Source organism: Lithobates pipiens, unplaced genomic scaffold, assembly GCF_037356315.1.
Source record: "Lithobates pipiens isolate NorthernLeopardFrog02 unplaced genomic scaffold, aLitPip1_a1.2 Scaffold_25, whole genome shotgun sequence".
In the NCBI taxonomy this organism is placed as follows: Eukaryota; Metazoa; Chordata; class Amphibia; order Anura; family Ranidae; genus Lithobates; species Lithobates pipiens.
The window spans coordinates 16,723,740-17,012,097 of NW_027507787.1; the positions used below are offsets into that span (position 1 = coordinate 16,723,740).

At 44.2% G+C, this 288,358-nt stretch overlaps 2 protein-coding genes and 2 long non-coding RNA genes across 7 annotated transcripts; 2 read left to right on the top strand and 2 right to left on the bottom strand.

Moving 5' to 3' along the window:
• Positions 1-1,976: 1,976 nt before the first annotated feature.
• On the top strand, positions 1,977-126,262 carry LOC143930129 (uncharacterized). Its single transcript, XR_013262719.1, has 4 exons — positions 1,977-2,032; positions 8,203-8,345; positions 94,326-94,386; positions 126,091-126,262. It is a non-coding gene; the product is annotated as an uncharacterized LOC143930129 (long non-coding RNA).
• On the bottom strand, positions 84,926-202,327 carry MINPP1 (multiple inositol-polyphosphate phosphatase 1). 2 transcript variants are annotated; one of them, XM_077454142.1, is made up of 6 exons: positions 202,250-202,327; positions 198,939-199,658; positions 193,289-193,486; positions 191,945-192,045; positions 190,082-190,215; positions 84,926-92,557 (listed from the first exon to the last, which is right to left on the bottom strand). In XM_077454142.1, exons 2-6 carry the CDS (start codon positions 199,549-199,551, stop codon positions 92,164-92,166), a joined length of 1,440 nt encoding a protein of 479 aa, XP_077310268.1. In that variant the 5' UTR covers positions 199,552-199,658; positions 202,250-202,327; the 3' UTR covers positions 84,926-92,163. The 2 variants fall into 2 exon arrangements, with proteins under 2 accessions (XP_077310268.1, XP_077310269.1); XM_077454143.1 differs by having other exon boundaries at positions 202,188-202,300.
• A 65-nt stretch (positions 202,328-202,392) lies between these two features.
• CUNH8orf76 (chromosome unknown C8orf76 homolog) lies at positions 202,393-239,410 on the top strand. 3 transcript variants are annotated; one of them, XM_077454144.1, is made up of 7 exons: positions 202,393-202,641; positions 211,807-211,902; positions 218,223-218,366; positions 224,810-224,926; positions 225,970-226,355; positions 234,624-234,756; positions 237,552-239,410. In XM_077454144.1, the coding sequence occupies exons 1-7, from the start codon at positions 202,540-202,542 to the stop codon at positions 237,708-237,710; spliced, it is 1,137 nt and encodes a 378-aa protein (XP_077310270.1). In that variant the 5' UTR covers positions 202,393-202,539; the 3' UTR covers positions 237,711-239,410. The 3 variants fall into 3 exon arrangements, with proteins under 3 accessions (XP_077310270.1, XP_077310271.1, XP_077310272.1); XM_077454146.1 differs by having other exon boundaries at positions 202,397-202,630; XM_077454145.1 differs by lacking the exon at positions 224,810-224,926 and having other exon boundaries at positions 202,395-202,641.
• Positions 203,595-210,488, bottom strand: LOC143930130 (uncharacterized). Its single transcript, XR_013262720.1, has 2 exons — positions 209,953-210,488; positions 203,595-205,247 (listed from the first exon to the last, which is right to left on the bottom strand). It is a non-coding gene; the product is annotated as an uncharacterized LOC143930130 (long non-coding RNA).
• Positions 239,411-288,358: the final 48,948 nt, after the last annotated feature.

The window sequence follows — 288,358 nt, forward strand, 5'->3', positions numbered from 1 at the left end:
ATGAAGTCCAAGGAATTGTCTGTAGACATCCAAGACAGTATTGTATTGAGGCACAGATCTGTGGAAGGGTACGGAAACATTTCTGCAGCATGGAAGATCCCAAATGAGCACAGTGGCCTCCATCATCTGTAAGTGGAAGATGTTTGGAACCACCAGGACTCTTCCTAGAGTGGGCCACCCGGCAAAACTGAGCTATCGGGGGAGAAAGGTCTCAGTCAGGGAGGTGAACCCAATGGTCACTCTGCCAGAGCTCCAGCGATTCTCTGTGGAGAGAGGAGAACTTTCCAGAAGAAAAAAACATCTCTGCATCTATACCAATCAGTCCTGTATGGTAGAGTGACCAGATGGAAACCACTCCTCAGTAAAAGGCACATGACAAGCTGCCTGGAGTTTGCTAAAAGGCACCTGAAGGACTCTCACACCATGAGAAACCAAATTCTCTGGTCTGATGTAAAAAAGATTGAACTCTTTGGCCTGAATGGCAAGCATCTTGTCTGAAGGAAACCAGGCACTGCTCATCACCTGGCCAATACCATCCCTACAGTGAAGCATAATGGTGGCAGCATCATGCTGTGGGGATGTGGCAGGAAATGGGAGACTAGTCAGGATCGAGGGAAAGATGAATCCTGCTCCAGAGTGCTCTGGACCTCAGACTGGGGTGAAGATTTATCTTTCAACAGGACAACTACCCCAAGCACACAGCCAAGATTACATAGGAGTGTCTACGGGACAACTCAGTGAATGTCCTTGAATGGCCCAGCCAGAGCCCAGACCTGACTGAACATCTCTGGAGAGATTTTAAAATGGCTGTGCACCAATGTTCCCCATCCAACCTGATTAAACTTGAGAGGTCCTACTAAGAAGAATGGGAGAAACTGCCAAAAATAGGTGTTCCAAGCTTGTAGCATCATACTCAAAAAGACTTGAGGCTGTAATTGGTTCCAAAGGTGCTTGAACAAAGTATTGAGCAAAGGCTGTGAATACTTATGTACATGTGAATTTTTTATTTTTAACAGATTTGTAAAGATTTCAAACAAACTTTTTTCACGTTGTCATTATGGTGTATTGTTTGTAGAATTTTGAGGAAAATAATGAATTGAATCAATTTTGGAATAAGGTTGTAACATAACAAACTGAGGAAAAAGTGAAGTGCTGTGAATACTTTCCTGGATGCACTTGTACACTATATTACCAAAAGTATTGGGACACCTGCCTTTACACACCCATGAACTTTAACTGCATCCCAGTCTTAGTCCATAGGGTTCAATATTGAGTTGGCTTATGGGAATTGTTGTGGAAAATTTGATTGTATAACATTTTATTCTAGGATGTGTGTTTTATAGATTGTCATCTGTCTCCCTGTGTCCGGTTTGATCGAGGAGCGCTCTAGCAGAGCGTACTTGGGTCAAAATGAGACCAGTGGTAAAAAGTCAGTATGAAAACCTTCTCATCGGATTTGAGACGTGTTCTCTGTGTCTGTGGATGTTTGTTGGTTTGTAGGTACCAAGCGCAATGCGCTGGGCTTCTTTCCTTCAAATGAATATGGGCATTAGAGAAGCGAAGTCTACATAACGAGATAGACATATTATTTTATCTCTGTGTGGCTACGTTATCCTTGTTGGATACATATCTGCTTTAATAAGAGGACACTGGTATCTGCCTTGTTAATATACTAGTACCGTATGTTAACAACACCAGTAGCAATGTCCCCACAGATTGTCTCAAGCTTTTAAGAATCATAATAAGCTCACCCCATACTGTTTACTTTGAAAACACTATGGTCTGTGCTCCATACTGACTAAAAGGGGGCGTGTGCACTTCCTCTTGTGAATGCCCTCCCCTTTAATGTATGTCATTTCCTGTGATGTCATTTTCTGTACTGAGGAAGTGCCTGCCTGTTAGGGGCAGGACTTCCTGTTTGTCATTCTTTGGGAGATAATAAAAGGCGATGTTGGGGGTGGGTGCATAAGGATGGAACTGAGAACATAAGAAGGATGGTTGAGTCTGTTCATTGGGATGAATGTGTTGGAAGGTAAGCCTAAAGCATGATATCATTAAGATGGAAATGGGTGCTTATTGGAAGCACAGCAGAATATGGGGCTGTGTGCATAGCAGCCAAATTTCTACGACAGAATGTATGACCATTCTTCCAGAAGCACATTTGTGAGGTCAGGCACTGATGTGAACAAGAAGGCCTGGGTCACAGTCTCTGCTCTAATTCATTCCAAACATGTTCTATCAGGTTGAGGTCAGGCCTCTGTGCAGGCCAGTCAAGTTCCTCTACCCCAAATTTGCTCATGCATGTCTTTACGGACTTTGCTTTGTGCACTGGTGCAAAGTCATGTTGGAACAGGAAGGGGCCATCCCTAAGCTGTTCATACAATGTTGGGAGCATGAACCGGAACCTCAACCGATTTTCACTTAGTGGGGTACTCACTTTTGTTGCCAGCGGTTTACACATTAATGGCTGTGTGTTGAGTTATATTGAGGGGACAGCAAATTTACACTGTTATACAAGCTGTACACTCACTACTTTACATTGAAGTAAAGTGTAATTTCTTCAGTGTTGTCACATGAAAAGATAGAATAAAATATTTACAAAAATGTGAGGGCTGTACTCACTTTTGTAAGATACTGCATATGTACAGCCAAACTTTTAAATTTTTTTTTAACTTTCTTTTAATTTAGAATTGAGTGTTTAGGGGATAGAACTTAGGTCCCACTGGGGAAATTCACCCTGACTCTTGATTCTAATAACCATTGTCTCTGGTATAGAAAGTGATGGGAAATTCAAAATGTTGAGTTATTACAGAAACAATTTCTTTATTAATATAAATCCATACAGCAGGGATAAAACCACCAACGCATTTCACACCGTCAAGGCAGGTGCTTATTCATAGCTAAATTTTAAGGCACTAACAAAGACACATATATACACACACAGACAGACAAACCTGTAAATTGGCTTGATTGAGTATCGGATACACCCACTACAGGTGATGCAATGTTTTAGATTAATGTTGAGGTGAGTCAGCTGGACTTCTCCTCCATATATATACATCCAATTGACTCCTTAAAGGAAAAGATAGAACAATCGCATAGGAAACCAATCAGAAAGCCTAAAATTTATTGGTAACAAACATATAACATAATGAAAACCTAGGCTAGTGGAAAACATCCCAAATCTTTTTAAAAGCTATCAATAAATATAAACATATATGTGCATATATATTTTCTTTGATCGATTAACCACTTTCAGACCGGACCATTTTGCTGGTAAATGACCAGAGGTCTTTTTACAATTTGGCACTGCGCTGCTTTAACTGGTAATTGCGCGGTCATGCAATGTTGTACCCAAACAAAATTTGCGTCCTTTTCTTCCCACAAATAGAGCTTTCTTTTGATGGTATTTGATTGCCTCTGCGATTTTTATTTTTTGCGATATAAATGTAAAAAGACCGCAAATTTTGAAAAAAAATGATATTTTCTACTTTTTGTTATTAGAAAAATCCAATAAACTCAATGTTAGTCATACATTTAGGCCAAAATGTATTCAGCCACATGTCTTTGGTAAAAAAAAAGTCAATAATTGTATATTTATTGGTTTGCGCAAAAGTTGTCACATCTACAAACTAAGGTACGTTTTCTGGAATTTACGCAGCTTTTAGTTTACGACTGCCTATCTCATTTCTTGAGGTGCTAAAATGGCAGGGCAGTACAAAACCCCCCCAAATGACCCCATTTTGGAAAGTAGACCCCCTAAGGAAATTGATAAGAGGCATGTTGAGCCCATTGAATATTTTATTTTTTTGCCTCAAGCGATTGAATAATGACAAAAAAAAATTTTTTTTTTTTTTTTACACAAAGTTGTCACTTAATGATATATTGCTCACACACGCTATGGGCGTATGTGAAATGACACCCCAAAATAAATTCTGCTGCTTCTCCTGAGTACGGGGATACCACATATGTGGGACTTTTTGGGAGCCTAGCCGCGTACGGGGCCCCGAAAACCAAGCACCGCCTTCAGGCTTTCTAAGGGCGTAAATTTTTGAGTTCACTTCTCACTACCTATTACAGTTTTGAAGGCCATAAAATGCCAAGATGGCACAAAACCCCCACAAATGACCCCATTTTAGAAAGTAGACACCCCAAGCTATTTGCTGAGAGGCATGTTGAGTTCATGGAATATTTTATATTTTGCCACAAGTTGCGGGAAAATTACAAACTTTTTTTTTTTTTTTTTTTTTCACAAAGTTGTCACTAAATGATATATTGCTCATGCATGCCATGGGCATATGTGAAATGACACCCCAAAATAAATTCTGCTGCTTCTCCTGAGTACGGGGATACCACATATGTGGGACTTTTAGGGAGCCTAGCCGCGTACGGGGCCCCGAAAACCAAGCACCGCCTTCAGGCTTTCTAAGGGCGTTACAGTTTTGAAGGCCATAAAATGCCAAGATGGCACAAACCCCCCCCCCAAATGACCCCATTTTGGAAAGTAGACACCCCTAAATTTAGGGGTACACTAGTGAGACTAGGTAATAAATGGCGGGTGCCCTGAAACTATAAAAAAATAACTAACCAACCAGCGTCACCTGTAACAGTTATATGGTGATCACTGGTGAAAGGGTTAACTAGGGGGCAATCAGGGGGCTTTATGCGGTAGTATATGGGGGTCCCTGGCGCTATAAAAAGCTGCAGCGAACCTAAATACCTACCTGCCTAACTAGCGTCACCTGTGACACTAATACAGCGATCAGAAAAACGATCGCTTATTAGGCTGGGTTCACACTGGAGCGATGCGGGAACGCCACAAATGCGCGGCGGGTTCCCGCATCGCATGCCTCCCGGCGGCAGTTCACACTGCCCTAAGCGAACTGCTGGGAGTGTCAGTGAAATGTTACTGACACCCCCAGATCAGTTCGCATATCGCAGTGCGATCTGCAAACTCGGATCGCATGGTGTGAACACCCATGCGATCCGATTCTGCTGCGGGCCAAAAAAAGGGTCCCGTGCGAATTTGCGGCAGGTGCGGCGGGTGCGGCGAATGGCTGAACTCGAATCGCACAGAGATCGGATGTGATTTGCACTGCAGTGCAGTGCGAATCACATCCGTTCTCATAAACCGCTGCAATGTGAACCCAGCCTTAGTGACACTGGCGACGGGGGGTGATCACGGGGTTAAACCTTTATTGGGGGGGTTAGGGGGGTACCTTAGAACTAAAGGGGGCTAACCCTAACTGCCCTAACAGTTATTAGTCACAAATGACACCCGCCGGGTGATCAAGGGGTTAAACCTTTATTAGGTAATAAATGGCGGGTGCCCTGAAACTATAAAAAAATAACTAACCAACCAGCGTCACCTGTAACAGTTATATGGTGATCACTGGTGAAAGGGTTAACTAGGGGGCAATCAGGGGGCTTTATGCGGTAGTATATGGGGGTCCCTGGCGCTATAAAAAGCTGCGGCGAACCTAAATACCTACCTGCCTAACTAGCGTCACCTGTGACACTAATACGGCGATCAGAAAAATGATCGCTTATTAGGCTGGGTTCACACTGGAGCGATGCGGAAACGCCGCGAATCCGCGGCGGGTTCCCGCATCGCATGCCTCCCGGCGGCAGTTCACACTGCCCTATGCGAACTGCTGGGAGTGTCAGTGAAATGTTACTGACACCCCCAGATCAGTTCGCATATCGCAGTGCGATCTGCAAACTCGGATCGCATGGTGTGAACACCCATGCGATCCGATTCTGCTGCGGGCCAAAAAAAGGGTCCCGTGCGAATTTGCGGCGGGTGCGGCGGGTGCGGCGGGTGTGGCGGGTGCGGCGGGTGCGGCGAATGGCTGAACTCGAATCGCACAGAGATCGGATGTGATTTGCACTGCAGTGCGGTGCGAATCACATTCGTTCTCATAAACCGCTGCAATGTGAACCCAGCCTTAGTGACACTGGCGACGGGGGGTGATCACGGGGTTAGACCTTTATTGGGGGGGTTAGGGGGGTACATTAGAACTAAAGGGGGCTAACTCTAACTGCCCTAACAGTTATTACAGTCACAAATGACACCAATGCAAAAAAAAAAAAAAAAAATGACATTGGTGTCACTGTGACTGGGGGGCAGGGGTAATTGGGGGGGTGATCGGGGGGTAAAGGGGGGGTGTGAGTGTGCCTGGCATGTTCTACTGTGTGTAGAGTGTTGGTGCAACTCACCGATCCGCTCTCCTCCGTGTCGGAACGAAAAATACCGACACGGAGGAGAGAATACATCACTTCCTCTCCTGTGTTTACATTACAGGAGAGGAAGTGATGTCACGGGGGATTTCTATTCGTCGGGAGCGATCGCGAGGGGGTGGCCATGAATGAATGGCCGCCCCCTCGTCCCGGATCGCTCCCGGACGAAAACCGACCGCCGCAGGCACCTGGCGGGGGCCCGATCGGGCCCCCGACCCGCGGGAGGCAAGGGACGTACATGTAAGCCCTTATGCCTGCCCGTGCCATTCTGCCGACGTACATCGGCGTGCGGCGGTCGGCAACTGGTTAAGAGCCGATTCACACAGGGGCAGCACGACTTGCAGCGCGACTCACAGAGATGACCTGCACACAACTTCAGCGGCGGCTTGCAAAATGACTTCTGTATAGAAGTCAATGCAAGTCGCCTGAAGTCGCCTCAAAAGTAGTACAGGAACCTTTTTCTAAGTCGGAGCGACTTGAGTCATTCCTATTAGAACAGTTCCATAGTACAGAACGGAACGCGACTTGTCAGGCGGCTATGTTGCCTGACAAGTCTCCCTGTGTGACCCAGGTCTGTGGAGTTTTTGGCAGAGAAACCTGTGTGTATCTCACATGAGAGTTTTCAAACGTATATGCAAGAGAAAAGTTATGAAAATAAATTAATGAATAAACATAAAAATTAAAAATTAAATAAATGTCACTCTCCCATGCACACAAGTGAATGAAAAACTGAAGGTGAGGGGAGACTCCATTTACTTCTTGCTATATCCCTGGGTCAGGAACTTAAGGAAAACCTCCCCAATGCAACCTAAAAAACAAAAACAAAACAAAAAAGAAAGAAGAAAAAAAAAAAAAAGGGTTCTCCGTTTGATACAAAAATCCAAAACTCAAAAAAAAAAATTAGTTTATCTTACACTTTAAAGCAGGGATCCACTGCCTCCGACAATTTTTTTTTTTGGGGACAATTAAAATCTATTTAGAGTTTAAATCTGTTACTCACATGTTCCGTTTTTGGTTCTTTGCCCATTGATTTTTCTCAATAAAAGACAGCTTTATATAAAAGATATAGATTATTTCCATCTTGCCTGTGGGCATGTGAAGCGCACAGGCATTCTCTTCTGGGATTCTGTGATGTCCATCTCCCAGCATGCAACGGCCGTTGTAGCTCAGATCTCGCGCATGCGCAGTAAGGTAAGGGAACAAGCACAAAAGATCCCAGGAGACAGTGCGGAACTAGAGGAAATTATGAAATAGCCGCACCAACTCCACCCATAGCGCAATCCCCAGATCCAGGAAATAGACTAAATGTGAAGAAAAACAAAGGTACAGTGAAAAAATAAAAAAAAGTTCAGTTTCATTATTAGAACAGCTATAGAATCGTCAGGAGCTATTGTCTTTAAATGGGGTGGAGCTCCGCTTTAAATGAAATATATAATACTTGCGTATATATAATTTATTATGTTCCGGACTTTGATTTAAGTTGATTGTGGTCAGCTCAGAGAATTATTACTGTCATTTCTGATTCATCGCTGCCCTTTACCCTTATTGAATAAGCCCTTATATTTTACTGACTGGGCAGGAATAGTTCCATAATGGAATAGGAGGGTATAGTAAGTTGGCATGACTTATAATCAAGCCTTCTATCCGATGACCTGTCACAAGTCTGATCTCTGATTCCTACTACTAACAATTTGTCAACTGAAAAGAGAAAAGGGAATGAATAGGGAAATTCATTTTCTTATAAGCGTTTCTTTCAGAAATAGAAGGGATGAATGTAATGCTTTCTCAGAAAAGTAAGCCATCGCATGGGGTGAGGGAGGAGGATTAGACTTGGGTTGTGTGAATGCGCAGTTTACATGAATTATGCAGTGTACTAGATATACATTCCAGGTGGTTTCCTGGAGATTTCTCTTCCTATAGCATTTTATCCGCCATTGTTTCTTTTAATTATTTATTCAATAGGATCTTAAAATTTGAAATCACAGCAATTTGAATCAGAAACCATAACACCCAAGTTGCAGGTAATCCGTGAAATCCGTGAATACATTTTATCCAAGCTGCAACCCTGTCAAAAATCACACAGTGCACTCAGCTGACCTTCAAATGTAAGTAAATCCAAAACTTTTTTGGAGTTTGGATACAGTGTGGAAGGGTTAGAACTGCTGTCAAGTTTTTTTTTTTTTTTTTTTTTTTTTTTTTTGCAGTGGGTGTCCCTACTAGAGAGATTCCTTCTTTATCTGTCCTACTAATTATTGTTTCCAGCACAGAAAATGATAGGACATCCAATATTTCTAACCTGTTGCAAGAACAGGAAGTGAGGGGAAATTATCAAATGGAGACACCTGCTCTGGTGACAGTCTAATATGGGACATGCATTTAGTGACCTCTTACTTTCTGCTGTGTCTCTGGGATGGGAATTTTAGGGAAATCTCCCACATGGGGCACCGACAAAAATAAATAAAAATCTTGCAGGGGTCTAAAGATTTCCTCCATCTATCCAAAGCTAAAATAAAATTATTAATTTTAATTAATTTTAATTTAATTTTTTCATATACAGTATTTTCATGATTATAAATGATTAAAAAATACAATTCAAAAATGTATATCACATTTTTTAGCAAAATCAAAAATATTCAAATGCCATATTGCATATGTATTTTTACTCCACATCTGGAGGTATTTTCAAGGCCAATCCTAAAGCCTTGAAAACATGATGAGAATATCGGATGAATAATGGTCCATAGTCTCATATCGAAAATGAAGAGGTTACTAAAGTTACAAAAATTCTCATACGGCAGAATACAGCTGCAGAAGTGATGTATTGTATTGTATTATAATGTATTCTTTCGTTTCTGAGCATGCGTGGTCTTGGACTTTCATTTTTTATTTATTTTTTTCATTTGAATACTGTACTGATTAAACAATCATACGTTCTGGTACCATACAAGAACATTTTTTGTGTTTGTCCCATCTGATAATTTCACATGGCATGTCGTGATCAGCTCTCAAAAGCTGCATACTAATAATCAGATTATCATATGATTGGTTCGAAAGGTATTTTTCATCCAATTTTCTGAACGTGTGTCTTTACACAGTTCAATTGTTGAAGCTCAAATTACACACATAGCTGTACACTCATTACAATACTCTCTTAATGCAGACCTTAGGATGGAACACTTACTACACTATTTTCTTACTGGGCATACATGGATCGAAATTCGTCTGGAACTTATCCTGGAGTTTACGATATTGGTTCTCTCCTTCAGGGGTAGGAGGTTACAATGGGATGTAAATTCGTCTATAATTAGCAAAAGAAAATGTGTAAGGATATATATTTATAACAAGAATCAATTTCACAAGAATTTACATTTTATTGTTACACATATATACTAACCATATATATTGCATAAACATTTAAACTATCTTGCATCCAATTAAAAAACGCTAAGAACAGACTATGGCCAGAAAGTCCACCCAGATTCCAGTCCTGAAAGATGCAGCTGCAGCCCAGGGCGCAAACGAGGTCACCCACAAAGGGCGTCCCGAGGGATCCCCTCTAGTTATCTTTAATGTGTGTTGGGCAACAGAAATCGCTAAGGAAAAAGAGGAAAGGTAAAGGCAGCTAGTCCCATACAATAGACCAAATGATTATAAAAAATCCATCTGACCATTGTGTCAGATTTGGATCGTCATATAGGTATGCAAATACATGTGATATAAACATATTATGAGGCATGGAGATTATCTACCCAAGCATGCATATGTATTAGGGAGGAACCCTGGGACTCATTCCAAAGTTAAAAGCCTCAGATGAACAGGATTATTTCTGGATGTACCCGAGAGACAAACAACCTATAGTGAGGTAAGTAAAGAATAAGTAACTCAGAAGAAAAGTGAACCGTCATACCGCCTCATAAACAGACCTTAAAGTAACCTCTACGGGACATAGTATATACACAGGATTAAAGTATTTACCTGAAAATATGGCTAGTATATGGATTGGTCCCAGGTGTTGCACACAAGCTGCATGATAGCGTTTGTGTGTCAGCACCATGCTTTAAGTGTATGAATGAATGAATGAATGAAATACTTATATAGCGCACAATGCGAACTGAATCGCCTCTAGTGTATGGGTAAGGGCTGGAACGGCCAATCTTCATCAGTGGTGTATGGTGAGGAGGGGCTTACGGAATGCCCCCCGGGACAATGGCATGCGAAGGGCACCTCCGCCCTGACCATCTTAGAAAGATGGAGAGGGAGAGAGGTGTCCTGGCATGTAAACACGTTGGAGCATCAGCGCTGGTGGTGACGTGAGGGCAACTTGGTCCTGCGTCATCCTCCCGTGGCGCATGCACATGGTCATGGCAACCGGACGCTGTCCAGCCGCCATACCACAGAGGAGAGAGGCCGGACACGTCACAGGGGCATAAACGGCCTCCGTGCGCCGAGCGAGAGACCAATGGGCATGTGCCCATGCAGCACACAGCAACATCCCATCGAAATCTAGGGGAGATCAGGTTTCAAAAAACGGGAAAGAAGCAGACATTATTTACAAAGTCCCACATACAAAAATAAGGATATCTGTTATGATGATAGACACGCCAAGAAACCTAAGGGGTTGATCGTAAAAATAGTAATAATAATTATGTATTTGTCATTTTGGCAATCATTACAGAACATATACAGGAGAATCTGAATAAATGTTTGTTAAGCAATTCATTATTGTTATACATTAACCCTCAGCAACAGGAAAGGAGTACTTGTCAGAATTAAAAGGTTCCCAATCACAAATAGACAATTCTGAGTAGCAAGAAATAGTGAACACAATTTTGCATTATTAATCATGCTAAGTTGGATTACCCTAAAGGCTCATTGTTGGTTATTGATTGTGTTTATTAGGGGGGGATCACATGGCTCCCATTCAGATATCCCTAAAGTGCATCCCTCCAGGAAAGGCCTGAAGGAGACAGAACCATTGAGTCCAGGAGGTTGGGTGACATTTAGGTGGAAAATCCACCTCTGTTCGTGCTGTAACAGAGTCTCGTTCCAGTCTCCTCCACATATACCTGGGTGTAAACGGTCGAGGATTAGGAAGGAGACTCTGGGACAGATCCCATTGTGTATGTTGGTAACATGTCTACCAAGGGGTAAGCTTGGATTACATGTCTTCATTGAGGCAATATGACGATACGCCTTTCGCCAGAATTCTTGTATCGTCTTACCAACATAAAAGCATGCACATTCACATAGGAGGAGATACACAACCCCTGGAGTTTTGGCAGTTAGCATAATGACAAGGTTTGTACCGTACACCATTTGGAAGTATAATGTTTTTGGATGTATTGAGGAAACGACAATAGTTGCAGGCCCCACATGTGAATGTTCCTGCACTTTTGCAGGGGTCCTTCTGCCTGTCTGCTTTGAATTCACTGGAAGTCAGCTGATCACGCAAGGATCTGGCTCGTCTGAAAGTAAATGAGGGAAGATTAGGCACAAAGGGACTTATTATAGGATCCAAAGTGAGGACATGCCAATACTATTTTACTAAACGTTTGATTTTCTTGTGTTGGTTGGAGAATTTTGTAATAATGGATATTGGAGTCCTGGTGCAGGCTCTCTTAAATGCTTTCTTCAAGCAGTATAGTATTAGAGTAACTGCGTGCTAGGAGCCTGGCTTCCAGTGAGTCAGCTTCCCTCTCAAATACTTCATTATCCGAGCAGTTTCTCCTGATCCTCAGATACTGACTATAAGGTATAGATGAAATTAATGCTTGAGGGTGGAAGCTGTTGCATGTAAAATAATTACCTGCCGTGGGCTTCCTATAAAGGCTACTGCTTAGTAAGCCATTAGGGTCCTTGTGAATAGTTACATTGAGGAAGGTGATAGATGCCTTATCCCGTGTCATGGTAAAACTTAAATCAAAGTAATTTTAATTACTTTTATGCAGGAATGGTTGTAATGAATCAATGGATCCATTCCACACGAGAAAAATATTGTTGATGTAACGATACCATACAACAATGTTGCTCATGAAGGGAATCATATCTTCTGATAGGTTAATCATACGTTCCCACTCTCCCAGGTACAGATTGGCGTACGATGGGGCACAAGAGGTCCGGGGTCACCCATTTACGTCACTGGATGGCCCTGCCCTCAGTTATACAAGATATGTCACAAGCAAAGAAGTGTCACACGGTGGGAACCTCCCATGGAGGCAGGTCGGTTAAGGATTTTTTTTACCTTTTTTCGGTCCATCGCGGCGTGATAGAAGAAGATGAATGGACAGCCTGGGACTTTTTTTCTTTTTTTAAATAAAAGACTTGTCCGCTGTGTCTTGTTGTTTTTAACATTTTGACACTTCTTTTGTGAAATGGTAGGGGTACATTTGTACCCCGTTACCATTTCACACTGGGGGAGGCTGGGATCTAAGGGTCCCCTTGTTAAAGGGGGCATCCAGATTCCTATAAGCCCCCGCCCGCAGACCTCCACAACCACCAGGCAAGGGTTGTGGGGAAGAGGCCCTTGTCCTACCATCTACCCCAAAGCAACTTCCCCATGTTGAGGGCATGTGTCCTAGTATGGTTCAGAAGGGGGCGCTCTCTCGCCCCCCCTCTTTTCCTGCGGCCTGCCAGGTTGTGTGCTTGGATAAGGGTCTGGTATGCATTTTCGGGGGGGACCCCTACACCTACACCATTTTTTAAAATTTTGGCGGGGGGTTCCCCTTAAAATTCATATCAGACCAGAAGGGCCTGGTATGGATTTTAGGGGTACCCCCATGCAATTTTTAAAAAAAATTTGGTTCGGGGGGATTACCTGTTTGCAAAATTTTATAACAAAATATAAAAATGTTTTAAAAATGTGGTCTTTTTAAAAAATTTTAAACAAAAAATAAAAACCACAGAGGTGATCAAATACCACCAAAAGAAAGTTATATTTATGGGGGAAAAAAATCATCATTTGGGTACAGTGTTGTATGACCGCGCAATTGTCATTCATAGTGTGACGGTGCTTAAAGCTGAAAATTGCTCTGGACAGAGGGGGGTTTAAGTGTCCAGTAAGCAAGTGGTTAAAGGAGTATTTAAATTTTATTGTTTCACTTTAAACATTAAACAAATCACTTCTACTGAAAAAACTTCAGTTTTTAAAACTTTTTTTGCATTGATACATGTCCACTGGGGCAGGACCCAGGTCCCCAAACACTTTTTATGACAATAACTTGCATATAAGCCTTTAAATTAGCACTTTTGATTATTCGTGTTTGTGTCCTATAGACTTTAATGGTGTTCGTGTGTTCTGCCAAATTTTTTGACTGGTCGGTGTGTTCTGGTGCGAACCGAACCGGGGGGGGGGAGGGGGGTTGGTGTTCGGCTCATCCCTAGTTGTAACCTCCTACCCCTGAAGCAGAGAACCAATACCATAAACTTGAAACGTGTTGGGTATATCTGTTTATACCATATTCCCAACAGACCAATGGTGGTTGTCAACTGTTTTTACTTTATTGCGTTCATCTGTACAGCATATTTTTAAGTATTGTATCTCATCTTTTTTAACCTTGATCAATTAAAATTTATATTTTTTGCACTTCTTTGTGATCGTATAGTTGTTCACTGCCCCCTAAAAGCCCCACATAGAGGAATTTTTATTTACTTATCCTGGAGTGTACATCTGTGGGGGTCCAATGGCAAGGATCACAACACAGTCTATTGCATCCTGAGCTGATGAAGATGACCCTTTTGCATGCCTGTACAGATCAGTACACCCCTGTGAATAAGGCCACAGTCACATAGGAAAAAGTTATGATAAATTCAAAATGTGATTGCTGAAAATACACTACAATTTCCCTTTAAGCAGACTGTCAGCTAGCGATAGTCAAACTAATAAATAATAAATACTAAATGCATTTAATAAACAATCAATTAAATGTGCTTATATATCAGGAATACAATCCATAACTTCAGGAATTATTGTGGTGACGCACATATTCCTGCACATTACCTGGGTGTAGCGAGCCACCAAGTGAAAATCTGTGGATGTCACAGTGACTCAGCTAGATTGAGCTCTCCGTCCCTTTCTTTTACAGGTTTGACAGTATTACTGAAACATTGTATCACAGCACAAGGAAACAAAGGTATCTGCTCTACTGAAATGTAACCAAAGCGAATCAGTTCTGTAGCTCAGATGACCTGCAGTTCCAGACTATACAGCACACCCCACATCTGTCAAAGAAGTCAAAATGAATTATTGTAAATGACTTGCTAAGCTATTGCTAGACTTTCTAGGCTTCACAAGTTTGTTGCATAATTGCAGCAAGTCTGCATTACGTGACTCCAGATCAACTTTCTTTGCAAACATTCTGCAAGTCTATGCACATTCTGGTTCATTTACGTTGTGCAATAGTCATCCCACCACAGGGGGCACTGTGGCTGAATTTTCATGCTATAGACTTGCAGAGCTCTTGTTGTAGACCCACAACTGCTACTTTGTTCTTGCTAGAGACTTGCCACGCAAATTCGGGACAAATTGGAAAAGTGTCAACTAGAAATTGTGCTTCAAGTGCATTGCAAGTGTACAACTTGCCCTGTGAAAATGTGCAGCAAGTTATCACACTTAAAATTCAACACTGCCACAAATTTGTGGCGAATTATCCTTGCTATCTGGGTATGAATTATTTAGCTATTTTATAATAAACAAACAAAGCAGAAATTGTGTCATTTAAACCTGTATTTTTTATGATAACTTAAATCGTATATATACCATAACAATAGATTTCTCTTATTTGCTCACTTTTGTCTGTTAAAGGATAAGTTCCTCTTTAAATAAATAACATTTTAGAAATTTTTGCAGGAAAAAATATGCATTGATTTTTTTTTTTCAGAGGGATCTGCAGAGCATTGCGCCTGCAGTCGGTAGATCATGAGTGCATTGTCAGGCTCCTGCGGACACATCCTCCAGCTTTGTACCCACACCTCTATATGAGATTTCTGTTACTAAGCTGTAGGAAGTGTGAATAAACTACAAGGGCACTTTATTGAGAATTACAAGTCGTCTGCTGTGGTGAAAGATGGGAGTTGTAGTTGCTTTATTGAAAGATCTCTGTGAATGACAGGGCTGTGTGGGTGGAGCCTGATTTTGAAATGTGACAGCTGCTGTGGGGAGAGGATCCCTTGTCCACAGTTGGGAGGGGCATTTGTGAGCAGTAGCTGGAGCATATTGCATGTTACACCCCAAATATAGGTGTAACATGCTCCAAAAGCTAGACCTGTCCTTTAACTACCCGAGTGAAAGTATTTTATTTTGTATGTTTGACAAGTACAAAAAAAGTAGCTCTTCATCTAGCCAGACAATTTGTGAGCTGAAAAAAAAAAACGAATGCAGCCACTACACCTAAGGACCAGTAAGCTGTAGGTTTTTGTTCTTGGGTTTAGATAAGCTTTAAATCTGAATGTTCAAATTCTTGCATAAGCCAAGAAAGGACCAGTTCTCTTTCAACAATAATTCATTTTGACTTCTTTGACAGATGTTGGGTGTGCTGTATAGTCTGGAACTGCTTTGCTTACATTTCAGTACAGCGGATACCTTTGTTTTCTTGTGCTGTGATACAATGTTTCAGTAATACATGTCAATCCTATGAAATAGGGGTAGGCAACCTCCGGCACGCAAAGCCTATTTTGCTGGCACTCGACTCCATCCCCATCAGCAGAGCAGCACAGGGAAGTGTCAGTGACACACTAATTCATTCCAATTTCAGACTTCCTCATGCCGCACCTGCACTGAGGGGGAGGCACTGTGCCCTCACACATTGTGAAAGATGGGAAACATTGTTTGGTTCTCTAACTTTGCTGTAGCTGCGATCGTCAGCTTTTATGATGGGGAAGAGATTAGGTGCAGTTCTGCTATGGCGGGGGGGGGGGGGGGGAGGCAGTCCCTGTTTCCAGGAGGAAGAGGACTGTCTTGGCCACTGCTACAGCCAATCACAGTCCTGCTAGACCCATCCACCATCTGGAGGAAGATGACTCTCTTGGTTGCCACTACCTATCTCACAAAGAAGGGATTTCACTGTGATTGAGAAACCCACAATCAGGTGACAGTTTGTGGAATTACTGTTGAGCTTCTGGGAACTTTGTTGAAATTATTCCTCATCCTTTGTGTCACTTTTTCTTTTTTTTTAAATATATTTTTATTAAAATTTTGTGTCAACATACACATACAAAAGGTAGAAATCCACAGGTGATTCACAGCATTATAATATTACATATGTACACTAAAGTGCATAATAAACAGTTTTCATTTATAATGTCTCCTGTATTCACTAATATGAATTACCATGAAAGTGCACTATATAATTCTTTGATTGTATGACCATCGGGTGGGTGGGTGTCCCGTTTTTTGAATATTTCCTCTGTTGGGGCCACTACCTATCTGGCTATTTGTCTCATGGAACTAAAGGAGGGATCCCCTGGGGGTGGATTTTAAAGGCACATACAACTTACTTAGAAAACAATACAAAAATATTTTATTTCATAAAACAGATAGAAGAATAGTATACATGCAAAATATATCTCTGGGTACAGTTGTGAAGACAGTGTTGATAACAATATACACCACTTGATTATGCAGTATAGGTCATGTAGGTATAGTCACCCTACGCGTTTTCGGAGCTTAATAAAGCATATCCTTCTTCAGGGGTGTAGATACAACATTTACATGGAATCTAATGAATAACAGGGAACACAATGTTAAAACCAGATCACAACCAAACAGATGTACAGGTATACATAAGGCGGTTGATTACAGAGGAAAAGGGTTTACCAATAATACTTACAATACTCGTGGTGGGGTTAGTAATGTCCCAAAGATATTATTGAATAAAAATAGGAGACTGTAGATGCCCTCATGTGTAGAAATTGCTTTGCCAGTGTTCAAAGCACATCCCAAATGTGTGTGCAGAAGGGCAGGTGGCAGGTATAACAGCGACCTTATACAGGTAGTGCAGACCAAAAAGTAGTCCAGTGAACTTGAACTAAAGAGGCACACCGCCCTGAAATACCCTAGAAAAGGGAAAATGGCAGGGAAACAAAATGTAATAAGGAGGGAGCCAATTAGGCGGGGAAACACTGAGGCTGATGATAAAGTGCTGGATAACAACATAAAATTGTGTAATATAGTGTATTATTATGTATAAAGCTTATAGTATCCAGTGCATATGGTGCAAAGCTATGTTACAGAAAAATAGATGCACCGATGTAAGGTATATATTGTAATAGGGGGATATAGATAAAGAAAATAAATAATACCAATAAAGACAAAAACGTCTCTATATATATGCATCCATCCCTGCATATTAGAGTATGGAATAAATTTGTTTCAAAAGTGGGGTACAATACATAGATCGAAGTGAAATTACCCCTGGTCATTATAGGGGTGATATTGGGGGTATCAGATCCCAGTAGGGGAAAAACCCCAGCTCCACAGTGTGTATATATACTCCAGACCAGACATGTGAGTGGGTAGTAGTGAGAGTAACAGATCCCAGTAAGGAGGAGACCCCAACACTGTGGTACAAAGTGTACATTTAGATCACTACTTTATGATGCAGAGGAGTCAGGGATAAAAGGCAAATCGTCCGACTGGCATTCCGCATGTGGGATCTGTAGGACGCCAGACGGGCAAGTGCCTGTTATAAAGGTAAAACGGAACTCTGATCAACTGGTGCTAAACTGATTGAGAGATGAGTATCCAGCGGGAGTCAGCTCCCTGGGCGGTGTGTGCGCTACCACGCCCCCAAAGCTGCGCCAGCCATAGAACACTGGCGCCGAGGCCGGGGCCACGCCCACCGCACCCAACGCCACCACGTAGCCCACCCGGCGGACAGAGCATGTCTGCCAGAATAGCAAGATGGTGCCAGCGCGCAGCCCACATAGCCATGCCCCCGGCACACGCGTCAGAGGCTAGCGACGCCGGAGCGAGGCCCCGCCCACTCCTCCCACTGACATAGAAGGTCCAGCGGACAGCGCATGTCCGTTGGAGCAGCAAGATGGGGAACAGACGGCATTGAAAGTGCCTGTCAGTGTCCCCATCTCCCAAGCCGCCCACAGAAATCATCTCGGGCTGCTTGGTGTACTTGGCGAACCCCGCCAACAGCATCCCAATGTAGAAAGAATGAAATTTGACAGAAAGACAGGAATTTTAAATTGAAGTACAAAGAATTCAATTAAAGCACAGGAATTTTTTTCTAAGCTAAAGGGTAAAAAAGATAAAAAGGTAGTCAAGTATCCTTAAATTTTAGAGGTCAGTTATATTGGCTGCACGAGGCCACCTTCACTCTTTAAAGGTACAAAAAAAAAACACACAAAGGTGTTTAGAACACTGGCAAAATAGAACAGAAATAAAGTACATCACTGACAGCCAGCTCTATTGTTAAATTAAAACACATGCATAGCCAAAATCTCAAAAAAGAGGATTAGATAGTAGTACATAGTAGATGACTCGTATATATACACAACGTATAGGCAGAGTGGAAAACAAATGACCATACAGATGTGCCAAATGATAATACAGTAGCTATAACTCCAACGTTCTCTACCCCCTGAAACAAACCCTTCCAAAAACGGTTTAAACCAAATGGCCTCATTAAGACCCGGGGCCTGGGTGTTTTTTTAAAGAATGGATCCATCTGGATTCCATCTGCAGGAGAATTTTGTTCCAATCACCCCCCTGGGATTTGGATGGACCCTATCTAGAATGAGGAATTAAATTTTAGGGAATTTCCCCCTATGAACTAGGCTGGTGTGACGGCCTAGGGGAAGATCTGGATCAGAGGTACGCATACTGTTAATGTGCCTCTATGCATGTTTCCAAAATTCCTGTTTGGTTTTGCCAACATAGAAACAACTGCACTCACAAAGGAGCAAATATATTACACCAAATGTGCGGCAGTTGACAAAGTGTTTGAGGTGGAAAAGTGGATTTCTATGTGTCAACATAAATCTACAGTAATGACATTTGGCGCACATGAAGGTACCTTTGTATTTACAATGTGTAGAATTAGTGGTGTCTCGGAATTCACTTTTCACAAGGATATCTCCAATGGATGTAGCTCGTTTAAACGTAAATTAGGGTTTTGGTGTCACAATTTTACCTATAATTGGATCACATGTAAGGAGGTGCCAATATTTAACAATTATTTTCTTAACCTGCTCGTGTTGGTTGCTAAATTTAGTTATGATTCTGATATCCTCAGTTTCCTTTTTTGGTTTATTGCAGTGTATAAGGTCGGTTCTTTTATAAAGATAGGCTCGTTTGAAGGCACGCTTCAGGGAGGTATGGGAATAGCCCCGCAAAAGCAATCTATTGCGGAGCTGATTAGCCTCCTCCCAGAATGCGACCTCGTCTGAGCAATTGCGCTTGACCCAGAGGTACTGGCTGTATGGGATAGAATTAATTAAAGGTTTAGGGTGAAAGCTTGACGCATATAGGATAGAATTGCCTGCAGTTGGCTTCCTAAATAGTTTGCTTGACACGATACCAGATTCACCCCTATAGATCTCCACATCAAGGAAAGTGATCCGATCAGGGTCAGAATTCATAATGAAATGTAAATTGAAATTATTTTTATTAATTCTCAAGAGCCACTGTTCCAGCAAGTCCTGGGGGCCATCCCAGATGATGAAGATTTCGTTGATGTACCGGTACCAGCAAATGATGTGGTCCGAGTACATCGACAGGTCTTCATCATCAAGGACCATTGCCTCCTATTCCCCCAGGTACAGGTTTGCGTAGGGTGGGGCACAACAAGTCCCCATTGCTACCCCCTGTACCTGGAGGAAGTGGGAGCCGTTGAAAGTAAATACATTGTGTTGTAAAATGAAATCTAAAATTGAAACAATAAACTCTCTGTATCTAGGGTCAATCTCAGGGTTCCTGGATAAAAAATGTTGAACGACTGCTATCCCCTTGTCATGAGGGATAGAATTGTAAAGGGATTCTGCATCCACTGTTACAAAGATCGCATGATCTGGAATAGTTAAAGAATCAATAATTTGAAGAAAATGGAGGGTATCCTTGACAAAGGAGGGCATTGAAAAAACGAATGGTTTAAAAAATTCGTCCACTAGTTTGCTAGTGTTGTCACTGAGTGAGCCAACCCCTGAAATGATTGGCCTACCAGGGGGGTTGTTTGCATTTTTGTGAATTTTTGGTAGAGCATAGAAGACAGGGACGCGTGGGAATTTGTTTTTCACAAATTCCCAAGTTTGTTGGGTGATAATTTGGTTCGAAAAGGCCAAGTCAATGATAGCATAAAATTCAAGAGTGTACTTTTTTACAATATCGGCTGGGACCCAACGGTACCAGTCGGTGTTGCCAAGTATTTTGTTGTACATTTCAATGTATGTTGTGTTGTCCAAAAGGACAATATTCCCTTCCTTATCTGATGTTTTAATTGTAATGTTTCTACACCACCTGCCCTTCTGCACACAAATTTGGGAATCTGCTTTGAACACTGACAAAGCTATTTCTACACGTGAGGGCATCTACAGTCTCCTGTTTTTATTCAATAATATCTTTGGGACATTACTAACCCCACCACAAGTATTGTATGTATTATTGGTAAACCCTTTTCCTCTGTAATCAACTGCCTTATGTATACCTGTACATCTGTTTGGTTGTCATCTGGTTTTAACATTGTGTTCCCTGTTATTCATTAGATTCCATGTAAATGTTGTATCTACACCCCTAAAGAAGGATATGCTTTATTAAGCTCCGAAACGCATAGGGTGACTATACCTACATGGACTATACTGCATAATCAAGTGGTGTATATTGTTATCAACCCAGAGATATATTTTACGTGTATACTACTATTCTATCTGTTTTATGAAATAAAATATTTTTGTATTGTTTTCTAAGTAAGTTGTACGTGCCTTTAAAATCCACCCCCAGGGGACCCCTCCTTTAGTAACTATTGTTTTGGATGTGGCACAACTGATTCACGCAGCCCTGCCGTACCATCTGTTTGTCTCATGGAAGGGTTAACGGACTGACCAGATTTTGTAGAAGGTTTTGATGTTTTTCCTAACCTCGAATGTAAGTTTATATATGGGTATTGCATCATTGATCAGTTGTAGCCACAGAGATTTCAGAGATGTCTGTGATCCCTTCCATGACAATAGTATGGTTTTCTTCACATAAAAGTGAAGGATATGAAGGAGCCTTTTGCCATGGGTTGAAATGTGGAGATCCCCAAAAATTCCCAGCAGGCAACTCTTGGGGTGCAGAATGTTTGGGAGGCCTATTGTTGAGATAAAAGTCCCCACTTCTGTCCAAAAGGGCTGGACTATTGAGCAGGTCCAGAAACAATGTAAAAAATCTGCCTCTTGGCCACAGCCCCTAAAGCATTCTGCTGTGATTGTTAGTCCCAGTTTATGTAACCTAGCAGGGGTTCGGTGGGAGAGATGAAGAATTTTAACATTAGGGATGCGGTCCCTAGATGATATCACTGATGTTTTGTATGTTTCGCTAAATTCTGTCCAGTCTCCTTTGTGTCACGTAGACGGCTTTCACACCGAGCCGCTAGGGGCGTAGGCAATAAAACACCGCTATTATTAGTGCCGTTTTACCGTCGGATTTGCGGTGCATTTCGGCCGCTAGCAGAGTGCTTTTAACCCACGCTAGCGGCCGAGAAAGGGTTAAAACTGCCCCCAATGCACCGCAATAGCGGCGTTTTGCCTGCAGTATAGCCACGCTGCCCCATTAATTTCAATGGGCAGGAGCGGGAAACACACCGCTCCTTCACTGCTCCAAAGAACCTGCTGACTTTCCCTGACGTCCTGCCAGCGTACCGCTCTGGTGTGAAAGCCCCAGGGCTTTCACACTGGAGACAATGGAGCAGCAGTTTGAAGGCAGATTGCAGGTGCTATTTTTAATGCTATTGCGCCTGCAATACGCCCTCGGTGTGAAAGGGGTTTTACTACTGAACCCCTGCACTCTGTGTGTCCCTTTAAGCCAGAACCAGTGTTCAGCACAATGAAAAGCACACCCAACGTTTTCTCATCCATGGGGGCCCAACTTATGATCCTGCACACAGGCCCACTGCTTTCAGAAAATGCCCCTGACCTCAGCTAATCATTGCGCATCCATTCCAGATGCTTGTATGTGACATCACATACATCACATACAAGCATGTGGGCTGGATGCGAGAGTTGGATCCGCAGAATGAGTGTGCCAAGATAGGTAGATGTTTCTCATCTCTGCTTCCTTTCACCACTCTGCATATCACGCGTGTCATAGATGAGAAGATCATACAGCGGTGGAGCAGATGAGCAGGAGGGTACAGAGGTGGGGAAAATGAGCAGGAGGGGTTCAGAGATGGAACAGAAGAGCAGGAGGGTACAGAGGGGGGCAGATGTGCAGGGAGGTACAGTGGTGGAAGAGATGAGAAGGGGGTTCAGCAGTGGGACAGAAGAGCAGGGGGGGGGGGGGTTAGTGTAGGGCCAGATGAGCAGGGGGTTCAATGTTGGGGCAGAAAAGCAGGGGAGTAGAACAGTGGAGCAGATGTGGAAGGAGGTGTATTGGTGGGGCAGGGGTGCAGGAGGGTACAGAGGTGAGACAGATGTGCAGATGGGTTCAGTGGACAGATGAGAATGTGATTCAGTAGTGAGACAGAAGAGCATAGGGATATGGCAGTGGAGGTACAGTGGTGGGGCAGATGAGAAAAGGGGTACATTGATGGGGCAGATGAGAGGGGGGGGTTACATTGATGGGGCAGATGAGCAGGGAGGGTTACAGTGGTGGGACAGAAGGGCAAGGGGGTACAGTGGTGGGGCAGATGTGCAGGAAGTACAGTGGTGGGAGGAATGAGAAGGGGGTTCAGCGGTGGGCCAGAAAAGCAGTGGGGTAGAGTGATGGGGCAGATGAGAAAGGGGTTACAGTGGTGGGAGAGATGAGCAGGGGGGTTCAGTGTTGGGCCAGATGAGAAGGAGGTTACAGTGGTGGGAAAGATGAGCAGGGGGGGTTCAGTGTTGGGGCAGAGGAGAAAGGTCATACATTGGTGGAAAAAATGAGCAAGGGGTTACACAGCAGTGTGGCAGAGGAGCAGGGGGTACAAAGGTGAGGCAGAAGAGCAGGGGGAACAGAGGTGGGACAGATGTGTAGAAGCTACAGTCAGGGGGCAGATGAGAAACGGTGTTACAGGGTGGCGCATATGAGAAGTAAAGTTCAGTGTTAGGACAGATGAGATGCAGGGTAGTGCAGGGGTGGGGCAGATGTGCATGGGGTTACAATAGTGGGGCAGATGAGAAAGGGAAACATTGGTGGGGCAGATGAACAGGGTGGTACAGTGGTGGAGCAGATGAGCAGGGGGTTACAGCAGTGGGCAGAGGAGCAGGGGGTACAGAGGTGGGGCAGATGTGCAGAGAAAGGAGGTACATCGGTGGAACACATGAGCAGGGGGTTACAGTGGTGGGGCAGAAGAGCAGAGGGAACAGAGGTTGGACAGATGTACAGGAGGTACAGTCGGCCAGATGAGGGGGATACAGGGATGGGGCAGTTCAGAAGATAAGTTCAGTGTAAGGATAGATGGGAATATGGTTCAGTGGTGGAGCAGATGTGCATGGAGGTACAGTAGTGGGGCAGATGAGAAAGGGGTACATTGGTGGGGCAGATGAGCATGGTGGTACAGTGGTGGGGCAGATATGCAGGTAGTACAGGGGTGGGACAGATGTGCAGGGGGTTACAGTGGTGGGGCAGATGTGCAGGGGGTTACAGTGGTGGGGCAGGTGAGAAAGGGGTACATTGGCGGGCCAGATGAGCAGGGTGGTACAGTGGTGGGGCAGATGAGCAGAGGGTACAGTGGTGGGGCAGATGAGCAGGGGGTACATTGGTGGGCCAGATGAGCAGGGTGGTACAGTGGTGGGACAGATGAACAGAGGGTACGGTGGTGGGGCAGATGAGCAGTGGAGTACAGTGGTGGGGCAGATGAGCAGGGGGTACAGTGGTGGGGCAGATGAGCAGGGGGGTTTACAGTGGTGGGGCAGATGAGCATGGGGTTTACAGTGGTGGGGCAGATGAGCAGGGGGGTACAGTGGTGGGGCAGATGAGCAGGGGGGTACAGTGGTGGGGCAGATGAGCAGGGTGGTACAGTGGTGGGGCAGATGAGCAGGGGGGTACAGTGGTGGGGCAGATGAGCAGGGGGTACTGTTGTGGGGCAGATGAGCAGGGTAGTACAGTGGTGGGGCAGATGAGCAGAGAAATACAGTGGTGGGGCAGATGAGCAGGATAGTACAGTGGTGGGGCAGATGAGCAGTGGAGTATAGTGGTGGGGCAGATGAGCAGGGGGGTACAGTGGTGGGGCAGATGAGCAGGGGGGATACAGTGGTGGGGCAGATGAGCAGGGGGGATACAGTGGTGGGGCAGATGAGCAGGGGGGATACAGTGGTGGGGCAGATGTATAGTGGTGGGGCAGATGAGCAGGGAGTTACAGTGGTGGGGCAGATGAGCAGGGTAGTACAGTGGTGGGGCAGATGAGCAGGGTAGTACAGTAGTGGGGCAGATGAGCAGGGTAGTACAGTGGTGGGGCAGATGAGCAGGGTAGTACAGTGGTGGGGCAGATGAGCAGGGTAGTACAGTGGTGGGGCAGATGAGCAGGGAAATACAGTGGTGGGGCAGATAAGCAGAGTAGTACCGTGGTGGGGCAGATAAGCAGGGAAGTACAGTGGTGGGGCAGATGAGCAGGGTAGTATAGTGGTGGGGCAGATGAGCAGGGAAATACAGTGGTGGGGCAGATAAGCAGAGTAGTACAGTGGTGGGGCAGTGATCTGAGTTGTGGAGTTGCAGGATGTTAAGTAGTTTACAGAATTTACTTTATAAAAATCATTTTCGTGATTGAGAATGTGACGTTGACATTTTTTTGTTATAAAATCGGCACGCTCAATTTATTTGAAAACATTTTTCGGCACACTGTGCTCAAAAGGTTGCCTACCGCTACTATAAAAGAAAAGGCGGAGAGCTCAATCTAGCTGAGTCATTGACATCCAGAGATTTTCACTTGGTGGCTCACTACACCCAGATAATGTGGAGGAATATGTGCGTCACCACAATAATTATGACATTATGGATTGTATTCCTCTTATATAAGCGCATTTAATTGGTTATGTTTCACAGTTAGAAAATCTTATTGTAAGTCCTCCATTTTCAGCAACATACAGTTCAGTTGGTTTCTGCACAGGTAAAATGAGTGTAGCAAAACAAAACCTGGCAAGACTTCTCTAGTGCAAAGGAAGCTTCTTGCTCTGCTCCATTTAGCTGGATACTAAACCGTGGCTTAATCATACCAGAGGAGATGTACAGTAAATAAAACAAGCTTACGTTGAGATGATTGTCCTGATGATCCGGAAAAGGTTACTTATCTCCAGGCAACACAGTAAATTCACTTCCCTATGCCCAAGTATATTTGAACAACATCTGCCTTTTTTTTTTTTTTTTTTTTTAATGGGGGTTAAAGTTAGGAATATACTCCAATGGGAACAAAGGATCCCGAGGCTTTAAAAAATGTAGATTATTGTATTAGTGTAAATGTGATTGGTTCTCTTAAAAAGTCTCATTTGCCTCTGAACAACCGATTGGAGTTGATTTACAAAAGTCAAATAGACAGTTCACATAAGGTTGCAAGGAAATGTGTTGCAGACCCTAGTGAATGAGGTTAAGCTCTATTCTAGTCTGCTTCATCCAACTATGTACAAGCAATAAAGCTGTGTTTTTCTTTTTTATTATTATTAATGCACGCGTTCAGGTGTTCTTTGCAAAGTGAAACTGCACCACATTCATTAAGTTGTGGGGAAACTTTCCTTGCGCAGACCAACTTACCTTGTAAAGCGAACAGCCTGTTTACCTTTAGTAAATCAACCCAATTGTATTGAGCGGACTTACACTGCAGCTGGGTCACACTGACACTGGAGTTTCCATTCATTTGTATACTGGTCTTGTCAATGTGTACTTAGGGTCTGTGAAGTGAGGTGAAGTGCAATAAAAGGAAGTGAACTTGTATTTACTTAAGTCTCCGCCACACGACAGGATGTTGGAAGTAAATACTGGTTCACTTCAGTAACTTCACACTGCTGTAAATGAGGCCCTTTGTGTGCACAAAACAATAATTGGCAGGCCTATTTAGTCATAAATTTGCAGCATTTCTGTAAAGCAATGCTCAAATTAAGCACATTATGAAGAAAGGGTTACAGTGCCTATTGTAGTTAAGGGCAAGAAAGCCAGCTCCAAACCTGGATGCACAAGCTTTGCTGAGCTAAAAACGACTATTGGCAATTATAGCAATGTCACGCTATGCAAAATCTGCCTGGTTTAGCAGCACAGGAGAAGCAGTACTTTCTAGATAAGGGGCCTTATGCCAAGTACACACTATCAGTTTGTTTTTTTCATTCAACTCAGCGGGCTAAACTGAAAAAAAAAAAACTGAAGAGCTCAGGAGGAGCTCGCTGTACTAACTATCCAATGTTAGTTCAGCGATCTGTCGGCTTAGCTATTGTGCCCCCCCCCCCCCCCCGCCAGACTGCACTGGTCAGTGTTGGAAGCCAATGGATGCTGGTTTTCCAGCAAGCCCATTTAACACAAGACAGGCTTTTGGCTAGCTTGTGTCAGACAGGCTGGTGCACACACAGGCCGAATGTCGGCCGGTTTCTATTGAACTGGCCAATACTGGTAGATATTCGGCCCTTGTGTACCAGGCTTTACATTTTATAAGCAAAGTGCCAGTTCTCTGTCCTTTGACCACAGTCTGCCCCCCCCCCCCCCCCCCCCCAAGTTCAGTGGGCTTACAAAAGCCCTGGCATCAGTGGTCAGTAGGAGTAAAAAATTACCTACCACCTGCTGTCATTGGGAGGAGGAATAGTGCCTATCATTGGCATCAGCAAGAGGAATAGTGCTCCATCACTGTTATCAGTGGGAGGAACAGTTCCCCAATAACAGTATCAAAGGAAGAAATTGTGCCCCATCAATGGTGTCAGTGGGGGAAATAGTGCCCCATCAATGGTGTCAATAGGAGGAACAATGCCCCATCAATGGGGTCAGTAGGAGGAATAGTTCCCCATTATTGGTATAAGTGAGAGGAATATTGTCCCATCAATGGTGTGAGAAGGAGGAATTGGGCCCCATCAATGGTATCAGTGGCAGGAATAGTGTCCCAATAACATTGTCAGTGGCAGGGATTGTGCCTCATTCCTGGGGTCAGTGGGAGGAACTGTGCCCCAAGGGGACCAATTAAAGGCAAACAAAGGGCTGCATTCGGCCTGCAGTTTGTGGACCACTGTTCTATTGCTGTATCTTCACTGTGCAACTATTATGGGGCCTAGCAAAGCATGGAAAGTAGTACTTTCTGGTTCCATAACTAACATGATTTCATTCAAACCAGATAACGAACATATACAGCGGATCTAAAAAGTCTACACACCCCAGTTAAAATGTCAGGTTTCTGTGATGTAAAAAAATGAGACAAAGATAAATCATTTCAGAACTTTTTCCAGCTTTAATGTAACCTATAAATTGTACAGCTCAGTTGAACAACAAACAACGAGAGTGAGAAAGAGAGCTGCGCATGATATCAGAAGCCTAGACTTTTTATCAGACAAGAAACAGGAAGTGGGCTATATAAGGTAATTACTGGCAGTAAAAAAAAAAGTTTTACTTTCCAAAGTTAAAACAAGGGCAGAAGATTTAATAGATGGAAAGTTGAAAAATTGACTGAAGGTCTGCTTTAAGCAATCACATGCAAACTCATATTAAATAGGAGTCAGTACACACAAATGTCATATTTGAAGTGCTGCCGATTAACCCCAAGTAAAGTTCAGCTGTTCCAGTAGGTCCTTTCTGCCATTTTCTTAGTTGCATCCTACAGCAAAAGCCATGGTCCACAGAGAGCTTCTAAAGCATCAGAGGGATCTCATTGTTAAAAGGTATTAGTCAGGAGAAGGGTACAAAAGAATTTCCAAGGCATTAGATATACCATGGAACACAGTAAAGACAGTCATCATCAAGTGGAGAAAATATGACACAACAGTGACATTACCAAGAACTGGACATCCTTCCAAAATTGATGAAAAGACGAGAAGAAAACTGATCAGGGAGGCTGCCAAGAGGCCTACAGCAACATTAAGGGAGCTGTAAGAATATCTGGCAAGTACTGGCTGTGTGGTACATGTGACAACAATCTCCTGTATTCTTTATATGTCTGGGCTATTGTCAGAAACCATGAAATCAGGCCGGGACAGATGTACAGTCAGAGCTGGTTCACACTGAGGCAGCATGACTTGCAGCGCGACTGCCTCAGGCGACTTGCATATGACAGCAGCAGTGACTTGCAAAATGACTTCTGTATAGAAGTCAATGCAAGTCGCCCCAAAAGTAGTACAGGAACCTTTTTCTAAGTCACCCCCAAAGTAGTCGCTCCTATTAGAACGGTTCCATTGTACAGAATGAAACATGACTTGTCAGGTGGCTAAGTTGCCTGACAAGTCACCCCAGTGTGAACCGAGTCTTAAATCACACTATTTTAATAATAAAAGTAAAAAGAACAAAAGATAGTCAAAACATAGCCAAAGTTCAGTAACAGGAACGGATAGTCAGCCAAGCCAGAAGTCAGGGATCAATGTAGTGGAACAGCAAACAGGATCTGGAGCCAGAAGGGGTGTCAGCAAAGCAAGTCTTGAACAAGATCGCAGGAGACAGTTTCTGTGATGTTGAACAAGGTGAAGGCAGAGAACCTCTGGACTGGAAAGCTTAAGTAGGCAGTACTGATGAGGAGGATATCATCAACAGCTGAGTAACTGTGGAGAGATAGGAGCTGGCAATTAGTCGACAGCTCAGCGGCCAGCACAGAGAAGGAAGGGCTGAGCCCAGCCCTGACAGCTATGGGGTAGATTGGCAAGACAGAAGCCTTTTTTTTACCAAGAAAAACATCCAAGCCCTAAGGCTAAATTTTGCAAAAACACATCTGAAGTCTACCGAAAGCATGTGGGAAAATGTGTTCTGGTCTGATAAAACCAAGGTTGAACTCTTTGCCCATCACCAAAAGAACACCATACCCACAGTGGAGCATCACAGAGAGCAAGGAATTGTGCTGCAAGTTTGAAAATGACTTGCTAAGCTATTGCTAGACTTTCCAGGCTTCAAAAGTTTGTTGCACAATTGTATCAAGTCCACATTATGTGACTCCAGATCAACTTTCTTTGCAAACATTCTGCAAGTCTGCTGCAAGTTCTGGTTCAGTTATGTTGTGCAATAGTCATCCCACCACAGGGATCACTGTGGCCGAATTTTCATGCTGTTGACTTGCAGAGCTCTTGCTGTAGACTCACCACTGCTACTTTGCTCTTGCTAGAGACTTGCCATGCAAATTTGCTACAAATTGGAAAAGTGTCAACTAGAACTTGTGCTTCAAGTGCTCTGCAAGTGTACAACTTGCCAGTGAAAATGTGTAGCAAGTTATCAGACTTATAATTCAACACTGCTACAAATTTGTGGCACATTATTTTTGCTATCTGGGATGGTGGTGGCAGCATCATGCTTTGGGGCTGTTTTTCTTCAGGGGGCTTAGTCCAGGTAAGAGGGAATTATGAACAGTTCCAAATACCAGTCAATATTGGCACAAAACCCTCAGGCTTCTGCTAGAAACCTGAACATGAAGAGGAACGTCATCTTTCAGCATAACAACAGCCCGGCCAGAATCTAGACCTGAATCAGATTGAAAATCAGTGGGGTGATCCGAAGAGGGCGGTACACAGATGATGCCCTCACAATCTGACAGATTTGGAGTGTTTTAGCAGAGAAGAGTGAACAAATATTGCCAAGTCAAGATGTGCCATGCTGATAGATTCAGCATGGCACAAAAAGACTGAATACTGTAATAAAATCAAAAGGTGCTTCAAAAAAGTATTCGTTTAAGGGTGTCCACACTTATGCAACCATATTTTATTTTTTTTAGTTTTACTTCCCTCCACCTTAAATATTTCAATTTGTTTTTCAATTGAGATGTATACTTTATAGGTCACATTAAAGAGGAAGTAAACCCTGATGAGTTTACTTCCTCTTTCATTCCCTGCAAAGGTAAAGCATAATGGACTACTATGCATCGCATAGTAGTCCATTATGTGTCACTTACCTGACACAGGAGCCAACAAAGTCACCGCTGTCCCCTGTAGTCCGGCGCATCCATCTTCTTGGTGGGTTTCGCTGCTCCGCCGCGGTCATTCGGCGAAGCCGCGATGACGTCACTCCCGTGCATGCGCACGGGAGCCGCCACCCGCGGCATATCGCCGTTGACCACGGCACGCTCAGTGCGCCTGCGTGCTGCTGTCCACGGCACATGCGCCGTAGACAGCGGTGCCTGTCTTTCTGCAAATATCTCCTAAACCGTGTAGGTTTAGGAGATATTTCTTGGACCTACAGGTAAGCCTTAATCTAGGCTTACCTGTAGGTCAAAGTTGGTTGTAAGGGTTTACAACCACTTTAAAGGTGGAAAAAGTTCTTATTATTATTATCTTTGTCTCATTTTTTTTTTTATATCATAGAAACCTGACATTTTAACAGGGGTGTATAGACTTTTTATATCCATTGTAGTTCAGCAGAGAGCAGACTAAACCATCATTGCCTTGCTTTATTCTCATTATATTTTCAAGGACATGTAAAATTCCGTGTTTTTTCCCAGTGTCTTATGTAATCATCAAAGTGTCTGCGAGAAAACGTTTTCGTCATATACTTTTTAAAGAACATTGTACCTGCAGAACAAGAAAATCATTTTTACCTGGTAGTAGATTATAGGAACGCAATTCATAACTAATTTCTCCTTCTGGGTAAACTGCAACAGGCCTTGTCTGAAGGGTTTCTCTATTGTGTGGGAGCTCAGTGGGAAAAGGAAATAAAATGAAAATGATTGGTAAGGATTTCTGCGCTTTGTACATAACCTTTCCTTGCACTGCATTGCTATACAACCATTGAAGTATGAAAAAAAAAATTTAATATTTGGCTATCTTCTGAAGGGTCAATGAACATTTTGCATTTATTTTATTTTTTTGCCTTTCTGATCATTGGGTAACTTTTGGGGCAATTGTTTTTGTGTAAAAGTTAAAAGTATAGTGTTGTAAATATTGATACACAATGATTGTGTGTACAGGCACTATAATGTCAGAGATTTAAAGATATTTGATCCAGACTCTACAAAATTAAATTCCATTTTCAAACATTTAATTCTTCAGTATTACTGAAAATGAACTAACTGGGTGATGTAGGAACTAGATGTTGGCACAATGGAAGCCTTGTGCGTTGATGCCTAGCTTTCTAGTTAATAATAATACCCCTGTTTATTTGGCCAAGAGATTCCGTTTCTGTATAAAATATGTGTCTTTGTTTCTCTCATCAAAAATGCAGACTTATCTATCAGTAGACAGTACTTCTATTCACACATTTTGAGTGGGAAATACATTTTCTACTGCAGTCTAAATACTTTAAAATACTATAACAGAACATAAATTATAAGTGATGAAAATCCTTCCATATGAGGTATATTAGTTTTTTTATTGGTGCAGGATGGAAAATTCTACATTTGACGTTTAAAGTATTGCTTACCTCCACTCTTGCTTATCATAAAGGTTGCTGTGCTATACCATCGCCCATTTTCGTCAACAACGTCTGTTATTGTGTAACTTTGTGCATACATTGTGACATGCATCCACAGTCAAACCCTAATAAAGAAATGTTAGTATATCTGGTAAAAAAAACTATTAGTCATATTGCAAGCCAATAAAAGGATTTAGGGTCCATTCACACTTGTGTTCATTTAAATGGGCTGGCAACTTTCAGAAAAATTACACAGAGCACCACACTGTAGTGTGCTACAACTTGGGTGCGACTGGCTGCCACTAGACATGCATTGCACCACACTGCACCATTGCATAGTATTGTACTCTTTTAGAAACAATGACTAGGAACAAAAAAAGAAAAAAAAGTGAAAAAAGCGAAAAAAGCTAAACGGTAACTAAAACTAAACCAAAAAAAAAAAAAAATTGGTAATAGATACACTTTAAATCACAAATGATTATTTATATTTTGCCTGCAATGCTGATTAGTGTATTCTGGCAGAAATCTCCCTACTGTCAAAATACAATAGCTCTCCCCGCAACCGCTGTCACATTTTTAAAACAACATGGCTGTGCGGAGCTCTGCCAACACAGCTGTCATTCTGTGAATGAGAAAACTACAAGTCCTGTCTCCCACTGCAGCAGACGGCTTGTAGTTCTCAATGAACTGCAAGGACTCTGGTGAGCACTTATAGTTCATGCACAAGCCCGAAGCTTTCAAACTGACAGTGCCTACAGAGGTATGGCTGAAAGCTGTACCCCAGGTAGCAAGCAATTGAGCTGCAAGTTGGAAAATGACTTGCTAAGCTATTACTAGACTTGCCAGGATTCACAAGTTTGTTGCACATGTAGCGGATGACATTTTGGACAAAGTGTCATTCGTGTGTAAATTTAGTTTTTGCCTCAGAACAGTAGTGGGGTTCTGAGGGTTAACTATGTAGGTTAACTTTGACATCAGTTTGGCTGGGCTGTGTTATGCCGCGTACACACGACAGGACTTAAGTCCGGCAGACTTTCGACGGAGTTCTGACGGACTTTCCGAATGAACGGACTTGGCCACACACAATCACACCAAAGTCCGACGGATTCGAACGTGATGACGTATGACTGGACTAGAATAAGGAAGTTCATAGCCAGTAGCCAATAGCTGCCCTAGCGTCGGTTTTAGTCCGTCAGACTAGCACACACACAAGCGGATTTCTGGGTCCGGCAGAGTTCTGTCGGAAAAATTTGAAACATGTTCCATTTCTAAAGTCTGTCAGACTTTTGCAAATCAAAAGTCCGCTGCAGCCCACACACGTTCGAATAGTCTGCCGGAATCATTCCGTCAGACTTTTGATGTTGAAAAGTCTGGTCGTGTGTACGGGGCATTAGAGTTCTGCTTGGTCATGTGTACAGTGAGGTGCACATGACAAGCCAGAACCAGGCCTGGTTGGACGTTTTGGGTATCAGCTTCCTCGGAACCAATCAGTGGGTGTGTCGGGTCCCGCTGAGGAGTCTGGGGAGGGGTACTTAAGATGTTGAAGTCACGTGTTCAGTAGGAGTTCGTGAGGCCCGATCGGTCTGTTCTTGTTTCCTGGACAGGGGTAGCCCCGCGAGGGGTCCTGGTCACGGGGTGTTCGACATCCCGCAACATGCTTCTGTTGGTTACCCTCAATAGACCCACCTGGTCTGGGGTAGGGATCCGTCTGTTCCCGAGTCTCGGAACCGGCTGGTCCGAGGCGCAGTAACTGAGTGAGGATTCAAGGTATCCAGGGTGTGCTCTCGGCTTGGAGGGGCACCACAGCTCGTGAAAGTGACTGGAGGAGGACTCTTCGGAGGAGAGCCAACAAGCTGGCATTCTGAGAAGTGCCTGGTTACTGAGTTGGAAAGGACATTGACGAATCCACGCTTTTTCCAATATTATCAAGGAGACAGAGAACGTTCCAGGTACTGAGGAAAAGGGTTCCTATTCACTTTCAGTTACAACTTGTTCAAGGTCAGAGATTTTACAAGTTCGGAATCAAAGTGCTGACTGCCATAATCTCTGGCTAGAGATTTGCTCAGCCTTGAAGCGCCCAGCTGCGAGTGGCTACTCTCTGGGTTGTACTAGAGACTTTGTTATGTCTGCAGTTCAAGGTGCCTGAGTTCTTCACCCTTGCCCTCTGTTCCTATACAAGATTGTGTTGTTGGATGTTACCCCTGCAAAATAAAACCTTTCAAAAGGACTTTATTGGTGTCAGCGTCCAAGTTGTTGGGTATCAACCCTGGGAACCCCTAGACGTGGAAAAACAAGCCAAGCGGAGGTAAACGGTAAGCCCAATAAGTTAAGGCAGCCCTACAAAGGGTTATGATCGCTACACACAAATCGGGCAAGTCCGCATTGCATGACTCCAGATCAACTTTCTTTGCAAACATTCTGCAAGTCTGCTGCAAGTTCTGGTTCAGTTATGTTGTGCAATGGTCATCCCACCACAGGGGTCACTGTGGTTGAATTTTCATTCTATAAACTCGCAGAGCTCTTGCTGCAGACTCGCAAATTTGCTACAAATTTGAATAGTGACAACTAGAACTTGCTCTTCAAGTGCTCTGCAAGTGTACAACTTGCCACTGAAAATGTGCAGTAAGTTAACAGACTTATAATTTAACACTGCCACAAATTTGCGGCAAGTTATCCTTGCTATCTGTGACGGATTCTCTGTAGGAGCCGTTCCATTGCACCGTTGATCCACTGATCACAGGGTGCAATGCTTTGCGCATTTCTTCCGGGAAAAAATATGTGCATTTATTATTTTTTCCCAAAAGGTGAACTTTAAGCCCCCTTCCTGTTCAGGCCATTTTTCAGTTTTCAGCACTGTGATACTTTGAATAATTACTTGCAACACTGTACCCAAATTAATTTCATATCATTTTCTTTGAGATAGAAATTTTATTTTGGTAGTACTTAATCACCTCTGCATTTTTATTATTTGCTATATAAAAGGAAAAACATTTTTTGCTATAACAAATTGCAAATAATTCACCTTTTTTCATAAATTTAGGCCAAAATGTATTCTGCTATATTTCATATCCGTCGGACCAAATTTTCCAACTTGCCGGAAATATTTTCCGAAAAAAATGCTCCGATCGGTCATACTCCGATCATGTGTAGAGAATTCCGATCGGACAAAGTGCCACGCATGCTCAGATCAAATTACTGCAACAAAGCTATTGGCTACTAGCCTGAACATAGTCCCATCGTAACGAAATAACGTCATCACGTTCTGAACAATCAGATTTTCCGACAACTTCGTCCGACCGTGTGTATGCAACAGTTTCGGACAAAAGATTTGGTTGTCGGAATCTCCAACCGTGTGTACAAGGACTTACAATTACAGCACAAAACACGTTCTTCAACTTCTTTCACACGCGTGAAAATTTTTCTGCGGAGATACATTGAGGGGCCTAAATTCCAAGAAACACCTTCAGAATTTCATGGGGCATGAATTTTGTGTCTGATTTCCTGACTGCCTATGACATTTCTTAAAGCCCTTAAAGTGAATTTATGGCAGTTGAGGCTCTTCCTCATCTGCCTCTCCTTACTGGATATCCCTGGTGTAAGCTACAGCATGCCCCATGGGAACAAGGCCTAAAAAATAAACAAATGATCACAGTCACCAAAGCAGTGCAGTGTCACTATGATGACGTACTGATGTGGCTAGTGATCAGAAATACAGGATGGCTGCATTGGCATACAGTATCAGAGCAGCCAGACAGCAGCAGCTGTGTGATTGCCATTTTTAAGACATTTTAATACGCCCTCTCAAATCCAGTAACCCACTGCCTGGCCATTTTTATAACTAGTTAAACTTCAGATATCTGGGGTCTGGTGTTCTCCTTGCTATGACTAGATTGTGTAAGGATGGTGTGGTGTCAACTAGCCCAGATCAATAGTAAGATCTAAGGCCCTCAGAAAGAAGGTTGTGGATGTCTTCTGTCTGGCAATGGAATTTTAAAAGATTCCCAATATATTTGAAACCGATTAATCCATCTTAAAGGGGTTGTAAAGACAAATTTTTTATTTATTTTTTAAAATAACAAAGATATTATACTTACCGCCACTGCGCAGCTTGTTTTGCACAGAGTGACCCCGAACCTGGTCTTCTGGGGTCCCTCGACGGCTGTCTCAGCTTCTCCCCACAAGAACTAACCACCTTCATGCGAGCTCTCTCGCATGGTGCTTAGATCTTGCGGGTGCGTTTCCGTGATATGGCAGGCAGCTATAGCTGCTCACTGTATCACTCAGCCCCGCCCCCCGATGCACCGCATCATTGGATGTGATTGTCAACAGCGTGAGCCAATGGCTGCGCTGATTTCAATCCATCCACTCTAGCCACTCAATGGCCAGGCTGAGCGGCGAAGAGGACATCGGGGGTGAGCGCAGCAGGTGAGCAGGCTAAGGTAAGTAAAACGGGGGGGCTGGTATTGTCGGATGTTTTTTCAGCTTAATGCATAGGATGCATTAAGGTGAAAATACGCAAACCTTTACAACCCCTTTAAGACCTTGCAGCCTCATGTCTGGTGGCTTCATATGAAAAAAAGACGTTACTGACTATGAAGCTGCCTGCACAACTTGTGCTGCTAATAAAGTATCCCACACATTGCCTACTGGACTGTTACAACCACTTTCCGTACCTCGCCAGCCTTGGACCCATTTGACTATAGACTTCATTACAGACTTACCCAAGTCCGAGGGCATGACTGCTATATGGGTCATAGTGGATCGCTTTTCCAAAATGTCTAATTTTGTACCGCTCTCTGGAATACCTACCTATCCTCTTCCTTTGCCATATCGTGAAACATCATGGCATACCTACCAATGTCATCTCAGACCGTGGATCACAGTTTGTTTCCCGATTCTTGAGTGTGTTCTGCAAGAAACTGGGAGTAACTCTCTCACTCTCTACCTCACATCACCCTCAAACAGATGGTCAAACCGAATGCATGAACCAGACCCTGGAAAGCTATTTTTGACATTATGTCAATGGGTTATACTCCAACTGGTTTGAGTATTTGCCTTTGGCTGAATTCGCCATTAACTGTTGTTGGCACAGTGCTCTTCAAATCATACCATTCTAAGCAGTCCTAGGCTATCACCCTCAGACTATTTCCCTATGTCAGCCTTCTTTTGGTGTACCAGCAGCAGATCAGTGGGTGAAAAATATACTGCTACACTGGAAAAAGATTTGCTTATTACTACGGAAATCAGCAGGTAAGTATGCTCTTTTCTCCAACAAAACGAAGACGCCATATACCTCCATATGTGGTGGGGGACAGTTTGGCTATCGACCAAATATGTGAGACTGAAACCACCATCTACCAAATTGGGCCCTCAGTTCATCGGTCCTTACAGAAATATTACTCGAGTCGGGCCAGTCCCCTATTGATTGTAATTGCCCTCCTCTCTCCGGATACATCCCGTATTCCTCATTTCCCTCCTCTCCTCAAAAAGGCAATTTTCAATTGCTTCTCCAGAACTTCCATGCCTCCTTTCCTGCTAAGCCCCTGGAGGAGTCCACTGGGGAGGGGGCCCCTTCATATACCTGGGTGTCTTCGAACTGGAATGTTCCTGGTCCCAAAGCTGCAGTCTTGCCTGCTCCCCCAACGGAGGAGCTCTGGAGTTTTTGCAATATTCTCCCAACTTGATGCATTGCCTTGGACTCACTAACCTCACCTGCTACCAGCTGCGGACAATGTACAATTAAGCAGTCCATAAAAAGCAGCACTTCCTGTTGCTCAGTGCCCGTTTGTTTGGACTAGTTCCCTGGATGTATTGATAACTCTGTGATTTGGACTACCATGTATGGAACCTCTGCCTGAATTCTTGACCAGTCTCCAGCCTGCTGATTTGGTACTTCACTGTCAGCCCACATGTATGACCTCCGCCTGTCTGACCATTCTTTGCATTTCAATTTTATACCACTTTGCCTGATCTGTTGCTGACTTGACCTGTCTGACTACGTTTTCGTCTGAATCCTCAACATACAAGCTCCACTTTGAGCACTACCTACCACAGGTACTTTACAGATTGCTTATGTATACAGTAACTGTGAAAATTAATTAATTCAAATATATAAAACCTATTCTGTCATGAATAGGACACTAAAAATCAATAAATAATAAAAAAAGTTCAAGTTCATAGTGCAATCATAAGCATGTGCAAGTACATAATGCAAAGTCCATGAGTGTTTCTCTACGTGAATCCTTTACCCTGAATCACTCAGCTTATTACCAAATGGTGTTGATCATCTGCAGCAACAGAGGTCAACATGTGCTTGGTATGAATAAACCCCTGGAGACCATCTACTTCCGCAGGTATAATCCTCCAGAGCTCAGGCCAGCAATCGTCAAAGGGTTAAGAGCAGGCCATAAATAATATCATCCTCCAAAAGATTCAAACAGGAGCCGATATAAAGTATATCGGCACACAAGATCCATTTAGTCCACTAAAAGGCAGGTACTTACACAACCACAACAAATGAACAGAGAACACAAGCAGAGAACACCACACCTCCAGGACTCAGCAGTGTGATGACGTCACAGGCTAAGCTCTGCCCTACATGTTTCATTTATAATGAGTATCATTGGTATGAATAAATAATTGAGTTTTATTCCCGTAGATAAGAATTAATACACCATGTAAATGCCATCTATCTCTAGCCACTATCGGAATGATGATCTAATGTTTGCCTGTGGAAAAAGTCATCCATTTCCATGGGGTGTACCTACTTTTTCACTTGACTCTTTTTTTTAAAACAAAAACACATTGTTAAGATGAAATAAATCAAACTGATATTGTTAACATATATAAAATAAAAAAAATACAGGCAAGAGCGTTTTTATCTTTTTTAATTTTTTTGGGTGTGGCGGGTGGTGTGATTATGATGGATTTACATCGGGGGACACACTTTTATTTTTTAATAAAGGAATTGTCAAAAACTGCATGTGTGTTTTTATTACTTTTTGACACTTTTTTGGTGAATGGGTAGGTGTACCCTTTTACATGTGGGGGGGGGAGCAGGATCTAGCACTGGCCATGGTTGTGGGGATGAGGTCCTTGTCCCCATCAACATGGGCCCAAAGTGCCCCCCCATGTTGAGGGCTAGGGATGAGCTTCGCGTTCGAGTTGAACATACGTTCGACTCGAACATCAGCTGTTCGCCCGTTCGGCGAATTCCGAACGTTATGGGCCGTTTGCGCCAAATTCGTGTGGCGCTCACGGGCCACAATGCACTGCGTCATCGCAGTGCATTGCTGGCTCATGATTGGCCAAGCATGCACTGTGACCCCGCATGCTTGGCCAATCACAGCGCCAGCAGCGAGGAGAGCCATGATTGGCCACAGGCAGGATGCTATACCCACTATATTCACCTCACCTATATAGCTAGTGATCTATCCTTTATAATAGAGCTTGCAGTCAGTAGTGTTAGGAGCTTGTGCGTGCTGTCTGCGTGCTCTGTACCCAGTACACACCGCTATATCCACCTACATAGCTCTTATCTATTTGAGCCCACTTGCCATCTGCAGGAGTTATTGGAAGTTGTGTGTGCCTCCATCACAGCACAGTATACATCTGTATATACCCCTTTATCTCTGGTGTTCTATAAAAAAGGCATCTGCAGGAGTTAGTGGGTTTTTTGTGCCTCCAGCACAATATACACCTGTATCTACCCTTTATTGCTGTTCTCTAATAGAGCCATCTGCAGGGCTTAGTGGGTGTTGTGTGACTCAATTACAGTATACCCCTTTATCTCTGGTGTTCTATAATAAAGGCATCTGCAGGAGTTAGTGGGTGTTGTGTGACTCCAGCACAATATACACCTGTATCTACCGTTTATTGCTGTTCTCTAATAGAGCCATCTGCAGGGCTTAGTGGGTGTTGTGTGACTCCATTACACTGCTGTTTTACCCAACTCCCTTCAGGCCATTACCATGTCTGGAAGGCCAGCAAGGAGAGGCACACAGGCGCAAGCCGATAAAAGAGGGCAAGCAGGCTCTGTGTCTAGAGACAACAGTGCTGGTCGTGGACGCGGTGCATTGTCATCAGCACGTGGCCATGGGTCACGCTTGTCCTTCTTTTCGGCAGCTGGACATGTTGAACCGCAACATGCCAACGACTTGGTAGAGTGGATGACCAAGCCCTCTTCATCCTCCTCATCCTCATCCTCTCTCACCCAGTCTCAGGGTACTAGGAAAGCAGCTGCCAACGCATCGTCTTCCCTCCTCTCAATGTCATCATCAGTGACTCCTTCCCTAGACCCACCACGTCCTCCTGAGGAGTCTCCTGAACTCTTTGAGCACAGTGTTGGGTACATGCTCCAGGAGGATGCCCAGTGTTTGGTGGGCTCTGATGATGACACTCAGCTAGAGGATGGCAGTAGCGTGAGCGCAGAGAGAGGGGATGCTCAAGAAGGACAGCAATCTGGCAGTCATGTTCCACAAGCTGCAGCATACTGCCAGGTTTGCTACAGCGATGAAGAGGGAGGGGATGATGAGGGCACTGACTCCACGTGGGTGCCTGGAAGGAGAGAGGAGGAGGAGGAGGAGGAGGAGGCGGCACATGTCCAACGAGGCAGGATGCCCTCCGGGGGCCAGCTTAGGGGCAGCACACCGACTGAATCACACCGCAGAGCTCCGCCTGTGCAGGGCGCTGCCTCTGTGCGTTATTCTAAAAGTTCTTTGGTGTGGGCCTTTTTTGAGACGAGTGCATCAGATCGCACCGCTGCTATTTGCAACATATGTCTCAAGCGTATCTCGCGTGGCCAAAACATCAGCCGCTTGGGCACCACATGCTTGACCAGACATATGTTGACCTGCCATGCAGCTCGTTGGCAAGCGTACCTCAAAGACCCACACCAAAGAACAAAGCGGACCTCTCCTTGCTCCTCATCAGCTGGCATCTCCAACCCCACTAGACCTTCAGTCCTCTCTGAAACCTGCTCTGAGAGGAATGAAGGTGTAGAATTAGGTGTGTCACAGCCAAGTGCTTCCGGGAACTCTGCTAGCGGTACACCCACGTCCGATTATAGCAGGCAAATGTCCCTGCCCCAGCTGCTGGACCGGCGAAAGGAGTTCACTCCCAGCCATCCACAAGCCCAGCGGTTGAATGCTAGCTTGGCTAAATTGCTAGCACTTCAACTGCTGCCTTTTCAGTTGGTAGACTCGGCCCCCTTCCGTGAGTTTGTACAATGTGCGGTTCCTCAGTGGCAGGTCCCCAAACGCCACTTTTTCTCACGAAAGGCGATTCCGGCTCTCTACCGGCATGTGGAAGGCAATGTCCTTGCCTCGCTGGACAGGGCGGTCAGCGGTAAGGTGCATATTACCGCTGACTCATGGTCCAGCAGGCATGGACAGGGACGTTACCTGTCTTTCACGGCCCATTGGGTCACTCTTCTGGCAGCTGGGAAGGATGCAGGACAAGGTGCAGTAGTATTGGAGGTTGTTCCGCCACCACACCTCCAAAATGCTACTATTGGTTGTGACACACCTCTCTCCTCCACCCCCTCCTCTTCTTCTTCCTCCATGGCCTCTTCCAGTGCTCTGTCCTCAGAACCAGCGGTGCTTCGTAGGCGTTCCAGGGGCTACGCAAGATGTTTTGTCAGCTCTGCAGGGGCAGGCCGAGAGGTGGTTGACGCCACGCCAGCTTAAGCCAGGAATGATGGTTTGTGACAATGGCACCAACCTCCTCTCCGCCCTCCGACAGGGACAACTGACCCATGTGCCCTGTGTAGCTCACGTCCTTAACCTGGTGGTGCAGCGGTTCTTGGGCAGGTACCCCGGCTTACAGGATGTCCTGAAGCAGGCCAGGAAAGTCTGTGTGCATTTCCGCCGATCATTTAATGCCTGTGCTCGGCTGGCTGAGCTACAAAAGGAGTTGAACCTGCCCAAGAACCGCCTTATATGTGACATGCCCACCAGGTGGAACTCAACGTTGGCCATGCTGCAGCGGCTGCACACGCAGCAGAGGGCCATCAATGAGTACCTGTGCAACTACGGCACCAGGACAGGGTCAGGGGAGCTCGGTTTTTTTCTCACCACGCCAGTGGGGCATGATCAGGGATGCATGCACTGTCCTGTCACCGTTTGAGGAGGCCACAGGGATGGTGAGCAGTGACAGTGCATGCATCAGTGACACTGTACCTCTTGTCCACCTCTTGGAGCATACGCTGCGTGGAATAATGGACAGGGCACTTGAGGCAGGAAGAGGAGGACTTCCTTGCCTCTCAAGGACCCCTTTATCCAGACAGTGTTCCTGCTGTGCCACCCATTACACAGGAAGAGGATGAGGAGGAGGAAGAGGAGGAGGAGGATGATTGTGTCAGCATGGAGGTGGAGGCTGGCACTCAGCATTAGCAGCAGCAGCAGTCTTGTAGGGATGATTTACACACCCAAGAAACACGTGGACTTGTACGTGGCTGGGAGGAGGTAGCTGCGGATCATGTTGTCCTTAGTGACCCAGAGGACTCCGAACCGAATGCCTCAGCTAACCTACGCTGCATGGCCTCCCTGATCCTGCAAAGCCTGCGGAAGGATCCTCGTATTCTTCGGATCAAGGTATCAGGGAAGTAATTTGAATCAAACTCACCACCTACCTGCGCATAGACGCACACAAATTTGCCATGGATCGGCGCTCCGGCGCACGCACATTCGCAGCCCTACTGAGAGGCGTGCGCGAGTGCGCTCAAGCACACGCATAACGTGAACTCCCTGACCAGCCTATAAAAGGATCCTTAGCACACAGACAAGTTGCTGGTTTGTCTCAGCTCACCTGTGTTTCCCTGCTTCCTGTTCCTGTTTGCCGCTTCCTGTTCCTGTTTGACACTTCCTGCTTTGACCCGGATTGCCTGAAGACTTTGCTGATTCTCTCCTGACCTGACCCCTGGCTTGTTTAAACGGACTTCCTACTCTTAACCTTGCTGCGCACTGGACGGATACTTGTGTTTGACCCTCGGCCTGCCTCCGGATTATCCTCTGCACTCAGCCTTGCTGGCTCCAGGACTGATTACTGGTGTTTGACCCTCGGCCTGTTTCTGCACTTTCTTTACTTGTTTTACAGACCTACTGGCTGCTTACCTTCTGGTCCGGTCCATCCTGCACAAGCCTTCCTCCAGACCTTCACTCAAGTCAGGTATCCCGCTGGAGGCTTGTGCCTCTTGGTGCAACCCATTCCCTGTATCACCTCCAGGGGTGGTGTGCGCTGAGTCGCAACAGCCACCGCTCTCTGCATCTTGGCCTCGGTGAGTACCTCATTGCTGATAGTACAAACCAGCCATGACAGAGGCCAACAGAGCGGGTTCACCTTTGGAGATGTTGTGCCAGCAAGTTACAGCCCTTGCAGACGCTGTGCAGAAATTGCAAGATGGGTACACCCAAATCGACAGCCGTCTTCAGCAATTAGCAGGAACACCTTCACCAGTTAACGCAGCACCAGCGCCCCCTGGCGGGGCCTCCCTACCACAGGCCCATTCACCGCCTGCCCTGGTGATGGCGACTCCTGAACCAAGGGTACCTATGCCTGAGCGATTTTCGGGCAACCGAAAAAAATTCAGGGCATTTAAAAATGCCTGCTCCTTATATCTGGCCCTGCAACCAAGGACTTTTTCTTCTGAAATAGTGAAAGTTGGATTTATCATCTCCTTACTATCTGACGAACCCCAGGCATGGGCACATAGCCTTATGGAACAAAGAAGTCCTCTCCTGAACTCAGTGGAAACCTTCTTTAACTCTATGGGTCAGTTATATGATGACCCACAACGTACTGCTACAGCTGAAGCCACTCTGCACACCTTAACACAAGGAAAGAGACCAGTGGAGGACTATACCGTCGAGTTCCGTAAGTGGTCAGCTGACACCGGCTGGAATGAGGCCGCCCTCAGGTACCAATACCGACAAGGCCTTTCCGAAACTTTGAAGGACGAATTAGCTAGAGTGGAGACCCCCGCCTCTTTGGAGGACCTGATTCAATTAGCCACCAAGTTGGACAGGCGCATGCGGGAGCGTCGCTCTGAGCGCCTTCAGACCCCTCGGCCCAGCTGGATGCTCCCTAAGTCGACCACTCCTTACCCTCCAATTCCAGTCCCTGCTGGCCCCATGGCCACGGAAGGGGAACCCATGCAGCTAGGACTTGTTCGCCCTCGTCTCACCCCAGATGAAAGGCAACGAAGACGACAGGCCAACCTATGTCTGTACTGCGGAGGGGTTGGCCATTACCTTCGCAACTGCCCAGTGAGACCTTGTAAGCCACCTCCGCAATTTGTTATGAATTATCAAGCCACAAACCTCACCCAGTCTTATGTTACTCTTTCTGTTTCTCTGCAGCTGGCGGAAGAGAGGATTCAACTACCGGCCGTAATTGACTCCGGAGCGTGCAGTTGTTTCCTGGACATCTCTGTGGCTCAAAAACTTCACCTTCCTCTCCAAGACAAAAAACAAAATCTTCTTGTCCACTTGGCTGATGGGTCTTTACCTCGCTCCGGACCAGTTACACAAGAGACCCAGCCGATTCTCACCATCACGGACTCAGGCCACAAGGAGCTCCTACGCTTTGATTTGATTTCTTCTCCCATGTTCCCTATTATTTTAGGACTCCCTTGGTTGCAGGCCCACGACCCCTACGTTAACTGGAGCAAAAAGAAGGTCTCTTTTACATCCTCTTACTGTTCTCAACATTGTTTTCCTCCAGTTCCAGCTACCTGTATGGCAGTCGTTCCTGCATCCGACAGTCTTCAGCATGTCCCTCCAGTATACCTCGAGTTTAAGGATGTTTTTGATAAGAAGAAGGCCGATTGTCTACCACCTCATCGGTCTTATGACTGCCCCATCGAATTGTTACCTGGATCTGAAATTCCGTAGCTCAAAGCCTACATCGATGAGAACTTGGAAAAAGGCTTCATTCGGCCCTCTTCATCTCCAGCCGGGGCGGGTATTTTCTTCGTTGAGAAAAAAGATGGCTCCCTCAGACCCTGTATTGATTATAGGGAACTCAATAAAATAACTGTTAAAAACCGATACCCACTCCCGCTCATCCCAGAACTATTTCAGCGCTTTCGGACTGCCAAGATCTTCTCCAAACTTGACCTACGAGGCGCTTATAACCTTGTTCGGATTCGTACCAATGACGAATGGAAAACAGCCTTCAGGTCCAGGTTTGGGCATTTTGAGTATTTAGTGATGCCCTTCGGCCTGTGCAACGCCCCGGCCACCTTTCAACACCTGGTGAATGACATTTTCAGAGAATACCTTGACGACTTTGTAGTCGTATATTTAGACGACATTCTCATTTTTTCTGCCACCATTGAACTACACCGAGACCATGTAAGAAAGGTCCTTACCATTCTGAGGAAACATAAACTATACCTTAAGGCAGAAAAATGCGAATTCGAGAAGACCGTTGTCCAATTTCTTGGATTCATCATTTCCACTCAGGGGATCGCCATGGACCCCCAAAAGGTCAAGGCGATTCTTGATTGGCCCGCTCCAGGGGACAAAAAAGCTGTGCAAAGATTCATAGGCTTTGCTAACTTCTATCGAAGATTCATTGTCGGCTTCTCATCCATTGTTTCTCCGATTACGCAGCTGACCCGTCAACTTGGTCGCTTCCAGTGGTCCCAGGAAGCTCAGGAAGCCTTCATTAAACTGAAATCTTTGTTCACTTCAGCACCCATTCTACAGCATCCAGACCCACTTTTGCCATTTGTGTTGGAAGTTGACGCTTCTGAAACCGCCACTGGAGCCATTCTTTCACAAAGACGGGGCCTCAAGGCCCTTTTGCATCCAGTAGCTTTTGCCTCCCGAAAGCTAAATCCTCCGGAAAAGAATTATGATGTCGGTGACCGAGAGCTATTGGCCATTAAGTTTGCCTTAGAAGAATGGAGGTATCTCTTAGAGGGTGCAACTCATCCTATTACAATTTTTACGGACCATAAGAACCTGGAATATCTCAGAACAGCCAAGCGCTTAAGACCACGACAAGCCCGTTGGGCACTTTTTTTTTCTAGGTTCAACTTCCACATTTCCTACCGTCCCGGGTCCAAAAATGGCAAAGCGGATGCACTCTCCCGGATGTTCCCTGAATCCCCCCAGTTTACTGAACCCAGCACCATTCTGTCACCGCAAAATTTTCTCCTGCTTACACAATCCGACCTGGTAACCGCTATTAAAACAGCCTCAAGCCACTGTACTGATCCCGTAGTGTCTTCCTTGAAGAAACGCAATGATCTACTTTGGGCACATGATAAGATCTTTGTCCCTCAGGAAGTAAGGCCAGCAATCTTAAAGACTTTTCATGACCACAAGTTGGCCGGCCACTTCGGAATACGGAAGACGTCAGAATTGATTTCCCGTTCCTTTTGGTGGCCTGGTTGGAGGCGGGACTGTCAGAAATTTGTCTCCTCATGCATTCCGTGCCAACGTAACAAAGGATTTAAAGCCAAACCCTGGGGATTACTGAGACCCCTACCTATCCCTGAACGACCATGGGCAGACATTTCTATGGACTTTATTGTGGATCTGCCACCCTCAGAAGGGTTTACCACCATCTTGGTCGTGGTTGACCGTCTTTCAAAAATGGCCCACTTCTTGCCCATGATTGGTACTCCCTCTGCCTTGGACACTGCCAATACTTTTATTAAGGAAATAGTCAGACTCCATGGAGTACCTAACAGCATCGTCTCAGATAGGGGCGCTCAGTTTACTTCTAAATTCTGGAAAGAACTCTGTAAGGCCTTGGAAATCAAGGTCTGTCTCTCGTCCGCTTACCATCCTCAGAGCAACGGTCAGACAGAAAGGACAAACCAATCTCTAGAACAATATCTCCGCTGTTTCTGTTCCGGCTCCCAGGATGACTGGTCTTCCCTTCTGTCTTATGCAGAATTTGCATACAACAATTCTGTACACACGGCTACTAACCAAACACCGTTTTGGTCGAATTTTGGATTCCATCCCTCCTTCCTCCCCAACTCCATCCCTGAAACGTCAGTCCCTGCTGTTCAGGATCGGATAGTCTCTATCCAATCAAATTTTCAAAAGATTCGAGCAACCATGCAAAGAGCTCAAGACGACTACAGGAAGTACTACGACAAAGGGAGAAAGGAGAATCCAGCTTTTGGAATTGGTGAGAAGGTCTGGCTAGCCTCTACTCATCTCAAACTACCCTGCCCTTCACGTAAGTTAGGTCCTAGGTTCATAGGCCCATTCACAATCAAGAGAATGGTGAATCCTGTGGCCTTTGAGTTAGACTTACCCAGATCATACAGAATACATCCAGTTTTTCATGTATCTCTCTTAAAGCCAGTAGTTCCTAGTCCATTTCCCGGAAGAGAGGAGCCTCCCCCGCCTCCAGTTGTAATAGATGGGGAGGACGAATTTGAAGTGGAAGCCATACTTAGCTGCAGAAAGTCGGGCAGACAACTTCAGTACCTAGTAAAATGGAAAGGGTACCCATCAGAAGACAACTCCTGGGAACCTTCTGGTAATCTTCATGCTCCAAGATTGATTAGAGCTTTTCATCAGGAACATCCGGAGTTGATGGCCAGCTTGGGCGTCCGGAGGCCGCCCCTTGGGGGGGGGGCACTATCAGGGAAGTAATTTGAATCAAACTCACCACCTACCTGCGCATAGACGCACACAAATTTGCCATGGATCGGCGCTCCGGCGCACGCACATTCGCAGCCCTACTGAGAGGCGTGCGCGAGTGCGCTCAAGCACACGCATAACGTGAACTCCCTGACCAGCCTATAAAAGGATCCTTAGCACACAGACAAGTTGCTGGTTTGTCTCAGCTCACCTGTGTTTCCCTGCTTCCTGTTTGCCGCTTCCTGTTCCTGTTTGACACTTCCTGCTTTGACCCGGATTGCCTGAAGACTTTGCTGATTCTCTCCTGACCTGACCCCTGGCTTGTTTAAACGGACTTCCTACTCTTAACCTTGCTGCGCACTGGACGGATACTTGTGTTTGACCCTCGGCCTGCCTCCGGATTATCCTCTGCACTCAGCCTTGCTGGCTCCAGGACTGATTACTGGTGTTTGACCCTCGGCCTGTTTCTGCACTTTCTTTACTTGTTTTACAGACCTGCTGGCTGCTTACCTTCTGGTCCGGTCCATCCTGCACAAGCCTTCCTCCAGACCTTCACTCAAGTCAGGTATCCCGCTGGAGGCTTGTGCCTCTTGGTGCAACCCATTCCCTGTATCACCTCCAGGGGTGGTGTGCGCTGAGTCGCAACAGCCACCGCTCTCTGCATCTTGGCCTCGGTGAGTACCTCATTGCTGATACAAGGAGAGGGACCATTACTGGCTGGCCACTCTCCTTGATCCACGGTACAAGGGTAAGGTTGCCGACCTTATCTTGCAATCGCAGAGGGAGCAGAGGATGAGACATCTCCGGGAGGCCTTGCAGAAAGGTCTGTGCAACGCGTTCCCAGAGACTGGGAGGTTACAAACTCCTGGTCCTGGACAACGTGTTGCTGAGGCATCGGTCAGAAGGAGCGGTGGAGAAGGTGGCCGTCTGACTGATGCTTTCAGACAATTTTTTAGTCCGCAGCCCCAAGGTATGATTGATTCCAGCACCCATCGCCAGCGTCTGATTTACATGGTGCAGGAATACCTAGGGGCAAGGTCAGACTTGGACACCTTTCCCACCGAAAATCCTCTGGCTTACTGGGTCTTGAGGATGGATCACTGGCCAGAGCTTGCACAGTATGCAATTGAGCTACTGGCCTGTCCTGCATCCAGCGTTCTTTCGGAACGCACCTTCAGTGCTGCTGGTGGCTTTGTTACCGATCACAGGGTGCGCCTGTCCACTGAATCAGTTGATCGACTGACCTTCATCAAGATGAATCAGTCTTGGATCACCCACAGCTACCAAGCACCTGAAGCTGATGTAACAGAATAATTTTTTTTGAAATATCACATCCCTTCAAGACTGCCTATGCTGATGCTGAGTGACTGTCCTGTTATGTTGATTGTCTATCCTCTTCCTCCTCCGCTGATATGTTGGAAGAACATTTCTGGTTCTGGGTGATGCCTAAGGCCCAATTTTTCTGCCCCTGTTTAACAGGGGCGTTTAATTACAATTTTTGATGCAATTCTTTGCAGCAGGGCTAATTCCTGCAATAAAACAAGAGTATATGGCAGAGGTTGCAGTGTGGTGGCACCAGCACCAGTGCCTAAGGCCCAATTTTTCTGCCCCTGTTTAACAGGGGCGTTTAATTACAATTTTTGATGCAATGCTTTGCAGCAGGGCTAATTCCTGCAATCAAACTAGAGTATATGGAAGAGGTTGCAATGTGGTGGCACCAGCACCAGTGCCTAAGGCCCAATTTTTATGCCCCTGTTTAACAGGGGCGTTTAATTACAATTTTTGATGCAATGCTTTGCAGCAGGGCTAATTCCTGCAATAAAACTAGAGTATATGGGAGAGGTTGCAGTGTGGTGGCACCAGCAGCAGTGCCTAAGGCCAAATTTTTCTGCCCCTGTTTAACAGGGACATGTAATTACAATTCTTGATATAATATTTCCCAGGAGGGCCCCTTCCTGTGCCCACCCAGAGTAACGGTGAGGACTTATAGTGTTGTGGCACCAGCACCACAACCACCAAAGGTCAATTTTTCTACCACTGTTCAACAATGGCATGTAATTACAATTCTTGATATAATCATTCACAGCAGGGCGCTCCAGCGCCCACCAAGAGTCACTTTGAGGGCTTACAATGTTGTGGCAAAACCAACACCTTGTTCCGCCATTTCTGCAGAGCATATAGGGCAGGCCCCTACTTTCAAACATCCAACTTACAAACATCTCCTACTTGCAAACGGAAGGAGACAACAGCAAGTGAGATGAAAAAAGATGGACGACAAAACAAATTATACAGGGGTGATAACCCTTCCCTATGTTTTCCAAAAAGCTTAAAAATAGTTTTTTTGACTGGAGCTACACTTTAAAAATGTACCAGTTGAAAATTACAAACAGATTCAACTTAACACAACAAACCTACACAGTCCCTTTCTTGTTTGCACCGCCTGTATACTGCTGTTCTGAGTATATAGGGCCTGGGGGCCACACACATTTCCTTTTTTTAATATGGGTACCGGGTTCCCCTTAATATGCGTACAAGACCCAAATAGGCTGGTAATGGGCAGGGAGGGCTACCCATGCCATTTTTCTCAATGATTTTTAACCATATTGCAGGAACCAGATATAACATTAAAACCGCAAGCAGTTTTAAATGGTGTTATTTCCGTTTAATGTCATTTTGTGCAGGGACTGTTCTAAACACAGGAAACACGTGGCACTTCACAGGCATACTACAGACACCCCCCCAGGCACCATATTTAAAGGAATATTTCACTTTTTTTTTCACTTTAATCGTCATTAAAATCAGTGCTCCCGCCCAAACGGCCATTTTTAAAAACATTTTATGCATTGACCCATGTCCCCTGGGGCAGGAGCCAGGTCCCCAAACCCTTTTTAGGACAGTATCTTGCATATTAGCCGTTAAAATTAGCACTTTTAATTTCGAACGTTCGAGTCCCATAGACTTCAATGGGGTTCTAAAGTTCGTTCGAATTTGGGGTCCGTTCGAAAGTTCTGGTGCGAACCGAAACGGGGGGTGTTTGGCTCATCCCTATTGAGGGCATGTGGCCTGGTATGGTTCAGGAGAGGGGGGGCTCTTTTGGGATGGGCATGTAGCATAAAAAAGGGGATTAGGCTGCTTTCACAGTGATCTGCAGCACTGAGCCATAATATTATACTATAGACCTTTACTTTCAACAGCTGCAAGCGCCACAACTAGACATAACGTTGTGCGCACATGTGCAGCTGCGTGAACCAAATTTAGGTGCGATATGCACGCCGAGCACCATCTTGGAAGTGATTTACGGGATAAGGAACGTCATTGACTTAGGCAACAGGTTTTAAATGATCTTGTATAGATATCCGTATATAAACGCAGTGTAAGATGGGACATTCAGACCCCCGAAGATGTCTTATCAGACTAAACATGTCAGGTTGATGCTCATCTAGCTCCTGCATTCGATTATTGAGTTTTATTGGATTTCATGATGACCTGCCTGTTTATTTCCTGTTGGATGCAAGTGCAATATTCCTTTTACACTGATCGATGTGGAAACAGATGGTGAATCTGTCACACTGCTTTATGTCTGGGAGAGCTCATTAATTTGACTCAATGTTAATAGCATTTGAGTCCACACAATTTGGTAAGCGCATTTAAACCTTTGTATTGGTGGCGTCTTACACACCAGGGTGACTTTTGGTTGGAGTAATAAGGCTCTTTTCTATCAATACTGACATTTCTACACCCGTGACTCTCATACCTATGAACTTTGTTTGATGTCACATATGGACACATATGAATTCACATACACCGTATAGGTGTGGATGTTTAAATTTGGATACAATTACATGATACACTATTTGATTGGATACACATTTTTTTTTAATTATTGTGGTACAAGTTACTTTATATCACTGCACATGTATAGCGCAGCACTTTTTTAACCATTTTTATTATTGTACTGAGCCATAGACTTCTATTATATCCTGCGGGTTTGGTGCGCTTTCAGAAAGTGCACCACACCCGCAAGATGTAAAATACCACATTTCATTGGGGCCCATGACCGGTTACCAAATCACTTAAATGGCCCTCTCTCTTCAAAAGGTTGAGCATCCTGGGCCTTATGGCTATTGAGCAATTTATTTGACTGAAAGTTTTTAGGTCTGGAGTTCAGCTTCAAAAGTGCAGCACCCTGAAGTTTAGGCAGGGCTACTATAAAATTTAGTTGCTTTGGCCAATTGTTAGGGGATCAATTGATTTCCCCCTAATTCTGGAATTGCTGCACCTCTCTCTTCTGTCACTAGGTGGTCTGGTACACATTGGATAAGACAAGCGCATAGCAAGGACAGATTATGACTGAATGGGGTGTCCCAGCCAATTGCCAGGGGTTTCTTAAAGCCCCTTGGCCTACTGGGAGGGCCTATTTATTTGGGTGGAGTCAGGTGATCAGGGTTCTGTGCCACCTGGGCAGCTGTCTGGGTGGACGTGATTTATGCTGCCCCGGGCTGCTAGGCCGGAAGCTTGAGGCCTATCCCGGGGGAATCTGGCTGCTAGACTGTCTGAGGGCCTATCCAGAAGCAGGAGAGCAGTGTAGAGTTGGGACTGCGGGCTTGTAATCCAACCAGAAGTGGCCGGTAAGCCAGACGGGGAACCAGCTGTGGTCGGAGGTAGAAGGGGAAGCTGTCGCCACTAAGTGACCATTCACCTTGTTCTTGGAGACCACTGTGAGTAAACTGAGAACAGTACCAAAGCAGACTTCTCATCGGCCAGGGACAGTGAAGAAGTGGGAAAACCTTAGCAAGTGCCAAGTCAGGAATTCAGCGTGTCAGCAGAGGTGATGAGTGAAGAGTATCTGTGAGTGCCAAGCCAGGGACCAAGCAGGGAAGTGAGGGGGACGCTTGAAGAAGATACTGAGTGCTAACAGTAAAAGAGTTCAGGGGATCCAGTGGCCATTGGATCCAAAGTCTAGTGAAAGACTGGGAGTTTACTGAGTGAAGACCCACAGTGAGTGATTGTGGAGTAAGCTGAGAACTGTTTGTGTTGCAAGTAGTTGAATACAATTGGCGTTAACAACTACTACCAAGATTGTTGCCATAAGAGACAGCGGTCCTACCTATACAAAAGAGGTGTCTGGCTGGAGGCCTTCACTTGTATAGCTGTTTTTCTATAGAAGTCTCGGAGTCTGCTAATTATCATTGCATCTACTTAAGGGTGTCCTGGCCCTAACCCTCTCTCCTCCAGTTCTGTTTAAGAGATAATAAATCTATTTGCATTCTAAAAGTGTCTGGCGCCCACCATTTCATCTTGCGTTACACCCACCATGCCTTGTAACTCACTCTACATAGAAGTATGTCAGCTGTCCCTAACTCTGGAGGTCACCATTAAGCCTCATGGGCCCCAGGACTTGCTACAAAAGCTCATACAGGTATGACACAGACATTTCACATATAGTTGAAGATTTCACTGCCTCCAAATTTTTCAAAAAATAAACATAATACTTCAATAATACAGCACATTCCCACAATGCAGCAGTGCTTCTTTCCCTTTGTGACCTAACAATTTAAATATTATGCTTGTAATAAAAGCTTACCAAGTAACTGGACTATGTGCGAGAAGTGCAAATTGATCTTCTGTTTATTGTTAATGAAGTCATATTAGACTAATCACATGTGAGAACACATATTGTTTGGAAAGGAGGTGGGTAGGACTGTTTGTTCTAGTTTCTGAATAAATAACTGAATTTTTCAGTAGTGACATCAACGTACAGCTAAGGCAAACATGTAACAATCTATATATTTTTCTTTTAAAATTGCAAGTCAAATGGTTTATAAAACATAATTTCATGCAACCAAGCAAAACAACCTTGGCTGTGCATGTCCTGCACAGGTTCCATGTTCTTTGATATCTGTCAAAAAGAAAAATACAGGATCTGTGTTAAGGCCCGTGCACACACACTTTGATTTTCAGACCTCAATTGTGTTATAATGACCGATCGTCCGCAAATCTTACCGTTAGTACGGTGCTTTAGACAGCCGATTTCACTTTTTCGTCAGACAAAAGCTGGATTTGCAGACTATAAATTTTTTGTTGGATGTGAACTTAACGGCTGATCTTTGTTTCATTACTATGGTTTTCGTACGAAAAAAATTGTAAGAGCAAGACTACGCATGCTCAAAAATGAAAGAATACACACAAAACTATTTAATGTGTTACATCACTTCTGTTGTTGTACTCTGTCAAATCAAAAATATCGTATTGTTAGTAACCTCTTCACTTTCGACTTGAGACTAGCATGCCACAAAACATTCTGTCATCCAAAATCAAAGCGCGTGTTCGAGGCTTTAGAAGCATGGGTGGAAGCCGTCATTCTCTTGGGCTGCATGCCAGTGACATGAATTGCAGTTACTTGGAGCAGCGTTACTGCTACTGAGCTAGGATGTCATGGGGTAATGGCAGATTACCAGCTCCCTTCTGTAAAATATTCCTTTTTAACAAAAGCAAGAGAAATAAGTAGTCAATGAAAGAAGGCAAATAGCAAAGTTTTGAAAGACCAGTCTGCCAAAACATAATTATTTCTGAAGGTAAAGGTAGCACCTGTCCCCTATTATACATGATGGGTGCGAATTGTAAGTTAAAATGCTGGGCCCGGTATTGATTCAATACAGGACAGAGTGGGGCAGAATTACTAAAACTGTAGTTTACAAAATCTGGTGCAGCTCTGCATAGAAACTAATCAGCTTCCAGGTTACTGTCAAATCTTAAAGAATAAGTACAGTCAAAGCTTGTTTGGCTGTACTTCTCCTGTGGATCACAGGAGTGCAGATCGTTCTAAATTCCTGTGACACATTTTCAGCAGACAGTGGGATGATGCCCACTGTTGGCTGACGTCACACAGCTGGTCCAGGCTCAGGAAAGATCACCACCATGTGGTTGGGATCTGCCCTCATGCCTGATTCAAGAACGGGCTCAGGCTCTCAGCAAGTCACTGAGCCTGAGCCAGCTGCTCCTGCCCTCTCCACAGCCCAGCACTTTAGTGAGTGTGGGGAGGCAGAGCAGACTGATAGTCTCCAACTGACAGCGGTGTTTGATTGCTCGGTTCTCAGCCTTACAGCCGGCGGGGGACAGATGTAGCTTTGGACCAATGCTGCATCCACCTAGGGAAGTATGATTCAAAAATAAAAAAAAATTCTCATACTTCTGTTTTAATTAAACAAGCTAACGTTAGACTACTGATTGGCTACCATGCATAGCTGCACCAGTTTTAGTAAATTACCCTGAGTTTGTGCTGTATTTCTCCTGCTTTCCCACCTCCCCAGCCATTGGACCCTGTGACATGCGCTGTCCATCATTGAGATTTTGAGTGAAGTGATTAATAAAACACCATACATGACTTAATTTATCATTGATCTGGTTAGACTATTGAAATGATCCAATTATCAAATGACTGGTAAAAGAGCATAGATTAAAGGAGAAATGTGGAATTTGAAAATAAGCATACATAGTCGCCTCCAAGCTGCAGCTGTTCCTCATCTGCCCTAAAACCAAGAACTAAATGATCACATCACTGCGGATCGCTCAGTTCTCGGTCTGCTGAGAGCAGAGGCTTTCAGAGCATTATAAAAGCTTCAATAACACAGATCAAAACCTGTTTTTTACTTCTGTATGATTGAGGCCTTAGAAATTATTTGATCATATTAGTGCAGTGATCATGAACCCTGTCTTTAGGGCCCACTAAGAGGCCAGGTTTTATGTATTACCTTGGGGAGATGCAGACTAGAATACGGCAATCACTGAGCAGCAAATTATTTCACCTGTGATGTATTTCAGTTATCTTGCAAACCTGGCCTGTTAGTGGGCCCTGAGAACAGGGTTGATGACCACTGTATTAGTGCTTGTGTATTGTGACCTCTGCATGTGCAGAGTTCAGAAATTTCTGCATGCACCAATGCACTAAAGGGACTGAAGAAGTGGGAAAGGCTTAGCATGTGTCAGACGTTCTGGTTTTCAGATTGGGATAAAACAGGGGAAATCAAACCTTATACCTGCTTTGTGTGTTTTTGCACATATGTAACTGTGTGTTATTCATATATTGGTACAGTTATTTCCCATCTCTGTTCTAGACCAAACCCATTTTCAGTGAAAATGGACACATGCATACATTTTTCGTGTATGGAAACAAGATGCAAAGTTGTCTAAGGTCCTGTTTAGGGTTGAAGACTAGTTCCTGGGTCAACTAACTGTTACATCATCTGAATTTGCTTACCATACTGCAAAAACTCAATCAGCATCATCAGAAAGGAATGGCAACAACTTTAATCCTGTTGATTACTTTGCCCGATGCCTTTAGGACAGATGGAGGGAGAACTCCATCTATTTGCTTATCTAACACCGTTTATAAGGGAATAGAAACAATACACCTTTTATTACATGTCCAATTATACCCACACATTTGGTAATTTTTCATTATTTTCCATCACCTTTCAATAAGAGTAATCTGCCACCCAGAATTTAATTATTCACAGATTCATGTAACCCCCATGAACAAAATATGGATGGGAATCGATCAAAATGCCTATTGACTGGTGCTGCGGTGTATGCAATATCCATTTCCACCACAATTTTGATGTTTGGTCACTGATATGACTAGGACGGAGACAATGGCTTTTGATATTGGTAAATACCATTCCTGCTTATGCTGGAGTTGGGAGACCATACGTTATTAGAAGGATGTCAAGTGAAAATCAGAACAGCAGCTCTGACTTAGGGTTCTATCAATTTAAGGCAGTGATGGCGAACCTTGGCACCTTAGATGTTTTTGAACTACATTTCCCATGATGCTCAACTACACTGCGGAGTATATGAGCATCACGGGAAATGTAGTTCCAAAACATCTGGGGTGTCAAGGTTCGCCATCATTAATCTAGGGCATGTTGCGGTAAGGCAGGTGCTGCAATGCCCTTTATTGTGCACTGAGGTATGCTGCTGCAACTTAGTCATTTTGAATGGGAACTAGTGCAAAAGAAATCTCCCCTGCTCTATTTTCTCTGCCGCATACCACCCATCCTTCATCATGATGTGCTGCGTTGTGATGTAATGCGGATGCTCACTGTAGAAACCTTAGGGTATCATGCAAAATTTACGACACCACAAAGATCTTTGTGGATTAGCTTAACAGATGCATGTTACCACATCATAATGGTATCCACACATTTGTGTTTTTGCCTGATGTGTTTTCCATTGAAGTCAATTGAAACGTGTCAATGCATGTCACTATACATTTCAACATGCACAAACATTGACATTCAGTTTCATATGCTTCTATCAACTTTAGAGGAAGATGCATCGTGAAAAAAGGCAAAAGGTGTCAATCCTGCCTGAATAGCTGTCTACTCCTGAGTCACCCTCAAACCAATACAAATAAAATTGAATACAGATGAAAACAATAACCTGTCAAAATGTAGTCGGGTTATACTGTAAAACATGTCTTTTTTTGGGGGTACATTCAAACTTGCAAATTCACCTGCAGTTCGATTACAAGAAAGAACCCCAGTGGGTATTCCCACGATTAGATACAAGAGGCAGTCCTATTGAAAGCAAAGGGGGGGGGGGGGGGTGCCAACTCCTGCAGCTAATCACACCTACTCGCATGTGGTCATATTCTTTCACAAAGATTTTTATTGTGAAGTAACAAGTTTATGAGTCAATACAATAGGCTTACAGTTGGATTTTGGTACAGGTAGTTTCAGTTAAGTATAATTCAAGCAGATTTCATTCTAACCATGTACACATTCCCTGGATCAGGACAGACCCTAGGTTTCACATAGATGTAACACAGACATGGCCTGGAGTATGCCCGGAGCCTATAGTAATCATATCTGATGAAGTGGAAAGAAGAAAAAAAGAGGGAAGGAAAGAGGGGAAGGGTGAAGAGACAAGAGTAGGGGGAATAGAGGGGTCTGGAGAGAAGAGAGGGAGGTCAGAAAGAGGAGGGGTGATTGAAGAGGAGGATGGGCCCACAGGGTGTGCCCCACTGGGCTCCTACAGCGACAGCAAGGTGACATCGAATCTGGGAGAATGGTGGTACTCTATCCAGGGTTGCCAGACTCTAAGGAATTTGGTATAAGTGTCAGAGAGAACAGAAGACAGTTTTTCATTGACCATGACATCGTTCAGACGGTTTTTGACTGCCTCAAAGCTAAGGGCCGGGGTTCTCCATGCTCGTGCTATTGTCAGCTAAGTTGCGGTAAAAAGATGCTGCGCCAACTGTCGTTCTGGGCGTAGTAGTTATGGTATTGCTTTGCTGAGAAGAGCCTCGAATGGATCCTTTTTTATGTTCACCCGGAGTAGACTGCGAAGTAACGCGTAAACCCTGACCCACAGTCTGCACACCTTCGGGCATGTCCACTAAATATGGGCCATTGTGCCCTCCTGGTCGCACCCCCTGAAAAAGAGAGAGGAGCAGGTGGGAACGAAGCGGGCTAAACGTGTCGGGGTGTAATACCACCGGTATAGGACCTTATAGGCGCTCTCTAGGATCGTGACGTTGCATGAGCATTTTGACAGGGTTAGGGTCATTGCCTGCCAATCTTCAGGATCCAGCTTCTTCCCCAGATCCTTCTCCCACTGCAGGTGATAGGATCGCACCGGGGGTTTCTTCTTGGCGATCAAGGCTGAGTATATTAAAGATATCGGACTAGATAGAGTGAGGCCTGGATCTGCAGATGCTTTTGAACGGAGACAACCTGTAAGGGGTGTCCTGGGATTTGGTAAGGCTTTGGAGGAAGTGATGAATCTGAAGATATCTAAAATACTCCCTTAAGGGTATATCGTGAGACGAGCGCAAGGCTGCAAATGGTAGTATTCTAGTAGGAGTAAGTAGTGAATAAACGTCTACGAAGCCATTCCGGGTCCACCAATTGAATTGTGCAGAGTTATCAAGACCCGGGGTGAAAAGAGGGCAACGAAGGAGTCGCAGCAGCGGGAGATGGGGAGAAGCCAACCCTGCAGAATACTTCACTGAGTCCCAAACTCTCAAAGTGTGGAGCATGTAGGGCCCCCTAATCGTGGGGCGGTGTTTTGGCGGGAGCCAGGGTCAGGAGGAAATGGGGATGGGGTCCACTTCGAGTAGGTCGATAGCCGCCCACAATGGGAGCTGATACGTCTCGTGGAGATAAGAGAGGGGTGCTATGGCGGCTGCTATATAGTAGTCTCTTAGATTTGGGACCGCAAGGCCTCCATTCGCTCTTTTAGCAAACATGATTTGTCTGTTGAAACGAGGGCGAGACGACCCCCAGATAAATTGTAGGACCCTACGCTGATGAATATTGAGGATATGCGAAGGAACCGGGATTGGGAGGACCCTAAAGTAATATAGTAGCTTCGGGAGATATGCCATTCTGATGGCTGATATTCTCCCAAACCAAGAGAGGGGTAAAGATGATCACGATGTCAGCATATCTGATAACAGGGGTGTGTAGTTGGCCTGATATAGGGCCTGCTATGTAGAGGTGATGCAAATTCCCAAATAAGGTAGAGAGGAGACCCATTTATAGGGAAAGGCCGATTGCAAGTCCCTCAGTAGTTCCTGGGACAGGTTGGTCGACAATGCCTTCGATTTGGACAGGTTGATCTGAAGCCCTGAGAGTGATGCAAACGTCCGTAGCAGGGCCTGTAAATTGAGCAGGGTGGTTCTAGGGGAAGTGACAGAAAGGAGAATGTTGTCGGCAAACAAGGAGATCTTATGAGGAGAACTGGCTATTTCAATGCCCTTGATATCAGGGTGTGTTCTTATCGCTTCCGCCAGGGGTTCCAGCGCCAGTACAAACAGAAGGGGTGATAACGGGCATCCCTGGCGGGTCACCTTTGGAAAAATGTCATAAATTGGGGGATTTAAACCAATAATATTTTATTTTTGCTCTGGGGGAGTCGTATAGCGCCGACATCCAGGACATAAACGGGGACCCGAAGCCAAAATGCCGCAGAACCGACATAAGATAGGGCCATGACAAGGTATCAAAGGCCTTAGTCATGTTGAGGGAGAGAAGCATAGATTCGAGAGAGCGAGTGTGAGCTAGGTGTTGTAGTTGCACTATACGGTGGATTGCGTCGCCAGCCTGTCTCTGGGGCACAAAACCGACCTGATCTTTTTTTATCAGACGAGGGAGAAGCGAGTTTAGGCGTGTCGCAAAGATTTTTGTCAGGAGCTTCATATCGATATTGATAAGTGAGATAGGCCTGAAATTGGCCCAAGATGAGTGATCACGGTCAGGTTTCGGAATCATTACTACGTTTGCCGTCAGAAGATCCAGGGTAAGAGAACAGCCTTTCTTTACCGAGTTGTACATAGCCACCAGATGGGGCATCACAACTGGTTCCAGTTTCCTGTAATATAGCGCGGTATAGCCGTCAGGCCCGGGTCGCTTGCCCACCCTAAGTTCTTTTATAGCTTGTAGAACTTCTGAGGGTTGAATGTCCCTATCCATAAGGGTGACATGGGCCCCGGTCAAGGATGGGAGCGAAATACCCGCAAGAAAGAAAGTCCAGTTCTTTGAGTGGAAGCCCCCTCTGATGCCGTATACAGCTTCGCTAGGCGAAACCCAAACTATTCTAGAACATGCTTTGGGTTCCTGGATAGGACATTGTTGCGATCTCTCAGCGTAATTGGGGTTATTTTAGGGGCAAATATTCGGAGTCTGTTGGCCATCATGTGAGTCGGTTTATTTGCTCTCTGGTACCATCGCTGACGGGACCAGTGGAGTACCCGCTCAGCCCCCTCAGTTAGGCACAAGTCAAGCTCAGATCTGGTTCGTTCCAGTAGTTTGCGGTTGCCCGGGGTAGGAAACTGTTTAAACCTCTCGGATATCTCTGCCAGTCGGGACTCAAGCTCCTTTTGTTTTCTCTCTCTAGTTTTCTTACGGGCCGAGGCTAGGCCGATTATACGTCCACGCAAAACTGCTTTATAAGCCTCCCAGAGGACCACCGGCGAGGTCACTGAGCCCAGGTTTTCCCGAAAGTAGTCCTCAGGAGGCCTTAATAATTTCCTCTGTCGTTTCTACATGAGTAAGGAGCGAGTCGTTCATGACCCAGGGAGAAAGTCAGGGTCTATCCAGGATAGAATGGCAGACAATCAAGACAGGGTCGTGGTCAGACCACGGTACGGCCAGGACTGAGGCCGCTACCACCAGTGGTAAGTGTCGTCTAAGCATAAACATGTGGTCAATCCGTGAATGAACCTGGTGGGGGTGGGAATAATGGGTATAGTCTCTGCCCTGTGGATGGCATTCCCTCCTTAGGTCAACTAGGTCATGGGATTGTAGGGCTCGGGTGAATAATTTGGCGCTCAATGTCGGGCCGTTTTTCTAATTGGTGGGTGTTTGTCTAATTTAGGGTTAAGAATTAGGTTGGAGTCTCCTGCCAGTAGAAGGGTGCCCTTGCCGTGGGAGGCCAGCAGCGCGCAGACATGGGTCAGAAAGGGTCCTGGGCTCACATTGGGGGCGTAGTATGTCAGTATGGTCACTTCGGTGTCATGGATAGTGCCTTGAAGCAGCAAATATCTGCCGTCAGGATCAGCTATCTGTTTAGCGCATCTAAATGGAGCTGACTTGCGGAACGCCACGAGAACCCCCGCGCTGTTTGGTTGGGGCATTAGCCAGAAAAACGTGAGGAAATTGAGCAACTACTTAGGATGAGAGGTCTCAGAAAAAACGTGTCTCAATATCAATGTGTTGTCTGCGAAGATACTTAAAGACTTTAACTCTCTTGTGGGGGGAATTCATTCCCTGAACATTCAGGGACAACCACTTAATCGTCATTGATAGAGTAGCAGAAAGTCGCTTACCTGGAGCAGAAGTTTACACCCCGTGCGGCCTAAGGAGAGAGGGAAAAAGGAAAGAAGTAAAGAGGGGGGTGGGGAAGGGATAGAGAACATTATTATAGCATGGAAAGTAGAGACATGCAATGCTAGGTACCAATAATTATTACACAGCAAGATTGCTATCGGTCGTGGGACATAAAACCCACTACGCGGTTGGGAGTTGGCTCGAGCAGGAGTCCGAGCCAAGAACCAACACATGGGGGAGCGGTGGTCCGTCGGAAACTACCTGACTTAGCATTAACAATTATTGAAAATGTCAAAGAACATGACAACAGTGGCATATCTGCATAAACAATAATACGAACATCAATAAGAGTAAACAAAAAGAAAAATAATTCTGATATAAGGAACAGAGAACCCATAAGCGAAGGCCTGGAAAATTGCTGTGGTTAGACGGTAAATCCCTTGTTCCAAAGAGGGAAGAAAAAAAAACCCTGAACCCCTGAAACCAAAAAACAAAAACCTTGGGACGGGCCGAGGGCCACATCCTGTCTTGAATGAAACAGTCTACGCATAGGCCCATAGAATAAGAGCGTAAGAGCAGGATAATAGTCCTCAGATGGTCACGGTAATAGACCTCCTGGACTAATAATTCCTGGGTAGCAATGGGGGGCCCTGCTTCATGAGGTCGTGAGTCATGGGTTACAACCGCCCATTTCTTCGAGGGCCAAAAAAAAAAAAAAGGGGGGGGCGATATAACGTAGGGAGCTTACGAGGAACGTACAAATTTATAAAAATACAAATATATACTTCTAGAAGGGTAGTGGATAGACCTGAGACTGTATGTGGAAAGAAAAAAAAAATTAGGGTAAGGCGTTGGACAAAAATCTCAAAAAGAAGAAGAAAAAAATTTGGATTGGGCTGTTGTGGCTGGGGGGGGGGAAGAAGGCAGTCATTCCCTGAGTGAAATCAGTGTTCATGGAAATGATGGGCTATAGTAGACCAAAGTTGTGGGTAGCCCTAGTCCATCCAAGGTGTAAAGGGGGGCTCAGTGTGGCTCCCATTTGAGTCATAAAAAAGGATATATGGATGCCTCCTTCTTTTAGTCTGGGCACCCAAGTTGCGGCAAACTGTCTCGCTACCGGCACGCGGGATGCGTGGCGGCAGCGGTTAGAAAAAAAAAAGGCAGTCAAACAAGTCAAAACAGAAATACGGATTCTTTCTGTCTTCTAGCGATGTCCACCCGAGGAAGCCTCTTGGAATTTCTGAGCCTTGAGAGAACTGAGGGCTTGAGATCCATTCTGAGAGGATTGTGAGGATCGCATTGGGGATCTGGAAGGACCCGGGCGGGCCACAGCAGTCTCAGGTTGAGAGGGAGGAAGGTCAAACTGAAGTTCCTGGAATTGCCGTCGCAGGTCTGGCAAGGAGGAAGCGTGAAACTGACGTCCTATGTGGTAAAAAGAAAGTTTAAAGGGGAATCCCAACCGGTAGCGAATGTTCCTGGTTTGTAAGATTCGCAGATAGGGCTTCATATTCCGCCTCTTAGCGATAGTGACTGGGGAAAGATCCGCAAACAGTTGAAGGGGGTTTCCTTGAAAAGGTATGTCAGGTAATTCCCTGGCGGCTTGAAGGAGTCGCTCTTTGGTTCTGTAGAAATTCAATTTTATTACTACATCTCTGGGCGGACCTTCGGTGGGCTTGGGAGCGAGGGACCTGTGTATTCGATCGAATTCAAGGCGTTCGGTCGGGATATCAGGTGCGGGCTACCGGAAAGAATGCTGTTGCTGTTCCCTGGAGGTCTATTATGGTCTCCGGGAGGCCGCAGATGCGGAGGTTGCCCCTGTGGGCCCTGTTTTCAGAGTCCTCAAGTTTATCCTGTAGAGTAAGGAGTTCCGCGTTCAGCTTTTCTACCTCCTCCTCGTGACCTTCCAGCACCGTGGTCGTCAGGTGCATCCTCTCCTCCAGCTGATTTGTGCGGTGTCCCAGTTCCTTAAGACCTCTCACCAGTTCCGCAGATAGTTTACGGGAAGCTGCATTGATCTCGTCCCTCACTATAGTGCGGAATTTCTGAAGCAGGGCCTCAGAGCCGGTGTCCACCGGGCTTGTTAAATTCAAGGGCAATTGTGACAGGCTATCGTCCGAATGTTGGGTGGTGTCATCAGGTTCTGGGGGTTCGGGCACCATCTTGCCTTTCCCTTTCGTCTTTACACGGACCGGAGATGCTTTCTGTTGTGATCTGTTGCGGGGGCGATTCCGGGGCGTATTATACATACCCGCCGCTTGCTCAGTAGCGCACGGCGGGGGCAGTAGTGGCAGTGAAATATGACTGGGTATGCCTTATATGTCAAGTGGTATTTTCCGATGGCGCGAAACTAAGGGACTACACTGTCATCCTCCTAGCGTCCGCGCATAAATCCCCACACAAGTTTGTCAGTCACTCTCAGGGCCCTCCAGGGCCACTGACATGTATTGGGTGCTGGGGGAGGGCATGTCTCAGCCCAGGGAGCATAGGGTGCCTGCAGTGGTATGGAGGGTGTACCAAGATGGCCGCCTACCTCTGCCTCTGAGTGTACTCCTCCTTGACTTGCTTCCCAGCAGGGTTGGGCTGGCACCTCCATGCTCGGGCCTTAGGCCGAAGGGGTCCTCGTCTGACCGCGGCGAAAAGACCGCCGTATCGTTCTCGCCATCCAGTACTCCAGGGCGGAGGCTCCGGCGCCTCCGCATGCCTCTAGATGGTGGCCGGGACTCGGAGTGCTGAGTAGGCCTGCATGTGGTCATATTCATGCAGCGATCACACACGAGTGATCAGCCCTGGGCGCAGACTGCTTGCATCCAGGGTTGATCACTCACATATGATTGCTGCATTAGAGATTACATGTGAGTGGGCAGGATTAGCTATAGAAGCAGGCATCCTCTTATTCCTTTCCATGAGGCTGCCTCTCGCAGCAAATTGCGGGAACCCCAATTGGGTTTTCGCATGTAATCGGACTTCGGGTGCATTCATATGTTTGAATGCATCCCAGGAGTAATAACAGGTGCAGGCTATTCACACACAATATATAATTTCAAAAGGATATTAATCTGGCCTGTCTTTAATCACAGTGGGAGCGCTAGCTGGACAGGCTGAGCTAATATACAAACTTCAAACAATATAATTACTTTGATTCCCAGACCTCATGCTTTGGTCCACTAGTTTTTTTTTTTTTTTTATTGTTTTGCAAAAGTGACTTCAACCTAGCAAACCAAAGTTATCTGCTGAATCAAAATATAAATTTTAGTACAGACAGCTGTATAAGGTCACTCTGTACTTTGTGGTTACAAGGGTCACTAGTATTCTTCACACCAATGAGTACTTAGGAAATATAATTTCACCAATTTTCAAAAGGTATGAAATGTGGCTTTCTACCTCCTCTGTTTGACCCTTACACTGGAATTTCACTTGTCTGACCTGGTGTGTTAGAGGCTTTATGTTACTTGTTAGTGTGAGTTGCATTAAGCCAGCCTATTTAAATGAGTGGGATGTCAATGCATCGAGACTGGCAACCCCCCCCCCCCCCCCCCCTCCCCCAGACATTACCAATTTCTAGCAAGATAGTGAGTGAGTTACTGTGCTTTGTGGTGCAAAGGAAAGGTCCATTGAGGTGTTATTCCGCATGATTGGAATTGCAGTGCACAAATGTGCATTACCACAACATATAGCTAATAATCCGGCCTTAAAGGACAAGTTTCATTTTAGTAAGCTACTCCTTTAATAATAATCCAATCTTCCAGAGTGTAGCCTGTCCTGTTACAGTGGGGATCGAAAGTTTGGGCACCCCAGGTAAAAATGTGTATTAATGTGCATAAGGAAGCCAAGGAAAGATGGAAAAATCTCCAAATGGCATCAAATTACAGATTAGACATTCTTATAATATGTCAAAAAAAGTTAGATTTTATTTCCATCATTTACACTTTCAAAATTACAGAAAACAAAAAATTGCCATCTGCAAAAGTTTGGGCACCCTGCAGAATTTATAGCATGCACTGCCCCCTTTGCAAAGCTGAGACCTGTCAGTGTCATGGATTGTTCTCAATCATTGTCTGGGAAGACCAGGTGATGTCAATCTCAAAGGTTTTAAATGGCCAGACTCATCTGATCTTGCCCTAACAATCAGCACCATGGGTTCTTCTAAGCAGTTGTCTAGAAAACTGAAACTGAAAATAGTTGATGCTCACAAAGCTAGAGAAGGCTATAAGAAGATAGCAAAGTGTTTTCCGATGTCAATATCCTCTGTTCGGAATGTAATTAAGAAATTGCAGTCATCAGGAACAGTGGAAGTTAAAGCAAGATCTGGAAGACCAGGAAAAAATATCAGACAGAACAGTTCGCAGGATTGTGAGAAAAGCAATTCAAAACCCACGTTTGACTGCACAATCCCTCCTGAAAGATCTGGCAGACACTAGAGTTGTGGTACACTATTCCACTATGAAGAGATACTTTTACAAATATGGTCTTCATGGAAGAGTTATCAGAAGAAAACCTCTTCTACGTCCTCACCACAAAAATCAGCGTTAGAACTTTGCATTTTGTAGCAAAGCAATACATGTGTAACCAGAAAGAGGGGAGGGACCTCTGTGTCCCGTGATGTACTCCAAGAAAAGGATTTCACAGGTAAGCTGTTATAAAAATCCTATTTTCTTTATCGTACATCATGGGACAGAGAGCCACAGTAATAACTGTATGGGATGTCCCAGAGCAATGCCACCTGAGTGGAGGGGACACAGACAAAAGTAGGGTGCAATCAGACCTATACTGCTGCCTGCAGCACACTGCACCCAAAGGAGATATCCTCATGCCTTCTTACATCCACCTGATAGAATCTGGTGAATGTATGGACTGAAGACCAGGTTGTGGCCTTGCAGATTTGAGCCATGGAGGCTTGGTGATGCACTGCCCATGAAGTACTAACAACCCTGGTAGAGTGCACTTTGAAAAAGTGGAATCTTCTTCTTCAAGCCATAAGATTGAATAAGTACCTGCCGAATCCATTTGGCAATAGTGGATTTTGATGCTGCCTGTTCTTTCCTAGGACCTTCAGGCAACACGAACAAAACATCTGTTTTTCAAATCTGAGCACTCGCCATCAAATAGATCTCAACTGCTCTCACTACATCCAAAGAGTGTAGTGACTTTTCTTCCTTAGAACAGGGTTCTGGAAAAAATGAAGGTAAAACAATATCCTGGTTTAAGTGAAAAACGTGAAACCACCTTTGGCAAAAAGTTAGGATGAGGATGTAATACTACTCTATTCTTTTGAATGATTAAATATGGCTCTTTACAAGAATGAGCCGCCAACTCTGATACCCTTTCTGCAGAAGAAATGGCTACCAGAAAAACTAGCTTCCTTATCAAAAGGACCAAAGGAATATGTCATATCGGCTCAAAAGGCTGTTTCTGTAATGCTGACAGAACTAAATTTAGGTCCCAAGGGTTCAGGGGTGCTCTAACCAGTGGATTAAGCAGCCTTACTCCCTGTCTAAAGCTTCAGATAAAAGAATGCGAAGCAAGCGGATGCTGAAACAATACTAATAAGGCCAAGACCTGGCCCTTGATAGTACTCAAGGCCAGTTTCATTTCTAGCCCCATCTGCAGAAAAACAAGAATTCTACCACATGACATACTTCCTAGGATGCCAACCCCTGGATTCACACTAAGAAACATATGCCTTCCAGTCTAGAATAAATTACTCTGGAAGCTGGCTTCCTTGCATTAATCAAGGTAGGTATCACTGAGCCTGAAAGCCCATGATTCCTTAGACTGTGGGTTTCAATAACCAAACCGTTAAATTTAGCTTTTGTAAAGTAGGCTGGAACAGCAGGTCTGGACGTGGTGGTAGGGTCCAGGGGGCTCCTACCGCCATCTTTACTATTTCTGCATACCAAGACATTCTGGGCCATGCTGGGGCCACAAGAACTACCGACTTCCTTTCTCGCTTGATTCTGCGAAGAAGTCGAGGTAACAGCAATATACGAGGGAATGCATAAATTAGAGAGAACTGATCCCACGGGGTCACCAACACATCTGTTCCACATGCAAGTGGATCTCTTGTTCTTGACACAAAGTTGTCAAAATTGTTGTTGAACCTGGACGAAAACAGATCTACATCTGGGATCCCCCATCTTTGGCATATAGCCAGGAAGATGTCGGGGTGAAGGGACCATTCCCTCAGGAACAACTGCTGGTGACCTAAGTAGTCTGCCTGCCAGTTCTCTACCCCTGGAATGAAGATTTCCAAAATGCACGGCACATGTTTTTCTGCCCAGGTTAGGATATGGCTTACCTCTCCCTGGGCTGCCTGACTTCTGGTGCCCCTTGGAGATTAATATAAGCCACTTCTGTGGCATTATCGGATTGAATCCTGACAGGAGAATTCAGCAACCTGAGTGTCCAGGCCCTTAGGGCTAGAATCGCCACCCAAATTTCTAGAATGTTGATGGGCAAGGTCCTTTCATTTCTGGACCATTTCCCTTTGACAGAAGCTTCTTCCAGGACTGCTCCCCAACCTGAAAGACTGGCATTTGTTGTAACCACCTTCCAGGTAACTGGTAAGAAGGATTTCCCCTTCTGAAGATTCTCAGATATTCTCCACCAACTGAGGCTCTGACACACTTTTGGCGACAAACACATTGGAAAATCTAGTGCCTGAATCTTCTTGTTCCAGGACGATAGGATACTGTTTTGCAGCAGTCTCAAATGAAACTGAGCATAGGGAACTGCTTCGAATGAAGCTACCATCTTCCCCAACAACCTCATACAAAGGTAAATGGAAGGACCCTTCTTTGCCCTGACCCTTTGGACCAGCTCCTTTATGGCACTGATCTTTGCTTGGGGTAAACACCTTCTTCTGGGCTGTATCTATGACCAGACCCAAGTACTCTAATCTTCTTACTGACTTTAAAGAAGATTTCTCTAGGTTGATGACCCAACCTAGGTATTGCAGGTAGTTGAATGTGGTGACCACATTTTGGTCCAAGCGGACTACCAACCGGTCTATTAAGAGCAGGTCGTCCAGTTATGCTAGTATTTTTATACCTTCAGTCCTTAACCTGACCAGGGGAAGGGCCAGAAGTTTTATAAACACCCAAGGTGCAGTAGCTAGATTGAAAGGCAAGACTACAAACTGAAAATTAAGTCCTTCTACTTTGAAACGCAGATACTTCTGGTGAGCGGGGAAAAAAGGTACATGCAGGTATGCATCCTTGATGTCGATAGATGCCAGAAACTCTCCCCCTTGTAGGGTGGAGACTACCGATCGGATCGATTCCATGCGAAAAAAACAAATCTTCAGGAATCGATTTAGATCTTTGAGATCTAGAATGGGCCTGACCTCCTCATTTGGTTTTGGTACCGTGAAAAAGTTTGAATAAAACCCTGACTCCTGCTCGTCCACAGGTACCACCATGATGACCTTGTGCGACAAAAGTCAGTCTAACGCTAGAAAGAGAGACTTCTTTTTCTCTGGATCTTTGGGGACATTTGACCTGAGGAAGCGAGGAGACGGGAACTCTTGGAACTATACTTTGTAACCTAGAGCTAATGTGGAGACCAACCATCTGTCCCAAAATTCTTCCTGCCAGACCTTTGAGAACTGCAGAAGTCTTCCCCCCACACGAACGAGTGGGGTCACCCCTTCATAAAAACACTTTAGCATTCTGTTTCGTGGGCTTCCTCCCCCAGGACTTCTTTTGTCCCTGGGGTTCACCCTGAAGTTTACCTCTTGAACCTGACGGTAAAGGACGTCCTGACTGCCCTGAGGCTGATGCCCCTGGCACTGGAGAAAGAGCCTGTTTAAATGAGGGACATTTAATCTTTTTCTTAATTGGCAAAAGGGTACTTTTCCCACTTGACATTTTTTGGATATATTTGTCCAAATCCTCCCCCAACAGCTTTTCACCGCGAAAAGGAAAACCAGCCAGGAGCTTTTTGCGTGGCACTTCGGCTGACCAACCTTTTAACCATAAGATTCTACGCTATGTACCAACCCAAGCGTAAGGTAAGAGGTTTGAAGAATAGAATCTCTGAATGCGTCAATTGCAAAGCAAAAGCTGCTGGCAGCTCAGCTCATTTCTGGGCCTGCTGTTCAGGGAACACCTTGAGCACCTGTTTCAAGTGGTTCCTCAAGGATTGACATACCCCAATTGCCACCACTGCAGGTTGAGCCACTGAACCTGCCAGGAAGAAAATGTTCTTTACAGGAATTCCAATTTTTTATCGGTTAGATCCCTAAGCATTTGCGCATTGTCAAAAGTCAAACTTTTATTCACAGAAGATATAGGAGCGTCAATTGCTGGTATACTTCACATCTTAGTGAATTTTTCCTCCATAGGATAAAGTGTTGAAAACTTCTTAGGAGGAAAAAAAAGTGCTTATCTGGGTGATTCCACTCAGATTACATAAGATTTTCTAGTAATGGACAGGAAAGGCACGCAAGGCTTGCGGCGGTTTTAGTGAACCCAAACAAGAAGTGGGCTCTTCAACTGACTCCGTTAAGGGTAGCCTAAATGTGGCGTGGACCATTTCAGTAAGAGAATGCACCAACAATTTCTCAGCATGTGAAGCTGAAGAAGGTCCTTCCCCACTTGATTCCTTGGAAGAGGAATCATCAGCCTGTTCACGGTCCCCTGAGGGGGATTCATCTTCCCAGTCTCACAGTACCTCCGTTTGGGTATCTTGGGTGGTAGAAGGGGACCTAATGCGTTTTCTTCCACTCTGTGAAGACGTGATTAAAGCCACAAAATTTTCCTCTAAGCTACTGTAATATTTGGGGGTTATTTTAGCTTAAGGGTAGAGCTTACCAGTGAGGTGAGTCCACGCCAGATATGCCGTTTTAAGGGCTTGTAGGCCCACTTTTATTAAAGAAAGAAAAGTCCGATAACAGAAGAGTTGCCCACACAGGGGTTTCAGCTTTCCACAGCAATAATGTAAGTAGAACCAAAAATACCAAGCCACCTGGCTCTCTTTAGCAGCACTGCTGCTCAGACTTATGCTGCAGCCCTCTTGGCTCTGTAACAGAGTTCCTATACACCCAGTACCTCAGCACTCTTTACTAGCTTCTTTTTCAGCCCACAAGCTTCGACCCTCTGTCTGCTCTGACAGACCGACCTGTGCAGACATGCACACTTCTCCCTTACTCGCCTGGACTCCTCGGGAGGGTGGAGCCCAGAATCATGGTCTTGGCTCTGTTATAAGCCCACCTGTGCAATCCAGCCAGACTTCTGGCTGTTCCCAAAACCCAGTCCCAGGATTGGAGATTCCGTCCCACCCATAACACTATGGAATCTCCGGGCTCCAGGTCCCAAACTGGATTCTTGAAAACAATGAGGAAACTGAAAAGCCAGTTACCTCACAAACAAAGAACTTTCCTGGAGCCCCTCAACCTGCCTGGTTGAGAACCCTGCATTCTTCTGCTGGTGGGGTACCATACTACCACACTTCTCATAGCTGAGGAGAAAACCTGCTTGGTTATATAGACAGGGGCTGAAGTGTCATAAGCAATTGCAGCCCCTGATTACTCACTCTGATCAGCCTCCTTAGTATGGGATGATGTTGCAGAGGGAGGGTCCTTAGGACCTGAGGGCGACCTCTTTGCGTCCTTGGTTTTTGCGGAATTTGAACAACCTCCTCTGGTCATAGTGCCGAGCACAAACACAGAGGTACCACCAAAAAAAATGCACCCACTGCTGAGCAATACTCCCGCAACTGCCACTGCTATTCAGCTCAGCCTGATGCTTAAGGTAAATGTGCCCTGGGAATGCCTATGTTACTCTCTCACATGCCACCCGTCTGCTCTGTGTCCATCCTAGCTGTATGCACCTGAAAAAAGAAAAGGTGCATTTTATAGCTATGCAGCCCACGTTGTGGACGCCGATTCGTGCCAATGGCACTAAGCCCCCGTCCCTTCCTCCGACCACCCATCGCGCCCCCCTCCCTTATCTATTTTAAAATAGAGTGTTTTCCGGCGCGAGCAGGCTCCTATCCCGATCACACCGCATGGAGGAGGGCTGGGGGAGGAGAGGAAGAGGAGAGGAGGAGAGCTGCCCATGGGAACCGCTGTAAAGGCGGTGGGATCGGCGCGGCACACCGCCGTCTGATGCCATGCTCCTTCTGCCTGGAGGAAAGCTATCCAGGTGGGGGGACATTCCTAAAAGGAGAAACCCCCCCCTCCCCTTTCTCCACAACTTTACCTGGAGCCTGGGCCAAAGGAAGCGTGCAGCTTGTACACAGACGAGACTGACAAGCATGGAACAGGTACGTGCTCTTGACAGCCCCCGGTTGAGACTATAGGCATAGCAACATTATCCAGCTGCAGGGTTCTGTGGCAACAGACCAAATCTTCACCTCTCACGGTGGGCCCCATTTATAAAACCTTCCGGGACTGGGGCCCCCTTTTTCTATCAGCACCCCGCCAGGAATATGGCTGAAAAAAAACAAATACTGGATCCTGGAATCCAGCTCTCTAAAAAGAGAAGCATTACAGGCAAAACCTTGTTTATTTGGATACGAGGCCCAGGTACCATTCAAATCGGCCTGGAAAAGACACTTTGAATGGATCCGGTTGCATGGCTTTCCCCAGTAAGGCATATACCAGCGGAGCTCAGCACAGAACATCTTACTTGTAACCAACACCTAAGAAACTGGCGAAAAAACTGAGGTACTCCCGGTAAGGGGAGGGGTTATATGGGAAATGTCTTGTCTAGGGTGTGCGAGTGTCCACCACCTGAAGGTGCCATATAACCCACACAGTTATTACTGTGGCTCTGTGTCCTGTGATGTATGATAAAGAAAATTAAAGCTGAACTCTTTGAATTAGAAAAGTCTACCCTTGAAGTGAGCAACCCGCATTGTAAGGGATAAATGTTCATTGAATCTAGGGGTGCAGGGATGACGTGTTTTCCAGCGCTGTCCTCAAGCTCCGTGCGGTTCCTCTGCATCATCAGGAACAGGGCAAGGCTATTAACCCTGCATTATTTGTAAAGAGGCGAGCATGCAACCTTGGCTCGAAGCTTAGATAGTACACTATGGGGGCCGGTCACACCAATTGAGGGAGCCTGCCAGAGCGCGGAAATAGGGAAGTAATACACCTTAGTAGCAAAAAAATGACCACCACCCCCACCTATAACTAGCCTTCACAGCAAGGAGCACATGGAAGGACAACACATGCAAAACAAAACCATAGGAAATTCTCAGCTCAACTCACCAACCAGTCTGCAAGCAACCAAATTAACCTAACAGTATATGTTAAAAACAGGGGTTTAGATAGCACACATTTGCAAACACATGCGTAAGCTGCAGAGCCACTTCACAGCACACCAGTATTATCTGCAGTCCTAACACTTGTAAATTTATGAGTCTCCACAGTGGAAGCACATGCATTCTAATATAAAGACAGAAGGCAGGTGAGCCTGGAGATTACCTGTGATGAGAGGACACACTGGACATCTTTGTTGCCATTGTGCTATGTGCTGGTTGTCTAGTGTGCCCCTTGTGCCTTTAAGGAGGGATGGGCTACCTCTGGTCTCAATTGCCCTCTATCTATTCATTACAATGCATGTGCTTCCACTGTGGAAATTCATAAATTTACAAGGACTGAAGATAATACTAGGGTGCCATGAAGTGGCTCTACAGCTTACGCCAGGGGTCTTCAACCACCAGGCTGTGGTCGCTCTGCAGCCGGGCCGCAGGCGGCATGAGAGAGCTGTGTGGATCAGAGAGGCGGGCGGACGAGAGACGAGGACTGGTGAGCAGAGATTATATCTCTCTTCGCCCGCCCACATCACCGTTCTTCCTCCCTCACAGCTCGGGCCTCTTCAATATCAGAGCTGTGGCAGGGAGCAAAAAGGTGACATCTCTCACTGCCCGCCCCACATCACTGCTCTCCTGCCCTTGCTCAGAAACGACCACTGCACAGAGGCCTGCCTCATCTCATGGCAGGTGACATGGCAGGTAATATTCCTCATCTGGTGGCAGACGACATTCCTCATCCGATGGCAGGTGACAATCCACATATGGTGGCAGGCGACAATACGCACCTGCTGGCAGGCGACAATCTGCATGTGGTGGCAGGAGACATGGCAATCCGCATTTGGTGGTAGCCAATGTGGCAAGTGACAATTCGAATCTGGTGGCAGGTGACATGGCAAGTGACAATCTGCATCTGGTGGCAAGTAACAAGCTGCATCTGAGGCAGGCGACAATCCACATCTGGTGGCAGGCAATGTGGCAATCCGCATCTGGTGGCAGGCATACGTGAGCAAGTGACATTCCTCATCTCGTGGCAGGCAACATGGCAAGCGACACACTCAGGGCTCTGATTCTGCATTATGGCGAGTTGAACTATTTCATTTTATATTACAATATAATAATGCGCTTCAATAATCCTGACACCATTTCAACCATGGTGCAGTGGTGATGATTGAAGAGCCAATACCAGCCATTGCCCCGAAAAATCGCTTACCCCCCATGCACCCACCCCTGGGCCTTGGCATAATTTTCTTACATGCAGCCAGTCCCCGGTGACAAAAAAGTTGGGGATAGATGGCTTACGCATGTGTTTGCAAATGTGTGCCAACTAAACCCCTGTTTTTAACGCATACTGTTAGACAGGTTAATTCAGTTTGTAAGCAGACTGATTGGCGAGTTGAGCTGGGAATTTCCTCTGGTTTTGTTTTGCAAGTTATACAGCTTGTCCTTGCACCCTTAGGCTACACAAGCATTTAACCTTTGCAGTGGGATTTTGTCTCATTCCTGGAGATCGGCTTTAAGCATTTAACATCGTAAACTGCACTCAGGGGGGTTGGGGAATTTAAAAAGATAGGATTTTTTTTTTTGTCATACCTGTAAAATAATTTTCTTTGAGTCAATGGCGGCCCATCCATAGGGGGCGCCTGGACGCGCAACCCCCCCCCCCCCCCCCTCCAGGCAAACAATAAATAAAAAATGCTTTTTATTACTGCCCTTTAAAAAAAAAGAATACAAAAAAAGTTCCTTAAGTGCACTGTGTTCGGACGCCGGACACAGTCCGATGCCGGACACAGTGCCCTTATGGGAGGTGCCACGTCTATGCAATCACGAGATTGCATTTGCAGGCGTTTTGCCCACCTTGTGGAGTTTTCTGAAGCGCCGAGTATCATCCGCCCGGCCATAGTAACATATACTACAGGGGCCGGGCGGAAGCTACTTCGGCGCTTCAGATTTGATTGACATCTGACCTCAGTTAGATGTCACTTTCTGTCTCTCTCTCCCATTACGCCCGGGAGAGGAACCAGGAAGTAGGCCGCTCCATCAGCGCTGCCAGTGGAAGGAGACACCGCTGGAGAGGCAACAGCAAGGTAAGTATTATTATTATTATTATAATTCAGGATTTATATAGCACCAACAGTTTGCGCAGCGCTTTACAATATGAGGGCAGACAGTACACTTACAATACAAATCAATACAGGAGGGATCAGAGGGCCCTGCTCGTTAGAGCTTACAATCTAGAAGGGAGGGTCAAGTTGGAACAAAAGGTATTAACTGTGGGGGGTTGAGCTGATGGAGAAAATGAAAATACAGTTAGGTGTGGGTGGGGTAGGCTTCTCTGAAGAGAAGTGTTTTCAAGGATCGTCTAAAAGCTAATAAAGTAGAAGATAAGCGGACAGATTGGGGTAGGGCATTCCATAGGATTGGGGAGGCTTTGGAAAAGTCCTGGAGGCGAGTATGGGAGGAGGTGATGAGGGAGCTAGAGAGCAGGAGGTCTTGAGAGGAACGAAGAGGACGAGTAGGGTGGTATTTAGAGACTAAGCTAGTGATGTAGCTGGGGGCAGAGTTGTGGATGGCTTTGTATGTAGTTGTTAGTATTTTGAATTTAATTCTTTGGCTGAGTGGAAGCCAGTGGAGGTACACAGGCAGGCTGCATTTGGGGGGGCACAGGCTGCACTGGGGGGGGGCCAGGCTGCAATCTAATGGGACACAAGAAGGCTGCATTTGGGGGGGCACAGGCTGCATTTAATGGGACACAGGCAGGCTGCATTGGGGGGAGCACAGGCTGCATTTGATGGGACACAGGCAGGCTGCATGGGGGGGGGGGGGGGGGACACATGCTGCATTTAATGGGATACAGGCAGGCTACATTGGGGGGGGGCACAGGCTGCATTTGATGGGACACAGGCAGGCTGCATTGGGGGGGGAACACAGGCTGCATTTCTGGGGGGGAAACAGGCTGCATTTAATGGGACACAGGCAGGCTGCATTGTGGGGGACACAAGCCGCATTTAATGGGACATAGGCAGGCTGCATTTGGGGGGGGGGCACAGGCTGCATTTAATGGGACAAAGGCAGGCTGCATTTTGGGGGGAACACAGGCTGCATTTAATGGGACACAGGCAGGCTGCATTTTGGGGGGGGAACACAGGCTGCATTTAATGGGGCACAGGCAGGCTGCATTGGGGGGGCAGAGGCTGCATTTGGAGGGAGGACAGAGGCTGCATGTAAGGAGGGACTCCGCTGGGGGCATCTGTTGTAAGGACGGACTGCTGGGGATGCCTGATGGCATCTGGTTGTAGGCAACGTGGCTAGTGACACGCTCAGGGCTCCCACTGATTCTGCATTATGGTGAGTTGAATGATTTAATTTTATATTACAATGTAATAATAGAAATAATGTGCTTCAATCATCCTGACACCACAACAACCATGATGCCAGGATGATTGAAGTGCTAACACCAAGTGTTTGAAGTATCTTTATCTGCCGATTGTTAAACTTTCTAGAATACACATTTCTATTGTTGTGTAGGATCTGGGCCTGCTGTCCCTTCATTCCTCTCCCTCCATCCCTCGTTCATCTCAGATGCTAACCACACCACCTTAAAGATACGCCCACTATTTCGCTAAAAACCACGTCCATTTTCACCAAGTGGGAGGGGCCAAAAAGGAAGGACAGGGTCTGGCGCCCCCCCATCCTAAAACTTCACCAGCCGCCACTGCTTTGAGTACATCATGGGACACAGAAGTTAGGCTAATGTTCATTATCTACTGGAACGTCCCAGAGCAATAGCCTTGAGGGGAGGTAGACACCCTGACAAACAAACAATAGCCATCAGAATTTATACGGCAGCCCGCAGTACATTGCGGCCGAAAGTTGAATCCTCGGTTGCTCGAACATCCACTTAATAATATTATGTGAACGTATGCACTGAAGACCAGGTAGCAGCCCTACAAATATGAGTCACAGATGCCTGATGACAAAAAGCCCAGGAGGTTCCAACACCCATGGTAGAATGAGCTCTCACCCTAAAGAGAGGAGCTTTACATTTCAGACCATAGGCCTGAATGACCAATTGACAGACCCAATTGGCAATGGAAGCTTTGGAAGCTGCCTGCCCCTTCTTGGGTCATTTTGGTAAAAACAAAAAAGGAGTCCAATCCTCGGATCTCCCCAGATCTAGACAAATGAACCTTGACTGCCCGGACAACGTCCAAGGAATGCGGTCGTCTCTCTTCCGCCAAACGAGGCTTGGAGAAAAAAGGCAAAATAATGTCCTGATTTAAATGAAAGGCCTACACCACTTTTAGCAAAAAGGATGGAACAGGTCATAACACACCCTGTTATGGTGAAGAATCAAGTATGGTTCCCTGCACTAAAGGGCCACCAACTCTGACACCCTTCTAGCCAAGGTGATGGCCATCAGGAAGGTCCTGGTCTGTCCTTGACCATTTCCCTTGAGCTGTGAGCCCCTCTAGGGTCATTCCCCAGCCTGAGATACTGGCATCTGTGGTCAGTACTCTCCAAGTTACCATAAGGAAGGATCTTGCCTTTCACAGGTTCTGATCCTGCAACCACCAGTTTAGGCTTAAGCGTGCCCAAGGAGATAAGAACATTGGATAATCCAAGGCTTGTCCTCTTCTGTTCCAAGCCAACAAGATGTCTTGGTGTATAGGTCTGGAATGGAACTGGGCATATGGCACTGCCAAGGAAGACACCATCCTTCCTAGAAGACTCATACAGAGCCGAATGGAGGGTTGTCTGATGCCCCTTATCTGACGCACCTGATCCTTCAGGGCACAAATCCTTACGGGTGGCAAAAATACCCTTGCTTGAACCGTATCTAGGATCAGACCTAAGTACTTCAGATTTTGAGCCGGTCTCAAGGCTGACTTTTTGGTATTAATGATCCAGCCAAAGCTTTCCAAATACCGCACTGTGCTTGTTATGATCTGTTCCAGAGCTTGTAGTGAGTGATCACCCAGAGGGGGTCACCCAGATAACCGAGCACCAAGATCCCTTGGGCCCTTAAGAGACCCAGTACTGATGCTAGGACCGTTGTGAACAACCGGGGAGCTGTGGCAAGGCCGAAGAGTAGAGCCACAAATTGAAAATGACGTTCCTCTACTACAAATCGCAGGAACCTCTGATGAGGCTGAAAGATAGGTACGTGTAAATACACATCTTTTATATCGATGAAGGCTAGAAAGTCACCCATCTGGAGTGAGGCTACTACAGAACGCACAGGCTCCATCCAAAAGGACTCGATTAGTAGATACTGGTTCAGGGATCTTAGATTCAAAATGGGCCTTGTGTCCCGTTTGGTTTTTGAACCGTAAACAGGTTTGAGTAAAACTCTGCTTCCCTTTCGGATACAGGAACCTGTATAATCACTTATTGATGCACTAAATTATGTAGTGCCTGAAACAATAAGTTTCTTTTTGGAGGATCCAAGGAAACCCTGGATCTTAGAAACCTCTGAGGGGGAACCCCCCACAACTCCAGCTTGTATCCGCGGGATATTAGTTGAGGTGACCAACTCGTCCTGAACCATTGTTCTCCAAATGTCCGCAAACTGCAGCAGCCTTCCGCCCACCCGATAGAGTGGGGGCATCTCCTCAAAAGGAGGGCTTGGTGTTAGGTTTAGAAGAGTTTTGGACCAAGGGCTTTTTATGGCCCTGGCCTTGCCCTTGGCTCTAGCACCCTGTTGGCCATTGAACTGCCTTGGCACTGAGACACCTGAATAAGCAGTCCCTGAGTTTTTAAACAAGGGATGCCTGGCGCTTTTCTTCACAGGAAGTAGAGAACTCTTCCCTCCGGAAATCTTTTGAACATATTTGTCCAAATGATCACCAAATAAATATTCCCCATGAAAGGAAAAACCTGTCAATTTTTTTTACAAGGAAGGTCGGCTAACCAGTTCTTAAGCCACAAAATATGCAAGTAAAGGTGCAGGGAACTAGAGCTAAGCATACTAATCTATGCACAAATAGAACAACAAGAGTCCATAGTCTTGTAATATATTTAGAAATATATATTTAAAAAGTTCAAGGACCATATGGGATGGTGAGAAAGGGTGCAACATTTAGGGCTGCCATTAGGGGGCAGCAGAAACCATGCTCCAATATACTGAAAAGACACAAGAAGAGAGGCACCTCTGGGTACAGATTGATGACAAGTTTAACCACTTAAGGACCGTCGCATGTAAATCTACATCGGCACAATGGCACCGACAGGCACAAGCACGTACCGGTACGTGCTTGCCTTCCAGCGGGTGGGGGGTCCGATCGGACCCCCTCCCGCTGGCTGCGGTGGTCCGTTTCGCTTCAGGATCGATCCGGGATGAGGGTATGGCCGTTGGTTTCTGGCCATCCCCTCTCGATCGCTCCTGCCAAATGAGAAGCTTCCCCTGCCTGTGTAGTGTAAACACAGGCAGGGAGGAAGTGATGTCACTCTCCTCGGGGCGGTCTTTTTGACCGGACTGCGAGGAGAACTCATAGTAAGTGCACCAATCACTACACTGACACGTAGGTACACAAATCACCCCCCGATCCCCCCCCTCCCAGTCACAGTGTCACTGATTGCAGTGATCATTTATTTACTGATCACTGCATTTAGTGTCAGTTGTGACAGTAAAAAGTATCAGGGCAGTTAGTGTTAGGTCCAGGGTAGCCCCCTACCCCCCTAATAAAGGTTTAACCCCTTGATTGCCCCTAGAGTTAACCCTTTCACCCCCCTTTGCCAGTGTCACTAAGCGATCGTTTTTCTGATCGCTGCATTAGTATCACTAGTGCCGCTAGGTAGCTAGTTATTTTTTTAGGTTCACCGCCAGGTTTTTATAGCGTTAGGTACCCCCATATACTACCCAATAAAGGTTTTAACCCCCTGATTGCCCCTAGAGTTAACCCTTTCACCTGCGATCACCGTATAAGTGTCACTGGTGATGCTGGATAGTTAGTTATTTAGGTTCCCCATCAGGTTTTTATATAGCGTCCGTGACGCCCATATACTACCTAATAAAGGTTTTAACCCCCTGATTGCCCCCAGGTAACCCTTTCACCCCCTTTTGCCAGTGTCACTAAGCAATCGTTTTTCTGATCGCTGCATTAGTGTCACTGGTGCCGCTAGGTAGCTAGTTATTTTTTATCTTCACCGCCAGGTTTTTATAGCGTTAGGTACCCCCATATACTACCTAATAAAGATTTAAACCCCCTGCTTGCCCCTAGAGTTAACCCTTTCACCAGCGATCACCGTATAAGTGTCACTGGTGACGCTGGTTAGCCAGTTAGTTATTTAGGTTCCCAGTCAAGTTTTTATATAGCGTCAGGAACCCCCATATACTACCTAATAAAGATTTTAACCCCCTGATTGCCCCTAGTTAACCCTTTCACCAGTGATCACCGTATAAGTGTTACGGGTGACTGGTTAGTTTGCTTTTTATAGCATCAGGGCACCCGCCATTTATTACCCAATAAAGGTTGAACCCCCTGATCACCCGGCGGGTGATATCAATTAGGTTTTAGGGTCAGGGTCTGCGTCGCCCCAGGCAGCGCTAGGTTAGTGCCAGTACCGCCAACACCCTCGCACAAAGCATACACCTCCTGTAGTGGTATAGTATCTGAACAGATCAATATCTGATCTGATCAGATCTATACTAGCGTCCCCAGCAGTTTAGGGTTCCAAAAAAACGCATTGTTAGCGGGATCAGCCCAGATACCTGCTAGCACCTGCGTTTTAACCCTCCACCCAGCCCACCCAAGTGCAGTATCAATAGATCACTGTCACTTGCAAAACACATAACTGCAGCGTTCGCAGAGTCAGGCCTGATCCCTGCGATCGCTAACAGTTTTTTTTGGTAGCGTTTTATATTTAAATCCTGAAGGCGGTGCTTGGTTTTCGGGGTCCCGTACGCGGCTAGGCTCCCAAAAAGTTCCCCACATGTGGTATCCCCGTACTTGGGAGAAGCAGCAGAATTTATTTTGGGGTGTAATTTCACTTATGCCCATAGCATGTGTGAGCAATATATCATTTAGTGACAACTTTGTGCAAAAAAAAAAAAAGTTTGTAATATTCCCGCAACTTGTGGCAAAATATAAAATATTTAATGGACTCAACATGCCTCTCAGTAAATAGCTTGGGGTGTCTACTTTCCAAAATGGGGTCATTTGGGGGGGTTTTGTGCTATTTTGGCATTTTATGGCCTTCGAAACTGATAGGTAGTGAGGAGTGAAATCAAAAATTTGCACCCTTAGAAATCCTGAAGGCAGAGATTGGTTTTCGGGGTCCCGTACGCGGCTAGACTCCCAAAAAGTCCCACATATGTGGTATCCCTGTACTCTGAAGCAGCAAAATATATTTTGGGGTGCAATTCCACATATAACTATGGCATGTGTGAGCAATATATCATTTAGTGACAACTTTTTGTAAACTTTTATTTTTTTGTGCCATTCAATCACTTGGGACAAAAAAAAAAATATTCAATGGGCTCAACATGCCACTCAGCAATTTTCTTGGGGTGTCTACTTTCCAAAATGGGGTCATTTGGGGGGGGGGTTGTACTGCCCTGCCATTTTAGCACCTCAAGAAATGAGATAGGCAGTCATAAATTAAAAGCTGTGTAAATTCCAGAAAATGTACTCTAGTTTGTAGACGCTATAACTTTTGCGCAAACCAATAAATATACGCTTATTGAGATTTTTTTTTACTAAAGACATGGGGCTGAATACATTTTGGCCTAAATGTATGACGAAAATTTAGTTTATTCAATTTTTCTTATAACAAAATTTAGAAAATATCTTTATTTTTTTCAAAATTTTCAGTCTTTTTCCTTTTATATCGTAAAAAAATAAATAAAATTAATCGCAGAAGCAATCAAATACCATCAAAAGAAAGCTCTATTTGTGGGAAGAAAAGGACGCAAATTTTGTTTGGGCACAACATTGCATGACCGCGCAATTACCAATTAAAGCAGTGCAGTGCAAAATTGAAAAAAGACCTCTGGTCCTTAGGCTGACAATTGGTCCGGGGCTTAAGTGGTTAATAACACTTAAAGCGGGAGTCCGCCGGGACTCCACGTTTTGTTTTGTTTTTTTAAAAGTCAGCAGCTACAAATACTGCAGCTGCTGACTTTTAAAATAGTGACACTTACCTGTCCAGCGCGCTTGCGATGTCGGCACCCGAAGCCGATCTCTAGATCGACACTCGAGTGCTGCCGCCGCCATCTTCGGTATGGGAATCAGGAAATGGAGCCTTTCGGCTTCATTTCCCGGTTCCCTACTGCGCATGCGCGAGCCGCGCTGCGCAATGAGGACGGTCCCCGCTGCCTCTGGGATCTGTGTGTTTCCCAGCAGGCAGCGGGGCACTTGCGGAAAGGGGCGTAATGTACGCCCCTTTCCGCAGAGAGCTAGCCCGGAAGTGGGTGCAGTTACCTGGATTATCCAGGTAACTGCACCCCCCCCCCCTGAAAGGTGCCAATTGTGGCGCCGGAGGGGGGGAGGAATCCGATGAGCGGAAGGTCCATTTTAGGGTGGACCTCCGCTTTAATACAGGCAACTCTGCTTGATAAACACTGCTGGATGGTAAACAGCCGGCCGCAGTGGAGAAGAATCAGAGGAATGGTGCGTCCACCTCGCAGGAACGAATTGACGACCTGATGATCACATTGCCCCCCATGTTGGGATTTTCTATGCCAACTCAAATGTGAGTTGCCTGTACTAACTGCACAGTGCTCAAGGAATATCTGTCTTATTTTTAGCCAGATCATCTTCCTGGTTAGGTCTGTCAGGCCGTCTGACCTGATCCTTTACAGATTGGCAGATACCAATTGTTGCAACAGCTGGGTGAATAGCTGAACTGGCCAAATAAAGGGAAGCCTTTAAAAATGACTCCAATTTCTAATCAACAGGGTCTTTCAAGCCCTTTGCGTAATCTACCGGACAAGTTAAGTTCTTGCTTAAGGAAGAGACTGCTGCATCTACAGCCGGCATGCTTCACTTCTTAAACTTTTCATACATGGGATATAAAAGGGAAAACCTCTTAGGGCCGGTTCACACAGCGAGGCGAGGCGAGGCGACACGGCTCGCCTCGCCTCGCTCCCGCAAGTCGCCCCCATTCAGTACTATGGAACCGTTCTGAGAGGAGCGACTCGAGTCGCTCCGACTCAGAAAAAAGGTTCCTGTACTACTTCGGGGCGACTTCGGGGGCGACTTGCATTGACTTCTATACAGAAGTCCTCTGCAAATCGCCGCTGAGCTCCCCGCAGGTCACGGCGAGGTAAGTCGGAGACGCCTCGCCACGCCTCGCTGTGTGAACCGGCCCTTAGGAGAAACAAATATCCTGTCAGGATGTTCCCAATCAGCATACACCGCCTGTTCCAACAGAGGGTGTAAGGGGAAAGTCTGTGCAGCAAGAAGAGGCCTCAGGGACCTCAAAGAGGACCGGGGAGCCTTAGTGACCTCTGCAACAGGCAACTTAAAGGCAGAACGAACCATCTTGGTAAGAGTCCAGATCAAAAGCCTCTGCAACAGAGAGGCAGATATCAACTGGAAATCTTGTCCAGATTGCTCAGAAGCAGAATCATCTGCCAGGCCCTCCACAGAATCCTGAGCTTTTAGCTCTTCTCCATCCTCAACCCATTCCTGCTCCAAACTAGGAGGCTCCAGGGAGGGGGATCTGTAACGCTTATTGCCACCCTGCGGAATTTAGGCAATCATGCCAGAAATTCTGTGCTCTAACCTGACTAGGGCCAAAGACAGTTCATCCTTGGTGAAAAAGGGTGAAGCAGCAGCATTGACTGTAGGCATAATACCAGATAGGCGCAGTGGCTCAGATTGCGCGGAAGCCTCTGGTCTTACAGGGGATACAACACCAGGGGTACCATTAGGTTTATTAGGAACTACTGATGACATAGGAGTGCTCTTCCCTGTTGTGTTAGTTCCACTCCTCTTTTTTGAAGACATTTACAAGCCACAAAAAGAGTACATGGTTGTAGTATTAACTCCTCAGAAGGGAGACCCTTTAATAGGGCTCACCAAGACCCTATGCAACAATCCTGCTAAGCACCTTTAGCCTGCCAAGCAACAACTGGCGACTCACATGACTCAGGTAAGGAGAAATGAACCACTGCAAATGCCTGGTTTAGAGCCTGCTCTGTGTCCCACAGCTGCCTTCTGGAAGCACCGCATGCTTGGCATACACAGCTTAAATAAGCTGGCTGTGCGCCAGAATGTTCTGTGCATTGGTGCGCGCGGTCCTGGCAAACGGGCGTGGCTGTATTCGCATATGACGCACATCTTCGTGTGCCCAGATAAAGGCTATGGCACATGTGTGGCACAAAATGCTGAGCACAGCAACGCTTTTGCAAATGTACGCACGCCATGGTGAACCAAGAGGCGAAATGGCGTACCATTATGCGCCATCATACAGGTAAGAAACAGCCAGACAAGCAAAAAGGTACACCTTGCAAACACCCACAGCTAGCCCAAAAAGTCCCCCATATGATCACCGAACACAGGTGCCCAGCCTCTAGCTAGCTTGACTGATTATTACAATCACTAGGACACCCCACAATAGTAAATAAAGGGGTTTCACTTACCTGTCCAGGCACAGGGCAGCTTAGAAACTAAAAGCCCAATCTTTACTCATCACAACGGGTTCCTGTCACTTGAAGACCTTCAAGGACTGGGTACCCTTTCATGTTTAGGGTCTACTGACTTGGACCTGTACAGCACCCTGCAGGAATGCAGGGTCCAGCGCTCAGAGGTCACATTGCAGGCAAAACCTTGCAGGATCTTGAGTCTTCTTCACAAGGCTCGGGTACTATTTATCTAAGCATATAGAGCCTGTGTCAAATGGATCCAATCAGTCAATCCCTTGATTCATTTAGGAACCATTTGTGGGACTAGAGACCTGGAGCTCAGAGAGCTCAAACAAATGTGCCCACCCACCTTGCAGACACTGGTAAAACACTAAAGTACTTCCTGTATGGGAAGGGTTATATAGGGGATCGCTTCCTGTTAAGACTTTGTCTAGCAGTGTCCATTCACCTAGAGATGGCATATAACCCAGTAGGAAATGAATATTAGCCTAACTCTGTGTCCCATGGTATATGAAAAAGAAAAGGACATGTTTGCTATTAAAGTGAACTTGTCCTTGACCTTTCACAGATCGTTTAACCTTAGTTTGAGGAGTTTGTCCTTCCAGCATCAGTTTTTTTTTTTTTCAAGCATTTGCAAAGACGCTTAACAAGCTTCAACCCACTTTCTTGTAGCCCATCTATTATCCTTCAGCTTCAAGTATGGTAGTGTGGAATACAGATCTGAAAAGCAAACATTTAATAATTGACAGAAAAACAAACAATGCTATAGCCTCCGATATGCTTTTGCATACAATATTATCCACAAAGTTTATTGAAATCAAATAGTACATACTTTTAAAAGGAATAAACCAGCATACGGTGAGGAAAAACATTATTTTCTTTACAGTCCATGAAGCTATTGAGATATGCAACTCAATATACATCCATTTCACCAATTAAATATATGGGACAACATTTCAATTCATCAAGTTACTTCATGAACATTCTCTTGTGTTAAAATATAAAATCAGTACAGGTTGATTTAAAAGTCCTGCAGGCTTAAACTTTTTTTTGCTGGGTGTATACTTATAGTTGCTAAAAAGGTCAAAAATGTTTTGTGCTTGGTCCATTAATGTGAGCAATGGAAACAGTCTTCATATTCCAACCTACATGATTGATTCTGCAGTGGACATACAAGGTCAGATTTAAGCGGCATTAATCCCAAAACCAAAAATGTATTCTGTTGCAGTTTACCAATCATTAGACGTGGTGGCTGTGTCAGTTTTTTTAGTAATGTTAAATTAGCAGATTTAGATAGCAAATTGAAAGCAAACTCCAGCTCACACTTTACAATCAGTTGCAAACTTTTTTTTTCCTGTTGGAATAAAGTTTTTGCATGAATAAAAGCTGGTCATTGTAAGCACCCTTGCCAGCGTTAAGTGGTTTGTCTCAGCCATGTAAACTGATGCATTCTGCTGGAGAGCTTGTGCTGTGAAAAACAACATACTTACTGGCTGGATAACCAGATGGAAATAGAAGGAAAAACAAAACAAAAAAAACTTAAAAAAAAGAAACAAATGCAGCCATCACAACTAAGAATTGGTAAGCTGCAAGATAATAAAATGTTTACTTCTGGGGTTAATACTGCTTTAATCAATATGGAAACCCTCCTGTAATTAAGAACAAAAAAAAACCCCACAAACATGTAGGGAAAAAATTGAGTATACTTTCTTTCTCCAGTCTTGGGACACAGCCCCATAGAAGTCCTTTAGGGCTGTAATGCACAAGAATGATCTGGAGCGTGAGACTTGCAGTGTTGCTTCGGCCATCAGACCGAGATAAGTAGGCATCTGTGTGTTCGTTAAAGTGCACTTATGCTTTAAGTTTAGGTAGTCAGCAATAATTGTAGAACACAGGCTTTTTTCACATACTGTATACGTAACAGAAAACCTGTTATCTAGGGCACACAAATCCTTGTACTTACTGCTCACATTCAAGGCTTTTAATCCACCGCCAAGAAAATTCCTGATGCACGAGTTAATCTCATAATTAAAATTTAATATTGACTATGCAGAGAAAATGCAGTAGCTACAAACAATACAATACTTTTCATCCTAAAGTGAAAGGGCTCCATCATACAGGTCTAAATGTCTTTCAATGTCACCATGAGTCAGTAAAGAATCACTGCTGTCACTAATGCCCTGTACACACGGTCGGACATTCAGACCACAAAATCCATCAGATTTTTTCAGACGGATTTTATCCGAAACTGGTGTTACATACACACGGCCGGTGTTCTGCCTAATAGAGTCCGGCCATCCATATGTGTCCGTTCCGTACTGCGCATGCGCAGTACGGAGCAGACGAAGCTTCGGAAAATCTCCGAAGCTGAACGGCGCCTGCGCCGTGAGTGGAGGAGGTAGCCCCACTATCCAAGCGGACATAGGGTTTAGAATTTTAGAGGGCCCCTCGCGGGCGAGCTTCGCTCGCCACGCTTCGGGCTCGGCCTCGCTGCGCTCGGCTCTTTTTTATTCTAACACTATGTCCACTTGGATAGTGGGGATAGAACCTGGACTCACGGCGCAGGCGCCGTTCGTCCTCGGCAATTTTCGGAATCTGTGCTCCTGTGTACTGCGCATGCGCAGTACGCAGGGGACAGCATCTGATGGAGGACCCTATTTCACAAGACACCGGACAAAAGTTGTCGGAAAATCCGCTCGTTCGGAATGTGGTGATGTTCGTTGCGTATGATGGGACTACGTAGAGGCTAGTAGCCAATAACTTTGGTCTCGTAATTTGATCTGAGCATGTCCGTCTGAATTTTCTACAAACGGTCGGAAAAAGTCAGATTGGATTTTTTTGTTGGAAAATTTTAGATCCTGCTCTCAAATTTTTTTTTCCGCCAGAATTTCCCGACGGAAAAAGTCAGATAGAGCCCATACACGATCGGATTTTCCGACAATATGATCCGATCGTACCTTTTCCGACCGTGTGTACAGGGCATTACATAATGTCAGTTCTGTGTAAACTTTATCAGTAACATAAAAGCCATGTTTAATAGCTTATTGTGACAGAGCCACCACTTCATTACACCACCAAAAGCTGCAACAATTTACCCTCATCTACCAGCTGAACGTTAAAGCTTGATCAAGTATAGAGAACATCACATTGTCAAAGATTACAGAAAAAGGTACTAATAATGTAGTAGGTGAGGTTGAAAAAAAAGACAAACCCATCAAGTCCAACCTATGTGTGTGATTATTTGTCAGTATTACATTGTATATGCCTGTATAAAGCTGGTGACAACTCGAAGGAAACAGGGACTCAACAATACCCCCATCTCTGCTTAGAATTCTACCCAAACTTTACAATTTAGACTGCATGGAAATCAGATCAGCCTACCCAATATTATATTTGAGGTTTTATGTAGTCGATGCATTGTGTGTGAATGGTATAGGGGTAATGATATGGTAATGCCACTCTTTATGTCCCTGCAATGCTATGTAAAAGCCAACTATGAGCACATCAGTCAGCATTTCACTTCTAGCATATACAGATTTCATGGGAAATATCCAACACCCAGACCAGGTGAACTGGAAATGGAAATGCAAATACATTTTTTTGTGATGGATTATGCTTTAGATATCACCCCCTGGAAAGTTACATGTCCATGATGTTTCCATGATGTAACACAATTTAGTGCAAAGCTTGCACACACCGATTCCTGCGGCTCTGTCAGTCACGAGCACAAGGATCTTCTTTTTTACCATGATTTCTGTAATTGAATCTGTTACAGCCCTATAACGTTCACTATTGTGCACTGCTCCGAAAGCTTTCCAAAGTACCCGGGATCAGAGGAGATTCCATGCACAAGCAGACTATTTCTAATTATCACACTGCTCCTAGGTTATAAGGCATACTCGAAAAACATCAGAAATATTAATAGATTTTTTTTTATAACTGAAAAAGCAACACTGACTTGGCTAATGCACTTGCTGAAGAAAGGGCATCCAAAAGACAGAAAACACAGTCTGCTCTTTTGCATTACTTGCATGGGAGGGGGGAAGAGAAATGATTTCTTGACACCCAACTGATCCCTTTATTTCACCTAAATTAATTCTGGGTGTATAAAAACTCTAAGGCCGGTATCCTGTCAAAATAGCCAACCCGTCAGAAACTCCAACTACTTAACTTCTGGTTTCCACCATCACCATCAGTAATTGGTGATTCTGATGAACTGCTGTTTGGGCAAAACACCAGCAACCGAATACACGATATTATGAGCGGTGATTGTTGCTGCGCTCCGATACTAGCCAACAAAATGGCCGCCTCCGAGGCGGCAACAACTTTGTCCTTGTTAGCCACTGTGCTGTCAAAACAGCTAAATCTTCCTGTACCGGACTGCATTTGGTAGCCGGTGTTGTGTCCAGATAGCAATTCAACAAAATCTCCAATTACTGATGGTTTAATCGGTTCTCGACTGGCTCAACATCTTTTTACGGGGCCAGAACAGCACCCCTGCGCGAAAACCTGTATTTATACGGGGTTCCCTTTAAGAGCCGCCAAAGAATGCACGCACGCCCGCTGCGCGGTGGGGGATCAGATGTGCGTGGCTGGCAGTTGCGATCACCGCCGGCTATGTGAGATCGTGTGCCGCAAGCCAGCACGGGGATTTGTGTGTTTAAACACTACTGTATACTAATATACTGTATACTAATACTGTCCTGTCAGGGGAGAGGAGACATATCGTTTGTACCTAGTAAGTAGGAACTTATTGATATTTTTTTTATACCAAAAATATGTAGAAGAATGTATATTGGCCTAAACTGATGAAGAAATGTGTTTTTTTTAAAAACATTTTTGGGGATATTTATTATAGCAAAAAGTAAAAATTATTATTATTTTTAAATTGTCGCAGTTTTTTTTGTTTATAGTGCAAAAAATAAAAACCACAGAGGTGATCAAATAATACCAAAAGAAAGCTCGATTTGTGGAAAAATAGGACGCAAATTTCGCCTATGTACAGCATTGCATGACCGTGCAATTACCAGTTAAAGTGACGCTGTGCCAAATTATAAAAAGTGCTCTGGTCAGAAAGGGGGTAAAACTTTCTGGGGCTGAAGTGGTTAAAGAAACTGGAAGTGACATAGTTTGACGAGTTGGCTAATTTGACAGAACACTGGCCATACACGGTTCGAATGTCAGCCAGTTCAGCAGGAACCAGCCGAGATTCAAACCATTAATGGGCAGGCTGAACGTACCAAGTTGATCAATTAATCAACTTGTGTACAACTAGCTTCCCGTATTTGCTTGCGATTATCGCTAGCAGCAGCTACAGCCACTAGAGATAATCACCGTCTTCTCCCAGCAGGGGCAGCTTCCCCCGCTGGGAGAAGATGATTGCCCATTCCACTGTCAACACTGTCTGTAATTTGCACCATATATGGCCAGCCTAAAGCAGACTAAATAGAAAAAGCCTGTCCCCTGTCTGCAGCTACAGAGTGGAACCCTTGCTCTCTGCGGAGAAATAATATTCTCTTTGCAGAGGTTTGACATGCCCCCGTTGAGTCAGCGCTCTCCAGGGAACTTAAAGTCTAAGTAAACCCCCCTATCGTTTTTAGCCAAGGAATCTGCCATCTTTGCCTCTGGCATGATGCTGCACATGTGATCATTTTAGACACCAGTCATTGGATGGCTTGACAGTTTGGCTGAGAGCACAACCAATGGTAGTGTTACATTTCCGGCATGTGACGGAAATGAAACAGTTTTATGGATGGGTTTACTTCTGCTTAAGCTTTGTCAATTATAGAGCTAAGCTATAAGTGTGACTCAGTAAGGGGACATACTGTAAATGTGGATATTTGTTAATATATCTAGCATAATAACTGAACATTTTTGAGGGCATATGTACTTTAACCACTTCTCCCTTTGGCAATGTCATATGACATTGTAGAATTTGAGTGGTGATATCTGAAAGATACCTGCAGTTACAGGCATTATTCAGATTTTTTTTTTCAGTCAGCGATTCCCTGCACCATACATACCAACAATCTTAGCAGATGTTCAGCCACTTGATTGTTCTTGAAGGCGGCGGGAGGGCCACCACCCCCCCGGGTGGTTCTACTGGCTCACCCGTGTGATTGCTGAGCTGGTGAAGGAATATGCCGTAAGTTTATCATAGATAATCTAGATGGCCCCCGGAAGTCTCTATGACCTTTTGGAGGTCTGTTGCGATGTTATGACATCACGTCTGGCCTCTCTGCATTTGGAAAAAAAATCTTTTTTTTTTTTTTATTCAGGCTCCCCAGCCTAGAGTCGGAGATCTGGGGAACTTTAGACCCCAGATGTCACTGTAAAGAGGACCCCTCATGCTCTATTCCTATAACAAGGGTTGTTTACATTCCTTGTAATAGGAATAACTTTTTTTTTTTTTTTTTTTTAAAGAAAGCGTCAAAATAGAAAAATACAAGTAATAGTAAAATAAACAAGACATTTTTTTTAAACCGCCCCAATCCCTGTGTGTTTGTTTGCAGAAGCGAACGCATACGTAGGTCACGCATGCACATGTAAACGGCATTCAAACCACATATGTGAGGTATTGCCACGAACGTTACAGCGAGAGCAATAATTCTAGTACTAGACCTCCTCTGTAACTCTAAACAGATAACCTTTTAAAAACTTTAAACTGTCGCCTATAGGTATTCCACGAGGGTGTGTAATTTTAAAGCGTGACATGTTAGGTATCTATTTACTTGGCATTTGTTTTTTTCCCCCAAAAAAATTGCTGCGCAAATAATGTGAGAGATGAAAAGTTGCAATGACCACCATTTTATTCCCTAGGATCTCTGCTAAAAAAAAAAACAAAAAAAACATATATAATAATGTTTGGGGGTTCTGAGTAATTTTTTTTTTTTTTTTTACTAGAAAAAAGGATTTTTACATGTAGGAGAGAAGTGTCAGAATTGGCTTGAGAGGTGAGTGGTTAAGAAAGGAATGGGGTGCCTGATGGGGACTGTCACATCAGACTCAAAGCTACCAAGTGAAGGCCTCTTTCAAATGCAGTGGTTAATTGTAGTCAGTTTAATGATCGATAATGTGTCTGGATGCACTAATAGTATAAGAAATTAATTCTCTATAAACCATGATTTTAAATACTTATTTCTGTAATTTGCTTACAGTCACTGTGATCAATGTCAGCACCTTATTTAGAGATAGCCTGTAATTGCGAGTTTATAGTGTGTAAAACCAATGACCACACCAAATAATTGCACCACTCCATACTTTGACTGAATAATTGCAAAAATGTAAACAAAAGGGAAAATAAATCTTCAAAAATTGCCCACCAAAAGTAATTTTAAATGTCAGTTTATGGAGGAATGTGTTAAGTGAATGAACATTTCCCTAAGGGCTCTTTCACATGAACGATCCCTTCAGGTCCGCCTGTCAGTTTTTTAGGATGCTCCATAGAGGTCTATGGAGCATCGGATGTCAGCGGTGACATGTCCGCTGACATCCGACCTGCTCCGATCCGAAAAGTGTGAAGGAGTAAAAACCTACTTTTCCATCTATCATCAGACTGGGCGACGACGGACTATGCGGTCTGTCGTCTTCCAATCTCCCATAGGGGAGAGTGGCGCTCTGACAGGTCCGGCCCTGCACAGTGTGCAGAGACAGACCTGTCATCTTCCTCCTGCTCAGTGGGGATCGACGGAGCGATCCTCGCTGAGCAAGCGGATGTCCGCGGGGTGGATCAGCATGGATCCGCCCCGTGTGAAAGACCCCTAAGAATTCTGCAGAGTAATGCAATTTCAAACAGAATTTTCTTTGAAAGTCTAGTTTTGAGAAAAAAACAAAAACTCCAGTAGGTAGAAATGTGTTATCTGAACAGGATTGTTTTGATTCTGTGATGATTTTGATCTGATGCAATTAATGTACGTTTCTACCTTTATCCTGGATGTGCTGATAGTTTCTAAAAATAAAAAAATAAAAATTCTCTATGTATGGACTAATCTACAACTCAGATAAAGCTAGACTGCCTTATAGTTCATCCTCACGAACAGCCTTCATCAATTCACATTCCTCCCTAACACGGCAGTTGCTGAGTAGGTGACTGTATTGCTTTTTAAGATCATCAAAAACACACACAGACTGGTGTGAGTGCGGGAAAGGAAGGAGGTTTTCATTCAGTAACATCTGTACTTGATACTCTTCCTCCGGGTTCTCTACCAACTCACAGTGATACAGGACAAACACCAGGTTTGAAGCGTAAGGCACAATCCTGCCACTGCGAAACTTCAATTCATTTTGACTAGAGTAACTGTCCGCAGTAAGAGGCTTCTCATCCTTGAACAGCCCCATCAGAGCCAACAGTGGCAAGAGAGTCTCTGCATGTCCAAAGTGCATGACCACCGGATTAGAGATTTGCTGGGACCTAGAAGATAAAAGCATATCACATCATTAAAGTGGAACTTCTATCTCCCAATCAACATTGAATATTTTTAATCTTCATGCTGCTGGCATTAGTAAATAGATATACTTTTTCTACCATTTTTACTTGTGTTAAAAGCAGAGGTCCACACAAAAATGCAACTTCCGCTTTTCGGAACCCCCCCCCCCCCCTCCGTTGTTACATTTGCCACCTTTCAGGGGGGAGGGGGGTGCAGATACCTGTATAATACAGGTATTTGCACCCACTTCTGGGCATAGATAACCGCAGTGATCGTGGTGACCTACGCCACTTGACGCCCCCTCCCCCGCTGTCTGCTGGGAGACACACGGGTCCCAGTGACAGCAGGGACCATTTGGACTGCGCAACGTGACTCACGCATGCACAGTAGTGAACCAGAAAGTGAAGCCGCAAGGCTTCACTTCCTGATTCTCTTACCAAAGATGGTGGCGGTAGCATCCAAGGACCGAGGGACGGCTCAGCCTCGGGTGCCGACATCGCGGGTGCACTGGACAGGAAAGTGTCCTTATTTCAAAAGTCAGCAGCTGCAGCATTTGTAGCTGCTGACTTTAACCACTTGCCATCCACAGGCCGTCATATGACGTCCTCGGCTTTGTGGTGGCATATCTGAATGATGCCTGAGGCTACAGACATCATTCAGATATCTGCATTTTCAGCCAGTGATTCTTTACACCATAAGAATGATCATAGTGGCTGTTCCACCACTTGATCGTTCTTACAGGAGGCAAAAGGGGACGTCCCCCTCCCTCCCGCCACCCTCCAGTGCTTCTACCGACTCACTGCAGCGATCGGTGAGTCGGACAGAGGATCCGCCGGCCCCAGATGTTGATCATAAAGATTTCCGGCGGACCAGATGGTTGCTGGAGTCTCTATGATCGTCGGAGGCCGGTGCGATGTTATGACGTCACGCCCGGCCTCTGCGTTTAAAAAACCGGCCAGGATCGTTTTTTTTTTTTTTTTTTTTATTTCAGGCTTCCCAGCCTAGAGGTGAGATGTGGGGTATTATTGACCCCCAGATCTCAATGTAAAGAGATTCTGTCATGTTATATTCCTATTACAAGGGATGTTTACATTCCTTGTAATAGGAATAAAAATTATAATAATTTATTTTTTTAAAGTGTAAAAATTAAAATTATGTAAAAATTTTTTTTTAAAGAGCCCCGTGTGCTTGTATGCAGAAGTGAATGCATACGCAAGTCCTGCCCACATGTGAAAACGGTGTTCAAAACATGTGAGGTGCCGCCGCGATCGGTAGAGTGAGAGCAATAATTTTAACCCTAGACTTCCTCTGTAACACAAAACACGTAACCAGTAAAAACTTTTAAAGCGTCGCCTATGGGGATTTATAAGTACCGAAGTTTGGCGCCATTCCACGAGCATGTGCAATTTTGAAGCGTGACATGTTGGGTATCTAATTACTTGGCGTAACTTCAGCTTTCACATTATGCAAACAAATTGGGCTAACTTAACCGTTTTTTTTTTTTGTTAAGCATTAAACAGTTTTTAAAATGACTGCGCTAATACCGTGTGAGATAAAAAGTTGCAATGACCGCCATTGAATTCTCGAGGGTGTCTGCTAAAATATATAACGTTTGGGGGTTCTATGTAATTTTAGAGCAAAAAAATTATGATTTTTACATGTAGGAGCGAAGTGTCAGAATTGGCTTGGATGTGAAGTGTTTAAAAAAATAATAATTTGGACCGCTGCTTTCTTCTTTTTACATTTCTACAGGTACTTCCTGGTTTCTTGCCTAGGCAAATATCCCAGGAGTCTTCAGGAGGGGCTTTCTCAGGTAAGCATGCTCTCCTGCATGCGCAGGATGGATTTCACATTCATTATTTACCCTTACTCAAGATGGCCATGGCCAGAAATGCTAGGGGGTTGTTTTTTAAAGTTATTTCTCGTTTGCTTTGAATATTTAAAATGACAAAAAAAAATAAAAAGTTTTGTCTGTTTTAGGTGATACATATATATGTTTTAGGCCACATCCCTTGTAATTTGTGCAAAAAGAAAAGAAACTAACCAGATGGGACCCATCTGGTTAGGTTCTTTTCTTTTTGCACAAAATTTAAAATGAATTGAATAGTGTTTAATGTTTTAATTGATTGAGAGATGATACAAGATATAAAAAAAATATTATATATATGTATATATATGTGTATATATATATATATATATATATATATATATATATATATATATATATATATATATATACACACACACACACACACACACACACACACACACACACACACACACACACACACACACACACACACACACACACACACACACACACACACACACACACAGCAATGTTTATCTCCTGAAGGTAGACAAGAACCTTTCAAAGACCTTTCAGCACTAAGCAAGCTAAACTCAAAATCCGTGATGACATCTTGTCTACACTCCTGACTTTACAGCTCTAAGCTGCTGCTGCACTGTACTTCGGCAGCTCATAGTACTCAAACACTTCAAGCTAGTGTGCAAACATTAGTTTGAATAGTTACTTAGAAATTAGATCTTTGTTGAGTCACTTATAGGAAGTTTGTGTAATCACAGGGCTAAAGGCCCTTTACTGTGATATCGGAAAAGGATGAGGAAGGATTTAATAAGCCAAGCTTATATCCAGCACTAGAAAAAAAAAACAACAATATCCCAACAAAGTAATTTATTGATATTACCATTACTCATTCATGTATAATATTTTGTTGTACCGTCGACAGAACACCAGTAGCCTATAAATCCTAATGAAAAAGAGGTCATTTTGGAGGGACTCTTCAATAAGAATAAAGCACATATGGACTAGGCCTCAACACAATATAATTTACAGTCGTTGAGAATATGATAGCAGCCTCATGTGACTGAAACAATGCTAAAAATGTGTATATTTCTAAAAATAATATCCATTTTTAAAAACTCAGCAGAGCTTCCTAGATATACACTATATTGTGAAAAGTATTAGAATGCCTGCCTTTACACGCACATAAACTTTTAATGGCTTCACAGTCTTAGTCCGTAGGGTTCAATATTGTGTTGGCCCCCCCTTTGCGGCTATAAGAGCTTCCACTCTTCTAGGAAGGCTGCGCACAAGGTATAGGAGTGTGTCTATGGGAATGTTTTATCATTCTTCCAGAAGCACATTTGTGAGGTCAGGCACTGATGTGGACGAGAAGTCCTGGCTTGCAGTCTCTGCACTAAATTCATCATGTGTAAACATCCCTTGTAATAGGAATAGTGCGCGACAGGTCCTCTTTATGGAGAGATTTGGGGTCAACAAGACCCCACATCTCTCCTCCGGGCTGGAAAGGCTGAGATAAAAAAAAAAAAAAAAAAAAACTCTCTCTCGCCCTTTCCAGCCACGTCCTTTTATTTGTTTACTTCCAGCGGCCTGGATGTGACATCATAACATCGCGCCTGGGCCTCCGATGGTCATATAGATGACTGGAGACCATCTGCTCACTAGAAACCTCTATGGTAAACTTCCAGTGGTGACCGATTTGTTCTAAAACTCACCGATCGCACAGGTGAACTGGAAGAAGCACTGGAGGGCGGGATGAGGGACATCCGCTCCCAGCACCTGTAAGAACGATCAAGCGGCTGAACTGACACTATGGTTGTTCTTACAGTACAGGGAATTGCCGGTGGAAAAAAAAAGGATATCTGGATGATGCCTGTAGCTGCAGGCATTATCCAAATATCCCCACTCAAAGACCATGATGTCATATGACGTACCTTGGCCAGGAAGTAGTTAAAGCGCCCTTCAGCTCCAGTTCGTAAATGCTTAACGCAGATCCTATTGGGAGGGACAATTGTTACTTGACACAAGCTGCTAGCAGGCTTCAGGCTTCAGCACTCTAAGCTTGTTTAAAGCCTGCTAAAAACTGTTAGCAGCTTGTTAAAAGCGACAATTAGCACTCCCAATTGAGATCGGTGTATAATATTTCCAAACAGAAGCAGAAGGGTGCTTGAAAGGGTTAGAGCAAACTGCTCTGGAGCTTGCTAAAAGCTTCAGAAAAGCTTGATGTTCACACTACTCTTTTGCCCCATACACACGATCAGAAATTCCATCACAAAAAACTTGGATGGTTTTTCCGACGGAATTCTGCTCAAGCTTGCTTTGCATTCGCACAGTCACACAAAAGTTCTCTGAACTTTCGACTGTCAAGAACGCGGTGACTTGCAACACTACGACGAGCCAAGAAAATTAAGTTCAATGCTTCCGAGCATGCATATGAATTTTGCACGTCGGAATTTGTAGACGATCGAAATTTCCGAAAAATAGAGAACCTGCTCTCAATCTTTTGCTGGCTGGAATTCTGCCAGCAAAAGTCCGATGGAGCATACACACGGTCAGAATTTCTAACCAAAAGCTCTCATCCGACTTCTGCTGGCAGAATTTCTGATAATGTGTATGGGGCTTTATACTGTACAAGCTGAAGCCCGTGTGAAACAAGCCTAAATCATTATGAGGCACACAGACTATTTTAAAAGCCTTTATAGAATCAGCAGGACAAGACTGGTAACACTACTGATATTGTGAATTATCACGTTGCTCTGGTTTAGAATGGCAAATCTACCAGCACAATACATTAATTGCTTCCTACTTAATGACAGCATCGCCTCACTGTTCCCTTCAGGTATTTAGAATTACATTATCTGTATTCAGAAAGATTACGGTGTGTGCTGATTGTCTCTATGTAAACGAAACTTTCACTAATAGTGATCAGAAAAACACATCCCGTTACCTTTGGACATGAATTGCTGATCTAGTTAATGCAAGACCAATGGTGGTATCTTGACTAACGGATATTGATTATTGAATAGATCAAACCTATAATTACATGTAACAAAATCTACTGCCCTAGTTTGCTATCACCCACATGAACTTGCTGACATCTCATTAGTGTTATTTATATAATGATATGTCCATGTACAATGTTAATTCCTAAAAAGTTGGGACGTCTACATAAAAACAGAATATAATGATTCTCATAAACCTATATTTTATTCACAATAGAAAGTAGAACACATATCAAATGTTTAAACTGAGAAAATGTGCAATTTTAGGATAGAATAAAGGTAAGTTTGAAATTGATGGCAGCAACAAGGCTCAAACAAAGGCCTGGGAGAACATTTTGCAACTAATTAGATCATTTGCCAACAGGCCATAAGGTATAAAAAAGGGGGCTTCTTGGAGAGTAAGCATGCCTTATAAGCAAAGAAGGCCAGAGGTTCACCAATCTGTGAAAAGTTACTTCTGAAATTGACAGTTTTTATAGAATAATGTGGCTCAATGAAAAAATTGCAAAGACTTAAAATATAACAAAACTTCAAGAGACAAGGGTGAAATGCAATATTGGATGCTCGTGATCTTTGGGCCCTCAGACAGCACTGCATTAAAAACAGGCAGATCTTGTGATGGACATCACTGCATTGGCTCAGGAATACTTCCACAAATCACTGTCTATGAACACAGTTCACCATGACACCCAAAAATACAAGGTAAAGTTCTGTCACGCAAGAAAGAAGCCATATCTGAACATAATCCAAAAACATCATTGTCTTCTCTGGGCCAAAGCTCATTTAACCACTTTCAGACCGGACCATTTTGCTGGTAAATGACCAGAGGTCTTTTTACACTTTGGCACTGCGCTGCTTTAACTGGTAATTGCGCGGTCATGCAATGTTGTACCCAAACAAAATTTGCGTCCTTTTCTTCCCACAAATAGAGCTTTCTTTTGATGGTATTTGATTGCCTCTGCGATTTTTATTTTTTGCGATATAAACGTAAAAAGACCGCAAATTTTGAAAAAAAATGATATTTTCTACTTTTTGTTATTAGAAAAATCCAATAAACTCAATTTTAGTCATACATTTAGGCCAAAATGTATTCAGCCACATGTCTTTGGTAAAAAAAAAGTCAATAACTGTATATTTATTGGTTTGCGCAAAAGTTGTCACATCTACAAACTAAGGTACATTTTCTGGAATTTACGCAGCTTTTAGTTTATGACTGCCTATCTCATTTCTTGAGGTGCTAAAATGGCAGGGCAGTACAAAACCCCCCCAAATGACCCCATTTTGGAAAGTAGACACCCTAAGGAAATTGATAAGAGGCATGTTGAGCCCATTGAATATTTTATTTTTTTGCCGCAAGCGATTGAATAATGACAAAAAAAAAAAATTTTTTTTTTTTTTTACACAAAGTTGTCACTAAATGATATATTGCTCACACATGCCATGGTTATATGTGGAATTTTACCCCAAAATACATTCTGCTGCTTCTCCTGAGTACGGGGATACCACATGTGGTCGACTTTTTGGAAGCCTAGCCGCGTACGGGGCCCCGAAAGCCAAGCACCGCCTTCAGGATTTCTAAGGGCATACATATGTCATTTTACTCCTCACTACCTATCACAGTTTTGAAGGCCATAAAATGCCAAGATGGCACAAAACCCCCACAAATGACCCCATTTTAGAAAGTAGACACCCCAAGCTATTTGCTGAGAGGCATGTTGAGTCCATGGAATAATTTATATTTTGCCACAAGTTGCGGGAAAATGACAAACTTTATAAATTTTTCACAAAGTTGTCACTAAATGATATATTGCTCACACATGCCATGGGCATATGTGAAATGACACCCCAAAATAAATTCTGCTGCTTCTCCTGAGTACGGGGATACCACATATGTGGGACTTTTTGGGAGCCTAGCCGCGTACGGGGCCCCGAAAACCAAGCACCGCCTTCAGGCTTTCTAAGGGCGTAAATTTTTAATTTCACGCCTCACTACCTATTACAGTTTTGAAGGCCATAAAATGCCAAGATGGCACAAAACCCCCACAAATGACCCCATTTTAGAAAGTAGACACCCCAAGCTATTTGGTGAGAGGCATGTTGAGTCCATGGAATATTTTATATTTTGCCGCAAGTTGCGGGAAAATTACAAACTTTTTTTATTTTATTTTTTTTTTCACAAAGTTGTCACTAAATGATATATTGCTCACGCATGCCATGGGCATATGTGAAATGACACCCCAAAATAAATTCTGCTGCTTCTCCTGAGTACGGGGATACCACATATGTGGGACTTTTTGGGAGCCTAGCTGCGTACGGGGCCCCAAAAGCCAAGAACCGCCTTCAGGCTTTCTAAGGGCGTAAATCTTTGATTTCACGCCTCACTACCTATTACAGTTTTGAAGGCCATAAAATGCCAAGATGGCACAAAACCCCCACAAATGACCCCATTTTAGAAAGTAGACACCCCAAGCTATTTGCTGAGAGGCATGTTGAGTCCATGGAATATTTTATATTTTGCCGCAAGTTGCGGGAAAATTACAAACTTTTTTTTTTTTTTTTTTTTTTTTCACAAAGTTGTCACTAAATGATATATTGCTCACGCATGCCATGGGCATATGTAAAATGACACCCCAAAATAAATTCTGCTGCTTCTCCTGAGTACGGGGATACCACATGTGTGGGATTTTTGGGGAGCCTAGCTGCGTACGGGGCCCCGAAAGCCAAGAACCGCCTTCAGGCTTTCTAAGGGCGTACATTTTTGATTTCACGCCTCACTACCTATTACAGTTTTGAAGGCCATAAAATGCCAAGATGGCACAAAACCCCCACAAATGACCCCATTTTAGAAAGTAGACACCCCAAGCTATTTGCTGAGAGGCATGTTGAGTCCATGGAATATTTTATATTTTGCCACAAGTTGCGGGAAAATTACAAACTTTTATTTTTTTTTATTTTTTTTTCACAAAGTTGTCACTAAATGATATATTGCTCACACATGCCAGGGACATATGTGAAATGATACCCCAAAATAAATTCTGCTGCTTCTCCTGAGTACGGGGATACCACATGTGTGGGACTTTTTGGGAGCCTAGTCGCGTACGGGGCCCCGAAAACCAAGAACCGCCTTCAGGATTTCTAAGGGTGTAAATTTTTGATTTTACACCTCACTACCTATCACAGTTTTGAAGGCCATAAAATGCCAAAATAGCACAAAACCCCCCAAAATGACCCCATTTTGGAAAGTAGACACCCCAAGCTATTTGCCGAGAGGCATGGTGAGTATTTTGCAGCTCTCATTTGTTTTTGAAAATGAAGAAAAAAAAAAATAATGTATATTTTTTTTCTTTTTTTCAATTTTCAAAACTTTGTGACAAAAATGAAGGTCTGCAAAATACTAACCATACCTCTCGGCAAATAGCTTGGGGTGTCTCCTTTCCAAAATGGGGTAACTTGGGGGGATTTTGTGCTATCTGGGCATTCCATGGCCTCCGAAACTGTGATAGGCAGTGAGGAATGAAATCTAAAATTTACACCCTTAGAAATCCTGAAGGTGGTGCTTGGATTTTGGGGTACCGTACGCGGCTAGGCTCCCAAAAGGTCTCACACTTGTGGTATCCCCGTACTCAGGAGAAGCAACAGAATGTATTTTGGGGTGTAATTTTACATATAACCATGGCATGTTTGAGCAATATATCATTTACTGACAACTTTGTGCAAAAAAAAAAAAAAAAAAAATAATAATGTATTTTTTCCACAACTTTTGTCAAAATATAAAATATTCCATGGACTCGACCTGCCTCTCAGCAAATAGCTTGGGGTGTCTACTTTCTAAAATGGGGTCATTTGGGGAGGTTTTGAACTGTCCTGGCATTTTATGCACAACACTTAGAAGCTTATGTCACACATCACCCACTCTTCTAACCACTTGAAGAAAAAGCCCTTTCTGACACTTTTTGTTTACATGAAAAAATATTTTTTTTTGCAAGAAAATTACTTTGAACCCCCAAACATGAAGTGTTTTTTTAAAGCAAAAGCCCTACCGATTAAAATGGTGGGTGTTTCATTTTTTTTTTTCACACGGTATTTGCGCAGCGATTTTTCAAACGCATTTTTTGGGGAAAAAACACACTTTTTTTTATTTTAATGCACTAAAAATCACTATATTGCCCAAATGTTTGATGAAATAAAAAATATGATCTTAGGCCGAGTACATGGATACCAAACATGACATGCTTTAAAATTGCGCAGAATTGTGCAGCAGCGACAAACTACGTACATTTTTAAAAGCCTTTAAATGCCTTTACAGGTGACCACTTTATATTTACGGAGGAGGTCTACTGCTAAAATTAGTACCCTCGATCTGACCTTCGTGGTGATACCTCACATGCATGGTGCAATTGCTGTTTACATATGCCACCAGACCAACGCTTGCGTTCCGCGTTGCGCCTTAGCAGGGGGGGACAGGGGTGTTTTTTTTTATTTTATTTTTTTTATTATTTATTTTGCTTTTTTTATTTTTTTTTAAACTGTTCCTTTCATTTATATATATTTTTTTATGATTTTTATTGTTATCTCAGGGAATGTAAATATCCCCTATGATTGCAATAGGTAGTGACAGGTACTCTTTTTAAAAAAAATTAGGGTCTATCAGACCCTAGATCTCTCCTCTGTCCTCAAAGCATCTGACCACACCAAGATCGGTGTGATAAAATGCTTTCCCAATTTCCCAATGGCGCTGTTTACATCCCGCAAAATCTAAGTCATGAAATGTTCGTAGCTTCCGGTGTCTTAGGCCATAGAGATGATTGGAGCCATTCTGATCTCTGATCAGCTCTATGGTCAGCTGGCGGAACCACCGGCTGCATTCTCAGGTTTCCTGTTGGGACAGGAGAGCCTGAGAAAACCATGGAAGATGGTGCGGGGGGGGGGGGGACATTCCCTCCCACTGCTTGTAAAAGTAGTCTAGAGGCTAATTAGCCGCTAGGATTGCTTTTACATAAAAGCCGACCGCTGGCTGAAAAGAATGATACCAAGATGATACCTAAACCTGCAGGCATCATTCTGGTATAAGCACTCAAAGTCCCGCAACATACCAGTATGTTGCTGGAACTGGTTGGGCATATATTGTAATTTTTTTTTCATGCAGCCTGTGGGCTGAACGAAAAAAAAATATTGATCGGTGGGTATGCCCACCATTAGATACCACCCTTCATCCACCCACTTTCTAATGGTGGGCATACATGCACCATTTATATATGCCGAAGCATGGGGGCATCCTCCCGCAAAAGGTAGGAGCAGATCGCTCCTCCACCCCTTATGCCCCCATGCTTCGGCATATATGCTCTTTTTTAACTGTGGTGGTGAAATCACCCCCGACAGTGCTGGAATCGCGGCTTTATGTATCATGGGAGCAAACGCTGTTGCTGTCAAGATAAATAAATCCGCTCTGCAGCAGAATGGCGTACCTGCTAAGCAAATGATGGTTAACAATAAAACAAAGTAACATTACAGTATAACAGTAGGACTTACCATACCTGCAAAGCAAATACAAAAAAAAAATCGCAAAAAATAACACATTTAACACAATCTGTGCCTAAAATATATATATGCCGAAGCATGGGGGCATCCTCCCGCAAAAAAGTTATGCCGCGTACATACATTCAAACTTTTCCACGGGCAAGCCCTCCGTCGGAATTTTGACTGTATGTACGCGGCATTAGGAGCAAAATCGCTCCTCCACCCCTTATGCCCCCATGCTTCGGCATATATGCTCTTTTTTAACTGTGGTGGTGAAATCACCTCCGACAGCGCTGGAGTCGTGGCTTTACATATCGTGGGAGCAAACGCTGTTGCTGTCAAGATAAATAAATCCACGCTACAGCTGAATGGCGTACCTGAAAACAAAAAATGGTTAACAATAAAACATTGCAGAATAGAATACAGTACAAAGGAGCAGAACAATAGAGAGAGAATAGAGAGAGAGAGAACAATAAAACGACAACTATTTTTGGTTTTTTTATTTTATATTTTTTTTGTTTTTGGTTTTTTTATTTTATATTTTTTTTGTTTTTTGTTTTTTTACTTTTTTTTTTTTTTAACACTTTTTTTTTTTTTTTTTAACACTTTTTCTGTTGTAACGGTTCCAGCGGTTTGGGTCTCTCAAAATGCAATGGCATCTTGGGAGACCCTGTGAACGTGTGCCTAGCCTGTGCAATGCTGTACCCTACGCTAATACTCAACTAGTGAATGGTAGCGTTCAAAACACTCACCCTGACAAAGACCAGGCTGGTCAGGACAGCGGGGACAATAAGAACGGGTGTCACGCCTAAATCCGCGCTTTCTGCAGACACGACATTTTCTTTGGGGGGCTCGTTGGGTAGGGGTACTCGGGATGACATAAGAATAATGCCTCTCATGCAGCCGGCTTACTGCATCTGGTAGGGGAAGGTGAGGTGGAGCACCGCCTGGATACAGAAGGGCTCTGACGATATCCTCCTGGAATTTGAGGAAGGATCCAGTCCGTCCTGAAGCTTTGTGTAGTACATAAGCATTCAGTATAGCCAATTGGAATAAATAAACAGACACTTTTTTGTACCAGCGTCTGGACTTACGGGCAACTAGATACGGCGCCAACAACTGGTCATTGAGGTCCACCCCTCCCATGTTAAGGTTATATTTGTGGACACAGAGGGGTTTCTCCACAATACCAGTCGCCGTAGGAATTTGGACCGTCGTGTCTGCATGAAGGGAGGTAAGAACGAAAACATTCTTATTATCCCTCCACTTCATAGCGAGCAAATTATTACTGCGCAAGCAGGCTCTCTCCCTCAGCCTAAGACGGGACTCTACAAGCCGCTGGGGAAAGCCCCGGCGATTAGGTCGCACGGTGCCACATGCTCCAATCTGCTGATCAAACAAGTGACTAAACAGTGGCACGCTTGTGTAATAATTGTCCACGTACAAGTGGTACCCCTTTCCGAATAAGGGTGACACCATGTCCCACACTATCTTGCCAGCGCTTCCTATGTAGTCAGGGCAGTTCTCCGGCTCTACGTGACTATCTCTTCCCTCATAAACCATGAAACTACGTGTATAGCCTGTGGCCCTGTCACAGAGCTTATACATCTTGACCCCGTATCTGGAACGCTTGTTGGGGACGTATTGTTTGAATGACAAGCGACCAGAAAACTTAATCAGGGACTCATCAACGCAGACAACTTGATCGGGAGTAAACAAGTCTGCAAAACGTTGGTTGAAGTGGTTTATGAGGGGCCGAATTTTGTAGAGCCGATCGTACTCAGGGTCTCCACGAGGACGACAGAGTTCATTGTCGCTGAAGTGCATGAACCGCAAAATCATCTCGTATCGTGCCCTGGACATGGAAGCAGAGAACACGCGCATATGGTGAATTGGGTCAGTGGACCAATATGACCGCAACTCACTCTTTTTGGTTATGCCCATGTTGAGGGAGAGGCCCAGAAAGATTTTAAATTCGGAAACCGTAACTGGTTTCCATTGTTTGGCAAGGGCGGACTGGGGAATAGTGGCGATGTGTTGAGCAGCGTACAAATTGGTTTGGTCCACAATAGATCTAAAGAGATCTTCGGTGAAAAACAGTGAGTAAAAGTCAAGTGTCGTAAAATCAACTGTTTCCACCTTAATGCCAGGTTGGCCAGTGAATGGGGGAAGTACGGGTTCTGCAGAAGTGGTGGGCACCCAAATAGGATTGGCGAATTCTGCAGGAAGGGCACTATGGGTACGACGGGCCTGTCTTTGTCTTCTTGGTGGCAGCGGGACACTACTTGTGCTTGCCACCTCGCCAGCTTGAACTGCACTTATGGGACTCGCCACGTCACCACGTGTTACTGCAGTGCTGGATGTAGGTCCAGGGTGTACTAGGCTGCTGGTGCTTGCCAGTTCACCAAAAGGATGAGCGGCTCTAGTACGTCTCTGCTCCATACGAGTGGCCTGCGGTTTATGCACCTCAACAACAGAATACATTCGGGATCGGGCACACCTGTCCCTAACAGAGGCCTCATCTCCGTCGTCAGAGCTATCTGTCATGGAGCCGCTGTCCTCTACAGGATCGTATTCTGAGCCTGAATCTGACAGATGAGTGACGTCCTCTTCACTATCTGTCATGCTCAGAAACGTGTAGGCCTCTTCACTAGTGTACCTTCGCTTTGCCATTTTGGGCTCTAAATTTAGGGGTACACTAGTGAGACTCACAGGTAAAAAAGCACCTAGCCTGTCAGCGACTGTTTCAAAACGCTACAAAAAAAACTGTTAGCGATCGCAGGGATCAAGCCTGACTCTGCGAACGCTGCAGTTATGTGTGTTGTGTTTTGTAAGTGACAGTGATCGATCGATACTGCACTTGGGTGGGCTGGGCTGGGCTTGGCGGAGGGGCTAAACGCAGGTGCTAGCGGGTATCTGGGCTGATCCCGCTAACAATGCGTTTTGGGAAACCTAAAATGCAGGCAATGCTAATATAGATCTGATCAGATACTATATTACTAAGGGAGGTGTATGCTTTGCGCGTGGGTGTTAGCGGTACTGGCACTAACCTGACGCTGGGGCGACGCAGGCCTTATCTGACCCTCAAACTTATATCACCCGCCGGGTGATCAGGGGGTTAAACCTTTATTAGGTAATAAATGGCGGGTGCCCTGAAACAAAAAAAAAATAACTAACCAACCAGCGTCACCTGTAACAGTTATATGGTGATCACTGGTGAAAGGGTTAACTGGGGGGCAATCAGGGGGCTATGCGGTAGTATATGGGGGTCCCTGACGCTATAAAAAGCTGCGGCGAACCCAAATACTTACCTGCCTAACTAGCGTCACCTGTGACACTAATACAGCGATCAGAAAAAAATCGCTTATTAGTGACACTGGCGACGGGGGGTGATCACGGGGTTAAACCTTTATTGGGGGGGTTAGGGGGGCACCCTAGAGCTAAAGGGGGCTAACCCTAACTGCCCTAACAGTTATTACAGTCACAAATGACACCAATGCAAAAAAAAAAAAATAATAAAAAAAAAAAAAAAATGCACTTGGTGTCACTGTGACTGGGGGGGGCAGGGGTGATTGGGGGGTGATTGGGGGGTGATCAGGGGGGTGAAAAGTGTGCCTGGCGTGTTCTACTGTTAGTGTAGTGTGTTGGTGCAACTCACCGATCCTCTCTCCTCCGTGCCGGAACGAAAAAGACCGACACGAGGAGAGATTACATCATTTCCTCTCCTGTGTTTACATTACAGGAGAGGAAGTGATGTCACGAAGACTTTCTATTCGTCGGGAGCGATGGCGAGGGGGTGGCCATGAATGAATGGCCGCCCCCTCATCCCGGATCGGTCCCGAACGAATACCGACCGCCGCAGGCACCGGGCGGGGGCCCGATCGGGCCCCCGACCCGGGGCAAGGCAGGGACGTACATGTACGCCAATATGCCTGCCCGTGCCATGCTGTCGACGTACATCGTCGTGCGGCGGTCGGCAACTGGTTAAAATGGTCTGCTGCAAAGTGGAAAACTGTTTTGTGGTCAGACTAGAATTGAAATTTGACGTTCTTTTTGGCAACCATGGGTGACTCATCCTCCAGACTAAAGAAGAGGGACCTTCCAGCTTGTTATCAGAGCTCAGTTCAAAAGCCTGCATCTCTGATGGTATGGGGGCATGGTGCATAACGAATGGGCAGGTTGCACATTTGGAAAGGCACTGGCAATGCTGAAAGGTGCCTTTATCCAGGTTTTAGAGCAGCATATGCTGAGGCAAGAAAGAGATAACAGACCTCTTTCTGAAACTCCAGCAACTGGTCTCCTCAGTTCCCAGACATTTACAGAGCGTTGTTAAAAAGAAACACGATTAATATGGCATTGTCAGAACTTTTTTGGGTATTGGGGTTGTATTTTGCCAGCTTTTTGTTGCCCTGTCCCAACTCATTTAAAATGCTTTGCAGCCATCAATTTCAAATTTCCATTTTTATTTCTTAAAATGGTAGATTTTGTCAGATTAAACATTTGATATGTTTTCTATTTTCTGTTGTGAATAAAACATGGGTTTATGAGATTTGCAAATCATTCCATTCTGCTTTTATATAGAGACACAGGGGGTGATTTACTAAAGGCAAATCCACTGTGCACTACAGATGCACTGCAATGAATTTCATTTTACAGCTCCAATTCCAGAAAAGATTGGGACACGGGGGGGGGGGGGGGTATTTACTCAAACCAAATCCACTGTGCACTGCAAGTTCATTTGGAAGTGCAGTTGCTGTAGATCTGAGGGCAAGACCTGAAATGAGAGGAAGATCTGCTGATTTCTATCATATAATCGCGTACAAGCAAAAATGCTGTTTTTTATTTTCCTTGCATGCCCCCCTCAGATCTACAGAGACTGCACTTCCAAGTGCAATTGCAGTGCAAAGTGGATTTGCCTTTAGTAAATAACCCCCCCCCCCCCCCCATGTCCCAACATTTTCTGGAATTGGAGTTTACAGTCAAGAATTTTAATGCTGATGAGGCATGCTTAGTCTTTTTTGCATTAAAGTCGACCCCTGTACAGTGAGCTATGCAAGTGCAGCTCATTGTACAAATTTGGCAATGCATGGGCGGGAGTGACATCACCCCCACCTGGCTATTGAAAGCAGCCAGCAATTGAGACCCGCTCGAAGATGTCAGCACGCGGCGGGGAGCTCTAGGACGACGCACCCCAGGAGCCAAGTTCCACTTTAAACCCAAAACCTTGCAAAAGAGGTATATTGCGAAGCGTTGCATCACATTCAATTAAACCAAAAACCTACAATGTATATATATATTGCAGCTTAACGATCATTCGATGTGGCTGCATTCGGTTTTTTTTTTTTAGGCTTTTTTCCCCCTTCGATGATCTTACCAGTAACACACCTCCTGTATTAGAGTGTCCCCTCTCTGGATAAAAAATCACAGGCGGGCACTTTTAGACCACAGCATGGTCAGTCTGGAGGAAGGGTAGTGTTAGCATATTTAAATCTGCTAGTACATCTAACAAACTGAAGCCAAACTCCAGCTCACACTTTATAAGCAGTTACAGCAGTTTCTTCTTTTTGGTATAAGGTTTTATATGAATAACAGCTGATCATTGTAAGCACCCCTGCCAGTGGTAAATGGTTTGTCTCCACAACCTAACTGCTACACATGCAGGAGAGCTGTTTCTACTGAAAAATAACAGACTTACTGGCTGAATCACCAGATTTAAATAAGGGGAAAAAAAGCTTAAAAAAGGAAACGAATGCAGCCATCACATCTAAGAATTGGTAAACTGCAATATAATAAATATTTGCTCTTGGGTTAAATAAAGCTTTATTCTTTTTAAAAATGCTAGCTACATGCGGCTTACTGCGTTGTAAACCAAACATTCTGTTTTGTGGGAACAACGTAAACAAGTCTGCCAACGCAACTCAAACCCAAACCATTTTTTCCTGAAAGCACTTGTACACAATCTTTTGTACTTCTTTCTGTGCCTGATGCCCATATACCACTAACCCTAAGGTAAACATTACATTGATACACCAAAAAACTTGCACTGCTGTTAGTCTTTAAAGTATATCAGCATCTAGTACAGAATAAGAGCTGGCACCACAGTAAATGATAGCATTTCTTGAAGTTTTATTGTAAAACGGTTTAAAACGTCACAAACAGTCAACACGTTTCAGCTTAAAAACAGCCTTAATCATGACATCATTTGGGCAGTTTTAAGCTGAACACATGTTGACTCTGTGCTGTTTACACCACTTTACAATAAAATGTCAAACAATACTGTGATTTACTGTGGTGCCGGTGTTCTGCTGTATAATGTCCGGCCATCAAATAGTGTCCGAGCAGACGAAGCTTCGGAAAATCTCCAAAGCTTCATGGCGCCTGCGCCGTGAGTGGAGGTGGTAGCCCCACCATCCAAGCGGACATAAGGTTGTGAATATTAGAGGGCCCCTCGCGGGCGAGCTTCACTCGCCACGCTTCGGGCTCGGCCTCGCTGTGCTCGGCTCTTTTTTATTCCTACTCTATGTCCACTTGGATAGTGGGGATAGAACCTGAACTCATGGCGCAGGCGCCGTTCATCCTCGGCAATTTTCGGAATCTGTGTTGCCGTGTACTGCGCATGCGCAGTACGCAGCGGACACTATCGGATGGAGGATGTTATTTGACAAGACACCGGCTCTTCTTCTGTACTAAATGTGTTGGTGGCTCTCAGCACTCCACACCTGAGCACCGGTAATTTCAGCCATGGAGGATAAAAGGGGAGGTAGTAGTGCTGCACCTTTGCTGTTTGATATCAGCATCACAGACTTTACAGGAAAAACATTTGCTTATAAATCACCCTTTGTCTACGATTGCTCCTGTACTTCAATACCCTGATATTCATTATAACCCAGTTGTTGAACCGCTGCCTCTCTTCACTGTTGATTTGTTGCTTCCGTTAGCCTTTTCAGCTGAAACTTTTTCCTCTGAACTCCTCTCACCTGTCTCGACTGAGACGGATACCTTGCTTACAATTCTAGTTACCCGTGTAAAGACCTACTTAAATGGTCATCCACCAGTTTAAATGCTCACCAGCAGGAAGAACCTAAGATTTGCAAACTTGGAGTTTTTCACAACATTCCATCTCCACCTTCAGGAAAAAGGGGTCTAAAGGACATCTCCATACAAAATCAGGGGTTTAAGAACTGGACACAGAAATGCTCAATAAGGGAATTTTGAAATGGGGAGATGCAGGGCAGCTGGTCTTATCATCCCATCAACTTCATTAAAATGGTCAAGGCGCAGTGGCGTAACTAGAACCTTCAGGGCCCCAATGCAAGAAACCATGAAGGGCCCCCCTGAACCCCAGCCAGGGCCCTTCCCTCCGAGTCCGGCGGTGGAACTCCAGGGCGTGGTCACAGGTATGACCTTTGTGAGCCCTGTAGTTCCACCACTGGTATCAGTAGTTTTTATTTATTAATTTTTTTACATTTTTAGGTGCCCCATTGGGGGACTGTCCTTAGGCAGGATTGGGTCCACGTCCCCAGAAAAGATTAGGTCCTTTCTCCAGGGCAGGTGAAGTTACTGCCCCTAGGTGAGAAGGGGTCCCTGTCCCCAGGGGAGGTGGGGGTCCCTGTCCCCACGTGAGAAGGGGTCCCTGTCCCCAGGGGGATATGGAGGGTATGTAATAGTGTGTGCTAGCTGCCTATGCTGCTGCCGGCCATATGTAGAGGGGGCTGCATGGGCCCCCTGCATCACAGGGCCCAGTTGCGGTCGCGACTGCTGCACCCCCTATAGTTACGCCTCTGTCAAGGCGCACGAGTGATGTGATATCCTTTTACAAGTTCCAATGAAATCTGAAATATTTGAAACTGCGTGGCTCACTGCCTGTCCAGGCATCTGTGTGGATTCCAACCATACGGTCAGGATCTTTTCAGAGCTTGGACCGGTTCTGTGACATCAGAGGGTACCTAGTTTTGACAGGTACTCTCTCCCACTTCCTGTTCCCCCTCAGTCTTCTGCGACAAGTCACAGGTCCCAGAAGACTGTTGGACCATTCACAACGCGCAGCATGGCTCGTGCATGCGCAGTTGCTAGCCTACTGTGAATCTGAAAGCAGCACAGCCAGCTGCCCATAATTAGGATGCTGTCGCTGGGATCCCGAAGGCTAGTGAAGAACTAGCCTGGGTGAGGACAGTGCTGGAACCCTGAACAGGTAAGTATCCTTTTATTAAAAGTCAGCAGCTACAGGATTTATAGTTGCTGCCTTTTTTTTTTTTAAACCCAGAGTGAACAACCACTTTACTTGTAATTCTGCTCATAAATTTACATTGCACCAACCACACAACAGCCCACTTTCAATTTACTATACAGCACCTAGAAAAGCCTCAAAACACCAAGATCAAAATCATTTGGAGTGGCGAGACCAAAATGTAACTTTAGCTAGTCTTAACACAATCATGTCATTACAAACGTAAGGCATAATTCAGAAAAAAATGTATTTAGAGTAATAGAAAATCATAAAAAAAAAAAAAAAAAAAAAAAAAAAGCTTCCTGCAAGTCCATTAAAAGGTGCTGTAACACGTGAAAGAAAACACACTAAATTGATTTTTTTTGTGGAAATCAGCATGTGTACACAAATCGACCTATAACCCATAACTGGGAAAAAGCCTATTAGTATGATTAGATAAAGCTTGTGCTGGAACATACAGCATGCAGTTCTTAGAATGTATACCTTCTGTGCATATCAAGTTCCTTCACAAAATTTTCCATCAAGTTTGTACTACATTACACAGCCTTTTGTTAATAAACTCTTTGCTGTCACTTATCAGTATGGACACAGTCTTGATTAGCCATGTATAAATTATGAAAACAAACCAGTTATCCGTGTCTTTTAAAGAAATCCCAGTAGAGGCTGTAAATGCCCTTACTCAAATGTAAATCTAACCTCAAGTTGGTGGATGTTGGAGATCTTGCGCTCCTCCACCTTCCCTTTGAGGATGCCCCACAGATGCTTAATAGGGTTTAGATCTGGAGACATGCTTGGCCAATCCATCATCTTTACCCTCAGCTTCTTTAGCAAGGTAGTGGTCATTTGGATGTGTGTTTGGGGTCGTTATGTTGGAATACTGCCCTGCGGCCCAGTCTTTGAAGGGAAGGGATCATGCTCTGCTTCAGTATGTCACAGTACATGTTGGCATTCATGGTTCCCTCAGTGAACTGTAGCTCTCCAGTGGCGGCAACACTCATGCAGCCCCAGACCATGAAACTCCCACCACCATGCTTGACTGTAGGCAAGACACATTTGTCTTTGTACTCCTCACCTGGTTGCCGCCCCACATGCTTGACATCATCTGAATCAAATAAGGTCATGGTTCCAGTAATCCATGTCCTTAGTCTGCTTGTCTTCAGCAAACTGTTTGCGGGCTTTCCTGTGAATCATAATTAGAAGAGGCTCCCTTCTGGGACGAAAGCCATGCAGACCAGTTTGATGCAGTGTGCAGCGTATGGTCTGAGCACTGACAGGCTGACCCCCACCCCTTCAACCTCTGCAGCAAAGCTGGCAGCACTAATACATCTATTTTCCAAAGACAACCTCTGGATATGACGCTGAGCACGTGCAAGCAACTTCTTTGGTCGACCATTGCGAGGCCTGTTCTAAATGGAACATGTCAGCTCAAGATTTTACCAGTCACGGCACAACGTATTGCCTCTTCACTGCCCCTCAAATGCCTCTGAAACGCAATCTGAGCCTGCATCGTTTTTCGGAGGAATAGTATTTTCTTGTTTCTTGTTGTATTAAGAACCCACCCCTCCCCCCAAAAAATAAATATATATATATATAAAAAATCATGAAACAGAAAAGGGCGTGTCTGGTATGTCCTTAACCGCTTAAGGACCGCCTCCTGCACATATACGTCGGCAGAATGGCACAGCTGGGCACAAGCACGTACCTGTACATTGCTCTTTAAGTGCCCAGCCATGGGTCCGTGACCATGAAGAGCTTAAGAACGAGAAGTGGTCTGTGTAAACAAACCTCTCCCCGTGCTTCCTACTGAGCCTGTGACTGATCGTCTGTTCCAGTTATAGGGAAAGACGATCAGTGACGTCAGGAGCCAAGCCACGCCCCCCATAGGTTAAAAAAAGAAAAGAAAAAAAAAAAAAAAACAAACACACACACACACACACACGCGCACACGCGCACACGCGCACACACACACACACACACACACACACACACACACACACACACTCTTAACCCCTCCCCGCCCCCTAGTGGTTAACTCCTAGTGGTAACTGGCAGTGTCATTTACACAGGAATCAGTGCATTTAAATAGCACTGATTGCTGTATAAATGACAATGGTCCCAAAAATGTCCGATGTGTCCGCCATAATGTCGCAGTCACAATAAAAATCGCTGATCGCCGCCATTACTGGTAAAAAAAAATAAAAATTAATAAAAATGCTATAAAACTATCCCCTATTTTGTAAGCGCTATAACTTTTGAGCAAACCAATCAATAATCGCTAACTGCGATTTTTTTTTTACCAAAAATATGTAGAAGAATACGTATTGGCCTGAACTGAGGAAAAAAATGTTTTTTTATATATTTTTGGGGGATATTTATTATAGCAAAAAGGTAAAAAATATTTTTTTTTTCAAAATTGTCGCTCTATTTTTGTTTATAGCGCAAAAAATAAAAAACACAGAAGTGATCAAATACCACCAAAAGAAAGCTCTATTTGTGCTGAAAAAAGGACGCCAATTCTATTTTGGAGCCATGTCGCACGGCCACGCAATTGTCAGTTAAAGCGACGCAGTGCCGAATTGCAAAAAGGGGCCTGGTCCTTTGGCTGCAAACTGGTCCGGGGCTTAAGTGGTTAATAGATAAGGCACCTCATCCCGGTAATTAACCACTTGCCGACTGCCGCACGCCGATGTACGTCCTATTTTTGAAGAGGGATATCTCGGTAATGGCAGCAGCTGCTGCCACAACCGAGATATCCATCTCTTCAGGCGGCGGCCGGCTGTACGATAACGGTGGTCTCCGCGGCGGATTCACCGTGAGATCACCGCTATCGGTGGCGGGAGAGGTGCCACCCCCTCCCGCCGTCCTCCCGCACCTTCTGCTGCTTACCGGAGGCATCGGTAGCGGCGGAGGCGATCGGGTCCTCTTCCTAGCTGGGTATAGAGACAAGTGAGGCTAAGATGGCCCCCACTTGTCTCTATACCATAGGAGGGCTGAAGCGACGTCAAAACGTCACTTCCGCCCATACCTCTTAAAGGTATATTTTTTTTTAAATGTCATATTCTCTTTTTTGCATTTTAGCCCAAATATGAGATCTGAGGACTTTTTGACCCCAGATCTCATATTTAAGAGGACCTGTCATGCTTTTTTCTATTACAAGGGATGTTTACATTCCTTGTAATAGGAATAAAAGTGATCAATTTTTTTTTAAAAACAGTGTAAAAATAAATAAAATCAATTAAAATAAATAAGAAAAAAAAAAGTTATTTAAAAACAACCCGTCACGACGAGCTTGCGCACAGAAGCAAGCGCATACGTGAGTAGCGCCCGCATATGAAAACGGTGGTCAAACCACACATGTGATGTATCGCCACGATCGGTAGAGCGAGAGCAATAATTCTAGCCCTAGACCTCCTCTGTAACACAAAAAATGCAACCTGTAGAATTTTTTAAATGTCGCTTATGGAGATTTTTGAGGCTAAAAGTTTGACGCCATTCCACGAGCGGGTGCAATTTTGAAGCATGACATGTTGGGTATCAATTTACTTGGCGTACCATTATCTTTCACAATATAAAAAAAAATTGGGCTAAATTTACTGTTGTCTTATTTTTTTATTCAAAAAAGTGAATTTTTTCCAAAAAAAGTGCGCTTGTAAGACCGCTGTGCAAATACGGTGTGAAAAAAAAGTATTTCAATGACCGCCATTTTATTCTCTAGGGTGTTAGAAAAAAAAACAATATAAAATGTTTGGGGGTTCTAAGTAATTTTCTAGCAAAAAAAAACTGTTTTAAACATGTAAACACCAAGTCTGAAAAAGAGGCCTGGTCCTTAAGTGGTTAAATACAATTTGGAGCAAACAGGGAAGGGATTATCACGGTGCCACAAATAAACCGACAAGTACTTTTATAAAGAAAACTTTTATTCATACAAAATTATACAAAATGTGATTTAAAAAGGGGACTACTTTGTACTGAAGGCTCCCCTTTTTAAATCACATTTTGTATAATTTTGTATGAATAAAAGTTTTCTTTATAAAAGTACTTGTCGATTTATTTGTGGCACCGTGATAATCCCTTCCCTGTTTTCTCCAAATTGTATAAAAAAATATCAGTTCAGATAGCCTTTTTTAAAAATCGGCAGCAGCAGCACTGTACCTTCACTCTCCATGTCGGGTATTGCGCTGTAGGGGGTGGCAGAGAGCACACACTGTGCAAGACACCTCTCCTCTCCAGTGGGATCGTGCTCCTGTACTGCCATTTTAACCATCGGCTGGGGATCGGGGAGCTCGGTCCCATATGCAGCCACCGCTCTAACTATTCAGGCATGAGGCCCAGCCGCAATTGCGACTTCTGCGACACCTATACGTCCGCCCCACACCCTCTTAAAAGCAAATCTTTTACTGGTGCATAAATAATATGAATGGCTCAGGTTGTAGAAATATTGTCGAGTTGTCAGGATTTCACAGGTGTTGTACTGGTATTGCAGCATCCAGTTCTTTGTTTCAGTGAGATATTTATCAGCTGTATAGGAAGATCCTGCAAGCAAATATAACTCACATGCCTGGACTGACGTTCCACAGGCAGTAAACCATACAGTCAATAAACATTTTGTGATTAAACTGAAGGATTATGCTCTTTAAAAAAGTTTTTATTTGCCAACCTTTCAACATTTTTGTTCGTTTTGTTCAAAGGTCACCAGTTGTAGACAAATACAATGACACCATGACTTGGCTTTATTGAAGATTTCTAGAAACTAAGAAATGGAAATTCTGCACATGATTTTGCAAAATACAGAATCTGAAAAGTCTAATGCCCCATACACACGGTCGAATTTTCCAACAGAAAACGTGCGATTGGATCATGTTGTCGGAAAATCCGACCTTGTGTGGGCTCCATCGGACTTTTTCCATTGGATTTTCCGATGCACAAAGTTTAAGAGCAGGATCTAAAATTTTCCAAAAACAAAATCCGATCGCATAAATTCTGATCGTGTGCAGACAATTCAGACGGCAAAGTGCCACGCTTGCTCAGAATAAACTAAGAAGAAAGCCATTGGCCACTGGCCTGTTTATAGTCCTGATGTATATGTGTTTAACGTCACCTTGTTTAGAACGATCGGAAATTCCGACGACTTTGTGCGACCGTGTGTATGCAAGACAAGTTTGTGCCAAAATCTGTTTTTGTTGTCGGAATGTCCGATTGTGTGTATGGGGCATTAGTTCTGTTGCATTTTTTTTAGGCGTTCGTTAGGAATTCATGAGTTTTAATGTCTAGGAGATAGGACCACATTTCACTGGGAGTATTTAATGTCTAATTCTAGACCCTAGACAAAAATGAAGCTGCTGACTTAATAGGAGGACACTTACCTGTGCAGGGTTCCCGCAACATCCTCTCCTGAGCCATATTCTTTAATTGGATTCGGGTGCAGGTGTCTGCATCTCCAGTAAATGAAATAGGAAGTGAAGCCTTGCAGCTTCACAGCCTGGTTTCCTACAGCGCATTCGCAAGTCACGTTGCGTTTAGTGAATGGTCCCATAGTCTTCTGGGACATGGGATGGGCTGAACTTTCGGCCATGTTTGCCGTGGCGATCTGACGCGGAAATGGGATTGAGTGCCTGTCAAAACCGGGTACCCCCCCCTCAAAAGTGCTAAAAGTTTTTGGGCTTGCTCTCTTCACAGAATTCCACTGCCACTCTGATTTCTTTCTCATCAATGAAAAGCTCACCAGCATTCTCCTAGACACATAAGACATTTCTAAAAATGTAGACCCCATGGATTCAATATGTCCATCACTCTATGCCTACTGCCAGTTATGTACTGGTACAGGCACCAAGGTCCTAAGATCCTGGCTCAGTCGTTCCTGAGCTTCTTCCCCTTTCTTTCTACTTTTTCCTTTCCTACTAGCCTTGGCACTCTCGCTGTGGAGGTCCTTGTTTACATAATTCTTCACTCTCTGCATGGAGGACCCAAACTTTCGCACTAAACTTCTGAGCGTCTTCTTAACGTGCAATTGGCGCTCAGCTCACACTTTGTATACTTTGCTACAATGTTACTGCAATATTTTACATGTTATCTGTTATACTTATTCTTCTATATCTCAATTACTCATTCATGTTTGACAGATATGGTTTTGGAATTTGCTGATATTCCCGTCTCGTTTATGTATCTGTATGAGATTACGCTCCGTATCATTTACAAAAGAAAAAAAAAACTAAAAAAATAAGTCAAAAAATAAAAAAAGTGCTTTTATTTAATTTTACATTTGGAGCCTGCAATGCATTTAAGTAGTGATCAGTTAATCATGGGTGAAATGCTCCGGATACTGCAGACTACTAGCTGCAGGTCTGTATTAGAGCTGCACGATTCTGCCTAAAATGAAAATCACAATTTTGCTTAGAATAAAATTTGCAATTCTCTTACGATTCTCGTGACGTAACATCCTTTACATAATACAAAAAAATTGGGCTAACGTTACCGTTTCGTCTTTTTTTTTTTAAATTCATTGAAGTGTATTGTTTCCCAAAAAAATAGCGTTTGAAATACGGCTGCACAAATACAGTGTGATATAAAATATTGCAACAATCGCCATTTTCCAGGATCTATGCTAAAAAAATATATATAATGTTTGAGGGTTTCAAGTAGTTTTCTAGCAAAAAATACTGATTTTAACTTTGTAAGAAACAAGTGTCAGAAAAAAGTTTAGTCTTTAAAGCGGAACTTCAGTAAATTTTCTCATCTTTCCATCTATTGAATCCGCTGCCCTTGTTGTTTTAACTTTGGATAGTGAAACATTTTTTTTTTGTCTGCTAGTAAATACCTTATACAGCCCACTTCCTGTTTCTTGTCTAGTAAAAAAAAAGCCTAGGCTTAGGACATCATGCACAGCTCTCTCACTCACTCTTGTGAGACTTGGCCAGGAAGGGAGGGGGGATGAATCATAAGAGGGCCAATGAGAGCTGCAGAGCTGGAGGTGTGTGTCTGTGTAAATCCAAGTGAACAGGCAGCAGCTGCCCACAGTTAAATTGAATGCAGCCAGCCTTTATGCAGCATATTTTCTGCAGCAAAGATGTTTAAACCCCAAAAATGGATCTTCCGCTTTAAGTGCTGGTGACCCCCTGAAATGCCACATTTGGAATGTTATTTTTTTGGAAGGGGAACGAGTACCCTGTTTTTACACCCAGCTCCCACTTTCTCCCCTGGCATCAGAAGGAGGATCACCTCTCCCCCCTCCCTTCCTGAAATCATCACAGGTTCCAGAAGATTGTCCAGCCATTTACAGAGCACAGAGCAGCACGCACATTCACAGCCGGGTGCCCACAGTTAGAATGCCGCGGAGAGGAGCGTGGCTTTGTGCGTCCGTGGGACAGGTGAGGGTCTGATTATTAAAAGTCAGCAGCTCCACTTTTTGTAGCTGCTGACTTTTAAATGGGTGGTACTCGGCTTTAAAATTCCCCAATTTATATCAAAGTTCATTCCTTTGCTCTAAGAACTAAAGTTACAATGTTTATAGTCATCTACCAGTGCAGAAAATGTTGTGAAAAACAAGTTTTTTTCTTTTAACAGCTGAGTGAGCAGAGAACTCTTTACACTTGTTACATGAATGAATCGTGAGGGGGGGTTGAATCAAAATCACAATTGTTTAACGATTAAATCGTACAGCTCTAGTCTGTATTGAGGTACGGACCTTAATTTATGGGCCTGGAGAAAGGATCAATGGACTCCATTGAGAACTATGAGCCCCTCTGCTACATTGGCAAATGGTTGCCAATATCCTTGAGTTGAGCTTTAAAGGGTTTGTTAACCATTTTCTATAAGACTATGCCATACTCAGACCAAACCGCTAGAGTCAGAGCGAATGGTGTGATCTCGGACTCATTCCTGATCATCAACTGGATCAGACAGGGATGCCCTCTATCGCCCTTACTTTTTGCGATGTCCTTAGACCCCTTCCTGTGTCATGCAAGATTAAACCCAGATATCTCCGGAATAGAAGAAGTTGACAAAACACAACATAAAGTATTTGAATATGCAGATGACTTGATGTATCTTCCCTTCCCAACCTAATGCGCAAATTTGATACTTATGGTAAACTTTCAAATTTAAAAATACATTTTAACAAATCAGAGGTGATGGAATAGGAATACCACAACCCCAACTTACACATCTTCAATCCAGCTGCCACTTAAAATGGACAGACACGGCCCTGAAATACTTAGGTACACACATCCCTTCCAAATTCTCCCAGCTATTCAAACTCAATTTCCCACCCCTTCTAAAAAACATCCAAAAATTACTCAACCAATGGAACAGCGGCCTACTCTTAACCGCTTGGTTTGGCCGCTGGAACATTCTTAAAAATGACAATCTTACACAAATTTCTCTACCTTCTACAAGCTCTTCCTATAAATATACTCGTGGAATACTTCAAACAAGTACAATCAGCATTCATAACATTTCTATGGGCAGGGAAAAACCCAGATTACACAAGAAGATACTCTCCCTCCCAAAACATCATAGGGGGCCTAGCAATGCCAGAAAACCGCACCTACTACCACGCGGTACACTTAAGTAGACTTATTGATTGGTGCCAACATAGAGAAACCAAACTTTGGCTATGGATAGAAAAAGTGAAACTCCTTTACATAGAGCGCCACACAGCCCTACCTTTAGGGGTTAAACACCAACCGCTGATAAGCAACACCACCAAAATATGTGCACAGCTGATATCTCAGACCTCCTTATCCTCCTGCAATTCACTACTGCGTCCCATATTAGGTAACCCCCAATTCAAATCAGGTATGCAAGACATGAAATTCCAAATCCTGAAGGAGTCAGGAATATTCCAAGCCTTCCATTTCAGATCCACGGGACGATGGAAAACAATTGCAGAACTTTCCGACCCCATAGGCCAATACCGACTGGACTTGACTGGACTTCCTAGGAGCTCTCCAGCTCTGCCATTTTCTCAGCACCATACCACCTCCTAATGCTACAAATCAACCCCTCACGACTTTTTAAAAGCTTTGTACAGAAACGGGTAGTATATTGCATACTCTATCCTTACATACAACATGCAAATCACATCAGGATTATAAGCCTCCAAGACTCAACAAATGGAAACGAGACCTAAATTGCCATTTTACCACCAAGAAAAAAACATATCCTCACATTCACACACAAATCATCCATTTGCACCAAAATCCAAGAGACCAAACTATAAAATCCTTACATATTGGTACAGAACCTCAGCTTTACTGAACAAACTCTTTCCGACAACATCATACCTATGCTGAAGCTGTCAAAGGGAAAGAGGAACCCCGATGCATATTTTCTGGTTCTGCCTTCAGATCCGGGACTTCTGGGGAGAGGTCTGCTGGATAGTACAAAAACTAAGACTGTACCGTCCCAGATGACCCCTCCTACATGCAAATGACACCCCCACACTAGTCTACAAAAAGTCAGTAATATGCCATGTACTAGACGCAGCCAAACCCTGTATTCCACTTACATGGAAATCACCACACCTGCCAACCATTGACTTATAGCTCCAAAAAAATAGATGACATTAACAAAATGGAAGAACTCATCCTTACAAGCCAAGACAGACAAGAGGCATACTCCAAGACATGGCAACTATGGAATATTTTCAAGTATTCAGAGATCCATTCACTTAAAAATTCAGAATTCAACTACACAGATCCCCAACATCAGGCAAATAATATAACATACCTTAGAGTCACTGCACTCACTGAGTGGAGGCATGGGTCCATTTTTTTTTACAGTTTAGAGGGGGGCAGCACTGTGCTGTGTAATCTGCTTTAAGGGACCGGGATCTGTAATTTTTTTTTGGGGGGGTTAACAAACACTTAAAGGGCTTTTAGGGGTAAAGTGTTTCAGAGAGTTAAAGTGAAAGAAAAGCCTAAGTACGTCTATTCTTAAAAAGTCCCCCTCCCCCCCCTTCACCTACCTATTCTACATAAAAAAGATCTGTGTACTTATATTTAATCTACTCTGGTCATATGATCCAGTTGTTCCGACTGCCTTCCGTCATGAGCAGCTGTTGCAGGGGACAGGAGAGAGCACTGACAACAACTGGGCCATGGGAGCCTATGGATGATATCACGGCTCCCAGAATTCCAAGCCATTATCAGGGACTCCCCAGAGTTGCACGATAACGTGATCAGCCCAACTCAGTTTACAAAATAGCCAAGTATACCAATCTTTTTAAAACGGGTTAAGCAGAATAAGTAGGAAGGGGGGAGGGAACGTCTAAGGATGACTAGAGTAGGCTTTTCTTCCACTTGAAGTAATGGTTCAGGTAGGTAAGGAAGAGTTCAAGGATATGAAAATGCTAACAAAGAACATTTCTGGTTTGTTTCCATTTTCTTTGGTAAATATACCATTAAACATGTTTTGTTAAATCTTTCTGGTTCTCTGCCTGTTCTGCACTCTTATCAATTACATTGTTCCCAGCCATCTCTGAGGACTATAGAACCCTCCCCTTTAACCACTTCCCGCCCGGCCTATAGCAGATTGATGGCCAGGAAGTGGTTCTGTTATCCTGACTGGGCGCCTCTAGGACTAAATGAGTCTATCTCGTTTGCGCCTTTTTTAAGGGGCTTTGTCTATGGGAAAACACAATAATATAACTTTTCCGGACAATACTAGTAGATGTGTCTGGATATCCTATCCCCCCTTTTTTGGTCTTGAGAATGTTATTAGGCAGATTTGTCAATGTATGCGATTGATGGTTTTGCATTTCTTCTGAGGTCTCATGCAGTGGCGGAATTATAGGGGTCGCTGAGATCACCAAGGCGACCGGGCCCCATGCTGCAGGGGGGCCTTGAGGGCCCCCCTGTATATCTGACGGAGCGGGCGGCTGAGACCGAGCGCCTCGATCTTCAGCCGAAGTGTAATCGGCACTGTGCGGGGAGCTCGGAGTCATCACACTGCTTATAACTAAAGTGAATGCAGTGTGTGCTCTTTGTCTCCCCCTACAGTACAGTACCCGGCAGGAAGAGGTAAGATAAAGCACTGCCGTTTTTTAAAAGACTTTGTGTGTGTGTGTGTGTGTGTGTGTGTGTGCGCGTGTGTGTGCGTGTGTGTGCATGTGTATGTGCATGTGTGTAGATGGCGAGCGGGTGGGGGGGCACACTGGGGGCATTCAAGGGCACACTAGCAGCATTTGATGGCACACTGGCAGCGTTTAATGGCACAGTGGCTGCAATTGATGGCACAGTTGTAGCATTTGAGAGCACAGTGGCAGCGTTAAATGGGCACAGTGGCAGCATTTGGCACAGTGGCTGCAATTGATGGCACAGTGGCAGCGTTTGATGGCACAGTGGCAGTATTTGAGGGCACAGTGGCAGCGTTAAATGGGCACAATGGCAGCATTAAATGGGCACAGTGGCAGCGTTTGATGGCACACTGGCAGCGTTTAATGGCACAGTGGCTGCAATTGATGGCACAGTTGTAGCATTTGAGAGCACAGTGGCAGCGTTAAATGGGCACAGTGGCAGCATTTGGGACAGTGGCTGCAATTGATGGCACAGTGGCAGCGTTTGATGGCACAGTGGCAGTATTTGAGAGCACAGTGGCAGCGTTAAATGGGCACAATGGCAGCATTAAATGGGCACAGTGGCAGTGTTTGATGGCACAGTGGCAGCGTTTGATGGCACAGTGGCAGCGTTAAATGGGCACAATGGCAGCGTTAAATGGGCACAGTGGCTGCAATTGATGGCACAGTGGCAGTGTTTGATGGCACAGTGACAGCTTTTGATGGCACAGTGGCTGCAATTGATGGCACAGTTGTAGCATTTGAGGGCACAGGGGCAGCGTTAAATGGGCACAGTGGCTGCAATTGATGGCACGGTGGCAGTGTTTGATGGCACAGTGACAAAATTTGAGGGCACAGTGGCAGCGTTAAATGGGCACAGTGGCAGTGTTAAATTGGTACGATGGCAGCGTTGGATGGCACGGTGGCAGCGTTTGATGGCACAGTGGCTGCAATTGATGGCACAATGACAGCGTTTGTTGGGCACAGTAGCAGCGTTTGGGCACAGTGGCTGCGATCGATGGCACAGTGGCTGCATTTGAGGGTACAGTGGCAGCGTTTGACGGCACAGTGGCTGCATTTGATGATTTGGTTTATAAAAAATGTTGTGCCCCCCAAAAAATGTTGAGCACCAGCCGCCGCTGTTTAGATGTATGTATGCACATTTTACGTATCTGCGTTTAATCCTGCCCCCCCCCCCCCCCTCCCATATTAGAGCTGGGCGATTTTCTAAAAAAAAAAAAAAAAATTGTCATTTAAAAAAAAAAAAAAAAAAAAACTCGATTCACAATTAACAAGTTTTTAGGTGAGGCCGTGGCTTCATCCTAGTCCGCAGGTCCGGCCTCGTGGACTAGGCCGAAGCCGCGGCCTCACCTAAAAACTCCTGCCCGCATCTCCTCATGACCGGTGCGGTGTCAGCACCGACCCTGGTGAAAAAAGAAATATCTAAAAAAAACTATTTGCTGAAAATTTGAATCAATTTGACCTCTCAACTCGATTCAAATCGATTTTTTTCCCCAGCCCTACCCCATATGTGTACAATCAGAACTGTTTTTTTTTTTCTTGCTTGTTCAAAGTACCAGCAAAAAAAAACGCTATTCCTCTGAAAAGCGATCTGTGCTCAGATCGCTTTTCAGAGGCATTTGACAGCTAGTAAAGGGGCAATATGTTGCCTCCTGACCACATTTTTTTTTTTTTTTTTTTTTTTTTTAATAACAAACATGTTATACTTACCTTCACTGTGCAGCTAGTTTTGCACAGAGTGGCCCCGAACCTTGTATTCTGGGGTTCCCTCGGTGGCTCTTGTGGCTCCTCCTCTTATCAGACAACCCCCTAGGAGAAGCGCTCTCCCGGGGGGGTTACCTTGCAGGCGCCCCCGATGCCCACGTCATTGGATTTTATTAACAGCAGTGGGAGCCAATGGCTGAGCTGCTATCAATCTATCCAATCAGGAGCCGAGAACCCTGGGCAAAGGAAGAGCGTATCTCCACCTGGTGAAGTTCCAGGGCTCAGGTAAGTAAACCGGGTGGGGGGGGCTGGGGTTCCAGTGACTGCCAGGTGTTTTTTCACCTTAATGCATAGGATGGATTAAGGTGAAAAAACACGAGGGTTTACAACCCCTTAAATGCATCATCACTATGCTGCAACTGCATGCAATGCACACAGTTGCAGGGGGGTTGTAGTGCAGCCCCATTCACATAGGGATGTACTTAAAGGGTGCCCTGACTGGAAAAAGATTGAGAAACACCGACATAGAGGAACCCATCTCTCCATTTTCCTCCTGCAGCCGCTGAATGCCTGTGGGAGGGAGAGGTGGAGAAACGGCGGCAAATGGAGAAATTGGTTCCTTTACATGCAGCCACCCAATTGCAACCGGGCCCTGTTGTTGCGCCACCAAACTCGGAGTAAAGATCCCTGTCAGGGGGGCCCTTCATGGTTTCTTGCATCGGGGCCCTGAAGGTTCTAGTTACGCCACTGGTCTCATGTATATATGTAAACAAAATTGGAGTATCCCCGCGCTATCATATGAAACCTAAATTAATACTAGGGGCGGGTTGCAGCAGAACACCGACAGAGGTATAGACCCTACCACCGAGAAATGTGTATCAAAATCAAATAGATGGTGCTGTGCTACCTTAAAAATAGTAAGTTAATCTAAAGTGCCTAGTGCTTACTAATAATTAAATACCAAATTACATATAAATAGACAATAGTGTAAACCAGCTATTGTAACCATAAATAAAGCAATAAGTGAATAAAGTGTCAAGTGCTGAAATAAAACATACAATATATAATTTACATATCACAGCACAGCCACAAGGCACGCCGTTTAGTGGCCATGCCCACCACGGTGGATAGGCTGGGTGGCAGAGTCTACACACCTTTGGCTAATTTTCAGTGATTACCACACACCCCTAACTTTTTGATAAAAATTATAGTGACAATGGATTGTGAGTTTATCTCCATTGGGCAGGTCAGAGGTACATGCAGCTCTTGCACAGTAAGTATGCACCCCAGGACTTTGGCTCTGCACCATTTCTATAATATTAAGAATATATTCAATATGCTGTTTGGTTTTATTAAACCAACCATACATTTTTGCTTAAATCCGATTCATTATTTTTATATTTATTCATTCTAGAATGGTCGACTCTTGTTGGATTTATTATCCACAGAGCTTGTCAATGTTTGCAGCCAATTTCCGGGTTAGGTCACAAACCGTAGTCTTTTTATACTGAATGATATGGTGCAGTCACATATGTCCTGCAATATGTTTTAAGGTAATTTATGCTATTCCTTTCTTTATTGTGCAGAATATACATCTCCATGAGATATGACTCTCACCAATGGAGCTGATAGTTTGTGTTACTCTGACCCCCCGTGTATCCATTGCATCTGTATTTTACATTTATGCATATATATTTTTTGCATTAATTGAAGGGGTCCATATATGTAGATATGCGCTTATTTTTTTAAACAAATTCTCTACTCTAATTGATCGGGTATTGTTACCATACGAATTTTTGTTTGACTGTTCACATATATTGTGGGCATGTCATCTCACTTATCATGAATTTCTGCCATAGGTGAGACCCACTGCCCTTTGCCTGATTACCGTCAATTGGGGGATCATTCTAGTGTGACTTCCCGTAAGCCATATCGTTGGATTACTACCCCGGTTTCATTGATTTGGCTGTGGAGCACTTCGGGACCACTTGGGGAGAAAAAAAGTTTTTTTTTTTAAAAGGATCTCCGTGTAGGAAGCCTCTTCTTTGTTGGATATACACTATTGCGTAACTATATCACATGTCTGCACTGTATGGCATCTATTTTCTTTTTCACTGTGCGTAAATAATTTTGACATGTGTACCTATAATATATATTTTTCTTAGCAGACTGATCCTCTGAAGAAGACCCTTGGTATATGGGTTGAAACGCGCCAGTCTCATTTTTCATATTGTCGACATTTTACCATTAATGTTGTCATTAAATTTTTGTCTGCAAGTGTATATTTGGTCTATTGGTATATTTTAATCTCCTACTGGAGCTCATTTTTTAATTTTCATGTCATGCTTTTTGTTACTACTAATAAATAACCCTTTTTCTATATAATATTGACTTAATTGTTTAATTTGGCTGCCTAAAAACCCCAATTTGGGGGAATCACTCTTCCTTTTTTGTACCTTTGGGGTAAGCAGCACTTTTTCATCTCCCATTGTGTCCTTTCTTTGTTCTAGAAGCCTCTGACAGAGGCTTCTTACCACGCGATCAGCTGTGACCAATCACAGCCGATCATCGTGTGATCCAGCAAGTGCCGGTAAACGGCATTCCTCGGTTCGCGCTGACAGGGAGACCCGATCGGAGGCTCTCCCTGTCAGAGAGGGGGGGGGGGTCTGTGCTCATAATCAGCACATTGATTATCAGCACAGCCCCATCAGATGTGCTACCACAGCTGCCAAAAAGGTGCCCATCAGCTGCCAGTCAACGTCCCATCAGAAACCGCTGTAGGTGCCCACAGTGCCAGTCTCCATATTAGTGCCAATTAGTGCCCTACAGTAACACCTTTGAGAACCTCATCAGTGCTGCCCATCAGTGCCACCCGTCAGTGACAATCAGTAACGCCCATCAGTGCCACCTGTCATTACCGCCAGTCAGTGCCACCTATTGGTGCCCATCAGTGCCCATCGATTCTACATATCAGTGCCAACTCATCAGTGCCTGTCAGTGAAGGAGAAAACAAAATTTTATAATACATTTTTGTTTTTTTTCGTTTGTTTAGCAAAAAATAAAAACCCCAGTGGTGATTAAATATAAAGAAAGACCAAAATAAAGCTCTATTTGTGGGAAGAAAATTATAAAAATTTATTTTGGGTACAGTGCTGCATGACCGCACAACTGACTGTCATTCAAAGTGCGACAGCACTGAAAGCTGAAAATTGTCCTGGGCAGGAAGGAACAAAAGTGACTGGTATTGAAGTGGTTAAGCGGTGATTAGAGGAGTAGGGAAGGTTTTATGTAGTCCTAACACACTTCCTGCCCTAGGGTGTCAAACCTGCTCCTCCATAGCTAAAATAGGGATTAATGAGTCTTGTCATCCTAGGACAAGAGGTGTGCTGCAAAATGTTAATGCACGGTCTATTTAAAGACAACAATTTTATGAACATGGGTAAAAACCTGCCCGTTTTTATTCCTATAGTGACTCCCGCTCCCTCCTCCTTTTATATACAGTAACTTCAATATAAAAATAGCAAAACACCCCCTAACATACACAGGGCTTCAGATGTCCAAAAAAGCCACATAACTTCACTCTTATCTTGCATCTGCTCATTGCCAAAGTAATTCAAGAGTTTAAAAGCAGCGCTCCATGCAAAGGGGAAAGCTTGGCTTATCTGCTGCCCCCCCCTTCGCTGTCACATTTGCCTCCTTTTGGGGGATGAGGCGGGGAGTGAGTACCTGGTTTTGACAGGTACCTGCTCCCACCTCTGGATGAGTTCACCGTGGCAAACTCAGCCGGAGGTTTGCCCCGCCTCTTTCCCCTGCAGCCACACAGCTTCATTGCTGGTTTCCCTTCCCTTAGTGGAGATGGTGGTGGGGGCAGCACCCGATAGCCAATTGAAAAAAATCAACTAGAGTCAGGACACCGCTGGATTCCTGGACAGGTAAGAGTCCTAATATTAAAAGTCAGCAGCTACAATATTTGAAGCTGCTCACTTTTATTTTTTTCCGCAGGACCCTAGAGCTCCTCTAACACATGGCAGACAATATCAATATCCTTTCCTGGCTAATGCCATCTTATTAAAAATATACATTTTTTCACTTCTTTATTACCTACAAACACTAACTTCTCCTCAATGTGATGCAAACCTAATCTCTCCTTTACAGCATTCATTTATAAAAGACGAAAAACATGCTTAGCACATACCAAACTAAAGCTGACCAGGCAGGGATCGAAAATTCTAAATTCAAATTCAGCAGAGTGTGCGCAACCTGGTTGTACAGAAGTCACTCTATCGCCTTCTGTATAACCAGCCTGATGCGTTTTTCTGGATCGATCAGTGCCGCCAGCTAAAGCAGTCAGCCATCAGTGGTAGTGGTTGCCCTATCCACCTTAAATGCATGGATGGGGGAATTGGATAATTTTTCCACTTAAAGATAACCTAAGAAAGCATTCCGATTTTTAGCAAAGTTGGCATGTGTTTTGCGGGCAGAATTGCCGTGATTCTGCCTGTGATTCAGAAACGGCACAAATTATGGGATGCCCTTGTGATCCCTGTTACTTTGAGGCTTTGTTCACATCTAAATTGCAGGTGTAATTTGCTGCGATTCCCCAAATAGCAAAAATAAAAAACAAACAAAAATATCTCGCTTGGGGCAAAACCTAAGAGCTGCAACTAAAAACCATCAAATATCAAATTATGGATCAGATCAAAAAAGTTATACATAAAGTTGCGCTAAATATGCGGGAAATCTATAGTGAAAAAAGTAATAGAACCCAGTATAGATTATATGGAAAAAGCGAATAAATCAAAAGAAACACCATATAAGAAATTCAATCAAAAAAAAAAAAAAAAGTCCTTATAACCAAGAAATCCTGGTTCTAACTAAAGAATAATCAACAGGGAAATCAGTCCTTTTCAAAAGTTTGATGAGACCTTCCTGGTTTTGCCAATATCACTTCCAGACCGGAAAAAAGTTTGACTCTTACCGCAATGGGTGGACTCCCAATCAACTGAGTCATTAGCGCTGGCAGACAGCCCTCTGCAGGGTTCGCTTATGCATGTTCCGTTCACACACGCTGCTGGGGCGCGAGTACGTGTAGGTCATCCGAAGGCTACTGACCCGGGCCGAAGAATTCCGGAACCAGCCGATCATCCTGCTTTTCCTCTTGGTCACCACGAAGAAAAGGCAAGGTGGCCGTCCGATCACTATAAGTTCCTGGAGTTGTCTAAAGCTCTCCAATGAGTTGTCAAATACGAAGGTTTTTCAGTGAGCAAACCTGTAGTGAAACATAAAACGCTCGGGCCACCCGGCCACGAGCGAGGGGAAGGGGAAAACAAAAGTGGACTCCGATCGTGAACGTACCGTTAAACAATCGACACATTTATTAAATAGAAAAATATAGATACACAGCAGACCAAAGGTATGACCCAAAAATGCCCGATTATAACAAATAAAAAATGCAAAAAAAACACGGTTAAATTAAGAGCAAATATACACCCGTGCTGGGGAATACTCTAAGCGTGGTGGTATCAGCACAAACAGCCCGACATGTTTCGTAAAAACTTACATCCTCTTGGGGCACAGGTGATATGCTGATCCATCACAATAAATAGTATCACGCCCTAACCAAGCCTCAGTTCCGTTAGGGAAAGGTCAAGGTCATTTTGGCCGAACCAAGCCTCACTTCCGTTCGGCTACCATTTTCCCAGAGACCATGGAGCTGAATCAAATCTCCAATGGGCTAGGCCAGACCCTGGCCACGTCCTGCCGCCACTTTCATGGGGACTGAACGTGATCCGGGTCCAAAGCCCAGTCCCAGCTCAACTCAAACGCCATTTTTTTGTAGACTGAACCTACATCGGGGACTGTGCGGCTACACACGTTCAAATGTCACACAGTACCAGATCCCAGCCTGAAAACCAACCCCCTTAAAAGCTAAATTTGAATGGAGGGAAATAGTCCCTCATCTGATTAATTAAGAGGAAAAAAAACCTATCAACCCCCTAAAGAAAAAAAATGCGTATTTGTGCTAATATCACAAGTATAAATTAAATCTACATATCGGGGGGGGGGGGGGGGGACTCCTAAACAGTTATGTTACAGGAATACAACATTAAATCCAATTATAAAAACAAAACAAAAAAAAGATAATAATTAAAAAACAACATTATGCTTACAGATTCTTCAAAGCTATAGTTGAGCCAATTTATGCTTGTCTCTACGCCCACACCCCTGCGTTGGCTAAATTTTTTTAACTCAAACATTAAGATTCAACCAATTTCAAAAAAGGGGTTATGCGACCAAAATTCACTAGGCAGTGCATTCAGAGCGTTTTATACACCTCTCATGCATTATCTATAAAAAGCATTAATCTCTATGTCTACGTTAAGTCCAAAGGGTTTAAGGCTTTTAATCTTATATATCCAACTCATTTCGAGTTTCGAAATCGCCCTCTTTTTAGGGCCTCCTCTCCAGGGCAACTGTAATTTATCAATTCCTAAAAGGGAAGTTCCACGCGGGTTGCGATCACGTACCTCCAAATAGTGTTTTGAGACTGGATGTCCTTTAAAACCCCTTCTGATATTTCCCAGATGCTTCCCTAATCTCACTTGAAGAGGGCGCAGAGTGCGGCCCACATAGTGGAGCCCACAGGGACAGGTTAGGAGGTACACCACCCCCTCTGTGGAACAAGTTATAAAGGATTTAACGGGGAAAATTTGTTTAGTATTTCCTGAACAAAATTCTGTTGTTTTCTTTTTCTTTATATTATTGATGGAGCATACACTACATTTATTACACTTGAAAAAACCTATTAAGTTCTGAAAGAACATGGGTTTAATTGTCGGAGGGTCGCACACATTGGGTGCGATTTTATGTCTAATTGATGGTACTCCCCTGAATACCACTTGTGGTTTCTCGGGAAGGAATGAGCCCAAAACCTGGTCATTTTTGATTATGTGCCAATGTTTTTGTATAATCTTTTTAACTGAAAAATGTTGAGAAAATCTGGTGATAAATGGACATTTCTTTAAGTAAAAGGCTACGATCAATCTCACGTACTTCCCTAAGTTTTTCCTTCAGATTTTGTTCATCGTAGCCCCTTGCTAGCAATCTCTCCACAATTACACCAGCCTGCACATCAAAATCCCCTTCACGGGAACAGTTGCGCCTCATTCTGATAAACTGGCTCTTCGCAACCGATTGCAACCACGCCTTATGGTGGCAACTGTCCCGTGGGATAAATGCATTACGGTCAGTGTCCTTAAAGTAAGTGGTTGTCAATAGGGTATCACCCTCACTCCAGATCTTAAGGTCTAAGAAATTAATGGTGTGTTGACTCGCCTCGTATTTAAATTCAATTCCTCTATCGTTCTTATTGAGCTCCATCATAAATCCCTTCAGGGACTCGAAGGAACCATTCCACAGGAGGAGGACGTCATCTATGTACCTGGCCCAAAGGACCAGTTCTGGTCTCTTATCCAAATAGATGACGTCCTCCTCCCATTTCCCCATAAAGAGGTTCGCCAAACTGGGGGCAAATTTAGCCCCCATGGCTACTCCTCTCTTCTGGAGAAAGAAGCCACCCGCATGCCAGACAAAATTATGCGTAGTGGCATATTCTAGGAGTTCCATAATAAAACCCTTCTGTCTGCCAAGCCTGAATTCTTATCCAAAAAATATTTTACTGACAAAAGACCCCAATGATGTGGAATCACCACATATAGGGATGTGACATCAGCTGTGACCATCCAACAACCTTCCTGGTATTGACAATCCTTACGAATATTAATAGTATGGTGGGTATCTTTAATGTAGGCCGCAGATAAAGGGGGGGGCATAGTAATTTTGGATAAACCTAGCTGAACTCAACAAAATAGTTGGAGATAGTGATACATACACACCACTATCTGGGGATCCAAGATTTAAATTCAAAAAGGAATTGGAAGATATTGTTAAACATGGTTTTGAGACAGGTATTTTGAATAAGAAGAAGGAGAAGTCCTTCTTAGTCCCTGTCTCTTCTAGGATACCCGTCATGTACTACCTGCCCAAGATACACAAAGACCCGGTTCATCCGCCAGGTAGACCTATTATTAGCGGGATCGATTCGCTAACATCAAGAGCAGGGAAATACATTGACGGGTACCTACAACCACTAGTTAAACTTTTACCGGCCTACATTAAAGATACGCCGCCATACTATTAATATTCTTAAGGATTGTCAATACCAGGAAGGTTGTTGGATGGTCACAGCTGATGTCACATCCCTATATACGGTGATTCCACATCATTGTGGTCTTTTGTCAGTAAAATATTTTTTGGATAAGAATTCAGGCTTGGCAGACAGACAGAAGGGTTTTATTATGGAACTCCTAGAATATGCCACTACGCATAATTTTTTCTGGCATGCGGGTGGCTTCTTTCTCCAGAAGAGAGGAGTAGACATGGGGGCTAAATTTGCCCCCAGTTTGGCGAACCTCTTTATGGGGAAATGGGAGGAGGACGTCATCTATTTGGATAAGAGACCAGAACTGGTCCTTTGGGCCAGGTACATAGATGACGTCCTCCTCCTGTGGAATGGTTCCTTCGAGTCCCTGAAGGGATTTATGACGGAGCTCAATAAGAACGATAGAGGAATTTAATTTAAATACGAGGCGAGTCAACACACCATTAATTTCTTAGACCTTAAGATCTGGAGTGAGGGCAATACCCTATTGACAACCACTTTCTTTAAGGACACTGACCGTAATGCATTTATCCCACGGGACAGTTGCCACCATAAGGCGTGGTTGCAATCGGTTGCAAAGAGCCAGTTTATCAGAATGAGGCGCAACTGTTCCCGTGAAAGGGATTTTGATGTGCAGGCTGGTGTTCTTGTGGAGAGATTGCTAGCAAGGGGCTACGATGAACAAAATCTGAAGGAAAAACTTAGGGAAGTACGTGAGATTGATCGTAGCCTTTTACTTAAAGAAAAAACGGAGGTTGAGAGGAATAATAATATGAACAACAATTTTCAATGTCCATTTATCACCAGATTTTCTCAACATTTTTCAGTTAAAAAGATTATACAAAAACATTGGCACATAATCAAAAATGACCAGGTTTTGGGCTCATTCCTTCCCGAGAAACCACAAGTGGTATTCAGGGGAGTACCATCAATTAGACATAAAATCGCACCCAATGTGTGCGACCCTCCGACAATTAAAACCATGTTCTTTCAGAACTTAATAGGTTTTTTCAAGTGTAATAAATGTAGTGTATGCTCCATCAATAATATAAAGAAAAAGAAAACAACAGAATTTTGTTCAGGAAATACTAAACAAATTTTCCCCGTTAAATCCTTTATAACTTGTTCCACAGAGGGGGTGGTGTACCTCCTAACCTGTCCCTGTGGGCTCCACTATGTGGGCCGCACTCTGCGCCATCTTCAAGTGAGATTAGGGAAGCATCTGGGAAATATCAGAAGGGGTTTTAAAGGACATCCAGTCTCAAAACACTATTTGGAGGTACATGATCGCAACCCGCGGGGAACTTCCCTTTGAGGAATTGATAAATTACAGTTGCCCTGGAGAGGAGGCCCTAAAAAGAGGGCGATTTCGAAACTCGAAATGAGTTGGATATATAAAAGATTAAAAGCCTTAAACCCTTCGGACTTAACGTAGACAGAGATTAATGCTTTTATAGATAATGCATGAGAGGTGTATAAAACGGTCTGAATGCACTGCCTAGTGAATTTTGGTCGCATAACCCCTTTTTTGAAATTGGTTGAATCTTAATGTTTGAGTTAAAAAAATTTAGCCAACACAGGGGTGTGGGCGTAGAGACGAGCATAAATTGGCTCAACTATAGCTTTGAAGAATCTGTAAGCATAATGTTATTTTTTAATTATTATTATTTTTTTGTTTTTATAATTGCATTTAATGTTGTATTCCTGTAACATAACTGTTTAGGAGTCCCCCCCCCCTCCCCCCGATATGTAGATTTTTATACTTGTGATATTAGCACAAATACGCATTTTTTTCTTTAGGGGGTTGATAGGTTTTTCCTCTTAATTAATCAGATGAGGATGGACTATTTCCCTCCATTCAAATTTAGCTTTTAAGGGGGTTGGTTTTCGAGCTGGGATCTAGTACTGTGTGACATTTGAACGTGTGTAGCCGCACAGTCCCCGATGTAGGTTCAGTCTACAAAAAAATGGAGTTTGAGTTGAGCTGGGACTGGGCTTTGGACCCGGATCACGTTCGGTCCCCATGAAAGTGGCGGTGGGACATGGCCAGGGTCTGGCCTAGCCCATTGGAGATTTGATTCAGCTCCATGGTCTCCGGGAAAATGATAGCCGAACGGAAGTGAGGCTTGGTTCGGCCGTAATGTCGACCTTGACCTTTCCCGAACGGAACTGAGGCTTGGTTAGGGCGTGATACTATTTAATGGATGGATCAGCATATCACCTGTGCCCCAAGAGGATGTAAGTTTTTATGAAACATGTCGGGCTGTTTGTTCTGATACCACCACGCTTAGAATATTCCTCAGCACGGGTGTATATTTGCTCTTAATTTAACAGTTTTTTATGCATTTTTTTATTTGTTATAATCGTGCCATTTTTGGGTCATACCATTGGTCTGCTGTGTATCTATATTTTTTTATTTAATAAAATTTGTCGATTGTTTAACGGTACGTTCACGATCGGAGTTCACTCTTGTTTTCCCCTTCCCCCTCGCTCGTGGCCGGGTGGCCCGAGCGTTTTATGTTTCACTACAGGTTTGCTCACTGAAAAACCTTCGTATTTGACAACTCATTGGAGAGCTTTAGACAACTCCAGGAACTTATAGTGATCGGACGGCCACCTTGCCTTTTCTTCGTGGTGACCAAGAGGAAAAGCAGGACAATCGGCTGGTTCCGGAATTCTTTGGCCCGGGTCAGTAGCCTTCGGATGACCTACACGTACTCACGCCCCCAGCAGCGTGTGGGAAGGGAACACGCATAAGCGAACCCTGCAAAGGGCTGTCTGCCAGCGCTAACAGCTCAGTTGATTGGGAGTCCACTCATTGCGGTAAGAGTCAAATTTTTTTCCGGTCTGGAAGCGATATTGGCAAAACCAGGAAGGTCTCATCAAACTTTTGAAAAGAACTGATTTCCCTGTTCATTAATCTTTAGTTAGAACCAGGATTTCTTGGTTATAAGGACTTCTTTTTTTTTGATTGAATTTCTTATATGGTGTTTCTTTTGATTTATTCGCTTTTTCCATATAATCTATACTGGGTTCTATTACTTTTTTCACTATAGATTTCACGCATATTTAGCGCAACTTTATGTATTACTTTATTGCTGCAATTCCGCCCACGATTTAAAATAGCGGTAAATCGTGGGATGCCTGTTTGTTCCCTGTGACTTGGAATGGCACCCCACTTGTAGCGTGATTTTACAGCGATTTGGCAGGGGACAGAATCACAGGATGCCTGTCACCCAAAAGAAGCTCTTGTATTTCTTTTGGGCGAAAGGCATCCTTTGATTCTGTTTGCGTGATTTTACCCCAATTGTTGCCCACCGAATTGCACTAAAATCGCGGCGATATTGGGGTGCCATTGGAAGTCACGGGGAACACACGGCACCCCACAATTTGCCACTATTTATATATAAAAAAGAGTGCAGCGTTAGAAGATATCAAATGCAAATATACAAACTAGAAAAGGTGCAAATGTGCACATGTGTACCGTAATACTTTGGTGATAAAAGTTCATGAGATCCTGATGAAGCATGGATCCAATAGGTGAAAACATATGAAGAATTATAAACTTGACCACGTGAAACCCGTCACCACAGAGATAAGAGGCTTACCAGAGAGCCAGCGACCACCCTTGTTCAGGGGGGTCATAAGGTGCTTGTTAGATCTGAGATCCTGTGAAACGATGACCCGATATCCTGGTGCGTCCGTCTGCAATCTGGGACCTTATAGAGGGATAACAATATCCTGTCTCCGTTATCCTGACTGGGCGCCATATGACATCCAGCAGGATAACATGCCGGCGTGCGGCGATCGTGGCAAAAAGGTAAAACCTCCAATAGTGCAATAATGTCTTGTGAGGTTACTTTAATAAAGAGAAATGCAATGCTACATGTAAAACGGAAAGACCCACATACGAGTCGGGCAATAAAAAAGTAAAATGGAATTCCAAAACAGAAGTACATCAACATGTGAAAGCGATCGCGCATGCACAGAGCATGTGTGTAGCGTCCCGGTGATCGTTTTGTCGTTATGACGTCATCAGGAGTATGCCCACATGCCTGTGCCAACGCCCTAAGTAGTCACCTAGAAAGACAGAGGAGCACTGCCATTGGTTGAAATAAATGATCCAAAAGGTGCTCATTTGATGGATGTAAAAGGAAAAAAAGAAAAAATAGGAGAGCATGTCTTGTATATGTTGGTCAGACCATCTCAGAAGGGAGTCCCGTAAGCCAATAGAAACACAGGACAGCAAAAAACATGCCAGCCCTCTATAAACCACATGTACCACCATTATGTGGCCATAAGGTAAAATAGCAACATATGAAATAGCAGCACATGTAGTACAAATATAAAAAGGTCTGCTAACAAACCGAGCCACATATGTCGCTATCATGTGGCCAAAAAATTAAAGAGCAAACCATACAATATCATAAAATTAGAAGTCGCAGGGAGCACACTGGCGTCCCGCAATTTGCCGCTATTTCCAATTGTGGGCGTAATCGCAGCAATTCTGCCCACTATTCAGAATGCGGAGATGTCAATGGAGCCTGAATGGCACCAAATCGTGGCGCAATTTTGCCACGATTGTCGCTCGATGAATCGTGGTAAAATAGCGCAAACAAAATTGCGGGACGCCTCATGCCCAAAATAAGTTCTTGTACTTCTTTTAGGCATCAGGTGTCCCACATCCTAAAGTCACATTACAAGTTATACCCCATGATTTCCAAAGAGTACCGTTCATATCTGTACGACTTCAAGTCGCAGTGACTTCAAAAGTAGTCCCTGCACTACTTTGGATCCCTAGACCTCAAGAATACACCGGCATTGCTTCAAGTCGCATCAAAACTGCGGCAAAATCACAGCAAATAATGGCGGCAAAATAGTTTCAGGTCGCAATAGTGGAAACATGGGCTTAGGCTCCATCCACACTTGCACAACTCCAAGATCGCACCAACTTTGGAGTGCAACTTTGGATGGGTGCAACTTGGATACGACTTTGACCAGTGATAAAGAACAACTGTTGCACACAATTTGCATTGTATAACATTCAGGTACAACTTTCATGCAACTTCTAAAGGGTTACCATTGAAGTCGATGGCCCTCAAGTTGCATTTAAGTCAGACCAAAGTAGTGCATGAAGTCATTCATATATGAATGGGTATCATTGGAAAACATGGGGAACGACTTGTCATGCAACTTTGATGTCCAAAATGATAAGACATGTCGAACAAGGGTGAATGGAGCTTTAACTGCAGATTAAAAACGTTGTCTAGCATAATGTTACATTCCCTACTGGCATTGTTCCCCCATGCTCTGTGATCCAGTGCAGGTCCTCTTCTGGGCTGAATGACACCCAGTGTTATTCAATCTACTTCCTGTAAGTACAGGGCCTCAAAAAGTTGCTCTTTGGGGCCATTACGCCTCTCTGAACTCACACTGGGGAATTTACTAAAATTGGAGTAGAAAGAATCTGGAGCAGCTGAATCCACTTCCAGCTTTAGCTTGTTGAGTTAGGCCCCTTTCACACCGATACGTTTTTCCTGCGTTTTTACTCTGCAAGAAAAATGGTTCCCTTTAAGGCTCCATGCACACTGGACTTAAAAAAAAAACATTGATTCTACTGGCGTTTGAAGTTTTTTCTCTTGTTTCCCAGAAGCACTTCTATTGTGTTCTATGTGTCTTTGCACATTAGGACTACTGCAGGCGTTTTCTGTGAGGGACATTCAGAGGCAGGAAAAAACCCTTCTCTATCGCGTTTTCTGGAGAAGTTTAGGAGCTCCAAAAAACGTCAGTCTCTCCTAAACTCCTTTTGTAAAAAAAAGGTGTGTTGTCACTGTACATAATTTCCTTGCTTTTGCAGAGGGGTGTGTAGTGCAAAAATGCCTATAAATGAAATGCTCTTAAACTCTCACAGACTCGCCTAAACTTTGTACAATATGCTTTCAATTTGCGTCTTTTATGCCACATTTTTAAGCTAAAAACGTTGACGTTTTTTGTGTTCCCAGTGTGCATGGAGCCTGAATCTTATGGGATGTTTCACAACACTGCGCTGTGAGTGCGGTGCGTTTTGAAAAGTCCTGCAGGCTGCATCTTTGGTGCAGTGTTGAAAACTGCACGAAATATGCAGCTTCCAATTGAAATTAATGGAAAAAACAGCAAAATCGTGGTAAAAATCACATTAAAAATGCACTGCGATTTGCGTTTTTAAGTCACATGTCCATTTTTCACAGGTACAGGCAACCCAAAAATGCACATAACACAGGGAGGTCGATTTTGCTACAGAACAGTGTGAAAGGGCCCTTAAGCTTTGAAAATGAAAGCTAAATTAGTAGCCCTGCACCGTTGCTCCAGTCTTCGTAAATTCCCCTTACAGTAGAATGTTGCAGGGAATGGTGGACTATTATGAGGCAGTATTCTGGACCCGTCCACGGTTGAGGACAGCCATGCCTTTCAGCTTCTGCGGGGAGTACCACAGTTAATATTGCAGGGCTCAGTACTGAGTTTAATAATCACATGATTAGTAGTTGTACCTCAAGATTTACATTAGTACACTTTCAGGCAGCACACACATCCAGCCTGCTTAGCCCTCTGATCTTAGAGCTGGTTCACAGTACAATTTCAATGTTCTGGATGTGTTTTTGCATGCATGTTTAGATGAGCTTTTAAAAAAATTTTGACACTATCTCAGTGCTTCCCCCCCCCCCCCCCCCCTTTTTGACACTTGAAAAAGTGGACGGTGTCGAAGTTGCTTTTATTTTTTATTATTTTTACAAGCTTACTTTTAACCACTTGCCGACCGCCGCACGCCGATGTACGTCGGCAGAATGGCACGGGCAGGCATAAGGGCTTACATGTACGTCCTTGCCTGCCCGCCGGTCGGGGGCCCGATCGGGCCCCCGCCCGGTGCCTGCGGCGGTCGGTATTCGTTCGGGAGCGATCCCGGACGAGGGGACGGCCATTCATTCATGGCCACCCCCTCGCGATCGCTCCCGGCGAATGAAAATGTCCGGTGACATCACTTCCTCTCCTGTAATGTAAACACAGGAGAGGAAGTGATGTATTCTCTCCTCCGTGTCGGTAGTTTTCGTTCCGGCACCGAGGAGAGAGGTTCGGTGAGTTGCACCAACACACCCCACATACAGTAGAACATGCCAGGCACACTCACACCCCCCCTTTACCCCCCGATCATCCCCCAATTACCCCTGCCCCCCCAGTCACAGTGACACCAATTGCTTTTTTTTTTTTTTTTGCTTTTTTTTTTGCATTGGTGTCATTTGTGACTGTAGTAACTGTTAGGGCAGTTAGGGTTAGCCCCCTTTAGTTCTAATGTGCCCCCCTAACCCCCCCAATAAAGGTTTAACCCCGTGATCACCCCCCGTCGCCAGTGTCACTAAGGCTGGGTTCACATTGCAGCGGTTTATGAGAACGAATGTGATTCGCACCGCACTGCAGTGCAAATCACATCCGATCTCTGTGCGATTCGAGTTCAGCCATACAGATAGTATGGCTGAATTCGTGTCGCACCCGCCGCAAATTCGCAGGGACCCTTTTTTTGGCCCGCAGCAGAATCGGATCGCATGGGTGTTCACACCATGCGATCCGAGTTTGCAGATCGCACTGCGATATGCGAACTGATCTGGGGGTGTCATTAACATTTCACTGACACTCCCAGCAGTTCGCATAGGGCAGTGTGAACTGCCGCCGGGAGGCATGCGATGCGGGAACCCGCCGCGGATTCATGGCGTTCCCGCATCGCTCCAGTGTGAACCCAGCCTAATAAGCGATAGTTTTTCTGATCACTGTATTAGTGTCACAGGTGACGCTAGTTAGGCAGGTAGGTATTTAGGTTCGCCGCAGCTTTTTATAGCGCCAGGGACCCCCATATACTACCGCATAAAGCCCCGATTGCCCCCTAGTTAACCCTTTCACCAGTGATCACCATATAACTGTTACAGGTGACGCTGGTTGGTTAGTTATTTTTTTATAGTTTCAGGGCACCCGCCATTTATTACCTAATAAAGGTTTAACCCCCTGATCACCCGGCGGGTGTCATTTGTGACTGTAATAACTGTTAGGGCAGTTAGGGTTAGCCCCCTTTAGTTCTAAGGTACCCCCCTAACCCCCCCAATAAAGGTTTAACCCCGTGATCACCCCCCGTCGCCAGTGTCACTAAGGCTGGGTTCACATTGCAGCGGTTTATGAGAACGGATGTGATTCGCACCGCACTGCAGTGCAAATCACATCCGATCTCTGTGCGATTCGAGTTCAGCCATACAGATAGTATGGCTGAATTCGTGTCGCACCCGCCGCAAACTCGCACGGGACCCTTTTTTGGTCCGCAGCAGAATCGGATCGCATGGGTGTTCACACCATGCGATCCGAGTTTGCAGATCGCACTGCAATATGCGAACTGATCTGGGGGTGTCATTAACATTTCACTGACACTCCCAGCAGTTCGCATAGGGCAGTGTGAACTGCCGCCGGGAGGCATGTGATGCGGGAACCCGCCGCGGATTCGTGGCGTTCCCGCATCGCTCCAGTGTGAACCCAGCCTAATAAGCGATCGTTTTTCTGATCACTGTATTAGTGTCACAGGTGACGCTAGTTAGGCAGGTAGGTATTTAGGTTCGCCGCAGCTTTTTATAGCGCCAGGGACCCCCATATACTACCGCATAAAGCCCCCTGATTGCCCCCTAGTTAACCCTTTCACCAGTGATCACCATATAACTGTTACAGGTGACGCTGGTTGGTTAGTTATTTTTTTTATAGTTTCAGGGCACCCGCCATTTATTACCTAGTCTCACTAGTGTACCCCTAAATTTAGGGGTGTCTACTTTCCAAAATGGGGTCATTTGGGGGGGGGGTTTGTGCCATCTTGGCATTTTATGGCCTTCAAAACTGTAACGCCCTTAGAAAGCCTGAAGGCGGTGCTTGGTTTTCGGGGCCCCGTACGCGGCTAGGCTGCCAAAAAGTCCCACATATGTGGTATCCCCGTACTCAGGAGAAGCAGCAGAATTTATTTTGGGGTGTCATTTCACATATGCCCATGGCATGCGTGAGCAATATATCATTTAGTGACAACTTTGTGAAAAAAAAAAAAAAAGTTTGTAATTTTCCCGCAACTTGTGGCAAAATATAAAATATTCCATGGACTCAACATGCCTCTCAGCAAATAGCTTGGGGTGTCTACTTTCTAAAATGGGGTCATTTGTGGGGGTTTTGTGCCATCTTGGCATTTTATGGCCTTCAAAACTGTAATAGGTAGTGAGGAGTGAAGTCAAATATTTACGCCCTTAGAAAACCTGAAGGCGGTTCTTGGCTTTCGGGGCCCCGTACGCGGCTAGGCTCCCAAAAAGTCCCACATATGTGGTATCCCCGTACTCAGGAGAAGCAGCAGAATTTATTTTGGGGTGTCATTTCACATATGCCCATAGCATGTGTGAGCAATATATCATTTAGTGACAACTTTGTGTAAAAAAAAAAAAAAAAAAAAAAATTTTTTTGTCATTATTCAATCGCTTGAGGCAAAAAAATAAAATATTCAATGGGCTCAACATGCCACTTATCAATTTCCTTAGGGTGTCTACTTTCCAAAATGGGGTCATTTGGGGGGGGTTTTGTACTGCCCTGCCATTTTAGCACCTCAAGAAATGAGATAGGCAGTCGTAAACTAAAAGCTGCGTAAATTCCAGAAAACGTACCTTAGTTTGTAGATGTGACAACTTTTGCGCAAACCAATAAATATACAATTATTGACTTTTTTTTCACCAAAGACATGTGGCTGAATACATTTTGGCCTAAATGTATGACTAAAATTGAGTTTATTGGATTTTTCTAATAACAAAAAGTAGAAAATATCATTTTTTTTCAAAATTTGCGGTCTTTTTACGTTTATATCGCAAAAAATAAAAATCGCAGAGGCAATCAAATACCATCAAAAGAAAGCTCTATTTGTGGGAAGAAAAGGACGCAAATTTTGTTTGGGTACAACATTGCATGACCGCGCAATTACCAGTTAAAGCAGCGCAGTGCCAAATTGTAAAAAGACCTCTGGTCATTTACCAGCAAAATGGTCCGGTCTGAAGGTGGTTAAATATTACAATTTTTCCTTTTTTTTTTATCAACCCTGTTGGGGGGGTGGGTGTGGTGAGACATTTACCCTTGGAGACAGGGAAAGGGAAAGGGGCTGGAGATAGAGATTCCCCAGTCCTTTTCTCTGTACTCTTAGCTGCACTGAAGATGAATGGACAGGAGACAGTGGCTCCTCTCCATTCATAAACTGAAGCATTGTTTACGATGCTCGGTTATGAATGCAGAGTCAGCAAACATGGACTCTGTCCATTCAGAAAAAGAAGGACCTTCCTCTGCTCTCCATCCTGACAGATCTGGGACGGGGGGGGGGGGACCGGAAAAGGAGAGCAGTGGCGGAGGAGCACGGAGAGAGACCGGAGAAGCACGGAGGGGGACTGGAGGAGCACAGAGGGGGACCGGAGTAGCACAGAGGACACTGAGGGGGACTGGAGGAGAGGCACAGAGGGGGACCGGAGGAACACGGAGGAGGACACAGAAGGGGACCGGAAGGGATACAAAGCGGGGCACTGGATCAGCGGCTGTCAGCTGCTTTATTGAATTCTATACAGGGGGATTGGTGCTCGTAACTCCCTCCACCGCCGCACCGATTGTGCCTGACTGTCCAGGTATTGCAGTGTTTCTCAAATAGTGGGGCGGGGGCTCCGTAAAGGGGGGCTCGTTTGACCTCGGCAAATACTGTCATATTGGATGTCTAGATCGGATCATCTGACTCACTCGCAAGCGGCGTCCCACACGGCGTTGGTTGCCTAGCAACTCTACGGCTGGAGAGAGGGGCCAGCGCGGCGCGAACACAGCCCGACGTGGAGGACCACGTGACCGCCAACGCACGTGACACATGCAGAGGACCCGATTGGATAGACATGATGCTCTATCCTGATTGGCCAAACCCACCCGTGTGACTTTTAGACCCGGAAATCGGTCCTCTGTACAGAAAAACGCCTAAAAGAAAGGAGTTGAACACACATAAAAGGGGACACCGCCGATTCAGCCAAAAAAGGTCAGTGTTCTGATGAAAAGGCTTTTATTGTGCTCCGTTAAATCCTGTGCTCCTTTAAATCTTTTCTGCTACAGTTAATAAAGCTATTTTTTCTTGTAAATTGATCCACATTTCTTTCTTTTTTTATTCTCATATACGTTAATAAGGATACAGAGGTGCACTTATAACAATTTTATAGACAAATGATACTATTTACAGTCCCGCGGGGGGCACGAAATGTTTTCTTCTTCCTAGGGGGGGCATGACAGAAAATAATTGAGAAGCACTGAGGTATTGGATCAAGCAGAGCATTTGCATGAGTACAATTACTTGTGCAATTCGTTTCGTAACGAATCGAAGTTCGGCCGAATTTTGCATCTTTCGGACATTCGGATGCATCCGAATAAAAAACGAATACAACGAATACGAAAGAAATATAACGAATGAATTTGAATGAATTTGGCAATTCTTTAAAGATCTAATGAAACAAAAGGTCAGCTCAAAGTAAATCTTATAGTCCAATCAGCTAATTAATTTTGTGCCGGAGGATGGATTACTGGCAAAGTGCATTCCTGACAACTGAGTGAGAAGGGTGTTGTATTGTATTTGAGCCGAGGAGAAGAGACGTTGTCATTGTGTGTGTTAAAAGATTCAATAAACAAACGACTTTCCAAACTACGAATCATTATCAGGAATGAAAATAAGGAAGTAGTTACGGCACTCTCCTATGCTAGTGGAATAAATCGCTTGCTGCTCATAGATGAAAATCGCATGACATAAAAATCGCATGTGGACTGAATTACCACTATTCAACTTTCTCAAGTGTTAGTGTTGCTGAATCGCAGTGAAAATAGCATATATTGATGCAAATTCTTTCAAACTCAAATGAAAAACTCATATGACAGTAGAATAAACATAATAGAAAAAAAACAAACAGCTGCTGTGCAAAAAGTGCTAAGGTGCTACAGTGTGAATTGATGCATCTAGTGCCTGACTAGTTCACGTTTTCTTTGCATAAACAAGACTCTTTCATGAAGTGCATCAAAAACCTTTTCAAATTTTCTAAAAAACCAAAACAATTGAAAAATGATTACAATTGCAAAAATATATTAATTAAAAAAATTAAAAAATTTTAAAAAAATGTTTTTGTTTGGAAAAACAATCCTCAAGGAGAGTACAGTCCCTCTGAAAAAGTTTTATTCTTCCAAGAATTTTTCATACACCATCAATCAAAGTGCCTCGTGCTAAGTGCCTTGGTGTATACTGGAAAACAACCGGTGCGCTATACATGCATGAAGCAAATTGCCGCACTCACCAGCTCCCCTGCCCCTGCAGGGGTTGACTTGCCTCCACAGTGTGAGCCCCTGTGTCGCTATGTAAAGCTGATCCGGTGTGCTGTTCAATTGTTCCTCATTTTCTCCTATGAAAAGAGATACAGAAACTTCCATAGTGCAAAACTGTATTACAAATCAGTGCCTTTATTGTAAAAAACAAGTGGCTACTCACATATATGTTGATTAAAACGTTCGTATTATACGAAAGATAATACGTACTAGGCACTAGATGCATCAATTCACACTGTAGCACCTTAGCACTTTTTGCACAGCAGCTGTTTATGTTTTTTTCTATTATGTTTATTCTACTGTCATATACGTTTTTCATTTGAGTTTGAAAGAATTTGCATTAATATATGCTATTTTCACTGCGATTCAGCAACACTAACACTTGAGAAAGTTGAATAGTGGTAATTCAGTCCACATGCGATTTTTATGTCATGCGATTTTCATCTATGAGCAGCAAGCGATTTATTCCACTAGCATAGGAGAGCGCTGTAACTACTTACTTATTTTCATACAGCTTTTCCCTACTCATTTAGTTGGGAGTTTTTTTGGTAGTGGCAGCCTCCCTTCCAAGCGGTTTTAGTTTGGGTTTTTCTTATTTCCAACCACTGTCTTCATAGCGCAAACCCTACCCTTCCTTTTTTTCACATTATCACGAATGTCTATACATACATAAATAGCGAATTTTAATGAATACGAACAAATGAATTCGACACTCTACGAATAATAACGAATTATCCGAAAACGTATTAACGTAACATAACGAATATAACAGAATGAAATTATGTATTTTACGAATGACAACGAACCGAAACTAAATAAAATTTTCAGTTGTGCACAAGTCTAGTGCAAATGCTCGGTATCGGCATCGGTGCAACCCTACTTTAAGTGTAAGAAGAAAAAAGATCTTCTATGATCTTCTCCCCAGTCAGCCTTCCAGTGGCCACTGCAGGTATGGAGCTGAATGTAAAAACACCAAAAGAAAGTGGCAGGCAGTGTACCTGAACATTTTGGTTGTCAAAACAGGTGGCTCTCACATTGATTCTTTGGGCTGGCTGCAAGGTCAAGTAAATACACAGGCTGTGTCAATCATATATTCATCTTATGGGGCTCAAAAACGCACCGCATTGCACAAAACATGCACAGGACCCGTTTGGAGTGCACGCGTGAACTACCTCCATAGAAAGCCATGTCATCTCCCTTGACGTGATTCAGTGTAAAGGTATATATACAACCAAAGATTGGGCAGTGCAAGTTTGAGATACATTTCTATGCAATAGTCCTTTGATAGGAGTAAGAACAGCATAAAGATCTGTTCTAAAATGGCACACACCTTGCTTTATGGTCTTCTAAAGTTATGATAAGAGTTGAGTTCAATGGAAATAAAACTTGAATTATTTAACGGTATTGATTTTCTTTCCTTAAGGACTTAGTGACCCTTGCCCACTATACTATACAAGTCATCATTTAACACCAACTATACATAAACAATTGCCAATCTTTTACCCAATGATGCTCTTGACATCATGTGATATACCATCTGTATGATAGTACAGGTTAGCACTAAACTTTACATTTTCCAGCCTGTCCAATGATGCTGCTATAATACTGATTACACATAGATGCATCTCAGATCTGATAAAATGTGGAATGGATACTGAAGAAAATGTAAGGGGCAGTTCACACCACAGGTAGTCCACTGCGGGTCTTTTCTGCATCAGAAACGCATGGAAAGAAGGTTATATGGTTCCCAATAGCATATTTCAACAGAACAACAGTACAGTCAGTTCAAGGGCTTTCCAGTTCCAGAAAAAAAAAAAAAAAAAAATTAAAAGTAGAACAGGTCCCATTTTTCCTGCACTGGACTCTATGGGAATGCAGTAAAATGCATCACAAATTCACTGTAATGCAGCAAAAACACACCAGACCCCAGAACAGTGAAAAAAACAAAAAAAGCACATGCAAAAACGGATATGGAGTACATTTTTGAAGTGTGAATCAGCCCTCAGGGCAAAATGAAAAACGTATACAGTAAATATCTGCTACACATGCATATTGTATAGTGTGCACCTTTAAAAACAGGACAAGAACAAACAAGTACAGTGTTCACCTAACTTCCTGTTTGAGGTGACAGCAGTGCTTAGTATTTAAGTTTAGCAAATGCAAGTGTTGTAAATCCCAACATGAAGCAAGGAGAACACTGGATTTATGGTAGATCATCAGGTACTCCACACCAAATCCTACAGGACTTGGGAAATCCACCCTACCCCTCTTTGTCCCTCTCCGCATGAATACATTAAAGCTGAACTTCAGGTGTAAACCTTGATTCAGAGGGATTGTAAAGTCAGGTTTTTCATCTTAATGCCTTGTGTGTGCAGCAGCCCCTCTCAGCCTCCCTAATACTTACCTGAGCCCCATCTCTGTCCAGCGATGTCCACGAGTGTCTCAGCTGTCAGAGACTCTCCCTCCCGATTGGCTGAGATACAGCAGTGGTGCTGCCACTGCTGTCAAAGTTAGCCAGCCAATCAGGAGAGAGAGGGGTGGGTCGGGGCGGCCCGCGGCTCAGTGTCCGAATAGACCCAGGGAGCGGTGACTCGGCTCAGGTGCCCCCACAGTAAGCTGCTTGCTGTGGGAGCACTCAACAGGAGGGAGGGACCAGGAGCAGCGAAGAGGGACCCGGAAAGTAAGGATGAGTTCAGGCATGTTTACAGCTCCACATGCCCGTGCTCACCAGGAAGCAGACACTCCGCAGCGATAATCACAAGCAAGGAGACATTTCCTGATACGCAGCTGCACAGATCGGGAAATGTCTTACTGCCTCTGATTAGCGATGCGGAGTGTCAGCTTCCTGGCGAACACGGGCACGTAGAGCTTTGAACAAGCTTAAGCTCATCCTTATCGAGAAGAGGAGGAACTGGGCTGCTCTGTGCAAATCCACTGCACAGGACAGGCAAGTATAACATTTTTTTTAATAAAAATAACAAACGACTTTACAACCACTATATTAAATATATTTCGCAATAGCCACAGATAATATAAATCCACTTTGTATGCACCATATGTCTTTACAAACCCAGTTATTACCTTCTAAACTAGAATCACTGTGCTGTACATAGCCCGTGCAGAAATAAGAGCTGTGGGAGAGATCCAGCGGGCTCCACCCACACCAGGCGGCCTGCAGAAAAATTACAAGAAGGGGGAGGAGACAAGACCAGTCACCCTTCACAAGGAGAGAGAACAGAAGTGACCGGTCTTTATTACAGGAAGTTCCTGCACAGAGGCAAAGTTTCATACTCGATTACTGCACAGATTTAAAAAAAATAAAAATAACACACAAAAGTATACCAAGATAAGAAGTAAGAACATAAATGCCTTTTTTAATTAGACATTTGTTTATCCCTGACCTCAGCCCTAAAAGAGGAGGTCTGCCCACTCCTGCAAAAATGAAAAGCCAGCAGCTACACATACTGCAGCTGCTGACTTTTAATAACAGGACACTTACCTGTCCTGGAATTCAGCAATGTCGGCACCACAGCTGAGGTTTCCATCAGCTGTCGGGTGCTGCTGCCGTCTTTGCAGGTAGGCCCCTACTGCATGTGTGCGAGGCACCGCTGCGCTCTCCCACTGGCCCAGTGGCATGGGAAGGAGGAGGGAGCCGAGCTGTTGACATAATGTGCCGCGGCCCGGACTCCCGGAAGTGGGGACAGGCATCCGCCTCCCCCCGGTGCCACGGACAAATGAGTGGAAGTTCCACTTTTGACTGGAACTCTGCTGGGGGTTTGCCTGCTTCAGCTGGTACTGAACCCTCAGTAGCTGCTCCATTTAGTTTTTAGAAGCCTGGTGAGGACATCACAAGCAGAATTAAAAACAAATGCTGGAAAATGCTCTAGAGGGGGGAAAGAGGGCCATGGAAAAATATGGATAAATGTATTGGCAAACATTTAACAGAAGTCTGTGCATTAATGAATCTGCAGCAAAGAGGGCATTTTGAAATAATGGTTTGCAGAAGGCTTGTGAACAAAAAAGGAAAAAAAAAAAAAAATGACCAGGTTATACAGATTTACCTATCTTGCCAACTCATATGTAGAATAGGTTGACATTTTGGCTAAAGCAGCAATTATAACAGCGATCAGATCAATACTCTGACATAGGAAATGCACTGAAAATCTGAATATAATTCAATTCACAGTGGAAAAAAAACTCTCCAATTATTTCCAGCCAAGGAAGCTGCCATCTTAGCCTCTGATCTACAGTTGCCATGATGCTGCACATGTGATCAGTAATGACACCAGCCATTTGATAATTTGACAGTTTGGTAGGGAGCATAAGCAAATGTGACAGCATTTTGAATCTAACAGTTTATTTTACTTAAACTGTTAAATAGATGGGTTTATTTCCACTTTAAAAGAACTCCTATTTTCACTGGTCTATGCTAAGAACTAGAATTGGGTAAGTGTACATGGGAATTTATGTCTTGCGTCTGACAGTCCATTCATTTTTTTTGCTCTCATTTTTTACACAGGTGTGGAGGGCAGCGATTGGCTTTTTAAATAGATTGTGAAATAGAAGTCAAAGCAACAGGTCCACTTTAATGCAGATCTTCACAGATGTATATATGCACTTTTGCTTCCCTATAGCCAACAGTAAAACGCCCTATATGTAAGCTTTGTGTTGCAGGAGTTGTAGCTTACACACAGCACTAGCATTCTGTCCCTTAAATGGAATCCTCCATAGCTAAAAGTACCAGTATTTAATTTGGCTCATGCTGCTGGGGGAAATAAAGGAAAGAGAAGATATGCTGCTAGGGATAGATGGGATAAAGCAAACCCGATTGAGTACATTGCCGGTTGGCTTTAAAGAACATTGTATAAACTATCCTCAAAACTAAGCATAGGTGCCTTCAAAAACTGGCCCTTAGGCTTCTATGCACATAATAATGCAAGCCACTGTTGATTCATTCTTCTACTCGGCCGGTCATGACAGGGGAGAAATCTGAATCTCTTACACATACATACTAGTTGTGAAAAACACTCTCTCTCTCAGAAATTACAGCGATCGGCTTTTATGTACATAAAAACTCCAAAATAAAAAAAACTGTTTGTTGATTATAAAAGTGTAAGCTAGAATTTTGGAATTAGTGTAGTTAAATCGGCTAGTCTATTTAACACTACCCTCCCCCTAGTCTGACAACACTGCTGTCTCCCCTATGCTCCTTCGTCCAGAGTGGAGGCACTAGGTTAGATGCAACAGATTATATTTTGGGTTTTCAAACCGTTTTTAGCACAGAAACTTCTCCATACGGAAGAAGTGGTCCATCACTTACAAGACAATAGCAAAAAACTGAGGTTTCATGGAGTAGAGTATGGTTAAAAGGGTACTGCGGAGGAGGATGTGTCCAAAGGCTATATCAGTGTCCAATATAACGTATAACCTGGAGTCTATGAATACCCAGTCTGTGCCCAGAGCTGCACTATTAAGATTTAACAATTACCAACCTATCAGTGCAAAAATCAAGAACGCTTTACAACTGATATGTCACATAGCGGAAGCCTATCTTAATATGTGAATTTCTGCTGAAAAAAAAAAAATATCACACAAACAAGAGAGTAAGAACAGCCAAAAAAAGCACATTTACTGTTCATACATGTGTCTGCATATTCATATCAAGGTTTGTAAATGTAGCCTGTTTTTTTTTCTTTGTTTTCTGTCAAATACCTGGTGCCCCTGCCAGTTCCTATTCTACCCTTTCGCAATATTACCACATCATGTGCAAAAGCAGATTTGTACTGGCATGGTACCCAAGGTTGCCGCTCAGAGGTAAATGAAAACAAAAAAAAAAAGTTATTTGCATTATTCTATTATAAGTGTCTTCACAAATACTTAACTGCACTTCCTGAAATTCAGCTTTAAAGTACAAGGATGTGCATGACATCGCATGAACTTATCTCTGTTATTTCTATCTGACAGTTTTATGGCTCTGCTGCAGCATACACTGACACAGGGCTGTGAGAGAGGAGAGAGAGGCACACAGAGCAGCTATGGCAGCTGCTCCCCTCTGCTGCCCATTCAGAGAAGCCTTTGTACTTTGCAAATGAGTTCACATACATGAGTTCACATAATACAAAGGCTTCTGTGATTGGGCAGGAGGATGCGTTGACTCCTGGAAATACAGTGATAGCCGTCTTCTGGGAGTGCAATAAAAAGAAAAAAAAATATGTCAGATGTAAATAATAGAGATAAGCCTAGGAGATGTCACACACCTCCTCGGGCTTAACTCAGTGTACCCTTTTTTTTTTTTTTCTAACAAAGGGTTCTTGGAATTCAGCTGATATAGCTGAAGGAGGGATATCTGGCAAGCATTCATTGCATTATACACAGTTTACTCATATGAGAGCTTTTCATACTCATTCCATGCTTGAGAACCTAAAAAGTCAAAAGCTCTAAGTGTTTTAAATTAGCTATTTTATTTTTTCAGAGGCATTTTAGCTCGGGGTGATCCAAGAGCTTTTTCTTCCTAAGATTTTAGATCTGCAAACATTTCATGTGACAGGGTCTTTTAAAGAGAAAAAAAAAAATGATGAATGTGTGGGAGGCACAGAACATTTGCCAAATATGTAGTCTTTTCAAAGTTTTTTTTCTTTAATAAAAGTTTTAATCTTTCCTATATGTGTTCAAATATAACTAAAGGCAGTGGCGAGATATTAAAACATTTGTCAGATTTTCATTGCGGTCTCTGCTCCCATTAGGGAGATTCACCTTCTCCATTTCTAATGTTTACCATTATCATCAAATGTGAAACTTAGAAAATGCTAAAGTTTTGTGTTGTCCCCACAACAGGAATAGATGTTGAACCCGGTAAGAATCAGGGATTTCCTCTTGCTTTGGTTATAGATAGGAAGTGAAGGGAAATTCCCCAATGGGACACAGATGTAAAAAAAAAAAAACTGATAGGGGTTAATAACCCTTCTTAACCCAAAATTAAATAAGGCCCGTTCACATATATGCAAATTGGATGCGTTTTGAACTGCATCCAATTCACATGTGCCAGTTTACATATATGCGGTGCAGCAGTGCAACGAATGCTGGTAACTCCATACCAGGCCCTAACCTGAGCATGCAGCCCAAGAAGAGGGAGGGGAGGGTGTGGGACGTTGCTGTGTGGCCCTGCTGCTTAACCACATAAGAATTATCAGATGGCAACCGGTTTCAAACTTTTTTCCCCTCGGGTCGGTGGCGGTCTTCGTCATTGCCGCTGGATCTACACAGGGGACATTGATAAGAAAAACCGTCTGATTGTATTTATTTTTGATGAATGAGTAGGGGGTACAATGTACCCCCTATCATTCACATTGGGGGCAATGTGCTTTGGGGTGGGGGCGCAAAGCATCCCCCCAATGTTGAGGGTACGTGGCCTGATATGGTTCAGGAGGGGGGGGCGTGCTTGTTCGCCCCGCCCCCCCCTTCTCTGGCCTGCCAGGCTGCATGCTCGGATAAAGGTCTGGAATGGATTGGGGAGGGGCGACACAATTAAATAATTTTAAAAAGTTTTGGAGTGATTCACCTTAAAATCTGTATCAGACCCTAAAGGGCCTGGTAAGGATTGGGGGGCACACTTTTTTTGTTTATCACATTTTTTGTTCCCCAGCAATGTTTTATTTATACATTCAGCTGTCAGCGGGGAACGAAAGAAAAGCATACACCGCTCCAGGCAAATCTTCAGGTGCAGACCCTGACCCACCTGCATCCACTGCAAATAAAATAAAGAAATGGTCGCACTCTGAATATCCAAAAAAAACTTGCTTGATGTACCTTTATTGTCACAAGTGTATCAGACACAGGACAAGCAGTTGACATGTTTCGCAAGCAATAGCTTGCTTGTTCGCTATTGCTTGCGAAACATGTCAACTGCTTGTCCTGTATCTGTCTGATACACTTGTGACAAAGGTACATCAAGCAAGTTTTTTGGATATTCGGAGTGCGACCATATCTTTATTTTATTGTCAGTGGGGAACCTCGCTGACAGCTGATGATTCATCCATTGTTAAGGACGTGGTGGCCCACTCATTAATAACCAGCTAATGTTAAAGACGCTCCAAACAATTTGCATCTGAACCACATCTAAAATCACAGCTGAACTGCTGAACAGCTGCTTTGGAAATACACAGAGAAAACATAGGGGAAATTCGCACCAGACATTTGTGAATGTAGCCTTATAGGTCCGATGGAATCAGTCCGGAAAATCCGATCGTGTGTGGGCTAATCCAATCGTTTTTCATAAAAACAATAAAAAAAACATCAGACGGACCTAGAAATGGAACATGTTTCAAATCTGTCCAACGGACTCAATTCCTATCGGGAAAACCGTATGTTTCTATGCTGGTCCGACAGACCAAATACGATGCAAGGGAAGCTATTGGCTACTGAACGTCCTTTTTTTAGTCCCGTCTTAAGTCATCACGTTCAAAATGAACAGACTTAGTCCGTTCGTGTGTGGCCAAGTCCGTTTGTTCGGAAAGTCAGTCGGAACTCCACCGAAAGTCTGTTGGGAAGACCATCGGATCTAGTCTGCTGGAAAGTCCTGTCGTGGGTACGCAGCATTAGTTATACTTTAAAGGGTCAGGCACTTACAGTGCCTGGAAAAAAAGTATTCATACCCCTTGAAATTTTGCATATTTTGTCATGTTACAACCAAAAATTTCAATTTTTAAAAAATATATATATTTTATGTGATAGACTAACACAAAGCGATGCATAATCACGAAGTGGAGGGAAAATTATAATTTTTTTCAATTTTTTTTACAAATAAATATGTGAAACGTGTGATGTGCATTTGTATTTAGCCCCCCTGAGTCAATAATTTAGAACTGCCTTTTGCTGCAATTACAGCTGCAAGTCTTTTTGGGGATGTCTCTACCAGCACATCTAAAGAGTGAATTTTTTGCCCATTCTTTGCAAAATAGTTTAGGTTCTGTCAGATTGGAGGGAGAGAGTCTGAACAGCAATGTTCAATTCTTACCACAGATTCTCAAATGGATTTAGGTCTGGACTTTGACTGGGCCTTCTAACACATGAATATGCTTTGATCAAAACCATTCCATTGTGGCATGTATGTTTGGGCCCCTTTCACACGGGCGACTGTTATGCCGCTGTTAAAAGCATGTTTTGTTATTTTGAAATTCAGAGAATCCTGGCACAGCGTTCACTTGCAGTTGTACATTGCGATTAGCTGTGTTTACATGCAGCTGCGTTTAGCTGCGTTTGGAAAATTCTTGCCATATCTGACATGCTTCCTATTGTTTCTCTTTCCTTGTTGCCGCTGCTATCTGCAGGAGAAATCGTACACTGCGATTACCTGCAATTATGTGCAGATAGCTGCAGTAAATCGTTGCTGGACGTAGTCAACTTTTTTTTTTTCCTATCTGCACAAAACCGCATGCAACAAAACCGTCACTATACGCAGTGTGTGAATGGGGCCATAGGAAAGCATTGTGTGCATTTAGCTGCAGTAGATAACGTCATCTGTCCGCAGCTAAAAGCACAATTCTATCCGCCCGTGTGAAAGGGGCCTAAGCCTGTCCTGCCTCTGCCCCAGTCTCAAGTCTTTTGCAGACTCTAACAGGTTTTCTTCTAAGATTGTCCTGTATTTGACTCCATCTTCCCATCAACTGTGACCAGCTTCCCTTTCCCTACTGAAGAAAAGCATCCCCACAACATGATGCTGCCACAACGTTTCACAGAGGGGATGGTGTGTTCAGGGTGACGTGCAGTGTTAGATCTCTGCCACATAAAGAGTTTTGCTTTTTGGCCAAAAAGTAAAATTTTGGTCTCTTCTGACCAGAGCACCTTCTTCCACATGCTTGCTGTGTCCCCCACATGGCTTTTTGCAAACTGCAAACGGGACTTGTTATGACTTTCTTCTTGCCACATTTCAATAAAGGCCAGATTTGTGGAGTGCATGACTAATAGTTGTCCTGTGGACTGATTCTCCCATCTGTGCCGTGGATCTCGGCAGCTCCTCCAGAGTTACGATGGGCCTCTTGGCTGCTTCTCTGATTAATGCTCTCCTTGCCCGGACTGTCAGTTTAGGTGGACGGCCATGTCTTGGTAGGTTTGCAGTTGTGCCATATTCGTTGCATTTTCAGATGATGGATTGAACAGTACTCCGTGAGATGTTCAAAGCATGGGATAATCTTTTATAAGCCAACCCTGCTATAAACTTCTCCACAACTTTATCCCTGACCTGTCTGGTGTGTTCCTTGGCCTTCATGATGCTGCTTGTTCACTATGGTTCTCTAACAAACCTCAAGAGCTTCACAGAACAGCTGTATTTATACTGAGATTGAATTACACACAGATGGGCTCTATTTACTAATTAGGTGACTTTGGAAGGCAATTGATTCCACTAGATCAGTGATGGCGAACCTTGGCACCCCAGATGTTTTGGAACTACATTTCCCATGATGCTCATGCCCTTTGCAGTGTAGTTGAGCATCATGGGAAATGTAGTTCCAAAACATCTGGGGTGCCAAGGTTCGCCATCACTGCACTAGATTATAGTTAGGGGTATCAGCATAAAGGGGCCTGAATACAAATGCACTCCACACTTTTTACATATTTGTAAATAAATTTGAAAACTGTTATTTTCCTTCCACTTCACAATTCTGTGCCACTTAGTGTTGGTCTATCACATAAAATACATTTACGTTTTTGCTTGTAACATTACAAAATGTTGAAAATTTCAAGGGGTGTGAATACTTTTCCATCTGAGAGCGTCTTATATTTCGTCTTAAGATTTCTGCAAAGTCCCTGTGTTCACATTTGCTGTGGTCCCTTTGAGGGAGTTTTCTACTTTGCACGCCTACACTATGAAAGAGCTTTATTGCACCTTTTCGCTATGCAATCTATGAATAGACTGCCCATCTAAAACTATTTATTTCACAAGCTACAGATTTCTTATTTCAGTAGCTGTATATAGAAACTGCATTGAGTCGGCAAGATGCTCCTCCAAATTGTAATCTACAACTCTTTATATGTAATACAACAATATGGAGGGGTAAGCTTGTAAACATAAGATAACCACATCAAAAGTTACAATGGCTGTTTTATTGATTTTCAAAGCCTTTAAAACCAGGATACTCATGTGAAGGGTGGTCATTTTTTTTTCAGAGCAATGGGTCTTACACTTTTGTTTTATGATTATAGATCCACAATGGATTGCCCAACATGTTAAAATCATTACCATCGCCAGTTCTGTTGGGTAGGTCTCCAAGAGATGTTAATGTGTTTTTTTAATAACAAATATTTACAAACAAAAAAAAAAACAAACAAACAAATAAATAAATAAAAATCAAACACGTCATACTTACCTGCTCTGTGCAATGGTTTTGCACAGAGCAGTCTTGATCCTATTCTTCTCGGGTTCCCCACTGGCAACCCCTGGCCCTCCCCGCCGGATTCCCCCATAGCAAGCTGCTTTAAAAATCACTAAGACACATTGATTCCAAACATACTAAAAAAGTTAGCTAGCCATACATTATACAACTTTCTTTCACAATTAAATTTTAGCTTTAGAAAAACCATAATATGAGGTCAAACCTAAACACTTTCAATTTATATGCAATCAGGCAGGCCCTTTGCACTATGCCGAAGCTAAGTATAAATGACATTTAATAAGAAAATTATATAAAATGTATGGCCATTCATTAAATACACTTTAAAAACCCTACTTTAGATGTGCAATTTTTTTTTTTTTTTTTTTTTACCTGAAAAACTATAGTGTATATTTTCTATGAGAAGCAGATGAGGTCTCTATATTATTAACCTTGTCCAACCCATAATTGTAGAACAGAGTGGTCCACTTCAAAGAACTCTACATGCAATTAATAATAATAATGCTTACAGTGTACTTATGTTTAGCTTGTGCTCTATTTTAAAAATAGTACATACCGTAAATTAGCTTCTATTCAGTTTTTTTGAATTTTATCCTGTCTTATCTCCTCTTGCTAGGCCATTTGTTATCAGCACCCTAGAAACTGTCCTAACATAATTTCTGTTACAGATAAAGCAAGAAGAAGATTAACCTTTTCACTGCCCGGCCCTGCGTTCCACTTTTAAACTCAGCTGACCAGACCATTTTTGTCATTTTTCCATTGCTTTTTTATTTTTCCTTACAGCTTTCAAAGTTTGTAAAAGACCTCCCAAACCATACCATATATTTCCTGAAAGCACATGATCAGGAGAATAAAAATAAGGTGCTACTGATTTTTAGGGCCCAATGATATTTGCGCAAATGTTTATCAAAACAATATTTTTGCTAAAAATACACTAAAATCCTTATTAGCAGATTAAAAAAACATTACAAAAATCCTACTAAATATAAAAGCTAACCTGTATTTAATTAATAAATAACAAAAATATTTGTAAAACATTTGTATTATTTGTAAATTTTAAATTGCGCCTATTTGCTGGGTGGTTACCATTTTTAATTTGCAGCTTTCAGAATTTGAAAAGACCCCCCCCCGCCTCCCCAACCATATATTTTCTGAAAGCACATGACCTGTAGAATAAAATAAAAAAAAAAAACAAAGAAAAAAACTCTACTGATTTTTTTTTTTTTTTCTAGGCCCCACAATAGTTGCGCATTAGTCATTAAAAATACACCAAAACCATCATTAGTGGATACATACATGTCAAAATTCACAAAATTCCTCCTAAATTAAATAGCTAAAACTGTAGAGTTAATAAATATTTGTAAACTTTAAATTAAGTTTTTTGTAAAATGGTAATAATTCTGAAAAAAAAAAAAAAAGAAGAATTTGAAAACACCCCCTTACTAATACATCTTCTGAAAGCACATGACCTGTAGTAGAATAAATAAAAAAATTGCTACAGATTTTTTTTGGCCCTGCAATAATTGCACACATGTTCATCAAATCGCTATTTAAAAAGCTTACCGACGAGTCGCCATCATTTTACTGCGGCAGGTCGGCACGATTCCACTAACCATTGTAGCTACACGTTGGCTCGCAGGATTGGGATAGCAGGCGTTGCGCTGCATGCCCGCTGCACAGTGGGGGTGCCAATACTCGTGGCCAACAGTCCTGATGACCGCCGACCATGAGCGATTGTAAGCAGGAGAGACAGAACAGGGATAGTGTGTGTAAACACATACTTCCCTGTTCTTTTCTGACAGGAGTGACAGATCGTGTGCCAGGAGCCAGGAACCACGATCCGTCACTTCCTCTAGTCTGTCCCCTCCCACTTCAGTTAGAAACACAAACTAGGAAACACTGTTAATCCCTTGATCGTCCCCTAGTGTTAACCCCTTCCCTGCCAGTGACATTTATACAGTAAATCAGTGCATTTTTATAGCACTGTACGCTGTAAAATTGCCAATGGTCCCAAAAATGTGTCAAAAATTTCCCATGTGTCCGCCATAATGTTGCCGTCTGAGATAAAAATTGCAGATTGCTGCCATTACTAGTAGAAAAAAAAAATGCTATAAATCCCCTATTTTGTAGACGCTATAACTTTTACACAAACCAATCAATATACGCTTATTGCAATTTTTTTTACCAAAAATATGCACAAGAATACATAATCGGCCTAAATTGGGAAAAAATTTGCTTTAAAAAAAAAAAAAAATATGGGGATAATTATAGCAAAAAGTACAAAATAGAGTTTTTTTTCAAAATTGCCAATTTTTTTTGTTGATAGCACAAAAAATAAAATACCACCAAAAGAAAGCTCTATTTGTGAGAAAATAAGGACGTAAATTTTGTTTGGGTGCAGTGTGCAATTGTCAGTTAAAATGAGGCAGTGCCGAATCGCATTCAGCGGCTGAAGTGGTTAAAAGAATTTAAAAATACACTAAAATCATTATTAGTGCACACAAACACAAAATAACTTACAAACTTCCTGCTAAATTGCTACTGAAGCATGGTTCACATGTGGCATACTAAAGTGTATGCCCTTGGGGGGCCAGGACAACCTGCACAGGGATGCACAGGTTTTCGGTGCAACCCCGTGCAGACAGTCCCATTTATGTCAATTGGGATGGAAAGGCTGCACAGGCATAGCCGCTACTCCCAATCGGACAATGGTGTGGGTGTGGGTGCATGACCCTGAACGCAGACAGTGTGGGCTCAGGGACATGAACCAGGACCTACATGGATGTCAAATTGGGAGCAACGGCTCCATTCCTGCATTTGCTACATCCCAAATGACATCAATGGGACTGTCTGAACAGGAATGCACGGAACACCTGTATTTCGAGATTTCATAATTTGCCGCATGTTAATTCTCCATTATGAACGCTAGTTTACAAGACCGATCGCTTCTGCCTCGTCCTTGCTTCTGAGCATGCGTGTTTGTACGTTGGACTTTTGTATGACGTACACACGATAGGAAAATCCGAAACAGACTATTGTCCATAGAAAATTTATAATCCTGCCATCCAACATTTGTCCGCGGCAACAATCCGACAACAATTGTCCGATGGAGCGCACAAACGGTCGGATTTTAGGCCAACAGTCTGTCAACACACAATTCCCGTCTGAAAATCTGATCGTGTGTATGAGGCCTTAGGCTTCAGGCTTCATGTACACTGCTGCTGGCAAACAGATGTTTAGGAGCAGTTGGGCATTTTTTTAAGCTGCCCCTGAACTCTCCTCTATTATATCTTATCCGTAAATGTACACAGGGCCGTTTCTAGGCAGTTATTTTTTGGAAAGCAAAAAATTGTGTTCAGAACAGATATTCAGAGGCATTTGAAACAACAAATGCCTGCATCCGCTTGTAAACATGTTAACTCATGTCTAGCCATGTTGCGTTTACAGGCGTTTTTTTTTTCAAATAGTCAAAAATTAAAAGAACAAAAAACGTTCTAAACGCAGAAAAAAACGACATTTTTAAACGTCAGTTACTATCTGTCAAGGTCTATATTCCGGGAGAGGTTGCAAAACGTTCCGTATACATTAAGCCTTAGACCCCTTTCACACTGAGAAAGTTTTCAAGCATTTTAGTGCTAGAAATAGCGCCTGTAAAGCACCTGAAAACCTCCAATGCCACCCGAGTGTGAAAGCCCGAGTGCCTTCACATTGGGGAGGTGCGCTTGCGGGCTGTTAGAAAAAGTCCTGCAAGCAGCATCTTTGGGATGGTTTGGGAGCGCTATATACAGGGCTCCCAAAACGCCCCTACCCATTGCAATAAATGGGCAGCCACAACACAGGCGTTTTTAACCCCTTCTTTGGAGTTGAAAGCTCCCCGCTAGCGGGTGAAAAAGGTTGCTAAAACAAGCGGCACTTTACCGCTAACGCACGGGCCACCCAGTGTTAAAGGGGGCTTAGAGATAAGTAACCGATTCATTATAGAGTTGATTTCAAAGCTATTTTTTGTCTTGAAAACAATTATACACAGGCAGGAAAAGATGAACTTAGTCAAATTCAGTTGTATTTTTACGCAGAACAGATGCTCTATTTTTAAAGGAAACAATCCAGAAGATTGTTGTATCCATTATTGCCAACCACTGTATTTACACTTGTATGGCCATCAAGAACTCTGGCTACATTCACACCTTTCATATGTAAAAACAGAGCCCTGGTCACAATCTGCACAGCTGTCCTCTGGCCATTGTAAGGCAACCACGGGGACTTTAGACATGTTCCAATAAAAATCAGAGCTACCAATGCTGGATTTTGGTTTTAATAAAACGTTTCCAATAAACCTCTGGCTTCTGAATAAATTAAGCAAAGGTAAACTAAGGCTAAAAATTTAAGGAAAAGAACATGTGTGCTCCTCACACCAAATCTTATGGATTTTAACAAACTTCACCTGAATGAATAAACATTGGAATTCAACTGATTGCCAAATACTGTGCAAATCTAAATCTGGGGTTTGTGTTCAGCAACTGAAGGCAATGTGGCAGACAAAGTGCTTGCAGTGACTGCCCTCTTGTGGTGACTACTACATATTACAGCTTTGCAGTGGCAATTCAACTTAAATCTTTGCGCTCATATGTTACGTTGCAAGGCATTGTAGTAATAAACTTTCTGAAATGTATTTACAGTATTCTGTACAGTGTCCCAGTATGCCTATACAGGTTTCTAAAGTGTTAAATATGCTTAGTGGAAAACGCTTAAATGTTATTGGTGGCTAGAATGGAAAACATGGTGTGCCATGTCCATGTAAAAATTCCATAAGCATCTACACCTGAGGTCCTATTACTAGGGCTTCTTACATTTAAAAAAGCAGGACTCCTGGGGTGTGGCCACAGCATGAGCGTGTGAGGACGCTTGAAAGAGGAGCTCCCACCACACATATCACACCCACAGCAGCTTTCCTGGGGAGATTTTGGAACAGAATCATGCCATCCAAACAGGCGACATCTCCGCAGCCTCAACGGACCTCCCGGAAACCAATCTGGATCCCTGGATCAGTACTTTTCGGAGCCTCGCCGCTCTGCAGCAGGGACTTCAAAGATGGCACGACCTAGTAAATACCAAGCCACATGTGCAGCCTCTCCTATCCCCTCTCCACGGCTCCCATTTCCCTCGCTACCTCCCCCCGCCTCACCCTCCAGCACAGCCAGCCCAGTGCCTCTCTCAGCTTCGGGAGATGACATGGGGGACAAATATCTGCAGGCTCTTATGCTCTCACTCCCCACTAATGCTGATCTGGAGTTATTTGCCCACAAGTTTGAGAAGGCCTTCAGGCCAGACATTCCTTCCTTGCGAGGTCTTTTCAAACTGATTCTCGGCCATGAAGCACCTAATCACATTGAAATAGACCGCGCTCATAGAGCCCTCTGCCAATGTTCAGATGACCCAGACAAGCCAAGGGACAGATTTGAGCGAGTTATTCCAAAGAATTATGGGCGTACAATATAAAATTGCCAAATTTCCATGCAAAATAAATTGTACCGCTTTCAGCATCAGAAATTTGACATAATCATACCGCCAGGGAGGTGAAAGTACAACTAATAGCAAAACATTGTTTTTTTTTTTTTTAATAAAACCCCGCCAGTTTTTTTGCAATCTGAGTCCCATTGGGGAGATTTTTTTTCACTTTCTGTCCTATAGCCAAAAGAGGAGGCGAGAGGAAATCCCTCAAAAGTAAGGAGAATTCCCGTTTGTCATTGGGGTCACAAGAACTAGTGTCCCCGTTGGAAATTTCTCTTCTCTTACTGTTCTGGGGATAGCCCAAAATTGGGGATTTTCATTTACTTTCAATAAACTTAGAACAAATAGTGAGGGTGAATCTCCCTAACAAGGGCACAGACTGCAATAAAAATAACAGGTATTCGAATCCCTTTCCAATGTAACCAAAACTAAAAAATTTTTAAAAAGTTTTGCCTTTAGTTATACTATACATATGACAATTTTTACTAAGGTAAGGCTGGCAATAGATGATAGAATTTTCAGCATGGGTGGAAGGAAATAAAAAATTGCTTAAAAAAAGGATAAGTTTACGTTTGCGAACATGTTACCAGTGCTGCAGCTGCTGCCAGATCCCCGCACTCTCTGTCACAGCAGTACTGGAAGAAGTTCCCTCTACTAGCTGTCACTTTTTCATTCTAGGCATTAGAATAAAAAACCTTCATTGTGCAGCAGCTTCCCCTCGATCCAGTGATGTTGTATGAGAGTCTCGGCTGTCTGGGATGCTATTGGCTCCCGCTGCTGTCAAAGTCAGTAAGCCAATGAGGAGAGGGGGGGGGGGGAACTGAGCCGCGGCTCAGTGTCTGAATGGACACACAGAGTAGCGGCTCAGCTGCCCCCATAGCAAGCTGCTTGCTGTGGGGGCACTCGGCAGGAGGGAGGGGCCAGGAGCGCCAGCAAGGGATCCGAGAAGAGGAGGATCTGGGCTGCTCTGTGCAAAACCACTGCACAGAGCAGATAAGTATAGACGTGTTTGTAGAGCTGCACAGTTCTGGAAAAAATTTGAATCATGATATTTTCACTTAGAATAAAGATCACTATTCTCTCACGATTCTCAGTGTAACATCCTCTTTCACATTATAAAAAACAATTGGGCTAACTTTACTGTTTTATTTTTTTTAATTCATTGAAGTGTATTTTTCCCAAAAAATTGAGTTTAAAAGACTGCTGCGCAAATACAGTGTGACATAAAATATTGCAATGACTGCCATTTTATTCTTAGGGTCTCTGATGCATTTTTATTTCATGATCCCCATATTCTCATCGGATGAGGTTGCCCTATACATACTGCCTGGATGTTTTTTTTAGCCTATCCTGGAGTTCCAGTTCCTGTTTGGATCCATGCAACCAACTCACTGCTGCTGACCGTTCCTGGATTTCCAGTGTTCAACATCAGAGTTCCAATTTCAGTTCTTTCCAGCTTGATTGACTCACTGGCAGGTGAGACCACTACTTCCAGTAAGAGCGTTTACCCTTAGCCTCAGGTGGAGGACACACTATCCCTGGTGATTTCATTACAGTTGTGGTCTTTCCACCCGCCATCTATTTCTGAATTGGATTTCACCGCCGAGTTAATTTCCTAGCGTGGACCATTCACCATATTCCAGGCACCAATTCGTTCTTCATTGAACTTATTTTGTTTCATGACTTAGTGACTTTTGTATTATTTGCACTTCAATATTTGCTTCGCTGTTTTATGACGAATATGCACTTTATTGATACTTTGCACATGGTAATCATTGTACTGTTATTTACATTCTAGTGCTACAATTTTTTCCATATGCATTTACAATGATTAGCTTTTAGTTGTTTGTGTAAAACCTTTATCCCAAAAAGGAAAAATAAATAAATAAAAAATTGCTGTAACTGTTTATAAAGTGTTCACTGTAGTTCAGCTTCAAATGTTAGTCAAGTCCATCTAACACTACCTTTCCACTAGATTGACAATGCTGCTGTCCAAAAAGTGTCTCCATTGTTCCTCCATCCAGAGGGAATACACCCCATAACTGGATTGTGGTACTGGCTGAATCACCAAAAAAAAAAAACATAAAAAGAAAGTTAAAGCGGGAGTCCACCGGGACTCCGCGTTTTTTTATTTTTTTTTTAAAAGCCAGCAGCTACAAATACTGCAGCTGCTGACTTTTAAAATAGTGACACTTACCTGTCCAGCGCGCCCGCGATGTCGCCACCCGAAGCCGATCTGTAGATCGTATCTCGGGTGCTGCCGCCGCCATCTTGGGTATGGGAATCAGGAAATGGAGCCTTTCGGCTTCATTTCCCGGTTCCCTACTGCGCATGCGCGAGCCGCGCTGCGCAATAAGGACGGTCCCCGCTGCCTCTGGGATCTGTGTGTTTTCCCAGCAGGCAGCGGAGCACTTGCGGGAAGGGGTGGGCACTTGCGGAAAGGGGCGTAATCTACGCCCCTTTCCGCAGAGAGCTATCCCGGAAGTGGGTACAGATACCTGTACTGTACAGGTATCTGCACCCCCCTCCCCCCTGAAAGGTGCCAATTGTGGCGCCGGAGGGGGGGAGGGTTCCAATGAGCGGAGGTCTACTTTAGGGTGGACCTCCGCTTTAATGCAGTCACCACATTTAAGGCTTGCTAAACTGCATTAAATTTTTGTTTTAGGGTTTAATACCACTTTAATTCTTCAGCATCTACCAAAACTTGAAATATACATTTAGTCCACTTATAAAAATCCTATTTTTTTTTTTTTTAACAGCTTACCTGTAAAATCTTTTCTTTCTCGTACATCACGGGACACAGAGACTCAGTAATTACTGATGGGTTATAGGGTATCACTAGGTGATTGGACACTGGCACACCCTAGACAGGAGTTCAATCCCCCATATAACTCCTCCCCCTACTGGAGGTACCTCAGTTTTGTAGCAAAGCAATATAAGTGTATTACAAGAGGGGAGGGACCACTGTGTCCCGTGATGTACATCAAAAGAAAATGATTTTACAGGTAATCCTATTTTCTCTTTCTCTTACATCATGGGACACAGAGACTCAGTAGTTACTGATGGGATGTCCCAGAGCAATGCTATCTGAGGGCAGGGGAACCACACAACATAGGGTGTAATCAGACCCAAAGACCCTGTACCGCTGCCTGCAGCACACTATGCCCAAGGGCGATATCCTCATGCCTTCTCACATCCACCTGATAAAATCTGGTGAATGTATGAACTGATGACCAGGTTGCGGCCTTGCAGATTTGAGCCATGGAGGCCTGGTGATGCACTGCCCATGAAGCACTAATAGCCCTAGTGGAGTGCGCCTTGATTTGAAAAGGCGGAATCTTTTGCTTCAAACCATAAGCTTGAACAAGTACTCGTCGATTCCATTTAGCAATGGTATTTCGACGCTGCCTGTCCTCTCTTAGGACCCTCTGGCAATATGAGCAAAACATCAGTTTTGTGAACCTGAGCAGACGCTACCGGGTAGGCTTTGACTGCTTTCACTACATTCAGAGAATGTAGCGACTTCTCTTCCATAGAGCAGGGATTTGGAAAAAAGGAAGGCAGAACAATATCTTGTTTTAGATGAAAACCTGAGACCACCTTCGGTAGAAAACTAGGATGAGGGCATAACACTACTCTATCCTTGTGCATTATCAGATACGGCTCTTTACAAGAAAGGGCCGCTAATTCTGATACTCTTCTGGCAGAAGAAATGGCCACCAGAAAAATGTATTTCCTTGTCAACAGAACTAAGGGAATTTGATGTATTGGTTCAAAAGGCTGCTTCTGTAAAGCTGACAGAACCAAATCAGATCCTAGGGGTTCAGAGGCACCCTAACTGGAGGATTAAGGCATGTTACCCCTTGTATAAAGCGTCGGACCAAAGAATGCGAAGCAAGTGGACATTTAAACAGAATCGATAAGGCCGAGACTTGGCCCTTGATGGTACTCAAGGCCAGTTTCATCTCCAACCCATTTTGCAGAAATTTGAGGATTCTGCTTATGACATATTTTCTGTTGTGCCATCTCCTGGATTCACACCAGGAGACATATGCTTTCCAGACTCTGATATATCATTCTGGAAGCTGGCTTTCTTGCATTAATCAAGGTAGATATCACAGGGCCGAAAGCCCACGATTCTTCAGAATGTGGGTTTCAATAGCCAAACCGTTAAATTTAGCGTTTGTAAGGTAGGATGGAATACTGGTTCCCTGGGATAGTAGGTCTGGATGGGACGGTAGGGTCCAAGGAGAGCCTACCGCCATCTTCACTATTTCTGCATACCAAGCTCTTCTGGGCCATGCTTTGGATACCAGAAGCACCGACTTCTTTTCCTGTAAGATCCTGCAAAGAAGTCGTGGCAGTAGCAGAATAGGAGGGAATGCATAAATCAGAGAGAACTGATGCCACGGAGTTACCAACGCATCTGTCCCACGTGCAAGAGGATCCCTCGCTCTTGACACAAAGTTGTTGATCTTGTTGTTGAACCTGGACGCAAAGAGATCTACATCCAGAACCAACCCATCTCTGGCATATGGCCAAGACGACATCGGGGTGAAGAGACCATTCCCCTGGGACTAACTGCTGGCGGCTCAAGTAGTCCACCTGCCACTTCTCTACCCCCGGAATGAAGACTGCCGATATGCATGGCACGTCCTTCTGCCCAGATTAAGATCTGGTTTGAGTCTCCCTGAGCTTCCCGATTCTTGGTGCCCCCTTGGTGATTGATATAAGCCACTGCTGTGGCATTGTCGGACTGGATTCTGACAGGGCAACCCTGCAGCCTGAGTGTCCAGGCTTTTAGAGCTAGATATGCCGCACGGATCTCTAGAATGTTGATGGGTAAGGTCCTCTCGGTCTTGAACCATCTCCCTTGGACATTCGACTGTTCCAGGACTGCCCCCCAACCCGAAAGACTAGCATCTGTTGTTACCACTGTCCAGTTAACTGGTAAAAAGAAATTTTCCTTTCTGCAGATTTTCATGTATCAACCACCAGGTGAGGCTCCGATGCGTTGTAGGAGACAGATGCATCGGAAAATCTAACACCTGAACCTTCTTGTTCCAGGCCGATAGGATACTGCTTCGATTCCATGCGAAAGGACCATATCTTTAGAAATCGGTTTAGATCTTTGAGATCTAGAATGGGTCTGACATCTCCGTTTAGCTTTGGTACCATGAAAAGATTTGAATAAAACCCCATTCCCTGCTCTTGCATGGGAACTACCATGATAACTTTTTGTGACAATAGTCGCTCCAAAGCTAGAAGGAGAGACTTCTTTTTCTCTGGGTCTCTGGATACATTTGATCTGAGGAAACGAGAAGAGAACTTTCGGAATTCTAGTTTGTAACCTAGAGTTATTGTGGAGACCACCCATTTGTCCCAAAATTCCTCCTGCCAGAGCCCTGAGAACTTTAGTAGTCTTCCCCCCACTCAAATAAGCGAGGGCACCCCTTCATAAGGAGGTCTTAGCATTTTGTCTTGAAGACCTTCTCCCCCAGGACTTCTTTTGTCCTTGGGTTTGACTCTGAGTTTTAACCTTTGAGCCTGATGGAGGAGGCCATCGTGACTGCCTGGAGGCGGATGACCTTGGCACTGGAGAAAGCGCCCGTTTAAAGGAGGGACATTTACTCCTTTTCTTGACTGGTAAAAGGGTGCTTTTCCCACTAGAGATCCTTTGGACATAATTGTCCAAATCCTCTCCAAACAGTTTTGCACCATGAAAGGGAAAACGCACCAGGAGTTTCTTACATGGCGATTCGGCTGACCAATTTTTCAGCCATAAGATTCTACGCATGTGTACCAACCCAAGCGTAAGGCGAGAGGTCTGAAGGATAGAATCTCTGATAGCATCAACAGCAAAACACAAAGCCGTTGGTAGGTTGGCTAACCCCCGGGCTTGCTGTTCAGATAAAGCTTTAAGCACCTGTTTAACATGATCTCTCAAATATTGACAGACTCCAATTGCTACCACTGCAGGTTGAGCTACTGAACCTGCCAAGGAGAAGACGTTTTTTTAATAGGAATTCCAATTTTTTATCAGTTGGATCCAAGCATCTGAGCGTTGTCAACAGGAAAAGTCAGGCTTTTGTTTATGGAGGAAATGATGGCGTCAACTGCCGGTATACCCCACATCTTAGTAAATTTCTCCCCCGTAGGATAAAGTGTAGAAAACTTTTTAGGAGGAAAAAAAAAATATGTTTATCTGGGTGATCCCACTCAGAATAGATAAGCTTTTCCAGTAAACCATGAACAGGAAAGGCATGCAGAGTTTGAGGAAGTTTCAGTGAGCCCAGAGAAGAAGTGGGTCCTTTAACTGACTCAGGTACGGGTAACTTAAATGTGGAGCGGACCAATCCAGCAAGAATTTGCACCAACATCTTCTCATCCTGAGAAGCTGAAGAGGGTCCTTTTCCACTAGATTCCTCAGAAGTGGAATCAACAGTCTCCTCCCGATCCTCTGTCCCAGAGTACCTCACTCTGAGGGTCCTAGGTGATAGAGAGGTGCCTAGTGCGTTTTTTTCCACCGAGTGAAGACGCGATTAAGGCCACTAATCTTTCCTCTAAACCATTTATGGTTGAGGAAAAAACCTCCTGTGTAACTTATACAGGGTTGAAGTGCCACTGGCGAAAAAACTGAGGTACCTCCAGTAGGGGGAAGGGTTATATGGGGGATTGAACTTCCTGTCTAGGGTGTGCCAGTGTCCAATCACCTAGTGATACCCTATAAACCATCAGTAATTACTGAGTCTCTGTGTCCCATGATGTACGAGAAAGAAAGTTTTTCACCCTAAAGAGCCATTGCTGAATTTACTATAAGCTGGCCATATGCAAATCAAAATTCAGTCGGTTCAGCAGAAACTGAACAAATTTCAATCCATCTATGGGCAGCCTGGTTGTACTGAAGTCTATTACATTCAGTACAACCAGCAGGTCTTTTTTTTTGGACGATCACTGCTGGCGGCTATAGATACCAGTAGTGATGATTGTGTTCCGACAGTGGAGAAACCTTTGTTTGTTGATGGGGGAAATCAAGCAATTTTCTTTCCTTCAACCACAGGCCAGATTTAGAGAAAAATGTAAAAGTAAATCATAGAATTCTCAATCGGCAGCAGACTAGGGTAATTGTTACATGCTTTGGCCTATTAAAATCATTTGGGACTATGCAACTCAGCAGGGAGCAGAATGCAAAGAACAGTCAGAGACGTGACATTTCACTAATTTAATCAGTAGTTGCCAATTACTTGACTTTACTGGTAAGGCCCTGTATTACAACTATAAAAGCCAATGTACAAACTGGCTCCAACTAGCTAATCAAGCTGTTCTAAGTAGGGAAAGTCAACATGCAAATAATACTTAGATTTTCTCATAGTCACACTTTACAAAAAATATGCAAGGACAGGATTAGAAAGAGCATCGTTTAACAGCAGGATTAATTGATGGTCATAGTTACTGGAGTACTGGTGTTCTCACATGTGACAAAACAAAAAGGCTCAGGGCTGGTCCTCACCAAAAAATGCACTCCAGATCCTTTCCGGATGCATTTCTGCATGCTTGTTTTTGTTGTGTTCTGGTTCGCTTTTTTTTTTTTATGCGTTTCCGGCTGCATTCCATATGTTTTTTCCTGGGTTTTTTTTTGCACTGTACTGGGGTCCGGTGCGTTTCTTTTTAAATCTGTACCCTGTCCCCACTTCTGGGAGACCGTACTGCAGGGAATTACATCAGCAGCTCAGTCCCCATCCTCCCTACACTTCTGCTGGGCCAGTGAGAGATCGCAGTGCGCTTCACACATGCACAGTAGGGACCTGGCCCTGAAGCCAAAAGGCTACACTGCCGGGTTCCCTTTACCCGCAATGGTGGTGGAAGCACCTAACCAGCCAATGTAAAGATTGGTTGCAATGCCGACATTGCTGTACTCCAGGACTGGTAATCGTCCTAATGGTAAAAGTCAGCAGCTACAGTATGTGTAGCTTTGGACTTTTAATTTTTAAAGGGGCGGGCGGAACTCCACTTTAATGTTAACAGATGAAACCCACCTACCCATTGTGGCTGTATCTTTTGGCTTTCAAGAGCAGGCTTGCATATATTTTACCAATGTAGTTCTAAGTACTCGTTGATACTTTAGTAGTTGCTGGATACAGCTGCTGCTCTTTTTGTACAAAATCCCTGGAGTACAACATGCACATTTCATGTTCAGAAGACAGTAAAAGCAACCACACATCGGGGAAAACTGCAAGTATTAAAACTGTAGATTTCGGTAGACAGCAACAGCCAAGAGGCAGTATAGATGTAACAGCAGTGCAAGTCCTTGGACAGATGGCCAAAGTAAATGAGTAACAGTCACCAGGCTGATAGGCAGGTCATGGAGTATTTTCCATTCACACACCATATTATAATCAACCATATAGTTGGGAGTCATTGCAGCATCCTCCTAACTGGTCACTGTGTAGAACATGAATAAGATATGTTGTTAGCACATCAGGAGGCTTGTTTCAAAATCAAAGCTTTTGTTTACTGAATGAAGAGCATGGCCCCAAATGACCACATTTTGAGGCTGTGCTGGGTCCTTGCATCGGGAATGTGATAAACACACGGCAGACAGTGCAAACATAGAAGATGGGAGGGCATCGAGTGGTGAAAGGTTATTAGTGCTGGGAACAGTGCTGAAGAGGAGGGGTGAACATTGCAGACAGAATTGTGTTATTTTAAAAACCTCTTAGAGAACATTAAAAAAAAAAAAAAAAATCATATAGTTTACGCTTAACACCTGGCAAACAACTAAATACACAAATACAATACATTTATGGGAACGGTTTTGCATATGAAAAGGATTTAGATTTCACAAAAGTACTGCAGCACACCACAGCCCAGCATAATAGATTACATCTCTGCTGCAGATAAGATACACTTAGAGACTTCTCCCCAGCCTGTAACTGGACAACAAAAGGAGAAGCAGTGAGACTTTCCTGCATAGTATGCCCACTGCTGCGGCTATGTCTGGTCTGGTCACTGTGGTAACATAGTAGCTTACCAATTGCTCTGCGATACATGTCATTGTTGGGTAGCAAGTTTTCTGCTTCATTGCTCTTTAGATAGCCTGGTTCCATAGGGGTTTTCACTTCCTTTGGATCTTGCATAAGGAATTGTTCCAAGATTTCAGAGATTTGCTGAGATTGGTTGAGAAGAGGCCTTCCATCTTCTTCTCTCCCTATTTGGATTCCCAGATAGTAGCTAATGTTCCCTAGCTCTTTGATTTAAACATTTTCTTTCAGCTTGTAAACTGATTATAATCCCCTTCTTGTTCAAAACAAGTTATGTCATCAACATAAATAAGGATGTATATCCATCTGTCTTCTTGATTTCTGGAGTAGAGACAGGGGTCTGCTTTACGTCTTGAGAATCCCTCTCTAGTAAGTACTTTGTTCACTTTCTCATTCCACATCCCTGCAGACTGCTTAAGACTGTAAATGCTCTTCTGAGGTTTACACACAAGGTTGTCTCCTTCTCAAACCATAGTGGTTGCTCCATGTAGAGGTCTTCCTTAAATGTCACCATATAGGAAAGCAGTTTTAACATCTAGGTGTTTCACTTGCCAGCCATTCCTGGCTGCAACGCTAAGAAGTACTCTGATGGTGGAGGGTTTTATGATGGGAACAAATGTTTCATCGTAATCTTCAATGAATATCCAGGAGTAATCCCTGGCAACAAGTCTGGCTTTGTATTTGTGGATATTCCCCTCTGCGTCTGACTATTTTGAAAGTCCACCTACTTTCTATTGTTTTGCAATTAGTAGGGAGCTCTGTGAGAGTGTCCAGGTTTTCTTTTCTTGAAGTGACTTTAATTCTTCTTCTGCTGCCTTTCTCTATTTGTTGGCTTCATGTTTTGTCAGTTTGTCTATAGCCGCGTACACACGGGCGGACTGTATGGCCTACTTAGTCCGTCATACAATCCGACGGACAGTCCGTCCGACTTTCGAATGAACGGACTTGACCACACACGGATAGCCAAACAGTCCGTCGAAAGCTTGCGCGATGACGTGTACAGCGTGTACGACGGGACTAGAAATAGGAAGTCCAATACACAGCAATGCAATCTTCTGCCGTGTAAATCCTTTCTGAGCATGCGCCATTCTTAGTCCGTCGAACTAGCCTACTGACGAGTGGATTGTCCGCTGAAACCAAAGTATGACGGACAGAATTTCGAAAAATCCGAAATACTTAGTACGCCAGACTGCACGCTGAAAAAGTCCGCTGAAGCCCACACACGAGCGGACTGTCCGCTGAAATGTGTTTCGAGGGACTAAGTAGGCCATACAGTCCGCCCGTGTGTACGCGGCTTAAGTCTTCCTAGGATGATGGTTCAAGTATGTTGTGTGGTTTGACAGTGTGTGACAGCTTGTGGGGGTGGTATCCCCTTTGTAGTCCAAGTAGATCTTCTGACTTCAGGCAGTTCAGCAAAATCTGATGGGGAACTTGATTTAGGCATTGCGAGTTCTACCTCTTGTTCTGACTCCTGCACAGGTTCACTTTGATAAACCATTTCTTCTAGATTACTGGGCATATGTCAGGCAGGGCTGGTGCAAGGAATTTTGACACCCTAGGCGAAACCTCATTTTGGCGCCCCCTGGCTCGACCTCCAACCCCACCCCTTTGCCCTACAGTGGCTATGGCTGGCGGCTGCAGATGGTTGTTCTGTGGGTAGGTACGACTGGTGGGTATCCCTGGTGGTTGCTCTCTCAGGAGAGGGAGGAGGAGGAGGAGGAGGAGGAGAGGGGCAGGGTGGACAGGGGGAGGAGGAGAAGGGGAGGAGGAGAGGGAGGAAGGAGTGTAAGGCCGCGTACACACGCGCGGACTGTTTGCCCAACCTTGTTCGTCAAACAGTTTCGGCAAACAGTCCGCTCAAAATTTGCATGAGCGGACTTGCCCACACACGAGCGGACTGTTTGACGAACAAGGTTGGGCAAACAGTTCGCTCAACTTTTGAAATGAACGGACTCGCCCACGTAAGGAGGAGGCAAATCCGCCCATTTCGAGCGCGTGTACAGGTAGGCGGGGCCCGCGAAGGAGACGTCGCGGGCTCCGCCGCCTGGAATGGGCTTAAAGGGGAACCCCAACGCCGAAAAAAATCGGCGTGGGGGTTCCCCCAAAGTCCACACCAGACCCTTGCCCGAGCACGCTACCCGGCCGGCCAGGAAAGGGGGGCGAGCGAGCGCGCCCCCCCTCCTGAGCCGTACCAGGCCGCGTGCCCTCAACATGGGGGGTGCCTTGGGGAAGGGGGGGCCGCGCGGCCCCCCCACCCCAAAGCACCTTGTCCCCATGTTGATGAGGACAAGGGCCTCTTCCCGACAACCCTGGCCGTTGGTTGTCGGGGTCTGCGGGCGGGGGGCTTATCGGAATCCGGGAGCCCCCTTTAAGAAGGGGGCCCCCGGATACCGGCCCCCCACCCTATGTGAATGAGTATGGGGTACAATGTACCCCTACCCATTCACCTGTGAAATAAAGTACAAAAAAAAACACAACACAGGGAAAAAATATTTTATTGCACAGCTCCGGGGGTCTTCCGTCTTCGGGGGTCTTCTCGCCGGACTCCTCCGCTATCTGTGTGTAGCTCTTTTACTAGCGGAGGAGTCCGGCTTTCTTCCTCCCCGCCGCCGGCCTCTTCTCCCGACTTCGGGGGTCTTGTCCCCCTCTTCGGTTCTTCTGCCGGGCCACCGCGCCTTCTTGTAGCTCTTTTACAGGCGGTGGCCCGGTCTTCTGTCGCCGCTGTCGTCGCCGCCGCCGCCGCCGCCGCCTTCCGTTCTTGTTCTTGTTCTTCTTGTTCTTCTTCTTCTTCTCCTGGAGATGTTGACTCGACGAGCTCTCCGGCCGGAATGCCAGGGACACGCTCCGCTGCCACTTATATAGTGACAATGGGGCGGTGTCACATGGTATATGTCACATGGGTTGGTCACATGGTGACCCCGCCCCCTTACGATGTCATAGTCCCCATGTGACATCAACCCATGTGACCAACCCATGTGACATATACCATGTGACACCGCCCCATTGTCACTATATAAGTGACCGCACAGCGCGGCTCTGGCATTCCGGCCGGAGAGAGCGACGTGTCAACATCTCCTGGGGAAGAAGAAGAACAAGAAGAAGAACAAGAACGGAAGGCGGCGGCGACGACAGCGGCGACAGAAGACCGGGCCACCGCCTGTAAAAGAGCTACAAGAAGGCGCGGTGGCCCGGCAGAAGAACCGAAGGCGGCGACAGAAGAACGGAAGGCAGCGGCGACAGAAGACCGGGCCACCGCCTGTAAAAGAGCTACAAGAAGGCGCGGTGGCCCGGCAGAAGAACCGAAGAGGGGGACAAGACCCCCGAAGTCGGGAGAAGAGGCCGGCGGCGGGGAGGAAGAAAGCCGGACTCCTCCGCTAGTAAAAGAGCTACACACAGATAGCGGAGGAGTCCGGCGAGAAGACCCCCGAAGACGGAAGACCCCCGGAGCTGTGCAATAAAATATTTTTTCCCTGTGTTGTGTTTTTTTTTGTACTTTATTTCACAGGTGAATGGGTAGGGGTACATTGTACCCCATACTCATTCACATAGGGTGGGGGGCCGGTATCCGGGGGCCCCCTTCTTAAAGGGGGCTCCCGGATTCCGATAAGCCCCCCGCCCGCAGACCCCGACAACCAACGGCCAGGGTTGTCGGGAAGAGGCCCTTGTCCTCATCAACATGGGGACAAGGTGCTTTGGGGTGGGGGGGCCGCGCGGCCCCCCCTTCCCCAAGGCACCCCCCATGTTGAGGGCACGCGGCCTGGTACGGCTCAGGAGGGGGGGCGCGCTCGCTCGCCCCCCTTTCCTGGCCGGCCGGGTAGCGTGCTCGGGCAAGGGTCTGGTGTGGACTTTGGGGGAACCCCCACGCCGATTTTTTTCGGCGTTGGGGTTCCCCTTTAAGCCCATTCCAGGCGGCGGAGCCCGCGACGTCTCCTTCGCGGGCCCCGCCTACCTGTACACGCGCTCGAAATGGGCGGACTTTCCGAGCGGGAACAGTCCGCTCATTTCGAAAGTACAGCGGACAGGCCCACACACGGGCGGACTGTTCGCTCAAACACAGTTTCAGCGGACAGTTTTTCGGAATTTCCGAAAGACTTTGTCCGTCCAACTGTCCGCTGAAACTGTCCGCTGAAAGCCCACACACGAGCGGACTGTCCGCCCAAACACTGTTCAGCGGACAAGGTTGGGCGAACAGTCCGCCCGTGTGTACGCGGCCTAAGAGGAGGGGAGGAAGAGGAGGAAACGGGAGAGGGGGGAGGAGGATGAAGAGAGGGGGGGAGGAGAAGATGGAGGAGGAGTGGGGAGAGGAGGAGAGGGATGAGGAGTGTGGGGGAGGAGGAGGGAAGAGGAGGAGAGGGAGGAGGAGAGGGAGGAGGAGTGAGGGGTTTTAGGAGGGGAGAGAAGAGGAGGAGGAGGAAGAGAGGGGGCAGAGGGGAGGAGAAGTGGGGGAAGACAGGAGGAGAGGGGGGAGGAGGTAGGAAGGGGAAGAGAGGGGGAAGGGGAGAAGGAGGAGAGGGGGAGGATTGGGAGGGAGGAGGAGAGGGATGAGGAGTGTGGGGGAGGAGAGGTGCTAGGAGAGGAAGGGGAGAGGGGGAGGAGGAGGAGGAGGAGAGGGGGGGATTGGGAGGGAGGAGAAGAGGGATGAGAAGTGTGGGGGAGGAGAGGTGTTATAAGAGGGAGGAGGAGTGAGGGGGGAGGGGTATTAGGAGAGGAGGAGGGGAGAGAAGAGAAGGAGGAGGAAGAGAGGGGGCAGAGGGGAGGAGAGGAGAGGGGGTGAGAGTGGAAGGGGAGGAGGAGGAGGAGAGGGATGAGGAGTGAGGGGGAGGAGAGGTACTATGAGAGGAAGGGGAGAGGATTGGGAGGGAGAAGGAGAGGGGTGAGGAGTGTGGGGGAGGAGAGGTGTTAGGAGAAGGAGGAGGAGTGTGGGGGAGGAGGGGAGGGGTGTTAGGAGAGGAGGAGGGGTAGGAGGAGAGGATGGGGGGAGGAGCAGGAGAAGGAAGAGGAGTGTGGGGGAGAGGTGAGGTGAGGGAGGAGAGGAAGGAGGAGTGTGGGGGAGAAGGAGAGGAGGAGTGTGGGGGAGGAGGAGAGGAGGAGTGTGGGGGAGGAGGAGAGGAGGAGTGTGGGGGAGGAGGAGAGGAGGAGTGTGGGGGAGGAGGAGAGGAGGAGGAGGCAGGAGAGGTGTTATGAGAGGATGAGGGGTGTTATGAGAGGATGAGGGGTGTTAGGAGAGGATGAGGGGTGTTAGGAGAGGATGAGGGGTGTTAGGGATTGGGAGGATGAGGGGTGTTAGGAGAGGATGAGGGGTGTTAGGAGAGGATGAGGGGTGTTAGAGAGATGAGGGGGGAAGGAGAGGATGAGGGGGAAGGAGAGGATGAGGGGGGAGGAGGAGGAGAGGGATGAGGAGTGTGGGGGAGGAGGAGTGAGAGGGAGGAGGAGGGAGGAATGAGAAGTGTGGGGGAGGAGGAGAGGGATGAGAAGTGTGGGGGAGGAGGAGAGGGATGAGGAATGGGAGGGGAGGGGAGGAGGAAGAGATGGATGAGGAGAGCGGGGTGGGGTGAGAGGAAGAAGGGTTGGTGGTGGAGGAGGAGAGGGCTGAGGAGTGTGGGTGAGGAGGAGAGGGGGCAGGAGAGGTGTTAGGAGGAGGGGGAGGAGGAGGAGTGTGGGGGAGGAGGGGTGTTAGGAGAAGAAGAAGAGGGAGAGAGGATGAGAAAGAGAGGGATGAGGAGTGTGGGGGAGGAGAAGAGGGATGAGGAGTGTGGGAGAGGGAGAGAGGGGGGGAGGAGGAGGAGGGTGAGGGGTGTGGGGGAGGAGGAGGGGGGGGAGAGGTGTAAGGAGAGGAGGAGAGGGATGAGGAGTGTGAGGGAGGAGGAGAGGGGGGAGGTGTGTGGAGAGGGGGGAAAGGATGAGGAGAGGAAGGGGAGAAGAGGTGTTAGGGGAGCAGGAGGAGGAGAGGGATGAGGAGTGTGAGGGAGGGAGGAGAGGGGGGAGGTGTGTGGGGGGGGGAAAAGGATGAGGAGAGAGGGGGAGAAGGTGTTAGGAGAGGAGGAGGAGGAGGAGAGGGATGAGGAGTGTGAGGGGGGAGGTGTGTGGAGAGGGGGGAAAGGATGAGGAGAGGAAGGGGAGAAGAGGTGTTAGGAGAGAGGAGGAGGAGAGGGAATGAGGAGTGTGAGGGAGGAGGAGAGGGGGGAGGTGTGTGGAGAGGGGGGAAAGGATGAGGAGAGGGAGGGGGGGAAGAGGTGTTAGGAGAGGAGGAGGAGGAGAGGGATGAGGAGAGTGAGGGAGGAGGAGATGGGGAGGTGTGTGGAGAGGGGAGGAACGGATGAGGAGAGGAGGGGGAGAAAAGGTGTTAGGAGAGGAGGAGGAGGAGAGGGATAGGAGTGTGAGGGGAGAGAGAGGAGGGGGAGAAGAGGTGTTAGGAGAGGAGGAGGAGGAGGAGGAGAGGGATGAGGAGTGTGAGGGGAGGAGGAGAGGGGGGAGGTGTGTGGAGAGGGGGAAAGGATGAGGAGAGGAAGGGGAGAAGAGGAGGAGGAGGAGGAGGAGGAGGAGGAGGAGGAGGAGGAGGAGGAGAAGAATGAGGAGTGTGAGGGAGGAGGAGATAGGGGAGGTGTGTGGAGAGGGGGAAAGGATGAGGAGAGGAAGGGGAGAAGAGGTGTTAGGAGAGCAGGAGGGAGAGGGATGAGGAGTGTGAGGGAGGAGGAGAGGGGGGGAGGTGCGTGGAGAGGGGGGAAAGGATGAGGAGAAGAGGAGGAGGAGAGGGATGAGGAGTGTGAGGGAGGAGGAGAGGGATGAGGTGTGTGAGAGGTGGGGAGGTGATGTGGAGAGGGGGGAAAGGATGAGGAGAGGAGGGGGAGAAGAGGTGTTAGGAAAGGAGGAGGAGGAGGGATGAGGAGTGTGGGGGAGAGGAGAGGGACTCTTACATTCAGGCCATGTGCTGGGACAATCATGACATCACACATGTGAGGAGTCTGAGGACAGATGCATACATACACACTATACAGTAATACAGTGTAGTTGAAGTTCACTCACTGGGGTTCTGCTCTGCAGATGGCATCCGATGAATCTGTCCAGAACAACCCCGCCTCCAAGCCTCCAGATATCACCACTGACCAGGCACTGACTACTCCGATCGGCTGTAGTATGTCTGCATGTGAGTGACACCTTCCGCTGTACAGGAGAGGTGATAGAACACCGGGAGGGAGAGCTGGCCTCTGCAAGTGACACAGGAGTCACATGATTAGACTCGGATACAAATCTCAGTCACTGAAATTCAGTGACTGAATCATGTATGGGCAGAGCTGGCAGGACTGAAAGAGACCAGAGACACAGGCCACTGGTGTAATCATAGTGGCGCGCAGCAGCAGGGGAAGTGTTTGTTTCTGTTCTGTCGGCAGACTCAGGACATGTCCCCCAGTGCTGCGCTGCGCCTCTAATGATACTACAGGTGGACGGAGCGCCTGCCTGAGTACATGTGACATTCTGCAGGGGCGCCGGGCGGCATCCCCTGCATTATACAGCACCGCACCTCCACCGAATACCTACATAATACGGAGACTGGTGGGGGACAGGGATTAGAGAAACCAGCAACCAGGCGCCCTAGGCAGCAGTGCGCCCTAGGCGATTGCCTAATTCGCCTAGTGGTAGCACCGGCCCTGATGTCAGGGCTGGCTTAGCCCTTCCTCCTCTGGGCTGGCCGCTCAGCTGTCGGCTATTTGCCAGCTCTCTTCTCTTTCCACAGTTAACAGCTGTTCCCAAATGATGCTCGTCTGACCTGCCTATTTAAAGCCTTCCAGCTCACTTCTCCTTTGCGTTGGTCACATCACATGGAACCATCTCCTGCTGTTTGTTTCAAAGACTGGCTTGCTGACATCCCTCCTGGCTTCTTATCCTGCTTGCGGTTGCTCTCCTTGGATCCCTGACTTCTGGCCTGGCTGTTTACCCGATCTGGTTAAAGCGGAGGTTCACCCTAAAGTGGACCTTCCGCTCATTGGATTCCTTCCCCCCTCCGGCACCACAATTGGCACCTTTCAGGGGGGAGGGGGGTGCAGGTACCTGTACAGTACAGGTATCTGCACCCACTTCCGGGATAGCTCTCTGCGGAAAGGGGCGTAGATTACGCCCCTTTCCGAAATTCCCCCGCTACCTGCTGGGAAACACACAGATCCCAGAGGCAGCGGGTCCATCCTTATTGCGCAGCGCGACTCGCGCATGCGCAGTAGGGAACCGGGAAATGAAGCTGAAAGGCTCCACTTCCTGATTCCCATACCCAAGATGGCGGCGGCAGCACCCGAGAGACGATCGAGAGATCGGCTTCGGGTGCCGACATCGCGGGCCCGCTGGACAGGTAATTGTCACTATTTTAAAAGTCAGCAGCTGCAGTATTTGTAGCTGCTGGCTTTAAAAAAAAAACAAAAAACAAAAATAAATAAATAAAAAACGCGGACTCCCGCTTTAATGAACTTTGGACTGGCTGACTACCCGATCTGGCTACTGGACTCTGGCTATGCTTGCTTTTATTAATAAACAAGTGTGATTTGATTGTACTTCTGTCTCAGTCTGTTTCATGGTTTCTGACAGCATATTCACTTTTTTCAGGGATTGGCGTTTCTGGTGATGGGCTCTCATCAAAATAAACAATATGGCTTATTGTCACTTTGTCAGTCTTTGGGTGTAAGATTCTGTAAACCCTTTGTTTGCTCGCTGTAGGCTACTAGAATTCCCTCTATGGCTCTGTTCTCCAGCTTGGATTGCTTTTCACTTGGAATATTGGCATATGCTTTACATCCAAACACTCTGATGTGCCCTATGCTAGGCTTTTATCCATGTCACATTTTGAATGGAGTACTTTTAATGGCTCAAGGGTAGTCTGTCCTGTAGGTAGATTGCAGTCATGACTGCTTCCCAGTACTTGCGAGGTAGGTTGGCATCTGACAACATGGCAATTTCTATAAGAGTGCAATTTTTCCTTTCTGCTACACTTGTTTGTGTTCAGTTCTTGTTCCCGTCTCCATGCTGTAAGAAATAATCTAATATCCTCCATGAAAGTATTCTCTGCACCCAAGAAGCTTCCAGCGCATTATATCAAGACGAAGAAGAAGAAGAAGAAGAAGAAGAAGAAGAAGAAGAAGAAGAAGAAGAAGAAGAAGAAGAAGAAGAAGACGAAGACGAAGACGAAGAAGAAGAAGAAGAAGACGAAGAAGAAGAAGAAGACGACGACGAAGAAGACGAAGAAGACGAAGAAGAAGAAGACGAAGAAGAAGACGAAGAAGAAGAAGAAGAAGAAGACCAGCAAATGTGTAACCACTTGAAAGCTATACTAAAAATCATATAGCAGCTGCGTGCCATTGGAGATGAGATCAAAGATAACCATATTGTTGCCCTGCTCCTCTGCAGCCTTCCAGAGACATATACTGCTCTTATTAACTTTAGAAACCAGACCTAGGCAGAAGCTGACACTGGAATATGTCAAAGGCAAATGAATCGATGAATATGACATAAGGAAAGACAATGCACACCACAATTACAAAGATCTTAAGATGTACAAAGACACAAAGCACAACAAAGTAAAGCTAATTGCTGAAACAAGAAGCTTCCAGCGCATACATTGAAATACTGCATAGGGAGTGCAAGACACAGATATTAAGTGAAATTAAGGCCCTTCAACTGCTGACATTTAAAAAAACAAAATCAAACAGTTAATGCATTTATGAATTCAGAGCTACACAACCAAGGCGCTTCAGGGATGTCCTATGAAAACAGTCTGTGGAATGGAATGTGTGGGGTAAATACCATAACCAGAGCCCAAGATCCACATGAGACAAGGAAATTCAGTTAAAATCATGCTTAAATGAAAAAGGCAATTACAAAGTCTTGCTTGGTGCTGTACACACAGCTGCTAGTTGAAAGACCCAAACCAGTGATGTAGGGGGATGTCCTAGAGGGGCTGTAGCAGAAGGCTGCGTCGAAACTGCAGGTCCCCTACAGGAGATCACTGGCCACAGCACAGGGATCGGAGGATCTCGTGTCCCTGGGAGTAATGTCACCATACTTCTGGTATGCTCTCACATGCCCTGCTAGCCTATGATGTGCAGCTTTCTCCCAAGTACTGGAGACTCCTGGGGACACAAGATCCTCTGATCCCTGTTCTGCGGCCAGCGGTCTCCTTTAAGGATGAGCTCACGCGTGTTCACACAGCCCACGTGCAGAGCCCGTCAGAAAGTTGGCACTGCTCTGCGCTAATCACAGGCAGTGAGACATTTCCCGTTCTTTGCAGCCGCGCATTGGGACAAATGTCTCACTGCCTGTGATTAGCACAGCGCAGTGCTGACTTCCTTGTGGCCTCTGCATGTGGGCTGTACAAACACGCCAGAGCTCATCCTTAGTCTCCCGTCACGGACCTGCAGCTCTATCGCTGCCTTCTGCCACGGACTCCTACAGTCCTCACAGCCCCTTGAGCTAGGGTGACCACATGTCACAGGTTACCAGGGACAGTCCTGCATTAGGTAGGTCTGTCCTGGGTCCCTGGCACAATTATTCCTGGACAATACAGTGTACCAGAATTGCCCCCTGGGGCGATCTGATGCCCCTTGAAAATGTGCTCACTGTCAGTCTGTGTCCAGGTGGACTCCTGGCCGGCCGAGACCTGTTTTAAATGATTTCATCACAGCCGCTGGCTTACTGCTCAAACTGTTTGCCAGCTGTGGCCCATCTGGCATCTAGCAACCAGTGATGTCACCAGAAAAAGTGAGGCTGAAGCCCCAGCATTCAGAGCTGAGGAGGACTTAATGTCCTTCTTTACCACACCTAGTGCTTAGCTCCACCCATCTCCTCCTCAATCTTCTTAGGCGGCATGGATGCAGATGAATGGAACATCATGAGGCAGACTGCAGAGGACGATCAGCAGATAAGTAAGCTGGCAGCAGAGGGGAGGACAGATGACATGACACCCTCGGAGGGATGAGATAGGGGACACATCCTTAGATATCAGGGCAGGGTTCATGCTGGGACTTGTAGTCCTTCACTTTTGGGGACAAGTGACAAGCTGTATCTGGTGGCAGGCAACAATGGCAAGTAACCAGCTACATCTGTTGGCAGGTGACAGTGGCACGCTGCATCTGGTGGCAAATGACAAGCTCAGGGTTCCCAATGATTCTACATTATGGGAAGTTTAACTATTATATATTACAATGTAGTAATTGAAATAATGTAATGTGATCATCCTGACACCATATCAAGCATGGTGTCGGGGTGACTTAAGTGCCAAAACCAGCCATTCCCCATGATAAATCACCCACCGCCGAATTTCCCATCAACCCAGAGACTACATTACCCATCCCTTATGGTAATTTGTAAATGTGGTCACCCTACCCCAAATATTCCTTCCATCACTGGTTTGGGTCTTTCAACTAGCAGCTGCATACACAGCACCATTTTCATTAACCACTTCCCGACCGCCGCACGACGATGTACGTCGACAGAATGGCACAGGCAGGCATAAGGGCTTACATGTACGTCCTTGCCTGCCCGCCGGTCGGGGGCCCGATCGGGCCCCCGCCCGGTGCCTGCGGCAGTCGGTATTCGTTCGGGAGCGATCCCGGACGAGGGGACGGCCATTCATTCATGGCCACCCCCTCGCGATCGCTCCCGACGAATGAAAATGTCCCGTGACATCATTTCCTCTCCTGTAATGTAAACACAGGAGAGGAAGTGATGTATTCTCTCCTCCGTGTCGGTATTTTTCGTTCCGGCACCGAGGAGAGAGGTTCGGTGAGTTGCACCAACACACCACACATACAGTAGAACATGCCAGGCACACTCACACCCCCCTTTTACCCCCCCGATCACCCCCCCAATTACCCCTGCCCCCCCCAGTCACAGTGACACCAATTGCTTTTTTTTTTTTTTTTTGCATTGGTGTCATTTGTGACTGTAATAACTGTTAGGGCAGTTAGGGTTAGCCCCCTTTAATTCTAATGTGCCCCCCTAACCCCCCCCAATAAAGGTTTAACCCCGTGATCACCCCCCGTCGCCAGTGTCACTAAGGCTGGGTTCACATTGCAGCGGTTTATGAGAACGAATGTGATTCGCACCGCACTGCAAATCACATCCGATCTCTGTGCGATTCGAGTTCAGCCATACAGATAGTATGGCTGAATTCGTGTCGCACCCGCCGCACCCGCCGCAAATTCGCACGGGACCCTATTTTTGGCCCGCAGCAGAATCGGATCGCATGGGTGTTCACACCATGCGATCCGAGTTTGCAGATCGCACTGCGATATGCAAACTGATCTGGGGGTGTCATTAACATTTCACTGACACTCCCAGCAGTTCGCATAGGGCAGTGTGAACTGCCGCCGGGAGGCACGCGATGCGGGAACCCGCCGCGGATTCGTGGCGTTCCCGCATCGCTCCAGTGTGAACCCAGCCTAATAAGCGATAGTTTTTCTGATCGCTGTATTAGTGTCACAGGTGACGCTAGTTAGGCAGGTAGGTATTTAGGTTCGCCGCAGCTTTTTATAGCGCCAGGGACCCCCATATACTACCGCATAAAGCCCCCTGATTGCCCCCTAGTTAACCCTTTCACCAGTGATCACCATATAACTGTTACAGGTGACGCTGGTTGGTTAGTTATTTTTTTTATAGTTTCAGGGCACCCGCCATTTATTACCTAGTCTCACTAGTGTACCCCTAAATTTAGGGGTGTCTACTTTCCAAAATGGGGTCATTTGGGGGGGGTTTGTGCCATCTTGGCATTTTATGGCCTTCAAAACTGTAACGCCCTTAGAAAGCCTGAAGGCGGTGCTTGGTTTTCGGGGCCCCGTACGCGGCTAGGCTCCCAAAAAGTCCCACATATGTGGTATCCCCGTACTCAGGAGAAGCAGCAGAATTTATTTTGGGGTGTCATTTCACATATGCCCATGGCATGCGTGAGCAATATATCATTTAGTGACAACTTTGTGAAAAAAAAAAAAAAAAAGTTTGTAATTTTCCCGCAACTTGTGGCAAAATATAAAATATTCCATGGACTCAACATGCCTCTCAGCAAATAGCTTGGGGTGTCTACTTTCTAAAATTGGGTCATTTGTGGGGGTTTTGTGCCATCTTGGCATTTTATGGCCTTCAAAACTGTAATAGGTAGTGAGGAGTGAAGTCAAATATTTACGCCCTTAGAAAACCTGAAGGCGGTTCTTGGTTTTCGGGGCCCCGTACGCGGCTAGGCTCCCAAAAAGTCCCACATATGTGGTATCCCCGTACTCAGGAGAAGCAGCAGAATTTATTTTGGGGTGTCATTTCACATATGCCCATAGCATGTGTGAGCAATATATCATTTAGTGACAACTTTGTGTAAAAAAAAAAAAAAATTTTTTTTTGTCATTATTCAATCGCTTGAGGCAAAAAAATAAAATATTCAATGGGCTCAACATGCCACTTATCAATTTCCTTAGGGTGTCTACTTTCTAAAATGGGGTCATTTGGGAGGGTTTTGTACTGCCCTGCCATTTTAGCACCTCAAGAAATGAGATAGGCAGTCGTAAACTAAAAGCTGCGTAAATTCCAGAAAACGTACCTTAGTTTGTAGATGTGACAACTTTTGCGCAAACCAATAAATATACAATTATTGACTTTTTTTTTACCAAAGACATGTGGCTGAATACATTTTGGCCTAAATGTATGACTAAAATTGAGTTTATTGGATTTTTCTAATAACAAAAAGTAGAAAATATCATTTTTTTTCAAAATTTGCGGTCTTTTTACGTTTAGATCGCAAAAAATAAAAATCGCAGAGGCAATCAAATACCATCAAAAGAAAGCTCTATTTGTGGGAAGAAAAGGACGCAAATTTTGTTTGGGTACAACATTGCATGACCGCGCAATTACCAGTTAAAGCAGCGCAGTGCCAAATTGTAAAAAGACCTCTGGTCATTTACCAGCAAAATGGTCCGGTCTGAAGGTGGTTAAAGCATGATTTTAACCAAATTTCTTTGTCTCTTGTGGATCTTGGGCTCTGGTTAGTGCATCTACCCCACACAGTCCATTTATAGGACCTCCGTGTAGCGTCTTGACTATGTGACTTTGTATATTGTCTTTACAACTATTCCGGTGGTCACGCTGAGGCCACCCAGACAAGTCCACATACCAGGCTCTGCATCTTTCTCTGGCTGCTGATATGGATGCACATTGCAATATTGCAGTACTTTCATTCTTTTATATTATGAAGTCAGAGCTGCACTAGCTTGCCTCTTTTATATCAGCTTGAAGTTTAGCATCAACCTTGGTAAAAAAAAACTTTACAACAATCAAACCCTGACTGCATACACTGTACTAGAATTTCACAAATATACAGTGTGCTTAATTTAGCTGCCAGAGCCCTAGACAAGTCTTAATATTTCTTCATTCTGTGAGATGGTCTATGGAAGAAATACATGACATAGTAAAAAGGAATGGGGGAAGGGGGGCATTAATGTAGCATAAACATACTCGGCTTTCACATAGGGAACCTTTAATCAATTAGGATTAAAATTGGCATAAAAATCTATTATGGGGAAATATGTTCTCTTACCAGATGAAGAATGTGTTCATTTTAATGTTCATTTTAATAATAAGAAGTAAGCTGTGACTCAGTTCAAACAACAAAAGATCCCTTACCCAGAACTATATTTAACGTCGTAATTGGACATTTCAGCATTAAATGAAATAGCTTTATATGTTGACTGTCCTCATTTTGGTTGTTTTAGTGAGATCATTACACCAAATGTAGACTTTACCCTTCACAAATGCTCTTGAACACAATGGGAAGCATTAAAGTGGAACATCAGTAATTTTTTCAGCTTTCCTTCTTGTAAATCCTCTGCCCTTGTTGTTTTAACTTTGGATAGTAAAACAATTTAAACATTTTCCAATTTAATCTGAACTCTTTCTAAATCTGCATGTTTGTTCCAGAGCAGTGAATCAGAGTATTGTAGCCAGAGACAGCCAGGCAACTAGCACTTTCAGAAGTTGGGCAGTAATGGCCGACTCTATATTTCTCACAGTATGAATTTCACTTAACCCTTTTGCTGTTACCATCATAAGGGATAAGGCCTCATTCACATGGGGCATTTTAATCTGTGCCCTGTGCAAAGCCGTGTTTACTGGCATGGAGATGCCCAAACCACACACATTGCAGTAATGTATGTTATGTGCGTTGGTACACTGTGGTGTCCCAACATAATATACTAACTGAAATTCAGCAGGTTCAGCGGGAACTAGACATATTTCAATCAGCACATGGCCATCCTTGCTTGACAAAAGTCGACTGTTTGAGCGACTTTTTATAATATGAACATTTTTCCTATTACGGTTTAAGGTCCAGAGTTTGTCCTCTGCTGTCAAAATGCATTATAAAAACTGGTCAAACACATTACACTCCAATTAGACCATCTCAGTAAGTATCTATACCCACACACAACATGTAAAAAAGAAATAAATTAATATATATATATATATATATATATATATATATATATATATATATACACATATACATATACATACACACACACACACACACACACACACACATACTTTCCAGTCATTTAGATCTGGTGGGTGCATTAGCTTTATTTTTCTGTGTTTTTTTTTTCCCCCTCCACCTGGTGACGCTGCCAGTAATACAATGCACAATGTACTGTACATTGGAGCAGCCATGACAAACTAGGACAGAAAGTGCGTTAAGGAAATAGAACATCGCCCCTATTCCTCATAACTAAAACATATGGGGAGGCGTCCTTCAGTTCACAGAGAGCTGGGAATAATAACAGATAATTGTGCAGCAGCCAGAGTGCAAAAAGAGTTAGGCCGCGTACACACGCGGGGACTGTTCGCTCAACTTTGTCCGCTGAACAGTGTTTCGGCGGACAGTCCGCTCGTGTGTGGGCTTTCAGCGGACAGTTTCAGCGGACAGTCTGACGAACAAAGTTTTTCGGAAATTCCGAAAAACTGTCCGCTGAAACTTGGTTTGAGCGGACAGTCCGCCCGTGTGTAGGCTTGTTCGTCAAACTAAGTCTCGCGCATGCTCAGAAAGAATTTACACGCCGAAGGTTGCATTGCAGTGTATAGGATGTCGTTTTCTAGTCCCGTCGTACGTGCCGTTCACGTCATCGCGCACGGTTTCAGCGGACTGTTCGTTCGTCGTGTGTGGGCAAGTCCGTCCATGCTAATTTTGAGCGGACTGTCCGCTGAAACTGTTTGACGGACAAAGTTGAGCGAACAGTCCCCGCGTGTGTACGCGGCCTTACTGGGCCAAAAGAGTAGTTTTTTTTTACCACCTTTCGTACAGATAAAGACTTTCAATGGTATATTTATTAGATCACAAATAAGCAAACTAGATATGTTCGTTCCTAGAGTTTCATTTAGAGCTTTTAATAAGAAGTGTGGGGGTCTACCTAAACAATATTATATATACATATACACACACACACACACACACACACACACACACACACACACTCCAGTCTATCAAGCTGTATAGTCATTATAAATCTAAAAAGGAGGAGACTATAAAATCAGATTGAAACACGTTCGTCCAACCTAAAAACAGAACTCCGGGCAGAAAATTTATTAGCTGGCAGTAAATGATGCTTTCATACTTTAATAGAATATGCTGCTGTTTTCTTTCCCCGCTATGTCATCTTGAAGAAATGCAATGTGCACGTTGTAAGCTATGCTGTGTATGCCCTGCAGCCACCGGTCTCTGCCCCACTGTAGTTCTGTACAGCAAGCAGGGACGCAACTATGTACCTGCTCGCTGTAGTGGGTGGATTTGGCGGTCTTAGACTCCCGGTCTGAGCTGCCCACAATGTGTATATTGCTGCAGCTGGCCAGGTTGCTGTGCCCAAGGTACAGCCCTCTGCATCAACCCCACCCTCCACTCTGCCTCAGTTTCAGTGCACACGCTGGCTGTGACTTCCTCCATTTCCCTTTGCATAAAGGGAAATTTAGTTCTTTCCCCAAATAGATATAATGTGCAGCAAATCAGAAAGTCCTCCTCCCAACGTGAGGAAGGAGTACTCTTTTCCAAAGATTTTGTGACATCACTGGGGCAGAAAATTTCAAATTGCAAGAAAAGTAAGGCTATCATGTAAACATTGTCACTGGTTTAAAGTGGTTCTAAAGGCAGACTTTTTTTTTGTATCTTAATGCATCAAGATCAAAAACCTTCAGTGTGCAGAAGCCCCCTCAGCCCCCCCCCCCCCAATACTTACCTGAGCCCCATCTTGAGCCATCAATGTTTCACAAGAGCCTCAGCTGTCCTGGACTCTCCCCCTTAATTGGCTGAGACACAGCAGTGGGTGCCATTGGTTCCCGCTGCTTTCAATCAAAATCACTGAGCCAATGACAGCCGTGGTGCTTTGAATGGACACACAAGCAGACATCTTGTTACACCCAGGGGAGTTTTGCATTTCACACTTATTTTTAACAGTAAACTGAGCTTATAAAAGGTCAAATACAGTATTTAGAAATCCGGCGGACTGTTTAGATGTTCAATTTTAAAAGCAGCGGCAAACCTGCTGATGTCACAGGTTTGCTAATCTGACAGAACACTTCTGATTTTATAATTCAACATGTAAAACAGATGGTAACAAACAATGTAGCGCTGTGATGTCAAAAAATTCAACCAAAACCTAAATAAAAATCACCAAATGATCTGGTAGTGAAAGATTTGAAGAGACGGCACACATATCACATGTTGTGCAATCCCATGAAGAATACGAAAAAAATTTGTGCTAAAATACCAGTATAAAACATAGAAAAGTCCAACTATGACAGAATAATGTGAAACGTGAGTCCAGATATTCCGTTGGTATAAACTATGTATAGCCTTCCGTTCACAGCCAGAAATTATTATAGAAAACGGTGGATACCCTTACAGATGCCCCAGTAGAAGGTTTATTAGTCGAAACGCGTCGGACTAGCGTTTCCTGCTCCCCATATTGCTTTTTTTATCGATGACCCCCCGGCTGTGATCTGTGAGCCATCCTCCACTCAATCTGTCACAGTGCCGAGCTCTGTTCCCTGCGAGCGTTGCGACGCACAGGGACGGAGTTCGGCGCCAAATTGAAAAAGTAAAATACACAGTATAGATACAGTATACTGTAATCTTACAGATTACAGTACTGTATCAAATAAATTACACATCCCCTTTGTCCCTAGTGGTTTGTCCCGTGTCCTGCATGCAGTTTTTATATTATAAATACTATTCTTTATGCCAGGAAACTGGAGATTGTCCATAGCAACCAAAAAATGTCAGTTTTACATCAAAAGTGGTTATAGACCAGCTAGAAAACAGCGATAATAAAATTAGAATCACTCGCAGAATTGAGCGATAGTAATTTGTGGGGAAATTCGTCATCAAACACTAAAAGTAATGACAGCGACAATTCTGCAACTCAGCATATTTCAGTGTTTTTGATTTGATTACATTATTGAATAATTTTTATCATTATATTATTAGTAATAATTATTTATAGTTATTTATTTTAATCTCTCTCTCATAATTTGATATTTCAAATTTTATCATACCCAGGATGTCTATTATACTCTTGTTTGGACAGATTTAAGTGAATTATTTCTAAGAATTACAGGCCTACAATATAAAAACGCCAAATTTCCATGCAAAATAATGGTACCGCTTTCAGCACCTAAAATCTGAAATAATCGTACCGCCAGGGAGGTTAAAGTCAGCAGCTACAAAATACTGCAGCTGCTGACTTTCAATAATCAGACACTTACCTTTCCCAGGGCCCAGCGATGTTGGGGATTGAAGCTCTTTTCCCCCTCCACCGGCATGGTAACTGTTGGCGCCCGGGTGTGGCTTCACAGCCGGGCACCCACTGTGCATGTGCAAGCTGCGCACCGTGACTGGCCAAGCAATCATCTGGGACCAGTGACGTGTCCCAGATGATTGCCTAGAGGGAGGGGGGAGAGGTGATCTTCCTTCCGGCGTGAAGGGTGAGCCAGAAGGAAGTGGGAACTAGAACCCTCTCAAAAGAGGGTATATGCTCCCGCCCAGAAAAATTACATGCCAAATGTGGCATGTCAGGGGATCACCTTCTCTTAAATCAGAAGGTTCAATTTTTGGGTGGAACTCCGCTTTAAGTACTTCTTAAAATGTTCTACATTTAAGACCAAAAAAAAATAAAATAAAAAAAAAACCCTCTCCCACAGACCCTATTTAAGGTAAGTCACTTAACTTACAATGCATACTATAACTCGTGCTCATGCTCATTACCCATCATATGCCTTGAGGACTGTGCAGACTCTTTAAATGTTCACGTTTTTCCACAGACAAATGTTCATAATTTGCTTGTAGTTCAGTGGGGCCTTTGGCTCAAACCGGGCCAACAGATCAGAAGTTCTACAGTTTAGGAACAGTATTAAGTCCCACTTGGAACAACATGCATTTTTGTTATGCATGAAAAAGTGTACAAGGTGTGAAAATCTATTTTGGGACAGTTTCCCTTTTGATAATAAAACAAAATAATATCTATTAAGATTTAAGATTTCTTTTGACCTTGATCATGAATGGGTTAAACAGAGTTGACAGAACCATAAAAAGTACCTTTTGCTTTCAGAGACTGCAGTTTCCAGATGTTGAAAGATATGCTGGAACAGGTTACAGCTGGACCGACTGTTAATATCAAACCCGTAGCCACGTTTCCAGTACTGTTTCAAGTCATTTAGGTATTCTAGGACCTATGCAGACAGACACATAAGATTCATTTAGACACTGGTGTGGTCTTTTAGTTGATATAACTACAGACTACACCATTCTTAAGCAGGGTTTCTCATATCTCTGCAGGTCAGATCTTCTTAATTTCTGAAGAAAAGCTATTTGTTGATTCAGACTAATTCACGTGTACACAAGCTAGAAAATCATGAAGACATGACCTTTTAAAAAATTGAAAAATAGGAACAGAGCTTAAAAAAAAAAAAAAAAAAAAGGGGGGGGGGGGGGACACAAAACCCTTATTGACCTCTGTAGCTACATGCACTTTGTGGCCATTCATCCTCAAAATTCAGTAATACACTAAAGTTGTTCCAATGAGCTCCCTTAACAGCAAAGCTCCCCCAGCTCCTCTCTCCCAGACCACCTTAATATTTTAATAGCCTGCCAATGTATTACAACACAGCAAAAATCGGGACATGCATTCTTTTTTCCTCTGATGCAATGCACCACAACACGCTGCATTGTAAGTGTTTTGGATTAGTGTGTTGGGGCATCCTTTATAATAAATGGCACTGCAATCCACAAGACATTGCCACCAATGTCTAAAGTAATTTTTTTTTACTTTACTGCTTCAAGTCGCATCCTAGTTGTGGGTGGCAAAAATTGCACAACTTTCAGGTCACACAAGTGTGAAAGAGGCCTAAACCCAAAACCAAAAAGTAATGTATTGCATTTTTACCAATCATTAGATGTGGTGACTGAATTCATATTTTTTTCCCCTCTGGATGAATGAGCACAGGGGGCACCTTTGGACAGCAGCATTGTAAGTATGGGGGGGAGGGGAGTATTAGTTGTACTAACAGGTTTAAATACAGTAACAAATTGAAGCTAAACTCCAGCTAATACTTTATAATGAGTTACAGCAGTTTTGTTTTTTTCCCCATTTGGGGTAAAGGGTTTTATATAAAATTAATAAAATGTGATAATTTTAAGCACTCCTGCCACTATTAGGCCTTATTCAGACTGGTTTAAAATACTGAAGCCGAACAAACGCACCTGTAGCATTTTTTTAGCCCATTTGACCCACATTAAAAACACTACCCAAAAAGCTTTATGTGCATCGACATATGCTAAAGGCCTAATCAGCCACAAACACATGCCAGCATGCTTATGGCGCGTTACCACGGATTTGAATGGAAGGGGCTGAGATGCTTCAACTCCTTCCAAACTCCACATGTAGCTTAATTTTGTTTTAAGCACAGCGGTGCGATGCAAGCACTTCCTGTGTTGATAATGTGAACAGCTCTGTGCGTTGCCCATGTTATCAATTGCAAACTGCTTTACTAGGCATGCGAGGAGCATTAAAAACACGCCACAATCGCCTACTTTTACTGCCAGTGTGAAATGGTCTGTCACATCCCTGTAACTGCAACAGAGCTTCGGCTTTTGAAAAACAACATACTTCCTTTCTGGATCACCAGATGAAAATAGAAGAAGACGACATCACATATAAGAATAGGTAAGCTGCAATATAATAAATATTTGTTTTTGGGTTAATACTACTTTAATGCTAGTAACAGACTGAATCATGTCAGTTTTGATTTTGCCTTTAGTACCACTTTAAAGTAAATTTACGGTTTGTTCAGAAAATTTAAATATCTGTTTATCCATACAAACAAAAAATTATGTAAAAAAAACAAAAAAAACAACCCATAATCAGCAACCTTGGAGTCACTTCTCTGCGCCGAAACACACCTTTGCATCTTCTTCATCAAACAGGCGGCACCACGGAGAATTCACAGTGTTGTTAATGGCCAATTCAAATGAGCAGGTAAAAAAGGCTACTTGGATTAAATCTACAGCAAAGACATGGACAGATTAGTCAGTGTGTATGGTTAATAGAAAGCTGAAATGAAAATGTAGGATAAAATGTAACGTGGTCTGATACTAATTAGATCTTTCACCAGATTCTTACTGACGTCGGTGCCCCCTTGCAACAGCCTCTCTCAACTATTTTAGACCAGAGGAATAATTTTCAGGTCTCCCCTGCTAAAATTAGTAATCAGTTGAATGAATGAAATTGAAGAGCCATAGTCAGTTGGAAGAATGTCCCCGGTTACCCCGGTGGTCAGAATGGTGCCCTTACAGACAGTTAAATAAATCTGCAATGTGGAGTTGGGCCTAGAATTATGCAGGCACCATCAGATAGGGGGATCAATCAGCCATAACTCAAGGGACCCCTAGCAAATTGTGGAGAAACCTTTGGTTCTACAAAACCATGGTTGAGAATAGCTGCATTGCAGTAATTTCCTTCCTGGGAGGTGACAAAAAGTCTCCCAACCAAGAAGATAGAGGTTCTAGCTTTCCCTGAACCCAATTAAAAAAAGTTTTTTGTATTGTTGCCCCCCCATCAAGACCCCCTAGGACAGTGATGGCGAACCTTGGCACCCCAGATGTTTTGGAACTACATTTCCCATGATGCTCAGCTACACTGCAGAGTGCATGAGCATCATGGGAAATGTAGTTCCAAAACATCTGGGGTGCCAAGGTTCGCCATCACTGCCCTAGGATATTTTGAAGCCAAAGTATCAGAAGACCGCTAGATAATTAGGATTTTCGGAAGGACCTTACTGTGAATAATCAGATCTTTATAGCAGAAAACGAATTTAACTGACCATGCCATGTAGCTTCAGTGATCTTTAATGGAAAGTATACTTTATAGCGTGAGCATTACCTTATTGTACTACTTGCTGGTCTTTTGGTCCACATTTTTATTACAAATGGCCCATTCCATTACAGAGGCATGACTGACACGTATAACACTGCCTTCAGTACCACGGTACAGCTTTTTTTTTTTTTTTTGCAACTCTTAGTTTCAATTAAAAAAAAAAATTTAAAAAGAAAATGATAAAAGCAATAAGAACACATGAATCATGAAGCAATATTTCACCTGTGTGTCAGACTTGCTGTGCTACTAAGCCACACCCTCTCATCATCAAGAAATTCCAGGTGGTGTAAACAAAAAGGTACAAATGACAGTTCACAATTGTCCTATATACATCTTAATTGAGTACTTTAGCAATATAAATATCTGCTTACCAGCGTTTAGTTGATCCTTAGGAACACTTAACAGAGTAGCAACTTTATTTATTACTTTCTGCATTTCTGGTCCTATTTTAAACTTGTCCACTTCACGCAAAGCTGTGTCATTGTCTTCCACCTGGACCACAAACTTCTCACAATGGTCAAAGAAACGCATGAGAGTGTCATTCACCACAGGCTCTCTACATGTTATATCTGATAAAAACAAAAGGAGGTGTTATTGTTTGAGGTCAGTATTCTTTCAATCATAACTTATGCTTTCTTTGAAAGGAAACTTTAGCAAAATGGCACAGACTTCAAGTGAAAGCTGCAGAATCACATACATATAAAAACGCAAGCAGTTAAATCTATATCCACAAAAATACAGATATTATATTTTAACATGACTTCACAAAACACACAGCACTAGAAACTACAGAGGGATATGTGAATTGCTAGCTTGATAAATAATTATAATGATCAGCCTTGAGCATATGCCAACTGCTGACCATTATACTGCAGGTTAGGACGTGGGACAGTGCACTCTTGCCTTTATCAGGAATTCTTAAAAGAACTATAATACATCAAAAGGTTCTATCTAGCTTATAACCCTATGGCAGTGATGGTGAACCTTGGCACCCCAGATGTTTTGGAACTACATTTCCCATGATGCTGAACTACACTGCAGAGTGCATGAGCATCATGGGAAATGTAGTTCCAAAACATCTGGGCTGCCAAGGCTCGCCATCACTGCCCTATGGCTACTTCACTACTTGGATTGTCTTGGTGAACTTGAATTGTATTCAAACTCTGCTTCAAACTTTGGCATATCTTCTGAACTTTGTTTGCCTTTTGCTTCCCCTATCTGTTCATTTGACTCTGATTTTGCCTCACATTTGAATACTACATCAGATTCCACCTGAAATCCTGCGCCTCCATGGTCATACAGTGGGTGCACCCAACCATGTGATATTCATCATCATTGCTAGCATTAACAGTAACAGGTATAGGTAAATCCTAGGCTCTGAGGAAGAAGGTATCCCTTCGAAACACATCAACCGGCAGTGGCCCTTGACATCTCCTGCTTTACCATCTGGAGTCTGTTTGTCAGTCAACTTACTGCAGTCCTTTGGAGATCATTTGTACTTCAAACTATCTCATGTTTGTGATTCGTTTTTTATCCTATTGTTAATAAAAAGATGTTTAAAGATAATGCACAAGGCTGGTGCGCCCTTTTTCTTCTTTCCCTTTTGACTACTATCATATCCTTGAGGGCAGCAAGGCCCGAGGCACCTTCCACCACAAACTTTAGTCCACCTGGTACTCAATTGTGCGCAGGAGTATTTGTTTTTCTGCTATAGGTAAATCCTTTACACAAGAAAATCAACACTGACACTGTAGCGCTCAGGGATACTCGTGAAGCTGGACAGATACTGTAAGATGATAGCTATCAGATCTCAGACCAAAAAACGTAAATGTTCTGCCAACGTGCCCTCTCAAGATCAGGGAATCTTGAAAAATTATAAACAAGCAAAACGGTACAAAAGCCTAGTGCATTACTTTCATCATTTTATTGAAATTAATAGCAAGTGAGTGCAAGCTTACAAAAGCGAAGGTATAAAAACGTTGAAGAACCGAAGAGGACATGTCCCTTACAAAAGCGAAGGTATAAAAATGTTGAAGAACCGAAGAGGACATGTCTAAAACGCGTCAGCGGTAGTTTGATTCATGTGAGGACCCCGAGTGTTCTGGATCACTGATCTGTATCCTGGGTTTTGTACGTTTTTATACCTTGGCTTTCTTTATTGAGTATGCACTCAGTTGGTTTTACATTCAATAAAATGATGATGGTAATTCACTAGGCCTTTGCGCCCTTTTGTTTTGTATGTTTATAGGTACATCCTTCAAAAATGCACCTATTCAGAAAGAAAAGAAAAAAACGGGGAATTTTGGCTTTCTTGTAAATTCAATATCTTGGAGTACAGTACAGGACAGGACAAAGGCAACATATTCATGCACCATGGATTACAGGCAAGTATCTTCAGGTGATTGGACACCAATAAGCTTTAGAGAAAGGGCCGTCGAATGGACGGCTTTCCTATAACCCTACCTCACTTTAGGAGTCCTCCTGGCAGTTTTGTAGCATGCAAAGCCGTGTTACCAAGGAAAAGAAGGGAGGTTGGCCTGTGTCCTGTACTCCAAGATCTGGAACTCTTAGCCTTTGTACACACAGTCGGACATTCCGATGGAAAATTTCCGGTCGGAACCATGTTGTCGGATAATCCGACCGTGTGTGGGCTTCATCTGACTTTTTCCGTCGGAATGTCCGACCAACAAAGTTTAAGAGCTGGATATAAATTTTTCCGACAACATGATCCGATCAGAGAATTCCGATCGGACAAAGTGCCACGCATGCTCAGATCAAATTCCTAGACCCGGGGTCTCAAACTTGCGGCCCTCCAGCTGTTGCGAAACTACAAGTCCCATGGGGCATTGCAAGGCTGACAGTTACAAGCATTGCTTCCACAGGCAGAGGCATGATGGGACTTGTAGTTTCACAACAGCTGGAGGGCCACCAGTTTGAGACCCCTGTCCTAGACCAAAGCTATTGGCTACTAGCCTGAACGTAGCCTCATCGTAACTAAAAAACGTCATCACGTTACGAACGATCAGATTTTCCAACAACTTTGTCCAACCGTGTGTATGCAACACCAGTTTCGGACAAAATCCGCCGGAAAAAAAATCAGATGGATTTTGTGGTAGGAATGTCCGACCGTGTGTACAAGGGCTTAGGCAAGTCATAATGCTTCTTAACCTAATGGCACAGTACAGGTCACAGGCAACACATTCATACACCATGGGGTGTTCCCATGTTATGTAAACGATGGGTAGGCAACTAAGCAAACAGAACTTTGCCTCCAGGCCCAGCACAGCAGAGGTTAAAAAAAAAAAAAAAAAAAAACAGTTCATAGCACTGCTGCAAGAACCTTGCGGCCAAAAGCTCCACAGGAGATCAGACATCCATCTGGTAAAACTTTGAGGAGGTATGAGCAGAAGACCAGGTGTTGGCCATGCATTGTTGAGCTACAGAGACTTGGTGCTAAAAAGCCCTGGTAGCCATACATAGTTGAGCTACAGAGGCTTGGTGTCAAAAAGCCCAGGAAACCACTACAGATCTGGTGGAGTGAGCACAGAGGGGCACAGTAAGATGCTTTTTATTGAGCGTAAGCTCTTGCAATCAAAGTTCCTTATCCACAGTGCAATGGTAGATTTTGTAGTAGGGTGCCTCTCACGAGATCCCAAGGAGGGAACAAACAGGGAATCTGTTTTTCTGATGGCTGTAATCTGTCCAAAGAAATGTGACATATATGCAAAAATTCCGCTTTAGTCAAATAGGCTGCTTGTTGCATACCTGAAATAGAGCTAGAATCAGATGCAGAGACTGGTGTTAAACCGGTTCCTGCTCTGCTGCAAGGGGCACATCGTCACTCTGAGTGTTGTGTGGACCTTTGGCAGAGCAAAAATCCACATGCGGTTTTAAATTGGCTCCTTTTCACCTAAACTCTAGCATAGCTAAAAATGGGGATATTCCCCTGTTGGGTACTCATAGAGTAGAGAGCAGGAGATAGTGTAAGCATGTCCAGTAGGAGTACACAGAAACCCAGGTGTAGGCTGTTCTGCAACAAATCCTCAAGACAAAAGGGCAGGATGAAGAACCTGCATACCTTCACCCCTTTGTGCAAGTGCCTCCTGGCCCATTAAGGGGTTTTAGATGCCAGCAGGCCGGGGTGGGGGTTTATGATCATGTGACCGCTATGATTGGTTGTCACATGATCGGAAAGCTCCTGATCACAAGAAGTTATCGGGGGTTGCCATTAGCCGCCAGTAACTCTGTCGGGAGTGTGCAATGGTGTCTGCAAATTGGGACGCAAATATGCGGCCTCTCAGTGCCTAGGAGTAGCTGCCGAGAGGCCCCATATTTGCATACTGTCCGTGCATAACGGTTAAAAGGGCTCTAGGCCGAAGACGTGGTAAGTCAGTGGTGTGATGTTACACCTGGTTGTCCACCTGAGACCGAGCTCTAAGTGGTTTAATTTGATCACCAAATTTGAAATGTTTACACTGAAGTAAATACATTCCAAACATAGCCAGGTTTATACAGTAACGGTCAAAGATACAGGGTATCTTGCTTATCCATGAATGACATTGGACTGTTTATAAAGTCCAGGCTTTGATTATTGATTATTGATAGTGGTGGGCATACCCTTAAAGGGGTCTTTAGGGACTGAGTTCCATAGCGATGGACTACGCTCCTGGACCTGTATGGCACCCTGCAGCAGACTCAACGTGTTGCACCAGTGCCAAGCTGTGTGTCAGTGCAGGATCAATTGTCCAAAGCAACATTATAGGTCATCCCTACTGTCATGGTCATACAATAGAGTTTGTCTGCTTACCTGTCTCCATGTGTTCGTCTCTAGAGACCAGCAGACCCTCACCTGACTGCTTTTGTAATCCATCCTCTGGCATGGCTCCACCCTAGCTCCTATCAGAAAACTCTATATTAACCTGTGCACTGCAGGCCAACCCTGCTGATCAACCTTTGTGTGTTTGGCTTCCTGTTACCTGCCATGTGCTCTTCTGTTGTTCTGTTACCGACTTTGGCGTGTCTCTGACTATCCCGGTTTGCCTGTGATCCTGACTATCCCTGTCTGCTTGTGGCCCCGACCTTGGCTTTATCCCTCACTATCCCTATCCACCTGTTGCCTACTGTGGGTGCGAGCTGGGGGACGCGACCTGGAGCCAGTTGCAGCCCAGTCTATCCTCACCACTAGAGGCTCTGGTGAACACCTGCTGGCTCTTAGACTCCGCGCCCCAGGGAATCTTACGCTCTAACCCCCATGGGATCCGTCTTGGCATTTCAGCGGCCCTACCTTCCTTATCACCTTGACTCCCGTCCGCATCAGTGAGCCGTAGGGTCCACAACCTTGCGGTGCACTCCTGATCCCTTCAGTGTGCATCTGTCACCTGGTCTCAAGGTGACCTGACACCTACATTATGGGGTCCGGTTATGGCTCCCAAGGTTTTACAGTGGTTGAACCCATTTGTATACACAGCTTTTATATAGGCATTAGAAAACAGTGAGGTGTTCACTGAAGAATTTAGGAAGAGATGAATAAAGAAATATAAGGAACAAATTAAGCCGATTTCTAGGGTGTAACATGTTCAGCATCTACCTCCTCTATCCCCCTTCCTTGTGACAGTGGGCAGGGGATCTTCTCCCCTGTCACTGCACCCACACGACCCGCCTCATATTCACAGATCTCTGTGAATCAATGAACTATGAGTACTGACAGCCTTTGTGGTTGACGGCTTGTAGTTCTCAATGAACTACCAGGGCACTGTTTAGCTCTCTAGGTAGTTCATTGAGCTTTCTGCCATTCAGCAACTGCCTGCCTGTATCAGGAGGTACAGCCAGACAGCTACACTGACAGTCTGCAAGACTGTGGCATTACACCTGTGATCTGCCGATTGTGGGTGCAATGCTTTACAGCCCCCCCCCCCCCCCCCAAAAAAAAAAAAAATCACAGGCTTTCACAGACCAACAGCACTTGTAGATAATTTTGGTGGCAGTGAAGACAGATTCAAAAGAACAACATCTTTAGCTTACCTTTCTGCTCAGTATCTGGCAGTTCTGGGAGTTGGAGGTAGTTGTGGGTCACACCTTTGATAAAAGACTTTGTGCTGTCTACACATCGATGCTTAGAGCTGGTGGTGAAGGACATCTTACATTTCTCGAGTTTGTCTGCGGTAAAGAGAGATGGGAGGAGAGAAGCCAATCTATAAGCCAAATTCTTCATGTCTTCCTCTCCATTCTTTACCAGCTGACCATCCATCCAGTCATCATACCACATATTCCAGCTCTGTAGCTCCTTCACCAGCTCTGAATTGCTTTCACTTTGTTGAATTAGGTTATATATTTTCTTCATCTTCTTTATTTGTTTTTGAGTTGGATATCTCCTACCATGTCTGATCACTGACACAACCTGAAGAGGTGTGCAAGTATTGGGCAGTAGATCATACTTTCTGGAAACCAATAATGGATTCACCAGAAGAAAGGGATTCACTTCTTCATATCGGGTTTTTGTTCCAAAATAAGAAGCTAGTCTGGAAGACTCGCTGGTAGAGAGCCCACCAACGCTGCAGAACCATGTGACAGAGATGAGAAGAATCTGGGCAGCTTTGGGGGCATATCTTCTGTATTCACAGAGCATTAAACTCATGGTTACAGGAAGCAGTTAGCGTTGCAGGTCTACAGGCAGTATAGAAAGGAGTCTGCAGCATGTATATAGTAAATAAGCTGTTAGCCTTCCTTCATTTATGGTAAGTCCTACAAATAAGAACAAGTAAAATAAACACATGTAAGAAGACTTCCATTCAAATACACATTCTAAAAAGAAATGGATGAGAAACTAATGTAAACTGATCCGTTTTTTCTTTGAAAAAACGTGACTGAACTGATGAAACAGGAGTTGATTACCATATTTAATAACAAAATTAAATCAGCTTCCAGTTTTTTTGTCAAAGCTTAATGGAACAATTAAAAGCTGACTGGCTACCATGCAGAACTGCACCAGATTTTGCACTCTACAGTTTTAGTGAATCAACCCCTTATGCCGCATACACGCGATCGGAATTTTGGTCGGAAAAAGCTTGGATGGTTTTCTAGATGGAATTCCGATGGGATTTTGCTCAAGCTGTCTTGCATACACATGGTCACACCAAATTCCAACCATCAAGAATGCGGTGAAGTACAACGGAACTAGAAAAAGGAAGTTCAATAGCCAGTAACCAATAGCTTCTGTCTCGTAGTTGAATCTGAGCATGCGTAAGTTTTTGCATACACACAAACGCATTTTCGGATAGGAACTTTTTCTGACAGAAAAACTGAGAACATGCTCTCAATCTTTTGCTGAACCCAGCCTAAAAGAAAAAAAAAAGTGCACTTTTGTTTCTGGGCCCTACTACGGGTACAAACAACATATAACATATGGGTGGTATCCTCATGCACATCAAGAGTAGAAACATTGTATGGGGATGTTTTTAGTGGCGGGTCATGCTAAAGGGATAAAAACATAACTTAATCAATATTTTCTTTTGATAATTAAAAACAAAAATCAGGAAGAGATATATTAAAGCGTTTTTTAACTAAAAAAAATAAAGATCCTGTTCCTTTAATGCATGTTATACAGCACAGTACTTGTGCTGTGTATTTTGGCCCCCTCTATCACCTAAAATACCTGGCTGATCCTGCCAGTTTCTACTCTTCCCTCTACACTGACCACGATATATCAGGGCTGCTGAGCCCTGACACTGGTCAGTGTACGTGCCTCAGTCATCCACTGCTATCTGAAGCTCTCCTCTGTCCTCCTCCTCCTCCTCCTCCTCCTCCCCCTCCTCCTCCTCCCCCTCCCCCTCAAGGAAATCGGACAACAAAAGTTGTATAGTGTGTATAGGGTCTTAGAGAGGAAATCCCTACAAAGCGAATTGTCCCCATTAGAAGATTTCCCCTCTATTCCTGTTCTGGGGACAACCAAAAACATGTTATTTTCTTTTTCCTTCAATGATAATGGTAAACGACAAATAGGGGGAATCTCCCGATCGGGGACACAGACAGCAATACAAACCAAATCTAGGACCCTGCACTCACTATATCTGGTCTCACACAGTACACAGAAATACAATTCTTTTTGTAAATATATACATGCTTAAAGCAGACTTCCACACAAAAATGTTACTTCCGCTTTAAGGGCCCCTGACATGCCACATTTGGCATGTCATTTTTTGGGGGGGGGGGGGAGAAGAGGGGGAGCCGGTACCGTCTTTTCAGAGGGTTCCAGCTCCCACTTCCTCCCGGCACAGGAAGGGAGATCACATCTCCACCGTCCCTCTCAGCAATCATCTGGGACACGTCACAGGTGCCAGATGATTGCCCGGCCAGTTATGGCGCGGCTCGCACATGCGCAGTGGGTGCCCGGCTGTGAAGCCACAGGCGGGTGCCCACAGTTACAATGCCAGCGCCGCAGAGAGGAGGGGAGACAAGGCGGGGCTTTATTCCCCGCATCGCTGGACCCTGTGACAGGTAAGTGTCCGATTATTAAAAGTCAGCAGCTGAAGTATTTGTAGCTTCTGACTTTTAATTAATATTATTTTTTTTAAGCAGAACTCTGCTTTAATACCTTTATTCATTAGCAGTATTGTGACTTCTATCAGTGTCTGGTTAAAGCTTGTAAGAGGAGTTTTCATTCTCCCTTGCTTGTCCTGATAGGCAGCATGACCCCTGGCCCTCTGTCTGGATTTTGTTGATTGGCCCTGTGCACCCTACCAAGAAAAAAAAAAAAAAAAAACTCTAGCATTACACAGCCAACTGAACATGTGCAGAGTGACTCCAAGGTTCTGTACTATCATGAGATGGATAGAGGACTGTGGTAGAACCATGGATCAGAGTGGACAGGATCAAACAGCCATTTTACACAATGCAGAGGATTAACCCCTTAGGTTCCTCAGTGAGTATAACAAGCGTGCTTTACTGCATATACACACTGATTTTACTGTTGTGGGTTTAGTAACATTTTAGTAGTAACACTTTAAATGAAACAATAAAAGTTTTGCAATTACATCTACTTTGTTACTTTGTTTCCCCCTCATATTGAAGGAGTTATATATTGATAAGTGCAGGGAATGGTTTTTAACCAGTCTGTAAATATTTCAATACTGCTGACAAAGCCTGACCCTGTGCACAGACAGGGAGGGGGGTCTGTCAGGGTAATCTGCCTCCAGCTACAATGGGGTTGTCAGAGGCAGATCCAGTCCTCCATGAAAATACAAGGCTAACACACAAGCTGAGCCCCCTACTCACCATTCACCCCATATACATTCAGTGACATACCAGGCACCGGCTTCCTATGAGACGTGAATTACCTGAATCAGCTCCACAACTTTCCACATATGACCATCAGCTAAGCACAGACACTGCAGCAGCGCATGCGTTCCGCTGAGCGGTATATTACATAACAGCGCATGCGCTACCAGAACTCAGCACAGACCTGTCAACAGCGCCCCAGCACTGACGCATGCGCAGGATGAGCTCGTAAACGAAAGCGCGTGTACTTTTGCGTGTGTAGGAACTGCTGTGCGTGGATTGGTTTCCGGGCGGAATTTGTGGAATGTTGGACAATGCGGTGCTCATTGTATTGTAGTTCGTAGGGAACATGGAGTTTGCCTTCTGCTTTGAGGACTCGGTGTTCTCAGAGAGCAGGGACCGGAGTGCGGGGAGAGAGGTGTCCTATACAGCCAAGCAATGTGAGCCTCAGGTCAGACATCACACTTCTCACTCCACCTCCTCGTCCTACTTCCCATTCTTCTACACCTCACCATGAGCAATGTGTGATATGAGGAGCTCACTGATCATCTTCCTGCAGAAACACCATCTACAGTATACACTCATCACCCCTCTCCTCCACATATCACCTCAAATTATATTTATCTATTAGAATTAACATGCATTATATAATGTTTACGTTTGATTGCTGACTCTACATGCAAGGAAAATGACAAATCGCAAATATGTCCCTGCTGAATTGGCCAAACGTTGATCCGTCTATGGCCAGTTTTTTTGTTCCGTCATTCTCTATGGGCGTTCCATTCTGTTCCGTCATTCTCTATGGGCGTTCCATTCTGTCCCGTCATTCTCTATGGGCGTTCCATTCTGTCCCGTCATTCTCTATGGGCGTTCCATTCTGTCCCGTCATTCTCTATGGGCGTTCCATTCTGTCCCGTCATTCTCTATGGGCGTTCCATTCTGTCCCGTCATTCTCTATGGGCGTTCCATTCTGTCCCGTCATTCTCTATGGGCGTTCCATTCTGTCCCGTCATTCTCTATGGGCGTTCCATTCTGTCCCGTCATTCTCTATGGGCGTTCCATTCTGTCCCGTCATTCTCTATGGGCGTTCCATTCTGTCCCGTCATTCTCTATGGGCGTTCCATTCTGTCCCGTCATTCTCTATGGGCGTTCCATTCTGTCATTCCTTTTAGTATGCCCCTCCTTTTTGCTATCGGTCCCCTCTTAATGTTTTGTTGCAGGCTGATGTTCGCATTAAGTACATGCCCAGTGTTAGGTGTGACCTCAACAAGTCACCTATTTGTCAGGTTATGTTACCGTTTCCCAATTGTTAGTTAGAGTTCTTATCTGAGCAAAGAGACACAGAAGTATTCAGTATTTCTGCTCAGAAGTCCGTCGTTAACTCTAACTGTCTCTGACTGACTGTGTCTCTGAGGCTTGTTTATTACATCTTTTATAGACAGAAAAGGGCAAACATCAGCAAATGTAAAAAAAACAACATTTTCAAAGTAAAGACAATTCTCCGGGTGTTATCAGCTGATAAGACAATCTTCTGGGCGTAGACTGCTTTTTAGGGCTGATGCGGCCTCTTCTTGATGAGTACGTGACAATAGATGACGAGTGTGGATTTTACAGAGAAGGATAGAAAAATATAAGACATAAGGTCAACCATTTTGTTTCAACATACCTCAATCCTTACATTTCCCCCTTTGACATCACCCCTCCCTCTTGCCCTGGGTCCACCTGAACAAGTTCTAGTCAGCCTATATCCAGAGTACTCTCCCTGACCGCGAGTTGTCAGAGGGGTATACACCCATCCCCCTGGACAGTACCAACATCTAAAATTCAGGAAGAGTGGCTTTTCTGACAGATGGGTGATGTCAAGAAACTAAATCTACCTATCTTCACAAAAGTTCCATCTTTTCCGCATCATTTACCTTGGCTTTCTTGCAAAAGCATATGAGCAGTTTAAAGCATGCATAAAAGAAAAATACGAATAAGAGCACCACTATAATCGTCATTGCTGCCTTCTTAACCCAAGAGAATAACCCTGAGAAACTAAAAGTTCCACCAAACGGATCCCAGTCGCGACCAATATTTCGGGCCTTCTCTTGTAAATTCTTTACTTCCGTACGGTGTTGTGCAATGATGTCATAATAATCAGGTACCTCAATGCTGGTGTTATGTATCCAAGTACAGCACTCATAGTCCTCAGTAGTTTCACAGAGTCCTGTCAGTGCTGCACTCATACTTTCAATTGCTAATTCATGTAATTCTAATTGTTGTCTGATGGCTCTGGTCTCCAGATTTAACTTAGTAATGTCATCAGAGTTTTTCTCCAAAACATCATTAATAATTCCTGTATAATTATTTAGTCGTTTCATTAAGTCTATACCCCATCCTGTCCAGGACGGGAACCAAACCCATGCCATGTCCTTCTTCAGGAATATTTCTCTTTTACTACGATACCTGAGGGGATATCTAGGGTGCATGCTAGCTTCTAATAGGTGATCACCTCGTTCATCACCTACTACTCCCATTACTGGTACTAAACTTGCGAGGTAGCACCATCCCTGAGCCCTTCTAGGTATCCAAGTATAACATTTATCCTCACAACAGATATATATATTATTTCCCAGTGCTACTGTTAGCAAGGTCAGTATAGTTTATAGGAACTGCCATCAGTGGTATACTTGCTGTGCTGGGGTGTAATTTGCTACAAATCCAACATTTCTCATATCCTGACTTCTGGGCATAAGCATATTTAAACTTCAGTAATAACATTTTTTTAGAAAATCCTTCATCCTTGTGTATTTTATTCTGTGAGGTAACCAAACTATTAGCCAGAATTACTGAAACAATAAAAAGATACATGTTGTCATTTGCCAACTGGCTCCTTTTTACAATGAGAAGCGTGGATCCAGGTAGGTTTCCCTTCCAATTTCACTGAGGTTGCTGTAATCAATAGCACCTGGAAAGGACCTTCAAACCTTGGTTCCAGTGTCTTTCTGGTATGTTTCTTTACATACACATAGTCTCCTGGTTGTAGATCGTGAGTACCTGTGACAGAATTAGGGTCTGGAAGAGAAGAATACACACTCTTGTGGATTTTAGTCAGACGCTGTTGCAACTGTATTACATACGTAGTTAAACTATCACATTGTAATTGCATACTTTGAGGAAAATATAAACCTAATCTAGGTGCACTTCCAAACAGTATTTCATATGGGGATAACCCTGTTTTTCCTGTTGGGGTGTACCTAATAGAGAACAAAGCTAAAGCTAGGCACTCAGGCCATGGTTTGTTCAACTCCTGCATAGCTTTTTGTATTTTCAGCTTGATTGTACCATTTACTCTTTCTACTGATCCTGAACTCTGTGAGTGGTAAGGAGTATGAAAACTTTGTTGAACCCCTAACATTGCCATCACATTTTGCATTATTTCTCCCGTGAAATGTGTCCCCCTATCTGATTCTATTGTTTCTGGGAGACCAAACCTAGGTATCAGCTCAGTAATCAGTTTCTTGGCGGTGGCTTTTGCCGTAGCTGATTTCACAGGATAACTTTCGGGCCAGCCTGAAAATAGGCAGATGCACACGAGAACAAATTCAAAGGGGCCGCTCTTAGGCATTTGTATGTAGTCAATCTGCAGTCTCTGAAAGGGATATTGGGCCCGGACCTGATGTTTACGTGGGGTTTTCACTCTCTGTCCTGGGTTATTAATCAGACAGATTTGGCATGCAGCACAGTAGTTCCTTGCAGTACTACTGAATCCAGGGGCTAGCCATCCTTGGCTTACAATCCTATACATAGAATTGGAGCTGACATGAGTGGGTAAGTGAACAGCCGCTGCCATTGCTGGGTATAGAGAACCGGGTAGACATATTTTGTCTCCTTCTCTCCATACATTGTCAAGGCCTGGTGCAGCTCCCTCCTTAACCCAACGGTCCTTCTCAATAGCCCCTGCCTGTTCCTGTAGTTCGATTAGCTGCTGCCATGTGGTTTCGGGCATACTCACCTGTACCGTGGCTAAGGTCTCAGGGCTTACTTCCCCTAGAGCTGCCTTCTTTGCAGTTAAATCTGCAAATGCGTTTCCTTTTGCCTCAGTTGTTTTTGCGCTCGTGTGTGCCGCTATCTTCATGATGGCTACTCTTATAACCTTTTGAAGATTGTTCAGGACTCTTTTGATTCCTTCACCATGTTTAACAGGTGTGCCTGCTGCTGTAAGGTAACCTCTAGCTTTCCATATGTGGCCATAATCATGTGCCACACCGTAGGCGTATGCGGAATCAGTGTAAATGTTCCCTTCTTGTCCCTCCAAGTGTTCTAGGGCTTTCTCTAGAGCGGTTAGTTCCGCTTCTTGTGCCGACATGTGTGCTGGTAGTGACTTTGCCTCAATTACCTGTGTGTCCGTTACCACAGCATAACCTGTGTGATATTTACCTTTGTCATCGGCAAATCTACTACCATCTATGTACAGTGTGTGTTCTGCATTTGCAATGGGTATGTCTGTGACATGTGGGAACCCCGTGATCTCTTGTTCCATAAGTTGGAAACAATCGTGTTCATCAGATGTTATGTCCTGAAATGAAAGTGTGTCAGAATCCTGAGTATCTTGTGCTGTATCTACACCATTATCATCATTACTCCCCCCTGTCAAATCTGTCTGTAATGGTAAAAGCTGTGCTAAGTTAAAAGAAGTGCATCGCTGAAAGGTAACATTGGGGGGTAGGAGCAAAGTGCATTGTAGACGCAGCTGCCTTGCCATTGATATGTGTTTTGGTTGGACCTGTGATAAGATGGCGTGTATGTCATGTGTGATATGTACCACTACAGGATTGTCTAAGACAATTTCTGAGGATTTGTCAATGATAATTGACACTGCTGCAACTGCTCGTACACAGGACGGTGATCCTCTAGAGACAGGATCGAGAGCCGCCGAGAAGTATGCTACCGGCCTTTGTTTGATGTGTTGTTGTGTCAACACCCCTGTTGCGTGTCCCGTGATTTCAGCAATGTACAAATGAAATGTTTTGGTATAATCAGGGATCCCGATCGCAGGTGCCGAAATCAGTAACCTTTTTAAGGTGCTAAAAGATTCATGACCTGCTTCTGTGAGTACATAGGGTACTATTTTCAAGCAATCATATAATGGCTGCATCAGAGAACTGGCATGTGGTATCCATTGTCTACAATATGATACCATTCCCAGAAACATACGAAGTTGCTTAAAATTGCGTGGGATATTCATTTGTCTTATGGCCTGGACTCGGTCTTCAGTGAGATGTCGAGTACCCTGGGATATACAGTGGCCCAAAGAGACAACCTTTTTCTGGCATACCTGTAACTTAGTTCTATTCACCTTGCACCCTTTTTCAGCCAGGAATTGTAACAATGATAGGGTGGCTTTTAAACAAGTATCGTTATCTGGACAACATAACAATAGGTTATCTACATATTGCAACAATACACAAGTGTCAGGCGGTTGCCATTCCCCCTATTTTTACCTTTTTAAGGTTTAGTCAGCGGGGCATCGGACAAAAGACCGTCATAACCACTTATGGGTATGGTGTCACGGGACGTCATGTGTGGAGGGACTACTGAATCAGACAACAGACTGCGTGACGCTCCTGTGTCAACCAAACAAGGAATATGTTTACCTTCCACCTTCATCAACATGTGGAGCATTTTGTTCTCTGATTCAGCTAGGACTGGGGCAAGTCATGCGGTCGGATCGTCCCTATCATTGGTACGCCTCTGTCTGTAGTCCCTCGTGTCTCTGTCCGTGTTTCCTTCCTGTTCGTCTTTTATCCTTTTCCTACAGTCTCTTTTTATATGTCCCACCTTGTTGCAGTAATAACAGGTAAGAGGTTTACGGGAGGAATTCCCTCCTTCATTGACCCGGGCAACAGTGTTAACTCCCGGTGTCCTTCTGGGTTTAGTTTCTGCTAAATCAGCCTCTATGCCTTGTGCTTTCTGCAACAATGTTCCTCTGTCCCGTATGGCTCTCCATTCGGGAGTACATGCCTTCAGTTTGTCACCTATTTGGGGTACTAGTCCTTCCATAAACTGTCGATTGAAAGCCCTAATGGTGACGGGTAAGGCTAAATCTAGACCTTCGTCAGCCATCATGCTTTCCATGTTGAGGTAAAATTCTGTAACAGTCTGACCTGGGGCCTGTTTTATGGGCGCTGTCGAACCCCTTTCCTGCTGTTTCCCTTGGCAAAATTCTCGTAACTGAGCTATAAACAGGGGTCTAGAGTCTATATGACGGGGATGTACTCCTGGCGGATCTGCCGCTGGATCCCCTTGTGGTCTATGTGGAGCAATTTCATTCATAAATTGATTAAACATCGTTAGTGTCATTTTATGTCTACACAAATCTTCCCCATCTTGCCAAGTTGCTTCATGTGTGTCTAGTAATTGTGTCACGAATCTACAGAATGCGGCAGGTTTTGCTACGGGATCAGGAGCATTCTGTATTAATGCCATAAGAGTGTCAGCCGACCAAGGTGTCCATGTCCTCAGAACGACTTGTCGGGTCACTGTAGGTGGCTGTCCTGCTTGACCCGCATTTGGATTATTTACTTGTATTACCCTAGTCCGACTATGGACTGGAGCTACGGGCTCTGGTCTTTGAGCGCCGCAATGCACACATTCCTGTGCCCAGTCTGTGTTCTGGGTACCGCATACTCGGCATACCCATCCTCTTCCTCTTAAGGAAGGATAAAGTTTTGGTCTTTCGCTACCTGGTGTGGTAGGGTTATAAGGAGGTGGAGTATCTCCCGTATTAACCCTATCGCCGGGAGCAGAAGGAAGACTTTTGTGTCGGACCTTCATATCCCATCCACCCTTTTCCTGACAATACTCCCATCCCTCCTCTTCAGCCCTGTTGGAAACCTTAATTAAACATTGTATTTGTGATACCCATCTGTTCTGCAATATCTCTCCCTGTCTGTCTTTCTTTATTTCTTCCCAACCTTCTACACTTAGCCCATTTTCTCCATCCATCCCCAATTTCTTGAGAATCCTATTTGTGCCCTGTGCCTTATCCTTCCCATACAACATTGTAATTATGTCTTTAACAGCATAACATTTCTGAGATTCCTCCTGGGGTTTACCATGTGTCTGGCCCATTTTGACAGTCCTGCCTAGGTGGCGTTTGGATCACTTACTAAGTGTCTCGTTGCCTTCTCCTCCTAGGGTGCCAAAATATTAAAAACCTCTCCTGGATGAGATTTCTGAAATCGAATTACCTTATATGCTAGCCAACTGACAAATATTATGACCAGACTGACAGCTACAACATATACAAGCATTCCCTTTTGGTGGCCAAACACATATGACTAGATCTCCGGGACTTTGTGGAGACCTTATCCCTTCCCATTACCATGGAATCTCTCAGCATTCGTTTCTTATTCCTGCTTTATTGAGGCAGTCAGGACTTATACTTTCAACCCGTTTTTAGGCTCATGAATCAAAAAGCGTATATCAAACTTAAGTGTCGGACCCCCAAAGTACTCTTACGAGTTAAGGGCGCATTCCGTTACCCATTGGGATGATATATGTTTCAATTCACACCATACAAACAGAGCTTATCTCATTCACAACAGACAGATGACAAGTAGACAGACAAGAAACAACGGTAACATAAGCCAAAATATTAAGTTCAAGACCCGCATACTACAGAGGTTGGTGTTTTACCTGAAGAACAATTCAGACAGATCAGGTGGGCACAAATCTAAGAAGCACAGAGTTTATAAGAAAATAAAGCTTTTCTTACCTGCGCAGGATTTGTCTGTGGTTCTTTGATGTGCCCAGCCTCTTTGTTCCGTCCTTATGTTCGTTCGCCTCTTGTAGTTTCTTCAGCGAGTCCGTGTTCGCGGCGCCAGAAATGTTAGGTGTGACCTCAACAAGTCACCTATTTGTCAGGTTATGTTACCGTTTCCCAATTGTTAGTTAGAGTTCTTATCTGAGCAAAGAGACACAGAAGTATTCAGTATTTCTGCTCAGAAGTCCGTCGTTAACTCTAACTGTCTCTGACTGACTGTGTCTCTGAGGCTTGTTTATTACATCTTTTATAGACAGAAAAGGGCAAACATCAGCAAATGTAAAAAAAACAACATTTTCAAAGTAAAGACAATTCTCCGGGTGTTATCAGCTGATAAGACAATCTTCTGGGCGTAGACTGCTTTTTAGGGCTGATGCGGCCTCTTCTTGATGAGTACGTGACAATAGATGACGAGTGTGGATTTTACAGAGAAGGATAGAAAAATATAAGACATAAGGTCAACCATTTTGTTTCAACATACCTCAATCCTTACACCAGTGTGTTCAGCATTGTCCAGCTCTGATCTGCTGCCACACGCTGGGTTCCATGCTGCCATCTTTTTTCTTGTTGTCATTGGGATCTGGCCCCAATGACATGCCACCAGTTGTGCCCTCCTCCTGCCTGTAAGCTGATGCCTCGGGATATCTAACATAGGATGGTGCTGGAATGGGGTACACAAAGTTCTAGCCTAGATGAGAATGGCGGCAGGATAAAAAAAAATTAAGTCTTTTAAGATTTTGGGGATGGAGGTTGAAAAGATGTAAAGTCCTCCCTTTATACTGGGGCTGTGCCCACTCTGCAAGAGATTTCAAGTGACTGTAATGGCTCTTCTTCCCCTTTTAAGTAAATAATAAACATGTCATACTTACCTCCACTGTGCAGCTCGTTTTGCACAGAGTGGCCCGATCCTTGACTTCTGGGGTCCCCTGTCAGCTCCTCCTCACTTCAGTTAACCCCCTAGGACAGGGGTGTCCAAACTACGGCCCTCCAGTTGTTCAGGAACTACAATTCCCATCATGCCTAGTCATGTCTTTGAATGTCAGAGTTTTACAATGCCTCATGGGATGTGTAGTTCTGCAGCAGCTGGAGGGCCGTAGTTTGGACACCCCTGCCCTAGGAGAAGCATTCTCCCAAATTACCTTGCGGACGCGCTCCCGAGTCCAGCATTTGTGTCCGTAGACACAAATGCCGGACTTGTCCTCAGCTCCCGCATCATTGGATTTGATTGGGAGCAGCAGGAGCCAATGGCTCAAGAGCTGGGACCCCGTGCACAGAGGGACAGCATGGGAATTACAGGGCTCAGGTAAGTTAAACGGGGGGGCTGGGGGGCCAGTGACTGCCATTCGTTTTTTCACTTTAATGAATAATAGGATGCATTAACCACTTGCTTACTGGGCACCTAAAGTGCTTTGGATTACAAGCATGTTTCTGGAACTAATTATGCTCGCAGTCCAAGGTTTTTCTGTATAAGCTTAGAGTTTCTGGAGTTGGGCTAAGGCCTTCCTGTGTGATAGTGCTGATTGGTGCAGCACTGTCTGATGAAGTAAGTTGTATACTCAGAGTAGCTCCTTCAGCTCCTGACACTGAACAGAGGGGCACTAGAGGAAATAAAAGGTAAGTATATGCTGCTGGGTATTAGGGGGAAAGAGAGTACTAAACGCAAATCTGTTGATTTTTCCCAGAATGGTTTGCTTTTAAGTGTGCATGTCTGCAATCCTAGACAGTTGGGTGCTACGAGTGCTTGTATGTGGTGACACTGCAGCAAGGTGGGTAGAAATAACAACATGGTTTATTTCATTTTTACAGTGGTTCAGTGGAGACGTGAAAGGTGATGACCCCACCGATGAGCATACAGTGCTGAAATTTCGGGCAGACTGGTCATACAGACAGAAAAACTTTCTGGTTGGTTTGCAAAACTCAATCAAAATGAATTTTTGAAATAAATGTTTATTTATTAAAGGGACATGTCAGTTCTGTAATCATGTATTACCTTTACAGCAGCTACTTTTAAATTTCTTACATATTAATTTTGACTTAATATGGCAAACTGCTTAAAGCGGAGCTATAGGCAAAATAAAAATGAGGCATTTGATGCTGTCTGTCAGTAGTGTTAACATATCCGTTTTTGATTTTCTGAGTCCCCTCTAGATTTTCTAATGTGTCACTGCAGTTGTAAATCCCAACCATTATGAAGTCTGTAAAAATAATATAATTGACAGAGAAGGCATTGCCAAGTAAAGAGGGCATTTATGTATGGTGCAGAGAATGTGGTGTTTGTGTTTTTTTTTTTTTTTATTTTTTTTTTTTTTTATTAATAAAGGAACACACACAATCACAAAAAAAAATATGATGATGATGAAAAAAAAAAAATAGTCCCCAATATTTTGTTTTTATTTGCTTATATAGAAGATGTATAAAGATTGGTAAGTACAAGAGGATATATATTTTTTTGTTTACAGTGAGTATACTTCGTTTTTCTCCTATCACCTTCCAGGACGGCACACCTGAGAGATGAGGGCTTCTCCCTACAGGAAACAGAATCACTTGACAGCTTTGTTATAAGTCCCCACCCTTCCCCTTGATCCTCAGTATTGATTGTGTTTCTCCCAAACACAGCAGCATGTTTTTTTTTTTTTTTTTTGCAAGACCGAATGATCGTAGAGGGTCTGATGGTCCCCTGTTGAGACAGGTTTTAGGGAAACCAGGGAGGGAAGACCTAACCTGCAGGCTTGTCCTCTCTCGCAGGACGCCCCCAAGTTAGCACCAGCGCTCTGGCCACAGGGAGTGCGCGCCTTTGCTGAGACTGTTTGAATCTCCACTGCCAGCCGCTCTCCTCGTTGCCGAAGTTTCAGAAAGTCCTGTCTTCCAAGCCTCTCTCTGAGGCACGGCCGCATCATCCTGAGTCACAGCGCAACCCGGAGAAGTGTGGAGAGCAGAGAAAGGTTAGAAGCAGTCGGCCGGCTGTACCTGCCCCACCAGTGGTACCAGCAGCCCAGGACCCTGCTAACCTCCTCTTGGAACAAGAGGAAGGGAAAGCAACTACTGCGGGCAGATCCAGGTTGGGGCCCGGTGAGTACAACCCCCTTGGAAAGGTAGGTGGGGAAGGGGGTAAGAAAGTCCAGATTCTTGGTGTCAAGAATCCTGGAAGAGTCAGGACAGACTGAACTTTAACTTACCCTTCCTCCCTCCCCAGTACAAGCCCACAGTCTGGGGGAAGACATATAATGTTATACATATATTATGTCTCTTATCTTGGAGTCCCAGGCGGAGCCCAGTAGGCCCCAGATAAACACCCTCCTGCCGCTACAGGGCATAGCTCCTCCAAAAAAGTGTGGGTATTGTAAGGACAAACTCCCCAAGTCTCACTCAAAGCCCTTCTGCTATAAATGCATAAATAAATCGGCAGGATAAGAAGCTTTGGCATTGAAATAAAAAAAAAAAATTACTGTGATGCTGCTGGGCAGTCAATGGCCCAGGGCCCTGAGACAGAGGAGCTCACCCAGGAAAGCCTCTCTGATGGGGGACCTAGTGCCCTTATCCTACCTCCGCAGTCACTCCCTCTTGCCCAGATGAGGAAGGGGGGGGGATATGGATAGCCAGGCTAGATCTGAACACGGCTAAAAAAGGTTTGGCCCTGGCTTTTCCCTCTTGGGTCCCAGGAGAGGTGTGTGTATACTGGTGCAGTGTGAGACACACAGCCTATCTTTGCAGCTCTCCAGATGGGACAACTTGGAAGGTGGTGATATTGGCCCCTATTCTCCTCCTTCAGTGTCTCCTGAGGTTGGAAAAGCGTGCCCTGTGGCTGTGGCAAAAAAGGGGAAAGACAACAAAGCAATAAGTACTTTCCTTTGCCTTGGGTGCTTAGCAGCAGAATCCCAAATAAAAGCCAGGTGGTTTTAGGGTGTTGAGATAGGACTCCCTCCCTCAATCCAGGGTGCTACTATCTTTTCCCTTGTGTCTGGGAACAAAAAGCCCAGACGCTTCAGCTAGACCAGTGTACACAGCTTCCTTGTAAATCGGATGCTGTGGTTATTGCAAAACTAGCTTACCAGCCTACCACTATAAACCCTAATAAAATACATATGGGTGAATCTAGTGAAGAGGTGCGATCTGTTAGGCACAGTCTCTTACAAGCCGTTCCTGCCACTAAACATTCCTAAACAGTTAATGGGAAGATTACCAGGTGGTTTACAGGAACCTGGAAATTCCAGGAATAATAACAGGTTTCCCCTGGTCAGCAAATGCACACCAGGTAATCTAAATCTAGGCCAGCTGTGGTGGCTCCACGATGGTGCATTTAGAGTTTTTTTGGCTCTTAAAAGCCTGCCCCTAATTTGTACCCATAAGGTAGGGGGGACCCCCTTGTGAACATCTCAAGTTCCAACTTATTATTTCCTCTTTACACTGCTGTATCCATCAGTGTGCAAGAGTTAATCAAGCCCTCTTGTGGTTTGGGCTACAGCTTACCTGTGAGCTGTACGAGAAGCATAAAATGCTATTCTGCAACCCTTAATTGATGGTTTCCTGGTGCAAACCTCTGTGCTAAAGCTACATAAACTAGCCTGTATCTAGTGTGAAATCCTACAGGTGTCTGATTACCTCCAGGCTAAGATGATGATCATCTCTTCCTGAGAATGACTAAGCCCCTGTACACACGGTGTTAGATTTCGCCAACCAAATCCATGGGATTTTGTCCGTCGTATCTTGTCCGAAACTGTTGCATACACACGGTCGGACTAAGTTGTCGAAAAATCCGATCATTCAGAACGTGATGACGTAATTTCGTTACGATGGGACTACATTCAGGCTAGTAGCCAATAGCTTTGATGTAGGAATTTGATCTGAGGATGCGTGGCACTTGGTCCGATCAAAATTCTCTACACATGATCGGAGTATGTCCGATCGAACCAGTTGGTCGGAAAATATTTCCAACAAGTTGGAAAATTGGGTCCGACGGATGTTCGGCCGGAATCAGTCCGATGCATACCACACACAGTCGGATTATTCCGACGGATTCTCCGACCGTGTGTACAAGGGCTAAGACTGGCCATACACCTATAGATTATCCGCAGATTTTCTATGGTCAGATGGAAAAAGTGTAACAGATTCCTCCATCTACGCTGAACTGTGTAGATGGCAGAATCTCCCACTGGTCCAAGCTTCCATATCTTGCTAGTCGGCCCCACTGGCTCTCGCAATACTGGAACATTCTGATTGTGTGCAGGCATTGTTTAGGTTGAGAGCCAGTGGGGCCGACTAGCAAGATACTGAAGCTTGGCCCAGTGGGAGATTCCTCCATCCACACAGTTTAGCATACATGGAGAAGTCTGTTGCACTTTTTCCATCTAACCATAGAAAATCTGCAGATAAACTATAGGGGTATGACCAGCTTTAATTGATCTCTGGGTCTGTGCTCAGTAAGACCTTAGATGCTAGGGAGGCTTGGACTCACTCCCACCTGTGGGTGGGTTAGCTACACTTACTCAGACTTTTGCAGTAGTAGGGTAACAACTACCACTACTGTGGTATAGTCTCACACCTCAGACCTCCATTATTTGGAACTACCACTGGTGAAGGATTAGTATCGGAAGTTCAGGCTATGCCTAGGGTAAATTGTTGGTCTGACTACACATCAGAAATGCACACCATGGGAAGTTGTTTTGTGTCTTTTCTGTTATGTAACTACCTTTATGGCTCAACAGAAATGCATAGTATTCTGTGACTGTACACTGTTGGTTATCAGAAACGCATAACATTGAATTGTTGGTTGCACTTCTGTATATAACCGTACCTTGTTTCCAATCAGAAAGGTACAACATAGAATTGTCAGCGACATTTCTGTTGGTTATACAACTGTACAAGTTGCTATTCAGAAACGCACAGCACTGAGTTTTTGCTAGTGATATTTCTGCTGGTTATACGACTGTACAAGTTGCTATTCAGAAATGCACAGCGTTGTGTTTGTTGCTAGTGACATTTCTGTTATAGGTCTGTGTAGTGTTGCTAATCAGAAGTGCACAACATTGAATTGTTGGTGACATTTCTGTTGGTTCTTTGACTATACCCTGTTGTTAATCAGAAATGTGTTAGTGTCACTCTGGTTATGACTGCACATGGTCCAGCACCAGCAATACACAACTATAGGTCGCAGGTGTCTTGTCTGTTATCATACTGGGCTGGTTATGCAACTGCATTTTCTTGATCATCAGAAATGCACTCCAGGTGTTAGTAGAATTTCTGTTGGTTATATGGCCATACGGAGTTCAGTATCAGGAATACACAACACCGTACTGGTTCTTGGCCTTCTGTCTGGCATCTATTACCTCTTAGTTTGCGGTACATCAGAAAAACACAACAGTGAAAGGTGTCTGTGTCTTCTGTTTTTCATATTGGTTGCTCAGGAAAACACCACATTTGCATTTGTTGGTGTCCTTTCTGTTTAGATATATGACCTTACCTTGTTGAGCATCAGAGGCACACATTTGAAGTTTGTGATTTTTTTTTTTTTTTTCTCTGTGTTTAATTAAGATACCATCTTATAACTTAGTACTCCAACATTTTATGTTTGTGTCTTCTCTGTTCTACAGGTGACTGTGCATCAGAAAATGCAACAGTGAAGGCTGGCTGTGTCTTCCTGTTTTTGTATTCCATATAAAAATGTTTGAGCTGGCTACCCTTCAGAAACACAAGGTTTATGGTCTATATATCTGTGATATTATATAATTTTTTATTCCAGACCTTATTTTCCATGCACATGGAAGGAACAGTTGTTCTGACTGCCTAGTTAGTGAGCGCCAGATCCTAAAGAGCACGGACTGCTCAGAGAGAGTAATAAATACCCTCTTTCTGTGTAGAAAACCAGTGACTGAAAATATTTATTCTAAAGTGTGGAAGACCTTCTGTTCCTTGGGTAAACAAAGGCAGATAACCTCCACCACTGTTCCAGTTATCCTGGAGTTTCTCCAGGATGGAGTAGACTTAGGCCTAGTGGTCAGTACCCTTCAGGTTCAGATAGCGGCCCTCTCGGTCTTCCTCGATGTAAGGTTGGCAAAAGAAAACCTCATCAAACGTTTTCTGTTGGCCAGGGAAAGGATTTCTCCTGTCACCAAAAGTAGTTTCCCTCCATGGGACCTAATGAGGGTATTAGAGGCGTTGTCTAAACACCCTTTTGAACCTATAGAAGATGTTCCTTTTAAGTTTCTAACCTTAAAATTATAATTTTTGTTAGCAGTTGCTATGGCCAGGAGGGTCGGGGACCTGCAAGGTCTGTCCATGAAGGAACCCTTCCTATTGGTACAGCCAGATCGGTTCACCCTTAGGGCAGATCCCTTATATCTACCAAAGGTAGCATCTTTATTTCATAGGACGCAAGACATAATATTGCCATCCTTCTGTGATAAACCAAAAAATGAGAAGATGTAAGAAGATGTCTCCTTGCCTACCTAGAAAGAACAAAGAGTTTTAGGAGGTCCAGTCACCTACTAGTTCTAGGAAGAGGCTTCAGGCTTCTAAAGCCTCAGTTTCTAGATGGGTCAGAGAAGCTATCTCTGTAGCGTATGAGTTCTGGAGTTCCAGCACCAGCAAAAGTTGAAGCTCATTCAACCAGGTCACTAGCAATGTCCTGTGCTGAGAAAGCAGGGGCCTCCTGGGAACAAATCCGCAGTGTGGCCACCTGGTCCAGTCAGGATACGTTCCTAAAGCACTACCGTGTGGAAGCCTTGTCACAGCAAGACTTGGCTTTCGGTCGGAAGGTCCTACAAGCTGTGGTCCCACCCTGAAGGTAGGCCTGGGGTTACTTGATTATCCTCTGAGGTGTGCCGCCCTGGAAGGTGACCTTCCAGGATGTCAGGCCTACTTCCCGCCCTATGTGGAGGGAAAGATAAGCTATATGCTAGGTGGTAAGTACCTATGTAGAGCAATGCTCCTTGTGAATCAGTTCAGGATTACTTTATTACATACTGAGGATCAAAGGGAAGGGTGGGGACTTATAACAAAGCTGTCAAGTGATTGTGTTTCCTGTAGGGAGGAGCTCTCAGGTGTGCCGTCCTGGAAGGTTTGTAGAAATACCGTTACCGGTAAGTCTAACGTATGGGGTTTTTTTTGGGGGTGTTTTTTTTGCTGTAAATTTACAATTTTGTAAGCATAGGGGATATCCAGTTGTTTACATTTTTTATACCATCTCATTTGCTTGTATTGTTATGTAATATAAACTTCTGTTTCAGGAAGCATTTGATGAGTACAGCAGCTGCTATGAGCTTCTACCAGCTGCCAATAATGGAATGAGAAGAGATGTGCGGGAAAGCCAGGCACGCTGCTTAATCCACCTGGAGAGATTTCCAGAAGCCCTAGAGATTGCACAAGCCCTGGTAAAATATCTACCAATACATTTATTAACTAAATCTATGTGTTTAAATAATTCATTTATTTTTTATTTAAATGCTAAGTAGTGGAGCTGCACAATTAATCGTTAACAAATCGTGATCTCGATTCAACCCCCGGACAATTTCTATTGCAGAGTTTGATTCTTTCATATAACAAGTGGAGAGACTTATCTGCTCACTGTCAAAAGAAAACATCTGGGCAGTCTGCCGAGTTTTCAACATGAAACATTGTAACTCTTCCTCCTTAGATCAAAGGGATAAACTTCCGCAAAAAAGTCCAGGCAGACTGCCAAGTTTTTAAACATGTAAATAAATGCAGGAAGTTTATCCACTTAAAGTCAAAAAAAAATTCTGACACTTGTTTAAGTTAAAATTAATATTTTTTGCTAGAAAATTACTTGGAACCTCCAAACATTATATATATTTTAAAAGAGATCCTAGGGAATAAAATGTCAATTGCTGCAAAATTTTATGTCACGCTGTATTTGCCCAACGGTCTTTCAAACGCAATTTTTTTGTGGAAAAAATACACTTCAATGAATTTAAAAAAAAAAAACAGTAACGTTAGCCCAATTTTTTTTGTTTTTTTTTTGTTGTTTTAACGTGAAAGATGATGTTACGCCACAAGAATCGTGATCTATCTTCTAAGCAAAAAAAGTGATTCTCATTTTAGCTAGAATCATGCAGCTCTACTAAGTAGGCATTCTTTAGTATGAAATCCTTATAGATCATGCAGATCTTTTAATCTTTTCTGTATGTAAAATTGTTAAACTTAAAGCGGTGTTCCGCCAAAAAAAATAAAATAAAAGCCAGCAGGTATACATACTGCAGCTGGTAGCTTTTAACCACTTGCCGCCCGCCATATAGCAGAATGACGGTGGCAAAGTGGTTTCAATATCCTGACTGGACGTCATATGACGTGATGAGGATATTAAGCAGCTGTGCACCCCCGGGTCTCGGTAAAGAGTCTCTGACGGAGACTCTTTACCACATGATCATCCGTGTCCAATCACGGCTGATCAGTGTAAATAGGAAGAGCCATTGATTGGCTTTTCCTCACTCGCGTCTGTCAGACGTGAGTAGAGGAGAGACGATCGGCTACTCCTCTGACAAGGGGGGGGGTCTATGCTGATTATCAGTGCAGCCCCCCCCCCCCAAGGCTGCCCACACTGGACCACCAGGGACGCCACCAGACCACCAGGGATGCCCAGCACCAGGTATGCCACCCTAGACCACCAGGGATGCCAATCAGTGCCCATCTGTGCCATCTATCCATGCTGCCTATCAGTGCCACTTCATCGGTGCCCGTCACTGCAGCCCTGTCAGTGCCCATCAGTGAACGAGAAAACGTACTTATTTACAAAGTTTTGTAACTGAAACAAAAAAAAATTTATTTTTATTTTTATTTTTTTCAAAATTTTTGGTATTCTTTTATTTGTTTAGCAGAAAAAATCCCAGAGGCGATCAAATGCCACCAAAAGAAAGCTCTATTTGTGGGAACAAAATGATAAAAATTTCGTTTGGGTACAGTGTAGCATGACCGTGCAATTGTCATTCAAAATGCGACAGTGCTGAAAGCTCAAAATTCGTCTGGGCAGGAAGGTGTATAAGTGCCCTGTATTGAAGTGCTTAACAATAGGACACAGTCCAGCGATGTCATTACCGCAGTTGATGTTTCCATTAGCTGTCGGGTGCTGCCGTCGCCATTGTGGGTAAGGGTACCCGGCAGTATAGCCTTACAGCTTCACGCCGGAAACCCTACTGTGCATGCATGAGGCCCCCGCTCCTCTTTCCTACTAGCCTGGCGACAGGTAGAGGAGGATGAGGGAGCCCTGTGGTGATGTTGCAGGCCGCAGCCCAGACTCACGGAAGTGGGAACTGGATACCTGTCAAAAATCAACTTTTGTTGACTGAATTTCTGAGAGACTCTAATGTATTCCAATTTCAGAATTCCCTACGCCTCACCTGCACTGAAGGGGAGGCACTCTGCCCTCGCACATTGTAAAAGATGGGAAACATTGGTTCTCTAACTTTGCTGTAGCTGCTAGCCCCATCCACCATATGGAGGAAGGTGACTCGCTTGGTTGCCACTACCAATCTCAGAAAGAAAGGATTTCACTGTGTTTGAGAAAAACCACAATCGGGTTAAAGTTTGTGGAATGACTGTTGAACTTTCCGAGAAATTTGTTGAATTTGTTCCTGAACTTTTTGCGTCACTTACTACTGAACCCCTACAATCTGTGTCCCTTTAAGCCAGATTCCGTATTCAGCGCAATGAAAATCGAACCCAACTTTTCATGTGGCGCAGAGCGCCGCACTTTTTCTCATCTGCGGGGCCCAACTTATGATACTGCACCCAGGCCCATTGCTTTCAGAAAATGCCCCTGACCTGAGCTCATCATTGCGCATCCATTCCAGATGCTTGTATGTGACACTGCATACATCACATACAAGCACGTGGGCTGGATGCAAGAGGTGGATTAGCGGGGGATGAGTGTTCCAGGACAGGTAGATCTCATCTCTGCTTCCTTTCACCACTCTGCATATCATAGATGAGCAGGAGGGTACAGTGTTGGAGCAGATGAGCAGGGGGGTTTAGTGTTGGGGCAGAGGAGAAAGGGGTTCAGTGGTTGGACAGAAAAACGGGGGTGGGGCAGATGTGAAAGGAGGTGTATTGGTGGGACAGATGAGCCTGGGGTTACAATGGTGGGGTAGATTTGCAGGGTGGACAGTGATCTGAGGTGTGTCAAGGTGCATGAATTGGGGCTGACCCGAGGCGAGAATGCATGATGTTAATTTCTCCCTACTAAATTAGTTTACAGAATTTACTTTATAAAAAATTCTTTTTTGTGATTTGAGAGTGTTATAAAATCGGCACGCTCAATCTCTTTGAAAAAAATTTTTTGCCACACTGTGCTCAAGATTGCCTACTATACATACTACCCTAAACATCAAAGAGGATAAGACCCAATTGTCCTGGTACGGATGAGGTCAAGCATCGGGTGTTGACAGAGGCTATTAAAAGGGAGTGGAAGGACCCAGAGAGGGGCTCCCCCCCCCCCCCCCTTTTTTATTTTTTTTCCTTTTTCCCCAGGTCGCTTAAAAAGAGATTCCCTTTTGACGAGGAAAGCACGCAAGTTTGGAATAAGAGGCCTAAACTTGACGCATCTTTCTCTTCGCAAGTATAATACCGATTTTTTTTTTTTATTTTTTTTATTTTTTTTATTTTTTTTTCTCAGAGCTGATTCCTTGTTAAAAAAGGCCTGGGATTGTTCACTAGCCAATCTCAAACCTGCGATGGCATCAACCATGGTATCCAGAAATTTAGAGCACTGGTTAGAACAGTTAAAGGGCCATATTGAGGCAGGGACCTCTCCCAAAGATTTGCTAGAGACTCTGCCAGTCCTACAGAAAGCTGTAGGGAACATGGCAGATGTCTCGGCAGAATCGGCAAGGATGACTGCAAGATCCTTGGCATTAGTGAATTCTGCAGGAAAAACGAAGCTGTGTGGTTTACCATTTTGAGGGCATCTGGTGTTTGGCCCCGATCTTGATGCTGTTTTGGACAGAATAGCAGATTATAAAAAAAAAAAAAAAAAAAAAAAAAAAAAAAAAAAGCCTTTCCAGTCAAAAAGAAGGTTGCAACACAAGCGACGAAAATTTTTCGTTCTTTTCAACAGACCCAGGACTCAAAACAAACAGGACAGTAGAGACCTTGGCGGTCCCCGAGGGGTCGATGAAGGACTGGAGTGTTTTATCCCCTCAGCCAACCCACTAAGACCCAGTGATGGTCTCGAACTGTGGGAGGAAGGCTGCAGTGCTTTTTCCCACACTGGGAGGGGGCGACATCTAGTGCTTTCGTCCCCAAAGTGATCTCGGAGGGCTACGTATTGGAGTTCTCGGATAACCCACCATCTCAATTTTATGTGATGCAGATGAGGATCAAGAAAAATATTTGGCGACATCACATTTTGCAGGAATTCTTTCAACAGAATGTAATCATCCCAGTGCCCCGGGAAGAGGAAGGGTGAATGTTATTCACGTATTCCTAGTAAAAAAAGCCATCTGGAAAGTTCCAATTAATACTGACTTTCAAGATCTTGAACAGGTGGACACACTATATTCAGTGAGGAAACTTCTTCCCACAGGGTGTTTTTCTAGCCTCAATAGATCTCAGAAATGCATACTTAAATGTGCCCATAGCTCCAACGACTCAGAGGTATCTGCGTTTGGCGATCAGAGCAGGGGGGTTAGTATCGCACTTTCAGTTCAGGGCTCTGCTGTTCGGTCTCTCCTCTTCCCCAAGGATCTTCACAAAGATTATGGCAGAACTGTTGGCACCACTCAGACAGGAGGGGGTCTTAGTAGTACCTTATCTGGATGACCTCCTGTTATTTGCCAGATCAAAACATCTGTTGTGCAGGGATTCAAGAAAGGCCATTTAGAAAATTTTGGGCTGGCTTCTGATCAAGGAAAAATCAAATCTAATTCCTTCTCAGATGATATTTTTTTTCCTGGGGTATGCCATAGACTCGGTACAGAAAAAGATTTTCCTCCCAAAGGAAAAAATGATAAAGTTACAGGCCGCAGTGAAGAAAGTACAGACAAATGTATCTATCACAGCGTCTATCACAGCTGTTCAGTGGGCCTGCCTCCATTTGCGAGACCAGCAGGCGATTCTGCAGAATTGGACCTACGGAGAGTCTTTGGAGTAACTGATCAGGATCCCCTTTCCAGTCAAAATGAAGTTGTGGTGGAGAAGGCAAACCAATTGCCTTGCCTTGAGCAAGGGTCTGTTCTGGACTTTCTGCAGCGAAAACTTTAACAGATGCAAGCTCCTGGGGGTGGGGTGCACATCTGGAAAGCAGGATGGCCCAGGGGTCCTGGACAGTAGAGGAATCCAGAAGGTCCTCCAACTGGAGGGAACTATGGGCCATTTTCTTGGGGCTGCGGGCCTTCAAAGAATTAATCAGGGGCCAACACATCTAGGTGTTATCAGACAACACGACTGCGTTGCCCTACATCTTGAGTCGAGGGGGCACAAGAAGCAGGTGTTTTCTAACCTTGGCTTTTCCAGGATCTGACTTGGGCAGAAAACCACTTGGCATCAGTACATTTGAAGGGCAGCCTAAACCAGATAGCGGACATCTTAGGCAGAAGAAGGGTGCTAGTGGAATGGAGATTTTTCAGAGGTTAGGTTCAGATGGGGGGGGGGGGGGTCCCCAGGTGGACCTTTTTGCATCACAAGCAAATGCAAAAGCACCAGTCTACAGCGAACAGGTAGGACCAAGCGGCTGGCCTGGATGCACTGGCCCGACGCTGGACCTTCCGCTTGTGTTGCGCTCCCCCCCCCCCCCCCCCCGTGCAAATGATACCTTTATAGTAATCAAACTACAGGGAGCGAATACGACCTTAATTTTATTAGCCCCATATTGCCCCAAGATAGCTTGGTTTTCAATACTACTAAAGTTAGTGGTAGAGCCCCATTGGTTGGTTGCTTCCTGTTCAGAGGTCTGTTGACTCGGGTCCCCTTCCACATCCAGATGTAGGTCATTTCAGGCTGGCAGCCTGGATACTGAAGAGCGAATCCTGAGGAGAAAGGGTTTGTCCAAAAGTTACGTTTGTGCCCTGCTAAATAGCAGGAAGAAGTTCATAAGGGCCATTTATTTTAAAACAAGGAAATGCTTCAACTCCTGGTGTGTTTCAAAAAGTTGCTCTCCAAAGAGGACGTTTCCGTTCTTGAATTTCTTCATGGCGGAATGGAGAAGGGTTAGGCAGCTAGTACCTTTTTTAAAAGTTCAGGTAGCTGCAATGTGAATTAGGGCTAGGCCGGTTCCATTAAATTTTTTCCCCAAATGGGCTTTGTCAGTGGTTTTGCAAGTTTTGACTAGAAGACCTTTCGAACCATCAGAAGAAGCCACAATTTAATATTGGTTATTAAAACTAACACTGCTAGTAGAAGTTGCCTCAGCTAGAAGAGTTGGTGAACTACAGGCATTATTTATCATTGAGCCTTTTTTGACCGTTTTCCAAGACCGGGTAGTGCTGAGGACAGACCCGGAGTTTTTGCCGAAGGTCTTGTCAGTTTTTCACAGCTCTCAAGAGATGCTTCTACCAACGTTCTGTCCATTTCCAACCCGCCCTAAGGATAGGGAATTTCAAAGTCCAATTCTCTGTTTTTTTTTTTCTTTCGGGATCTAGTAAAGGTTACAGAACTTCAAAAAGCATGATTGTAAGGTGGCTTCGGATCGCTATCCACAAAGCTTATAGGGCCGTGGAAGTAAAACCCCAACCCTCCCCACAGGGGTAGTGGCCCATTCAACTCGGGCTGTAGCAATGACCTGGGCAGAACCAGCTGGGCTTCACCAGGGCGCATCTGCAAGGTGGACACATGGACTAGTTTATCCACCTTTACTCATCATTTATAGGATGGACCTACTCTTGGCAGTGGAGAAATCGTTTTTGCAGGAAGGTCCTGCAGGTGGTGGTCCCGCCCTAGAGAAAGTACTCGCTCATCAACTCCAGATGCTTTCCTGAAAGACGAGGTGAGAAACTTTAGTTAGATTTACCGGTAACGGTATTTCTATGAGTCTTTCAGGACCGTGCCAATGATTCTCCCTTGTTTATAAATGTTAATATGGTGTTATTGCTATGTTTTGCTTTTATAAGCAAGTTTGTGGTAGATGGGCAGCAGTAAACTAGTTGAAACTTTAGCCTGAGAGTACCTCTGAGTAAAACATTCAATGCCAATGGTTTTGGCGTTTAATGTGGATGATGCTATGGAGAAGGACTGTCAGGAACCATGAATTGGACTGAGACAGAAATGCAGTAAAAATCACACCTTTTTAATATAATGGTAAAAATGGTACAGAGAAACGTGGTCAAAACATAAGCCAGGGATAGATAACCAAAGCTGGTAGTCAGACAGGCCAGTAATCGGAAAACCAGAGATCAGCATAGTCTGAGGCAGAACAGGATCAGGAACCAGAAGGGATGTCAGCCGGGCAAAGTCTATCACAGGAACACAGCAGAGGCACTCCAGATGTGTTGACTAAGGCGTAGGCAGGAAAGGAATGAACAAGGCAGTTTAAATATCCAGAAGGGGCTGGCTGTAGGCAGGACTGACGAGCAGATAATGGTAACCAGATGAGTCTCTGAGGAATCGGTGATTGCTGACAATTATTCAGCAGCTGAGCAGCCTCAGCACAGAGAAGGGTGCTGCTAAGAGCCCAGCTCTGACAAGGACCAAAGTTAGATACAGCACATACTTTCAGAATTGTATAGAAGGCATGTGAATACTTCTGGAACATCCCAGGAAGAACTGTAGTCTGTGATTAGACAGCTTGTTTCCCCTGTAATTCTAATAGGGTTATGCTGTATGAAAAGTATTATTAAATAAAGGCTATATATAGCACCAGCAGTTTGCACAGCACTTTATAAAATAAAGGGAGACAGCACAGTTGCAATACAATTCGATAAAAAAAATCAGAGGGCCCTACTTGTTAGGGCATACAATCTAAAAAAAATAAAAAAATAAGCAAATGTATTTTATTTCTAAATACTCTGTTTTTTTTTAAATTTTTTTTAGATGAAAGTTGTCAACAACACGGATCACTTGACAGTTGCATTGAATCTCCAGGTCACCATTCACAACCATCTGGGGAACTTGAAGGAAGTGGTTTCTTGTTTGCAACAGTTGGTCACCTTGCACTCATTCAATCCACATTTCTGGATATCGCTGGCTGAATCATACAGAAGTCTGTCATTTGCTTCTTCCCATTGCAGAAATGGATCGGTTAATTTCAGCGAGCCTTCAGTGAGAGAACATTGGTGTGTTGAGAATTCCAATAAAAGTGTGGACACTGCTAACATGATACAGAGACATTGTAGTAACACAAGTCCTTCAGTATTAGAATGCTGCAGGAATAGCACACAGCTGTGGATCTGGTCATGTGCATCCTTCATCAGAGCAAGGTATGTAGAAAATATTGATGTTGCAGTTTGAGGCTCTGTTCACACCTGAGCATATTCGAATTGTGGGCAGAATTGCGAGATTTTGCCTGTGATTCCAAAATCGCAACAAAACTTGTGATGGACTTGCAGAGTGTCATTGTTTCTTAATGGCACCCTAAACGTGGTGCGATTCTGCCAAGATTGTTGTGCAACAACCGCATAAAAATCCCAGCTACACGCCTGGTTTAGCGCCAAAAATTGGTACATGAGCTTCTTTAACGCCTCAAAATGATTGGTGCTGCTCTAAAAACGCTGTTGGATGTTTATACTGAAATATTAACTGGTTCCCAACTGGCTCACGCGTATTTACTGCAGCAGAATGGCTCTTCTGGGAGAGCCACCAGAGGGCACGTGAGCACCCGATACGCGTGGCTGGTGGGCGCGATCGCATGCATGAGAGCCAGCACGGGGATTTGTGTGTAAACTCAAGAGGAGAGGAGACAGATTGTGTGTTCCTACAAAGTAGTAACAGCGATCTGTCATCTCTCCTAGTTAGTCCCATCCCCACACAGAACACACTGAAGGAACACACACTTAACCCCTTGATCACCCTTAGTTTTAACCCCTTCCCTGCCAGTGACCTTTACACATAAATCTGTGTGTATTTATAGCGCTGATCGCTCGATAAATGTCGGTGGTCCCAAAATGTGTGTCAAGTGTCTGATCTGTCCTCCACAATGTCGCAATACTGCTAAAAATTGCAGATCACCACCGTTACTAATAAAAATAACGCCATAAACCTATCCCCTATTTTGTAGGCGCTATAACTTTTGTGCAAACCAGTCAATATATGCTTATTGGAATTTTTCCCAAAAAATATGTAGAATATATATTGGCCTAAACTGGTGAAGACATTGTGTTTAAAAAAAAATAAAAAAATATGGATATTTAGTAATTTCGTCATACGATGTCTTCACGTTTACTGGTTTAATACCATTAATTGGCGTGGCAGTGGTCAACACACACATACGTGCACACACACACTTTTTTTTTCCCCATTTATATTCACAGGTGCTGTATTAAATCACCCCCCCCCCCCCCAATACTTGAGCTCCCTCTCAATCCAGCGTTGTGCATGAGAGAATCAGCTCGTGAGGGAGGCCCATTCAGGCCCATCTGTACCAATCGCTCGCTGTGTTCATTCATTGCTTAAGCATCACTATTCATCTGTTTGTGAATGAACAGGAAGCCTCTGAGTGCTTATTCACATTTGTACAACTGAGGCTGCAGAGAAAGGAACTGAATCCTCCCTATAATTTCTCTGACTCAGAATTAAGATATCAGGGGTCTGTTTAGACCCTTGATATTTCACCAAAGCCCCCCAAAAAGGGAAGTTTAACCACTTGCCACCCGCCCTATAACAAAAGCACGGCGGCAAAGTGGTTTCAAAATCCTGACCGGACATCATATGACGTGATCAGGATTTTGAGCCGCTGCGCGCCCCGCAACTACGATCTCGGTAAAGAGTCTCCGAAGGAGACTCTTTACCACGTGATCAGCTGTGTCCAATCACGGCTGATCACAGTGTAAATAGGAAGGGCTGGTGATCGGCTTTTCCTCACTCGCGTCTATCAGACGCGAGTAGAGGAGAGCCGATCGGCTGCTCCTCTGACGGGGGGGGGGGGTCTGTGCTGATCGATTATCAGCGCAGCCCCCCTGAGGATGCCCACACTGGACCACCAGGGACGCCACCAGACCACCAGGGATACCCAGCACAAGGTATGCCACCCTAGACCACCAGGTATGCCAGTCAGTGCCCACAATGGATGCCAATCAGTGCCCACAATGGGCATCACTGATTGGCATGCATTATTGTTTGGCACTGATTGGCATCCATTAGTACAGTATAAAACAATACAATGCCGCCTATCAATGCCACCTCATCAGTGCCACTTCATTGGTGCCAATCAGTGCCGCCTTATCAGTGCCCATCAGTGTAGCCCCATTGGTGCCCATCAGTGAAGGAGAAAACTTATTTACAAAGTTTTGAAACTGAAACAAAAAAAAACATATTTTTTTTTCAAAATTTTCGGTATTTTTTTATTTGTTTAGCAAAAAATAAAAACCGTAGAGGTGATCAAATGCCACCAAAAGAAAGCTCTATTTGTGGGAAAAAAATGATAAAAATTTCATTTGGGTATAGTGTAGCATGACCGCGCAATTGTCATTCAAAGTGCGACAGCGCTGAAAGCTGAAAATTGGTCTGGGCAGGAAGGAGTTTAAGTGCCCGGTATTGAAGTGGTTAAATGTGTATAAAAAAAAAAAAAAAAAAAAATTTATTTTAAAAATGAAGGGCTCGGTCACATGTGCTTTGCAGCCTGAAAAGCAGTCAGCATATAGATTGCTCTTCAAAGATCATTTTAGCAACTGCATTCTAAAAAATGATTATAGTGTATATTTATATATGCCAGGCTATATGGGGCCCCCCGTAATTTCTACTCCTGGCCATAGAAGTTCTGTAAATAACCCCGTACAGTACAGGTATCTGCATCCACTTCCTGCGTAGATTCTGCAGAATCTACGCCCCTTTCCGCAGAATCTATGCCCCTTTCCGAAGGTCCCCCGCTGCCTGCTGGGAAACGCACGGATCCCAGAGACAGCGGGGACCATCCTTATTGCGCAGTAGGGAACCGGGAAATGAAGCCGAAAGGCTCCGCTTCCTGATTCCCATACCCAAGATGGCGGCGGCAGCACCCGAGAGACGATCGAGAGATCGGCCTTCAGGTGCCGACATCGCGGGCGCGCTGGGCAGTTAAGTGTCATTATTTTAAAAGTCAGCAGCTGCAGTATTTGTAGCTGCTGACTTTAAAAAAAAAAAAAACGGCGGACTCCCGCTTTAAAACAATGTTGCAAAGCAGGAAAAGCAAATATACTCACTGCTCTGACATCTGACCATGCAGAGTCAGGAGTTTACACAAATTGCCTAAGCACTGAGTATTGTACCCTTTGATCCAGAGCAGTTTTTTTCATTTTGTTCTTTGGGCTATCTGAAGCAGCTATAGCTTTGTCATTAACCACTTCAGCCCCAGCCCATTTGGCTGCCCAAAAACCAGAGCGCTTTTTGCGATTCGGCACTGATGCGCTTTAACTGACAATTGGGTGGTCGTTTGAAGTGGTTCCCAAACGAAATTGGCATCCCCCCCCCCCCCCCCCCTCACAAATTTCTTTTGGTGGTATTTGATCACCTCTGTGGCTTTTTTATTTTTTGCGCTATAAACAAAAAAAAAGAGACAATTTTGTGAAAAAAAGCAATGTTTGCTATAATAAATATCCCCCAAAAATATATAAAAAAACTGTTTCCTCAGTTTAGGCCGATTATGTATTCTTCTACATATTTTTGGTAAAAAAAAAATCTCAATAAGTGTGTGCTGATTTGGTTCGCGCAAAAGTTATAGCATCTACAAAATAGGGTATCGTTTTATGGCATTTTTGTTATTAATTTATATTTATTTTTTTATCGGGATGCGACATTATGACGAACACAGCGGACAATTTTGACACATTTTTGGGACCATTGTCATTTTTACAGCAATCAGTGCTATAAAATTGGTTGATTGCTGTAAAAATGTCACTGGCAGTGAAGGGGTTAACCACTAGGGGGCAGTGAAGGAGTTAAGTGTGTCCTATTGTGTGTTCTAACTGAAGGGGGGTGGGACTGTGCAGGGGAGATGACAGATCGCTGTTCATACTCCTGTATGAACAGACGAGATCTGTCTGTTCTCCCCTCGGATAACCGGAAACTGTGTGTTTACATACACACAACCTGGTTCTCTGTGTGCCCCGAGTGATCGCAGGAGCCCGGCGGTGATTGTGACCACTGAGCACTCGCATCGGCTCTGTGGGCAAGCAGGGGTAGCACAAGCGCCCCCTAGTGGGCGTCTCTCTGGTACCATGACGGCGATTCGCGCAGCCGAGCCATGTTGCCACCCCTAAATTCCAGCTTCTCTATGCACCAATATAGCATTCATGTACTGTTTTTTTGAAAAAATATATGAACGCTTCCCATTAAATCTATAGACACTTGTGTTTTTTTTTTTGTGCTCATCTATGAATCCAGACATTTCCATTAGTAATGTCTGTCTTCCTCCAGGCCCCATTCACATCTAGTATAGTGGGAGTGCATGTTTTGTGGCTCGTTTTTTCCTATGACACGCTTAGGGAAGCCTGTTGGTTATATGTGGCTTATTGGACATTTTGGCGTTTTGTGGGTTTTTTTTTTTGTTTGTGTGTTTTGCAGCATTTGCGCCTCGTTTTTTTTCACATGGCAAAATGTGTGTTTGCTTCTGTGTTTGGTGTGCTGTTAACAATTAATGGCACTGAAAGCGCAACTAGTAATTTTAGGTGTATATAAACATTTCCTTATTTAAGGCTAAGAAAAAAGAGGGGGGGGGCTAAAGCGCCTGAAAAACGCCCAAAAAACGCTCCAGTGTGAAAGGGGTCTAAAATCTGTTCAAACCAGAGTCTAGCAGACATCCCGGGTATGATAACATTTATAATAAATAATAAAAATGATTCAATAATGTAATCAAATCCAAAAACACTGAAATTTGCCCATTTGCAGAATTGTCGCTGTCATTACTTTTCAGTGTTTTGATGACGGATCTCCCCACAAATCGCTATCGCTCAATTCTGCAAGTGATTATAATTTATTATCGCTGTTTTCTAGTTGGTCTAAAATCACTTTGTCCATAGCAACCAAAAAGTGTCCCTTTATGTCAAATCTCCAAATTCCAGGCAGAAAAAACAGTATTTATAATATAAAAGTGCATGCAGGGCACTGGACAGACCACTAGGGACAAAGGGGGTGTGTAATGTTTTTTTACAGTACTGTCATCTGTAAGATAACAGTACTGTGTGTGTGTGTTTTGTGTGTGTTTACTTTTTTGATTTTGGCGCCGATCTCTGTTCCCATGCACCGTAACATCGCAGGGAACGGAGCTCGGCGGCATTCGGGCACTGTGTGAATTGAGCGGAGGACAGCTCGATCACACAGCGTGGAGGACATCGCTGGATCCAGGGGACAAGGTAAGTAACTCTCCCTGTGTCCTCCCTGCATCCAGCGATGCGATCCCGAGTCTGGCTCTGGGTTACTGCTTATGGTACTAAAATCCCAACCCGAGCCAGACTCGGGATTACCGCTAGGGAGGTTAAGGGCCCATTTGGCCTTTTCTGGACAGTAAACTGGAGCAGTGTCCTGTACGGGCAGCTGTCTGTTTTGTGCTGCAGTGACGTGTCAGGGGGCAGTGCAATGTGCATTTCACTGCATCTCCAGCTCCCTTTTTTCCCAGGAAATTTGATGTGTACAAAGTGACACTTCATGTCTCCACACAGTAGTACAAATGCATTGCACTTGCTGTGTAAAAATGCCAGTCACTGCTCTAATGTGAACAGGCCCTAAAGTTCACCCCTTTTTAATGTGGTTCTAATGGCAGATTTTATACCTTTGTGCATAGGTGAAAAACCTTCTGGAAGCAGCTCCTCAGCCCCCTCCTTTCTAATACTTACCTGGGCCCAATCTCCATCCAGCGATGTGCTTGAGAGCAAAGGCTTTCTCTCCTCATTGGCTCAGGCACAGCAGTAGGAGGGAGCAGGGGAGTGGGCTGTGTCACGTGTGTGTGTTTTGTGTGTGTCTAGGGTTGTGTTTCTCAACCTTTTTTTCAGTCAAGGCACCATGTGCAGCATTGTAAAATCTTGAGGCACCCCATTCTAAAATGTAAAAAACTAAATTAATAGTTTAACATAATGCAGCAACACACTTATATGCATAGGACACCCAACATTAGTGGTGATTCATTCTTCCAAAGCGTACACCCTTTGCACACACACACACACACACACACACACACACACACACACACACACACACACACACACACCCATGTAAACATACATTTACACACATACAAACGCATGCGCGTACACACACATGTACACACAAAGACAGATGTATACAGCCCTTTAAAAAGTTCTAGTACAGTACCTTTCTTTACACATCTGGGTACTGCAATGTAGGGGGAAGCAGAGAGCACAGCACGCTTCCCCCCTACATTTTACTTTCACTTTTCTAAGGCTGACGGAGCTCCCTCACAGTGCAGATGTACAGTCTGGCAGGCAATCAGGCTCAACTGGCAACCCTTAGACCCCTTTCACACCACACCGCCCATTGTGTCGGCGGTAAAACGCCGCTTTTTTTAGGCGCATTTCGGCCACTAGCGGGACGCTTTTACCCCCCGCTAGCGGCTGCGAAAGGGTTAAAACCGCCGCAATAGCGGCGTTTTGCCGGCGGTATTACATCGCTGCCCCATTGATTTTCAATGGGGAGCAGCGGTGGAAGGAGCGGTAAGCACACCGCTCCTTCACCGCTCCAAAGAAGCTGCTGGCAGGACTTTTTTCTGACGTCCTAACAGTGCACCGCTGTAGTGTGAAAGCCCTCGGGGCTTTCACACTACACACAATGGTGCAGGTTCTTTAGGGCGGATTTCAGGCGCTATTTCTAACACTATAGCACCTGCAAAACGCCCTGGTGTGAAAGGGGTGTTATATACTATGATCCCTCGGCACACCAGTTGAGAGAGGCTGGTCTAGGGCTCCATTTACACCAATGCGTTTTTTCATGTTTTTTGCAGAAATGCAGGACATTTTTATAACGTTCACTTCAATGCATTTTTGTGCCTCGGAAAGGGTCAGGGGCTTTTTTAAATGCAAAACTTTGGCAATAAAGCCTGGAATCTGATTGGTTTCTATGCGTAAGTGAGCCTGAGTTTTAAATAAACCCCACTGAGTCAGCTCGAGAGTGAGCATGCACAAGTGCCCCATCGCACGTTGCTTTTGGGGGGCTTGGTGGGGGGAGGCAGGCGCACTGGCAGAGGACCCCAGAAAAAGAGGATTGGAGGTGCTCGGTGCAAAATCATTGCACAGATCAAGTATGACATGTTTGTTATTTTAAAAATAAAAACTGAGCCTTTAGATTTGCCTTAATCTGCACATGAATGGAATAAAAAAGCAATGCAACAATTATGTTACAATGTATTAGTGAAGCTTTTGAACACTGTTTAAATGTCGTCTTCTTATCGAATTATTATCTTTTGAAACTCTTTTACATTAAAGCAGAGCTCCACCCAAAAGGGGGAGTTCCACTTTAAGTACTCCTGCCCTGCCACATTTGGCATGCAATTTTTTTGAAGGGGGGAGGGGAGGGAAAGCAGCAGGTACCAGCTCCTACTTCTGCTCAGATCGCCTAGGTGCTCTGAACGGAAGTTCTCATCCCCTTCCTTCTGGGACACGTCACATGTCCCAGAAGTCTGCCCGACCATTCAGGAAGCGCAATGCAACTCTGTTATGAGCAGTGGGCACCCAGCTTTTAAGCCGCAACCTGTCACAGCCGGGTGCCCACAGTTAAGCACATCACTGGATCGTGGGACAGGCGAGTGTGTATTTATTAAAAGTCAGGAGCTACAGGTTTATGTAGCTGCTGCCTTTTAATAAACACAAAAATGACTGGAGCTCTTCTTTTACATAAATCCAGTTTTATTTTGGATACCACGATCCTTTCATTTGTTAGTCAATATTGAAGACCGAGGCCATTATAAATGCTACAGTTTATTAGTTCTGAAAGCTTGTATTTATAAGATAACATGGCATATCTGTGGCCCAAATGTAAAATCAGAATTTCTATGCCGTACTTGAGTTATTTCTAGCCTGAATCTATCACGCTGAATAATCTTGAGATTTGTAAATGTACTTTGCGAAGATCCACACATACTTCCTTCCTTGAATTCTGTGACATGTATTCACTATGCACTAAGTCACTGCTGGGTCACAGACCTCACAGAGCCTGCCCCCTGAGGTGCTGAAAGGGGGAGTTTCAGGAGGTGGAGTCAGTTCAGGAATCGCAGCCTGCAGGCAGCAATATACCATTGGATATGTAGTCCATAGAAACTGAAAGTAAACCGCAGAGAAGATGCTGCAAAATATGTAGGAAATCCAGGAAGTTGTGGAAAGTGATGCTCAGCAGACAGGCAGAAGTCACAACATGAAGGGAAGTTTTATACAGGAATGTCAACAATAACTATTGTTTGTATTGTTGTTACAAGTCTGATGTTATAAAGTGAAAGTGTATGCTGTTGCCATACATATTTCCTTTTAAGGTTACAGCTGCATTGACACTATAATTCACTCACAGTTCTGACTTTTTCTTTCTTTTATTTTTTTTTTCTTTGTTTCTTTCAGAATTCTCCTGCATTTTATTCAACCCCAGCATGCTTCCTTTACGTTGGACCATAATCTAAAGACTCAAGATTATATAGAGGAGCAGTTAAATCAGATGGGTTTAGCAGAAGAGTCTCAAAGTTTAATAACAAATGTGAGTGAATTTGTACTGTTTTACCTACCCCCTCTTAGATGGCCTGGTTAGGTGATTACACAATACTGTAACATTTTTCCTAAGGGGCTGTTCACACCTCATGGCACTGTACCACAATTTACACATTTTAGTGTGTTGGGGTGCACAAGTGTAAGCTACTTTTTTTTCTTTTTTTTTTTTCTCCATCCTGTGTTATGGTACCATTCAAAAGAAATGCAGTTACCACAAAGGGCTACTTTGAACAGGCCCCAACATCCAGCTTCAACAGCCAGCAGAAAAGCAGGTCTGCACAGTCTCCAGACTAATCAAAAAAAAATATACAAATGTGTTGTGTGGCACAGCAATTGCGACATATTATATAGAAAAGCAAAAAGGAAAAAAAAAAACAGCAATAGATTCTGCAACAGACACTGGATTGTAGGAAAAAAAATCTAAACCTTTATTACAGCATACTTTATAATAAATTGATCACAAAAAAAAAAATATTAAAACCTTTTTAAAAGACCTTTTTAGTTTTCTATTGCAAATGGATAGCCGCCTCCACTATTTGTGAAAATGTACTTCCCTCCCAAAGTATCAACTGGGTGCAAACATTACCTAAAGTAGGTTATATAAACCATAACTGCACTGTAATATGAATGTCAAAAACCCCTCCCAGTGTACACTGTGCTAGCTGTGTAATGATTTAAAAGGTTGCAATATAATTTATATTTTTGACAAGTGTTGTTTTTTTTTTTTTTTTTTTTTTTTATCAATTTTTTTAAAGTAGAAACAATGAGATTAACAGTAATTGGCAAAAATAAAAGCCAAATATCCTACAATGCATCTGGGTGGGGGTGGTGGTGAAGGCAATTCAAGCTATCTGACATACACAGATAACAATCTAAATGAAATATGCAGTTGGTAAAGCAGACCAATAAAGTGCATCACGGTGAAAATTTAAAAAAAAAAGATATATCAGTACAGTAAAGCGGTCTGTAGTAGTAATCATAATAGAGGATATGCATATAGATTATATAGGCGGTTGACATAAGGAGTAAAACATCAAATATAGGAGGGAGAGGGGGAAGAGTAAAGTTTGGGTAGAAAAATAAAGGGATGGGATGCGATTAACCAGGTTCCCTAACTGCTATCTCAGACCTTCCCTCGTCCACCATCCACACATAAAAATAGGCCGATGATGAATGCTAAAGCCGGCCATACGTTTCAATCCATCAATTGGAAGGGTGATTGTACCCAAGTTGATGAACTTGGCTACAACCAGCCAGTCCGGTTTTTCTACATGCAGTTTTTGCTAGCCATAATCATTGTACTCTGCCGCCTGGCCGAGTACAATGACGGCTAGAAGCTGGCAATAATCGCATGTAGAAAAATCTGGCAGGCTGGTTGTACCCAGGTCACTACCGCCCCCGCCCTAAGTTGGCAGAATACAATAGTGCTGTGGGAGATTCCCCCATGAACTCTGTTGATGGGGGAATGATGTGATTTTTCTTTCCTTTCAACTGTGGTGGAAGCAAAGAAAATTGATTCATCTATGGCTTGCCTAAAGGCTACTTCACACAGACGTGTCCATAGACGGAGCCCGCTCCGTCGATCCCCGCTGAGCAGGAAGATGACAGGTCTATCTCTACACACTGTGCAGGGATGGACCTGTCAGAGCGCCACTCTCCCCTATGGGGGATTGGATGAGGACGGACCGTAGAGTCCCGGTTTTTCCTCCGCCACACTTTTTCGGAGCAGGTTGGATGTCAACGGACATGTCACCACTGACATCTGACGCTCCATAGAGGTCTATAGAGTGCCCGTTCAGGTCTGCCTAAAAAAACTGACAGGTGGACCTGAATGGACAGTCCATGTGAAAGAGGCCTTAGAGTGTTTTTCATAGTATGCCACAGATTGCAAACCTTTGTCAACAGATTTGCTGGTTGCTTTAAGGTATTCTATACTTTAGACATCCTGAAAACCTAGTATGAAGCTCCGTCAGAGAGGGAAAGGTTCAACTTGCTTCCATTTGAGGGTCTCAATAAGGCTATACATCAGCAGTTGTTTAGATGTTTTAGAAAGATCAGGAGGAGATAAACCTAATGGGTATGTATGGGATACAGCAGTCAAAAAGCTGGTGGATAAGCATATGGACAGCTACCAGTAAAGCCTCATACACACTATCAGATTGTCTGCTGATTTTTTTTTCCTTCAGATTTACAAAAACCATGTAGTAGAAAGGCCTGCCTGATTACATAGAAAATGAAACTCCCTAAGATTTTAACTCATATTACATGGTTTTTGTAAATCTGAAGGAGAAAATCTGCAGAAAATCTGATAGTGTGTATGGGGCTTTAGGTTCATAAGGGGGCAATACGAATAGACCAGTTGAGTTGTTCCAAGGTTTTCCTTGGAACTCCAGAACCTCTAGTCAGCAGAGGGATATATGGTGCATTACCTATCCAGAGTGTTATACCAGTGGAAAAGTATTTTGTATTGATTCTCTTTGTACAGTATCTCACAAAAGTGAGTACACCCCTCAATTTCTGTAAATTTTTTATTATCTTTTTTCATGTGACAATGCTGAAGAAATTATACTTTGCTCAAGTGTACAGCTTGTATAACAGTGTAAATTTGCTGTCCCCTCAAAATAACTTAACACACAGTCATTAATGTCTAAACCGCTGGCAACAAAAGTGAATACACACCTAAATGTCTTTAGCATGTTGATGGGGAGCAGGGAAAGCAAAATAAAAGCTGGGCGAATTTCAACTTTTGTTCCGTTCTGATATGTACTGTGTTATTATTTTTAGGTTATGAGTGAAGATCTTTTAGCAGAAAGAATACAAGAAGAGGGACAGATTGATACAAAAAGTACTCTGGCACTGAACACTTTCACAATGCCAACTGATACAGAGTTCAAAGAGAAGTGGTTTAAAAAAATTCAGACACTGCTTTTGGGTCATGGTTAAAAATGGTTGTATTTGTTCTCCTCATATTACATGTACTCATATAAACAGGACTCGTAGCTGTAACTAGCACTGGGAATCAGCTCTCTGAGATCCGCTTTAGTACACAGCTCTTGTCAGTCCTGCGTCCAGCATTTTTGCTTGCATGTAGCGAACTGTGTGGTCCATGCTGCTGAGTTTTTTTTTTTTTTGTTTTTTTTCTGTGAGGCTCTCTAACGTGAACGTTACAAGATTTGCCTAGTTATATTTAAGGCTGGGTTCACACTGCTGCGGGGGGAGATCCGGATGTGATTCGCACCGCAAATCACATCCGATCTCCGTAGCGATGCGAGTTCAGCCATACAGATAGTATGGCTGAATTCGCATCGCTCCCACAGCAAACTCGCACGGGACCCTTTTTTTTGGTCCGCAACAGAATCGGATCGCATGGGTGTTCACACCATGCGATCCGATTCCTGTGCGAGTCGGCAGATCGCACTGCGATATGCGGACGGATCTGGGGGTGTCATTAACATATCATTGACACTCCCAGCCGTCCGCATAGGGCAGTGTGAACTGCCGGCGGGAGTAATGCGATGCGGGAAAACGCCGCGGATTCGCGGCGTTCCCGCATCGCAGCGGTGTGAACCCGGCCTCAAGCAAACAAAAATAAATGAAAAATTCCAATACATAGTGCTATACTTTTTGGGGAGATCTGGAGCTAGGATTTGTTAACTTTTTCTATTTTAATATATGAAATTGACACTTTAGTGATTAATGACATTGGGGTTGATTTACTAAAGCTGAAGAGTGCGAAATCTGGTGCAGCTGTGCATAGGAATCAGCTTTCAGAATTATTTTGTCAAACCTTAATTGAACAAGCTAAAGTTAGAAGCTGATTGGCTACCATGTACAGCTGCACCAGATTTTGCGCTCTCCAGTTTTAGTAAATCGACCCTATTTGTCTTGAGGACATTAATAAAAAAAAAAAAAAGAAAGCAACAGCTAGTTTATGGACAGTGTAATTTTAGTCAACCTATGGACATTAAATCAAGTTGTCTCTGTAGCTGCAGAAACTTTAGCTAATTAATTCTCAGTTAACAGCAGAAGTCCTTATTAAAGCCAACTAAAATCATCATGAGCTCATGTACAGCAGTTGTGTGAGGAGAGAGCATGGTGAGCTGAGCTGCCAACTTGGATAACTTCACTACTTCCCTGTAAACTTTGAAGATGAATAGTCCCACAGTGCTTGCAGCTACAGAGGTCAGTAAGGCCTCACTTACCCCTGTAAGATTAAGTGGTAGTAAACCACAAAAAAAAGTGGGCCCTGCAGAAAAATGTCATTATGACAGACGTACCTTTTAAAACGTAAATATCTGCTAAATAGTTCATGTTTGGGAGATTTTTACTGTACTTACAAGTAAGCCTCGCTCTAGGCTTACCTGTAGGTATAACTCAAAAAACGGACTCTACTACCCATTTAATTTGCTACTTGTTAAAAATCTGCAAATACTTAAATGTCCGTAGCCAACCTATAGATACATTTTTAAGCCCAGCTCCACACAAAACATTTTATTTAGTTTTAGCATGCAAAACACCTAGAAAGTGTGTCATGTTTTTTTGCTGTCTGTGCCTGTATGTAGCAGAAGACATTATAATTTTCTAAAAAAAAAAAATTGTATAGTTTATAGCAGAAAGTAAAAAATATTGTTTATTTTTCAAAATGATTGGTCTTTTTTTTTTTTTCCCCATTTTTATAGCACGAAAAATAAAAACCTAGTGGTGATCAAATACCACCAAAAGAAAGCGCTATTTGTGTGGAAAATTTTTTATATAAATGTAATTTGGGTACAGCGTTGCACGGCTGCACAATTGTCAGTTAAAGTAACACAATGGCAAAAAGTGGCTTGGTCATGGTGGGGGGGGGGGGGGGGGGTTATATCTTCTGTAACTAAAGTGATTAATGTATTCTGATTTTAGAACCATTTAAATAATGTTCCCTCCTTAACCTGTATAAATGCACTTACCTCTTCTTAATCTGCCCTGGTCATGTACTTCTGCAGCTTTGTATCATGGAGAGGGGATGATGGTAGTTAGTATGTTCATGAGAGGAGTATGGAGTGTATTATTACAAATATGTTTAGGAGAGGCATGCAGAGTAAATTATGACAGGTGATATGTTCAGGGGGCAGTGTAGAGTGTTTCCTGTGTACAAGGAGGAGAGTGCAGAGTGTATGATGACTGGAAGCATGTTGAGGAGAGGTGTGTGGAATGTATGAAGGCACATGGTCTGAATGGGCCCCATTTCTGTGCTCTCTCACTGCAGTGAGATGTATAGTGACAATAACCAATGTTAGCTGCAGACACACAGCACCACCCTCCTACACACTCTCCCCTCTTCTGAACTTACCTGACACCCGAACATCTCTCTGCCCTCCTGACATCTCACACCATCCCTCTGGCTTACCTCTCTATTCACATCCCGGAGTGAACTTCTGGCACTTCCATCTTTCCCGGGGATAACTCTGAGGCCAGCAGCCGGAAGTAGAGATGCTCTGCCCCTTCCTTCAGCTCCTACAGCCAGCACTAGATGGAAACGATAGAGGGGAAGGGAAGGCAGTGGTTCCTCTATGGAACCACCAGGAGCCGAGCACCGTGACTTGTAAATACAATAGCCGGCCTTCTGTGTTTCTACATTTTATTAAGCCGCAAACACAAGGCCAGCACTACTGCTAAAGAAAAAAAAAACGCGAGCACAGAAGTACACATGTATGACCAGTCAGGAATCCTATATCTGACTGAACATCCTGAATGGATTCAAGGAAGACTGAAAAAAAATTAAATACTTCTGTGTCCAGCATCGGATCTAACTAACCAGCAATTGTCAAGCATTTCCAAGGACCACTCCTGTGTATAGAAGAGAAGGAGCACTGGGTCACCAATCAGGATTGACTGGAGGTGTATAGATACCTGGTCATACAAACAGAAAGTGATGGAATCCTATGCTCTGGTTAAACAGGAAAAGGAAAGTGAGTTGGCCAGCCCTAGTGGGCAGCACCTATTTCAAAAACAAAGGCAGACATACTTGGTCTTGATAATAGGATATGCTTTATGCATTAATATGACTGCAATCGGCACATTTCTGGGATCTGCATTTATTTCCATTTGTGTGATGAGACTAGCCAGCTGGAAGGTAATGTATTACCTGTAGTTGCTTGTTCAAAAGCGACGTGAAAATGTTGTTACGTTCTATGGCAACTGCTCCTGATCATTGCACTTTGCATGCTGGAAGTGTGGCATCAAGGAGTGTGCAACATACAAAACAGTATACAGTGTTCATCAGTTATGTATGTATTGTAAGACTCTGCATACAGAATGCAGTGGTCAGGAATATGCAACTTGCAGCACAACATGCAGGGTGCAGCGGTAAGAAATATGTAACCTACGTTACACACTACTGACCCCCATAATCTTTATGCAGTACTGCATATGACATACACTCTACTGTTGTATCTTACACACGTAGTCCCCTTTCAGATTACATAATCCTGAACACTGCATTCTGTACACTGAGCTTTAAGTTAAATTCTCTTGAGCACCAAACAATATACCCTGGTCTGTATGTTACATTGCACATTGCTGGATTACTGTACTTTTTCCCTATTTCTGCCCACTGCACTCGGTATTTTGGGTTCTACATTACATATTCTTGACCCTCCAAACTCTGTATTCTGCACTGTATGTTACATAATCCTGATCGTTCCACTCCTAACACTGGACTATAAATTACACAAAAAGGCACAAGAGGGTGCACCAGCCTTGCGCATTCTCTTGGGACTGGTGGGGGCAATAGCCTCTTAGGATTAGGGGGGTACCAATATAAATGACATGATCTTGACCTCTGCATTCTGTACCCTGGGTTGTACATTACCTCTTAACTCTGCACACTGGACTATATAATATAGATTCCTGCCCACTGAACTCTGTAAACATGGCTGTACGTTACATAGTCCTGACTTCTACACTATGTGTTCAGGGCTATATGTTACCCCTAAGCACTGTATGCTGTGTACTGAGCTATACATTACATACTCCTGACCCCTGCACTCTAATATGCTATACTATAATTGAATGCTGCTAGCCAAAGTGTTCATTGTTTCAAAGTTTCTGGTCAGTGAGTAGTCCCTGACTACTTTAAGTTTTTCTTTCAAGTTGGTTTCACTAGTTTCCCATAAAGGCCTTGTTTTTTTTCTGCCATCTCTAACCCCAGTTGCTGCATGCAGGCAGCCGGTTGAAGTTGGTTAGGATGCAGCAGTTTCAAGGACACAGGTGCATGGGTGGGGGGAGAGTGACTCCTAATGCAGACAGTGGGGGTCATTTACAAAAGCTGCGCTCCATTTCCATATGTACAAAATGGTGTGCTGGTAACAGCTCGAATCCCCCATTTACTATAGCGTTCTCGGCGCACGGGAGAATGCAATCTGTACGCCACTATGGACATGGTGCACGGCATCTCCAATTCAATATTGTGAGAAGATGGAAGTGCCAATATTATGGGGGGGATGTGAGGAAGTTCAGTAACCACTGCCCAAATATGCCCAAAATAGAATGAGAAAGTAACTTTTTCAGAGAAAGCCTGCTGTGCCTGTAAGTATGTTTAAAACTGTGTGAGATCAATGTAAGCCGTGCGCATGCGGCTCTTGCGCTCGTTCACATGAGTTTGTTCACTGTGCGGCCAAAATCTTAGTAATGTTAAGCAACGTACATGCAATTGCATGGAAGTCACAAGGTGTGACGAAACCAGTAGGAAGAGCTTGACTGGCTGACACAGAAGGTAAGTCGGAAGTGCTGTGGAGATGCAGGATGGGAAACGCCGTACATTGGGGGCTGCAGATCTGGAATACAGGTAATGCCACCCCAACATATCGGCACACTTTTAATGCGTTTTTTTTAATTATATTAAATTAAAGTGTAAATATGAGATTAAATTGTTAATAAATTCTTTTTAAAACGGAATTACATTATTGCACGCCTCTGTTTATTCCTTGTATGCATATGAGGTTACTGAAAGACCAGGAGGAAGTTGTGGTTTTGTTGATCAGCGTTTTTACTAGGAGGTGGAAGAAACATGGGATATATGTTTAAAGTTAACCAGCCACTGTATGGATGAGGAAAACACAGGATGATTATCTAAACTGTTGCCACTAAATATAGGCTTCATTTTAAAGCCCTTAAGGTGAGGGTACACCTGGTGGGGGAGAGTGCACACTGCATGAAGTCACCACTTTTTCACCTATTTCTTTGCTGCTATTATGGATTACCATTACTGATTGTTTCAAAACACCATTGAGGATTGTGTACAAATACACTGAGTACTTGCACTTTCTTGGACTAAAAAAAAATTCTCTATATATATATATATATATATATATATATATATATATATATATATAAAATTTACAATTGAGCACTTGCACTGTGTTTGGGATACGTTAATTTTATTTCATAGGTTATATATTATTTGTTGTATATTTTAGCCATATTTGTGTCACCCTGCATATGATTAATCAAATTTCTTTTAGAGCCGCACATTGGGAGATATATATGGTGACTTATTTTATGCTAGTCTGGACATGCCCACAGACTTTTTTTTTTTTTTTCCGTGGCTTTTGGTGTGTGAAATGCATTTGGGTTGGTCTGGGCATGCTCAGGGACTGTTTTTTGAGATTGTAGGCCACACCCACCCACAACAACTTTCCCCAGATACAATTTTAAATAATAACACAAACATCCTTTTCTTGGAAAAAAAAATTGGCCACAACACCTTTATTGGTTTTAAACATTGTAATATTTCATATTTCATAAATCCACCAAACAGATTTCGATCTGTTCTGTTATTAGAACTCAAGCAGTAGCAGAATTTAAATATAAACAACAGTCCCCCCCCCCCAGAATCCAGGGTAACCCTACCACATAACAGGTGTTTGAGACTGGAGCGGGAGGGAGCTTTAATCTTCTTGCTTAGTCCCATGGAAAAGCCTCTCTTCTGCTAACCTTTCATAGCCTATCCCCACATTCCAGCATTTCCCCTGTGCTCTGATTGGTTCCTCCTAGATACCTCAGCTCAACTTCCTTAAAGGGGCAGTCGCCCTAACCTACCTATAACTTTAATGCTGCTAACTTAAAATACCTAACTGTAGTGGGGAGGCCACAACCTCAAGAAAGTGGACCCATATCGTGCTGCCATTTTCATGAGATTGTAGGCCACATCCACCCACAACAACTTTCCCCAGATACAATTTAACGAAATAATAACACAAACATAACATCCTTTTCTTGGGAAATAATATCACAAACATCCTTTTCTTTTTCACGACACCTTTTATTGGTTTTAAACAATGTAATATTTCATAACACTGATTATATAATAACTTCATAAATCCACCAAACAGATTTCTATCTACTTAGTTATTAGAACTCGAGCAGTAGCAGAATTTAAATATAAATGGACCTCTCCCACCGCCACAGCTGCGGCTCTCTCTATACTGTACTGCAGACCCAGATTGAATATGTCCAGACCCACGTCTGATAAATGGACTCCATCAGGCCTGTACAACCCCGGATAACCACCTTCGAGGTCCACATGCTGATAAGACAATCCATTAATCAGGGGTGTACATTTTTCAAGAGCCCTATTGACTCTTTTCCTAATTTTTTTCCATAACCCTCCTCTGGACTCAGGAGAGCCACAAAAGCCAAGGGACCATCTCCGAAAAGTTGTACCTGGGGAAGTAATACAAAAGTGATGGCTATCCCGTTTGATCATGAACAGCAAATCTAACGTCCTATGGTTCCCTAAATATTTTCCCCCTAAGTGAATAACCAAAATGGATGGCATGGGCCATATTTGACACAACCTCGAAAATAAAGTTGATACCATTGAAAGCCTCTTATGCCCTTTCAATGCAACTTAAAAAAGTCAGGCTGCAGGGACAAATCCGATGAGTAACTGCGTTGAGCCGCTCTTTTGCACCCAGCATATAAAGGAATGTACCAGAATCCAAACTGTGTGCTGAATACCTGAAATTCAAACAAAGAAATTAGGTCTAACATATAAATAAAAACAATGTGACTTCCACCTCCCCATTTCCTTAATGTCAAATTCCGGTAACCCTAACCATGCCGCCTCAGAAGCTGCGCCTATCCTAAATGACTGGGAGGAAAATTTGAGGTTGGTTAAACCCATCTGTATCAAGCATTTCTTAAAAACTGCTTCAAACTGGAATTTCATAAGCGGCATTGAATTAGCATGAATAAGAAACACCCTCCCCCCCCCCCTCTGGAAGGCCTAATCTCAATGAATTGACAAACTGCCACTACCAGGCACATGAATACGTCATCATGCTCGCACAGGTTGACCCACCTGCCCTTGCCGAATTGATCAGTTTTGGAATGCTGAAGCCAAATATGCACTCCCGCGTGGTCAACCACCACTTGTTCAAATCGAATTCCCAAAGTCCCTTGCTTATTAGCTGGTACTAATTCCAAGATACGGAAAGCGCCAAAAAAGCTAACACAAAAGCTGTCTTGAAAAGTAACACTTCATAAGTAGAGAAGCAAACTATTTCAGTATCCCTTCAAAGAACACAAGGATGTCCAAGGAGATAGTTTGTCGACTATCTGAGACAAAAGTCAACCTCCTGTATACCTTCAGTGCCTCTTTAACGGAAAAATAATATGTACAAGGTTGCAATCCCAATAGCACAAAGGAAAAATGAAATGCCAGCCAGCGTTTTTTGTCACATGACTGCATGAAAAGTGCTGCTGCATTAACCGGGATAGGAAGGCCAAAACAGTTTCTTCAGATGGTTCTCTGAAACTAAAACCTTCAGCACTGGCAAAGGACAACCAGCTTCTCCAAGTCTTGGACCAAGTCTCGGGAGCCAAGGAACCCTGAGTAGCTTCTGCTACTACAATCAAATCTCGTCCCACAGGTGGTCTGGGCACGGGATGCATGTCACATCTGCCTCTGGAAGCAAACTCCAGAAACGGTCCATCTGCAGCCGAGACAGAGAATCGGCAACATTATTCAGGATCCCGGGAGTATACTTAGCTTTCAGCCAAACATTAAATTTGAGGCATCTAAAAACAACCAATTTGATCACTAACCAGGAACTGGTCGAAAGACAATTAAACGCATAGAGCACGCCTTTGTTGTCAGTCTCCACCAGAACATGCCTATTTGCAAAATCCGGGCCCCACAGTTCTAAAGTCACCAAAATCGGGAATAACTCAAGAAAACCACATTCCATGTGACACCCATCGGAACCAATGACTCACAGCACCAATGCGTTCTTCAGAGAACGCCAAAGCCTTTAGATCCTGCAGCATTCGTAAACAATTGGAAATCTGAGGCCATCACAAATTCAGACTGGAAAAAACACCACCCATTAAAACAGTCCAGGAAACTAGCTCAAACCATCAAATCCTCCTTTTTAGGAGGGCTAGTCAATCTAATGTGATCCAGCGGGGATTTCATACCAGAGACACAGAGAAAGAATCCTGCCAACCGGCATAATTCTACAGTCAAAGGCCAAGATCCCTAACAGCAATTGCATCCTTCAACCATATTTTCATTCTTCATCCTTCAACTGTATTTTAAATGCTCCAGGGCCAAACAACCTAATTTTCTTGACTGCATCCTCAAGTCACATACAAAACCGAACATAAACTCCCATCAATATCATCATTCAGCGACTCCCCTTTTGGGAAGAACAAATGGTGAATGATGCGGAATGCATTAGGAGTGGTTCCTAAGTGGGAACCTAACGGGGAAATACGAAAATTGCTGAAAGGCAGATTCTCAAAAGGCCCCTCGATTCGCCCTTCCGCAAGTTCCTTGACCAACTTATCCTTCCTCCCCACATGTGGAACAGTTGTAAAGATTTTCAAATTTTTATCAATTTTTCACCCAGTCCCCAAAAACTAAGGTAAAGGAGTACCGTTGGAAAATCCCTCAATAAGCAAACATGCTGGGTAGCTGTCCAGCCACGGGCACATTTTTTCCAGCCTCACAGGTGTGCAGACTTTTGGGAAAAATATCCCTCTGTGCCAGACCAGAACCCACAGCAGCTTTCCGCTTAAAACACTTTGCTGCTGGATGTGCTCCAGCACAAAATGAACATTCGTGCTCGTGCCTGCACGATGCATTCCAGTGGCATTGACCGTCATTGAATGCAAAACAGCCTTTCCTAAAGGCTGTAATGGAAGGGTTAACCATGACCTGTTTAGGAGCCACCGGCTTCTGGGGCAGTATCAAATTGAGCCAGAGCCCTTCATTCTCCACCTAAGTGACAGTATGGACAATTTTTGACGGAATTACTCGTCATCATAAAACCAGCCCAGGCCACCAAAATTCTTGTAAGCCTCCAAAATATGGTCTAGATCTTGGGTCTTCAAACTATGGCCCTCCAGTTGTTCAGGAACTACAATTCCCATCATGCCTAGTCGTGTCTGTGAATGTCAGAGTTTTACAATGCCTCATGGGATGTGTAGTTTCGCAACAGCTGGAGGGCCGTAGTTTGAGGATCCCTGGTCTAGATGCTGAAAAAGGCCCCCCCTGCACAATTCTGGGTGCGTTTCTGCCATTATGCCCGAAGAGATGCAGTAAGCTTGCAACCAGTTATTGAAAGACCGGGGGACTGGCCTGCGCCTGTCATCCTCGCTCCTCTCTTCTCCCCTCTTTTCTGATCTAACCGTAAACTCTTTATGAGCCAGCGGGAAAGAATATCTATGTACTTCCAAATTTTCTCCTTTAACTCTCAAATGATACCCCAGGGGAGGCATCTCGCAGGGCATAGCGTTTTTTATACAAGACTCAGGGACATTAATCCTGACAGGCGCAGCTGTGTGCTTTAATCGCCTCACTCCCGCCCGCCGTCATATGACCTGACAGATTTTGAGTGGGTATATCTCAATGATTCCTGTAGCTACAGACATCATTCAGATATTGTCGTTTTCAGCTGGCGATTCCCTACACCATAAGAACGATCATAGTGGCTGTTCCACCATTTGAACGTTCTTGCGGGAGGCGAGAGGGGATGTCCCACCGCCCTCCAGTGCTTCTACCGACTCACAGCTATGAGTCGGACAGAGGATCCGCCGGCCCCGGATGTTGATCATAGAGATTTCTGGCGGACCAGATGGTCATCGGAGGCCCCATGCGATGTTATGACGTCACACCCGGCCTCTGCATTCAAAAAAATGGTGCCACTACAGCTGGGAAGCGGTGATCTGTTTGTTTATTTTTTTCGATTTCAGGCTTCCCAGCCTAGTGGTGAGATGTGGGGTCTTATTGACCCCATATCTCACTATAAAGAGGACCTGTCCTGTCATATTCCTATTACAAGGGATGTTTACATTCCTTGTAATAGGAATAAAAGTGATTTTTTATTTTTTTCCAAAAAAGTGTCAAAATAAAAAAAGAAAGTATAAGTAACAAGAAAAAAAAAAGTTTTAAAGCGCACCTGTCCCCGTGTGCTCACACACAGAAGCGAATGCATACGCAAGTCCCGCCCAGATATGAAAACATTGTTCACACCATACGTGTGAGGAATCTACGCGAACGTTGGAGCAAGAGCAATAATTTTGTCCCTAGACCTCCTCTGTAATTTAAAACATGTAACCAGTAAAAAATTTTCAAACGTCGCCTATGGGGATTTTTAAGTACCGAACTTTGGCGCCATTCCACGAGCATGTGCAATTTTGAAGTGTGACGTGTTGGGTATCTATTTACTCGGCATGTATTTACTGTTTCTTTCCCCAAAAAAACGCGTTCGAAAAATTGCTGCACAAATAACATATATAATGTTTGGGGGTTCTATGTAATTTTCTAGCAAAAAAAATATGATTTTTACATGTAGGAGAGAAATGTCAGAATTGGCCTTCATCGCAAGTGGTTAATGGCCAAGGTACTACATTTGCATTCTGCATACCAATATTAAATTGGACATAGAACTGTGCTGAGCTGTTAAACCGACAGGAGCATTAGAAAGTACAGCAGTGTGAGGGTTAAGGGGCATAGAAGTCAGAATAGGAGAAACAGCAGGAACTGAGACATGAAACAGGGATTTAACATGGGAGGACAGAGATCCCACTAACCTTGATAAAACATTTAATTGCTGTAACTCACCAGCTGCTGGAGGTTGCACCACATTTTGCTGTACTTCAACCTCCAGCGGCATTCCAGGGTCTGGGACTTGTGCAGCCTGCCCAACCTGTAGCTGCCCAGGAACTTTTACACATCCAGTGCCTTGCTGCACGGCTTCAGTTATTTGCTAACAGGGAGACTGCATAGCGTCCCTCCTCCCCCTTGTGTCACTTGCGGGCTGTTGAGACTGGCCCCGCCATCCTTCTCTGCCTGCTGGTGACTGCGAGCAAGTCTGCCTCTTCTTTGTGTGCCATCCGTCCCTCTCGGCTGCTCCAGAGCCTCTTCTGTAACCTCCAGAGCCTGTCTGCTCTGCTCCGGAGGCGTGCTCCTCCTCGCTCTCTTCCTCAGTGATGGCTCCTGCTCTCCCCGCCCCTCACCTTGTGGATACGCCTGCTCACTGCCCACCGCCGTGCTATCTCCTCCTCCCTCTTCAGGCTGTAAGCTCTCCTCCTGTGAAGCCAGCACCAGACAACACCGCAGCCACGTCTCCCCTTCTGCACTGCCAGCCTTCTCAAGGAGCTGCATCACCAGGGACTCCATTAAAAGGGGTATGCGAGCCTTACTTGTGAGCTTCAATCTTCTTACTTGGTTCAGTAGGAAAAAGGAAAAGCCTCTCTCCTGCTAACCTTTTATAGCTTATTAATTGGTTCATCCCGGATACCTCAGCTCAACTTCCTTAAAGGGGCAGGCACCCTAAACTACCTATAACTTTAATGCTGCTAACTTAAATAACCTAACTGTGGTGGGGAGGCCACAACCTCAAGAAAGTGGACCCATATTGTGCCCTCTTTATCATTTTGTGTGTGAACAGCACTTGGATTTTGGGCATGCTCAGAGAGTGTGTTTTTTGGGTTAGTAATTTAAGGACATCCTTAACAGGTGTACCCCCTTTGAAGTTCTCTCTACACTGGGTGAACTTGCATTTTGTGTGTTTCATGGACTTTGCATGTGTTTACAATTGCCTCATTAGCACGCAAGCCTATATTATATAAAACTTGCAGATAGCATTCTTTACCTTGCCCTGAAGAGGCCAGATTGTGTGTGTATGTATACATGTACATTTAGGTGTCATTATAGAGTTCTTAACACATGTATTTTCTGTTTGTATTTTGTGTTTGAGAACAAGAATTTTACATTTTTGTTTTTCTTTTTTTTTGGGTGGGGGGGGATATTTTTTCCCTGAAATATTTTTGATGTTCTCAATGTGTGTCGTTTTGTAGGTTGTTAGTTTCACTTTGATTTAATTGTCTGTGCTGCATTATTTTTCAAAATCTTCCTCAAAATGTTGTGACTAATAAATGCTTAAATCCTCAAGAAGACTGTCCGTTTGTGGGCACAATCCTTTTAACTCCTGTTAATTTCCTCTGCAAAATGGTCAGACCTCAAAACAATATATGTTAGTGTCTCAAATTATCATACATGTGGTTTTTGCTTTCTTTGCTCTTTTCTAAGTCCTGTTTTTTGTTGACCAATAAAATTTGTAGCAATTTTTATGCGCCTTGTTAATAATTTGTTTTGCAGATGCATGTTCAATCCAAGTAATGTATTTTACATTCTCTCCCTCTACACCCCTTGTGTGGAGGGAGAGAGTGTTTTGTACTATTGTCACAAATAAATAATGTTTACTAACCACTCTACCTCCACAAGTCAATTGCTTCATTCAAAGTCCCACATTGCTTTCTTATTTATGTGTTTGTGAGATGCACAACTGCTGTGTGCGCGGAGCTATGTACCCATGGAGCATATCTGGTTCCCGGAAGCGGTGGACAGCACACGTGAATGACATCACACCCCCCCAGGAAGTTGCCTGTCCTGCTGCTAATTTCTTTCCACTGCCATGCCCCGCTCACTGTTTTCTGAGGAAGAGGCAATCCTTATTTGCAAGTTAAGATCATTTTTACATGGGGTGGTGTTTGTGTGGGTCATGGGTGTATGTCTAAATGATTTGGCCTCAAAACACACACCTACTTCCTGTGTACAGATTCACTTCCGGGCCAATGTATATTGCTTCCTGCTTTAGTGTGTGTGTGTATGTATATATAGATATGTCTATAGATGTAGGTTCTTGTGTCCACCAGCAGAGAGAAGTTGGGTAGATGCCACACTCCCAATTCTGGAGGCATAATAATGGTCTAGCACAGGGGTCTTCAAACTACGGCCCTCCAGTTGTTCAGGAACTACAATTTCCATCATGCCTAGTCATGTGAATGTCAGAGTTTTGCAAAGCCTCATGGGATGTGTTTTTCTGCAACAGGTGGACAACTGTAGTTTGAGGATTCCTGATCACTCTAGCATGTCTTGACAAAAGGTGTTTTTACATATGCCTTGTATAATGTTCAAGAAATATTGTTTGGAAAATACAAGTGGGTCATGGCACATCTACATTCCAAATTTGGCACTTAAGATGGTCATGCACTATGCAATGTGACTGGCCATTCTCTGTACAACTCAATATTTAGGCAAAATAGGTAACCGGAAGACACACTTGAACAATTAATTCAAATGCTAGGAAATCAAACAGGCTCTTGCACTAAATCTAATTTATTTAAGATCTAACTGATTGCAGTGTATGGTCACCTTTTAAGGATCAAGATCTGAAAATATTAATTTATTGGGTTTAGAAACACTTCTCTGTTCTTTGTAATGTATTGAAAGATTTGAGTGGGGAAAAAAAAACACATTTCAAAGATATATTAGAAGTGATAGGAATGAGATTAGCATCAAAAGGGTTAATTAACTGAGAACACCTACTAATTGCCTAACAAGACGCATCTAATGAGATGAAATGAACCAATTGTATTGTACATGTGCTATTATCAATGAGAAAACCGCAGTTACCCTAGCGCCAGTTGCAGTTTGTATGCGGGTATTTATTATCGTCATTTGCGCTTCAATGTGTACCAGTTAGCATGTTTGATTAATGACTTTTCCGGCACACCAATTAATGTATGAACTGGTGCACTGCCTTCTTCTTAGTAAATCACCCCCAGTGTGTTGTGCAGTCTCTGCATTCTAACAGACACCAACAAGCTGCCTGCACGTAGCACCTGGGGGTTGGAGACGCTGGGGATAAATCGGCCTGTTCATGCTATGCTGGACTCGTTGCCCATGTGCACGAGCCCTAAGAACTGTGCTTGCAGTCTTTAACCCTTTGATGCCCAGCCCTGGCTTCCATTTAACTGGGCTTTAACACCTGGTGGATGGCAAGGTCTGCCCAATCACATGAACACTGTAATTGGCTGTCAGAGTAGTCACATGATTGGGAGCTGACGGAATCATTCCCAAAGACTGGTGGCTGTCTTTAATGGCTCAGTCATTGTACTGGGAGCTCGCAACGAGTGCACACTCAGCACAGAAACCTCTGCCGCCCTTGAAAGCATATGTGCAGTGTATGGCCGTTAAAGCCCACCTTTTTTGCTGTCGAATGTATGCGTTACGTAGGCCACAACAGGTTAAAAGGGTAAAACGTGGGGAAAGGTTCATGTATTGCAGAGATGAATTGTAAATTTATTTATTTTATTTTGTTTGCATACACTTCAATACAAGACTGATGTACTGGGGGGCGAAAGTGTAAATAATAATAATAAAAAATAAAATTAAAATAGAAGCTCATTTGTCATTTAAAATGCTAATTTCAATTGCGTTTCAGCAAACATGAGGTCATAGTTTAGTCACCCACATACGCAAAAGAAAACACAGAACACATAGGGGGTCATTTATATAGCGCCGCGGTGCTAATTCGCACTAATTGCCGCAAATTATTGCTAAAACGGTATTCACTAAAGCGCTGGTGTGAAAATACTCCCAAAATCGAATTTACTATGGTTCCCTGAAACGAAATAGTGCCCAAATCCTTACTCTGCTAAAAACTGGAGAATTGCACATGGAAATAATATTTAGAGCATGATATAATTGCCTAAGGCCCCTTTCACACTGGGGCGTTGCGGGCGTCTGCGGTAAAGCGCCGCTATTTTTAGCGGCGCTTTACCGTCGTCTTAGCGGCGGTCTGCGGCTGCTAGCAGAGCGGTTTTAACCCCCACTAGTGGCCGAAAAAGGGTTAAAATCTCCGCAAACTGCGCTGCCCCATTGATTTCAATGGGTAGGAGCGGTGAATACACCGCTCCAAAGATGCGGCTAGCAGGACTTTTTTCACCATCCTGCTAGCGCACCGCTCCAGTGTGAAAGCCGCCCCAGTGTGAAAGGGGCCTTAATGGTACCGAAATATGCAGTATATTATAAATACTTTTAATAAAATGTATCTTTCTCTGAAATAAATGTTCCTTGCAACAATGTTGCTGCTTCTATTGTTTTTTTTTTTTTTTTTGGCCCCTTTCACACATGCGGATGATATGTCTGTATTTCATCCATCCGTTTGCGGATGAAATACGGGCATACATTCATCCCTATGGGATAGCGGGTGTCTGCGGATGAACATCCGCAGACACCCGATTTCCTCCGCCTCCGCAACAGTCCGATTCTGCAGACGGAGGAAAATCCTATTTTTCTATCCGTCTGCAGAGCGGATCGGATGAACACAGACAGACGGTCCGTGCTCATCCGATCCCCATAGAGGAGAGCGGAGAGCTGACAGGGCGGTCCCCGCACAGTGTGCGGAGACCGCCCTGTCCGCAGCCGGCTCAGCGGGGACAACGGAGCGATCCCCGCTGAGCGAGCGGATCATCACGGGGCGGATCATTACTGATCCGCCCGTGTGAAAGAGGCCTTACTCATCTAGTTTGTTTTAGAGAATACTAGAATGTGGAATGTTTTGATAAAATATATTTTGCTCTGTCACTTTCACTTGTTACTCTCCATCTCACAACAATCTTTACCGAAACTCACACAGGTGTCTTTACAAAGAACAAACAATACCATTGCTGATGCAAATTTAAAAATGAGTCACACATTTTTGTGCTTTTTATTATTTACAAAAAAATCATAATTTGAGCCCAAAAAATTTGATATGTGTACCAAAATCAAAATGTAATTCCCAAAAATTTGAGGATAATATCACTATTTACTACTAATATCACTATACACTCACCCACAAAGAACCACCAAATATCACAGAATAACTCTTCAGTAATGTAATTCCATCACCTGTATGTCCAAAGAAATGCAGTATTTACGTGGAGGGGGTTTTCACATGTGACAGCTCCGTGGCTTAGAGGTGTGCACTGCAATTGCAATGTGCACTTGGAAGTGCAGTCACTGTAGATCGGAGGGAAAGCTCTGCTGATTGTATCATCCAATCATGTGGCAGCTAAAATGCTGGTTTTTATTTTCCTTGTATGTCCCCCTCGGATCTACAGTGACTGGACTTGCAAGTGCACTTTGCACTTGTAGTGCAAAGAGGATTTGCCTTTCGTAAATGACTCCCAATGTTTATTAGCACTAATCATGCCCAGGGACATTTAAAATTGTAGGGTTTACACTGCACAGGTACATATGCTTAGAAAACTGTTGCTTTGTTTATGTGGATGAAAATAGACTTCGATCTTTGGCCTGTAGTTGGAGATTTGATGCACATAGCCAAGGGCTAACACAGTTGCAAATAGTATCTGTTCCTGCCTATCAGGTGCAATCACTTTAGACACAGTAAGTGATAAAGGTGGAATCCTTATATAGAACAGCTGTGGGGAATTGCAGGTAATGAATTCAGCTGGTGGATAGGCAGTGTTGTATGTGTCAGCTCTGGTTCACATTGGTGCGATTTGACATGTCAAATCAGTGGCAATTGAACCGTTCTAATTGGTGCGATTTTGAGGTGTGATTTGTATTGATATCGGTGCAGAAACCTGCACAGATGTCTCTGATATTGCCCCTGCAGTCGGGACTGAAATTGTGAGTTCAGCTGAACGATTTCCTCCCGCTGTCAGTGTGAACCAGGGCTCAAACTGGGTCTTTTATCTTTGTAATTCACCTTAAGTTTACCTTCAAATATCATATCTAGAAATACAAATTTGCTTATCTGCAATAGGGCTGCAACTAACGATTATTATCATAATCGATTAATCGGCCGATTTATTTTTTCGATTAATCGGATAAAATCACAAAAAAAAACTTAAAATTTTTTAGTTTGTTTAAAAGTAATAATGAAAAAACTGGGACACCAATGATGGGGCGCTATTCCCCCCCAAGGACACCAATGACGGGGCACTATTCCTCCCAGGGACACCAATGACGGGGCACTATTCCTCCCACTGACACCAATGACGGGGCACTATTCCTCCCACTGACACCAATGACGGGGCGCTATTCCTACCATGGACACCAATGACGGGGCGCTATTCCTACCATGGACACCATGGATGGGGTGCTATATTCCTACCACGAACACCAATGACAGGGCGCTATTCCTCCCACTGACACCAATGACGGGGCGCTATTCCTACCATGGACACCAATGACGGGGCGCTATTCCTACCATGGACACCATGGATGGGGCGCTATATTCCTACCACGGACACCAATGACAGGGCGCTATTCCTCCCACTGACACCAATGACTGGGCGCTATTCCTACCATGGACACCAATGACGGGGCGCTATTCCTACCATGGACACCATGGATGGGGCGCTATATTCCTACCACGGACACCAATGACAGGGCGCTATTCCTCCCACTGACACCAATGACGGGGCGCTATTCCTCCCACTGACACCAATGACGGGGCGCTATTCCTACCATGGACACCATGGATGGGGTGCTATATTCCTACCACGAACACCAATGACAGGGCGCTATTCCTCCCACTGACACCAATGACGGGGCGCTATTCCTACCATGGACACCAATGACGGGGCGCTATTCCTACCATGGACACCATGGATGGGGCGCTATATTCCTACCACGGACACCAATGACAGGGCGCTATTCCTCCCACTGACACCAATGATGGGGCGCTATTCCTCCCACTGACACCAATGACGGGGCGCGATTCCTCCCACTGACACCAATGATGGGGCGCTATTCCCCCCCACTGACACCAATGACGGGGTGCTATTCCCCCCCACTGACACCAATGACGGGGCACTAGTCCCCCCCCACTGACACCAATGACGGGGCGCTATTCCCCCCCCCCCACTGACACCAATGATGTGGCACTATTTCCCCCCCCCCCACTGACACCAATGACGGGGCACTATCCCCCCCCACTGACACCAATGATGGGGCACTATTCCCCCCCACTGACACCAATGACAGCCCTATTCCCCCCCCCCCACTGACACCAATGACGGGGCACTATTCCCCCCCCACTGACACCAATGACGGGGCACTATTCCCCCCCCCCCACTGACACCAATGACGGGGCACTATTCCCCCCCCCCCCCCACTGACACCAATGATGGGGCACTATTCCCCCCCCACTGACACCAATGATGGGGCACTATTCCCCCCCACTGACACCAATGATGGGGCACTATTCCACCCCACTGACACCAATGATGGGGCACTATTCCCCCCCCCTGACACCAATGATGGTGCACTATTCCCCCCCACTGACACCAATGATGGGGCACTATTCCCCCCCACTGACACCAATGATGGGGCACTATTCCCCCCACTGACACCAATGATGGGGCACTATTCCCCCCCACTGACACCAATGATGGGGCACTATTCCCCCCCCACTGACACCAATGATGGGGCGTTATTCCTCCCACATTGGTGTTTCTGGGGGGGGGGGAATAATAGAGCCACATTGGTGTTTCATGGTGTTTCAGCCTGGGGGGGAGGAAATAGTGCCATATTGGTGTTTCAGCCGGGGGGGGATAGTGCCCCATCATTGGTGTCCCCGGGAGGCGCTACTCCTCCCAGGGACACCAATGATGGAGCACCATCCCCCCCCCCAGAAACACCAATGGGGCACTATTATTCCCCCCCCCCTGCAGAAGCACCAATGTGGCTCTATTTCTATTATGGGCACTATTATGGTACACTATTTATTTATTATTATCATGCGTTGCTGTATGTATATACTATATATCATGCCTCTACTATATTGATGCCTTTACATATAATGAAATTGATGCTTTTTACTGTCTTTTTACTTAATAATCAATAAATCAATAAATATTTAAACATGGTTAAAATTTACCTCCACTATCCAAGTGCTTCATTTAAAGTCCCAACTCCCTTTTATATGTACCTACTACCCTATAAGACACTACTCCCATAAATCTTTGCACCCTGCTAGCGGCCATGTTCTGTAACTATCCTTCTCCAGCCATTTGGGAGGGAACTCCTGCTGCCATGGAGTTGATCAGGAAAGGAAAATTACGGTAAGTATTTTGATAAGAATTTTCCATTTTCCTGACAGACTCCATGGCAGCCAACGTGTGGGAAATAACTCGCCGTACACACCCAGGTGGGCAAAAAGCTGAACAAAGATTTATTTAACACCATCAACCAACAGTACTTTAACACCAAAATCAACTGAAGATAGAGCAGCTGGCTCAATACAATAATGAGACATAAAGGTATGGATTGATGACCAGGAAGCCACCCTGCAGATCACTTCAGGCACAACATGACGTGAGGCTGCCCACGAGGTTGAAAGTCTTCTAGTTGAGTGCGCTGTTACCGTCTCAGGAGGAGCCAAGCCCTTCTCTCTATATGCCCATTGAATTGCTTGTACAACCCATGAAGCAATGTATCTGACTGAGGCCCGGAGCCCCTTGTTCTTCCCATAGAATAAAACAAAAAGATAATCCGACTGATGGAAGGGAGCCGTTACTTCCAGATATTGCTTTAAGGAGACACCAACATCGAAGGGATGTATTTCCAGATTTCCGGTTGATCTCAAGGTGGGAAGTGAAATCTCTTGGTTCTCATGAAAGATTGAGGTGACCTTAGGGTTTGTCCCTCGCATCGGAATTAGAACCACTCTGGAAAAAAAGTTAGGAAAGGTTTTGATCCTAAAGCCTGGATTTCAGATAACCTCTTTGCCGAGGTGATGGCAATCAAAAATGCAGTTTTGATAGTAAGCTCTCTGATAGACAGTGGTTTATCGCATTTGGGGAACCTGGGTTTCCTTTGAGGCCTCAGTCTAACTGCTCCTTTGAAAAATTGCTGAATAAGGGCATGTCTGGCCCACTACAACCCAGTGAAAGCTGAGATTGCTGAAACCTGTACACGAAGAGAGCTGACAGATAAGGGCAAATCCAGGCCTGATTGCAGGAAGCTCAAGATGTCTTGAATTGCAGGTGTGCCACATGAATTAGCTCTAGAAGACATATGGGTCGAGAATTTAGCCCAAATTCATTCATACACTCTGTTAGTGCTTAGTCTCCTCGCATTCAGTGTGGAATAGCTTCTTTGGGGCATCCTAGTGCTTCCAACCTCCCCCTCTCAAAAACCAAACCCTCAACTGTAGGTGAGCTGGGCACGGGTGGAGAATCGTGCCTTGGGATAGCAGATCCAATCTGATCCGGAGAGGAACTGGTTTTTGGAAGCTGAGAAGTGTTAGGAGAAGAAACCGAGGCCTGTTGGGCCAGTAAAGAATTATGGCTATTATCTCCACCTTTTCCCATCTGAGTCTCTGCAGGAACTGAAAGACAATGGGTGTCGGAGGGAAGGTATATGCTCTGTGAAACCAACGCTTTGTCCATGCGTCTATCCCGTAGGCCTGTGGGTCCCGGAACCTTGAGTCGTATCTTGTTAGCTTCCTGTTGCATGGGGAGGCGAAGAGATCGACTTCTGGAGAGATCCCCAAAGTTAAGATCCATTTGAACACATCCATTTGAACACTCCTTGTGGAGAGACCACTCGTTGTCCAAGTGGACTCGCAAGAGGAAGTCTGCTTGGACATTGACAATCCCTGGAACATATGTTGCCGTTAAGTTGACCAGATTCTTCTGTGCCCAGATCATTATTGGTTCCACCTCTTGTAGCAGAGATAGGCTTCTGGTACCCCCTTGTTTCCTTACATAGGCTACTGCCGTCATGTCCAATCTGAGTAATACAGATGCCCCTGCTATCAGATGGCGAAACGCCAACAGTGCTTGGAATGCTGCCTGTAACTCTAGGATGTTCAACACTATTCTCCGAGAGGGAAAATCCCAGAAGCCTTGAGCTGCTTCTGTTGCTGGCATCTGACGTCACTGTGATCCAAGTGATGGGAAGGATGGAGTAACATTTGTGCAGATTTTCCCTTTGAAGCCACCATAGGAGGGAACCCCTCATGGCCTGAGTGATGTGAATACACTGAGCTTTGTCACCCGACCATTGCTGAAGAAATCTCTTCTGGAAAAGTTGCATCCTCCACTGTGCCCACTTCACCATTGGTATTGTGGACACCATGGTACTTATGATCCTCAGACACTGGAAGGCATGGAGATGAGAAGAGGAGAGAGCCTGTCTCGAACATTGTAACCTTCTCCTCGGGTATGGAAATGGTGCCTCTCACTGCGTGTATACCACCTGACCCCTTGAAGCCCCTTACCTTTTGTAAATAATGAGGAGCCAGGAGAAGTCAGTACCATAAGCTTACAAGCATTCCCAAGCTTGTAAACCAATTTCCCTGTTTAAAAAGGGAGGCCCTGTGATGTCACCACCACACCGGACACGGCACTAGTGAGCATGCGCGATCGCCAGCATTTTGACGGCAATGCGCATGGGCAAATCAAGCCTCAATTTTGCTCCGAACTTGCGCATGCGCAGAACGGCTGCGAAACGAGCCAGGAAGTGAAGGGTGGCTGGAATGCAGAAGAAACCAGCTGCCATGCTTGCCAGTCCCACTGCACCCGGCAAGCCTGAGGGGAACACAGGAAAATAAAGGCATATACAAAGGGGACAATGCAAACAGAAAAACTGCTGCCATAGAGAAACTAGAATGAACTCAACGCTCCTGTCAGGATCATCACCAGACCGAGATATGGTAAATAAGCCGGACTTATTATGGCAATAGGGCCACCCGCTAGTAGCTAGGCTGAACGGCCAATGCGCTGCTTTTCCTGTCAGTGACTAGGACTATAGCCTCCTCCATACCCTGCTAGTAGCTAGGACTTATTGGGATAATGCGACTCCTCATCTCCAGAGTCGTTATGTCGGTTCTAATCGTAGGAGAAAAAATCTTCGGGTAGGGAGACCATCAACTAGGTCCTTCGGAGGAGTACAAAAAAAGAACACGGCCACTGGCAGGGAGCAAAGATTTATGGGAGTAGTGTCCTATAGGGTAGTAGAGACGGGACTAAACCCACACGTTGGCTGCCATGGAGTCTGTCAGGAAAGGAGAATTATTCCAAATTTTTTTTTTAAAATATTAGTTAAACTTTTTTTTTTTTTTTAATCAAAAATATTCCTTTAGATTGGCTTTGGAAATTGACAAAAAAGCAATTTAGAAATTCGATGGAAGGTTTAGCGCTGGGGAAAGGCTTGTTGATAAAAAGTCAATTTTATATACAACTATTCAGATCAGAACAAAATGAGGGACAAATGAGGAGGACAGAGGGACTTTGTTCCAAATCAAGGACAGTTGGGACCTATGTGATTTCACTGGACATCTGTGCAGGAAAGTGCACTGATGTCTCTGAAATTGATAACAAAGTTGGGCTGAGGCCCCTTTCACACTTGTGCGACTTTGGACATCAGAGTCGCATGACAAGTCATACCCCATGATTTTCCATTTTACCATTCATATCTGTGCGACTTCAAGTCACACGACTTCAAAGTAGTCCCTCTACTACTTTGGTACGACTTTGATGCCAGTTGAGGTCCATAGAACTCAAGTTTACACAGACATTCCCTGGAATCGTGGCAAAATTGCCAACGTAAAATCGTGGGAAAATTGCACGCCTTTCCCTGCGACTCATGCGTCCATAGACCCCAAGCATGGGGTCAATGCACAGGCATTGCTTAAAGTCGCACCAAAATTGCACAACTTTCAGGTCGCACGAGTGTGAAAGGGGCCTATGTCACTGTGCTGAGTACTATTATACCTAGAATATAAAGTAGTCCCACCATCAAACACTAGTAAACGTATGTTCTCAATATAATTGTGCTCAAATGGCTGAAAATCACACAGATGTTATCACCTACTGCAAGCTTGCATTAGACTCAGCAGCATATGCTGAAAAGAAGCAAACGCCTATTAGCCAATGCCACATCAGCATGAGCATGGTTGTTACTATAATACTAATTCATGAAATGTAAAAAATTATTGTATAAAATCAAACATTAGTAAATGTATTTTCTCTGTAGGTATGTGCTTGGGTCTGTAGCATAGCAGTATTCCCTGCTGCCTTCAAAGGTTCAAGCCATAAGTTCAAAACCCACTGACAGTATCACCTCCTGAAAGCATGCATTGTACTTAGGAGCATAATTAACCAATGCACATCAGTTTGTTTTATTACATATTTTAACTCTTCAAATGCATGCAATGGTATGTACTTATTCAATAATATTATGGTGTGGAATTTCAAAACTCAAGGAAAAAAACGTTGTAGGGTCCCCCCAGTACATACCAGGCCTTTCTGGTATGGACTTTAAGGGGAACCCCACACCAAAATGTAAAATAAAATTAACGTGGAGCCTACAAGACCCTTATTCGAGCATGCAGCCCGGAGGTCAGAATGGGGGGGGGGGACGAGCGAGCACCCTCCCCTTCTGAACTGTACCAGGCCATATGCCCCAAAGCACCTTGTCCCCATGTTGATGGAGACAAGGGCCTTTTCCCGACAACACTGGTCGGTGGTTGTTGGTCTGCGGGCAGGGGGTTTATCATAATCTGTAAGCCCCCAGATCCTGCCCCCCACCATGTGAAAGGTATGGGGAACATTGTGCCCCTATCCGTTCAACAAAAAAAAGCATTGAAATGTAAAAAAAATCAATAGCCGGTTTTTGACAAGTCTTTTATTGTAAAATAGCTCTGAGCTTGTCAGGTCACCTAGAGCCCAGGTGACAGATGCACACCGTAGGGTTTAGGGGTGCACCGCAAGGTTGTGGACCCTACGGCTGACTGCTGCAGACGGGGGACAGATCCCACTGGAGATTAGAGCGTAAGATTCCCTGGGGCGCGGAGTCTAAGAGCCAGCAGGTGTTCACCAGCGCCTCTGGTGGTGAGGATGGACTTCGCTGCAACTGGCTCCAGGTTGCGACCCCCAGGGTCCCCCAGCTCACACCCACAGTAGGCAACAGGAGGATAGGGATGGTGAGGGACAAAGCCAAGGTCAGGGCCACAAGCAGACAAGAATAGTCGGGTACACGCCAAAAGGTCAGGATCACAGGCAAACAGGGATAGTCAAGACACGCCAAAGTCGGTAACGGAAAACAGTAGCAGAGCACACGGCAGGAAACCGGAAGCTAACACACAAAGACAGCCAAGAAAGTGCTTTGTGGCCTTAAGGCTAGTGGGAAGGGGCCAGTTGGTAATGGCTGAGACCTTTCCGGGATCCATGCGAAAACCCGCACTAGAAACAAAACATCCCAGAAACAGGACCTCGGAACATTCAAAGGAACATTTCTCCATCTTGGCATAGAGATTGTTCTCTCTAAGGCGCTGAAGTACGGTGCGTACATGGTTTCTGTGAGCAGGCAGATTTTCGGAAAATATGAGAATATCATCCAGATAAATGACAACAAACTGGTAAAGTAGATCCCTGACAAAGTTCTGGAACACAGCTGGAGCATTACACAAACCAAAAGGCATAACCAAGTATTCGTAATGCCCGTCCCTAGTGTTAAACGCGGTCTTTCATTCGTCACCTTTCCGTATTCGAATGAGATTGTATGCACCTCTGAGATCCAACTTAGTGAAAATGGAAGCCCCCTTCAACCTGTCAAATAGTTCAGATATTAGAGGTAAGGGGTAGCGGTTTTTAATGGTCACAGCGTTTAAACCTCTATAGTCGATGCAGGGTCTGAGGGTACCATCATTTTTGGCAACGAAAAAGAACCCTGCTCCTGCAAGCGATGAGGATTTCTCTCCAGATTCTCGGCGACATACTCAGACATGGCCTGGGTCTCTGGAATGGACAAAGGGTAGGTACGACCCCTGGGCAGGGTTGCTCCAGGGACAAGGTCAATAGCACAGTCAAAAGATCTGTGAGGAGGAAGCACCTCAGCAGACTTCTTGCAGAACACATCCCGGAAATCGATGTATGCCGCGGGAAGATCGGACGATACAGATGTGGTAGCAATGGGAAGTTTCCTCTTGGGGGTCACCTTGGGAAGACAAGACGAGAAACACAAAGGACCCCAGGCCAGGATCTGCCCAGAGACCCAGTCCACATGTGGCGAGTGGAGCTGTAGCCAAGGAAGGCCCAATACAATGGGGGTAGAGGCCTTGGGTAGGATGAGGAAGGAGATCCACTCCTGGTGGAGTATCCCTACCGACATCCTAATAGGTAGCGTCTGGAAATGGATAGGGCCCCCTGGGAGCACAGTGCCATCAATTGTCGAGACTACTAGTGGAGTAACGAGGGGAGAAAGGGTAAGCTTCATAGAAGAAGCAGTTCTCCAGTCCATAAAATTGCCGGCAGCCCCGGAGTCCAGATATGCTAGGACCGATTGGGAAGAAGTGCCTACATGGAGGAACACCGGAAGAAGGAGACGAGAAGGTGATGTTTCTGGGTCCAATACTCCACCTTCCAAATGTATTAGACCCGAGCGTTTCCCGGACGGAGCAAGCAGGAGTCACGAAAATTACCCTTGCCCCCACAATAAAGACACAAGCCCAGAGTTCTGCGTCTAGCACGTTCTTCGGGGGTTAGTCTGGTCTGGCCCAGCTGCATGGGTTCCTCAGCAGACAGAGGATGCTTCACAGGGCGACGGGGAAAAAGCTTAGGCTGACTAGAATCTAGGGGGTGCTGGCGTCTTTTTTCTAAGGACCTCTCCTGGAAACGAATGTCAATCTGATTACATAAGGAAATTACATCATCCAGACCGGCGGGGATAGCTCTTCCTGCTAATTCGTCCTTCACTCGGTCAGAGAGGCCATGTAAAAAGGTTGCGACCAGGGCCTCATTGTTCCAGCTCAATTCCGCCGTAAGGATACGGAACTGAAGTGCATATTGGCCCACTGAACAAGATTTTTGGCGAAGGCGTAAAAGGGCACTAGCCGCAGAAGATACCCGAGCTGGCTCCTCGAAGATGTTACGAAAGAGCTTCAAGAAGTTGGACAGGCTGGAAACCACTGGATCATTTTTCTCCCACAGGGGAGCAGCCCAGGCTAAAGCTTCACCTAAGAGGAAGGAAATTATATAGGCTACCTTTGCCCGATCAGACAGAAAGTTTTGAGGCTGGAGCTCAAAATGAATGGTGCCTCCAGGCCTTGGAGTCCCCAGAGAAACGGGACGGAGCTGGCAGTAATAATGAATGCGTGGATGCGACTGGTGCGATAGGTGCAGTCGCAGACTGTACTTGAGGCTGCAGGTTCGGGGTTCCCAAGGAAGCCTATAGCTGCTCAAAGCGGGAAGCCAGATCCTGAAGGAATCACATCACCTGAGTTCCTGGGTCTCGAGTCTCTGCACTATGCCCTGCAATGGATCGACTGCAGGGAGCGGCACGTCAGCCGGGTCCATGGCTGATCAAACTGTCAGGTCACCTAGAGCCCAGGTGACAGATGTACACCGTAGGGTTTAGGGGTGCACCACAAGGTTGTGGACCCTACGGCTGACTGCTGCAGACGGGGGACAGATCCCACTGGGGTTAGAGTGTAAGATTCCCTGGGGCACGGGGCCTAAGAGCCAGCAGGTGTTCACCAGCGCCTCTGGTGGTGAGGATGGACTTCGCTGCAACTGGCTCCAGGTCGCGACCCCCAGGGTCCCCCAGCTCACACCCACAGTAGGCAACAGGAGGATAGGGATGGTGAGGGACAAAGCCAAGGTCGGGGCCACAAGCAGACAAGAATAGTCAGGTACACGCCAAAAGGTCAGGATCACAGGCAAACAGGGATAGTCAAGACACTCCAAAGTCGGTAACGGAAAACAGTAGCAGAGCACACGGCAGGAAACAGGAAGCTAACACACAAAGGTTGATCAGCAGGATAGGCTAGCAGTGCACAGGTTAATATAGAGTTGTCTGATAGGAGCTAGGGTGGAGCCATGCCAGAGGATGGATTATAAAAGCAGTCAGGTGAGGCTCGGCTGGTCTCTAGAAATGAACACATGCAGACAGGTAAGCAGACGAACTCTATTGCATAACCATGACAGAGCTGCCTTCTTCCCTGGGCCTTTTTCTTCAGATGCTGTCTCTCCCTCCTCCATCTTCTTCTTGAGCTGTACTCTCCCAGAGCCATCTCTCGTGCGGCCGCTGTCTTCTCCATCTGCTGTGTTCTCCCGCACTGCCAGTTACCTGCTAATTAAAAAAAAGCCACTCTTATTCTGTGGCGGTCTTCCTCTGCTGTGTTGTCACCCTCTGTGTGGCGTCTCTTACATAGCCATGGAGCAGAATCTCCAGGTGACAGTATCGGATGGCCACAGAAGACCGCCATAGAAGAAGAGTGGCTTTTCTTTTTATTTGCAGGTAACCAGCTGGGCGAAAGAACACAGCAGCGGGAGAAGATGGCAGCTGCAGGAGAGACAGCTCGGGGGAGAAGAAACATCAAATACTAGTAAATGTATTTTCTATGTATGATTGTGCTATGCCCAATAGGCTAGTGGCCATCACTTCAACCTTGAAAAACTCAGGCTTTGAAGGACTCATGGGTTTAAATCCCACAGAGAGATGCTAAAAGATTGAATTGGTGAAAAAAAAGGCAAATGACTATTAGCCAATTAGCCAAGGTGTCATATGCTGAAAATAGGTGAATGCCAATACACTTTAATTTGGCTGATTCTATTGTATTAACTCTTCAAATGCTTGCAATAAGTATTCAATAATATTATGGTGTGAAATTCCAAACACCACACACTAGCTGACGGGCAGTTTACATTTCTTAGTTTGTTTAATTTAATTCGCTTGTGCACTGAAAAAATAAACACAGCTGGTGGATGGTAGGTTGGCTGGTATTTGAACTCGCACCATGAGTGCTGTGGAGACATCTGAGCAGACCACTAAGCCATTGTGCTAAGTACAAGACCTGCATAATAGTGTAGTATGATTAAACAATGAACATGAATAATTACCGCTTTATAGTCACCTAAATTAAAAAATTAAAAATAAAAAGCATGAAATATAACTTACAAATACAAAATAACTTTACAGAATAGCATACATTACTATGTAATAATCATTCATACCTGCATTTGTTAGCAAAAGAAGGAAAAAATTAGGAATATTAATTGCAATATACATCAATAGATGCACACGAGGTAGAGCACATCTCGCATAAAAATGTTTCTTTCACATACATGGATCATGGTTACAGTGCAGTGCTATATAATAAGTTAGTAGGAATTGGCATTTGCATATACATGGAATCGCTAATTAGCAAAAAAGAGGATATCATCACTCCAGGAAAAACAAACAGATAATAAATTCTTCTCTCGGTTCGGAAGTCATAGGTGCTGGCAATTGCTATTAGCAATAAACAGGAACAGATTCTGGACAGCTGCACTCTTAAAAAGTAGCCTTCTTTTATTTAGAAAATTCACATAAAAAAAATCAAAGATGGAAAACAGCAGGCGAAAATAACGGACGTTTCGCACTAACAGCAGTGCTGTTAGTGCGAAACGTCTACTGTTTTTGTCTGCTGTGATTTCCGTCTTTGATTTTTTTATGTGAATTTTCTAAATAAAAGAAGGCTACTTTTTAAGAGTGCGGCTGTCCAGAATCTGAAACGCTAATTAGCGCTGATTTCAAATTTACTAATGTTTGATCGCCGCTAATACCTCTATTTTTCATGCGCACATTCGCCTGTTGAACTTTTAATTAGCTAAAATGGGCGCTATTATTACATTGGACCTCTTTGGTATCTGTTATCTGGCCCGTTGGATTTCCCAGATGATATACGTCGATCAATGTGGACGGAGGATCCCATATGATCTGCTCTCCAAGTGGTTTTCGTTCCATGCTTGTTAGATCTGGTGTTGCTGACATACAGGTCCACCAACTCTGGTAAGAGTGTTTAAGCATATTTACCTGTCTGGATGTTACTATCCTTTGAAGTACAGTTGGCTGTTGGCTTCCCCTGCTTGCGATTGATCTCGGATTGATGGTGGCCTTATTATCCTTCTAGATGGACTTCTAGTGAACGAATTTTTGAACATATCACTGATTTATTTCATATTTTTTAGCGCTACATTTTTTATTTTCTTTGTCATATGATTTTTTGTCACATTCGTATGTAGCTGCTTTATGTATTTTTTTCTTTTTCACTTTGATATAGCACAGTAATTTTCCCTTTTCCTTTATATATATTGTGTTGCGCTACTCTGTGATAATATTAAAAAAGCAATATATATCAAACAAATATCATAATAACAAAAACCCATAAGGTGTATAAATTATTAGAATAATAAACTGATAACAGTCTCAGTGATCCACATAATAAGTCCCATAAGGTGTATAGGTTAATAAAATAATAATTATAAATTATTAGAATAATCATAACAATAATGTCTCAGTGATCCACATTACCATCCTTTCTGTGAGAAACGTATTAATAATTCCGTGCTCCACCACTGCAAGAAATAGCCGCTCATCTGAAATATTGGACCTATATACACACATATACTATACAGGTCTCAAATCACTCCAAACTATCAGCAAGTTTCTCCCAAAATGACCTCCAGGTGGCAGCAGGTTACCTTTAAAACCTTCTAAATAGTGGCAACAGGTTGCCTTTAAATCCGCGGCACCAACCACGCCATCACAATATTAAGAAAACTCAACAAAAGGAGAAGAAGAAGCCTCCGATCTTGTAATACATTTTTTTTAATAAAAACATGTGTTCAAAATACAATCGAATTGCTGCGACTTCCAGTTTTTGACTCCGGACCGGAAGTGACATAACCATCTACTCGGATACAAACAATTAAAAAAAAAAAGCATATTTTATTACTAATAATTAAAATTCCACTACATCAATAATATATAACAATAACTAAAAAAAAAATGCTAAAAATCACATTTAAAGCCAAAAAAAGTTCCAATATTGTGGTCTGAAGGGAAGAGGGTCTGTAAATCATAAATCCAATAAGACTCACTGACTTAAAATAATTTTATTACCCCCCCCCCCCCCATCCAGTGGGGGCAATACTTCTCTCTTCCCCAAAACTGTAGTGAAGATGGATCCTTATTATGACAAATAGCAAAATGCTTTAAAATGCTATGATTTTTATATCCCTTGGATATATTTTGCATGTGTTGCTTGATTGTTTTCCACAGAGGCCTTTTGGTTCTTCCAATATATTGAATGCCATAGGCACATTGTAATGTATAAACTACCCCTTCTGTCTTACATGTTTCTACAGTCCCTAATCTGATACTGTTTCCCACCAGCACTTGCCACACAGCTATTTCTTTTCTGAGTAACCCCGTTCGTCCTCACACAAGCAGAATAATGCTTGTAGGTAAAAAAAACTTTTTCCACTAAAGAAAGATAAGATTTGGGAAGATCCACTACATTTTTTGCAATTTGATCATGTAATCTGGGAGCTCTGTGGTACGTAAATCTTGGATATTTAGGTAAAACTTCTTTAACCGCTTCAGCCGAGAAAGATTTTACCCCCTTCCTGACCAGAGCACTTTTTGCGATTCGGCACTGCATCACTTTAACTGACAATTGTGTGGTCATGCGATGTTGCACCCAAACAAAATTGACATCCTTTTTGTTCCCACAAATAGAGCTTTCTTTTGGTGGTTCCTCTGCGGTTTTTATTTGTTGCACTATAAACAAAAAAAGAGCGACAATTTTGAAAAAAAAAAACGCAATATTTTTTACTTTTTGCTATAATAAATATCCCCCAAAAATATATTAAATTTTTTTTCCCTCAATTTAGGCCAATATGTATTCTTCTACATACTTTTTGTTAAAAAAATCACAATAAGCGTATATTGATTGGTTTGCGCAAAAGTTATAGCATCTACAAAATAGGGGATAGTTTTATGGCGTTTTTATTATAAATTTTTGTTTTTACTAGTAATGGTGGCAATCTGCAATTTTTTCGGGACTGCAACATTATGGTGGACACGACAGACAATTTTGACACATTTTTGGGACCATTGCCATTTTTACAGCGATCAGTAGATCGTCACTGGCAGTGAAGGGGTTAACCACTAGGGGGCGATCAAGGGGTTATTGTGTTCTCTATTGTGTGTTCTAACTGAAGGGGGGGAGGGGACTGTGTAGGGGAGATGACAGAGCACTGTTCATACTCTGTTTGAACAGACAATCTATCTGTTCTCCCCTCAGAGAATCGGGATCTATGTGTTTCGTGGGAGCGATCGTAGGAGCCCGGCGGCGATCGCGACTGCCGGGCACTCGCATCAGCTCTGTGGGCAAGCGGGGGGGGGGCACGCGACGATAAAAGCGATGTAACATGATGGCGATTCGCACATCTGGGCCATGTTGCCACAGTACAACTGCGGCAGCTGGTCAGCAAGCGGTTAAGACGTTTGGCAGCTCTAAGAATGGGCCAATATTTTTTTTAAATCCTCCTTTTTTTATGCTAACAGGAAAATGTTTCCATTGACTCCTCTCTTAATGGTTTAATGTGACGGACTGGGGTTTATATGGTCACAAAACAGACACCCCAAAGCAAAGTACATACTCATTTTTTTTTATATTTCTAAACATCTCCCTTCTATTCTATTAATAACCAGTAGATGGCAGAGAAGGTACACAAACAGAGTCTATATAAGGCCACACACCATGTGACTGGAAATTAAACTACTTCCAGCCATAAAGTCAGTGGTCATATCTCATTCTGTTTGTGTGATTCTTTGCAGGTATGTACTCTAAATCGTTCCTAATCTGTATTAACCTGTGATAGAAAGATTCCTAAACATCTTGAGCAGATGCAGAAAAAGTCTCAGCAGATTTTATGCTATAGTTTTGCTGTAATTAGAAGTTTAGAACAGCATGTGTCAGAAACAAGTGAAAAGTGCATAAGAACATGAAAATACTGCATTAGTCAGAACAAATGACTATGACAAACACTAAACCTTTCTAAATAGGTATATTTAAACCTGATTTATTGGAAAATTGCATAGATTTATAGAAGCACATGTTTTCTGTTATTTAATATAGAAAAAACCTATTGTATGTAAAGCTTATGTATTGCATCATACAGACATGCAATGTGCACCATCTAGTGGTTAAAAAAGAGTACTACCATGAAAATATTTGTATTAAAGCAATGCATTGCTAGTATGATTATTGCACACTTAAAGTGTACCAGAGAGATAAAGATAATTATCTATAACACTGAATAACAGGGATATATATGTTATTAAATATAGTAATGTTCATTGTTATAACTACGTTTTAAAATACTTTAGTTAAAATCTGTATTATATATATTGTTAATGGTTATAAACATATGACTATAAAAATGTAAAAGATGTATTGTTATGTAAAAATTAAACTACTTCCAGCCATAAAGTCAGTGGTCATATCTCATGCTGTTTGTGTGATTCTTTGCAGTCCACGCCAAGCTGATCACCTTATCTCATCGCGTCTACAATCATCGGCTCTCTTAATTCACATTTTGAGGCCGGTAACATTTTGGGGGCTCGTGTGCCGGGATTCGTTGTGTTACCAGTGAGAGGGAAGCGCGAGACAAGCGTGAGCCTGCTACAGAGCTACAAGGAGAGTCGTGAATGTCATCTGCCTCGTGAGTGCAAGTCTTCAGATTGCAACAGAGATGGCGTCTCCTCGTCGTGCGCTGATGTGGGATATCCGGAAACAAATTCATCTGCTTAATGAAGAACAGCTGCATAGCCTCGCTATTACGCTGGAAGATGAAAGAGACGTGGACGTTCCATCAGTGACTGGTACCAACGAAATGGAACTTGTTGAATTTATTAAAGGCTAGTTGAGAAGTGATCAGCTGGAAAAGTTGGAAGATCAAGGTATGTCTTACCTACTCATCATCCAAGACAAGATCAATGAACTAAAACTTAACAAGGAAAGTACACCAACTGTGGACATTGCAACCGCTGCAAAAAAAATAAGTAGTGGGATTGCAAAGACTGAACAGGTATCGGAGGTGGTGAGATTAACTGATGTTGTTGCTTTATTGCCACGTAGAGAATTTAAAATGCATGGTGGTGTAATTTCAGATCATGGTTCGGACATGAGTTACAGTAGCGTGTGCAGACAAATTGACGAGGGTCTAACAGAAAAATTCCCTGAATCTGAAATTATACGCACAGTGTTGAGAATAATCAAACCTGGTAATTTTAAAGATATGTTGACTGACAAAGATGATCTTACTGTTGCTGAATTGAAAAGGTTTTTGAAGTCACATATGAGAGAACGAAGTGGTAATGAGTTATTTAAGGACCTTAGCAATGCTACCCAGCAAGAAAGAGAAACAGCACAACAATTTGTTTACAGGCTAGTGGGGTTAAAACAAAAAGTTCTGTCTACATCACAACATGATAGGCAAGAGTTTAACTATGACAAAAAACTGGTGCAAGGCATATTCCTTCATACACTCTATCAGGGACTAAATGAGAAAAATTCTAATGTTAGACGAGATATCAAGCCTTATGTGTCTGATTTGACAGTAACGGATGACTTTATCATAGAGCAAGTCACCAGATCAGTTGATGAGGAAACAGAAAGGCAGAGACGCTTAAACAGTGCACCTAAACATAAACCTCTTACTGTTCATTCATCACAGACACCAGGTAATAGTGAAAAAGACACCTTGCAAAAGAGAGTTGAGGGAGATGTTAGAGTAAATCACACTGCATTAATGGAACTAACAACACAGGTCTCTGCTCTCACAAAGAACCTGGAAAAGATGATGAAGCTAACTCCTATTGTTGGAAACCAAATGACTAAGCCACTAACCAATGTTCAAGTTCCAGATACAACTCACTGCAAGCCCAGGTGTGATGATTGCATTAAACGAGAGAGTCAGAACTGCTACCATTGTTTCTACTGTGGCTGGACAGGACACAGAGCGGTTGATTGCTTGAAGAAAAGAAGGCAGTCGGGAAACGACAGACGGTCACTGGGAAAGGGACAACCAGTGACCACCTCAAATGATCTGTCCCATGCTAAGGTAAACAGGGTATTCACCCAACGGTCAACTAGAACACTCCCAAAAGAGAATGGATTCTCCAAACAACACGTAGCACAATTAATTGGAGGAAAATGCCTACTGTCATGTCGGATGAATGGTGTTCCGGTTGACATGTTGATGGATACAGGAGCTCAGGTCAGCATTGTCGGGAAGGCATGGTTAGAAAAGTTTCTACCCAGTGTCTCCATTAGGCACATACAAGATTTACTTTGTGATGACAACTTATCCATTACAGCTGCAAATGGTTCTATCATTCCATTCATCGGGTGGATTGAAGTCTGCCTGGAATTCGAAAGTAGTGGACATGGAAACTCAGCCATTTATGTGCCAATGCTGGTGAGTGACTGCTGTAATGACAATCCAATTCTTGGGTTTAATGTTATCGAAGAATTGATCAGAGAAAACCGTGACCGACCAAACAGCACCCAAAACCTGACTATCTTGCTGAGTGAAGCTATGAAAGTAAGACAGAGTGTAGCCAATAACATTGTCAATGCTGTCAGTCAAGCAACTGACCCAGGAGAAATATTCGATAGTCGTATGGTCAAAGTGGGGAAGAAGGGACTCCAGATTAAAGGAGGCGAGCTCTGTGAAGTCAAATGCAGAATTAGAGCGTGGCCGAAAGGAGGAATCATGCCATTTGAACCACTTCCCGAATATCCAGTCGAGGAAGGACTTGAACTATTTCCTTCAGTGGTAGATGTGCCAAATGGGTTCTCTAAACTGGTGAAGATACCTATACTGAACCGTGCTCAACATGACATCTACCTTCCACCCAGAACAGTATTGGGTACCATCTCTCCAGCAGCTGAGATTCTACCATTGTCTCCAAACAAAGACGATGGAAAGGGAATTGACCAGAAGAAAAGGGTGTTTCATGTGAACCAGTTGAATCAAGTGGACACTGGAAATCAGCTACCCACTAACAAATCTGTTAAGTGGCACCCACCTGTCAATTTGGAAGATCTCTCAGAAGAAGAACAGGAGATAGCGAGACAAATGTTATATGATGAATCAGATGTCTTTGCTCGAGATGAGGGAGACATAGGATGCATCCCTAATCTGAAACTGAGGATAAATCTGAAAGATGAAACTCCTGTCCAGAAACGCTACAATTCGATACCGAAACCCCTATACAAAGAAGTGAAAGAATATATCCAAAACCTTCTTGACCGAGGTTGGGTAACAAAATCTTCTTCCGCATACTCATCACCAGTTGTTTGTGTTCGAAAGAAGGACAGTAGCCTACGACTATGTGTTGACTTTAGGGAGTTAAACCGAAAGACTATCCCAGATAGACATCCACTACCCAGAATACAAGATCTGCTGGATAGCTTAGGAGGATTTACGTGGTTTTCAATCCTGGACCAGGGTAGTGCGTATCATCAAGGCTTTGTGCATGAAAACTCCAGACATCTGACGGCTTTCAGCACCCCCTGGGGACTCCTGGAGTGGAACCGTATTCCATTTGGATTAACGAATGCCCCAGCAGCTTTTCAGAGATGCATGGAGAATGTATTAGAGGGCATCAGAGACAACTGTTGTTCTCCATACTTGGATGACGTACTTTGCTACTCCAAAACTTTTCAGTGTCAGAAGAAGGCATAAAAATTGACCCAAAAGATCTTGAAGCGGTATTACATTTGAAAAGGAAAGAACCAATAACAGTGGGAGGAGTCAGATCTTTGTTAGGATTCCTGAGCTACTACAGGTCCTTCATTCAAGATTTCTCTCGACTTGCTAAACCCCTGTATGAACTTTTGCAGAACACTGAGAAAAGAATCTGCTACATCCATCCCCAAAAACAATCGGAGGGAATCTACAAAGAAAAACGGGAACAAAGCACAAGTGCCATCTAAAACACTGATTCAATGGACACCCAAACATCAAGCTGTAGTATCCAGACTGGTGGACATGCTAACCAATCCACCAATTCTAGCATACCCTGATTTTGATTTACCCTTCGTCTTACACACTGATGCTTCCAATGAAGGCCTAGGTGCTGTACTATACCAACGACAAGTAGAAAAACTTCGTGTTATTGGGTTTGGCTCCAGAACATTGACTCCAGCAGAGCGCAATTACCATCTTCACTCTGGTAAACTTGAGTTTTTAGCTCTCAAGTGGGCAGTCTGTGACAAATTCAGAGATTACTTGTACTACGCTCCAACATTCACCGTTTACACAGACAACAACCCATTGACATATGTATTGAGTACTGCCAGACTGAATGCTGTGGGTCATCGCTGGGTTGGCGAGTTGGCTGATTTCCACTTCGATATCAAGTACAGGCCAGGTAAACAGAATGCAGACGCAGATACACTGTCACGATTTCCGGTGGAACTCACAAAGAATCTGAGTGAGTACACAGAGCTTGTACCATCTGAGGTTGTGACAGCTATGTGGAAAGGGAGCAAAGCTGTTGACGAAGAAGAGGCATTATGGGTGGCTTCATTGACTCTTCACTCAGAAAGTGATGTGGCCGAAGAATTGCTGAAAGGACAGACAATCTGCCCAATGACTCAGGAGAATATCAGAGCATTACAACAAGACGATACCAACATTAGAGAAGTGGTCTGGCTTAAGGAGAATGACTGGATTCCAAACCACAAAGAAAAGGAGAGTATGACCAGCAAAACAAGACGTTTGATACATGAATGGAATAAACTCAGAGTCGATGAAGGAATCCTCTACCGACACTCTGGAACCCAAAAACAGCTAGTTCTGTCAGAAAAGTTAAAACCATTGGTCTTAAGAAATCTTCATGATGACATGGGTCACATTGGTACTGACAAGGTAACCCACCTAGCACGTGAACGATTTTACTGGCCATTTATGCAAAAAGACATTGATGAATATGTGCTGAAGAAGTGCAGCTGCATCAAACAAAAGTGTCCAAATATCACCGAAAGAGCACCTATGGGTTCGATTACTACCAGTTCACCTTTGGAGTTAGTATCCATTGATTATCTTCACTTGGAGAAAAGCAAAGGAGGATATGAGTATATACTTGTAATAGTTGACCATTTCACACGCTTTGCACAAGCGTATCCAACTAAGAACAAATCTGGAAAAACGGCGGCAGAAAAGATCTTTCAAGATTTCATACCACGTTTTGGCTATCCAGAGAAACTCCACCATGACCAAGGAAGAGAATTTGAAAACAACTTATTTCAGACATTGCAACGATTGGCAGGGATTTCTCATTCAAGAACTACTCCATACCATCCACAGGGTAACCCAGTGGAGAGACTGAACCGTACTTTGTTACAGATGCTTCGCACCTTAGAGGAAGAGAAAAAATCAGATTGGAAAGAACATCTTCCACATATGGTTCATGCATACAATTGCACCAGGCATGAAGCCACAGGATACTCGCCATTCTTTCTATTGTATGGAAGATCTCCTCGTTTGCCAATTGACCTAATGCTCAACCTAAATTTGGAAAAGGAATCAGAAAGTCAACCAACATTTACCCAGAAATGGGCATCTAGAATGCAAGAAGCTTACAAAATCGCATCCGAGAATAGCAAAAAATCATCTGCTAAAGGGAAGAAGTACTATGACAAACAGATAAAAGGAGCACCTCTTCAACCGGGTGATCGGGTCTTAGTACGAAATCTCTCTGAAAGAGGAGGACCTGGTAAACTTCGTTCATACTGGGAAGAATCAGTACACAAAGTGGTAGAAAGAATCAAAGATGGGCCTGTGTACAAAATTCAGCCTGAAAGTGGTAAAAAGACTATTCGAGTACTGCACAGAAATCTTTTACTACCAGTAAATGACCTACCAATTGAAGGACACATTCCAAGAGTACCGATGAAACAAAGACAATCAAGTAACAGGATACCAGAATGGATCTGGACCAGGAGGAGGAATGTTCAGATGAAGAAAGATGGTATTATCCTTATATACCAGAGACTACAGAAAGTCATGATTGTGTTGTGTCTCAACCAAATTCTCAAAACGTACAGAAAATCTCATTAAGAGTTTCTGCTGAAGAGTTCTATCCTACAACTACCACACCCAATCTTGAACAAGAACAAAATGATGGAACAGTAGTTGGCGACCAAATCTGGGCTACAGATATGGTGGGACTAGACACTGCAGAATTACCCTCATTAAGTCAAAACTTACCTGTGAACCAAGATATGCAAATGGAAAATGATGTTGATGGAGAAGACTCAACTCCTGTCAGAAGATCTACCAGACAAGCTAAGCCTAAAGAGATCTTTACATATGACACACTAGATCAGCCAAGATACATACCAAGTCAGGTTCACACCATACAAACTCACACAATGCTAGCTACTCCCATGACATGCCAGGTAGTTAACGTAGCTCCTTGGTGGCAACAAGTACCTATTTGGGTTACTTAAATCACTAAATAGTGTTCAGATACCAATTGAGTTTAATGTCGGGAGCCATTAACTGAAGGAGGGGAGAGTGTGACGGACTGGGGTTTATATGGTCACAAAACAGACACCCCAAAGCAAAGTACATACTCATTTTTTTTATATTTCTAAACATCTCCCTTCTATTCTATTAATAACCAGTAGATGGCAGAGAAGGTACACAAACAGAGTCTATATAAGGCCACACACCATGTGACTGGAAATTAAACTACTTCCAGCCATAAAGTCAGTGGTCATATCTCATTCTGTTTGTGTGATTCTTTGCAGGTATGTACTCTAAATCGTTCCTAATCTGTATTAACCTGTGATAGAAAGATTCCTAAACATCTTGAGCAGATGCAGAAAAAGTCTCAGCAGATTTTATGCTATAGTTTTGCTGTAATTAGAAGTTTAGAACAGCATGTGTCAGAAACAAGTGAAAAGTGCATAAGAACATGAAAATACTGCATTAGTCAGAACAAATGACTATGATAAACACTAAACCTTTCTAAATAGGTATATTTAAACCTGATTTATTGGAAAATTGCATAGATTTATAGAAGCACATGTTTTCTGTTATTTAATATAGAAAAAACCTATTGTATGTAAAGCTTATGTATTGCATCATACAGACATGCAATGTGCACCATCTAGTGGTTAAAAAAGAGTACTACCATGAAAATATTTGTATTAAAGCAATGCATTGCTAGTATGATTATTGCACACTTAAAGTGTACCAGAGAGATAAAGATAATTATCTATAACACTGAATAACAGGGATATATATGTTATTAAATATAGTAATGTTCATTGTTATAACTACGTTTTAAAATACTTTAGTTAAAATCTGTATTATATATATTGTTAATGGTTATAAACATGTGACTATAAAAATGTAAAAGATGTATTGTTATGTAAAAATTAAACTACTTCCAGCCATAAAGTCAGTGGTCATATCTCATGCTGTTTGTGTGATTCTTTGCAGTCCACGCCAAGCTGATCACCTTATCTCATCGCGTCTACAATCATCGGCTCTCTTAATTCACATTTTGAGGCCGGTAACATTAATCTTTAAGAAAATCTGTAAGGTGACCTTACACTGACCTCCTCCCCATCCCACCCAGCCCCGCTGTACCAGAGTCCTGTGGTTCCCCCGTACAGGCTTAGTTTATAATGTACTAGTTTGCACTGCATACTTACAGACATACCTGCAGACAGAGCCTTCTAACGCTGCGCTGACACGGCTCTCCTTGGTCTCCGGCCGCCTCTAACTTTGCCCGTTCTTCATTCCGGGTTTCTGATCTTCAGGAGCTTGAATAGCCGGGTCACGGATGACGTCACTCCCGTGCATGCGCACGGGAGTCACATCGCCGAGGCACACAGTGCGGGCTGTAAATGTGGTCTGAGCTTCACATGTGCGGCTCAGATCACATAACCTGCTGACAGGAGGGGGGCAGTTATGACAGAAGAGCCACTAGGGTCTCTTCTATTATAAAAAGCCTGCCTGACATCAGATTTTCAATTCCAAGAGTTTATTATCACTTTAAGTCTATTGAATTGCTCTTTAAGGACATTCATAAGCCAAGGAGCATAATGGCAGCTCTCAAGTGGAATGCTTCCATTACAATCAATTGATTGAAATAATGTTTTGTATGTATTTTAGTCTGTATTACACACTAATTGGATTCCTCTTCTTCTCCTTTTGTTGATTTCTCTTGATATTGTGACGGAGAAGCTGGTGCGTGGATTTAAAGGGAACCTGCTGCGACCTGGAGGTCGTTTTGGGAGAAATTTGCTGATGTTGGTAGAGCAGTCTAATGTGTGGTAGAGCACAGAATTATTGACAAGTTTCTCACAGGAAGGATGATATAGTGAATCATTGAGACTATTATCAGTTTATTATTCTACCGTATTAATAATTTATACATTATTATTATACCTTATGGGAGTTATTATTATTATGAACCCGGTATAAAGCATATATGTGGGTATGGCTGGTGGCTGCTGCTGTCCCCCAGGCGGATATGGCTGGCTGCCTGCTGCTGTCATCCAGGCAGATGTGGGTGGCTACTGCTGTTTTGTTGACAGAACTCCCGGGTGCTTGCAGCCGTTGGCCTTATAGGCTGAACTGATTTTATCTGTGTTTTGTACACTGTGGCTTTCAAATAAAATTAAGATTTCTTATGAGCAACAATCGGTGTGCAGATCATCTTTCCTACATGACTGGCAGCTGCTGTTTTCCCCCACCAGGGTATGACTGGCAGCTGCTGCTGTCCCCCAGGTGGATATCACTGGCTGCTGCTGTCCCAGGCAGAGTGCATTTGGTATCACTCCGCCTGTGACAGGAGGCGGCGCTATACTGGAAGCATCGGCTCTGCTTTCTACTGCAGCCACTTGCTTCCTCTAGAACCAGATCCATTCTTCACACTGATGCTCTGTGGTGGTGGGTCGGGAACCCGCGATCTGGGTTTGACAACACACCATCTAGAGTTGCCACCTCATCCCTTTAAAACTGAACACATATGAATTACACAGGTTCTGTGGCCAATTAAGGTGGTAATTAAACTGACTTGGTGCCTTATCTGCATTCAATTAGCCTCAGAACCTGTGTAATTCATATGTGTTCGGGTTTAAAGGGATGAGGTGGCAACTCTAACACCATCCCAGAGCAGGAGGTCACAGGCCACGTCAGAGGGCCTCGCAGGCTGGTTTTTACTTGTAACAATCCACAAAAACTGCCCTATAGGGATGAGCCGAACACCCCCCGGTTCGGTTCGCACAAAACATTTGAACACACTGAAAATTTGTACGAACTTTAGAACCCTATTAAAGTCTATGGGACTCGAACGTTCGAAATCAAAGCAAGCTATGCAACAGACAACACCAGCAATAAGGGGTATCTTCAGGTGTACACTGTGCTGGAGGCACACAACACCCACTTTAACTCCTGCAGATGCCTGTATTAGAGAACACCAGCAATAAAGGGTAGATACAGGTGTATAATGGGCTGTGCTGGAGGCACACAACACCCACTAACTCTTGCAGATGCCTGTATTAGAGAACACCAGCAATAAAGGGTAGATACAGACGTATACTGCAATGGAGGCACACAACACCCACTAACTCCTGCAAATGGCTGAGAAAAGAACACACTGTCCCTGCCTATCTAGCTCTTTCCCTGCAGGCCAACACACTACACAAGGCCGCCACGCTGGTGGCCTTATATAGTGTGGGGCGTGTATTAAACCCCCTGAGCTATAATTGGCCACAGGCATCCTGCCTGTTGCCAATTATGGCTCTAGTCGCTGCCGGCGATGTGATTGGCCAAGCATGCAGGGTAACAGTGCATGCTTGGCTAATCATGAGCCAGCAATGCACTGCAATGGCATAGTGCATTGTGGGCCGTTCGTGTCACAAGAATCTGTTGCGAAATGTCCACAAAGTTCTGAATTCGCCGAACAGACGAATGGCCGATGTTCGAGTCGAACATGCGTTTGAATCGAACACCGAGCTCATCCTTACTGCCCTACTAAAACTCACTTGTGATTTATTAACTGCTAAAACTAAAGACCATTACTCCATACTCCTACTACTAGGCGATTCTGCTGCCTTTGATACCGTTGACCACCCACTCCTCCTCAATAAACTCCACTCCCTTGGTCTCCAAGACTCGGTAGGGGTCCCCCAAAGCTCTGTTCTTGGACCCTTCTCTTCTCTATTTACACCTCCTCTCCTGGTCACCTAACAAAACCTCCGGAGGCTTCCAGTACCATCTCTATGCTGATGTTATCCAAATCTATCTCTTTACCCCTCACCACACTTCTTCAGTCTCCTCTCTCATTACTAACTTACTGACATATCTGCATAGATGTTGCACCACTTCCTTAAATGAAATCTTTCTAAAAATGAGCTTGTAATATTCCTGTGCCCCCCTCCCTGACTTCTCCATCAAGACCTATAGTACATCGGGTACTTAACCACTACAATATAGGGCACTTTCGCCCCCTTCCTTCCCAGCCCAATTTTCAGCTTTCATCGCTCTAGCGCTTTCAGTGACAATTGCGCGGTCATGCTACACTGTACCCAAATGAAATTGTTATCATTTTGTTCGCACAAATAGAGCTTTATTTTGGTGTTATTTATTCACGACTCCGTTTTTAATTTTTTGCGATATAAGCGCAAAAAAAGCGGAAATTTGGAAAAAAAGCAATATTTTCTTTTTTCTATTTTAAAAGAAATCCAATAAAATCAAATTTTGTCATAAATTTAAGCCAAAATGTTTTCTGCTACATGTTTTTGGTAAAAAAAATTCCATTAAGTGTATAATAATTGGTTTGTGTGATCACGGACATATGTACGCAAATGATCATGTACAGTGGTGTGAAAAAGTGTTTGCCCCCTTCCTCATTTCCTGTTCCTTTGCATGTTTGTCACACTTAAGTGTTTCGGAACATCAAACCAATTTAAACAATAGTCAAGGACAACACAAGTAAACACAAAATGCAATTTGTAAATGAAGGTGTTTATTATTAAAGGTGAAAAAAAATCCAAACCATCATGGCCCTGTGTGAAAAAGTGATTGCCCCCCTTGTTAAAACATACTATAACTGTGGTTGTCCACACCTGAGTTCAATTTCTCTAGCCACACCCAGGCCTGATTATTGCCACACCTGTTCACAATCAAGGCATCACTTAAATAGGAGCTGCTTGACACAGTAAGGTCCACCAGAAGATCCTTAAAAGCTACACATCATGCCGAGACCCAAAGAAATTTAGGAACAATTGAGAAAGAAAGTAATTGAGATCTATCAGTCTGGAAAGGGTTATAAAGCCGTTTCCAAAGCTTTGGGAATCCAGCGAACCACAGTGAGAGCCATTATCCACAAATGGCGAAGACATGGAACAGTGGTTAACCTTCCCAGGAGTGGCCGGCCGCCCAAAATTACCCCAAGAGCGCAGCGACGACTCATCCAAGAGGTCACAAAAGACCCCACAACAACGTCCAAGGAACTGCAGGCCTCACTTGCCTCAGTTAAGGTCAGCGTTCATGCCTCCACCATCAGGAAAAGACTGGGCAAAAATGGCCTGCATGGCAGAGTTCCAAGGAGAAAACCACTGCTGAGCAAAAAGAACATCAAAGCTCGTCTCAATTTCTCCACAACACATCTTGATGATCCCCAAGACTTTTGGGACAACATTCTGTGGACCGATGAGACAAAGTGGAACTCTTTGGAAGGTGTGTGTCCAAGTATATCTGGCATAGAAGGAACACTGCATTTCATAAAAAGAACATTATACCAACAGTAAAATATGGTGGTGGTAGTGTGATGGTCTGGGGCTGTTTTGCTGCTTCAGGACCTGGAAGACTTGCCGTGATAAAAGGAACTATGAATTCTGCTGTCTACCAAGAGATCCTGAAGGAGAATGTCCGACCATCTGTTCGTGTACTCAAGCTGAAACGAACTTGGGTTCTGCAGCAGGACAATGATCCTAAACACACCAGCAAGTCCACCACCGAATGGCTGAAGAAAAACAAAATGAAGACTTTGGAGTGGCCTAGCCAAAGTCCTGACCTGAATCCTATTGAGATGTTGTGGTATGACCTTAAAAAGGCCGTTCATGCTCGAAAACCCTCTAATGTAACTGAATTAGGACAATTCTGCAAAGATGAGTGGGCCAAAATTCCTCCAGGACGCTGTAAAAGCCTCATTGCACGTTATCGCAAACGCTTGGTTGCAGTTGTTGCTGCTAAGGGTGGCCCAACCAGTTATTAGGTTTAGGGGGCAATCACTTTTTCACACAGGGCCATGATGGTTTGGATTTTTTTTCACCTTTAATAATAAACACCTTCATTTACAAATTGCATTTTGTGTTTATTTGTGTTGTCCTTGACTATTGTTTAAATTGGTTTGATGTTCCGAAACACTTAAGTGTGACAAACATGCAAAGGAACAGGAAATGAGGAAGGGGGCAAACACTTTTTCACACCACTGTACATATGTGTGCAGGTGATCACGTACATATGTGTGCAGATAATCATTGGGACATGTGATTTTAGTGGGACATATGTGGGGGACATGTTTTTATTATTAGGGACATGTGTTTTTATTATTTGGGGACATGTATGTTTTGGGGACATATGTGGGGACTGTGTTTACACTGTGTTGTGTGTTGACACTAGACTGATGATCAGTGAGTAAAAAGCTGTAAAAAACAGCTCATACTCACTGATCATCAGCCGGCTGCAGCGTTCTGCTCTCCTCTCCTCAGCGATGACTTCCATGTGAGGAGAGGAGAGCCGATTGCCTAGCAACCGGCTGTTTGTTTACATCACATGACGACCGTGATTGGACACGGCCGTCATGTGATCAGGAGGGCCAATCACAGAGCCCTCCTGCCGATCTGAGATGTGCCGTGTCCGGGTGACACGAGCACATCGGGATCGCGCCGCTGCGCGGGCAGGCGTGCGCGCGATCCCGCTACTTCTGAAGGACGTTCCTGAAAGTCCTATCAGAAGTAGACGGCTCCCACCCGGCCGTATATATGCATTGGCCAGGTGGGAAGTGGTTAAATCAGGAAGGCTGGCAACTAGGATGCTCTTGAATAAAAGTACTTTATTAGTTCCAGGGGTAAACATGTACAGGCTATACGCTAAGCTTATAGCCTGTAGGTGTGTAACCATGCAAGTAAATGACAAATGCTCCGTTTTCATGGGAGGCCTCCCCTCCCGCTGACTGCTCTCTCTTCACTTTGACAGCTCTTATATAGACAAGGGGTGACACCTGGTGATGTAACCAGATGACCCGCCCCCTTCTGAAATCATCTGACGTCACAAGTTGCCAGAAGGAGAGAGGTCACCCTTTCCTGGTCAGGGTCTGGTATGAATTTTGGGGGGGAAACCCAAAATTCCAATACCTAACTAATAATAACGATTAAATTATAGGTTTTGGAATTTCCTTTAAAATGTGGCTGTTAGTGAATGTGGCTGTTAGTGAATGTAACAAGTACGAATTTATGAATTATTAGAAATAATGAATGCCTTATGTAAACGAATGGAACGTAACGATCTAATAATAATAAATAACAATAATAATAATAATAAAACCTTTTTATTATTATTGTTTATTATTCATATGTTCCATTCCATTTGTTTAGATGCGGCATTCTTTATTTCGGATAATTCGGAACTTCAGATGAATTTGTATTAGTTACTTTCACAAACAACCAAATTTGAAAGGAGATTCCAATACCTATAATTTAATAGTTATTATTTTGAATTTTACTGATTTTTTTTTTTCTTTTTTTCAGATTTTTGAATTTTCGGATTTGTGGATTTTTGAATTCCGGAAATTCGAAAAATCAGATATTTGAAAATTTGAAAATTCAGAATTTACGAAATTTGAAAATCAGAATTTTGAATTTTTCTAAAAAAAAGAATGAAAGTAAAACAAAAATTTTTTTGTCAGTGCACATGTCTACAGAGTATATAGTGCAGTGTAGCTCAGAATATATAACGCAGTGCAGAGTATATAATACTGTGTATTAAACTGGTTAAGGGGAACCCTATGACAGAATTAAGAAAAAAAAACGACATAGGGTCCCCCCAAAATCCATACCAGGCCCATGGGGACAAGGTGCTCTGAGGTGGGGGGCACAGAGCCCACTCTGCCCCAAAGCACCCACCCCCCCATGTAGAGGGCATTTAGCCTGGTCTTGTATGGTTCAGAAGGGGGAGATCTCGCCCCCCCCCCCTTCACCTGACCTGCCAGGCTGCATGCTCAGATAAGAGTCTGGTATGGATTTTTTTTATTTTTACTTTGGTGTGGGGTTCCCCTTAAAATCCATACCAGACCCAATGGGACTGGTATGGACTGGGGGGGGGGGGGAACTACACTCCGTTTTTATCTTTTTTTTTTTTTTTTTTATCTGTATTACCAGGAGCCGGAAATCACATTACAGCCACAATCAAGTTTAAATTACATTTTTTCTTTTGAAATGTCATTATTGCTGTGGCATATTCTATACATTGTACCATTGCACCACTTTATAGACAGACTAAGGGGAGCACCCAGGCATGCTGTTTAAAGGAATATTTCATTTTTATTGTTTTTACTTTAAGCATCATTAAAATCACTGATCCTTTAAAAAAAGATTGTTTTAAAAACTTTTTTTGCATTGATACATGTCCCCCAGGGCAGTACCCGGGTCCCCATACATCTTTTTATGGCAATAACATGCATATAACCTTTAAAATGAGGACTTTTGATTTTTCATGTTCATGTCCCATAGACTTTAGTAGAGTTTGCATGTTCATTAGAACTTTTTGCCTGTTCAAGATGTTCTGGTGCAAACTTACCCGGAGCGGGGGGGGTGTGGTAGGGGTGTTCGGCCCATCCCTAAATACAAACAGTCCCTCACTATAGACTCTAACCAGTTCTTAAAGCACCAAACCCAATCACTGCCCAAATCTTGAAGAATTCACCTCCGTAACATCTCTAAGGCTGTGTTCACGCGGTTTGAATCATGGTCAGATGTGCCGTGATTCTGCCTGCGATTTCAAAACGCCCAGGTGTGAATGACAAATCACAAAAGGCGCATTTGAGTTGGCATTCATTTCGATAGTATCTAAAATCGTGTTTCGGTTCTGCTGCGATAAATTGCACTGCAAACTGCATCATGCTCCTGAACTTTTTTGGGGCGACGTACTTAGTGCGATGCGGTTTGCCATGATTGCAGAGTGATTTATGGTGCAACAATTGCTGCAGAACCACACCACGATTTTAGGTGCCATTCAAATGAAAGGCATCTCAAATGTGCCTTCTGCGATTTGTCAATCATGCCTAGGTGCTTTGAAACTGCAGGCAGAATTCAAAGCGCTGAGGTGTGAATGGCCCTCATACACCTGGCAGTGATCTGTGTACACTCAGTGATGACATGTAGACACTGATGATCCCTCATACACCTGGCAGTGATCTGTGTACACTCAGTGATGACATGTAGACACTGATGATCCCTCATACACCTGGCAGTGATCTGTGTACACTCAGTGATGACATGTAGACACTGATGAGCTCTCATACACCTGGCAGTGCCCTCATACACCTGGCAGTGATCTGTGTACACTCAGTGATGACATGTAGACACTGATGAGCCCTCATACACCTGGCAGTGATCTGTGTACACTCAGTGATGACATGTAGACATTGATGACATGTAGACACTGATGAGCTCTCATACACCTGGCAGTGATCTGAGTACACTCAGTGATGACATGTAGACACCGATGAGCCCTCATACACCTGGCAGTGATCTGTGTACACTCAGTGATGACATGTAGACACCGATGAGCCCTCATACACCTGGCAGTGATCTGTGTACACTCAGTGATGACATGTAGACATTGATGAGCCCTCATACACCTGACAGTGATCTGTGTACACTCAGTGATGACATGTAGACATTGATGAGCCCTCATACACCTGACAGTGATCTGTGTACACTCAGTGATGACATGTAGACACTGATGAGCCCTCATACACCTGGCAGTGATCTGTGTACACTCAGTGATGACATGTAGACACTGATGAGCCCTCATACACCTGGCAGTGATCTGTGTACACTCAGTGATGACATGTAGACACTGATGAGCCCTCATACACCTGGCAGTGATCTGTGTACACTCAGTGATGACATGTAGACACTGATGAGCCCTCATACACCTGGCAGTGATCTGTGTACACTCAGTGATGACATGTAGACACTGATGAGCCCTCATACACCTGGCAGTGATCTGTGTACACTCAGTGATGACATGTAGACACTGATGAGCCCTCATACACCTGGCAGTGATCTGTGTACACTCAGTGATGACATGTAGACACTGATGAGCTCTCATACACCTGACAGTGATCTGTGTACACTCAGTGATGACATGTAGACACTGATGAGCCCTCATACACCTGACAGTGATCTGTGTACACTCAGTGATGACATGTAGACACTGATGAGCCCTCATACACCTGTCAGTGATCTGTGTACACTCAGTGATGACATGTAGACACTGATGAGCTCTCATACACCTGACAGTGATCTGTGTACACTCAGTGATGACATGTAGACTCTGATGAGCCCTCATACACCTGACAGTGATCTGTGTACACTCAGTGATGACATGTAGACATTGATGAGCCCTCATACACCTGGCAGTGATCTGTGTACACTCAGTGATGACATGTAGACATTGATGAGCCCTCATACACCTGACAGTGATCTGTGTACACTCAGTGATGACATGTAGACACCGATGAGCCCTCATACACCTGGCAGTGATCTGTGTACACTCAGTGATGACATGTAGACACCGATGAGCCCTCATACACCTGGCAGTGATCTGTGTACACTCAGTGATGACATGTAGACACCGATGAGCCCTCATACACCTGGCAGTGATCTGTGTACACTCAGTGATGACATGTAGACATTGATGAGCCCTCATACACCTGACAGTGATCTGTGTACACTCAGTGATGACATGTAGACACTGATGAGCCCTCATACACCTGTCAGTGATCTGTGTACACTCAGTGATGACATGTAGACACTGATGAGCTCTCATACACCTGACAGTGATCTGTGTACACTCAGTGATGACATGTAGACTCTGATGAGCCCTCATACACCTGGCAGTGATCTGTGTACACTCAGTGATGACATGTAGACATTGATGAGCCCTCATACACCTGGCAGTGATCTGAGTACACTCAGTGATGACATGTAGACACCGATGAGCCCTCATACACCTGGCAGTGATCTGTGTACACTCAGTGATGACATGTAGACACCGATGAGCCCTCATACACCTGGCAGTGATCTGTGTACACTCAGTGATGACATGTAGACATTGATGAGCCCTCATACACCTGACAGTGATCTGTGTACACTCAGTGATGACATGTAGACATTGATGAGCCCTCATACACCTGACAGTGATCTGTGTACACTCAGTGATGACATGTAGACACTGATGAGCCCTCATACACCTGGCAGTGATCTGTGTACACTCAGTGATGACATGTAGACACTGATGAGCCCTCATACACCTGACAGTGATCTGTGTACACTCAGTGATGACATGTAGACACTGATGAGCCCTCATACACCTGGCAGTGATCTGTGTACACTCAGTGATGACATGTAGACACTGATGAGCCCTCATACACCTGGCAGTGATCTGTGTACACTCAGTGATGACATGTAGACACTGATGAGCCCTCATACACCTGGCAGTGATCTGTGTACACTCAGTGATGACATGTAGACACTGATGAGCCCTCATACACCTGGCAGTGATCTGTGTACACTCAGTGATGACATGTAGACACTGATGAGCTCTCATACACCTGACAGTGATCTGTGTACACTCAGTGATGACATGTAGACACTGATGAGCCCTCATACACCTGACAGTGATCTGTGTACACTCAGTGATGACATGTAGACACTGATGAGCCCTCATACACCTGTCAGTGATCTGTGTACACTCAGTGATGACATGTAGACACTGATGAGCTCTCATACACCTGACAGTGATCTGTGTACACTCAGTGATGACATGTAGACTCTGATGAGCCCTCATACACCTGACAGTGATCTGTGTACACTCAGTGATGACATGTAGACATTGATGAGCCCTCATACACCTGGCAGTGATCTGTGTACACTCAGTGATGACATGTAGACATTGATGAGCCCTCATACACCTGACAGTGATCTGTGTACACTCAGTGATGACATGTAGACACCGATGAGCCCTCATACACCTGGCAGTGATCTGTGTACACTCAGTGATGACATGTAGACACCGATGAGCCCTCATACACCTGGCAGTGATCTGTGTACACTCAGTGATGACATGTAGACACCGAT

Excerpts from the sequence above, each read along its gene's own strand:
- CUNH8orf76 (XM_077454144.1), top strand. The coding sequence starts at position 202,540 with ATGGAGTTTGCCTTCTGCTTTGAGGACTCGGTGTTCTCAGAGAGCAGG. Across the intron at positions 211,903-218,222 it reads ACAGACAGAAAAACTTTCTG|GAAGCATTTGATGAGTACAG; the intron begins GTTGGTTTGCAA and ends CTTCTGTTTCAG. Across the intron at positions 224,927-225,969 it reads ATGCTTTCCTGAAAGACGAG|ATGAAAGTTGTCAACAACAC; the intron begins GTGAGAAACTTT and ends AATTTTTTTTAG.
- MINPP1 (XM_077454142.1), bottom strand. The coding sequence starts at position 199,551 with ATGAGTTTAATGCTCTGTGAATACAGAAGATATGCCCCCAAAGCTGCC. Across the intron at positions 192,046-193,288 it reads TAAGGATCAACTAAACGCTG|ATTTAATCCAAGTAGCCTTT; the intron begins GTAAGCAGATAT and ends TCTTTGCTGTAG. Across the intron at positions 190,216-191,944 it reads TTGATGAAGAAGATGCAAAG|GTCCTAGAATACCTAAATGA; the intron begins GTGTGTTTCGGC and ends CTGTCTGCATAG.